Source organism: Emydura macquarii, unplaced genomic scaffold, assembly GCF_026122565.2.
Source record: "Emydura macquarii macquarii isolate MOO-44397 ecotype Brisbane River unplaced genomic scaffold, CSIRO-AGI_Emac_v2 contig_3278, whole genome shotgun sequence".
Lineage (NCBI taxonomy): Eukaryota > Metazoa > Chordata > Testudines > Chelidae > Emydura > Emydura macquarii.
Genome location: NW_027133415.1, coordinates 25,830 through 256,069, shown reverse-complemented (window position 1 = coordinate 256,069; position 230,240 = coordinate 25,830). Strand labels below are relative to the sequence as shown.

The 230,240-nt window shown below is 43.7% G+C and overlaps 1 protein-coding gene and 1 long non-coding RNA gene across 3 annotated transcripts; one reads left to right on the top strand and one right to left on the bottom strand.

Annotated features, from left to right (window-relative positions):
- Positions 1-1,923: 1,923 nt before the first annotated feature.
- LOC137142887 (uncharacterized) lies at positions 1,924-217,483 on the top strand. 2 transcript variants are annotated; one of them, XR_010917029.1, is made up of 7 exons: positions 1,924-2,043; positions 6,671-6,718; positions 152,515-152,649; positions 153,563-153,634; positions 195,111-195,176; positions 196,083-196,234; positions 216,452-217,483. It is a non-coding gene; the product is annotated as an uncharacterized lncRNA (long non-coding RNA). The 2 variants fall into 2 exon arrangements; XR_010917030.1 differs by lacking the exon at positions 1,924-2,043 and adding an exon at positions 5,131-5,223.
- On the bottom strand, positions 74,904-126,447 carry TACR1 (tachykinin receptor 1). Its single transcript, XM_067532360.1, has 5 exons — positions 124,749-126,447; positions 97,927-98,121; positions 77,939-78,089; positions 76,837-77,033; positions 74,904-75,192 (listed from the first exon to the last, which is right to left on the bottom strand). The coding sequence occupies exons 1-5, from the start codon at positions 125,147-125,149 to the stop codon at positions 74,904-74,906; spliced, it is 1,233 nt and encodes a 410-aa protein (XP_067388461.1). The 5' UTR covers positions 125,150-126,447.
- Positions 217,484-230,240: the final 12,757 nt, after the last annotated feature.

Sequence of the window (230,240 nt, the reverse complement as noted above, 5' to 3'; positions counted from 1 at the left end):
GAATGGGCGTGAGGGTCACAGGGTCATAAATTGGGAACCGGAGGGGGACACTGAAAGGTGTCTAGGGAGCACAGAGGAACTCTGCCCGGAGACGGGGGGGGCAAGGGAGGAACGGAAATAGGCCCCCCCAGTCACAGAGCACCTCCCAGCTAGCCTGGCTGGTGAGGGGGGTCTTGCGCCTTCGTGGGGCCGTGAAGGGGGTGTGCGTAACGGAAGAGGTGGCGGGGGAGGGGAAAAACTGCCGCCGGAACCTTCAGAGAAGGTTCTGGAGGCGCCAGCTGAAAGCGGACCCTGACCAAGGAGATGTGCACTAGGGTCTCCCTGACGCCACAAAAGGGGGCAGGTGTTGGGGAGAGTGGTGAACCGCCTGTGCTCACGGCTCCATAGCGGAGTCGCCCGCTGATATCCCCGGTGGGCCAAGGTGGAATACAGGCTGGCCTACCGGGGCGCCTCGCCGTCCATAGGTGGTAAAAAGTCCTAGCACTTGGTGTCAGGGTAGGACAGGAGGGTGAGGCACTGAAATGGAGGGCGCATGAGCGTGTACAGAGGTGCCCGTGGTGCAGTTCAGAAACGAACCAGTTGCAGGCTGCGCAGCTGGCTCAGAGCTGAGGCAGCAGGTGATAAACATTGTGGCTAATTAAAACGCCTGGCAGCCTAATGAGCATGTCAGGCAAAACTTTCTAGGAAACTGGAGGGCTGGAACATGACAGTATAAACCGTCTCTTCTCAGCTTGTAGATACTGGACAGGGGAAATGAAATGTACCCAGAAGTGGTGGGTCAAATTCTCTGCTGGTGTAATGTCATTGACCTCAGTGGAGTTACACCAACAGAGAAGTTCAGCCTGTGTCTTATACCTTAGCTGCATTTACAGAGCCACCCGGCTCAAACTGAGTAATTGGTTAGAAATCCAGAAAGACTTCTGTGTGGGAAGAGATTGGAATGACTGGGGCTGTCTAGTAGTGAAAGGAGACGGAGAGGAAGAGACATGACAGAGGTACACAGAATAATGAATAAGATAGAGAAAGTGGAGTGGTTGTTCCTATTTTCCCTGTCTCATCGCAGGAAACTGAAAGGCAATGAATACGAAACAGATACAGTCATATCTACTTGTTTTCATAATGCATATGGAACTCCCTGCCACTAGATAATAATATTGATGCCAAGGCTTAAAACAACCAAACAAAAGGTTTGGGTATTTACACAGATGAGAAAATTGTGCTATATCAGGAAGCATAAAAAGTAGTTATATAAATCTTCCTACTTCACGGGATAAGGCAGCTCTGAACGGACAGGGTTAGGAGGAAATATTCCCAAAGGTCTGGTTTTTCCCTCATTTTCCTTTGTGGGGATCCTCACCCTCTTCCTCTGAAGGTGGGTTTGTGGCTAAGGGCTTGTCTAGACTTGGAAATTGGTTCTGATGAACCTGAATTTTTTCAGGGGAAAAGTGCTTTGCATCAACACACAAAAGATGTTTCCTCGAATTGTCTGGCATCCCAGCCTGGGGCATCCGTGAGGATTAAACCCAGGAGCTTTGGAGTAAAAAAGGCTTGACTACGAGCTAAAGCACCCAGGGCCAGATTTACAGAGGTATATAAGTGTCCAGTGGAAGTTTCAAAAGTGCCTAAGTGAGTTGGGTGCCTAAACCCTTGTGATTTTCAATGAGACTCGGATGCCTCACTTAATTAAGCACCTACGTCCATTAACATGCAGGCAGCAATAGACACAGAAAACCTACGGGTGGTATAGCCACTGGAGGGAGCCACCTGAGACTGTGAGTTGGTTGCAGGTGGACCCTGTCTAGTGACTTGCAAGGAGAGGGTTAAAACAAGGACCTGGGGAATGGTGTGTGCTCCTGATGAGGGAATTGGCGACAGCTGGGAGTATTGCCCAGCAGCGGCCCAGTATGGGTTGCGCTCAGGTGGAGATGGGATTGCTCAATCAGGAAGGGGAAAGGCGGTTAGGGCAGTGAACCTGCGTGGCTGTCAGGCTCTGAGGATAAAGCAGCGGACAGAAAGCTTGCTCTGGTTCCTGTGTTGGTTCAGGTAAGGTGGTATTTTGTTTACTGACTGGGGGCGATGGGGCTTGGCTGCTTCCCCTAAGCCAGCCCGGTTCTGAGCAGCCCTGCTTGTTCTGGGTTGGATTCTGCCTCCAGGCTGGCCTCCCGCTGGTGGCAGCGGGCTGTTGTGTGGTGGTGGCGGCGGGGGCTGGCATGGGAGGGTGTGAGTGTGAACTATGGCACACTTGGTGGAGGGCTGTGCTTTCTGGGGTTTGCTGGGAACACTTGCTGTAACTCAGCGGCCTGGGGGTGCAGTGTAAGCTACCCCATAATTGGAAGGGACTCTCCTCTCTCTCATTCAGGCGGTGGGGTTTCTTCCCCTTCCTGGAGGGGACTGTTCTAACTGGACGGTCTCTTATTAGGAAAATATTCCAATCCCCCACCCCACGAAGAGCCTCAATTTTCCTTTTTTAATTTCATTCCTTTCCCCTTCCCTCCGCCCCTTTTTTTGTTCCCTCTAAACAAGTATCAAGTGGCCACGGTTAAAGTTGGTTGCTCTGTCCTTTGACTGTAGCCAGCCAGTAACAGTTAATCTGCTCCTCTTCGGCAGACTAAGGGCTTGTCTATGCTTGACACGCTACAAAGTGATGTGCTGGTTCCCGTCCTTACAATCTTCTCTAAGTGGCACTTGCTCACAGGGCTGCTGGCTTACACCCTAGGCTGGGTGCCTGGCTGGAATTTTTTGGGCTAAAAGGGGTTTCATTTATGCCTAGGAGGTGCAAGTGACATTTCAAGCCTTGCAACTCTGGTATCTTCAAGACTGGTGGTTGGTTGGCTGGATAGAGCAGTGTCTGGTTTGCAGGGGTTGCCTGCTGTTCTTCCTATAGCGCCTTTCTGTGAGCATGGGGCTTTGCGGACGCTGAGCACAAGGTGAAGTGCTTCTCCGCAGACCTTGCGATCCAAGATCCCAACTGGGTGTGCCTGAGGTCTGATGAAATGGGAATGGTCTGTAATGTTTGTTCATTCCTATGCATGCTTCAGGTTCCCTCTCTACTTTGCATTGCTACCCTGGGAGTGAAAAAGCATTAAATCTGCTCTTGGGGCAGAACCAGGAGGATTGTAGCATTTGTGTCCCTAATGGTCTGGGCTGGAGTAGGCTGTAGGTAGTTGAGGGAACTCACTTAAACTGACCCATAGCAATAGAGAATCTGGGAAGACAGTGGGAACCACTATTTTCCCGTCTCCCTTCCTCCCCCTCCCCAAGCTCTTGGCTGGGAAGCAGAGCAAAGACTCCAGTTTAAGATCAAAGGGGAAAGGTGATAGGAGTAAGGGCGGCCCAGATCGTAGGTGCTGTGGGGATCTTCCTTTGTGCACCGCTTGTATCTCTTGTAGAACAAGCCCGCTCCTTGCTGAATCAAATCTTTATGCTGGCAGAACTCTCCTGGTTTCAGAGGATTATGCCCATGTACTGAACAAGGGCTCCAGGATCCAGGCCAGTGCATTTAAGCCAGAATATTTAAACTGCTTTGTCTGCTTGTTCAGACTTCCAATGCAGTTGGGCTTCAGAATGCAAATAAGTACTGGAACCTTTTAGGAAGGGAAAAGTCTCCCTTTTTTGCCAGCGGTCATTAGGGTGCATTAACAAGAGTGGTGTCTGGTATTGATCAAACCACAAGAAGCTGCATTTGTGTAAAGGCCTAGCTTTAACCTGCAAAAGAGCCAAGACCATTCCAAGTGCAGCTTGCCATGCCTCCAGATAATGGAAATCCTGTTAAAAATAGATGTGAAATGGCAGCATGTCGTTCTTCAAGGAACCAAGGACGCTCCTTGTGGTGGTAGAGTAGGAAGTGGAAGTTAGTCCAGCGAGGTTACGTTCTGACTCCTTAAATTCTGTCAATGCTCACTTTTGGATATGGTGTTCTCCTCCTCCCCTGAAACTGAATTTGCTGTTGCTGTGTGTGGTTAAAGAGCTGCTATAGTCCACCCTAGGGGGGCTGCATTTCAGGAGTGGGCGGTGGAATAATTCCTGTAAATAGCTTGTAGGTCATCTTTTAAAATACTAGGGCTCACTTATGTTTATACGGTGCTTTTCTTCCTGACTTATGGCATGCGGTATAAACTGCAGTGTCAGGATACTTATCCTGTTTTAACTTTTAACGTAAGTATTGACCCTTTGAATTTCTAAAGCACCTTTTTTCTTAAGGATCAGAGTGCTTCCCTAATATTAAGTATGCCTCTCCATACCAATGTGAGTCAAGGAAGGGTTTTCCCACTTTCTAAATAGGGTAAAAGAGTCACAGATAGGGAAACTGAGGCAGAAATTAAGGCCTGGTTCCCAAAAAGGTATTTAGGCATGTAAGTGGCTTGGTCAAGGGTATACAGTATGTCAATGGCAGGGTTGGGATGGGAGCCAGGCTGTTGGGGGGGGGGGGTGGTTTGAAGAACTCACTCCCCCACTCTTGGTTTGTGTGGGCTAAAGCAGGTCTCATAACAAAACATTTCTTTTTGCTAAAGAGGGAAAATATTTGCTCTTCTGAGTGGGAGACTTGGTACAACACTGGTAATGACTCAATTTAAAAAAAAAACCAGACCCTGGGATTCTATTGCTGCTTTAGAAGCTTCTATTTGGCTGTCTGTTATGAGTGTTTCAAAGGAAACCTGCTTCCAACACTTAGTTCATTGAGAGAGATCTCGGGATCAGCTGCTAAGGTCAAGCGTCTCATTACCCTGGTTCCGGAGACGTCGCAGCATTCATTCCAAGTGGATTTTGAAATCTCCATCTCGGAGAGCCTGCATGACAATGTGATGCTTTTCTGTGAGATGCTGCAGCCATGTCCCCTGGCTTTCTCCTCGCTTCCTTGTCCTCTGTGCCAAAAGAAGGCTGGAGTGAAGCCCTTAAGGAAAAAAAACTGCAGTGAGGAGCATGGGATGCGAGGGGAAATGACGCCCGGGTGCTATAGCAAACATAGCTGGGTTGGGATGTTTCAAGGAGTCCAAGAGCTAAGTGCCTATTGAAGTTCAAGGGTGACTGGGCACCTAATTCTTTTAGGGCTCCCTTGAAATCCCAGCCTGGGCTTCTAGGGTCTACATAATACAACTGCTGTGGACCTGTCCAGCTAATATTGGGGCTCCCCAGGTTTACATGGGACTGAATCCTGATGATCTGGCTTTGGGCAAGTGGCACCTGCTCTTACACATGGATATACTCAGAGGGAGGAAGGGGCAAGTGAGTAAAGGGAAAGGGCTGGGGGTGGCAGGGAAATTAAGGAGCTGGCCATCAGGATTGACTTTGCCTCCAGAAGTTTCAAATGCAAAGCCACTCCTGTCCTGCTTTGAACCGTTCACTGGGTGAGGTGGTGCACACAGGAGGTGCTCAGATAGGGCAGACTACCGTGATTCTCCATAGGCCAGTCCTGATTCACCTTACTTCAGCTGCAAGGGTCTCCTACCTGATCTCCCACTCCAGAAATGAGCCCTGTTCGTTTCCCACTCTTCTGTTTCCTCAGTGATCTGGACTTGTGTCCGGCTGCAATAATCTGGAGAGCACAGCACAGCACACCCCAGATTAACATGATCCTGATAACTTAATGGAGCATAGTCTGCTTTGATACACCAAGGCCCTTGGCCTCCTGGGTTTTGTTCCCAGTGGCAGAGCTGTGAGCGAGTCTCTCTGTGCCTTGGTTGTGTTACCTGTCAAATGGGTCTAGGACTAACCCGGGATGCTGAGAGACTCCATATCGTAAAGAGTTTTAAGGCCCTTTGATGGCTATGGAAAAGGCAAAGTATAATTAGTACAGTGGCTACTGAGCCGCATCTTGCATGCGCAGCAGCCTGCAGTACTTGCATTGCATTAACCTTCCAGATCCTGCTCCACTACAAAGCAAAGGCAACTGAAGTTACTTTGGTTTGCAGGACTTCTAGGTAAAATAATTGACATATTTAAAAATATCTTGTACTGTAGTTTCCCATGGTGCCACAAGATGATGCACGTTACAAGATAAATGGAAAGTTGCTTTGAGATAATTTGGCCTGGCAGGTAAAAAGCAAACCAATGACAGGGAAAGTAAATGGAGTACAGTTCAGATTTGGGAAGATGCAACATGACCAGCTGAATGGAAGGCTAAGGCTTTAGCTTGAATCCATGTGCCTTGCTCTTGAATTGCAGTACGTACCATGTCTTGCAGGGCTCTGCTTTCATCCGCTTGCCCCTTAATCAACTGTTTCTGCAGGAAGCAAATGCTAGTTTTGGAAACGTGTGTGTGTGTGAGCAGCGCTCGGATTCTATTTCTCTGCATTGCATCTTTAAAGATAGAACAGACTCTGCAGCTGGCAAAGATTAGTAGCTATTCTGTGTTCGGATTAATACAGACAGTCAGCAGATGCATAAACTCTGCTCTGTCTGGAGAATGTAATTTTAATCTATTCATCTCTAGTAAACAGATGTTTCTCCCCACTGATAATTCCAGTTAAAAAGACTTTAATTTTTGAAATTGCCTGCAATTTGATGGGGTGAATTCCTTGGGATGTCTCGTTATTCTCAGACCAGGTCTGAGCACACTTCTCTGAGCACTCCGCCATTCAGAGACACTGTAACCAACTCCCTGTGCCCTAGCTACTAATCTTATTGTCAGTGCCTTTCCTTGATATTCATCCTAACATTTTTCTTTTCCTAGATTAATCCCACTGTAGTGTGATGAGTGGAACTGGAGAAAAAGGATCAGGTATGTGGGACCATAAACATCAGACTCTGCAAATAACACTGGTCACTCAGCATGTCAAATAGAACCTTATTTTTTTACAGATCTACCTGCTTGTGGTAGCACTCATGGGTAATGACACACCCTATTCCTAGTCTAACTAGGAATATGTTTAGCTAGGGAGGTCACCTGAAAAGCCACTTCACAAAGGTCCACCGCTTATTACAGAATTCACTGCTCTCCGAAGTTCGGCGAGCAGCAGAGAGAGGCTTTCAAAACCAAACTTCTCTGATTTTCAGGAGGTTTCTAGGTTAATAAAGGGCAGCTGATTTAAACATTGAGCTCTTCAGGGAGAGAGCACAGCATGCAAGTCTGCTGTGACGGTCTGCATTGACCTCAACGCAGAATAGCTGCTGGTCTTTGCCAGCAGCAGAGTCCTTCAATTTTTAAAGATGGGGTGTGCACAGACAGTCAACGGTCACACAGTTCTTCAATGGCTCTGACATTTTGCAGTGATGTGTGAGTACCATTTATTCTATGTTATGTTGTTGCAACAATATCCGGGGCAGAGCAGAGACTGGGCGATTAGACCCCTAGGTTCTAGTCCCAGCGCTGAGAAGGGAGTGGATTGCGGTACAAATGGAAAATTAACCCTTAAAACTTTAAACTTAACTTGGTGGCCACACAAATGTAAGTGTTTAAATATATCTAGGACTAAAGGTCATCTTCCCAGAACCATGCCTGATGGAAAGTGGCTTTTGACTCTTTTTTCTTATATTGCATCTGAAATTATTCTCCACGAAGTTGTTAGTGAGGAAAAAGTCAAAATGTATCTTGATCATACAAGCCAGGAAACTTGGGCTTAACCAAGTACGTGAATAGCCCCACTTGAAATAACTGGCCCACTGAACAGCTTTAGGCGCTTAAGAACAATAATTGGCTAGTTTACAACAGGGAAATTAAACCCCAAAAGCTTATGTTAAGGCTCAGAATATAACCACTCCAAAGCCAGATAATGCTACCAAGGCAACCCTGAATTTCTGACTAACATGGCCAAGTGGGACATATATTCTATTTTCTGTTCCTTTTCTTAGAGACATGTCTTTGACATGGTGTGTGTTTAATATACTAAAATAAGCAGTCAATGTTATGTAAGTCATTGTGTTTATATTTAATCGTTCTTCACAAATTGTCACTTGGATGATTTCAGGGGCGGGGGGCGCCCACGCACAGTAACTTGGATGCTTTCTCCCCCCCCCCCCCAAAGTTTTATCAGATCATAGGTCCCCTTTTTGTCATTGTATTTTTTAAGGCAAAGTGTTTCACAAAAATAAGTGACTTGTTTATTTCCTGAGCCAGTGTATTAGTAGTGAATAGAAGGCTCTCCTGAAGGTTACATCTCTACTCTTTTCAAGGGGTGATATGTATTCAGTCTCTCTTGCATCCTTGAGTATTGAGAAAGGTGCACAGGTATAGTCTAAAGGTTCCATTAACTTGCAAGTCAAGAGGAAAACGAAGGACATTACTGCAGAGGTAAATCACGCATTTTGTGAGCTGGCCTACAGTTTCCAGAGCAACCATCCATTCCCACAGCATCACAATAGAACATGCAAGCCCTGAAGATTGATTGTTGCTTGCTGCAATGTTAGGGAAGTGTTTGCATTCAGAGTCCGTTTACCGTTGTTGTTATGCTGTAATCTAGAAACCAACTCAGCAGAGTGGAAAGAGTGTAGCAAACCAGTTGGGAGAAGAAACACTCTATGGGGGCAAGTGTTGGTCATGTGTTCCCCAGGTCAACTCTTCTACAGCCCTGATGTCCCTCACAATAAAATACTGTGTTTAGTAGAGCTGGGTGGGAACCAAATTTTCTGTTTTCTGGGAAATTCCTTGAGTTGAAAATATTTGTGTGTTCTGGAATGGAACAAAAACAAGTTTCAAAATTCCCATGGTCATCACCTCCTCCCCCCTCCCCCCCCATAAAATTCCAGGGGGAAAGATGGGTTTGGGTCAATCAAAGCATATTGTTCTGATAAAATCAAAATGAAACATTTTATCATTGGAATTTTTTATATAATAAAAAAATTAGAAAGTCATTCCAAAAAATCAAATGCTGAAACTGAGCATTGTGATCACATCACTTGTCACTTTTGTAAATGACAGTTGGTCAAAATTGACAAGCTTTGCTTTTGACAAGTTGGTATTTTCCACTAGCAAAGTATTTTGATAGAATGTTCCCGTCTAGCAGCGGAGGTCAGTGGCAATTCTGCAATGGCTAAGGGGAACAGTCACATTCTGCTCTCAGATGAACATGTCATTAATTTCAGTACATGTGCGTGCAGGGCTGTGGTTTTAAGTCTTATTTAAACCAAGGCACTTACATGAGCACTGTACACTCGTTTAGCTACTTTTTTTTAACACTGGTTTCTCAGACTCGAATTATAAGAATTGCACAAATACAAAAAGGGAAATGACTGCCTAGAAAAGAATACTGCAGAAAAAGATCTGGGGGGTTATAGCAGGCCACAAACTAAATGAGTCAACAATGTAATACATTCCAGAATGAAGTGTGCTTTTTTTTTTGGCAGCAATATTAGTAGGAGTGCTATTCTTCTACTTTATTCTGCACTGATGAGGCCTCAACTGGAGTATTGTGACTAGTTCTGGGCTCCATGCTTTGGGAAAGATGTGGACAAACTGGAGAATGTCCAGAGAAGAGCAACAAAAATTATTAAAAAATCATGTACAAGAAAAGAGAGAAAAAATTGGGTTATTTAGTCTGGAGTAGAGAGAACTGAGGGGGAACAAGGGAGCAGTCTTCAGGTATGAAACAGGTTGTTATAAAGAGGGTAATTTTTTCTCCTCAACCACCAAGGATAGGGTGAGAAGTAATGGGCTTAAATTGCAGCAAGGGGGATTTAAGTTAGACATTAGGAAAAACGTCTCAACTGTCAGGGTCATTGAGCGCTGGAACAAATTACCCAGGGAGGTTGGAAGTTTTTAAGAATGGGTTAGCCAAAAGCTGTCGGGGGACTGGACTGCATGACCTATCAATCCTTTCCAGTCACGTGCTTCTATGATTCTATGAATGGCTTTTGGAATACCTTAACCCCTTCCTAAGTGACATTAGCTGGCGGACGGTGGGGGGAGTGGCGGGAGAAAGCCTTCTTAGACAAGAATGTGTCAGCATCAGGTTGTTGCAGTGGTCGAACCATATTGATTTAAATTTCTACCTTTAAGGGGTGAATGTATGGGAGGTGAAGGTATAGCCTTAAAGCTCAACTGTATTAAAACTAGTTTAACATTGTTTTAAGACCTTCCACACAAGGCAGGTTGCACTGATTTAATTAAATCACTTTCTGAAGCAGCCCTTAGACTATAAGGATATGCAAGAGGGCAGGGTCTTGGAGCCCAGACTCCAGTATGAACCTGAACATCTACACCAGTGGTTCTCAACCAGGGGTACACATTTCCCTTGTGGTACACAGAGAACTTCTGGGGGGTACGCAACTCCCCTGGATATTTGCCTAGTTTTAAGACAGGCTATATGAAAAGGACTAGCGAAGTCCATACAAACTAAAATTTCATATAGACAATGACACGTTATATAGAGCCGTATAAATATATCAGTGTTTCTCAACCTGGGGGGAGGTCGCAATTTATTTTGTGAGTGTATAGTAAAAATGAGAAAGTAAGCCATTTTTCAGTAATAATGGGCTGTGACACTCTTGTATTTTTAGGTCTAATTTTTGTAAGCAAGTAGTTTTTAAGTGAGGTGAAACTTGAGCTACGCAAGACAAATCAGCCTCCTCTACGGTAGCCTGAAAAGGTTGAGAACCACTGATCTACAAAGTAATTTAACAGCCCCGTTGCCTGAGCCCCGGTCAGCTGACCTGGGCTAGCTGCCGGTGTTTAATTGCCGTGTAGAGGTACCTTAAGTTCTCTGGGGCAGGATCGGTCTCTATTTTTGGTTTATACAGTGTCTATGTGCTTGTTAGCCCAAAAGAATTACAGCATAACTCCTATTTTATGAACTGATTGGGGAGTTCATAAAATCAAAATTCATAAAATTGGACATATCAAAACTACAGAAGGCACAGTGCATAAATGGCAGGGTGGTGCACTGCTTTGCTTTGCTGCTTGTTCTTCAAACTGCTGCAAAGCGATTTCTGATCCCTTCAGTGCATGAGAAATGTGAAGGAAAGAGGACTTGTTCCTCCTCAACATCACTTTAATTATTGTTTTCCCTGACTTGCCCTCTCGCTCCCGGTTGCGGGAAAAATGGCTTGTATAACTGGTAGTTTGTAAGACTGGTGTTCATAAAATCAGGATTCTAGTATACTAACAATACCCAACATGCTGTAAAATCTCGTTTCCTCAAATATTTCCCTTTTTAAGTAATCTGCACTTTTGGAAGTAGAACAAGAATTTAAAAGGGAAAACCTAATTTGATAGAATCCTACAAATGCAGCGCTGGAAGGGACCTTGAGAAGTCCAGCCCTGCCCCTTGCACTGAGGCAGGACCAAGGAAGCCTAGATATCTCTGTAAACCTTTCCAATCTCTCCATTTTTCCTTTAACTTTTTCTATGCACACAGAGCAAAACATGCTTTGTTAGTTTGGACTAACTTTTCTCTTAGCTTAAAGATAGTAAGACTGAACGAAAGTAGGTCTCTCCAGAGAAAGCATGGTTTGTTTCTCTCTGGTCAGATAGGCTGTTAACTCTGCCTCTGCAGAGACATTAGAAATAGAAAGGTGCAGAAAACAGAGGCATCCATCCCCTAGCTACGCAAAATGTAGTAATTCAATTACACAGGCAATTTAGCTATCTAGAATTATTCCAATAGCCAGGAGTAAAGGAGACAAGCTATGTATTATCAGTGGAACTCGAAAGCACTTGAGTGTATTATCCCTGGTTTTTACATATAGGGAAACTGAGGGACAGAGACACTCCAGGGTCACCCAGCAGACCCTTGGGTAAGCCAGGAATAGAACTGAGGTCTCCTGACCCTCACTCCTGTACTCTATACACTAAGCCAAACTCCTTGTGGTACCCAGTCTAGAAACTTTTAATGGTGGTGACAAGAAGGAAATGATTGACAGCTGTAACAAATTTATTTCCTTTCATGGCTAATGAATACATTGCTAAGTAACCTAAGGGCATCTGCTTTTCTCATTTACTGGGACTGCTTACAATCAGTTGGCTTTTTAATTAAGTTTCTGGGTTTTTTTTCTTTTTCCTTGTACCAACCCCTCAGTCTGTTTCCCTGTGATTTTATTGTCCATCCATATAGCAGCTGGCTGAATTACAGCTGTCTTGCGAAGTGTTCCACCTACCACTAGTGCTCCAATGGACACTGAAGGTCTGCAGCTGATGCTTTTGTGAAGTCACTTTATTTTTTTCCCTTTTACTGTCTCTCTTCTCCGCATGTTTCCGGACGCTCCGTGGTAGCGTCTCCTTGGGTCATGATGTAGAAGCTGCCTTGCTCTGCATAGCTAACCATCTGCTTGCTGTTGCTAAAGGGTCTCTGATAGACTGTCTTTCTCCTTAGCCTGGGTGTAGTTTCAAACAGGCATCAATTGATGGGCTGCATCCTTATTTTACGGTCGAAGAAAGTAAACCATGGGAGTTCAGTGACTTCTGCCAATATAAATGACTTTACTGTAATATTTTACCCAAGGTTGCGTTTGAAAGTGCTCAAAACAGACTCCCTCTGAATGGTGTTGGGCAAACCAGTTATGAACCATCCTGTAAAGCCAAATGATGTAGACGGAGAGTACATGCATGTACACACGCCAGCTTGCACATAAGTCATCAAACATACATGCCCTTGTCCATTCATTAATGGTTCAGTTTGCTGGGATTCAATGTCCTGTCCCCCCCTGCCCCCACACACACTTCCCCCAATAAGAAGTGCCAAGGTGCCTGCTCCCACTAGAACTGTATCATAGCACCTCTGCAAATCAAGCCTTAAAATACTTGCAGCAGTTTTGTTTGGTTTTAATGGTGATTGGAGATGCAGGGGTGGTGGTGGTGAATGGATGAGAGCGGACAGCCAGGACAGATGACAAACTCGGTGGGGATCAAGAGTCTCTCTTGTTGTTCTGTTAGAGTGAATGCAGCTGGTCTGGATTTACAGCAAACACAACTGAGATTAGATTTCAGAAATTAGAGTTTAAAAACATGTCAGCAAGAAATGAAAATGAGATCCGCTCCTCTTGGAGAATGCAGCTCACACACGCAGAACTGAAGGATGAGATTTTCAGAGCTTGCTAAATCCCCTGGTTGGCCTTGGCAGTTACAGCTAGGATTGTTAATGAGAGACTGTAACTGGAAAGACATTTATATAGAAAAATATTTAGGGATGGTGCTGGACTCCTAGTGAGATTAGCTTGCAGGGCAATATGATGTGGGGGAAAACAAGCCATTTAGGTTGAAGGTAGGATATGTAGAGGTGACAGACTCCTATAAATGTAGGACTGGAAGGGACCTTGAGAGGTCATCTAGTCCAGTCCCCTGCACGGAGTCAAGACTAAGCATTATCTAGACTACCCCGACAGGAGTTTGTCTACACTGCTCTTAAAAACCTCCAAAGATGAAGATACCACAACCTCCCTCGCAGGAGATGTGCAGAGAGGGGAAAATCTTGCTCTGTAGCCTCAATTATGCAGTCCTTTAATATCTGTGGGAGCTTTTAATGATCTAGGACTGCAGGGTTTAGTCCCATATGACTTTGAAAGATGAGACGTTGCTCATCTCCTTTTCAATCATCCCTGGCTACTAAATATTGCATAGGTTTCCCATGCTTCCCTTCCCCTCACCCCCCAAGACTTTCTGGCTTTGCTCTTAAAATCTAAATTGCTGTGAAGTTTTGAAGCAATCGAATGTAACAGAAGTTTCAGCTCTGGAATGTTTTTGTTTCGAAAAACCGTAATTTCTCCAAGGCACCCTTGATTGAAGCTATTCCAGTCTCTATTCTAATCTGCCAAGGCTGTTTCATTTTTCTCGAATGCCTGGTTGTGTTTATTGGGAGCTCTGCTAGAATACCTAGAAATCCAATCTTGTTTGGGTTTTTAAAATGTTTTTATATGTGAGCCCAAGGTACGCAAAGAAAAGGTCAGCTCTAATGGCAGTGTCCATGCTCTGAAGTGTTAACAGGCTCCACACACTGTGAAAGTGACACAGCAGTGATACTCGGAGCTAAGTGGTTCAGGAGCCAAATTAGTGATCAGCATTAGCCAAAGAGATGCAGTGTGAATTCATTGTTTCATTTTACTGTGAGAATTATGAGAAATATGAGAGAGAAATATGACTGGCCAAGTCATTCTACAATAAGTTACTAACCTAGTAAAAGCATCCCCATGGGTTAATAATTAAATGAAGCAGTGTTTTAATATCCTGGGCCACAAAGAGGGGCAGGGGAGACGTTAACGAGCCAGTTGCAGTTCCCGAACCTCCGTTTGAGTATCACTGCACTGAAGTGTCCCCAGGACAGTGTACCAGATGTTCTATAACCAACAGAACATAACAGCTGCAGGGCTGAATTCAGCTGTGGCTGTACCAATATCAGTAGAGTTGCACCTGTTTACACCAGGGTTGAATTTAACTCTGAGAAGTACCTTTGCATCTACACAGTGAAATTCACCCCCCGGTAGAGAAGATCAAAACAAGGCTATGTCACTGCTGAAGTGCAAAGTAAATGGTGCCAAGGCTCTCTGCACAGGGGTGAATTTCTTTTGGAGGGAGAGACCTTCTTCCTCTGTTTCCAGGGCAGTTGTCTCTCTGTGACTCAAGGAGTTGGCAAAGATTGGCCCATGCTTTCCTAGCATTCCCTCTCTAGAAGCCATCATCTTTTTAACTCTCATGGAATAACCTCACTAGGGTGTTGGTGGGTATTGATTCACATCCTGTTGGCACAGGTGAAATATTGCTGCTGCTGCTGCTGCTCTGAATTTAACGGATGGATTTGGGCATCTTAATTCTTGGGACTCTTACATCTGGCTTTGAAATGATTCCCATCTTCAGAGCATTCCATCTCCACAAAGGTAAATTCTGCTGTAACCTATCCATGAATCTCACCCTGCTGTGACGGTGACTTGTCGCTTGCAATCCGTCAGGCGAGAAGCTGATCTGATTTCAAGTGATATAGGAAAGTAAATAAAAATGCATGGGGCAGAAGGGTCATTTAGTTGACCTAAGGAAACCCCTGGGGTTTTGTGCCACAATAGTGGTGTGTTTTGTTGGGTTTTTTCCTTCCCCTTATCGTTGCTAAGGGAGCCATGAAATGCTTGGAGTCTGTCTCCTACAGGGCATGTGATCTGCCTGATAAGAGACAAAGGAAGGAAATTACAATGAAGCCTGCTGGAATGAGCCACCTTCAGCAAGCAAATACACAGAAGTGGTCACTGAAGACCTCTCCAGTGTTTCCAGTTCATGTGACTGGATCGCCCCAGGTTATCTGTTGGCTGTCGTGGCACCCTGATGTATGCCCAGTCTGAGATGGACGGTCTTGTAGTTCAGGCACTGGACTATTAGATCTGTTTTGATTCTTAGCTCTGCCACCGCATTCCCGGCCTGACCTTGGACAAATCACTTAATTTCCTAGTGCCTCAATTCTTCATTTGCAAAATGGGGCATTCCTGTCTCTTACCTAGCAAGAGACCGTCACTGTCCCCAACAAGCTTACTGTCTATGTACAGCGCCTAGCACAATGAGGCCCTCAACTCAGTTGAGGCTTCCTGGCTTTACCTCATACAAATAACCATGGTGGTGATTCTCTCAACCCTTACTCCTACTAGCTAGACTCAGTGGGGTGGTGCCCAGTGGCTGTGGGTTTTGACAGGGCTGAGGGGGTTGGCGCAGGGGCGAGAGGTGGGTAAGGGAATTGAGGAAACGGCAGCAAAGACTCAGGAATCAGGAAAGGGAAGTGCAGAAGGTCCAAATGGCACAGCAGAACCATTTCAACTCCCTGTGGTCTGTAGGGGAGAAAATCTTGAACATCATGGCTCTGTTTTCATTGGAAATGCAAGAAGGTGCATTTATTTCTTATGAAACCTCCCCTTTAGAACTGCCTGAATATGCCCATATACCTCAGTATTCAGGCAGTGATACAGTCCGTTCAGAGTGATTACTCTCTCCTGCTTGCACATGGGACCCCGGGGGCATGTGCAATTGAAACCTCTGCTCTGACGTCTAGTTTCTGTAAAGATGAAACGATCCCTTTTGGTGACGTTGTTTCATTTCTTTGGCGTGTGTGCGCTCTGAATTGTGATTGAGGCTGGTCTCTTGGCTACCTTTCCTGAAGAGTAATACAGCAAACTGACCCTGGACTGAAAACAACGTCTTAATTAAATCTGATTTGCAAGAGGTTGTGTCTGATGGTATCCCTCACCATAGACTGCTGCCTCCTTAATTGCATCTTATACAAAAGAGAATTGGCAATTAACAGCTAAGCATCTATTTTTCTACCTAGAACAACACAGCTGTCTTTGTAGACCCTGAGTCAGAGAGAGAAGACTTTCTGATGGTAAATTTTAACTTTTTTTAAAAAAAAAACAACTCACATTCAGCTCTAAGATAATATTACTGAGTTCAATGAAACAGTAGTGCATGGGATTCACTGGATAGAGATGACTATTTTGCATTACAGAAATGTCTAGGAATGCCAGCCAGTCTCAGGGCTCTATTGTGCAAGGCACTGTGCATACCCATAGTTCCCAAGAGCTTCCAAATTAAACATTACAGGCCAAGGGCAGGAGGGGACTCAGATACAGAGTGGTGAAGTGACTATGTCACACAGCTGTTTTTAGTGGCAGAGCCAGGTCTCCTGAGTCCTAATCCAGTGCTTTATCCACTGGATCATGTTGCCTCTGATTGCATTTGTGCTAATTATACTGTCACACAGCTCTAAAAGCACATTACACCGTAAGACCATTCAGGAAACCTTATCAACTAAGGGACAGGGAGGGTTTGTAAATTTCTCTCACTCCACCCTCTGCTTGCAGGAAGTGTTTGACACTGATTTGCCTTTTGCCTTTAGAATTTAATGGCTGGAATGGCAATAAAAATAGGCTTACGTCTCAACTGAATTCGCACAGAATGTTGTAAACGTGGCTAGACAGGAGACAGATGCGCATGAGGGTGATTTGTCAGTTAGCCCGTGAGACTGCATGCGCGCGGGTGCCTCTGCAGCTCTTTCAGGAAATTTTCCCTTAACCATTCATAAACGATTAATGCCTGACTCTTGTTTTCTTGCTAGCTCAGAGAATGGAAATTGACTAGTGTGGTTGTGGGGGTTTTTTTATGGTGCATGTATGAAAACAAAATGGCTCTGTAAGGTTTCCCCTTCAGAACTGGGCCCCCATTTCTTATTCAACAGTTCCCCTCCGTCTCACTGGGAAGGACAGAGTTAGTGTGCACAATCTGGGGTCTGGGTGTATGGTAGTCAAAGGTTTGGCAGGAAGAGGTGTGTGTTTGTCTGTCCCTGAATCCTGGGAGTTCATTTTTCCTTTAATTCTAAGTATAGGGATACATTATGCCAACTACTGACTTTTTTTTTTAAAATGCCAACCTCTGCCTTTGGCATGTGCAGTGCCCCGTACAATGGGACACTGAGGTGCTGTCAGTGCGAGTAACAACATGGAATATTCCAGTGCCCCAGTTGCTCTGATTATGTCAAAAACATGGACAAAACTACTGTCCTGTGCTGGTTGACCACAGAATTGCTTGAGCGAGGCTGCAAGTTAAGATCTTGTTTTGCTGAGCTTTCAGTGGGGTTGAACTGATGCTGGTGTACTCAGAAAGAGTGTATTGTTGAACAAAAAAACAAAAAAACCAGGCTTCAGAAGAAGCCTGACATCACCCTGGGCCGAGACCTTCAGCCGCAAAGAGCCTGAGGGTTAAGTTAAATCAATGAGACCTTCCAACCTGATTTTGTGTGCTCCCAGTTCAGGAACTTGATCCACTAGTGCAGTTAACCACAGGGCAGATTAGTCATGGACTGGAACTAGCCTGCCATATCGGAGTAACCCCTTGGATATCTGAAAGCAGAGTTCAGCTTATTACACGGCACTAAAGCTGTAGCAGCTTGGCATTCGAAACTGATAAGACCCCCCAAGCCCACAATCTGAACTAAACTAGCTGGAGAATATCCCGAATACCAAGGCTCTGCTTGTGAATTCATATCAGTCGGTCAACAGACTTCCTTCTGTAAAGAAATGCTTAGCCTCCACACATGCATCTCTGTCTGCAATCCTGTCTGGGTATCCAGTCCAGAACAAGGGTGGTGGAATCAGGCCCGAATTAAGGACTGCAAGATCAGAACCTTTTGTACCTTCCTCCTGAAGACACAGGCCCCGGGTGACTCAGTTCAACCAAAAGTTTAGGGCTTGTCTACACACAGTCCTTGCATTGCTATAATTGAAGGGGGAGACAAGGCGGTTGAGGTAATTATCTTTTATTGGGCCAACTTCTGTAAGTGAGAGCTTCTGAGCTTACACAGAGCCCAGATCTGTGTAAGTTTGAAATCAAGTGTCTCTCACCTACAGAAGTTGGTCGACATGGCATACAGTAATTTTAAGGGTGCAAGCTATCCTGATATAAGCCTCTTTAAACTAGTATAATGGAGCCTTCACAAAGGAGCTGCACCACTTTATATCTAAATCAATATAACTAAAATATTCCAAAACTATGTCTGTGTAGATGCCCTTAGATACAGCTCTGTTACTAAAACCAGCTACTGAAGTTGCTCTACCAGCCAGGTTGTTGCTTAAATAATGCTCCCTGTTCCTTTGTGAGCAGAAAGTCCTTATGGTACAAATTCTAATGGATGCCATAAACAAATCAACACTTCCAGCTTAGGTGAAGGCGCTATGATGGCTTTTAACAGCCAAATAAATTATTCCTGCCATGAAAGTAGCAACACATAGCAAGTTCAATTATTCTCAGCCATTAAACATTGCTAGGGAGGACTGAAATATTCATGTTCTGTGTTTAACTGGAAATTAAGAAAATGCATCATTGGGTGACAGTGACTTGCTTGAAGGTTGATTGCCCTTCAGATCAGTTGCCAAACAAACAAATAAGCATGGCAGTGGCTCAGGAAACTTTATTTACGTCTAAAATGTGCTGGGGTGTTTGCCTGGAGATGTTTCATACAGGTTGGTACCAAAAAAGTGTATTTAAACCAGTGAATTAAGTACTGTCCGATGCAGAGGGGATAAGTACTGTGCTCGTTTCCACTGAGTGTAATGCAGAATGATGGGGATTCTTGCAAGCTCTGTTGCAAAGGCCATCTCTGGAGCTCACACGGGAATCCTGCTGCTCCAAAACCAGCCGCTGTCTTCCCAGGATCAAAAGCCTCTGCTTGCGCCCACACTTCTGAAAGTGAAGCCCTGTTTGTTAAAGGCAGTCGTGTGTTTCAAACACAGTGGTTCCCATATGCTTAAATCCAAGAGAGTCTGGGGGTTCCATTTATTTAACCGTGGAACATACAAAATGGCTTGTTCAGTTTTAAAGTGGTTGAGGCTTTCTGAGAATGAAGCAGGGTTAGGTGATATGGCCTAGTGGTTAAGGCACTCAACTGGGACAAGACAACCTTGGGTTTAATTCCTGGCTGGGCCACAGACTGACACTGAGTGGCTTTCTTTTTCTGTGTCTCCATTCCCTACTCTTTGGACTGGCCTATACACCCTGAGCCTGGTGGGGGCCTCTAGCCATTACTGTAATACTGCTAATAACTTACGGAAGCCAGAGAGGAGATTTTTATGGGACTCCAAAGCAGAAACTGTAAATCATTTATTAATCACTTGAGTGAGTTACCAGGATATTTTTATGGAAACTATAGCAGCTTTTCCTAATAAGAATAATTATAAAAACTGAATAAATTCCTGACTCAGCTGCTGTCAGGATGATGAGAGAAATGCTTTTTGTGTCTGATCATTTTAATTGAGGATATATTTCCAAGAGTAGTATTTTAAACCCATCCTATTACTACTTTTTAGGGCTACTGCTTATTTCTTCTTTTGGTCTCTGAATGCATTCGGTACAGGGGCTAAGCTTTCTAGCAAGCCTATTCCCCGAGCACAAGGAAATCTTAATTTCTGGCGAGCCAAGGGTAAGTGAACCAATGCTGAAGTGGTGGACTCTGTGTGACGCTTCCTGGGTATGCCCAGGGATGTGACGCACCTCGCTACCACCTGCCCTTGGTGTCAGGAGATCTTGTCTGTGCCTGGCAGGGGGTCAGCTCCCCAACTCTATGAGCAACACAAGCCCTCTCCCTTAGGCTCCAGCACCACTGTTATTTCATATGTTAGTGATAGGCACGCTCCGACCTTTGAGGCTTCCAATCATCTCACTTGAGTGTCCAGCCCCTAGCCCACTGGACACGCACTGTATTTGCTGATTCGCTGCTTTCAAAGAAACAACCCCCACCAACTTCCCATTTCCACCTCAGCTCACCACTTCTCTTCACTTCACTCCCAGTCCTTAGCTAAGTTCGTAGTGAAATCAAGTATATGTTTAACAAAGCCTGGAGATTCCAGTAGTAGCGAGTGGAAGCATTGGAACCAAAGGTTACATATGGAATAAAATCACAATACCTCTTCTACAGCCTAGCCTTAGTTAACAAGATGCTCTCACGTCTCGTAGAGTGTGGCTCACCCAAAATCCTTGCAGCACTTTACATCCAGGTTTGGCTGTGACCGTTCTTGCATGAGACAGATATGCTGTCAGCTTGCCCAGTAGGTGAAGGATTCACGGTCTCCTTACGCTCCAAGGTAAAGACGCCCCATCCTGTTTGTTTCATCTTGTAGATTTCACAATCTCTCATCTCACTGCTGGCTTCATGTGCCAAGAGCTATGCAGTGTAAGGCATACAATGCACAGCATCCAAATGGCGCATAGGGAGAGAGGCATCTGTTACCTCCTGCCTGAAAGGAACACTTCCAAAGTATGTCACCTGCTTAAGGTGGTGGAGTAAGGCAGATCACCAGAACATTATTTTCAGTATAGATATATAACTCCTTAAATATCATCTGTACATTTGTTGCACAATGATTGTTAACCAGTGAGCAATTGGCTCTCGGTAGAGATCTCACAAGCCTCACGTCAGTCAACCATTATGCATATAGCTGACTCAGGAGATCCCTGTAAGATCTTATGCACCCTGCCACAAGGGGCCTGGGTCTCACTGACTACCAAGCAGAGGTAGACAGCATGCTCCCGTGGACAAAGATCTGGCCTGGGAGATGGTTCTAGTTTCTAGTTCCAGTTCTGCTGTTGCTAAGCTGTCACCTTTTGAGGCACGCTCTGTTTGGATTCTAAATCACTTGTAATAGCTCTTAACAACAGGGAAATTCATCCTGACATTCTTGTAGTCTTCTACAGGTCAATAAATATTGGATCAAAGGTTCTGCTTCCAGGGGAATGGATGGTGTCGGGCTGGTAATGCAATAGGAATCTTTCACCTCCGCGTGGCTGGTGTGAATCCAGGCAAGGCTGGTGATGGTTTAAAATGGGCACCGTCTGGCGGCTGCTTAGCAGCCGAAGTGAAATGAGTTGGTGGGAAACTTGCCCACTGAGAACAGGGACCCGTGTTACTAAAACCCTGTGCATTGTCAGTGGCACCCTTTCAGGAAAGCATTTAAGAGAGCACCTACGTGCTTGCTTGAGTAGGGTGAACTCTCAGGACGGGTTGCATAAAGACTGAATTATCTCATCCCTGGAAGTGGGCTTTCTTGTTCTGGTTGGGGCAGGCTGATGGGAAAGACTGCACTTCTAAATATGGGTGAATTTTAGCGCCTGTGAAGGGCTAAATAACACTGGCTCGACCCGTGCAGTGGTGTGTGACCTTTGAACGTTCCAGCTCAGCTCTGCTCATTTATAACTATAAAGAATGCTTCCCCTTGGTATAATAAATGGCAATTGCTATGTCTCTTGCTCATTGCGTAACATGTAGGAACCACATGGATATGGTGGGGATCCAAATAACCATGTTTCCTATGCACATAACATGCAGGGCCTAGCTAAACTCACTGTTGCTCTGGCACAGTACTGGTGACTTCTGAAACATAAGCCACTAGAGGGCTCTCAAGTTATCCAAACGGATATTCTCCGATTCCTGTATGCTACAGTAAGTGAGCTGGCCTGCTCCTTTTAAAACGTTCGTGTGAAGCCTTTCTCTGGCTAAATTATTAATGTAGAGTCATGTAATCTGGGATTGTCTAGGGAGGTCAGGCGCCCAACTCCCAATTAATTATAATGGGCTTTTGATGCCTAATTCCCTTAGTCTTGTCTGGAAATCCCAGCCTGAGGTATTATGTATGTATAATAAAATAAATCAGGATTCTAAACCTTCGTTCTTACAGGGATAAACCAACTGCTTACTCACAGTGCAATTTGAATGCTAATCTGTGGGAAATCTAGTCTATATAGAGTTCTTTGCATCTTCTTCTGAACTAGCCATATAACAAACTAGAAAGACCATTGGGCTGAGCCAATATGTAACTTTTATGTTCCCAGAGAATGCTTTATGTTCAGCTGATGTACGCGATGTACTCTTAGATAAATTATGCAAGTTTACCTATAGCAACCAGTAAGTGATTGATAGATTTCCAATGAAATAACACATCGTTCATTCAAAAGGCCCATCCTTTAGCAGCTAAACTTTTTCCTGGTGACCTACTCCCCCCGCCCGCTTTCCCAGGTAAATGCTATCCTCTTTTTTTTCTATGTACCTTTCAATTCTTGATCTGTAACTTCAACCCTTGCTATTGATTGTTCAATCAAAGGGATTTTGAGCATGAAATGTTAATGGACTATAAACTGCTCTGCCAGCAATAAAGTGACAGAATCATTTATTGCTTCACTTGCTACTGTACAATAATCTGGCTCTATTTTTTTGCGCGCACACAAAATTACATCAAAGCTTAAGAACACAAGCAAAATGAATTGAAACTATTTTTTTTTATTCTCCTATGTGTAAACTTTGCCAGATCACTTTTGGAATTAAAAATTCCACGTCATGATTGTAGCAGACTTTGCTGCCTTTCTGAAGCGTAGCTGGATGACTGCACAGTAATACAGGGCCCTGCCCACACACGATTGTTCTGTTAATCAGCAGGTCTGTTCTGTGGCTCATTAGGAACTCCTTGTTTGAAAGAAGTCGTCCTTCTGGTCTCTGGAGGTTTTCCAGGGTTTAAACATCTTACAAACATTGGAACAGTGAAATGCACTCGAAGAAGCAGGAATTCAACTTTTCAGAACGCCTTGAAGTTCATTGCCTATAGTGGACTGTCTGGTCTCCTTCAGGCCCTTTTGTGTCTCAATCTGTTAAAGGGCATAATAGTAAGCGCTATGGGGCAGGGGCTGTCTTTGTACAGCACTTAGTACAATGGGTCCCCAGTTTCAGCTGGGACCTTTCAGCGTTGCCATAATACCTAATTAGGGTCAAATTATGATTTATAACAGAGGAGCCTCCTTTTTTCCTCTGAAAATAAGGATAAAAAGTTCTAAATTGTTCCTTGTACCTCAAAGTTGAAGGGTATTCCATAATATTTATACACACGGTCCCTTTGCTGGGCTTGACTACAATAGACTGTTTCTATGTGACACTTTCCCTCTGCCTCTTTATCCCATTTTTCAGTTCATTTTTATGCTATCTCAATGCAAAATCCTCTTTAAAACGGTCACAAAATCAAATATAAAAAGAAATGCAATAGCCTATCGGTCACTTGTACAATGGGCACAGGACAGTCTGCTCAACTATAGCTACAGTAAAGTCCTCGAAGAAGCAGATGAGTGAAAATTACCGGGACCTAAAACACCCGGGGCCCATCAATGGGTGGGCTGTACTGTGGTGCGGGCAAGGAGCCCAGAGCCAGGGAAAGTGCTTTGGTACAAGATATCGTGCAAGAGATTGAAAGAGTCCACTGCTCCTGTTGTGGTGACAAGTCAGCTCCTTCCAGGACAGGAGACGTGTCCATACGTCATGCCAGTCCTCCTTCCATCGGTGTCAGTGGGAGCTTTGCATTGATGTCAAAGGGAAGAGTACAGACTCCGTGGCTTTTTGGATAGAGAAGAAAGCCATTTTCATTCCAACTGAGACTTGCATTGCTCACAAGAGGCAATGGTGTTTTCTGCATTACAGCTGCCTCCTCAGCTAAGGGGCCTGGCATTTGGAGACAAGGGAAAGATTGCCTCTCCAATTAAACCTGCCAGGTGGGAGGCGTTCTTGGCAAGCATTTGTGATTATTTATATCACTGCATATTATTATTGATTGCCTGAGAGCCTAGTTACGGACCGTAGTGCTAGATGCGATATGAACACATCAGAGCCAATCCTTACTCCAAGGAATTTAAGGTCTAGGCATGCTGTAGCTTTCATGGTCTGTCCGTCGCTATAATCTTGAGGCTAGTGTGCCAGTCCGCACCTGTCAGGCTAATAGACCGAGGAGCTGAAAGGTCAAAATACCCAGTGCAAATCTCCCCTTCGCTTCAGTGGAGGAAAACGTCCATTCCAGACTTGACTTTGTGGGAATAGTGGATGCTCAGCACCTCTTGGCAGCCAGCCCAGTTCAGGATTTATCCCCAGACTAATACATCAAGGGGAAGATGCATAACTAAGTGTGGTCTCCTTTATCTCCTAGCTTCTCTGATGGCAGGGTAGGCCAGCGAGAGTATTTGGGTATGAAAGAACTTGTGAAGAAATCTGAGGTGCCTAGGTCTTACATTACATTTGCCTTTCTTCTGGGTAGGCGAGTTTACGCTATTAACAGTAACAAAAGGGAAGATTCCTTTCTATGTGGATGGAGAGGATCATATGATGCACGTTTGTCCCATCCTTTTCTTTGGGAAAGGAGGAGGCAGCTGCGGATGCCTTTCCCCAAGGAGAGGGTGGGGCAAACTTGCATCACACAACCCTCTCCATCCTTGTTTTTAGAGCGCTCCGAAGAGAGGCCCTGTGGAGCAGCTGCTCTGCTCTTGTTACGCTAGCATACGCTCATGACCTCCCTAGGGTATGTAAATTGCCTGGTGGTTTCAGTATGGGGCAGCAGTCTGAAGATGGGCAGTACAGTAAGTTAGAAAGCATGACCACTTGGATAATACGCCCTCCTCTCCCAACCTCCTTGGTTCAGTAGGGTTCACCAACTAACCAACCTTTCCTGGTGAGAGCCCTATGAATAACTGCTATAAAAATAAAGCATTTCATTGAGGGATCCTATGGTAATTCTACTGCCCAGGCAGACTGTTTGGCTCTGAATCCCCATCATCAGACTGTGCCTTTTTTATCCTTTCCCAGAACTGGCCTGGTCTCTGGATGCCTGGACATGCTGTAGACGTGGTTTATCCTGATGTATTTCAAGAGATTCCCATATGATTTAAGTGAGGGAAATGAGCACGGTGGTTCTGACGCAGCCTTTCGCTTCCAGCCCACATGAAAGGAAAGGAACTGAACTGTACAGGCAATAACTTCTGATTCCAGGAATCTGCCTCTGGGACTCCGTTGCTCTTCAAGGATAGCGCTGTACGAAAGAAATCGGTGCCGAGTTGCTTTTTAATTTGAGTCTGAGGTTTGAGGTGGCTTAAAAACATCGGGCCAATGCTTGCAAATCCAGGAATGCTATTTCTAGAGGCATTTCCTTTACAGTCAGTGGGAATTGGGGATGCGGTGCACCTCTGAAATGTAGGTCCAAGGGGTAAAATTTTCAGAAGCCCTCAAGTGTTTCTGGGCTCCTAAGTCAGTGCGTGTTAAGCACCGCTGAACATTTTACTCAAGGTGCCAAAAGTTGGTGGTCTAAATCCCTATTGAGGCTATTATCTCGGTGACCTAATGTTTCAAAGATCCTGAGCTCCTGCAGACCTTTAATGGATATTCTGGGTACCCAGGACCTCTGCAGATCAGCCAATTTATGATTTAGCAGCCAAACTGGGGATTTTAAGAGGCTAACTTTAGGTATCCAGGTCTGACAATTTCAGCCCTAAACGCTATACTGTTGCAACTCCTAGTTGTTAATTTCCTGGCCACTATGCGGGTCCATCCCTCCTATTCTTTTCCTGTGGTAATTAATAGTCTAATCTTCCAGGGGCTGTAATACCTTGGTCTTGTTGTGGTGGTTGGTTTAGTTTGTGGTGGTGGTACGCAGGCGGTCAGACTAGATGAATTGGTGGTCTCTTCTGGGCTTAAACTCTATGGCAAAGAGAACAACAGCCATATCTTCTATATTGATCCAAAGCCAGAAGTCTGAAGAGCTGGGAGTGGGTGCGGGCTGGCTAGATCTGCAGGTTGGGGGAGTCAAAACTCTTCCAGTAGTTGAAGTTCGGCCCCTTTCATGGGCAAGTCACCTAACCGTTCTATGTTTGGCTTTCAGCATCTGCAAAATGCATGTAACAACACTCCCTTGCCTCACAGAGCTGCTATGAAATTATTATCTGTAAAGCGAGCTCAAAGGAAGAGCAAACTGAAAAATGGTGACTCTTAAAATCCAAAATAGTCTCTCCTGCAGCTGGTTGGAGAAATTTCAGCTGAACCATATTCTCTCAGAACATTGTTTTTGTGTTGCCATTCCTGCGATGCCTCGGGTCCCTTGTCACAGAGCAGGACCCAGTTGTGCCAGGTGCTGTGTGAACACAACAAAAAGATGATCTGTTGAAATCAAAACGCCTCGCAAAATTAGGTCCATTTCACTGGAATTTTGTTTTTGCCTGAACACTTCCCCCTGGCTTTCTTCCAATGTTCAAGTCCCGTTTCAACATTTAAAAAAAAAAAATTTCATTCAGAAGCTTTTCTGTTTGAATTTTTTATTTTATATTAGAATACAAAAATATTTTGATTTTGTTGAAATTCAAGATTTCAATTGACCCCCCCAAAACAATTTTTCTTTAATTTTCTTTCAAAGGGAATTCTGAAATTTGAGTTTAGTTCCAATGCAGAGCAAAGCCAGACTTCAAAATCTTTTTTTAAATGGAATTTTCATCCACCACACAGCTGTAGTATCTCATGATTTACTCTGGCCATTATCTGTCTGTTTAGGTTTTTACACTGTCTGTGATATCTGTAGACATTATACCTTTTATAAAGGGGACTTCTAATTTTTGAATGAAATAAAAACTCCTGTTTCCAGCCTGGTTGGGGTGCATGGTATAGAACCTTAAATGGTCACTGATCCAGGATCAAATATTGACCTTCTACTGTGTTAATTTGTGAAGAGCAATTCTACATTTGGTGTGGGGGGGGGGGAAGGAAGGAAACATGGGATGTTTAAATGTTTTAGTAACATCTGCTTTGAAGTTGCTTACATCTAAGATGTTAAAAGTAGTCCTGGCAGGGACAAAATGGTGGGCAGAGTACAGGTGAGGTGGTCCAAAGTTTGGGATAAAGTTCTTGAGTCAGACAACAGTTGCATTTATGATAAATCTCACCAATTTGACCCAAACCGTACAACATGATTGACGTGTGCAGGGTGATGCATAATCCTACTGAAGTCAGTGTGGTTCCATGTATAAGCAGGGATCAGATTCCAAAACTGAGGTGTCGTGGTGTAGTGAATAGACTCAGGAGACCTGCGTTCTATTCCCAGCTCTGTTTGTGTGACCCTGGGCAAGCTGTATCATCTCACTGCCTCAGTTTCCCAATGTGCAAAATCTAGAGTGATACTGACCTCTTTTTGTATTGTGCTTTGAGATTTCCTGATAAGCATTATAAGAGCTGGGTAGTATTAATTATTTATATCTAGGCTTGGGAGAACTTGATTTTTTTTTGTAATGCTTTTAAAGGATATCAGTGTTGAGCATTTGTCTTTGTTTTAAAAAAATAATTTGTGCACAATTACAGGTTTTAAACACTTTTTAAATCCATTTTAAACTTTCACATTGTGGGAAATTGAGGGGGTAGAAAACTAAGTCTGAAAATAATTGAATGACAGTAGACCCTGAGATTCAAAAAGTTGAAGGTTTGTTGTTCAAACACACTTTGTCAACCTCACAGGTCAAAACATACAAAGTAAATACCCTTAACTCAAACTCTAAATTCTCAAGCAGCATTTTTCTTGTCTCTGTAAATGTTGATTATTATTGATGGAAAGGTTTTCATTTGTTTGTGCGTGTGGAGGAATAAACGTTCATCGACACTTAGCAACAAAAATCAAATCCTTCCAAGTCTTATTATATCTTAATGTATTTGGTGTGTGTGTGTGTGTGTGTGTGTGAGTGATAAAAATGATAGGTTTTGTTCACTTTGGAAACCAGAAATGTTGGAACAACTAATTTCTGTGCAATAGCAATCCCAACCTTAATGATCCTTTAGTTTTGTACACTTTTTTCTTGCAGTGTTTTTGATCTGTACTTCAAATAACCGCACACTTTAAAAAGAAAATCAGAACCCTTTTTTTGTGGCTTCAGACTAGAGTTGAACAAATGCAGGATGTTTTGCTGTGAGTAACAAAGGGTCTGGTTTCAGGAGCTGACAACGAACCAGCCTCCATTCACTTGCTCAGAGGCTTGAGTTTTACAGAGCACTTCTAAGATTTTATCAATAAAAATGCAGTGTGAAGCTGTTGCTTTTTTAAAACTTGGCTGCTGAGAAGAGGGCTATATAATCGACAGATCTTCTGAGCTGTACACATGGTGCTTCCTTTGCCATGCTGTCTGGTAACTATTAGACTTGGCTAAAGATATGCCATATACTCCTCTGTAACTATGGGGGACATGCCTGTACTGCACACCATGGCTACTTGAAATTTTATGGCAACAGTGAGGGTAGAACTTGGATCTTGCTGCTCCAACTGTACACACCTGCCCCTTGAGCTAAAGGAGAATCTCCACTAGCCTCTTGCACTAGAGGGACTATGGCATACCCTCAAGTAGTTCTGATTCCATCCAGCAGTGGGGAAATAGCTCATAATTGCCAGCTCATACACATGATAAACTAGTTGGCCCATGAGAATACATAATATCCCATTTCATGTAAGGACCAACTTCGGACTGTGACAGCTAAAGTGAAATAATTAATTAAGAAGTCCTATAATTCATTTACAATCGCTAATTAGTTGTGCTTATAAAGCTGTTGTATGCTTAAATACATCCCCTGAGACTAATTTCCTGCTGTTTGAAAAGGCATTTTCTACTTCATATGACAATAAAGCCACATAATTGGATTCCATAAGGTGATAGAAACCCTAAGGTGCCAGGTGCCCGCATCTCTGGCAGACGGAGTTGAATACGGCTCAGTGTGTTGCAGTATCAAGCCCAGGGGTCTCTTGCAAACCACACACCTTAAGATTGTTGCTCTGATCCCATGAAACATGCGTGTCATGCATGGTAACTATACCAGTGTGGACCCTAATGGAGATGCACATCAATCAATTTTGCTTAATTGGGTCACTTTGAAATCCACTTGGTTACATGTGCCTCTTCACTTTGACTGTACCAGAATGGTAAATCCTGCCTTCTGAGCCATTTTTAGGGTACTTACCTGACCCATTGTTCCTGGGCACCTCACAATCTTTAATGCATTTTTCCCACAACACCTGTTTGAGGTAGGGATGTACCATTATCCCTGTTTCACAGATGACTAAGTGAGGCACAAAGTGACTAGGTGACATGCCCAAGGTCACACAGGAAGTTTGTGGCAGAGCAGCAAATTGACCCCGTGTCCTACGCTAACACTCAAAGCACTGGACCGTCCCACTTTTTTCTCTCTCTATTTCCGACTTGATTAGAAGCACTAGAATTCTCATGTGTGTGCCTGTATGTAACAGGGTTTGCCTTCCCTGCACATAGCTGATCCTGCTGGGAAAGCTTGAGTGAGTTCCCTTGGCTGAGTCAGGTGACTCGTTCTTCCACTTGGATTTAATGGTATGATTGCTGGTCAAGTCTCATCAAGCAAAATCTACCACAAAGTTGTCCACGCTAGAACTAAAGTTACTGAGGGAGTTCTTGGATAACAAGTGAATGGAGTGGTGGTCTTTCGTGGTTTTCTTAGCTAGCAACTGGGGAACTAAGAGGGAATACTCATGGTCTAATTGGACTCATTGGATTGGGGCTTGGAAGATCTGGGGATTCAAACCAGCTCTGTCACAGACCTTCATCTTTTCAGTAACAACCTCTGAGCCACTGCCCATTAATCTGGAGAAATTCCTCACAGATCTGCATCTATCTCAATATATCTGCACCACCAGCTCCCGTCAGAAACAGTTCTTGTTGAGTGCAATGCTAAACTATGAAACTCGTTGCTCATTCCTCTGAGCTCCTCGCTGCATTTTCAGTCTAATTTTTCTGCAATGTCCCTAATTACTTTGACAGAGAATTCAATTTGCTGTTATGTTTTTTTTCCAGTCATGCTTTTGTATTAACCAAGCCATAATTAGCGAAGATTGTTAATGAGTTTTGCAAACTCCTTTTTAATGCTTGGTTACAGCAAAACTGTTCTGAACCTTTGCTCTCTAGAGCACATGAAAATTATTTTGCAACATAACTAACTTTGCTAGCTGACCGGTTGGCATAACACATTAAATCTCCTGGGGTAGCTATGCCAATGCTCCCAACCCTTTTTGCTATTGAACTCGGGGAATTCTGCCCCATGACTTCAATAGGGGCAAAATAGGGTTCTGTGTTAATATACTGTAACAAGTAGAACTACAGTAAGGGAAAGTGGTTGGGTTTTTTTTCCTCTACAGAAAGATCCTGACAACTAAGAGGACCGCGTGATATAGGATTGTAGAGAGAATTCCCCATGCTAAAGTTATTTGTCCAGCCAGCCCCCTTCCCTCTGAACTTGTGAGGTTCAGATAAATAGAACCTTGATCCAAACCCTCCCTGGATCCAGTTTATGTGGCCCCATAAGCCAAAACTCCCTCCCAGATTCTGATCCAAGTGAGAACTCTGTTCTTCCTCCAGAGCCCCATGTTGCCATCCTCCCTTCCCCAAACTCACTGGTGTGCATGGCATGCTCTTGAAAGAGAAGCCCTGGTTGCAAAGTTCAGATCTAGTTCCAAAGTTTGTGTGTGCGTGCACCAGATTCCTGGTTCTTTTTCCAGATTCTTTTTCCCTCATTAATACCGTTAGAGACCAGTTGTGCAGTTCACATCTGGATCCAAGCCTAGGGAAAGGGCTGCAAGGTGTTGCAATTCCCAAGTGGGATTCTGGTTGGGGAGCCTCTCTAAAAGGAGCAAGAGAAGGAAATACCTACTGGAGGGGAAGATTTTTTTAAATTTTAATTATTATAGGCTGCCCAAGGAGTAGGGGAAAAATGGGCAGGGAAGGATAAATGGGACAATGTCCAAATAAGTTGTCCTATTGACAGAACAGCTGTGGTCACCTCATGGACCCAGTCCTGTGAGATGCTGTGTACCATCTAGTCCCATTAAAACCAGTGAGAGTTGATAGTAGGAGTGAGCCCCATGTGCAGAATGAACGACCCTTTACTCCTAGATCAGATGTCGAGTGTCATCTCCTGGGTTGCTTGGGCTAGATTCTTCCTTGGTGTATCTCCACCAGTAGGCTCCACTTCAGTAGGCTCACACCATAGACAGACGTGGGGTGTAGGAGATCTTTGTCCACTTCCTGTACTGTGATGCTACTTTTCACAAGCAGCAGGGAGATGGTTTTGGACAGGTTTGAACCACATGGAGAGAAACCAGAGTAAATTTAGCACTTTAGGCCCTGATCTTACATACAGCTCTGCAGGCTAAGTCATGCTTGCCCATAGCAGCTGTCAGAGTCAGGAGAACTAGCCTGTCCCATTGGCTCAGAAGTAATCTGCAATATCTGTTTTCTGCAACTGATGACAAGAACAATAAAACATAAGCAAGTGAATCAATATCCCAAAGCAATGTTTGTTGTGCAACTCATTACACAAACCTAACACGTTGTGGAATATTTAGCCATTAAAACAGCAGGGTGGCAGGAAGAATGAGGCAAATAGCAAAAGGTGCCTATATAGAATGTGCAGGGTGACTTACTCTGCAAGTCTAATGGAAGGTGATTTCAATAGTAACACATCCAAATCACATATTCGAGTTTCAAAAGAGCCCCTCAATGAATTGAAATGTAAAGCCAAAGGAATTTCTGAGAATGATTGATGCGATGGCAGAGTATTTGCTGCATTGGTATTTTTATATTTGTGAAAAGGTTTGGTGTTTTTTAGCACTGTCTAGTGGCATGAGTAGCAAAACTTGCTTCTGGTGCCATCAGTCTACAAATGTGGTTTGGTGATAAGAATTTTCAGAACAGCCCAGATGGGAGTTCATACAATACAGGATCATGTCTCTTCAGGGGCTGGTGCTGCCTGCTTTAAAGGAAGCTGCAAGAAACCCTGTAGCAGCAATTAGGGAATAACCCTCTCCCAAGGGAAGCTTCCTCTTGCCCCTCACTAGAGAGTGGCTCATGCTCTAAACATGAGAATTTTTTATTTATTTGAACTTAAACCCCCCCACCCCCAAAGTGTCAAACTCGGGATGTTTTTATTCATATAAGTGGTTTATCTTCCTGGCCTCCATGTCTTGTGGCAATGGATTCCACAGGCTAATCCTGCATTGGATGGAACAATCACTTTTATAAATGTGCTCTTTCAATTTCATTCCATAATCCTTTGTGCTTATGTGGGTGACTAGAACTGCCCATATCCCTTCTCGACAGCAAACTTTTCCCCGTCACTGTGGGTCTGCTTAATTGTGATGAATTTAGTGGCAATGGAAGGGAGAAGATTGATGGAATTGAAGCCTCCAGATCTCTGTCTACCACAGAAGTAGTACATCAGTGGCATCAGCCTTGCGAGTGTCCTGCTTGCTGAGGTTAGTCCTGCTTTGAGCAGGGAGTTGGACTAGATGACCTCCTGAGGTCCCTTCCAACTCTGATTCCTGCCTCCTCCAATGCACGCATTCATATGCATGCTGTTTCTACAGTATGGCTCTGACTCCATGGAGGGCTCTTTTCATTAAGGAGTGGAGTAGAGAGCACTTGAATGCAATCCTTTGCTACTCTGCTGAGAGTGCTAACAAAGGGATTACGAACATGGTGTGATGTGCATGCCTCTCGGCTAGGAACTAACCTATGGCAAGTATCCATTGTGGCATACTGAGGACTATGCTGGAATTACAAGTGACTACTTTAAGTGTGTGTGTGTGTAGGGGGGTGAGGAGTAGGGGTGGGGCATTCCTAGTCAGGCTTTCAGGCTAGGAGACTCTTTGGTCACTTCTCTAATCCGTCAGTCTGGGATGAGCAAGCTTCAAGCAAGACTGGGTGGGTTGTGTCTCATTTGTTTTAGGGAGCATTCTGTTTTCTGGTTTTGAGTTCTTGTATGTTATCGTTTTGGATTCTAAAAAAGAGTTGTTACTTTGTAAACTTCCTGCAAGAGCATCTGTTTAGATCTAATTTCTCTGTGTGCATGCCGTGTAATCTAATAGTCATCAGTCAATAATATTTTTATAGCTACTTTTTTAGGTAAGCATCCCACTCTCAGACCCCACTGGTAAGCCACCATCTCCTTGGCTAAGGAGCAATGAATTTGCCCTTCATTCAGACAGTCCACTAGTGCAGCACTCTAATTAGCCAGTGGGGAGATGCTGGTAGTACAACATAGTGTCTTTAGTCCAAGTGAGATTGATGTTAATTTAATTAATCTATTCACAAAAAGGGAGTATAGTCCTAATGAGTGTGGAGAACTACAGCTTGCTGTGTGTATCTTAAACTGAGACATCTTGGAGAAAAGCTGCCTATAGGGAAAAAGGAGGGAGTGAGATCAGTTACTCTTCTCTTTGGAAAGAGAATTTTGAATCTCCATGGAAAGGGATGCTGCCAGGAGTGCCATTTCTAACCGTTCAGCCAAGCTGGATGCAGCTGTCACTCCTGCATCAGCACGTGGGGTGTAGCTGCAGAACCAAAAATTCTCCATTTTGAAAGGTGCTACAGGGTTGGACCCAAGAACAACGCTGATCCTACCTCCTGTTCCACGGGTAGAATGCAGAGAGAGCCTGGATTTGTTTGGAGAAGGTGCAGAAGTGGAGACTGATTTCTCCATAACATGAACCCCTCTCAACCCTACAGAAAGCCCCCTGTGGGGATCCAGGTCTGTAGGTGGAGTGGAGCTGGAGGGACAGATGTGTTCTACAGGAGCCTTCAATCTTAGCTTCATCAATAATGGTTGGTTATGTCGTGGAAAAGAATCACACTGCTACATTTTAGAGTTGGATCGGGTGCAGCGTTAATTGTGACACACACACAGTCACATAACCATAGCTATGGGGAATACTATAGCCATTGGGAAAACCCAGGTGGCTATAGGGAAGTCAAGCAGCATGTCAGGATGCTGGGCAAATGTACTTCACCTGGCTACCAGATACAAAAGACTTATATAGGGGTTACTTAAGTTCATTTACATGTTGATCGTATAGTGGAATTTGATTAACAGTTTATACTTAACAGAAAGACAATCACAATGCACAGTGGGGCACACCAGACGCCCTCACAGTCACCAGTGGGGCACACCAGTGGGGCACACCAGACGCCCAATGAGTCACTTGATTATACAATCAGGTTTTCAGGGACCCTGGTTAACTCCTGAAGATGGGTGGTGACACAATACCTGTTCAAATGCTAATTTGTATGGAGTGAGTTTCTATGGGGCCGGTAAGACAAAGGGGGGCAGGTACTGGTACTTATCAAAACAGTTGAAGTCTGTTCAGACTTCAATAAGGCTTAAGGCTCATAACAGAGACTTGCCTCTCGGGTGTGGTTCAGAGACCTCTTGTGGGGTTTTAACATCTTTATCCTAATTTCAGTTGAGGCATTCTGTTAATGGCTTAGCCTGGGCCTTCTATTTCAGTTTCAGGCTACAACTTCAGGCCAGGCCTTCTATGACCAGTTTCAGACCAAGAATTCTATTAATAAATGTAATGCTTATTTCTTTGATTCCACAGTTATCATAGCACCAAGAGGCTCTAATTAAGATCAGGGGTTCCCAGCGCGAGGTGCTGTACAGATATGTAGCAAGAGACAGTCTTCACCCCCAAAGAAAACACAATTTTTAAATACACAACACAGACTCTGGGTAGCTGAAGAGTATTATACCCCCACTAGAGATGAAGTGATCTCCTCACCCTAGGTTTGTTTCATATCCAGGAATGGATTTAACCAGGATCTCCTGAGTCCCAGTCCAGTGCTTTAACCACAAGGCCCTCCTTCCTTTGGGAGATGAGCAACAGATTCAGGTCCCTGTTGCTTAGATTTCTGAAGTATAAGAAGGTTTACTCTTATTTCCCCTGTTTGTTCATGTTTCCCTGTGACCTGAGCATCTAGCCAATATTTGGAACCTTGCCATGTTGTTTCCGTTAGGAGGAGAAATTGAGGCAGGTATTTCTTTGGTGCAATCCTGTTTACTTACAAAGCATGTATGCCAAGTCCTATTTTCCAGAATACAATAGGAACAAACAGCAGGCAGGCTCCCTGTCCAAAAATCCAAGCCTGCTTTCCAGCCACTCCCGTGCCCCAAGGAGCTTGGTCTCTGTTTCCTCTAGGGCCACACTTATGACTCCTTTTCAATTTCCTCTAGGTTTATGGCTGGCTGCTTTCACCTACACAGACACACAGCTCCAACCAAAAGATGCCCCAGCCCTTGCTTTTGCAGTCAGTCCAGGGAACCCCTCTTATTCCCCCTGAGGCTCAGGTCTTCCCGTGCAGTGCTTTGGATGGTGGCTTCTTCTTTTTTCTAGCTGTCTTATTCCATAGAGGAGCTTAACTGGTTCTTGCAGTCAGCGTAAATGAAATGCAGCTAGCATGTTCATCCTCTTTAATGCAGTTCGTCATTGTGTATAGATCGTGCGGTGCTTGTTCGCAGCCATTAACAATCTGATATACTCCTTGTAATCGGATTTTGTATAACGATAATGGCCTCACGCTGCAAACAATCCTAAATCTATTCAACAAGTCAGGATATTAAACAGCATAGCGATGTTTTCCCCAGCTTAGTTACAAGTAAGGTTTTTCCACTACTTAAAAAGCAACTAAAATAAAATTTAATGGAGTGGGGAAAAAGCCACACCACAAACCTACATGAGGTGGGTAATTTACTTTTCATTTGTCCTTTTATTTGGGATAATTAGAGCCGCAGTGAACTGTTTGCCTTGATTTCTAATGGAAGAGAAACACAAACTGAGATCAGAAAACATCTTGTCAAATGGCATTGAAAACACCCTTCTTTTTCTGCTTTCAGCTGGAAGCAGAAGTCCCCAGATATCATGACAGGCAGTTCTTGGGGTATGCCTGGCCTGACCCAAAATCACCAAGTACTAGGAATCATCCAAGCGAATTTGCCTCCTGAACTTCCTAGCACAACAGGATGCTTGCACGGTAGCACGTAGAGGCCTCAGATGTGATCAGGGGCCCATTGTGCTAGGCACTGTAATGATGATTAATAATACCTAGCTCTTGTATAGCACTCATATCCCCATTTTATGGATGGGGAAACTGAGGCACAGAACTCGGGCAAGGTCTCCCACCAGACCAGTGGCAGAGTAGGGAATAGAACCCAGGTCCTCTGAGTTTCAGTAGACAGTACTTCCTCTCTCCCAACTGAATGTTCACACAGCGAGACAGTCCCTGTCTCACAGAGCGTGCAGCCTCAATAGAGACAGTAGGCATAGGGAAGGAGAGTGGCACTATTTTACAGATAGGGAAACTGAGTCTCAGAGATGCTTAGTGGGAAGTAGGTGATAGAGATGGGAATAGAACCTGGATCTCTGGATACTTGCTTCAGTGCCTCATCTTGTAGACATCTCCTCCAATACTTGTTTAAAACGATGACTAATGGCTTGAAATTGCACTTGAGCATTTAGTCATCGTGAGGGGCCTACACTGACCCCCGAGAAATGTTTCGATTGCTAAATGGTAGCCTTTCAGAAGGATCTTTTTTTTTTAAAAAAAGCTGGTCTTCTTTAATTCCTTCCACTCTGCATATGAAGTGTTCCTCGGCAGAGTGCTTAATATGATAATTGCCAGCAGTGGAGTGGAGTGCAACCTTGCTATCCAAAGTCAGAGTGACATCGTCAGAACCAGCTTCCAGCAACTGAAAAATGAATGGCGTGTTTTCTGTGTCTCCAAGTCTGTCAGGGTTATTGCAAGGTATTTCTCTTGCAAAAGCCAAAGGGATTATCTTTGCTGTTGCATACCAAATAATGGCATGGCACAACCTTCCCATCAGTGCTTAGCTCACCTCATTAAGGATTTATTCAGGTGTTGCAGGACTGGTGCCAACGTCTGAAGATAAGCAGTGTATCTTGCACCAGCCTTCTGTCTGTGCTGTGGCATGCCAACTCCAAGAGGTGGCATGGTAAAGATTTTTGTTTTGCCAGGCAACATTATTTGGTGGACACTAAAGACCTGGGGAAGGTCTTTTTCCCAGGCTTGCCCCCACTGACTTAGAGCATAGGATTGAATCCTAATACATGGGGTAGAATTTGATTTTTATAAAGGGAGTGTTCGGAGTAAAGAACTATGAAGCAGGACTGCGGGGTTCTATTCCTAGGTCTGGGAAGGAAGTACGGACTTAGTGATTAGAATGGGTGAGGACTGGGAGCCAGGGTTTTTGAGTTGTAAACAGATAAATATTTGACTAGATTCCAGTCAGTCCAGCACGTTGGAGTCTGACACCAGCGCTCTCGCTTCTTTAAAAACAAACACGTAGACCCTGTTTCTCAGCTCATCTAATTCCGAGACGACCTCGGCAGAGAGAATGAAACCCACATAAAAGCACAGTGGGCAGTTGAGGGGTACACCAAGGCCTTCAGCACCTGCCCCCAGTTAAGGGAGTAAATGCCACGGAGGTGGCAGTAGGGTCTAGTGTCCATCACTGCACTGCGCTGAGGTGAGTTCCAGTCCTCATTGTGCAGAGTGGCAAGGAAAGCGTATGCTGTTGCGGTCGTGTAGCCCCTCTGAAAAAGGCTTTGTTGTGGATCGCTTCCACGATTGGTTAATTCCTTGTCCTGTGGGCTTAGGCTGTCGACTGAGGCCCTGTTTGCTGCCACTTTAGGTCTTGGTGAAATGGACCCTTCTTAGTATTCTAGTAGCATCTAGAGGCCTCAACTGACGAGGGCCCTGCTGTGCTAGGTACTGTACATATAGATAGCTCTACCCCCTTACAATCTAAATAGACAAGACAGAGACTCGACCATGGTCATGAAAGACTTGGGTTCTATTCTTAACTCATCTTGAGTGCTGGGCCCAAGCATGACTCGCTGACTGCACACCAGTGACTGGACTGGACCCCACCAACACCTTTTACACAATCCACCTTGCGCAACGTCACCATCGTTAGCTGTTGACTTCAAAGGGAGCGGGAGAAGGCTGGCAATTGTTGGTGGGCAACACGTGTCACTCAATCTAAAGCAGGGTTAGATTAGAGCAGGTAACCCATTCCCAGTTTCTTGTGCTATCCCATTCCTTATGCCACTAGTGTATCCTGTCGATATGGTGCGACTATTCACTTGACCCAGGCATAAATGCTAAAGATTAATGCACCAACTCTGGCAGTTGAACCTGCCTTGCATAAGAAATAGGGTTGGGAATAATTAATGCATAAATCCAAGTAATTATTTATAGGGAAACAGTGTCAAATTTGCATCTCTGGAATCTGGTATGTACTTAGAATAACAGTTTGCTTTCCACACCAGCCTACTGTTGATGCACACGGCTAGCTTAAACCATTTATCAAATTGAATTATTATGGAAGATTTAATTTTTCTTTAGACATCCAGTTATTAAAGTGATATCTTCCCTAATGTTCTGGAAATAAATTATTTTAATAAGCAGTTCTGCTTTGATACAATTGTGTGCATTCTGATCAACATAGGCAGAACCTATATTAGGATTGAAGTGTGTGTTAATCTCTGCTGTTACTCCAGTGTGAATCTGGAGTAACTCCACTGATGCCTGTAGCATTAACAAAAAGAAATAATTGTTGGCCCTGTTTCATGTAACCATGCACGCTGGGTAATATGAGGACCCCATGCTTCTGAAACTAAACTGGTTCTTTACTGAGAGAACTATTTATAAAGATACCGCAACTGCAATTAGCATTCTAGCCATGTGCACACAGACTGACTTCCTGGTGCCTCTCCTGAATGGTTCCCTCCTGTAGTCTGAGCCCCTTTCACACATAGGTTGTGTTAGAGCCAGATTTGGTGCTGATTTTGCACTGCCATAGGCAGTCATTTACATGTGTGCAATGTGGCTGTAAAATGCGCCAGGGCAACATTTCCAGCATGGCCAGTCCCAAGTACTTAAAATTTAACAAGACTGGCTTAAAATCATATTTAAAATGTATGCATTTGGGGTTCTTTTATTTGATTTCTGGGTTTTGTCTTTTTAGAGTCCACGTTTTCAAGCGTCTCTTCTCAAAACTCATTTAAATTTAAAAAGAAAACCGAGATTCTCACACGACTCCAGGAGCTGAGGCTTTAAGAAAAAAGCTCCATAGCATCACTGCATCTCACTAGTCTCTCATGTGGGTGTCTGACTACACAACGTGCAAAGCAGTGCAAACTAGGATCTTGATTTTTAGGATTACTAAGGAGCGACCTCTGTATGCTGCTGGGATATGTCTGTTGTCTAAGGCCTTACGTACACTGGAAATCTGTCCCAGTTTCAGCCAGCGATACCCATCCACCAACTTGCCTACACTAGAGATCTGCAGCAGTGCAGCTAAGGGAAGCTGCAATTTGCACTGCTGGAGTTTGAAACCCCAGTAAATTCTGCCAATCTGGATCATGGCTTGGGCTGTCTATGCTCCAGGCTTGCACTGGTGCAGCTGAATTGGGATAAATTCCTGTGGTCAGCCAGGCCTAAAAATATGTCATTAATGCTACACATTCTTTTAACATCTCCCAGTGCTTAAGGGAATCAGTCACCGCCTATTTGGCAATATAGGCCTGTCCTCCCTCACCACTCCCCAACCGTGTGGGCGTGAGATGGATGAAGGGGGTGGGGTGAAGGAGGACCCGCAAACCCAGATGTGAGTCTGAAATTCACAGATGGCCACAGCTCTATCTTATGTAAAGGGCTGAACCAGATTCCAGATCCCTCTATTCTTCAGCAGGGTTGAAACCTAGATCTCGTTTCCATGGAATGAGCTCAGCTGTAATAGAAAGTTGAGGCTGTGACCCAAAACCTGGGATTACAGGGGCGATTTCCACTCTGCTGCATTTGGGACTTGGGAGGGGGGGGGGGGAGGGGTTAGCTGCCTTTGGTGCAGCTCTAATCAGTTTTGTCCCTTGAAAACAGCAGTAGACTCTGCATCGGCAATTTCTTGCCTACACATGACAGCACAGATGCAGATGCTTTGGGCGTCGCCTGTGCTCTGACCCATCTCGCATGCTTCTCTGATTCTTCAGCAGCTGCCCATTTGCTTCCACGGGAACAAAAGAGAGAGGAAATACTGCATCACTTGATGGTGACAGGTTCTGTCCATTCCCTCTGAAGCACCTGCCGTTGGCCCCTGTTTGAAGACAGGATACTGGGCTAGATGGACTGTTGGGCTGACCTAGTACGGCCGTTCTTATGCTATCCGGGGGCGGGGGAGGGAGAGTGGACTGCAAAAGGAGCGCTGTTTCAGGTTGAAATCAGCTGAGTTTTAGAAGCCCTTCTGCAGGGGCAGGGAGTATTACTTTCCATCTCTCTCCCTTGCTTCGCCGCCTCTGCTGTCTCCTCCTTCCCCACGCACCGGGCACCGATGGAATCCTGGGGCTTGCTCTCCTCTCTGGGCTCGTCTGCTGCCGCATTTCACTTAGCTTCCAGCGTATACAGCCTGCTGCTGCTGCAGTCCTGGGCTAGCCCTGCTAACAAGGATGCACCCTGCACTGAAGCATGCGTCACTGTGGCTTCACTGCTCTGGAAGCCAAGCTAACTAGATTAAGGCTAGCGTAGGTATGTCTACTTGCGCTGCAGTGGTACTTCATGATTGCAGGATAGGAACATGAGAACAGCCATACTGGGTCAGGCCCCTGATCCATCTAGCCTGGTGTCCTGTCTGCTGACTGCAGCTAATGCTACATGCTTCAGATGGAGTGAACAGAGCAGGGCAAGTTGGAGCAATCCATCTGCTGTTATCCAGGCCAGGCAGAGGTTTAGGGACACCTGGAGCATGGGGATGCATCCCTGACATCTTGGCTAATAGCCATTGATGGAGCTATCCTCCAAGACCCCATCGAATTCTTTTTCAGGCCACTTTTTGATAGACCTCCCCTTTGAATATATGGGGTTTCTCTCGCTGCACAGACAGCGTGTAACTGCATTTGGACTACAACGTTGCCTCCCCTGTGCTTCAGTTTACTGGGTCTGTCTCAACTCCCACTGAGACTGTTGGTTTGGATCAAAGCGCTATGAAAAGGGGTCTGATTCTCCATTATGTCACTTGAGCTTTACAGTGGATAAATTGAATAGTCAGTCGCTTGACCGTGCTTTGGTTTGTTATGAAATATACTCAGAGGACTAAGTAACCCATGTTAGTCAGGTTTATTGCTCTGAGCCAATAATATAATACAGGGATAAAGGTTCTATACAATTCCGGTTTCCAGGAAGCTGTCTCATGCAGAGTTTGTTGACCTTACGCAAAAGATGTGCTTCCAAAGTTACACATTTCAGCTGGTAGTATTCATAAGATGACTTTACAAGTTATACATTTCTCCGCACATCATTAAAATTCAACCCATCAGTTTGCACCAGCTCCTTAACTTGTTCTGTTCCTTTCCTTATCTTTGTTTTGGTTACAAGCATTCCAGGAGTGGTCCATGAAGGTACCTTCTAGGTTTTACCAGGCTAGACTCTTCTCCTCCTCTTTGGCATATTCTAGTACTGGCCTGTGAGACCTACTCCCTACCTGTTGCTATGGTAATATACTCAGGCCCTGATCCTGACAGCTTTCCTGTCTACTTAAGACAAAGCATTAGTTCAGCTAATACAAGTTGTTATGGGATACCGAAAATAAGTGAAGGAGATTCTAGTAAAGGTACAGGCCAAATTAGGCTATATACCTGCTATAATATTTGTGCTTCATGCATACTAATATATGGTACTACTGATACATATTAATAATACGATGTATGTATGCAAGCCAGCATATATTGGTCAACACTTGAAGTATGTGTGTGCTGCAAAGTAAGGTGTAATTATAGAGCAGGTGGGCAGACGTGGGCTAGCTTTAACTTAACTAGCATAGGTGGTGGTAGTGGAAGATGTGGTGGCACATGCTAGCAACTAGCCAGGCAACTGGTGTGCTGCAGTCACTGTTCATCTCATTGCTACCCTGAGGTCTCTCCACTAACCCTCATCTGTTTGCATCTTGTTTTAGATTCTCACCCCCAAAAAGCTGGGCCCAGAGCCTCTGATGCATTTAGGCACCTAAGTGCCACTAAAATCAAATGAGTTTGGTGCCTAAATACCTTCAAGGGTCTAGGCCTTTGTCTTGTTCTGTTTGTACAACACCTAGCTCAACAGACGGCGGGGGCCTCTAGGAATCAACGCAACACATAATAAATAGTGTAGCATCGGGTGTAGGGTGTGTGTTACAAGGGGGAAAAAGCAAGATATGTAAATCTGAGACTGCACTAGATAATTTTAAGTAAAAAGTCTGCTCAAATAGCAGCATCCGTTTGAAATAGATATTTGCCACTGAAGCCTTGATCCCAATTCAACTGCAGTCAACAGCAGTGCTACTTTTGAATTCAATTGGAACAGGATAGCTCTATAAATTATGGATTTATTTTTTCTCCTTTCTTCTGGCAAAGTCTGCCTGGTGATGATGTGCCAGCTGAATGCTCTCCAAGTTACTTTTTTGCATCTGGATCCGTTCCAGCAAACTAAGGGCGTGCTCACTGGGTGGCCTTCAGCTGCTTGATTATTCTCAAAAATAACTCCGAGCGATTTTTTTTTAAACCAAAAGTAAGGTCTGCTTTCCCTGGATTTGCCAGGGACAATTCAGCCATTGCTGGGTCTCCTCTCACTGCTCACCTACTTTCCTCTGCTTTGCTTTTGTAATAGAATTTTGGACCGGCTTTCTCTTTCTCTTAGCTACGAGGTGCAGATGAGATGCTCTCTTCTCCTCATTAGAACACATTGAGCTTTATCATCTTTCACGGATGTGAAGGAGGGCAGAATTCAGCCCTGGATGATCTGTCTGACTCAATCTATTTCTCAGAGTTCCCCAAACATGAAAACAAACCTTAACAAACCCAAAGTTTTGTGGGAAAGTTCACTCTTGCTGGGGCTCCAGAATCAGTCTCGAAACGAACCCGAGCTCACAGCCCTGCGATTAATCCTGGGACATTCAGATCTTGAGCTGGCTTCAAAGAAACTCTTTTAATGAAGTTTTTTTTAGCATTTTGGCTCAAAACTCAGAGGGAGGGGGTGAATCCACAAGTATCCGAATGGGAGAAAATGTTGGTATAAAAATATCCATTACCAATGGGTATGTTTCACTCACCATGTTATGTATGCACCTATCCAGGCACTCCCTACCCATGCACCTCCACGGTATACAATGTTGTCCCTGTCAGATAGTGGCATATGTCAGGGCCTTACAGCTCTGTTTCTCAGTGAAGGAGAAATCAGTGACATAGATTCTGGGTATCTAATTATTGTAACTCATTTATACTATATACACCTGTCTTTGAATAGGGGTGTCCACAGATCTCAGCCCTAAGACTGATGCCTGGTTCTCAGAAAGCAACTCTGTCCCAAGAACTGACTCTAGGTAGAGATGAAGAAAGCCAAAGGCATATTGGGCTGCATTGGTAGGAGCATTGCTGGCAGATTGAAGGAAGTGATTATTTGGCACCAGAGAGGCCACATCTGGAGTACCGTGTCCAGTTTTGGACCCCCCCCCCCCACGACAAAGGATGTGGATAAATTGGAGAGAGTCTGGCAGAGGGCAACGAAAATGATTAGGGAGCTGGGGCACGTGACTTTTATGAGGAGAGGCTAAGGGAACTGGACTTATTTAGTCGTCCGAAGAGTGAGGTGGGATTTGATAGCCGCTTTCAACTACCTGACGGGAGGGGAGTTTCCAGGGAGGATGGAGCTAGACTATTCTCTGTGGTGGCAGATGATAGAATTAGGAGCAATGGTCTCAAGTTGCAGTGGGGGAAGGCTATGTTGGATATTAGGAAAAACTTTTCACTAGGAGGGCGGTGAAGCACTGGAATCGGTTACCTAGGGATATGGTGGAATCTCCATCTTTAGAGGTTTTTAAGGCCAGGCTTGACAGTGCCCTGGCTGGGATGATTTAGTTGGGGATGGTCCTGCTTTGAGCAGGGGGTTGGACTAGATGACCTCCTGTGGTCCCTTTTAACCCTAATCGTCTATGATCAAAATAAAGAGCAAACTCTCTTGCTGTTTGCAACAGCATGGGCAAAAAAAGCCCACATCACAAAATGACAATCATAGGGTTAGAAGGGACTGCACGGGTCATCCAGCCTAACCTTTGCCAACATGCAGATTTTGTTGTCTAAACCATCCAAGGCAGATGTCTGTCCAGTCTCTTTTTTTTTTTTTTTTTTTTTTTTTATTCTAAAACCTCCAGTGAAGGAGGTTCCACGACCTCCCCTCAGCAGTCTGTTCTGTGGTCCTACTATTCTGACAGGCAGGAAGCTTTTCCTGAGATCCGATCTGAATTTGCTGAGCCATTGCCTCTCTTGTCTTGCTCTCTGTGACAAGAGAACATTTTTCTCCATCTTTTTTTATGGCATTCTTTCAAGTATTTGAAGACCGCTATCATGTCCACCCCCTTCCCACCCTTAATCTCTTCTTTTTTTCCCAAACTAAACATACCTAGTTCCTTCAGTCTTTGCTCATATGATTTGCATTCCATGCTTTTGATTATCTTTGTTGCTCAGCTCTGGATCCTTTCTAGTTTTGCTACATCTTTTCTGGCAGTGACCAGAAACAATACAGCATTTCTTCAGACTCTGCCGTGCTCAGATACTTGGTATGTGTAATGGCACCATTTAGTGACTCCACTGTAGTTATTTTAAAAAAACTAACTTGTGCACATGGGCCTGATCTTCCGGGGTGTTAAGCACCCACAGCTCCCAGTGAAGGGAATGGAGAGCATGGGTGCCTGGCACCTCTAGCTGCACAATGCTCCATGCACCTCTGGAATCAATGGGAGCAGCTGCTGCTGTTGATGGAAGGATGCCGTGTGTGGCAGCAGAGGTGGCTCTGGATGACTGGGGGCAGAACAGACTGGCAGGCTGCAGCTCTCATGTTGCTGTGCTATGCAATGTTTAAATGAAAATCATGCAACTGTGAAATACAAGCTCTCTATGCCTTCATGCAAAGCCCACCACAAGAAGGAACTGCATCTGTCCATTTAAATTAGACTGGTTTGTAGAGTAGCGTCTGGTATCCTATGACTTTCATTCCTCTTCTATTCTTTTGGACTTTCCAGGAAGCACCCTTCTGGGAAAGTAGCCCCATCTCTCCCACCACTCAGGCAGGGTTTGTGGGTCACTGAGTCTGCAGGAATTAGTAACCCCTTCCTATTTGTCTTGAATGCCCCCTTTTAGGGGTGTCCATTTGTCAGCCTGAATTCTCCTCCAGTGGTGCACGCCAGGTATAGAAGCGGTCTGTGTCGCATCTTACACAGCCACACTGAGGATTTTAAGTCATCTATCTGGATAAATGTAATCCCTTTCTGAATTAATTGGCAATTGTAAGTGTCTCCATCACAAATCCTTTAACTTCCTAGATTCCCTTCCCATTAAAGAGCTTGAATTAATAATATTTGAATTACAAAACCGCAATTGTCACACTTTAACTAGTCTCCTTAGCAATGATTATTTCCCACCCACCTCACTCCCACTCCTAATAAGCCCCATTGCTATTCATTCTCTTCTAGACGAAAGTATTTCAATCAAAATGTCTTTTTGCATTGATACTATGTAGCTTCCCTTAATTCAAACAACAAAAAGCGTGTAAACTCCAGCCATCACCTCACAATTGTATTTACTTAACAAGTTTATTATCTGATTGGTCTTCTGCTGTTGTTTTCAAACTTTTCATTGGGAAACTTAACTCTTCCTTCAGTAATAAAAAACTGTTTGTCTAAACAGTTGGACTGCCAGAATGCAGTATCTTTAATCTTCCATGTTGTAGCCACGTTTGGTCACTAAAGAGTTGGCAAAGTCCATGATGTTTTGATGGCAAAGTTTTGATGATATAACAAAACCCATGTGCTAAATGATGGGTTCTGAATGAGCTATTCTCACTTAAGAGCGAGATCTTGGAGTCACCGTGGAGAGTTCTCTGAAAACGTCAGTTCAGTGTGCATTGGTGGTCAAAAAGGCTAAGGCCTTGTCCACATTAGAAAATTAAGACAGCTTAACCATTTTGCTCAGGGGTGTGAGAAATCAACAGCCGAGTGGTGTACTTAAGCCAACATATGTCCCCATATAGACAAAGCAAGGTAGATAGAAGTCTTCTGTTGCCCTAGCTACCTCTTCTTGGGGAGGCAGATTATCTATGCCAATGGGAGAACCCCTCCTGTTGGCTTTGGTATCGACTATGCTGAAGCACTGTAGCGGTGCAGATGCATGGCTGTAGTGTTCCAAGTGTAGACACATCCTAACGGAATGTTAGGAACTGTTAGGAAAAGGATAGAAAATAAGACAGAAAATTATCAGAAGGCCACTATATAAATCCATGGTGCACCTACACCTCGAATACTGTGCCCAGTTTGGTCACTCCATCTCAAAAAGGATATAGTGGAACTGGAAAAGGTTCAGAGAATGGCCACAAAGATGATCAAGGGTTTGGAATGGCTTCCATGCAAGGAAAGACTGAAAAGAACAGGGCTGCTCAGCTTAGACAAGAGATGACTAAGAAGGGGGATATGAGAGAGGTCTATAAAATCATGAATGGTGTGGAGAAAGTACGCAAAGTGTGTTTTAAACCAGGGGTCTCCTGAAGAAATTAATAGGCAGCAGGTTCAATACAAAAGAGGGAAGAATTTTTTTCACACAATGTACAGTTCACTTGAGGAACTTGTGATGACCAAAAGTATAACTGGGTTAAAAAAATAACTGGATATGTTCATGGAGGACAGATCCATCAATGGCTGTTAACCAAGATGGACAGGGATGCAACTGGATGCTGGGGGTCACCCTAAGCCACTTAGTTCCAGAAGCTGGGAGTGCAAGACAGGAGTGGATCACTCCAAAATTGCCTTGTTCTGTACACACTCCCTGAAGCTCTGGTTCTGGCCACTGTCAGACAGGATACTGGGCTAGATGGACCATTGACCCAGTATGTCTGCTCTTATATAAAATAAAATTACAGAACATGTAACCTGATAAAGAATCCTATGAAAAAATCCATTTTTTTAATGTAGTTTACAAAGCCGTAATTGATCGTAACAGACTTTTAAATGCTATGGAACCGTTTTCGATTCACACTGGTGCATCACTAAAGCTAATTAACTCTCACATACTGCTGATTAGATTCCAAAGCACTTGCATGAAGTAAAGCCACTATCTAGTTAATTAAACTGAGCTAGCATCTTTCCCACTGCAGGTAATTAGGATGATGGCTTTATTTAATATCCTGCCAACCTGGCTGCCTTCTATGTAAGCTGCGACAAGATGGACCAATGTCAATAAAGGAGCACCACTTCCTAAGCTTATGTGCTTTGGAGCATTGACATTAACTTACTTCTATGTGCGGTACATTTCCAAGGCAGTGTTGTCTGTCTTAAAAGCCAGTCAGATCCCAGAGGGACAGCATGTGTCTGTAACTACAGTGTAACTCCTTCTACGAGGGGAGTTGATTTTTCATAGAAGAACATCACTTGAAGCTGAGACTAGCTAGAACCAGACCTGGAGCACCTGTGGTGCAATATATTCAAACTGGGACTTGCTTCTACTGCAATGTAGACCAAACCGCTGTGGTTCTTAGCAAAAGTCCCTTTGGGATCTCTGGAGGCTTGGGATTGGCCTTTCTAGTTCCACACATGGAGGGACTCTGTTTACTGGGTTCTCTGCTTCCTTGTAGAAGAGGGACCCAGCCATGGCCACAATCAGGCAGGTCATTCTTCCCCTTGTAAGCCAGATAGTCCTGTTTGTCTGAGATACCGAGAGAAAACCAGATGTGGTTTTGTCCAGTATCCACATGCCGTTTTGCAGAAAATGCTGCTCCACCCACTTCTCCCTCCCCATTGTGACCTCATGCATGAAGCATGTGAGATCATGCTACTGTGGAGGGTGGGGTCATGCAGGTGGGGGGGGTTCCCATGTTGGAGGTGCATCAGTGGCTACCCTATCCATGATACTGGCTCTCCATCCCATTTCACCAGGATCTTGTAGAATTCTGGCCAGACCAACTGACAGGAGAAAAATGACAATAGCTTATAGAGCAGCTTCGGACCAGCTACTTAATCTTGATCTGTCCATGCCCCCAGCAAATCAGCAAAGATTATCCTTAGTGCTCATAGCTCTATGTTTAAAGCCAGGCATCTGTCTGCACAACAGAAGAATGCTGAGCACCTTGGTGGTTATGGCTAAGCACCAAAGACGTTCCGAAGTCTGGGTGTGTCCAGGTCCAGGGATTCTGGCTAAGCTGACTGGGAAATAGCAGACCTGGGTCAGCAATGCAGGTACATCAGAGTTGGCAAGGTTCCCCTTCAGCCCTGCTCAGTTTGTGACTCCGCTCCTAGGGAGGAGAGCAAGGTGGGCTGCTCACTAACTATTTATTTCTCACTGCTAGCAAGCAAGAGCCTTGACTCCTGTCCTGAATCAGTTTTTTTCATTCCCACTCCGGGATGCCCAGGAATCCCGATGTGATGGAATGATGCCTAGACCATCTTCTTTCTATCTTACTGCAGGTGTTTCTGTTAATGCAGTTGCCAGAGTAGCTAGGAATGGGTTCAGTCCACCAGCATGGTCTACGCTGTAACTGGGGCAGGGTGAGTGGTCGCACCTGAGTTAGCTTTGAGTGTGCTGAAAACAGCAGTGTAGTTGCAGTAGCATCTTGAGTGGTTACCTGACTCTGTATCCAGGATCCCTGGCAGGATTCTACCTGGGGGACTAGCCCAGGCAGCTGCTGCTTTCAGTGAGTTTGCATGCTTAAAACTAGCTTGGGTACACTTGCGAGTGTTGCAACTGTGCCTTCCCGTTGCTGTGTAGCCCGGCCCTTAGAGTGCTATGAGACCGACCCTTGGCAAAACGGTTCTGCCTTGTTCTTACAAGGCAGCTGCCCTCTCGGACAACACACAGAGGATTGCACCAGGGACCCCCGCAGCAAAAGAACTAAAGAACCAAACCTCTGGAGCTGGGGACTGGTAAAAACTCAGATCCTCTGTGGATTGGCACAGAGTGGGACATGTAATGTGCACTCACCAGTGGGTTACACTTGCTTTAATTTTGTATCCAGCTGCTTGCCTGCTTCAACTGCTCCTCCTCATTCACAAAACTCAGCTGGCTCAGATATCCAACAAAAGGTATCTCGGCACGAAGCACGGTTGGATACCATCAGTGCGTGCGACACCCTTACAAAATTCCACTTGCCCATTGGCATGGGGAAAGTGGGAATGCTAGGTTTTTTTCTATTGTCTCACTCCTCATAAGGGGGTGGGGCAAGTATATTTTAATGACCTTTTGCCTGATTTGTCTGTCCTAGATCATGAGCTCTGGGAGGCAGGAACTGTCTTTGTGGCATTTGTTGTTACATTGCTCTGTGTAATGAGGTCCTTAGTGCAACCTCAGTTGAACTAAATAGATATGACGGCCTGGTAAGGCTGGTGCACTAGTTTTTAAAATCATTTCTTCTATGGTGTTACTTTGTAGGCTGTATCTCTTATTTCTATCCATCTTTAGGGACTATCTTGGGAGCAAGGGGGGGAAAACAAATCAATGGTCGGAATTTAATGCCTCAGTTTAAAATCTAATAACTGCAATTTCCCATTGGTTCTGAATAGTCAGGATTGCAAATGCTGCAGCCTCCTTATCTACTGATTCACAAAGACACTCCAGGAAGCACATGCCAGGTGCGGGTACCCAGTCAGCTCTTACAAATGGCAACGAAAAGTTTATTGCCACAAACTTATTGTGTGAAGCTAATAAATCTCCAAATGGTAGGGCTACAAAAAAAGTGCTGGAGGGAGGCTGCTTTTGAAAAGAAACCTCATTTCTAATCTCCACCGGGTCAGGGATTGGGCTGAAACAAGCGCTCTTACCTCCTGTGAAAATGTTCCACCTGTACGGCCCGAGCGTGCTGCGCTACATCCTAATGAGGAACAATCTTTTTCAGCCTCAATTGCCAGTGAACACCGTGTCCCCTTCTGCTTTTTCCGTGCAGACACAGGCTATGAGTGGGAGTTCACCCCTTATTATGTTTTACAATAACTTTGTCCACTCAGTTTTGGATGAAGCTTCTGGTTCCCGGAGCGCTGGCCCTCGCCATTCGCAGAGCCGTTCAGCAGTTACTTAGAGTGCTTGGATTCATTTTGCTTTTTGTTTCGTAAAGTGTTGCCCAATTTTTTTCCTGTTGTCTTTGGCTACATCAATGACTCATTCAGCTCTAATTGTGCTCAGCAGAGGTGTATTTGTCCTCCCCTAGTGGCTAGAAGTTAATGGTTTAGGGATTTGGAAGGAGGCAGTGGTAAAAGGTGGCTCTGGCATGGGAAGAGGGGAAATGCAGGTCCGCAGTAGTGCTGTGCACATTAAGCCCTGCTGAGAGGATGACCGTGAATACCCTCAACCCTCCACCATCTGTCTGCATGGGACAGTTCCCTCCCACCATGCCTGTCTCTGCTTGCATTGTGAACTGGTTTTAGTTTATTTAAGGTTTCCTGTTTCAAGTACATTTCAAGCTCTCTCTAATAGAAACAACTTCCTGTTTCAATTCCCCCCAACTGCTGTCAAAATACTCGGCTCATTAATTCTTTTGCTGCAGACATAGGCAAGAGACAGCCGTTGGCGGTCGGGCTGGTAGCTGATAACTGTGCAGTGAACCTTCTGGTTCTCAGTAGAACTCTCAAGAATTTACCCCCCTAGAGCCAGATGAGCATAACTCCTGGGCTGAGCAACTCATCGGCTGCGTTTATGAAAACATCGCTTGAGGCGAGTGCACACTAGGCAAAAAAGCCTATTTGCTTTTGCTGTTATTTCAGGACACGTTATTAACTGGCGCCATTAGAAATAATGGCGTCTGATAAAACAGTAATGGCATGTATGTGCATATAACTCTCCACGGGCTGCTTTTGAAACCATCTTCCCAGCTCAATCCAGATAAATCAGACCCCAATGAGCACTCTTAATGAGGGTTAAGTATCATAAAGTGGTGGCATTTGATTTGATTTTTATATTTTGGCAAGGACCTTTTCTGACTTTTTTCCAACCATCGAAATTGTCCCTTCTCACGTTTGATTAGTCCATTGATTCATTATGCCATGTGCAATTAATGATCGGTGCATGTGCCAAGATCCAAGAGAGGGACACAAGCGAAAAGGAATATCCTTCGGTTCCAAGCCTAAAATTATTTTCTCATAGGTGCTTCGAGAGTATGTTAAATTAGGCTTTCTCAGCAAAGATGCCCCCCTGAACCATAGAAATCTAGGGCTGGGAGGGACATCAGGAGGTCACCTAATCCAGTGGTGTAGTGGGGTGTTTTTAAAAAAAAAAGTGAGTAAACTGACTGTGGGCTGGTACCCCCCAAAGCATTTCCACCAGTAACCACACTGGAAGAGAAATCCAACTGTACGCTCCGAGGTCAAAAACCTCCAATCTCCTCCAAATGGGATAGAGAACGGATTCCTTTCCAGGAACATGTTTGTAATCCTGTGCAATAGCTGTGATGTTAAGTACTCTACAAATGCAGATCATGAGCTAGTTAGACTTGGTTATTTATCTACCTATGAGGTTTTTTGGTTAAATCTTACAGGCAAATGTTCTGTGCGTGTAGGTTTTGAAACACCTTCGCAACCTCCACCAGGGACCAAAAGAGAGAGCTCCAGAGACAAGTTGAGGAAACTCCCATGTAGATGCTAAACAAACTGTCAGGTTGATCTGCATTGGAGCAAGATTGAGCAGGCTCCCGGTAGGAAAAGGCAAAAGCTGAAATGAATCCCCTTTTTCAGGCAGACACGTGATTGGAAAGCAGAGAGCAAACTTTTTAGTTTTCTAAAGATTTGCCATTTCTTAAGTCCCCTCTGGCGTGGTGGGGATCACAAGCTGTTAGGTAACGCGATGAGGCTGCCATTGCTTCATTGGCTTACCATACTGGAATGCGCACACATGCATGATACACTCTGGGACACTAGAGCAGTGGCCTTGCAGGCTTCCTATAGCTGGCAGATCAAATCAATAGCTCTGAATTGCTGTCATGGAGAACTGCTGGGTGCTCCGCGTTGTTTTAACAACCAGGCCACTTATTTAGAGCATGAACATGGATTTCAGAGCCAGACTAAGATCAGATTTTTTTTTAAATCTTATCCCAGGCGCTCATGATGAGGGGATGCTATATAAGAGCCTAAACAGAGTAAGTTACTTTGTTGTAAATTACCCCGTTCCCATATAGCCTGTCTTCTAAACTGAGATTGTTTTCCATCGAATATACTGTAGGGAACAGATGAGTTTCCTTTTGTGTGTCACATGCGTCAAGGCTCCTAACACAAACAATGGAAGAGGAACAACTAATTTTTTTTACCATAAATGGGTTTAATTTTTTTTGTCCAGATAATCATTTACCAAGAAAACCATGAAATCTCTGCTTCCCCTGCACTCCCACCCCTCTCATTTCTCAATAAACCAAATAATCTTTCAAGTTGAACTCTTCCCTTTTTAAACAAAGCTTTATCTTTCTCTTTCAACAAAACAATCCCACATTTGATTATTAAAATAGAATAGAATTGTGAAGGAGGGAATCAGTCATTCCACTATAATTTTTCCTTCACATTTTTCGACGGGAAAGATAATTGTAGCTCAGAGAAGAGAGCTCTACAAACTAGATTACTTTTTTTCCTTATTGGACCCACCCTACTGCAAACTAAAGGTACTGGACAAGGAAGGGGGAGTTAGATAAAAGGGGGGGATGCTCCTAACGTAGGGTTTGTCTGTATGAGGAACTTGACTGAAATGGTTGCAAAATAGCTCCCTATATGGACACTATTCTGGAAAAAGGCACCTTATTCCAGTATAATTATTCTGCTTTGGAAGTACACTAATTATTCTAGAATAAAATGAATCTTCTGGAATAGTGCGTGCACAGAAGGAGCTTTTCCAGCCAGTTTCCCTGTGTAGACAAACCCATCGACTCTGCCCCTGTGATGAGCTCTGTGCTGGCTGACTCCTAGAGGATTTACTTGGGGGAAGGGGTCTGTCCTAACCAATCCATTTGCAGGATTGGAGTCATTGTTTCATCCCAGCCTTGTCTGAGGTTCAGAAAAGTTTGGTTGAGCCCCCTCCCCTCAGTCCTATGCGCAGCCTCTTACCTTTCAGTTTTGTTGTTTGTCTGCATATGTAGAATCTGAAGTGAAATCAAACTCTGAAGCTTTTAAGAGCATCCTTTCACTAGGGGAAATGGTCCTGAACAATGAAAGCTTCCCTATTCGGGACAGCACTTAAGCACAGCTTTTAGGAAGGCCTGAGGCCTAAGCACATGCTTAACTTTAAGCGTGTGCTATCCCGAATAAGGCTGTACGTCGCCATTTGCTGACCCAGATCAGAGTCGGTGTAAGGTAGTGCTGGTTTGTGAGGAGCTTAAATGTTTGTTAATGAATCCAGGGGCTGTCTAGATATTTCACTTGGTCTCAAACTAAGTAACATTTCAGAACTGACCAAGATACTTGTCTTGACATGCACCAGTAACTTCATTTATTTATTTATTTTGGATGGGATGCCCATCTGTGCGCTGTAGCTGGATGGCAATGAAGTGTCAGGTGCTAATTTGTGGTTTGATTTATGGTTCTGTTTTATGGTTCTTCATCCCAATAGATTATGAATTTTAGACACATCTAGAGAGAGAGGCACCCTGTTTGTTTCTTTCTGACCCTGGGTAAGGGTTTTCCTTATGGCAAGGAAGTCTGTTTTATTTAAATGAACGTTGTATAAAACTCGAACAAATGGAGCATGCATCTCCCTCATCCTGATGAAATGGGAAGAAGATCCAATAACAATATTGATAAACGTAGACCAGAGACTTTTTATTGGCCCTCTGCATGGGGGTGCATCTCAGTCTGATTGGAGTTGCAAGTAGTATAGCACTTTTCTGTTTAGATGAAAATTTGACCAAGATTTGAGACATGTCCAGTTTTTCTTTTGGTGTGCCTATCTTGAGATACTTTGAGTGCCTGATTTTCCAGAGTGGATGCTTGGCACTTTCTGACAACTGGGCCCCTTTAAGCTACTTCGAGTTGGACTTTCAAAACCAGAAGTTCCCAAAAATCACTAGTCATGTCTGAAAACCTTGGCTTAATTCCTTGTGGCAAGGGACTCTCTCTTATCATATGTGTATGCTGTACTTAATGCAGTGGGGCCTGACCCTAGTTGTTCAGTCACTAGTCTACACAGGAATGGTTCACGAGCAGGCAAGAAAGTTGGTTTTGCCCTGGGCGCAAACTTTCAAGGGGTGCTGAAAACATTATCCCTCCTGGCTGGTAGAACACGTAGGGCAAGTAATGATTCCACAAATAATCCGGGGGAGAGAAATACGTTGCCAATTTGCAACTTCTGCTTATTTTGTTTCCAACCGAACTTGAAAATGTTTGGATATTCTTAATACCCAAGTCATCAGATGTTTTTCTTATAAATAAGACAGCTGCTTCCCTGAACTCCTCACCCTGCCTGCCTTAATGTTTGGCTGCAAATACAGAGCTCTCTGCACGCGCGCACATGTGCTGATTGACCGTGTATATAATAAAGTCAAGCGCTCTTTCCATTTATTGAGTGAAGACACACTCCTTGGCATAGTGTTGAACAAGCAGATCAGAGCCATCAGACTTAAATTCCCCACGCGTCAATAGGCAGCTGAGTTATGCCACTGCTGTCACCTCTAGCTGTAATGAAATGTGATCTGTTTTCTGTTAAGGGCTTGCTCTGTGCTTTTCTTTAAAGATAAATAATTATTTAAATAAAAATAGCATGTTTTGAGTTTTGGGTCTGTCTGTTGGAGGAAGCTGAAACTAGCCCACGCATTGGCAAACTGGAGAGCAATTTGCAGTTTCAACTTTTGCACATGCATATGGGATTGCAGCTGGACCGGATTTCCCTTTCTTCTTTTCACTTTGCTGTCATCTTGGGGTTAGAACAAGCAGTCGGCCCCCTCCCCACCAGGTTCTATATCTGGCTCTGCCAAAAATTCTCTGCAAGCTGTGGGGGAACAAGTTCCTCATTCTGTGCCTCAGTTTCCCAATGTGTAAAATGGCAGTATTAATTCTTGTTCATGGCACAGCGATGTTGTGACCTTGGGTCCAATCCTCCAAGTTGCCAATTGCTTACTATAAAGTGCAAATGGGTTTGATTTCAATAGGCACTGGAGGGCATCCAGCACCTTGTCACAGATGCTCAGAAGAGTCGAGTCTAATGTTTGCAAACCTATTCTGAAGAGGAGGTGCTTCTGATGTTACTAGGGGTGGTCAAAAATTCTCCATCAAATTTTTTTTCTGGAAAATTGGATTTTTGACCAAAATGAAAATTTCTGTGGAAATTATCTACTTGCCTTGAACATTTTCCTTTAATAAAAAAACCCCAACCCCCACCCCCAAACAGAACTCTTTTTCCTTCCTTTTCCTTTTTTTTTGGTCAAAATTTTCCAGTGGACATGTGTGTGTATGGAAGGGTGGAGGAGGCGATGTAATCTTCTGAGCAGTATCAGGATTTCAGGACTCTCCCTTGATCATCCCACCATACTCTAGTTATTACTAGTGACTGCACTGAATAAAAGTAAAAACAGATCCTGTCCCTTGAAGGTGGGGGAATTATTTTCCAGGAGAAAGTAGTTTTTAATGCTAGTTCTGCTGAAAATTCCAGATCCCGATATCACCAAGCTTTGGCAACACACCTTCTAGTTTCAGATTCACACAGTTCAGCTTGGGCCCCACCCCTCTCATAAAGTCATGTGGGACCCTGAGTTTGAAGAAGGTTTGGAAATGTAGACAGAACACCGGCAAGCTCTGAATGCTGACAGAAGTGAGTCTTTGATCCTGGGGGGGAGGGGGAGTCAAAAGAATTTCAAAGGAAAGGGAGCAATGTCTATATGGATGGTTTAATGAAGAAATCAACATGGCAGCAGTGTCAAAAGAGGGCTAGATGAAAAATGCACATTGGGTCTTTCTGAGGTTTTGGGGAAATCTCAAAATTCAGTGCTGATCTTTGCAGAGAAATAAAACAACTCTTGCACTGATTTCTCGACTGAGCCTGAATGACCTCCCTGTAACATCAACTTACTTAATGGCCACCAAAAGGCCTGAGGAATCCGTCACCACTGACGGACTCCAGTATCACAGTGGGTCAATGGAGTTTGATCAGAGTAAGATGGGAGAAACATGGTGGTGATTTGGGTCCAGGAAATCCAAAGTGACATTAATTCTGTAACCTCCTCCAGCTGGGGAGAGATACTTAAGCTGAATGGGCTGAATTCAAATTTTGGCCCAATAATAGGGCTGTGAGAAATGAGTTCCCGCTCCTGCATTTCCTAGTGTGTCTTATTCTCTTGTGTCTAGCAGTTGGCAAGCACTTTGGAGCAGGGAGTGTCCTTCACTTCTGTGCATTGTTCTGCACTGGGCCCAGATTTGGCTCTAAAAGACACCATGTTGGCCGTGGAACTCTGTCTTGCTGGTTGTCAGATCAGATCAAAAGCCATGGTCCTGACCACTGGGGGTAATCTCAGATTTCATGGTACTTCTCCCAAGAATGTTAACTTTGGTGTGCTGGCCAAAATCCTGGTCAGAGAGATTAAAGCTGGAAGGGAACACCAGTCAACCAGTGTGACTTGTATATCATAGGCCACCAACATCATCCAGCACCTGCACACTCAACCCAACAACCTACATTAGACCAACCTACATTAGACCAAAGTAAAAGAGCTTTCCCCATAGGTGCCTGCATTTCTACTATAACACTATAACAATAATATCTCAGGCAACTGTGTTGCAGTCTGAGTCAAATGGAGACACGGTCGTCCAGCCGATAGATGGACTGGTAGAAACCGGTGCTTGCATATCAAACGCCACATGAACAAGCTCTTACTCTGAAGGTATGGCTCAAGCACTTACACACGTCCACAACAGGTTAGTAAACTAATAATAATTAGTGAAGTCTGGGGCGGCTTTCGAGTGCAGCATATTAAGCTGTGATCTGTAAACAGAGATAGTTTAGTAGACAAGCAAGAAAAAGAAAGTTTCCAAAGCTAGGGTTACCAGAGTACTTAATTAGCTATGGTCTGACAGAATTTGCATATCTGGAGGTTGGGACAAACGTTCCTCTGTCTGTAGATCCCCAGATGGGGCTTAGTCACTGCTGAAAGGCCTCTCAATTTTGGCTGCTGTTGGCAACAAGTATGATACACTATCACGTGGTCCTCGGCCCTTTTACTGGTCTATTCAAAATTTCCCCGTACACTATAACAATAATATCTCAGGCAACTGTGTTGCAGTCTGGCTCTACGACTAGAGGGTTGCATATGTAGGTTGAGCTATATGCTAATAAGAGAGCAGCATATTAAGCTGTGATCTGTATAGGCAGCAACCATAGGGGGCTCTCAGGGAAATTCCTCTGTCTGTAGCCCCAGATGGGCTGACTCTGAGCCTAATTTTCCTTTCACTTACGCCAAGGGAAATTAGCCTTTTCTGGTTTTCCAGTTTTCGCCAAACTCAATAGGTCTTTGCCCACTGAGGCCTGGGATGTTCCCTGAAATGGTTACAGTGCTCACTGGAAAGTTGTTGCATTAGACAGAAATGCTGTTGAGTTGGGTGTAGGGCCTTGTTTCATCTGGCTAATGGAAGGCCTTTTGTAATGGTACATAGAGTCTTAATCATGTCCTTGTAACTGGAATCAAGGGTTGGACTGTCCAAGGTTTTTAAGCCAGTGTGAGGGATACAGTTGGGTCCTGTTTCCACTGCCACTTTGAACAACTGTGTTTGGGGGCGGGGGGTTGTCCAAGGACAGCCATGTTGTTACGGGGCCTGTTGTGCAGGTGGGAACGGACTCATTCATTCATAAATTGGTGATAGGATAAAAGGCCAAGATTTTGAAAAGTGCCCAGTGCGCCCTAATGTTTGAGTGCTTGACCTGAGACCTCTTTACGGACCCTGATTTTCAGAGGAGTAGGGGGTGCCCAGCTACTCCATCAAAATCTGGCCTCTTTTAAGGGAAGGCCCAAATTGGGCATGCACTTTTTTGAAAATCTTGGCTTAGATGCATAAAACTAGTCCATGAATAAACTACCGGTGAGCCTGTGTTAGAGGTCTCTGGCCATGCAAATTCACAGAGGATATAAATTGTTTCAGCTCCCACTTATGCGACAGCCACCATTTTGGCTGGCACACTGGGGACTGAACGGGCAACCTCCAGAACTGCAAGCATGAGCTGCTACAAGGCTCTCTAGCCAGGGCCTGAAACAATTCATCTCTGTAGACTGGCACTGAGTGGGACTTGTTTCCCTCAAAGGTGAGGGACTAAGAATGCAGACAGCCAGATGCTGATGCAATGAATCTCAGCAAATGCGAGATTGTTTTGGAAGTGCTGATCCAGCCCTAATGAAAGCACAGAAAGACTAGCACTGCTTCTTTAATATCTCATCTTACCGTATAATCTTGTCAGTGCTGTTTCTTTCCCTTCACCTGTGGGTTCAATTAAAGCTATATTTGGATCTTTTTCAGCTAGTTACACTTCTCACTTGAAAAGATGAGAGATTTCATTTTAAAGATGCAGAGAATCAAAGCTCTTTCTGCTAAGCTTTCTAACCCACCCGGTGTGTCATCATTATCCCCAAGACTACTGCTTTTCAGGGGCCTCATTAAGGGGCTATGTCTTTTTCAGATTGGGTTTAAAAACAGGTAGTTTTCAAGTCAGTTCTTTCAAATAGCTCCCTGAATTTCTGGGAACTAAAAGTTTTCATTCAAATAAATGAAAAGTGAACCGAGCTGGGAAATCACTTAACAAAGTTTGTTGGGAAAAAGGATGGCCTTGTGGTTGAGTCATAGACTGAGACTTGGGGTTCAATTCCCGTCTCAGGAGTCAGCTGTCTGTAGCCGTGTCTAGACCTAAAATACAATATTAATGTGTTAGATAACACATGTTATGTAGCAGGTTTTAAAAGTCTAGTGTAGACAAGGCCCTCTGCCTTCAAATGGAAAGCATTAAGGGAGAGTGTAGTAATGAATTTATGCTTTACCTTGTCCCGTTTAGCATGCTAAAACCAATGTGCATTGTCTATGCTTTTTTCTTTCTTTATCCACCTCCATCAGGTGCATAGGGCATCCGCCAGTTTCTGCCATTTATTCTGGTCTTGTGCTGGTTGTTTCAGGCTTCTGAGTGTTCTGTTGATGGGTTTGGCTCCTTTCTCTATTGTTCATATTATTTCTGTAGGGGTATGTCTATGCTGGAAACGCTACAGCGGCACAGCTGAAGCTCTGCAGCTGTAGTGCAAACACTTAGTACAATGATGGGAAGGGTTCTTCCATTGCTATAGTAAATCCAGCTCTCCAAGAAGTGGAAGCTAGGTCTTCCGTCAACCTGGCATAGACATCGCCAGGGGTTAGGTCAGCTTAACTCCATCTATCAGGGGTATGAATTTTTCACACCCATGAGCGATGTAGCTAGGTCGACCTAAGTTTTAGGTGTAGACCAGGTTGAGGTCCCCCAAGTTCCCTGGGTGGTGTCTGTATTATCACTTGCCATGGAAGTCCTGTTGATATTCTTAGTGTCCCAGATATGCCCATCATTGTAGTCTTACATTATTTGATGCTTTAGATTGGTTTATTCTTCTTAGACTTTCTGAGGTGACAAGAGACTCTTTCCAGTGGGCTCTGCAGATCTTTCGTAGGCATTGACTGTGAAATGAGTTGATCTTATCAATTTTTGTTGTAGATTTCCATTTCCGGATTGTGTTGCCTCTACTCCATAAAGGAGGACAGACGTAATGGCAGTGTTTAAAAATTTGTATTTTGGTGTCCGTGCCAATCCTGCTACTTTTCCAAATCTTTTCAAGCTTATGAAAGGTGTTTGCTGCTTTTGATTTACGTGTCTATACTAGTCTTTTTTTTTTTTTTTTTTTTTTTTTTTTTTTTTAAATGTGTGTTAGCATATGTTAGCTAACGGGTGGCAACATCACATCTGAAGTCCTATTGCATGCAAGACCTCTGTGTCCTTGAGCAAGTCACTTACGGTATATCTACACAGCCCAGCACAGCCAGTTTCCCAGCTTGGATCAACAGACTTGGGCTTGTGCTACCACACTCGAGTTGTGTAGATAGTGCTTTGAAGTTGTGACTTGCGCTCTGAAACGTGCAAATGAGGGTGGGTTTCAGAGCCAGAGCGCCAGCCCAAGCTGCAGCTTCAAAGCACTGTCTGCACAGGTATTGTTAGCGTGGTAGTGTGAACCCAAGTCTGTTGATGCAGGCTGGGACGCTTGCTGCCACAGCCTGACGTATCCTTAGGGTTTCCAAAAGTGCTCTGCGCTGGCCTAATTCAGCTCCCACTGATGCTCATGGGAGTTCTACTGTTGTTGACTTAACTGGGAGCCATTAGGCCGATGATGAGCAACTGTGAAAATCCCACCCCTTAGTGTCAGTGCCTCAGTACCCTGTGTGTAAAAATAAGTCTAATAACCCTTCTGTTCTCTTGTTTGAGACTGTAAGCTCTTCAAGGCTGGAACTGTCTCTCCCCATGTGTATGTACAGCACCTAGCACAAGGGAGCCTCAATCTGTTATAGTCTGGATGCGATTGTAGTAATGATACATTGTATTCTTTTCCTCCTCCCCACCCACAGTCCATTTAGCTCTTTGAATTAGCATTTTATAATTAGCATCTCTACTTTCTTCGACATCCTTTCAATTTCTTTTCTATCCAGTCCTTTGTAGCTGTTGCCGGTTTGTTTTTTGAAAAGGGATGTGTGAAGTCAAGGTCGGGGATCATCCCAGGGAGGGCTAAGCTCTTGCCCAATTAGGCAGGTTTGTCCTCTCTGATTGTGCTACAATGTGAACCATCCCCTGGAGCTGTGCAAATGAATCTGATGTAGTCTCCTTGCTTTATTGTAGAAGTGGGGAAAACTCTCTACCTGTTACTGTTATGATGATGGCATAGCGCTGTTTAGTGTGGCATAAGTAAACGCCATCTTGTTAGTTTCTTGAAATAAGCTCTTTCCTGAACCTTGTACTATTGAACCTAAAAATATCTTGGGGTGTGTGTGTGTGAGTGAGAGTGTGAGTGAGAAGGAATGTATGTGCTGAGCATAAAAAGATGCCAACTATTTACGGAGGTGCTGCAACTACAGATAACTTTCCAGCCATTTGCACACAGACTTATGTCCTGGTGTCTCTTCCAAACGTTTTCCTCCTGCAACCTGTGCTTTTCCCCTCCAAGTTTCATACAGGAGGTTATCTCCCCAAAGTTGGAATCAGTGATTCACAACTTGCGAGAGCCTGTCTGGGGAGCTTATTCTAGAGTTAATATAGATTTTACTTCCTCTTTGAAGGTCTACTGATTTTGGCAGATCTTCACGCCCAGGAGGATTAAAAGAAAAGGGGGATGAGAGGGCATAAGGAGGGAGACATTGCATCTGTTTTATGTAACTGCTTGAAGAAGCCTTTGATGAGGCTATTGAACTGACAGTGTTATTTGGAGATAAATACAGTATCATTGGGGGGCAAGAAGAAAACTCATGCAAGGATGGGAACTTCAAGCCCATGCAAAGTCACAGAGGCCTCAGGTTGAAAACAGTATGGAAAAGTAACAATATTGATTCACTGAGATTGTCCATCTGCAGAACTAAATGTAGCAAAGCATTTTGGCAGGAAGAATTGGAAGGTACAATATGAAAAATGAACAGGGGTCCTTGATGGCTGCTAATCTCTTACAGAGCTAATGTATAAAGCAGAATTGAAGAGAGTTCTGTAATAACAATCAGCAAGCAGCCCTTACATCAGGTCTGCTTTGCAGAATGGCAGTCGACTCTGCAGAAAGCAGGCTTCTATAGATTTGAACCTGCTTTTCGTGCAGAGCAAAATAAGTCACAACTGCAAAACACCACACAGTGTTGTCAGGCTGACGTTTTCGAAGCCGGCTAGGGGATTTAGCGACACAACTTTAATTAATTTCCAGTGGGAGTTGTAGGCGGTAATCCTCAATTTTCATGCAAAAATGGTTATTAATAAAATAATGTATTCTTAGAACGTTAGCTTGGAATAAACTTGTCTGCACCTTCATTACATTTGAAGAAATACTTGGGGCTTTGAGATTAATAATGTACATAATTTTGTTTTTCATTGCTTGTTTTACTAACTGAAGTATTCCGGCTAATTAAAGAAATTCACTAAATTCCTGCTTTCTCAGTGTAAGTGACAAGGAACAAGAAGATTCCAGGAGAATATTATCTCCTTGCCCATAGTTCTGTGTCCAATGGCAGACTCTGGAATGCAGTTTTATAGCTCGTATTTTGTTCTCCAATTCTAGAGAGTTTATTTTATGCACTGTTGGAAAGAGAATTCAATATTAGCTATTGTGGTTCTTTGTTTTTGGATAGAGTGTTTGTGTCGCGTTTTGGCGTTCCACCCGGTGAGTGGCTGTGTCACCAGTTGTCCTGTAAGTCTACGTGACTTAAAAAGCTCTTCTGCGCTAGCTTCCTATCTGGATACTTCCAGCCAGCATACCAGTCTGTACTGAGTGTCTGTGTGTTGAGCTGCATTGCTTTAGCACCCTGCTTTTTACATCCTGGTCACAATCCAGTCTCCACCTGCCTTGGTTATTATTGGCCAAGTGATCCCAATACATTCCCAGTCCCAAATGTCCCCAAACTCTTTGCCCTGAAATCTCCAGCCCTCTCCTGGAACATTACTGAAATAAACATTTTTTATTATTTGTGTTAATTTTCTCCCTTTAATAATAGAACAGCCAGTTAATAATTGTATGGTTTTAATTGTGGCATTCCCTGAGGCCTGGTAAAGAAGCCCATGTGACTGAAATAGTGGGAATCATCTCCCTGAATGGGTATTGAGAGAGAATTTAAGATCTGGCCCCTGAATTTTTTTGTTTCTCTTGGTTTATAAATTTCAATAATTTTTTTGGAATACAGTTACCCTCGTGACTTAAGCTATTGAGCTTCAAGTATGCGGGCTAAATCTAACTCCCCAGTCCTGCTGCAAAATCTCAACCTCCGACTGTGGAATCAAAGTACAGAACAAGAGTCCGGCACATAGGCTGTGTTTTGCTTTATTTTTAAAGGAATGGATAATTTCACGACCCACATCATTTGCAGCGTGCAGACTAAAATAATGTAAATGAGCTCTTATGAATGTGGATGTAAACTGGTCATCAGAGGTGCCAGGGAAGACTTCTTCACCCATGCGCAGCAACATGTATAGGACTGTAGCATTGATTTAGATGCATTCATTTTTCACCTTCCTTCAGAAGCATCTGATATTGGGCAGGGTGGGAGGCAGGATACAAGACTGAGTGGCCCATAGCAGCAGATCTAGCCGTGTGTTAATATGGGGGCAGAGGGCAGATGGATTGGGCCTCCCTGTTAAGGAGTTAATGAGGCTGGATCAGCTCTTGGTGCAGGGTAGGGCAGTTCTGTGGGCTGCTTTAGCTTGTGGCCATGTCGCAGTGGCCAAATCCAGGACTGCGGCAGAAGCAAGACAGCTGGTGGATTCAACCCTATGCCTTGCATAAATGGGTGATACCCTAGGGAAGTCTAACACCAAGAGACACCATAATGCAATGACTTATCTGGCCCATTGCATGATTGGGGTAGCAAATTTCTCTTTTCTTTAAATCAGGCTGGAGGGACCCCACTCGCATGTGCATCAAGTTGGCATGAAACTAATATCTCTTTGGTCCGCTGCAGTCCATAGAAACCTGCCTTGTTAGGCATCCTATCAATAAACAGCATAAGTACCCACAAATACAACTTATAATAATGATACGCACACATCCCGATCCGGGGACAGAAGTAGAAGCTCCCCACTGTTTCCTAGTGACCTTCTACTGGGATTAACCAGGCTTTCTGGAGCCCAGTAGTAACTTGTCAAATGCACTTATTGTAGATGGGTATAAATTATTATAATGAGTTAGGAGTGGACTCTGCTTGGACATAAGGAAGCTGAAGTTTAAAGGAGGATAGGTGGCTGCACGGTAACTTGCTAAATTGGCTTTAGTTCTCCAAACATGTAGAAAATTTCCATGCGGTTTGGATCCAATCAAAATTACTGTACTTGTTTTTGACAGTTCCTACATTGATTGATTGGTTTAATTCAAATGCCAGGTTAATTTGTTGTTTCTTCTTTAAATCACTCTTTTTGGATTCTGGCAACGTCTTTAATCTTCCCTTGGATATAAATTACTTTTCAAGAATTGAAATACAATTTTCTTTTGTGTTCTCTGTCTGAAATTTAACAACCACAACAACTGAAAAACAAAAGCAAACAAACAAAAAAAACCAACCAACCAAAAACAAAACCCTTTTTCCTTTGTATGGAACATAATTCTCTCAGGAGTTTCTCATAAGCTGTCAGCCAACAACCCATCTGTGTCCATTTGTTCTCTGCCATTTCCACATGCCAACATTTATTTTTGCACAATGTAAAATTATCTAAAGAATAAGGTCAAGGCCACGTAATGGTAAACCTAAGTCTTTGGTTTTCATACAGCTGTACTTTACAACCAAAATGCCCTAAGAGATGAATTGAATTGGTATTTTGGCAGCTCATTTTTAAGAACCTGGGTTTTCTGTTCAGGCCAATAATCCTTGCATTTAGATTTAACATTTCTGCATCTTAGATTAGGTTTCAGAAGCTCTTATTTTCTGGTACCTGCCAGTGATCTAATGGTCTGAAAGCACAGGGAATTGGTTTCCTGTATTCTTTCCCCTTCTCTGCCACTGACTTGCTGTGCAGCCTTGAGCAATTCTCTTAGGCCAACAATTTTCAAACGCATCCCCTATTTTGGATGCCTCAAGTTTTTGGGAGCCCAATTAATCCCCAGGACCTGATTTGTTTTTTCTTTTCCCCAGAGGTGCTGAGTGCCATTAGATCTCAGTGACTGCAGCTGGGGAGGAGAATCGGACTCTATCTGTTTACCCATTGACTATACCAAGACTTTAGACTTTACCGTATAGCGATGTCCTTAGTCTTGGCTAATATTTGTACAACCCATTGTGATATTCAGGCATGAATATAATTCTCCATTGGCCCCCATCCATTGTTCAGGCTCTTTCCAGTTTCCCTCAATTAGCTGCTCCCAAAGTCCTCAGTTCCATTTGTGTTATTCACAGGTAAAAATCCGATACTTTTGAGAGCGTTTTGTGTTTGCTTCAGATCCAATTCAGAGCACAGAAATTCCAAGGTCGGGGAAAAGCCGTTTTGAAAACTTGGCCCAAATTTAACAGGCCAAAATGAGGTCAGAATCTAACTTTGTTCTAGTTTCAAGCTACCCTTGCTAATTGGAGTGTTTTGCATATCCACAAACTTCTCTGATATTATGTATTACTTGTGATCAAAGACCCCTATGGTGCAGACAGCTGTACATACACAACAAAAACATGAAAGGGATTTTGCTATAGATTGTGAATAATAAACCCTGAGTTATAGGTAATGTGACAGCTATGTTTTCTGTGTCTGCGTATCTGAAATTGGCATATTTACATAGCTGGAATTGGGCATCAGATTCACTGATTCACACCAGCTGAGAACTTGTTTTAAATCTAACATAAGTACATGCCCTCTTTACTCACTCTTCAAAGACTGATTCTTCTTCCTGACAGCTATAAAATAAGCATGGCAGTGTTTAATTTCATCTTAAATGTATACGTGGGGGTGAACGTTCAGTGGTGGCCATTTACACTAGAAGCCAATGACAAATGCAAAATCGTCGAGGCTCTGAATGCTCAACTCTGCTCCGTTACGCTTGAATATGTGGCCTGTGGGTTGTTAGAGAGAGTGAATTTGTAATGCATAGCACGTCAGTCTTGCAAAATGTTTTTGACTTGTTACTTTTCAAACTTGACATAAAACAGTTTCATGTCGTCAAGTTGCACTTTAATGGTAAGACACATGGGGCTTTTGATAATGCTAAAGCAAAAATATTCTTTGATTGTAATTTTTGAGGGGTGAGGACTGTTTGTATGTTTATACAGCTTTAGACACAAGAAAATTACTGGAAAGTGACAAATAATATTATGGTACGTATCACCAGGTGGTGCTATTACAAACTTTCCAAGTTCATTTTCTTAGCATGCGAGCAAATGTTCAGTTTTGGGCAGACATTCGGTGGTGGTGGTGTTTTGATAGTTTTGGGTTATACAAGGTCCTATATGAAGGCAATGCTCCTTGGAGAAGGAAGCTGGATAGCAGCAGGAGAGTTCGCTGTCTCCCTTTGCCTCTGTTGTGAGTCTGTTTATAAGCTGGGAGTTAGGCTTTGGTGTGGGGCTGAGTCTCCTAGAAGAAGAGTGCCTTGCAAGTTCTTTGACCAGCTTTGTTCCAGGACAGGTGTAAGGCCGTATGCTGTAGGTGCCTTGTGGAGATGCTAAGCCCCCTGAAATCTTCCTTCAGTAGTAATTTGAGGGCATTTGGCATTTTGTAGGACTGGCCCTAAGAGACTGCAATTATTGCAGTAACTAAAGTTCCTTATCAGTCTTCAAGATTAGTGCTATCAGGTGGCAGGTGAAATTCACGCCTGTGAAATTCACTGCATCACTGCTTCAGGCCCATGTAGGCCTTCAAAATAAAGCTCAAGTGGTACCTAGGCCTTGTTTTAGCCCCCTACACAGACTGCTTCGCAGTCATCCAGTCTGGAGGGGAGACAGTCTGGGTAATTATGGTGGGTTCTTACCTGAGTGGAGAAGTCACAATCTATTAGCAGGGAAAATTGGAAGAAGCTGCTCCCTGTCAAACTAGGAACTGTGGCTTGTTAATCTTGGCTAAGAAAACCTGACTAACCATACCTGATGTATGTCAGGCTACAAACCCTAGCTAATGATGCATTCTGCTCTGCAGCTGTTCAAAAACTGCTGTGGCCCGACATGCCAGTCCTGGCAGCAGGGAAGAAGTTTAAATTGTTTCCAGCATTGAAGATGGTTCCCTTCATTTTTCTCAATACTGGTGACCTCTTGCCAAATTAACTTGCTCTTTGCAGGAGTTGCGTTAGCCGGAGTACGAGTCTCTCTTCCCTCTGGCAAGCTTGCAAAAGGAAGTACATGTGGGTGTTGCCTTTCTGGTCCGGAAGAAGCAAATGATTCTGTTCAGCTCTGAAAGGGTGAATTAGCACAGAGAGAAGTGTTCTGCTGTTTGCTCCCTGCCTGCATGGATTAAACTTCCATGGACCACTGAAGCTCTACCCTCTCCTGGAGTCTGTTTTTTGCCACGGCCAGCTGGGCAGGGTGGCATGGCCCCATACTCCGAAACCCTGGTAATGGGCATATTTAAAATGTCTAGCAATTAGGATTTATTATTTCTATTGCAGTACAGGCTGAGGGGCCTAATTGGGGATCATTACCCCATTGTATTAAGTGCTGTGAAAACATATACCGATAGCCCCTGCCTAGGGAGCTCGCAGTCTAGGAAACAAATTAGATAAGAGAAGCAAATGGGATCTGACCGTTTCCCTGTATATAACTATATAACCCTGTATATAACTATATAACCACTCTTAAGGGATTATGTGCAATTCTACAGGGATTTTAATAAAATACACACACACACACACCCATGCCCACACATCCCCTTTCCAGGGGAGAGATGGTACAGCAATTAGCAATTATCCCTTCAAGATGTGGTTCTTGAAGCCTTGCTAATGCTCATAATATGAGATCACTCGGTTAAAAATCGGAGACATTTTACTTCCTGAAATGTAGTAGTAGTAATAATTCCTAGCTCTTACACAGCTCTTTTCATCAACAGATCTCAAAGCCCTGTACAAAGAAGATCAGTATCATTGGTCCCATTTTACAGAAAGGGAAACCGAGGCACAGAGGCCAAGTGACTTGTCCAAAGTCACCCAGCAGGATAGTGACAGAGCTGGGAATAGAACTCGGGTATACTGAGTCCTGTGCTCTATTCACTATGCCACACTGAGTAATTTATGTAGTGCTTTTGAGCCAGAAGATCTCAAAACACCCCTCAGTAAATAAGGACGTATCATGATCCCCAGTTTTGTAGATGGAGGAGCAGAGACTTTCCCACGCGAGGTAGCAGAGCCGGGATTAGCACCTAGATCTCCTGACTCCAGGCCCCATTCTCCTTCTTCTACCCACTGGACAATGCATCCTCTCACTTAGGATTGTCTGAGAGCGATGACAGTCCTACTACCCTGGGTTCTGAGTGATCGCTTGCATCTTGTGCGCTAAGGAGCAGTTCCTGTCAGGTGCTGAGCTGCCTCAACCCCAATAAGCATGTTCAGACTTGCGGGCACTCGACACGTTGCAGAAGGTGTTCTGTTCCAAGGATCCTGATTGAATCAAGGCCTGTGCTAGCTGTAGCGATGGGGGTTGGAAGGACCATCTCTCTTGCTAAAGTAGGGTTGTTTCCTGCAATACCTTTTCTAGTGCCTTGTTCGCTCTGTATTTAATGTCCAAAATGATCCCATTCCGTTGGGAGAGTGATCCGTAGTTTTAATGTATTTCACTGTCAGGAAGGTCTTCAGATAATGGGGCTACACAGATCAGTTCTGCAAATCCCGTGCTCGTAAGTACTAGATAAACTCTACTATTTTCTGAATGGCAACTTTATTTTAAATGCACAATAACTGCGCTCCTGAGTGTAATTATTTCACTGGGAATACAACGTTCTTCCTCCATAGACTTTAAACCAGGCGGGGCTAATGTAGTGTGAATTCCCATTAGTTCATACAATTTTGTATCCTATCAATCTGGCAGTTGAGTCATCATTGATGATCCTTTCCAGTCAGCACAACCCAGACGCTTTTACTCAACGTGTGGGTATGTGCTTAAAAACTGGATATAAATGTGGTGATGTGTTGATTTAAAAAAAGTTATAAATCTGACTGTATCCTGGATCTAAACCAGTGAATTTCGGAGAGCCCCGTTCTTGGACTTTTAAAGGAAACCATGTAGAGAAACCAATATCTGTGCATATCACCGCTTCTGTTCAGCACGACACCAGAATTGTTTGACTTCTAGAGGGAGACAGAGCCACACTAGCTAATTTGGGTGATAACGTATCCCCCTGAGAAGAAAGGCCTTTTGAATTCTGCTTTGAGGCCAGCATGGGCCAAGAGAAGCCTAGGCTAGCCTCATAAGGGGAAATTCTTCCGGCTATTGAGCATGATGCCTGGATAGAAATATTGCCAGTGAGAAGATCAAAAACAAAAAAAGCAAGATGTTCCGTCAAAGCCTGCCGAGCTGGAGTCTATGGCCCAGCATGGCTGCTTTGCACGAAGTATAACCTCTCTCAAACGATGCAAAGTGTCTTTGATGACTGCAGATAGCCAGTGGAGAGCTTACGGTGCAGGGGAACTCTCTGCTGAGTAAAGCTCTTGGAGGCAGCTCTGCCATAAAGGGATGGGGGGTGACATACTGTAAGTGAGTTGGAGCAAAGCTCTGCTACCCCCGATCCTCTGGCAACATAAGCTTTGTTATGCAAGTGATGCAAGGTAGAGCTGCTGCTGTGTGGGCCTGGGTGACACAGGAGCAGGGATCTGGCTCCTTGTGGCACGGCTCTCTCACTCCACTGCATTCGAGCTCAAGTGAGGTGGAGAATCCTCCCCAGCATAGTCCCTTTTCCCCACCTGGTGCAGCTAACAAAGGACATGCACCCAGGAGCAGCAATCTCTGCTCCGCTGTGACATTCCTCTGTAGCGTCACTAGCGCACAGCCATTCCGTGGCAGAAATGCATTACGTGGTTTTTCTTTTTGTTTTTGCCCCATGAAGTAACCTGTAAATTCCGAAGGCTCGGCACATGAGCACGTGTGGGGCTGGGTCTTCAGTGGAGATGCCAGGCGGTTGTGCTTTTGCAGCACTAGTTCAATGAAAAATGGTAAATTACAATCTGCTGGAGATAGTTACGTGTGTGCGTGTCAGGTACTCATTGCAATATAGTCTGTGCTCTCTTTACGTATGAGAATGGCGCTGTTTTTCCCCCTCAGTGGGAATGGCCATGAGTGGATCGCCTGCAGTACGAAGGACAAAATTCAGCCCTGGCATAAACAGATACAGCTGCTGTTGAAGATGATGGGAATTGTGCCTCCTCCCAGCAGGCTGGATTTGGCCCAGTAGTTTTATTGCATCCTAATGGGGTTACTCTCGCTCGTTTTGTGTAAGGTCACAATCCAGCAAAGCCCTTAAGCTCGTGTGCAACTTTAAGCACGTGAGTCATCCTCTTGGAGTCGCATGCACGTGCTTAAACGCTTTGCCAGGTTGGGTCCTACATGTTTAAGTTTGTTGACACTACATAACTGAAAATTAATTGTGTTGAAGGTTACTTCCAGAATGGTCTTCCCGGTGTGTCCTACCTCAGCTCTTCGTATGAGAGAGGAGCTGGTAAGTACGCTCCATTTAAAAATTTTGGGGCTCCTCTCGGAAGCAGCGTGTTGCACTTAAGGGAATGTTGATCTGCTCCCCTGAGTCCCTTCCCTCAGCTTTTCACAATTTACAGTAAGCAATGACAAATGCATCATTGCCCCCTGGAACTGGGTGAGTTCTGCAGGTTCTTTTTTTGCTCTTGGATCTCGAGGTCTTGAAATTCAGTGGAAAGTGACTGCTCCTTCATTCAAACCCAGAAAATACCTCGCACCCACCCACCTTTCTAGTTCTTGACTGGTGTCGTCAAGAACGCCCACACAATGATTGCCAGCTAAAATAATTGTTTATCCACCAGCTGGTTTGCAACACAGCCTCACGAAATAAACATTTATTTATGAAAATATGTTTTGACTCAACAGTAAACAAAATCAGCGTTTTTGTTTTACATAGACATTACTAGAAGGATGCACGTCATACAACGTTGTGATCATTAACTGGACCATGAATTGAACATCAGCCATTGGTACATCACATTGACTTTTTTCTGAATGTAACATATTGCACAGAATTAGAATCACTCTGTCCAGGACTAAAAGCTTCGACTCAGACTCATTGCCTTTAAGGCCAGAAGGAGTCGTCATGATTATCTAGTCTGACCTCTTGCAAATTGCAGGACACAGAGCCTCACCCAGCTGCTCCTGTAATAGGCCCCTAACTTCTGGCTGAGTTTCTGAAGTTCTCAAATCTTGATTTAAAGTTACAGAGAATCTACTCTAGTTTCAAACTCCTAGTTCTGCTCTAGTTTCATTTACTCTAGTTCAAACCAGTAAGTGATCAGTGCCCCACATTTCAGAAGAAGGCAGAAAAAAATCAACCCCCGAGTCTCCGGGGGAAAGGCCAGAGAAAGCCAAGGTTTTTTGTTTGTTTGTCTTTTTTCCCTTTCTCCAGCTGTTGCTTTACGATTTATTGCCCCCTTCTCCAGAGCATTGTGAAACTTGACCTAGAGGTTTTACTGTGATTCAGCTACCTGCATGCAAACCATTTCAGATAGTTAAAATCCTGGCCTGTGGATTTTATGAATAGACTGACAAGGTGATAAATCTTTGACTCTTGGGTTATAATGTTCTTTATATTGGTGTGTATGGGGAGGGGGGGGCAGTGGCTTCCCGGGGGAAATGATGAACATCACATTAAAAGATTTGAGTCGGGAAGTCCCTCTTCCAGAAATCCCCTCCATTTCCCAACGTTTTGGGATGGTTAGAGACAGAGTTTTTGGCTTTGGAGTCAAGTCTAGTTGAAATCCTTAGGTTTTGAACAAACAGAAAAATCTATGTTTGTCCTGACACTCTCGTGTGCAGAGTGCTTAATTGGTAAATATACTGCTGTTTGTTGTACTCGGGCATCTCTTCTCCGTCCAGGAGAGAACACGCAGCTCCCATTAATGTCAGTGAGAGTAACACATATGGGTAATGAGGGAGGAATAGATCTCCTATGTGATTGTCTCAGAATCATCTTCTTCTTCAGCATTGCAGAAAGCTTGGAAAGAAATCACCATGCTTTGGAGCTGGATTTTTGATCCCAGAATTGAGAGCAAACCTGAAAACAGGCTTCATTAAACAGATAAAGCCCAAGTATTCTGCACTGCAGCTACACTATTTTGAAAGGAAAGGTGTAATAGTATTTGGACTCTCATATATTGGGGGAGGGTCCCCATGTGTCTCTTTCACGAGCTCTTTAATCACCATAGAAGATTTCCACTGAGAGATCCCTACCTCATTGCACAAGATGGTTATCTGAACTAGTTAACTTGTTTCATACATGTGTGTGCATCCTATTTATTTCTAACAGACATGGACCTGAAACAAAGTCCAACTCCAGATCCTAATTCTGCAGCATCTCTACTATGCCCATTTCATACTGAACACTTTGGTTTTACCAACCCAGTTTCCACTGAGTAGAAAGAAATGCTTTATTTTTTGTGGCTTGGTCTTTGGAAGTGTCCTGGTTATTGGGCTAGCTCCCGTGCTGGTATAAATGAGTGAGGCTCCGTTGAAGTCATTGGCATTAGATCCATTGACACCTCTTGAGCATCTGGCTCACTTTATTTCAAGAGCCAGGTAAAACCATGTTTCAGACAGAGGTGGACTCTGCACGACACCTCACTTTAAGATTCGGACCCTGCACATATGATATAGTTTATACACAGGTAAATAAGAGCAACCCACTGATCTAACCTTGTAAACCATTCAAAACTCTTTGTAAACAGTTACAGCATACAGATATTGTGGATTGTGGATTCCATCATTTTTAATTTCACAACAAAAACCGTAACATTACCTACGACTATCTCACTGAGTTAGTTCTTTAAGTAAAAACACTTAGGTATGAACAGAGTTGCTTGTAAAGTTGTACAGTACACACAAGAAGTACCTTATGTTGTGAGGATGGCGACTTCATTCCCTATGCATGTCCTTAGGATTCTCCTGCATTTAATGTAGTGTTGATTGTAAATATATTGTAAGTTAGCCATGGATAAAAAATAATTGTCTCATTCTCTTTGTTTGCCTTGTAAGTATGGAACGACTGTAGCATAAAACATGCAGGAATGTAGGTTGGTGGGCTTTTTTCTAAAAGGCCAACCTGTAGACTACTGACCCAGTGTACACAACGCTGGGAGTATGAGCTAAATCTTGCTTGCCTTACTCATGTATGTACTGTGTATCTGCAAGGCGTTTCAGTCTCTGTCAATGAATCAGGGTTTTATAAGCTGCAATTAATGGTGTTGAAATGCTAGGCATGCAGTGGAAAGCATCTTTCACAACAGAAATACGCCATTTCCATTTCAGTAAGTTTGTTTGTAAATGTTTCAGACCTTCCTTTTCGCTTTGTTACCTAGTACGTTTGTATTAGACAATGCATCATATTACTTCCTATCAAGCCCTTCTTCCATGCTCATTTACAAACTTCCTTCCCACTGGCACTGTTAGTGCATGTAGTCAGGTGTAGGCTTATCTGTTGCTCTCCCTGGCATAGCCTCATGTGCACTCTTACAAGGTTTCATTAATTCAAAAGATGCTCTTTTGCCCTCTCTGCTGTCCAATCACAACTGCATTTGTTGGACATCGATGTCTCTCGGCACTCTCTGAAGGTCTTGCTGCTTCTGGCTGATCGGTTGTCAGGTGTCCCAAACGAAGCTGTTCAGCATTTAACTGGAAGACCTCTGAGGCAAACCCAGGCCACGTAAGAGATCAGCATCCACGCATGTTTGAGAGGCTGCGAGCGGTGCACTGCTGAAGGGATAGGATCTGTCTGCAAACTATATTTCCTGCCAATTAGGACTGACCTTGGCATTTTGTTTCTTGTTATGTTTCCCTTTCTATACCAACAGTAATTTGGTGGGTGTTGGGGGCGTTACACAAGGAAGGAACGTGTTAGTGAATTTGGTATTCAGTATTTTGCGTCTCTTGGGCTATCAAAAAGGACGATCAAAGCCTCAGACGCCATGCAGAACTTTAAATAAAGGCATTTCCGAGTGCTAGAGCGTCTAATTAGCTTTGCGTAGGAATTGGAGCTGGCCAATGGATTGATGTGTATCTGAAACCACCAGAGCCAGCCAACTGGAGCAAACACCTAAGGGTCTGGCATGATTCTGCAGGCATAGAGCTTGATGGTCTGAGTTGAAGTCTTTGCATCATGAGGCTAGGATCATGCAAAAAGTGAGTCTAGGAGAGCAGGATGAAATCCAAGCTTGCACTGGAGCTTACAGTGGTAAGAGCACGAAAGGCTGAACAGGTTTTCACATGGGCAATTCTGACTTGAGTCCAGTCCAGTGGAGGTGGCGTGCATCTTCACAGAAAGGTGAGCGGTGAAGAATAAAAAGGCATGGCAGCAATAAACTTGGAGCTCAATCTCTCCTTTACCTAGAAGAACTGAAATCCTCGGTGTTGAACATACCACATGCAAGAGAGGCAGCCGTCCTGTACAGTGCGTCTACGAAGAGGGTGGAGGTGGACACTCATTTTGTGTTCGTTTAATAAGTTACCAACCCTATCTTGCCCTTTTGACACCATTCCTCCATGTTGTTAATCAGCTACAGGTGAATGGTAACTAAGGGAGGCGATGCGATGAGAAAAATAGTGGGGAAAGTAGGTGGAAAAAGTCCCCCCTTTGGAAATCAATATTGCATTCAGACACCGAGCGTAGCCTGAAAATGAACACCAGCACTGACGGCCAAGGTCTGAGACTGACCACCTCCTTTTCTGTATCATAAATTAAGATCTGCTTTCACTGAATGCCGTTGGTTAAGCATTCAGCCCAGCCAATGACTGCAACATACCACAGAGAGAGACAGCATTGCTGATGTTCAGTGATGTGATAACACAGGGTCGCGCAGGCACGCTGAGCGCTGGCTACCGTCACAACCAAGGCATAGCATCTTCATCAGGACAAGGTGAAAGCGGGCACCCCCAGACACATGGTTAATGGAGAGCTGGGGCGCAGGTGTAAGCAGTGTGTTCTTTTTGGTGACCCTTTCTCAGCTGAATGGCAGCTTAGGAGAGCGTGTTGGAATAGAAGCTGAAGCTCTCGGAGACTGTTTTAGAGTCACTGCGGGAGGAGCCGTTCGAGGTCATGTCCACGGACAGGCGCTTCGTTTTGCTCTCTTCAAGGTCTTCCTCGGCGTTGCAGGTGACCGAGGAGACGGTTGTTTCCATTCGGCTGACCTTGTACATGCTGCTCTGGGTCTGGAGGTGCCTGCCAGACTTCAGTTCCAGCCCCTTGTATTCACTTGCACTGATGAAAGGACACCACCGGAAAGCATGCTTAAAGCCAACCCGGAATCTGAGGAGACAGCCAAGTGCAGGGACGTTAGGCCTAGCGCGTGCTGGGCTGGTTACAGAACATTTTTAATGCAATCTGTATGGAAACACACCCGGCATATGCATTGATGCAGGAAGTGGGACCAACACCCCTGTGGTCCAGTGTTGAGCAGAGCTCGATAATTCTCCTGTCTTACATGTGACACTCCTGTTAATACATGCCAGAATTATATTGGTCTTTTTAGACACTGCTTCCCATTGCTGACTCTCAGTCAATTTGTGATCCATTAAGGGTTTACCAAGGCTTTTGTGTTTCTCATCAAATTCAGACTGCAAACTCTTGGGAGCACGAGGTGTGTCTCGGACAATTCTGCATGAACTTATGACATTATATGCAAGTCTAATATGGGATCAAATCCTGAAAAACTTACTCAGTCCAAATACCCATTGGCGCTCTAGGAGTTTGACAGGCACTTCAGGATTTGGCCCAGTTTTATAATCTTGTCTCTGCTACAACAGTAACCATTTTATTTAAATGCACTTACATGTGTCTGTATAAAGCAGTGATTATCGTTATGGTGAGAGTAGGTCGGTATAATCTATTCACCCAGAGTCTGTCACTCATGTCATGGTGATGGGCACCTTTACAAATACTTTCCTACTGCCAGTCTGTCTCTCTGTCTGGACATACTGCTGCTACCTGCCCTCTGGGCCTGGATTAGAGCCTGTTGAAATTGGTTGGTATTTTTGCAAAATATTTTGAAACTGGGTTGTTTTTGTTTTGAAACTTCAGGAATTGAGATTTGACTAAATATTTCTTGAAAGGAAAACGTTTCATTTTGAAATTTGAGGTTCTCCCCCTTAACTTTTCTTGCTCCTCCTTGTCACTAGAAAAATAGGGGATAAGGAAGAGAAAGGGGGGGAACAACCAAGCACCCTTTCGCCCCAGGGTGAAAAATGGAAAGTTTGTTTCCTTTAAAGGGAAAAACAAATTGTCAAAATGTAAGTTTATTTCATTTTGAAAGTTTTCATTTAAAAAATACAATCTGACAGTCACCACAGTAATTTGATGCCATTTTTTATTGGAAAAGAAGTTGGATAAATCCCAGATCTAACAGGGATTTTCATTTGGCTAAGAAGAGGAGCGCCATTAAGCTTCACTAGGCTGGATCCCAGAGGAACTATAAGAAACATAAATTGGTGAGTCTGATCTACACTCTCTCTGCTGTCATCCTGTGGACAAGGGAAAACTGTGCTGGAAGGAGCTTGAAGTTTTTCTTTGACTTCAGCTGCCTAGAGCCTTTGAAAAGGTAGTCCCTGTTTTGCCTCCCCGCCCCGAGATGCTCGATACCTGCAGTTCCCATTGACTTCAGATGAAGACGTAGGTGCTCAGTACTTCAGAAAATCAGCCTCTTAATTTAGAAAACTGTAGCAGGGAGAAGCCCTAGTGTCATATTAATTTGATACACCCTGGCCGCTGGGAAATCTAATCAATGTGAGGAGTAATTTGGACAGCCACCCCTGATGTGTTGGCTCCCTACAACTCACCTGACCCCTCACACCACCATGTCTGTAATCCTCTTCTGCATCTGACCCATCCCCCAATCGCCCCTTCATTGCACTCAGTCAGTAGCCAAACCCGCAGGGGGTGATTGTCATAACTCACCGGTCATTGAGGCAGCAGTATATGATTGGGTTATACATGGTGGAGCTCATGGCCAGCCACATGATGGCTAAGTAGACCTGCTGGATAAACTTCTCCAGGTACCAAGCTGATTTGAAAAAACGCAGGAGGAAGTAGATGTGGTAGGGCAGCCAGCAGCCAGCGAATGTGCACACCACAACGATCATCATCTTCACCACCTGTACGAGAGCGAGACCCCGTTACAGCAGGCGTTCAGTCAACCCTTTACACTGCAACCCGTGAAAAAGGCATACCTAACCCACCTGACGCCAGTGGGAGTGAATGTGGGGGAGAATGGTGGGGCGGCCAGCCTGGGAAGAGAAGGCCTCTGTTTAACCACAGGAAAACAGCTGGAGCACAGGTTTCCTCTCTGCCTGGCCCATGTACTTCAACTCTGCCCTGGAGGGACCACCTCGAGGAGTAGGTAGTGGTCTCCTCCTCCGTTCAACCCTTGATCTTTCTATTGTGATTTTTCAGCCAGGGGAGCCAATTATTTTTGTTGTGAGAATGGTGGGGGTTTGGGATCTGTCTTGAGGAAATGGATTGAACCCAAGCATATTTCCTGCCCCCTTACCCCATATTAATGCTTCTGGCCACTCCTGTCTGGGCTGCATTTGAAATGATTGCTCTGTCCTGAGCAAGAACAAAAACCAATTATCTGAGCCATCCAGTCTCTCCCAATATAACCTAATCCTTAATTTGCGTTCGATCTCCATGCATTTAGTGCCGCCTTGCTAAAAATTTACCCCTCCTTTTTTTGGTGCTGGAGAGTTTGGGTATCTGGCTGGCTTCTTACAGGACCTGATTTTCAAAGGGGCTGAGCATCTGCAGCTCCTTGACTTCATCTGTGCTTGAAAGTCACAACGCTTTTGAAAATCAGGACCCTTGGTGTCAAGTTGTGCTCCCAAAAAAACCAAGGCACCACAAAGTTAGTGGCCACTTTTGAAAAGTTTGGCCACTGTCTGTTATGTTCCATTTAAAGAATGGCTGAGGGCGAGTAAATAACAAGAGACCCAAGTTTGTTCAATTGCCTTTGCACACCTGCTCCCCAATTATTCCGCCACGTGGCTGGAAAGCTGCTTACCTTGCGCTTGGCAGACATTTGCTCGTGGTAGCGATCCGAAGAATCGCCGGGTATCTCGCTAGCCCACAGAGTGATCCCAACCACCGTGTAGGCACATCCTATCACCAGGAGCGGCAGGAAGTAGATCAGCACGGTCACGCAGAAGTGATACCTGAAAGTGCGTCATGGTAAAATGCTGTTGAGCATGCAGGACAGGTGAGGGTCTGATTCTCAGATGTGCTGAGCACCAGCTGTTCTCATTGAGTGCAACTGGAGTTGTGGGTGCTCAGTACTTCTGCAAAGCCTGTTCCTTCGATTTCAGAAAAGCCTTTGACACCCTCGTGAGAAGGTGGCATGAAAAATGTTAGGGCTAGGTGAGAGGGTACAAGCACTTAGATAACTGAGTGACAGAAGATTGCAGGCTTAGCCAGAATCAAGTCAACTGTTGTGGTAGGAATTGTTGACATTTGGGGGGGCATTAGTTAAGCTAATGAGCTAACTACCTCAATCAGGGGAAGACCTGTAATTGGCAGGAACAGGAAATAAAGGGGGAGCGTAGAGGGTGATCTGGGTGTGGTAGAGCAAGCTAGCTGGAGTGCTTCTGTCTCATGCCTGTACTGTGTTGTGCACTGCCTGGAATCTAAGGTTAAAGAGAGAGGTGGGGGAAAGGAAGGGCGGTGTCTGTTGTGAGGAAGACACCACGCAAATGGGCCAGGCAGTGTGGCATGCCAGGTAGCTGAGGTTGCGCCCCGTGACAGGCTAGTTTAAAACTCCTTGTTTGCTTCCTCCACCTGTTGGATCTTTTCATAAACCTGGAAGGTGGCTGGGCTTTTCAAAAGGATTCGAGAGGATTAGGCTTGCAATTGACATTCGGAGCCCTTTTGATAATCCCAGCATAACTTGTTTGGAGTGCAGGCTGTCTCTGTACTTAATTTCTGTGCCCGGAGCCACTACCTGTGACCAGCTCTACAAATCGGTTCAGTCTCCAGAATCCAGCAATTTCTGTCCTCGGCTGCAGCTAATCTCAGGTCCGCCTGAAGTCTGTATATTGTTGTGACATCCAGCTGAGGGGTGACTCGGCCGAGCTGTTTCTAGACCTGCCGCTGCCGTTTTATTGACGAGAGATCTCATTATCCCCCCTGGCAAGCCATACAAAAAAAGTGCTTCACGCCCCCGCCAGCTGTCCATCAGGCAGTACCATCCCTGGTGGGAACACGCACACAGCCAGTCTGAATAAGCAGCTGTCCAGAAAGGAGATCTCCATCCCCGTGCATGCTATGATTCCTGCTGTAGAAATGCTACAAGGGGCAGCCCCAAGCAAAACTGGAGTTTTGCTGTCTGTCCTCATTCCCCATTGAAGCAATGCCACGTTCCTGGCTGAACTGAGCTGCTGTGTTTTTAGGTGACTGACATTAACACCTTTCCAAGAAAAAGGAAAAAAAGGTCTTCACAAACTGCGTTCTAATTGGACACAACTCTTTTTCCGAGAATCCTACATGGCTTTGAACCTTCCTCCATACATCATCTTCCTGAACCCCATTCCCCAACCCAGTCTACCAGGCCTCCCCTTTCATTTCTTAAAACTTGAATTGCTCAAAAACCGGAACGTCAATCCCACAGGCAATTCTGCTATTTTGAAATCTGGTTTTGTCCTGGATTGGGACACAGTCAAAATCTCAGATTATTTTTTTTTTTTGCGAAATGAAATATTCCAGAATGTTTTGCTTTGACCTGACCATGTTTCATTTTGATTTTTATAACGTACAAACTCAAAATGTAATGTGTACCATAAGTCGAAACAAAACATTTCATTAACTTCCCATGAGATTTTGATTAAAAAGATGTACGTTTTGATTTTTGTCTAATCAGCATTTTCAAACAGAAAACTGTTCCCTTGGGAAAACTTTTTGTCCAGCTCTACTTGAAATGTATCTCTTACAAAAAAGCCTATAAGTCCATTCCTCACCCAGCCTTTCCTACACAGATGTTAATCCATAGATGACATCAAAACACTGCACTTTCCGAATCTGAAATGTGTTTTAAAAACATGGCCCAGGCTTTGACTTAAACTCTTCCACACCTCTTGTTCAACTGAGGCTGGAAGAAGCACGCTATTGAGAGTCCAGCCATCTTGGAGGGACTGATCTAGTTATCAATTCACTTGCAACAAAACCCGGTGGTTTCTTTAGGCCAAACTTGGTATAAAGGGAAATAAAGACTGAGCTATAAGTGAACTCAATCTAGGGATAGGGTAAAGAAGGTAAAGAATAAATTTCTCACTTGAGTGCGCGTGTGGCATCCGTTGGGTGTTAGTGGGAGCCAGGCACAGGTATCTGTGGGGAGCATTTGGCTCTGTGGGTTGCCTTCAAGTCTCACCATGGTCAAACAGCAATCCTTTGGCAAAGCTAACGGAGCCGGAAGTGCCCACTCCCGGTCTCTTACTCTGACCACTGGTCTTTGTTCAGTTACTCGATGTGTGTCAGAAGAAAATCTGCTGAAGTCTAACTGGCTGTTTTAAAGTCCTTTTGAGGAAGGTGGTCAGATCCAAGGGTGATGAGCACAGTCTAAGACCTACACAGAATAGGCTAGAGGATCTCCACTGGCAGCCGGGGATTTAATCAAGGGGTAGGATTTCCCAGAGTGCCTAGATGGTTTAGAAGTGTAAGTCCCATTGAAAATGAATGAGATTTAGGCCCTTCTGAAACCAAGAGCCGTGTAATTCAGGGGCTTTGGGCCTATTCCAGGTTGATAAGTGTAATGGGTTTTTTAAAACCATACATTTAACAACTTCATCTAAAAACAAAAAAAGGTCCTCTGACTGCCATTTCGCTCCATCTTTTTCTAAAAGCACTGGATTTTTCCTGAAGGTACAGAAATGGGGACATAAAATGACCTACTCTACAAAATGTGGTGTATTTCTAGGTCACTCTTGCTCTGAAGGATTTCCAGGACGCCTTCCCCACCCCAATGCACCCCCAACTCTTCTATGTAGTAGGAATTCCGGGAAGGCAATATATCATGAAAGCAAATCTGCAAGCACCCTCTAGTGGCTGACAACTAATCCATGCAGCCCTGCACTGTGATCGTAGCCCTGGGTGAATACATTGAAAAGCCAGTGGAGTGCAGCGGCTGAGAGATGTGGTTGCATGTCTGAGTTTAGTACATCGTGGTAGCAAGTTGTAGTGGTCATGAACTAAGAATTCCCGGCTCTTTGGAATGAATGTGATCCCATGAACACTGTCCCTGAGACGAACAAGAATTTGTCATTGCTTTATGTAACCACGTAGTGGTTGGTCCCTACTATGTCCAAGTGCATCATTATTATAATTTATGCTACGCCCAGGGTCTAGTACAGCTGCCTGAAGAGATTGGCTTGGCAGCCATTTGAAAATGGATAGCGTGGCTGGATGCCACAGGTGGATCCATGTTTTTCTGGGGCTCTTATAGCTTGCAGGGACTATAGAATCTTTTCTGGTCGGTGATCTTTGTTTTTAATCTACCATACGGCCTGCTTCTCCGTGGCATTGCACAGGGAGTAAGTCATTCACACCCATGCAAGGAGGGTGTGAAAATTACTCTGCCCTAGATTCTGGCCCTGTGTCTGTGCAAACGGCTGCTGAGTTTTCTGCAGCTCGCTGTCAATCAAGGGGCGTGGCGTGCGCTGGTAATGGATCATGATTGCAGTCTGTAATCACTCAAATTCCATACCAGTGCGGTTAATTTCAGTGCCAGATGTTAGCTTGTACGTTCAGAATGAGTGTGTTTTACATAATGGAAAATGGTATGATTGAATAAAAGCACAGAGCAGTGAGCAAACCTCCCTGAGAGAGGAAGTCTTTCTTTCCCACATTCTTTTCCTCTTTTTAAGGAAGCTGTGAAACTTAAGTTCAGGAGAAGTTCTAGGATTCCATTCGTCCCGCATAAATCCATACAGGAGTTGAGCTACTGCTGATTCCTGCTGTCGGCATTGTAATTCATAACACATCTATGGCCATGCAGAACCTCACAGCAGCAATGATGATTGCATTCTCTCCCCTGGTGCAAAAGCACAGGGACTTACCATTTGAGCTCCAGGAGAATTTCTGGTATCAGCTGTATAGGACTATGTATGACACAGCTGATAGGTTGATCCTATCTAGTAGAGGGTGGTGGTATGCATACACTAGTCAGTCTATTACTGCAGTTGATTCCTCTGGGAAAAACTCATGTTTTCAGTAACGTAATCACCCTGAGATCAGTAATAAAGAGCTTCCGCTACTGAACATTGCAGGGATGGGAGAACCCAACTGAATAAACTAAAGCTCTGACCCAAGCTTGAGCCCAAGACTTAAATCAAACTGAAAATCTCCTCTTTAGTTTGAAAGTGTAATTTAGACTTTCAAGTTGTACTGCAGGGGTTTTGGCTGGACACACAAGTCAAGCTCTTTTGCTGAAGGAGCAGGATTCTTAGGGCCCAGGTTTCTGATACATATGCTTATGTTGGCAAATTAGACACTGGCTTTTTGTAACACTTGCGGTTTCCGTGTGCATTGCTGCCAGCAAAAATCTTGGTAGTATGTTCACTGACCAGGTGAGTTTGAGTGGCTGTAGGTGCTCAGGACCCACAACAAGCATCCAGCGCTGAGAATGGAATTCGCATCTGTGCAAAAGTCCATCACAAAGCTTAGCGGCTTGCACTGGCTGTCTACTCAGGTTAATTTCTCTTCCCCCCGAAAAGGGGCACAGGGCTTGGCTACACAGAGACTTAATGAGTGACAAGCTGGGGTTTCAATCTACAGTGCACTAACTTGCCATGTGCCAAGTGGCCGTATGGACCTTGGCTACCCTGCACAAAGAAATCCTCTAGTCCATTTCATTTGTGGCTGTCTCTGTTAAGACAAGCCCACAGTCGGTCAATGCAGGCTTGCTTAGAATGCAAAGACACCCCTGGCAATTGCTCTGCCCTAGTTGCCCAGTCTTAGCCGCTACATAAATGAATTAACACAACACAGATGAAGATGGTTTCTCAAACTTAGCCATGAACTCTGTTCTCTGGGATCCTGTGAGGGCTGTCAAACATCTATTACTTACATTTCAGGACATTAATGCTGATAGCAGCTAATTTTAAGTGTAATTAGAAGTGTAATGCAATTAGAACTTACTAATTAAGGTGGCATAGATATTTATGGAGACTTAACAGCACAGTTGACAATGTCAAGCCTCCACAACTTCAGATTACTTTCCTCCTTGTACTTTCCTATGGAGGAAAATTCATGCCATCATTTCAGAACTCACAGCTGGGAAGGTGTCGGGTTAAAATAAACAGTGACTGTATTAGCCAGCTGCCGTCTTGCTCATCATCTTCATTCTCGCCTTTCATTTACTGATGCCAAAGGCTTTGAACACATCCTGTGAGGTGCTGCCAATATTTTAGGGCGCTCCCATCCATGTGCTCTCCCATAACCAAGGAAGCAGGTGACACTGTTTGACAAACACATTTAAGGAGCAACCACTAGTTGCCCCATGACTGAGGTTGCAGCTAAATTTCTGTTTACAACTGAGTTTTGCATCCCCCTTGAAATACATATACTCTGATCAGCTTGAAAACTGGTTTGCCATTTCCAGACATGGGGTAGAGTTTGGGGTGCAAATCTAAGGCCATTTGATCATGGGACCCTCAGTGAGTATACACTGAAGTCATTGGAAATTTGGAGACTTGCACCAGCTGAGGGCACAGTTGCTACTATTGCATTGAATGTATCACTGCGTATGATCCTGACAATGTAAAAACCTCAAACTGTTCCTAAATAACAGTGACGGCGCAGGAGTGGACTAGCAAAGACAGTGCTGTACAAACTGAGCCTGTTTCTGTGAGGGAATGAAATGAACAGGAAAGAGCAGAAGGGAGCGGATGCAAATCATTTTTTGTTGGTTAAAAAGACTCAGGCTAGCATCTTGATTCAGAGTGTGCTGATTCTGGACATGCAAAGCATTAGCCAGGGTTAATCAACTCTCCCAGCTGGTCACTAGCTCTCAGTAGATGCCTTCTGCTTTGATTGATTGTGTTAATGTTTAATGGAGAGTCATGCAAATCAAGTGTGCAAGGATTCAACTGAACTGGCAATGGATAAAGTAAAGCAGATACTTGTCATTATGTGCTCATCCAAGCCTTTTCAAATCTGTTTTTGATCAGCCCATTGTAGCGAGGCAGAGCATGTGGTTTGCTTTTTTTAGTGCAACACTCCTGCAGATCCATTCTTGTGTTCTTATCACATGCATTAATTCAAAACTGTATCCCTTCACACTCCACTCCATAGATGATATCTTTCTGCCAAATACTAATTTCTCATTGTCTCTAGTCACTGGATCCCTAGGTTCTGTTCCTGCTTATGAGTTACATGGCCTTAGACAGTTCACTTAGGGCAAATTTTCTTCCCAGCATTCAGCCTGGATGAAATTCACCCCTGTGCAGAGGACCATGAGGGCATAAACAGTGAATAGTGTGAACAGTGAATAGTTTGGCCACACTGGAAAAACTTGAAACATTTTGGAAATGTCGATACAAAAAGGTTTTGGTTTTGATGCAACCAAAAATTTTAGTTTTTGATTTTGGGCGTTTGGCAAATACGAAGGAGGAGTAGATGCACAAAATGATGGGGAGAGGCAGAGGCTTTTGTTAACTTTTAGCATAGTAGTTACAGTACTCACTGGGGTGTGGGAGACCTTGATTAGCTTCAATTCACCCGTCTATCTGCTGATGAGACAGGATTTGAACTTGAGTTTTTCACATCCTAAGGGTAACCCATAGCCTCCTGGTGTCAGTCTTTCTAGTTGAAGCTGTTCCATTGTTTATATATGACTAAATAGTCATTCGAGTAGGGACTTGAACTTGCCACAGCCAAAGTGAGTGCCCTAACCACTAGGCTACAGAGTCATTCTCCCTCTTGTTTCCTGGTCCAATGGCTATTCAGTGTTGTCATGGGTGAGTATGAACGACCGAGCATGAGATTGACTGTGGTTTGGTCACGCTCAAGAATCGTGGGAGCCCCACGTTCAAACCTCTTCACATCTGGCAGAGTGGGGGAAATTGAACCCGCCCCTCCACATCCTAAGTGAGCACCCAAACCATTGGGCTAAAGTTTATAAGGGAGATTTCCACCTCCACCCTGTTTTGTGAATCTAGTTCTGCTTTGCTTTTGCCAAAATTGAAATGAAGAAATTTCGGTCAGGTTTCAACCCAACTAAAAATGTTGATTTTTTTTTTTTTTTTCAAAATTGTCAGCAAATTAAAATGCCCCTTATTCACCCCGCTCTGTAAATGACGTTATGAAGACCGTTCATTGCAGCTTGATTTTTTTTTCCATAGACCAAAAGTTGGTTTATGTTGAGAACCACAGACGTTAAGTTAGGGTTTACAGGAGCCAGTCGGGGGCTGTAGCTTGTGATGCTGTTTGTGAGCTCCGGGGGAAGGTGGGTAAGTGGTGAGACTTGGAGAATGATGTGATACAGGCAACAGAGGGATATATCCAGCATGAGGGAAGGCAGGCTGGGGAGGACAGCCATCTTTTTCTCTCCATTCCCGTTCAGGTTCCAGCTAGTTAATTCCATCCCCAGCCAACAATGTCAAGTGTCCAAGTTGCAGACACCACCCTCATGGATGGCAACCTGACCATTTAGTCTCAGCAGAGAATCCTTAGCAACCAGGTCTGAGTTAAAGCAGAGGGGCGAGGGTGATGAGTAGTACTGCAGGCCGCAAAGCAGTAAGCCGTGCATCTTTTGTCAACACAGAAACTAAAAAATACACGGACAAGTGCAAGGGAACTCATGATCATCATGAGGAAATAGGGTAATGTGCAAAGATAAGAGGGATTTCAGTTACAGTACTTGACCGTCTTCATTGTTCCAGTAAAAGTCCTACCAAAAAAGCCCACAGTGGCCTTCCAGTGGATCTTCAAGCCCATCTCTTTATATGTGCACAGGCAAGCATGCAGATTCCATTTCAGCCGCTTAGTGTTTTATTTAGCCACTGCTAGCAATTAACATGGGACTCATTCTATATTGCTATTTAAAAATTATAGCAAATGGGACAGCATGTGCATTGACGGACTATTATTCCAGAGCTCTATTCATAAGAGAAGAATTACTCAGTTCACTTGAGAGTGAGCACGTATGCTTGCTTTCATTCTCTTCTTCCTTTCTTTCAAATTTTAAGCCTGGCTGAATTAGGTGGGTTGAAAAAAAAACCAGTTGTTTACAATGGATTTGAGATCCACAGAAGGGAGTTGCTTTTTGTTTACCCAGGAATTGCATTGTGATGGCTTTATAGAGTGCACATGATGCACAGATATGAATTTTCATTCATAAAAGGGCCAGCTTTAGCCATTCTTAGCTGTTATCTCAGGATGCAGCTATCTTGAAAGGCACAAACAAATCCTAGTTGCTGTTTTTTAAGAAGACTGTTGTGACGTCCGCCTTTTTGGCTGACGCACTGGGGATTGAACCAGGGACCTTTGCAGCTAAAAGCCCGAGTTGAAGTGCTAAGGCTCTGCAGCTGGTTTGCACAGAGGTGTTTTGGGGTCCGGGACAAAATCTGCAATTGAGGCCTTCCCTCCTTCCAAAAATTATCACTGAGGGGAGGTGGCGGAGCGGCTTGTGGGTTGGAAAATGAGCCCGCCCTGCACCCATCCCACAGTGGCGGCTCCTGTCCCATAGGGCTGGGTCCAGCTCCCCTTTCCAGGTGTTGTGACCTGATTTGCAGGGTAACAGCTCCATTCAGGTTTGGCCCAGCTGCCCCTCCACCATGGCTATAGATAGAGCCAGGCCTACATTTTTAGAATTAAAGCCGAGAGTTTAGGTGGCTTGCTTTTTGGGTGCTTACCTTGAGATGGGCCCAATTTTCCAGAGAGGTGAGCATCCACCCTCTGCGAATCAGGGCCCTTTTAAGGTGTCTGAAGTAGAGCGTGCGGAAACCGTGCCAGTCAAAATCACTAGTCGCCTTCGGAACTGTAGGCCCCGGACTTTGAGTCAAGCTCAGCTTTCCATGGCCACTGCGCTAGACCCTCAATGAGAGAGGTGTGCATTCCCCCTCCCTCCACTTCCAGAAGATTTGGTTCTCCACAGCAGAGACCACCCCCCCCCCCCCCCACCCCCAACCTCTTGAACTGGCCCAGTTCAATCTCCTGAGCAAGGCTGAGACTGCAGCTGGGCGGGAAGGGGATTTCCTGTCCTGTGAAAGTTTTTTTTTCCCAAGATTTAAAAAAAATTTCCATTCTGCACCGGGATGAAACTGGGACCTTTTCATGAAAAACCCAGGGGCTAGGGAAGGAGAGGAAACCACCACCCTCTCTTATATCTCAGGGCAGTGCAGTAACCACTGGTTTATAGAATCAGCTTCTCTTGTGCTATGACCCAAAGAATATTGAATCTACCCTAAGGCAGCTTTGTTTCAAAAAGAATCAGTCGAGGACTCTTACAAAGACGATAAGAGATGCTTGATGTGGCAGCTTTGAACAGAAGCTATTTTGCAGCTCCGAGTATGGACAGAGACTGCCTGTTGTCTTTAGGCATCTTTGACAGCCTACCTGTGAGAGGTACAGAAAACATGGTGCGTGCATGTTGCACTGCACCCTGAAATAGCCACAGAGGGCTTAATTCAGAATCAGGCCCACACCTATGACAGCTCTCTGCTGTCACGGACTTTGCTGGAATTAGCAAATGCTGAGGATTTGCAGAATTGTGCCCTTAAGAGATGAGATATTCTCTTAGCTGTATTACAGGAGCAATGAGAAGGTCCTGAATGGGATGAAGTGGTGGGTGCATCCACATAAGAGCTATGAGAAGCCCACACTGTAAGTAGACAAGACAGACACTAATAATTTTTAAAGTTCCACTACCCATTTCCTTAACTTTCCCATCATCCAGATGCCACAACCAGAAAAGGATTTGCACCTATGTCGGTTTTAGGTCAGGTAAAATCTTAAAGGAAAATTTCACACACTAAAGGCTAAATTGTTAAAAAGGGCTTTTAAAATGGGCCGGCAGAATCTGCGGCACAAATGGACAACTGAGTGGCATGCAGACTTTGGGTTTGCCTTTTGAGAATGTGCCCCTCAAATTCTTCTTTCCTGGTCAGAGCATCAACAAATCACAAGCTGAATACAGATGTAACTCGGCAGTAATGGGCCAGGATCTTGCCTTACCTTCGTGCTCTCAATCAGGAGTTAATCTATAGAAGTCATAGGAGTTACAACCATAAATCAGGTGCCAGGGGAAAATCAATATCTTTAAAAATGGATATTAAACTTACAGAAGTGCAGAGAGGTGAAAACAAAATAACAAGAGCAGCAAGAGAACGTCACTTCACCAGCTAGTCTGGCATTCAGATGACTTCAGGAAGAATCTGTTTCTTTATTTTGCAAATGAAAGAAAAATAAGCTTATTTCACTTGGCAGTCAAGTGTGACCACCTTTCCCTTCTCCTAAATTAAAAGCATTGAATCAGCAGCTAATGAAATTGGAATAGATTAAACCTCCGTTTAAGAACAAAGACAGCTGCGTATTATGATTTGTTAGCAATGGTAAGATTAAGTAGATACCAAAATGATGTTAATTTACAGCAGCCTACACAGGTATGGTATTTTATCCTAACGAGAGGGCCTTTTAACTTCCTTAAGGAAGAGGTTGATATTTAATATCTCAGTATCACTTATAGCCGGACAGAGTAGTCTAATAACTGAAGCAAGGGACTTTGAGTCAGGGCTTTTGGATTCCATTGCCAGCTCTGCCATTTACTTAAAATGATCTTGGTCAAGTCGTTTAACTCTCTGCGCTAGACCCTTGCAACCCAGCCCCAACCCAATTACAAGTGTCGGGTTTGGGTTGGCCCTGAAAGCAATCTGACCCTCTAGGGCTTGGCTTGGGCAGTCTCTGATCCACTCCTCCTGCCTGTGGGGTCAGCCGGGTGGTGGCTGGATGTCCCAATTCAGCCAGGCTGCTGTCATCACACTGTTATATGTGCGGTGGAGCACAGCGTCTTTCCTGGTGCAGCGAGATGGCAGGAGCAGGGCATGTAGCCACCACACCGCTGACTCCACAAACAGGAAGTAGCCAGAGCAGGGTTGTGGGCATGGGGTGTAGGGATTGGGAAGCCCCTACCAGGCCAGGACACAAAGACATGGCAGCGATGACACAGATTCCAGGGCAAGTGTCTGATTCGAGTGGGACTTGAAATGACTTGACTCTCAGGCTCAGGTTGGGTTTTTGTTGGCTGTGGGCTAGTTGGATTTGAGTTGGGCTTTAAAATGAGGCGCGACCTGACCTCCAGTCTGTGCTTTTGTTCATATGTATCGAGGTTAGTTGTTATAACTACTTCACCTCACTGTGGTAGTCAGGCTTTTATTAGTCTTATTAAATCACGTCTGAGAAATGCTCTGATCTTTTAGGTTTTTTGTAAGTGTGAAGACTAGATTGAACTGGCTAGTGTGCATGTGCTCCCTTACCCTATACTGGATGGAATTAGAACTGTTCACCTGTGTGTCATAGGTCCTGTACTCCTAGCAGCTCACTGAGAGATTCTCCTTTAGCTCAAGTGGTAGACTCATGCTCTTTTGGATTAGCAGGATCCAAATTCTATCCTCAATGCCTTGAAGTTCCAAGTGGCCCTGGTTTGTAGCTTAGTGATAGGTGCCAAGGTTTGTTATGCTGCTGTTAGGATTGTTCAGGTTTAGTTATCTTCCCAAATAAGGTATCTCCTTAGATAAAGAAGATGTTTCCTTTCGTGATCCACGTCCTCCCATGAAGTACATATTACCCATTTGCTCTGTCTCTGTCAATGTTTCAATGAGCTTTTCTTACCTGTCATCTTTAATTGTCCTAACCTTTGTGAGTTGTGTGCATTGGTTCATTCATTTTTCTGCCAAGAGATGGGATATCAAATGCCAAACGGGATGATAAATATCACCAAATATAAGGGAACAAAACCAAAAGAAAAATAGATTCATAAAGCCAGAACGGATTGCTGTGATCCTCTAATCTGACTTCCTGCATAACACGGGCAATAGACCATCTATGAATTAATTCCTTTTGGAACTAGAGCATATCTTCTAGAGAAACGTCATCCTGTTTAAAACTGGCACAACAGTCGCTTTCTTCCCATCTTCTGGAACTTCCCCAGAGTTCCAAGCTGTATTGAAAATCACACTAATGGTCCAAAGTGCTCCTCGGCCAGATCTTCTAAAACTCTCAGATGCTGATTTTAAAATGTCTGACTTTAGTAACTGCTGTTTAACTTCCTCCTGCATTACGTCGGAGATGAATAGGGCCTTACAGAAGCTTGGTCCTGCAAACTCACGGACATAAGTAGTCCCACTGAACTTAATGGGATTTCTCCTTTGAGTGAACGCCTGTAAGAAAGTCTTTGCAGGACTATATCCTAAGAGTCTATGCTGTAGAATAGTTCTGGCTAGAATTAAGTTGCCTTGCGAGCTGATTTCCCTTTCTCAGAATGTACAAAGCCAAGCAACAAGAAAAATGACTATTAATGGGGGGGTTAGATGATAAACTAGATCATTTAATTTAAAGCAAATAACTTATTGATTTTGAGAGCCTTCTTTGTGTGCGTGGTATATAACTACGGTTCATGCGTGCTTGCAATTATCCTAACAAACACACCATGAAATTTAACTGTTCATGTTGTGCGTGGCTACGTACAGCCACTGGCCAATGCCACCTGTGGCAGAATAGAGGTGCACTGACAAAGATGCTCTGTGGCTTATGGCAGGAAGATAGTGTACCCAAACAGCGAGCCCCAGCCCAAAGTCTGTTTAGCTGGATTTGTCCTCGAAATGGTTTCTGAGAAATGAAAACGGTCAGTCACAAAGGGCCAAGTTTAGTCCTGCTGTAACTCTGCTGTCTGGCGGGGAGAGTGTGCTTCCAACGCAAGGCATGGGATAGCTCTTCGGTTTTGATGATTATTTCAGTTTCTTCTATAATGGTTACAACAAGGTAACCCTCATCTTGGTGAACAGATGACTCCTGCTTGCGGGGGGGAGAGGACCACATGGCATTCCACTTAAGCACCCTTTTTGGGCCCCAAAAGACCGAAGCATGATTCAAGAATACTGTGTAGACACGGTTCGGTGCCGTGTACAGGACAAGACTAAATCTGGGCCTTATGATCAGAAGTGAGTGCTCCAGCATGGCGGTACGAGAGATCTGTCCCCTACCTGTCTTGCCTCTGTCTTTCTGTCTCTCCCTCTTTTCCCCATTTCCAGCTTTCTGCCTATTATCCCTGCCATGGGACTGCAAACATGCCAGCTGGGACAGCATTTCCTTCCTTAAATAAACCCAAGTCATTCCGGGGCCAGCCTGGGTGTCAGTGAGGCATTTGACACCAGCCCAGCCACCTGCCTCATCAAAGTTATTTTAGGAAAAGCAAAACAGTGTCCGGAATTAACGCTGGCTTCCATTACTAGAATTGGGATCCACAGGTCTTGCAGCCTGCCAAAGTTCAATAGCAAGGGACACAAGATGGTCACAGTGCAGGGAACTTAAAACAACAGGGGATGAATGGCCCTGATTCTTTTGCTTCGTTATTTCAGATACACACCACTATAACTGCAATGATTTCCTATGGAGAATTAGGTTCGGTATCTTTAACCTGTGCAAACAATGTTTTAAATGAGATCCATTCACTGATGTGTCAACATCTCTGCAATTGCGACAGGTATGTGTGGAACTAAGGAGACTAGGTTCCAGCAGGACACGTGCTCTTTTGCTCTGAGGGTTGTGCGCAGCTGCAAATTGCTTTGCAATCCTACAGATGGCTCATGCAAGCAAGTGGAGCATTTGGCCAACATCAGTCAATAAATTAGTATTAGTCATTTAGTGCGTCCCTGTAGGAGGTAGGTTTTAGGTCCATTTTATACATACATGAACTAACAAAAGAGGAACCATACTCAAAGCTGGTGCCTATTTATTCATGTTTATAGAAGGATGTCTCCAGTTACACAAGGTTGCAGAATAATAATTCTAATTATACAGGTATCAAAACTGAACAGTGCACAATTACACAACCAGACCTTCCAATGCAGGGGGGGGAGGGGGTGGAAGAGTGAATAACATTGGAATAACTTACCAAGGGTGTATTGTATTTTGATTTTCCTTCACTGAAATATTTTAATTACATCAAGATTTGCTGTTTTCCTGAAAGATCTCTTGTTCAAACAGAAATTATTTCAGGGAAGTCTTATGACTTGTGTTATACAAGAGTCGTTCTATATGGGTCCTTCTGGCCTTTGAATCAGAGACACGCAAAACTGTCTTCCAAGGGCAGGTGCTGAAATCCTCACTTCATCTCTGTGCTCCTCCATAATCCTTCTATTCCCCAACCCTTTGTCTGGGCCTCTCTTTAGATTAGAAACTCACTCTCACAAAGTGTCCATACGGCACCTAGCACAATGGGGCCCAGATCTCAGCTGGGGGAAGGGGCAGCTAGCACATTCAGAAGGAACAGTAGCACAACGATGGCCCATTGGTTCCCTGGATGGTTGTGGTGGTGAAGGACTCTGGCTACACCAGGGCAGCCCAGGGATTCCCTCCCTGCACTTCTCCTAGTCCTTAAGGGTTACTCCTTTCAAAGGTGTAACACATGCAGGCACAGCCACTCAGGCAGGACATGTCCTTCCCTTTCTTAGCGCTGTCCAGGCTAATCAGAGCCACTGTTAAGCCCCATAGTCTTCACCATTCGCCACTAGGGATGGGCATAGCGTTTTGGGTTGAGAACCAGCCTGAAGGCAGGGATAACTGAACACATTCACCCGATGCTAATTTAAGGACAAACCCAGAGAAGTCTGGGCCCTGCTTCTCCTTAATAAGTTGTCTTGTATTTTCTGCCATATCAACCCTAGCTATTTCACCACAGAACTGATAGAAAAATGTGACACTTTCGCAAAGCATCATCAGTTTCCTAAGAGCCTCAGTGAAGAGCCTAGGATTTAAACAGGGTTGATCACAATGCAAGATGAAACCACTCTGCCCATTGTACCCAGAGGCTTACAGTTCTTAGCTGGATATTTTTCTTCAGCTGACGAGATGCTCGACAGCCATCAAGAGTGGCAGAGCACCTGGGATGAATTCTAAACAGGATCATGAAGGCGTTTGTCTGAAAGAAGTAGTGGGGAGAATGGATTTAGTTATCCCCTGAAGAAGATGCTCAAATTTTCCCAGGGAAACAGCATTGAAAAGCAGCACAAGCTTGTGCTCCAGAAGCTGGGACTGAACACCAAGGGATGGATGACTCGATAAATTGCCCTGTTCTGTTTTCTCTGAAGCATCTGGGACTGGTCAGAGCTATGCTTCATTTATTTTTCTGCATGATCTGTACATGGAGGCCACACGTAATTGCAGCCGTCCAAGACAATGCAGCCAAACTTCCCCAAACTTTTCACTGTCAGGAATCTGGAGATTATGATGTGTAGGGAGCTGTATGTGTAATACAGTCTGTGCAATAGCAATAATATAGATGTTAGCACTTATTGCACATCAGGAGACTATCCTGCTTCACACTGGTGGTTCTCAAATCATTTAGTAAGTCAAATAGCATGAGACAGTGCTGTCAGTAGATAGGGCACTCAGCTGGGAGTCAGGAAACTTGGATTCTAGCCCCAGCTCTGCCACTGACTTGCTGTGTCACCTTTGGCAAGTCACTTTGCCTCCCACCCTTTCTGTTCTCGGCAGTGACTGTCTCACTATGTGTTTGCATAGTGCCTAGCACAGTGGGGCCTAACTCCGGTCTCTAGGTGCATCATACAAATAATTAATACTAATTATCTGTACCTTCCAACATTTTGAAATTCCCCAGTCACTATAATTGACTAGAACATCTCTATTATTAATTCCTAGCTGGTCTCTGATTTGGGACCCTGCACCAGGATTTGATCCCTTTAAATGGATTTTAAAGAAACTTTGCTTTTGGCTTCAGCCCACCAAGCACTTTGTTAATGAGATTCACAACGTGAGCCCGAAGTGATCAGCCCTTAGGGTTTTAGATGGTTAATGTCTTTTTGAACTCGTGACATTTTACTCACCATATGACAAGCTTCTACAGAAGGGAAGTGAAACAGTCAGCCTCCCTGACATCAAAGGGCAAAACAAAAGGCTGTAATGCTATCAAAACAGTGGGGTAACCCAGAACCTTTAGAAATGCTAGAAATAATTAGATGGAACCTCAGCGGGAAGAAAATATATTCATGCTAGAAGAACTTGTGCCAGATAATTCATCTGCCAGTCTTGCTCATGCTTTATAATATATATGTAAATAGAGAGCACCTGGTGGTATGGTGTTAAAAACGGTTTTATTGGCATGAATGCGGGATGGTTATGTTACTCACTCACAGGTGGCTTTGATGAGAATTAAGGAGGCATTCTGGAGCTCCCCATCTGACACTGTGGTCTAAAGAGCTAATACGATCCTGGAGTGTATAAACAGGGGAATCTTGAGTAGGAGCAGAAAGATTATTTTACTTCTGTATTTGGCACTGGTGCCGACCACTGCTGGAATACTGTGTCTAGTTCTGGTGTCTGCAGTTTAAGAAGGGTGTTGATTAAATTGAAGAGGGTTCAGAAAAGACCCATGAGAATGTTTAAAGGATTAGAAAACATCCCTTATAGTGGAAGACTCAAAGAGCTGAGTCTATTTAGCGTAACAAAAAGAAGGTTAAGGAGTGGTTTGATTAGTCTCTTAGTGGACTACATGTGGAACAAGTATTTGATAATGGGTTCTTTAGTCTAGCAGAGAAAGGTATAACACGATCCAATGGCTGGAAGTTGAAACTAGACAAATTGACTAGAAATAAGGTGTAAATTTTTAACAGTGAGAGCAATGAACCCTTGGAACCATTTACGGAAGGTCTTGGTGGATTCTCCGTCAGTGACCACTTTTAAATCAAGAGGGGATGTACTTCTAAAAGATCAGCTCTAGGAATTAGTTTGAGGAAGGTCTATGGCCTGTGTCTTACAGATGGTCAGACTAGATAATCACAGTGGTCCCTTCTGGCCTTGAGTCTGTCACTCTGCAAGACTGGACCCAAGGATGGGACAGCGGAAGGCTGCAGGGTTGGTGGTTTGGAAATAGATCGCTCAAGCCTTGTGGAAAATTCCTACAGAATTTCCTTTCTCTAGGTTTGTTATCCATCGCGGAGAATTTGAGAGGATCCTATCTCTGCTATAAAATGTTACAGGATGGTTCAAAACACTTTGGGAAAGGATCTCATTTTCTACTGACTCCCAGTCTTTTCAGAGAAGTTTTTAATATAAACTTTTTGGTTTTCATCGACAGGACTTGTTTTATAAGCAAAGCATTCCTGACCTAGATCTTTTAAGTGTCCTATGAATCTGAATTTCTGTGAGCTTAGGTTCAGCAGGTTCTAAGCCCTACATGGCAAGGTCATAATGCCTAAAGAGCATCCTTGAAGAGTCCCATGCACTCCAAGGGAGCACATTCCAGGTACAAGACGAGAGACGATCCGGTATATTGGGGAAGTGGCTGGTGTTGCTGCATAATCATGGACACAAGCTGGAAGGGAACTTGTCAGTCAGCCAGTCCCTCCCACCCAGCCAACGCAGAACTGTTCTGTACAGCACTGTATGGTATTAGGTGCTTTGCCAAGTATGCCTGTCGTTCTTTGTGTAGCTTTCCCACAGTCTAATATTCCTCATGAATAATGACAAGGAAGTATTTTCTTTTCCTAACTTCATGCCAGTACTCCTAGCTTTCTGCCTACCCCAACCAATTCTTTTACTGCCTCAGTATTTACTTGCAGCTGGTTCTCACTATCTCTCCTGAAATCCAGACCCTTAATAATTTTTGTTACAAGTCCCTGAATTCCCTGCATTTTATCAATCTTTCCGATATAGCTCTATTTTGCCATTTCATTCTGCAATTGTACTTGCTCTGACGTGTTTTAAGAGACAATACCTATGAAAGCTGCCTTACAAAATAAAGCTGTATTAAACTACATACATAAATAATACCCTAAGAGCAATGCAGAATACATCTGCATCTGTAGAGACAGAATATCATGTCCTATCATCCCTTCAATGAAGTTTCCATCAAGAACTAGCTTTAAAGAACAGAAAGCAGCCAAGCACAGCAATGGCTCTGGTGTAACATTTTGATCATCCGTAGTACCACGTCCAATTTAATTTATATTTCCATGTATTCCAAGATGACAGGCAATTGGATTTAGTTACCTAGGGACCTTACGCTGAACAGCTCCTTATTCTACAAATGCAATCAACGGGAGAACCTTATTTGCATTGAATAGCACTTACTTATGAGTTATCGGAATCTGGTCACCAGTCATCTGTGTTGGTTTTATTTATTTTTGTTTTTATCTTCATTTACTAGATCATTCTTCGTCAAATATTTTCCAACAGAATTTTTCCATTGGAAGATGCTGCTCTGTCTAAATGTGCAATGGGAATGTGTCAATTCCAGTGAAATTTTGTTTAGGGAAAATTCTAAATGAATCATACGGAACATTTTGATTTTTCATTTAATTTCATTTTTGTTTCAAAAATTTTTATTTTACATTATAATTCCAAAAAGTCAAAATCAAACATTTTGATTAACATGAACCCCCTTTTTTTAAAATTTCATTTCATGGATACTTTGAAATTCGATCTCTCATTTTTAATCAGAAAAAAGCACATTTCAAAATTGGGGAATTTCTCTGCAAAATGGAAATTCCGGTTCCTGCACAGTGCTACTGAATTGCAGACTGGTTCAATGAACCAAAATTCATCAGACCAAATTCATCCTTGACGTAGCACTGTTGGAGCATGGATAAAAGTGACCAAGTTAGTTCGGTAGGGATAAAATACATTATCAACAAGAGAATCTTCCTCATGATCAGCCAATATGACTCTCTTTCAAGGTCAAGTTTGGTCAATACTTGCATGGAAGGCATTCAGAGAAAACCAACCTATTGTTCGGTATTGCTATCATTTCCTTCCCTCCTAGGGAATACATAAGGGAGGAAGGGATACATGAGAGAGAAATATTTTTAAAAATTCTTGAACTTAAGTGCATGTACCTTGTCTGAAATAGACGATCAATCTATTGTTGTGTAAACTAAACTTACAATGGATGTAGTATCAAGGGATTTCTTAGTGTTTACTTACGTTCTTTCTAGAATTAAAAAAGGAAAATTGGTAATAAGCTGGGTTATAAATGGAATTGGATGTTCTTGTGAGATCAGATCTAGTATGCTTCAGCAGCTAAGGCCTTAGATGCAGTCAAGAAACCTAAGTTTTGTTCATGGCTCCATGACGGTACCGAGTTGGATTTAGTTGGAAACCAACACAGATGATTGGTGACCAGATTCTGATCACTCATGGGTAAAGTGCTGTTCAAAGCAAGTAAGGTTCTCTCGTTGATTTGCATTTGTGGAATAAGGAACTGTTCAGCGTAAGTAATAAATCCAATTGCCTGTCATCTTGGAATACATGGAAATATAAATTAAATTGGAGGTGGTACTCTCTCTGAGTTCATGAACTCTGCCTCCGGGGCAAGTCCCCTCAATTCTGTGTGCTGGTTTCCTCAACAGGTCATAATGATAACCTCCGTTCTTAAGTGTTCTGAGATCCTCAGGTGAAGGAAGCGCTGCAGTGTACAAGGACTAAAATATTGTCATGCTACTGATTCTTGCTTCAGGGATAAACTATTCAGCAAACTTAAGACCAGGAAACAATTTTCATCCTGGAACATAGTAATGGGAATATTTGAGGGAGGGTTCCCACCTTCCCATACAGCTTTGAGTGGGAGGTATAAATTGAGATCAGATGGGTGTATTCCACTCAATCAAATGTCCTGTGATTGCCAAGAGTCTGGACCTCTTCCTGTCTCCCCCACCCCCATGCTTGTGTTTGTACATTTCATATAATTTCTTCCCTCCATGGAATGCATTCTTTCTGTACCGTGTGGTCTCCCCCTCTGTCTTGGTTTTCGCTGTAGCAAAAGGAAAGACTTACGTTTTTTCGTACACCCCAGTGTTGTGCTCTGGCCATTCCACAAAACACACCACCCTGCTGGGTAACTCTTCTGTCATCGAGTAGTAATACTGCGGGAATGCCAGCAATAAAGCCAGGAACCAAATAATGCTGATGACCACCTTGGTGGCTGTGGCTGACAATCTGGGTCGCAGTGGATGGATAATAGCCATGTACCTGTAATGGGGGGGGGGGGGGGGAGAGAGAGAGCAAAAGCAGGGCTTTAAAAATGTAGCAGTGCGATGTGGGAAGTAAAAGACATAGGTTCTTATTCAATGGGATTGTTAACGTAGTAAAGGATCTTCTCAGTGGGAGTAAAGTAGACAAGTATGCACGTCGTAAAGTTATCAACTGCCGCTAATGAGTCATCTCATCTGTTAAGTACTTTAAGGCCCCCATCAATGTAGTATTGGAACATCGAATAATTTCTATCCACACAACACCCCGGTGAGGTAAGGGTGTGCTGTTATCCCCATTTTACTGATAGTAAACTGAGGCACAGAGCGATGGTAGTGAGAAGAAGCCAGATTTTAAAGGTATTTAGGCACGTAACTTCCATTGAAATCAATGTCAGTTAGGTCATTAAATACCTTTAACACTCCAGACCTAGGTCATGCAGGAAGTCTATGGCAGAGCAGGGAATTTAACCTACATCATCTGAGTTATAAAATGTTGCCTTAATCACTGGACCATCCTTGGGACTAGGAATGGGGTAAATGCTCTCTGCCCATCCAGTAGCTGCATTTCATAGGCAGTTCATAGACACCACTTTGAGGTGTCTCCCAGGGCGTGACAGTAATAATCAGGTGGTTTTCCTTGGTGGATTCATGCTGCAAGGAGTTTGAGGAGAGAAAACTAGGCTGAGTGCTAGTGACCCGGCTGTTTTTAATTTTTCCTTCCTTGTTCGTTTCCCTGACTCCTTCTTCCTTTGTCATTGTGAGTATATAATTACATGCAAAATATTTTACTACATAGTATTAATTCCTTTTCCTGCCTTCAGTTATTTAATTTTTGTCAAGCCCAAGCCTCTCTGCATCTGGTATTTTCGCTATACAAAAAGAGGGGTTATTTTGTGCCAAATTCCGGAATATTTATTTGTGTTTGCTGAGTTGGTCTAGCATGTGTTTCTGTTAAATGCGATGCCAAATTGCAGCCAGAACCATTACTGCGTCCTGTGTTCGGATGGCCAGACCGTTTACTTGAGTGCATGTTTTTCAATCTACATTAATACCTTTAGGCAGGTTGCCATTTCCCTGAGTTTCATTCCGTGGACTTGCTGATTATTTATTTTTACTTTAGAATAAAGCCAGAAAGTGATAAGGGGGGGAATCTTTTTCTCCTAGATATTTTTTGGTGGTTTTCTTCAAATAATTACAATAATAAATAACTTCACAAGAGCTTGGAAAGCAAGGGATAGTTTGGGAAAGGGCTTTTCACTGGCAAAGGTAGATAATGTTGATGGAAAAAATACTGTCCCTGCTAGCGTCCCTGCAGTAGCAGGTGCTGATGTCTTGAACATTGGTTTGCTGTTAGAGGGGAACTCACTGAGGCAGAGTCTGGGTAGATTGTTAATGCAACTGTTTATTTACACAGCATACACCAGCCCTTGAACGAGGGTAGTCACAAACAAGGTAAGCCTTTTTTCAGGAATCTCAGCCAAAACACCACTGCCCACTTCCCAGGGAGCATTTCTGCCTCAAGAATCTCTCTAGTTAGAGAGATTAAAGCTGAGCGCCACTTCTCTCGCTGCTTGCCACAGCTCCCTTGAAACGCAACAACATCACAAAACAGCAACTCAGCATTTCTTCGAAGACTGATCAGTGCCTGTCGGCTAAGGGGAAGAGCTTGTTCAGCTATGTGTAATGGTGCCACTGGTGACTCCTGCCATGACGGAATATTGTATAAAGCTGTGGATGTTACTGTGAAGTCTTATAGAGGATGAATGTCTAAAATGAGGGTGCTGGATTGAAGGGGAAACTTTTGGATTACATTATTTGTTTTCTCAAAGGCAATGAAAAAGGCAAAGCTTCAGTTAGATGTTGCAAAATTGGAAAGCTCTGGCAAAGGAAAAGGTTTTGTTGGGACTGGAATGGGACTTGGGAGATTGAAATCCTGATTCTATCACAGGCTCTTTGTGTGATCTTAAGTAAATCATTTAATTTCTCTGTGTCTTAGTTTTTCCTCTATGAAAAAGAGAAAAAAAGTCATGTCTGTTTAGATTGTAATCTCTTTGGGGCATAAACTCTCGTAAATGTTTTAGTCCACTGTGCAGCCGTTCTGCCTGATCTTGGTTAGTGATACTGTAATACCAGCTAGTTAACTGTAGCACATAAAGCAGGCTGCTTTTCCTATGACAAAAACAGAGGATGAAATTCACGTCTCTGAAATCTGGTTTTGCAATGCAGACGTTAGCCAGCAGTTTTGGAAGGATTAATTAGGCATGGCAGAAATTCTCTCTTGTCTAGAGTCCTGGGGAAAAGTGTGTCATTTTCTGGCCCAAGGAAACTCATCTCTTGGTTTCAGCATGTATACTGTTGCATATGTTGTCTCATACTTAGAGAGACTCTTATAAAAGACACACAAAGAGGAGTCTCACCATCTGTACATCCAGTAACTCTGTCAGATTTCTGCTTCCAGCCACTTCACCTGCCTTGAAAGTCACTCTTATACCACAAGTCAAGTGTGAATATTTCTGTAGCTCAGATTGCTAACTGCTCCCCCCTTTCCTCCTCCCCCGAATAAAAAGGAGATAGGCACAGTCTCTATTTTCTGTACCCTAGACCGAGTTGTCTTGAATCTCTTTAGCGAGGAAGCAGCCTCAGGAGAAGCTGTTGTGTCCCTAGGAATTCATGAGTTATGCAGAAGGGACAGGCTGATAAATGTAAAATGAAAAGTTATTAAACAACATACATCTTGTGTCAAGTGGAGGAAAAAGAAACTCTCCCTTTCCTCCCAGGCGGGAAATGTTTCCAAAAGGATGTTGCCCTTGTTTACTGGTCGGTGACTCTTTCTGCATCTTAAACTGAGCCAAAGTCTTCTCTGACCCAGTAACACTGCCCCGATGGGTGCAATGCAATCACAGCAACGTAACCAAGAGGAGAATTTGGCCCTTTCTATTCAAGGCGTCAGTGACGCCTCCGGCAAAGTTACCTTCTATTGTTCTGGCCATTTTAAGGCTACAATGTTTATCTCTTCACCCCGTTCTCCTTTGTTTTTGGTTTTCCTCCCTGTGGAATTGGGGCTGTAGAACAGCTCAAGCCACAAGGTTTCCCTCTCTTTATTTTGCCTCTGTGTTCATGCCTCACATGTACTCCCAGACCCTATGTGGCTGTATCTGTATTACTATCTATTTGTGTGTCAGCTCCTAGGAGCCCTGGTCAAGAACCTGGGCCCTGCTGTGCTAGGTGCTGTACAGCCATAGAACAAAAAGACAGCCCCTGCCCCAAGGAGCTTACAATACAATCCTTCTCTCTTTCTAATGAGGACTGGGTGTGTCACCCTCCAAAGCCCTTCTTCACCATTTACGTTTCCCAAAGGGGGGAGGAGAAGGGGTCATTAGAGAGAAACAAGAGGCATTCCCTCCTTGATGGTCCAGGAACTCCCCCTTTAAACTAGACCCACCAGCTTTTTACAGCAGAGATTGGCTCTAGCTGTAAAATTTGGATCCAGATTTTGAACACCCCAAATTTTGGAGGCATATTCAGATCTGGAGTTTGGGTCAGGCCTTTCTGAAGATGGGGGCCATTCTACAACATCTGTATATGAAGTCAAGTTCTCATGCAAATATCTCCCTCCCCCCACAAAAAAAAATTGGATCTTGACATTTGCTTTAAGCTCACCTTGAGTTTGCGGTAATGGCTCAAAATATTAGCTGTTACTATACAGTTGCTGCCAGTTTGGGCTATTGCTACAGGGAGCTGTAGTGTTTTAATGGACTGAAATGAGCTGTGACCCTACTGCATGGTAGCACATGCAGTGTTTGGGATGGCTTAGCACCGGTTTCCTTTGTAAACCCATTTAGGGTTCGATGCTGCAGAGTCCTGAGCACTCCTGTTAGGTGCTGAGCACCCTCAGCTCCCACTGATGTTAGCGAGAATTGAGGGCAGTCAGCATCCTTTAAGAATGCTCCACATCTTGCAGAACTGAGATCCTGCGACATAATTCTGTGTTTATTAAAATGAATCCCTTGAAAACTAGAGAGATAAAGAATCCCACCACAGAGGAGGAATCATGGGAAGGGGGTTACAATGGAATTATTTACAGCTGCAGAAATACCAGCACAGCAGTGTGGGGCTTTTTGTAATAAATTCCCTGCATTACAATGTGGTCTACTATCAGCCGAACTAGAGCTGATCCCCCTACTCCCCAAGCTGGCAGTCAGAGCCGAATTCTTCCAGCTCATCAGCTCCCAAATACTCCGAGCTGCTGCATTTGGTGTTTGATTGGCAGGAGTCGAGTTTTCATATGCAGAATTTAAAATGGACAATGTATCGCCCTTCCTTGAGAAACGGATCTGCAGCAGTGAAAGAGAGAGATTTGTGTAGAAATATGCAGCAGACTCACTTTGCCAGCTATGTGCCTCTACCCATGGGTACCAAGAAGCCTTATCAGTCTCTCACAGCTTATTCGGCCAGATAATCATCCATCCGAAGTCTCCACTGGCCATGTGGTATCTGAATTCAAATCTAGTTCTAAAGATTTAAGCAAGTGGGGCTTCCAGGACTGTCCTGGGGAGAATATTTAATGATCTGACGAATCTCACTGTGAGGGAATTTTTCCGCATACATACAGAGCCTAAATTTTCCTTTCCTTATTTTCACCTCATTACTCCTAGCTCTGTTAGTTGGGGCTACTCCAAAAGAATTCCTCTTCCTTCTGGATGCCTTTTGAATTCTTGTGGGCTGTTACAGCCCTCTGTCATCAGCCAGCCAATCTATGCTCTTCTTTCTTCCTCGTCTTTGTGTTCGCTGATTCTGAGCATCTCCATTTTTGTGGCACCAGCTTGAGACGCCATAGGCATTATTTGCAAGAGTGCTGAGTTCCCACAACTCCGTCCGAAGTCAACAGGAGCTGCCACTTCTCAGCACCTCTGAAAATCAGGCACGTGGTATCTCAAACTTGGCACCTAAAATTGAAGTAGCCGCTTTTTGAAAATTTGGACCCTAGGACCCTGTTTTCAGCCACAGTTGAGGGGCGGGGTGTTCTTAAAGGCATTGTAAACAAGTTGGCCGCCACCTATGTGCCCCTTCATGACCGGGTTGCCTCCGTCCTGCTCTTTATTCTCCCTCTTCCAGGCCCTTTTACCCAGAACCCACACACTTCGGATGAGCAAACGCTACCCTTATTGGGGTCTGGGTTGATGTAGATCAAACTACTCCGAAGAGAAACTCCAGGTCCCAACAATCTGTCCCAAGGCCTGGCTCTTACTTCAGAGCCTGGGTGAGGAAAAGTTCCTTCAGAGTCTCTTTATCAGTTCTTAGGAGGCCACCTGCTCTGGGCTTGGGCGTGCAGCAGCCATGTTCAGCACTGACTCCCTTACAGACTTCTCCGAGTCAGTGCCCCCCAAGGACTGCTTCAGGTCTGCTTTATAAGGAGCCAGCCACTTGAGCTTCCTTGCCTGCGCCCTTTGTCTCTTGTTGGCTCATTCAGCAAGCCACCTCCAGAGTGGGGTGCCTAACCCTCCTTGACAGCCATTGTTAGTTAGGCACCTGGCTGCCATTTGCACCTTTTAAAAAAAAAAAAAATCTCTCTAGGCACCTGAAGTGGTGCGCTTAATGGTCTGATTTTGGAAAGAATGGATGCTCAGCCTTTCTGGAAATTGGACCCCCTTTTAGGCCTTTTGAGTTGGCAGACAAGAATGAAGGTGCCCGCAATCCCTAGTTGCTTTTGAAAATTTAGGACTTGAGACCCAGATCCACAAAGGTATTTAGGCTCTGGATTTCCATTGAAATGGGAGTTAGGAGCCTATTTACCTTTGAGGATACCTACATACCTTTGGCTTTCAAGCCAAAATTTTGAAACTTGGGTGCCTAAATTTAGCCACTTAAGTGACCTTGCTTTCAAAAGTGTTTGAGGTACGGTTGCCAGCCCTCCAGATTGTCCTGGAGTCGGGCAGCAATTAACGATTAATCTTTAATTAAAGATACGTCATGATGAAACCTGCAGGAATACGTCCAACCAAAACTGGCAACACTACGTTAAGCGCCTGTAGCTTTCATAGACTCATTGATTCCAGGGCCAGAAGAGAACATTATGATCATCTAGTCTTGACCTCCTGTATAATACAGGCCAAAGAACTTCCCCAAGATAATTCCAAGAGCAAGAGTTCCTATTGACTTGAATGGAAAATAAGGCTATTCAGCTCCTCTTTATTTATGTGGGTTCAGACAAGTATGAACATTTTGGCCTGGAGTTTGAAAACTGGGCCTTTGGTTCCTATGAAATTTACTTCCCTTACTCAGTGCTCAAGTTCAACTTGAAAGGATTTGAAGTCACAACGTAAAGCAGATCCCTTGTTTTCTGAGCTTATGCAGTTTCATTCGTTGATAGTTGATTACAATCAAACGTACCTGCTTTTACATCTCAAATCAAATTTCTGGCAATGCACTCTACAGAACTTTCCTCATCAGTTAAAGTGCTTCGCAGCTGTGAAAACCTTGCTGCTGATGAAATGGGCAAATAATTGTCATCATAAATCCTGAATAATTGAATAAATCAGAATAAAATCTTGCCAAATAGCCTAGAGACCCCTTTAATTGTCATCTATTTGTCTGTGACACTGTCAGTAGTGCTCATGACCGAGGCAAGACACTGGAGTAAATGTGGCAAGTCGTATGAAACAGGAAAAGGCAGAGTGAGGGAGAAAGAGATGGAGGGAAAGAGGGTGGTGGGCAAAAGAGGTAATAGTACAGTTCAGCGTAAGCATACTGATGAGGAAAAGCAAAACAGACACGAGGCCGGATGGTTCGGGAGTTAGGGTGCTAGCCTTCGGACGTAGGAGACCCTAGTTCAGTTCCTTGCTCAGGAGGTTTGATACCGTAACTAGCTTGGTACCAATAACACACAGGCTAGCTCCTTCTATGGTGAGTGGCTCTGTGGATGAGGGGAAAGCGGTGGACATGATGTACCTTGATTTTAGCAAAGCTTTTGATATGGTCTCCCACAGTATTCTTGCCAGCAAGTGAAAGTAGAATGAATGGATTATAAGGTGGACAGGAAGCTGACTAGATCATCAGGCTCAACAGATAGTGATCGAAGACTCGATGTCTAGCTGGCAGCTGGTAACAAGCGGAGTGCCGCTGGGGCCAATTTTGTTCAACATTTTTATTAATGATCTGGAGGATGGGGTGGATTGCACCCTCAGCGGATGACACTAAGATGGGTGGGGAGTGGTAAATATGCTGGAAGATAGGGATAGGATACAGAGTGACCTAGACAAATTGGAGGATTGGGCCAAAAGAAATCTCTTAACAACTTTGTCCAAACTGGGATTTAGGGAACCACCCTGCTTGGTCTTTGATAGCACAAGCTCTTACTCTGGGAGTTTCAGAGCCAGAGAGTACCACACAGTCTGTCTGCGTCCGGCAGCCTCACTGAAGAATCCCTCTTTGTATTCGCTGCAAACTAAATCTGTCTCTCTCTTCTCTGTCCCAGGGGACACAACCCAGCGCGGCACTAATCCTGTGCTTGTAGTCAGTTGCCATGGAATGTGCAATAGCTAGGTATATATTGATCTTTACACCCTGAGTTGCCAAGACACAGCAATTCAACATAGAACACATCCAAGAACTGTCTTTGAGTGGGGTTGTTTGTTCTTATTTCTGACTTTTTCAGTGTTTACTTTTGGAACACCGAGGCTCAGTTTTTCTAGGAACCAAAATTGGGTTTTAATCGTATTTTCAAAAAAATTTCTTTTTCTGGACTGCTTTTAAATCTTGGTCTCTTTTGCACCTCTTTCTCCCAGGGATGAGGTTGCAAAAAAGCCTCCCCTCCCCATCCTCAAATAATTTTCAGCACTGCACAAAAGCTAAATGTGTTGATTTTTTAAGAAAATAAAAACCTCTTTTCCAACATTTTTCTGCTTTGGTTTCACTGAGCTTAACCTAAAACAAAAAATATACTTCAGGAAGGAAAATGCAAACTGGAGGTGTCCTGTAAAGCTGGGAGCACGGAATTCCGGTGCATTCTATCCCACTTCTGCCACAGACTGACTGACTTTGTATGCAGCGTGGTTGTAGCCGTGTTGGTCCCAGGATATCGGAGAGACACGGTAGGTGAGGTAATTGCTTGTATGGGGCCATCTTCTGTCGGTGAGAGAGAGGAGCTTTTGAACTACACAGAGCTCAGGTCTGAGAAAGGTTCTCACTGTCACAGCTAAATACAAGGTCAAACAGATCGTTTGTGTAAGTCATTAGCACATATTCTAAGGCAGAGGTTTTCAAACTGCGCTGTGTGCCCTGGAGATGTTCGGTGGGCGAGGGGCAAGCTGCCTACCCCATGTGGCGGGGCTCAGTGAGAGAGCGCCATCTCTACCCCCTAACTCGCTTCAGTGGGCCACCCAGCCCATGGGTCCAAGTCAACATCCACCACAGCCACCCCTATTTCCACTCCTGGCAGCCTGAGTGCCCGGCGCTGGCTCCAACCCTAGAGATGATCGCACGTGCCTTCTCCCACCCTGAAAACCTGAGAGGGGAAGGGGCAGGTATTGGCTATTTTTGTGTGGGTTGGGGGGGAGCAATCAAAAATTGTAACTCAAACAAGGGGGCTCAGCTCAAAAAGTCTGAAAACTGCTATTGTAAGGGATGACCTTGTGTAACTCGCTTCCCTTCCCTACGGTTCAATTTCTCCTTCTTTACAATGGGGATAAAACAGCGTGGAAAGGGAGGCCATTGGTCAGCTTAGCTAGTTAGTTGCTATAAACCATTCTCAGATCCTACAACGAAAGATGCTAATTATTAGTGTTGTTCAGATCCGACATCTTACATTATCTAAATATTTAATTTTGACATTTTTAAACCAAGCATTTAGGTCGGTTGATACTTTTCATTTAGAAATTTACTTCATTTTTAATTTTTTTAGAGAATAAAAAGAGATGTGAGAATAATACTTTTTCAAATCTCTTTTGGTGTTCTGAAAGTCTAAAACATTTCATTTCAGGTCAGCCCTGAGTTTTATTTCCTGATTTTCGCTTTGGCCTCTGAACTGAAAAATCAGGGATTCACACAGCTCTGTCAATAACACCCTGAACCCTCCTCATCTCCGAGACATTAAAGGAGTATGGTTCACAGCTGCATTAGTCTCTGCTCACGCCTCTCCTATGACTGAACCATGAAAGGAGTGAGCAGATCAAGACAAATTCTGCAGCACATCAGCTTCTTTGCTATCAGATTCCTCTTCTGCCAAACTACCCCATCTCCATTGGACATTCCCAGGTCCTTGCTGGCATTTGGCTGAAGGTGAAGTCTCAATCCAAAGGCTGCCAGCTGTGAACAGGTGTGTAACTGGAAATTCAGTTGCCTTCTCTGAGAACGTTACCAGCCACAGATGGGGGAAGAGAGATGCTGTGAATCCAGGACCAAATCAGCATATTTGAAAATAGCTTAGTCTTGACTGTCTCTCTTGTCTCTAGTTAATCTTTTCTTTGGCAGCTAAACAGAGCAAATGGGTGTATGTTGGCGGGGGGGGGGGGGGGGGGGGGGGGGGATTGTATGTTTTTCTTCAACAGCACATGGAAAATTACATCTCATCCTTCCTTTCAATACAAAAGGAAAAAATTGAGCTGGTTTAGTGCCAATTGTGATCAATGTGCAGGGTGGTGTTGAATCTTATTGTATTCTAAATGCTATATTCACAACACGCCCCAAAATCAGATTGAGGAGAGAGAGAGAATCTTTATTGTGGTGTAAAGTACATTTGTCTCAGTTATACCAGATCGGTCAAGAAAAATTCAAGACCTGCCAGCAATTTTGAGCAACTGTTTACCAGGGTTGCCAATTTTGGCTGGATGTATTCCTGGAGGTTTCATCGCACGACATAATCTTTAATTCAAGATTAATCTTCAATTCCTGGTGACTCCAGGACAGTCTGGAGGATTGGCAATTGTTTATTCAGGGTTAAATTCCCCCTGTGCAGAGAACCAGCACACAGCCTATATACTACTAAAGCACTACCTAGAAAAGCTTAGCAAGAAATAACGTGAACAGCTCATATAAACCTCTACCTGTGAGAGAGAAGCTGGGCAGAGACAAAATCTTGGTGTGTCAGGGGCAGAGAAAGCTGCTCCCATATCTGACCTATGACCTGCATTAGACAGGGGCAGTGATGGAGCGTAGGTAAGCAGCAGAAGCCATTATAAAACCCATTTCCCAGTAGGTTAAGAATTGCGCCTTATTAAATGGGAGTGGACTGACCCAGGGTGCACAGCTTATCAGGCCAGATGCTTTTCACCTTAAAAAAAATTGCGTCAGTAATGCCGTTTTTTCCATTATTTAAATATTTTATTGTTTTTTCAGCTGTTACCATGACGATAAAATATCCCTTGAGTGTTGTGTTACATGCGGACAACTGAGAGTACATTGGTTATTAAATAAAATTCTGAGAGGTGTAGCTATGCATTCCTTGCACCTAGAGATCTAGAGCATGCCTGGATAACTAACATAAGGCAGTTACTTTCACTCCTATGGAGGCAAGATGAATCTAATAATAAAAATGGCATTTATGGAACATCTTTCATCCCAAAGGCTCCTGAAGCGCTTCAGAAATGAATACCCATGCTATATATAAAGGCAAATTGCACCAACCACTGAAATACAGCTGCTGTTTAACAGCACACAGCTACAGCACAGAACAGTTTAGGATACGAAACAAAAGAAGACTGTTGTATCCCCAATAAAACTCAAGAGGGAATTTCAGTTCAGGGGGATGCCCCAAAATAGATTTTGAACTGAAACAGGGATATTAACACCAGTACCCTTGCACAGAAGAAAAGGTGCTATATAAGACCGAGGTATTGTTGTTATGGGCTTAGAATGCAAGCAGTTGTAGGTTTCATCTGAAAGATTGTCAGCAGCACAGCGCCCCCCTAACACCATGCTAGGAGAAAGGACAGAAACGAACCTAGAAACGAGAGCTGCCAATGGAAATAAATAAAAGGTTCCACGAGTCAAGTCCAATGACAGAGCAGGAAATCAAGGACCTGCAGAAATCAAGACTGAAGACACATGGCTGGTTTCTTATCTCAGTTACGTAGGTGTAAACCCAGGGTCCGTCAGCGCTGCACACTCCATATGGCACGTCCCCCCAGCACAGGTATAAATAGCAGCGCAGATGGTGAGACATTGCTTAGGCACTCCTATTTTTAGAAGTGTCTCCCTGCTGTCAAGCCTTTTTCCCACTACCCCTCTCCTGCCAGAGCCTTTCACTGCCATGCCTCAGTTTACCCCATATGTAAAATGGGGACAATGATACTTACTCCTTTCTTTGAAAAATGCTTTGACATCAATGAGTGATAAGTGCTAACTGTTGTTTACTCAGCGGTTACTTGAGAGACCCATAAAACCAGTGCACTAGATGGAGTTTCTCTCTTGATCCTGAATAAGGAAATGAATAATATATCTGAAGTTGTGCGAACCATTTGCTACATGGATGTATGTCTGGGGGAGCACGAAGTTTCCAGAGGAGATCAGAGATGAAACAGAAGGCAAGGGAAAGCCCCAGTGGCAAGAGGAGCAGAACACAGACAGCCTGGCTGGTTTTCAAGGGAATGAAGCTAGCAGAGGAAAGGAAAAGAGCAAAGCTGGTAGAGCTTTCAGAGGCCTGTCCTGCTCAGAGGAGCCTTGACTTACCAGCTCTGCAGAGAGCAAGCAAGGAAAGGCTTGAAGTTTGGCAAAGCAAAAGGGGAGCCTTTGGAGAAAAGCGCCAATGAAAGTGGATAGTCAAAGCCAAATGACGCTCTGGCACTTGAGGAAGGGACCAGACAACGCAAATACCCAGCTGCTTATAGCTAGCAACTCCAGTGACGGACAGGAAGCAACTGCTGGGTGTAATACATCTTCACCAAAACAGATTTTTGATAGCAAAGCTGACCCCCGGCCCCTTAATATCCGCCCACCACATGTCTGGATTCCAGCCTAGAACGATGGCTGACTTGGATAGCGTCTGCACACAATAGTGACAAGGAGGCAAGACACGCTGCTGCTTGTTTGTGCATGTTGCTTTGAAATGGGACAACCGCGCCCCGAGACAGAGGGGGGGGGACCATATCGCCAGCTATTGTAATTCAGCATAGCTTCATTTGTGCTGGGTGCTCTAAAGACATATAGAAAGCAACAGCCCTCGAACCAAAGAGCTTACGATCTAAAAATACATGGACCAGTGTCTGTCACAAATTAATAAGAAGCACTGACCCTATTACTCCCCTATATTCCAGTGAGGGGGAAAAAACCAAGATACCACTACCATCCTCTTCCTCCGGCCCTCAAAACCATCAATTGCTACAACCTAGACTAAACTCTCAAACGTTTTCTGGAGAGTGAGTTTGGGCAGTATGGCAAATGGAGGCTAAATCTCAGAACCAAGATTCCTTGGTCCTATTTCCAGCTCTCTCACTGACTTGCTCTGCATCCCGGGAGCATGCCTCAATAACCTTAACTTCCTCCACAAATATCCATGGCCCCCTTCATAAAGCATTTGAGATCTGGACATGAAAAAGCTCTATACAGATGCTATACAGGATTGTTTGTTATAAATGGACATGTGCAGATGGGAAACAGCTTCTTTTCTATATGTATGATCATGATTATGCAATGGGCTTTTTGATGCCAGGCACTCCAGAGGTCATGTGCTCATGGATGTATGTGTATGCATGTTAGTTTCTGCCTGCTAATATGCAGTTCCTCTGTTGCATGCTGATTTTATAGTATCCTTTTCAAAGCTCATAGGTAAATGTTTCCTCGAGTGGCCAGAGATTTAAGGTGCTACCTACAGCGTTTTAGGGCCAAGCTTGAAACACCTGATTTTCAGGAGTTCTGGGCAACCTCAAGTCTAACGGAAGTCATTGGCAGCTATGGGTAATCAATGCTTCTGCAAACGAGCCCCAGGGCACTCAAAAGTTGAGGCATTCAAAATCAATCGCTGCTCGCTGGATTCAGAAGGTTTTGGCCATAATAAGGGATGTGCCTGAGCCATCTGCTCGGATGTTCGTAACTGGCTGCTTCTCCGTTATGGCGCAAACTGGAAGACTGGAACTAGGAAGTCGGCGGGATCCAGTCAAAAGGGCACTGATCTGGGTTCAGTGACTAGTTTTGCCTATGACCTGCTGTGTGACCTTGAGCGAGACCCTTTCTCTCAGCGGCTCGGTTTCCTGATGAGTATCACACTCCTCATTTTACAGACCATCCTTTTCAACCATAGATCTCCAAGGGCTGCATAAGAGCCGAACATTAGAAGCTTGAAGGAATCCAGCTGGGTGGGTCTGATTTGGACTCTGGAAAGCTTATTTTACTTTCCCCTGTCCATGGTATCCTATATACATTGTTACCGTGGAAACGAAAGGTTTGGAGCCACTTTCATCCTTGCTGGCAACTGAGTTACTCCTTCTTGACCCAAGTGTTTACACAGGAGAGCAACAGACCCAGTGCTGTATCTTCAGTAGCTACAAAGCAGAACTTGGATCCAATTTCCACCCTGGAGTAACTATCTGACACACAATGAAGGGTCAACAAGCCTCTTCTCTGCTCTGATCTAGTTTTCTAGGCTTTTGTGCCACAGTAAAGAAGTGCATTATGCCATCAGTAAAAGGTAGAAAAGAGAAAAATGTGACTTTTCATTACTTTGACAAGGTACCTGCATATCCTCATCTGGAGTCACAAAAGACCTTTTGGATTATCAGCCTACGGTGCATTCTGAACTGCAAGCAAATCTGAAAAAGATGTCATGCTTATTAATGTGGCTGTTTATAAATATTCATGTAAAGGAAAAGAAAAAAACACTCTGGTGAAAAGATTTGACTGCAGACATGTTCCCACCAAGATTGTGAATGCATTGTTCCGAAATACATGAACATGAATTCCTTGTATGGTACTTGCACTACCGGAAATAAACTTCAGAGTCAAAACAATCCCCCACAAATGTCCTCTTCTCCCTGCCACAGTGCTTTGAGAAACTAGCTCTTCTCATTAGTTTCAAATAGTAACCTAGGCATTATACAGCTCAAACATTCCAGCTATTTTTCTCTGTCCATTGGAGTTCGTTCTATCTGCTACATTTACTCTCTTGCCAAGTCACTTGCTTTATCCTTCTAATCTCCTTCTTTTCAGATGGAGTTCTCATCCTGTGCCCCTTGAATGGGTTCGTTGCTCTAGAACGGAGTGGGAGAAGAGTATGTGCACCGCAGTAGAGATCGTATCTCTGCATTGGTGGCATCCAATCACAAGGGGATGTCTCCTCCCCCAGAATCGGAATGGATTCCATTGCATTTGTCTCATGTGCAAATGTCAGAATGGGGCTAAGTTGCAGCATCTAGTTCTGATGTAAGTGGGCCGTAGTGGCATTAGAAACTCCCAAGCTGATAATTTCTGATGACTTTAACATCCACGTGGATATTGAATGCTTACAATCAGCTGGTACCAACTCCGCCAGAGTCAACCCAAGAATGTCATCTAGCCAGAATTCAGAAACATGCAAGGGCCTCTCTAGAAGCCTGCAAGTGCCATCTATACACATCTCCCCTCCATACATAATCTCAGGGACTAGACCAGAGGCCTCATCCCTGATTACAGCATGGCCTGTTGACACTTGACAACTTCCACAGCTAACACAGAATAAGATTAAAACTGGGGTTGCCCCAAAACTTTTGAAATCTGGCGGTCTTCAAGGAACCCAAGAGCTCTCAACAGATTGCCCTTTTGGGGTTTCCATATCTTCAACATATGGCCCTATTGTTCCACCTCTTAGCCATCCTAAAGTGATTATCAAAGGGATATAGTTGCTGAAGCTGGAATAAGGGTCTCCATAGAAGCCTGTCAAATCCATCTGTACAAGTCCCCACTCCGTATTTAATCTAGTGCCTTCTTTCCCTTTTGAACTAAACAATGGCATTCGTCATTGTGATGTAATTCCATTCTTCTGGTCTCCGTGCCCCTGGAAGGCACACTATCTGAAATACGCAGAACAATATGGTTATGCCAACGTTTTCAAGGCCAGTACTCATGACAGGACAGTCGATCTCTGAAGTAATATCAATGCTGCTTGCTTTCATTTGTTTTCTTCCTCAGTCAATGAGATCTGTCTGACACTGAACTTTCTTGAAGCTGATTCATGGAAGGAGAAGGCTATAGGGAATATTTGTGCCATTTCCCCAACCTCTTCCTAGCCAATATGTTACCGCATCTTTCTGTTCAACAGCAATTTGCCATTGCTCTCAGGGATGCTCTCCTCAATCACTCCCCTCAGAAATGCATTTGTGTTATACCAGCAAAAGTGACTTGAGATTTTTCTGAAAGGCCTCAAATACCACTGTTATTTTTACACCCAAAATACTGAATGTATTGAGTGCTTCTGCAGGCGTTTTGGTTTTAAAAAGATTCTGACTGTTACAATAAATCCCTACTGAATAGATGCAGGGCACATCACTAGAGGTTATTTTAGGGGAGAAAAGAAATTGAAGTATTTTCGCTTCCAGTTTTACACATCACTTTGTCACAGCACTTACACTGCACTACAGCATGTATTACACTGGTGTACAGAAACGACAGACAATTTTAAAGTGATACGTGACAGATATAGTGTAAAGCAGATTTTAAAAGGTTATTTTCAGCAGCGGCAGACTGTATTGTACTAACTATAACAGATTGTTACTGCCAGAATTTTGTGCCTATGTGGATCAGATGTGTAGGCAAGGCCAAAGTAAAGCAGTTAGTATAAGAGGGTTCAGTGAAGCTCCAAAACACACATGTGGTGATAGTCTGGCTGTGTACCCATTTAATTATGGATTTTTATTTGCCTTGTGTCGTGGTTCCTAGATCATCCGCAACTTCAAGATCCTCTGTGCAAACACTGTTATCCAACTCATTTGTATAGAGAAGCTGCAGCCCACAGCTGATCCCTAACAAATTTGTGCTCATCTGCTGATCCTGCTGGCCAATTATTGCAGTCAGACTTGTTTTCTTGTTTGGAAATATTCTGTCCACAGCTTTGGGTTTCCCACCGCTGCCCCAGTTCTCTAGCCAGGGTTTTGGTCTGATGACTTTCCCATCATAGTTAATCATACTGGTAGAAAGAGTGAGGATTAGCTGCTTTTATTTGAGGTAGGTGATTAGTAACAGTCCCATTTTATAGACAGGAAAATGGAGGTAGGGGTTTAGACCAAGGTTTTCCAAGTGGCCTTTTAATTATGGGTATCTAAGCCCAGATACCTGGGGCCTGACTGTCGGAAGTGCGGAGTGCACACGGCTTCAGGTGAAGACAGTGGTAATGACAGTTGCTGACCACCTCTGAAAATCAGCCTGTAGATGTCCCAAGTTGGGCATCCAACAGCTGACAAAACTTTAAATGTAGAGGCCACTTCTAGAACGTGGGCTTAAATGATTTGCCAAAGTCCATCAGATCCTATGGGGTCAGTGTCACAACCAGGCTTAGAATTCAATTTCCTGGCTCCCCCAGGGCAGTAGAAAAACCTCTGCTGATGCTTATTCTGTGAAATGTTCCACAGCTTAAGCACTGCTTGTTGACTCATAGTTATGTCAGAGAGTCTGAGGAGAAGACGACTATCACTGGCAGACAGCCTGGAAGCCTGATGGATTCATTCCATGTCCCTCCATTCCACCTTTGAAAATAAATTCCAGTCCCATCCTCACAGCTGCTATCAGACAGAACAGACCTTGTGTTTTCCCAGGACATCCTTTACAAGGGGTCATGTTTACCCAGCTAATTTCCCCATCCACAGGGATCGCTCTGAATTGACGGTTCTGCAGAAAGGCCTTAATTCTCTCAGCCCTGCTTTCAGAGTTTGTCGATTCATTTCCACATCTTGCTGTAACACCAACACAATCCTCTAATTCTCCATCCCCTGTGATGATGTCCCATGTGTCCTCTTCCCTTTGATCCATAGAAGTCTGGTTTCTAAGTAGCAAATACACTAACTGAAACTGCTTTGGCTCCCAGACTTTATGCTGGTGTCCATCGCAGTGGTATCAGCACCTTCCATGTTAATTTGTCTGGCAAAGCAACATCCTCCGTGGTCTCTGTAGAAGCACCATCTCATCTCTGTTTATAGGAATCTCTGCTTGGGGTCTAATTATCCTTTGGGAGTGGGTATTTACTGATCTCTTTTTTTCTGGAGGACATTGTCAGGGTTGGTAGGACTAAAATATCAGCCCATCTTGACATATTAACGGACTTGCCCTCAGAATTTGAAGGCAAGAACAGTCCAGATGGTAAGCACCAACCTAGGACATGCAAGAGCCAGGTTCAAGTCCCTGACTTGCCATTGACTTTGGGCAACTCAGACTCCCTGGGCCAGGGATTAAGTACATAAACACCTTCAAAGATCTGTGCCTTGGTAGTCTTATCTGTAAAGTGGGAATAATAGTACTTCCTTGCCTTACACCATTTTGAGGATAACTACAGTAAAGACTGTGAGATGCTCAGATGCCATGGTAATGGGTGGCACTTGAAATCTGTTCCTTTTCCAGAAGGTCACTTGTACCTGGATGATGAGGTAGAGTAGCCATTCAGGAACGGATTGCATTTGGTAATTAAATCCTAACTAGATCTCCCAAAAAATCATAGGGAAAGAAATCTAGGAACGGCCCCTGAGGGTGACTTTAATTTTTGCTGGCCATTAACGGTATGTCTACATTGGAGTTGTGTGGGACCCTCACACACAGGCCCCCCGCAAGGTGGCCTGCTAAAAATAGCAGTGTGGATGTTGCAGCATGGGCAGTAGCTCAGGCTAGCCATCCACACTTGGGCCCAGGGCCCCCACCCATGTTGCAACGTCTGCGCTGCTATTTTTAGCACACTAGCTCAACCCAAACTGTGGAGCCAAGAGGCTATATCCTGGCCTGGCCTCTTTTTTTTTTTCTTTCTTGCGACACTGGCAGCAGGGGAGGGTATGAGGCACCCGATCGCAGCTCTAGGGGACTTCAGGAACACTCTGGGATTGGGATGACCCTCCTTAGGCGAGCTAGGCTGGAGTCCTGGCCAAATGATGCCAGGGGGTGGTGCGTCACGGTGTGCCACAACTGTACCACTGCAGGTGGTCTGGCTTTAGAAGTGGAGTCCTCTGGCGGTGGACAGAAAGTCCAGGATCTAGGGATTCCTTCTTCCCACTGCTGACCCCCTTCCACTGCCCTGAAAAGAGGACTGGTGACCCCCTGCTCAGAAAGCAGAAGGGGAGGTGATCATTCCCTTGGAATGCAGCACTTAATGCCCATCTGGTAGGAATAGTTGCTGGATTCCATGAGGATTGGTTAGAGTTCAGAGAAGTTTCACTTAACAGAGATTGATGGGACTACCCCTTGCCCTTTCTAGTTTGTATTCTCTGGCCCTTTTAGACTGAGTGTCTAACTGATGACATCCTATTGGGCCCTTTTTGACAGCCAGGTAGTTCTATGGCATGTAAATGTTCTGCTCAGTGGGCTGCTGTGTGTGCCTGCTGAACCAAAGAACTTAGAAGAGAGCCCGGTTAAGTGTCCTTCTCCCAACTCCCTGCCAACACAGGTATGTTTCTCACACAAATCTTAGCTCGGTTATTCTTGAGTCTAAGAGTATGTCTACACTGCAAAGTAAGCCCGTGCTTGAGGCTTAACCCCCCTCTTGCATCTACACTGTAGTTGCACTGACCCTGGGCTTGCATTGCAGTGTAGACGTACCCTGATAGTTAGGAATTCTCCTGTGGCCCTTTGTCCAGATCCACCAGTAGCCTCTGGCTGCTTTGCACAGCTCTAGCTGGTTAAGCAGTGGCACAAAGCAACTAGAATGTCTGACCTGTTCTGTCCTATGCTCAGTTTAATTCTGTAACCCCTACTAATACCTCTTCGGATTCCTTTAACTCCATCCTCTCCATCCATAGCCATTACACCCTTTGTGTTAGCACTTGTTCTACTAGTATGTATCTTTTGCCCTGTGTGGTGTTCAGATTGACAATGGAAACTGATTGAGACATGATGATAAAGGAGATACACGGAGGCTTACAATGGCTAATTAAAAAGTTCACCGGTGACAAATTACATCCAATCACAGCCAGCTTAATCTAATGTCATCACTTTTCAAAGAATCGACAAGATCTATGAATTCATTATTACACATTTGACATACAGATGATTCAAAAGATTATTCCAGCTACTTGTGTGCAGACGATGTGCTGCCTTTTAGAGAGGCCTAACAAAGCCCACACTGCTATATGATTCAGACATACCTCAGTAAGGTGCCTTTAAAAGCCAAACAGTCACAACTGTGGGATTTATGGCTAAGAAAAAGTGATGTGTCACACACTGATTTACAAGTGTCTAGGGACTGAGAAGAGGAGGGATGTCAAAGTTGCAATCAGTTACTGATTTATTTGCATAGTCGGTCATAGAACCATAGGGTTAGAAGGGACCGCAAGGGTTCTCTAGTCTAACCTCCTGCCAAGATGCAGTATTTGTTGTGTCTAAACCATCCAAGACAGGTGGCTATCCAGCCTCTTTTTGAAAACTTCCAGGGAAAGCGCTTTCATGGCTTCCCTTCCCTAGGCAGTGTGTTCCATTGTCCTACTACTCTTACAGTTAGGAAGTTTTTCCTGAGATTTCGTCTAAATCTGTTGAGCTGTAGTTTGAACCCATTGCCTCTTGTCCTGCCCTCAGTGTCGAGAGAACAACTTCTCACCATCTTTTTTATGGCAGCCTTTCAAGTATTTGAAGCCTGCTATCATGTCCACCCATAATCTCCTCTGTTCCAAATTAAACATACCCAGTTCCTTCAGCCTTTGCTCACATGGCTTCCATTCCATCCCATTGATAATCTTTGTCACCTACCTCTGGATCCTTTCCCATTTCTCTACATCCTTTTTATACACTGGTGACCAAAATTGGATTGAGTACTCCAGTGGAGACCTAACCAGCGTTGAGTAGAGCGGTACTATCACCTCCTATGACTTGCATGCTATGCCTCTGTCAATGTAAACCTAACATTGTGTGTGTGTGTTTGTTTTTTTGCAACAGCATCACATTATTTCATGTAAAGGTTGTGATCCACCACAACTCGCAGATTCTTCTCAGCAGTGCTGCTGCCAAGCTAGTTATGCCCCGTTCTGTATTTGTGCATTTTGGCTCAAATAACACAAGCAAAAAAATTGTAGCCTCAGATCCTGATTGCAGGCTGTAACAGACTTACTAGCCATATGGAATGAATAAAGGTTTATCCAGATTTACTGTTTCCTCCAGAGCCTTTAAACTTCTAACACTGTTGCCCATTATGACATCTGTGGCCCTCTCATTTTGCTTGCTGGATTCCAGCACATCCCATGGAAGCAGGAGGTCAAAGTGAGAGAGTGACAGCAGGGAGCACAGGTGGGTGGGCAAAGGAGTTGACAGAGCTAAGGTTAATAAACCTCAAAAGAGTCAGATAAATGACTGGAAATCTTACTCAAATACAGTATGCCCCCTGGGTGAAATTTGCCCCTGTGCAGACGATCAGCCCAAATCTCACCTCTTAAGTCCTCAAAATAGAACTTCAGTGGTGCATAGGTCTTGTTCTTGCTCTCTGCACAGGGGTGAATTGCATCCCGTAGGTATTCAGAGTCGTAGCTGGTTACCTCCCCGACAAATAAGTGCAGTTTAAAAAAGAAAAAAAAAAAAACCAAGTAGTCCTGCAGAGCCAATGCAGCAACAGCAGAAGGAGCTGCTGGATTCTATTTTATTTTTTTTTCCGCTTTATAGGTCAGGTTTTCTACATTTTTAAAATTATTTTTGTTGCTGTCCTCTGGATTCTATCCAATGTATCCACGTCTTTCCTAAAGTGTGGCGCCCAGAACCGCACACAGTACTCCCACTGAGGCCTCACCAGTGCTGAGTGGAGCTGGCTAATGACCTCCCATCTCTCACATCTGACACGCCTGTTAATACACCACAGAATGACTTCAACCTTTTTCACAGCTGCACCAGCGTTGACTCATATTACATTTGTGATCCGGTATGACCCCCCAGACCCTTTTCAGCTGTATTACCACCGAGCCTGTTTTCCCCCACTTTGTAGTTGTGTGTTTTTGATTTTTCCTTCATAGATGCATTTGTCTTTATTGAATTTCATCTTGTTGATTTCAGACCAATTCTCCGATTAGTCAAGTTCCTTTTGAATTCTGATCCTGCCCTCCGAAGTGTTAGTAACCTCTCCCATTTGCAAATTTTATAAGCCTAACCTCCACTCCATTATCCATGTAATAAATGAAAATACTGAATAGTGACAGACGTCCTACTTGATATGTCCCTCCGGTCTGACAGCGAACCATTGATAACTTGTCTGAATCTTTCAACCAGTTTTATACCCACCTTATCGAAATTTCGTCTAGACCACATTTCCCTAGTTTGCTTAGGAGAATGCCACATGGGACTGTCAAAAGCCTTACTAAGATACAAGATGCATCATGTCTACAACTTCCTCCAATCCACTAGACCAGTAACTCTGTCAAAGAAGGAAATTAGGTGGTTTTGGCATGGTTTGCTCTTGACACATGCATGTTGGCTATTACTTATAACCTATTCTCCTCTAAGTGCTTACAAATTGATTGCTTAATAACCTATTCTAGTATTTTACCAGGTATCAAAGTTATGCCGACTGGTCTATAATTCCCCAAGTCCTCTTTGTTCCCCTTTCCAGTCCTCTGAGAACCTCACCCATTCTCCGTGAGTTCTTAAATATAATTGCTAACGGTTCTGAGATCATTTCAGATAATATCCTGAGTACCCTAGGATGAATTTCATCAGGCCCTGCCAACTTGAATACATCTAACTTATCTAAATATTTTTTAAACTGCTCTTTCCCTATTATGGCTTCTGTTCCTTCCTCCTTATTGTTGTTAATAATTTTAAGTGTCTGGTCACAATTTACCTTTTTAGTGAAGACTGAAGCAAGACTAGCATTAAACACCTCAGCCTTCTCGATGTCATGCATTCCTAGTTTTCCTTCCTCTAAGTAGTGGATCTACACTTTCATTCATCTTTCTCTTGCTCCGAATGTATTTATCGAACCACTTCTTGTTGCCTTTTATGTCCCTTACTAGGTATAATTTATTTTGTGCCTTAGCGTTTCTGATTTTGTGTTTTGCTGTATTACTTTCCCAACAGATGTCTGAGTAGTTAGTCCCCCATTAATCCCAGGTCTTGTGTTCTGGATATTTCTGTGGTTTGTCCTAGAAATGCCTTCTCCACCTCCTCTGGATTCGGTGGTCCATAGTAGACCCCCAACATGGCATTGTCACTGTTTTTTCTCAAGTGGTTGGCCTCACACCTCCTTCTGGACCTCAGAACAAGTGTATATTTTATTGATGTAAAATACAACACCACCTTCTCATTCTCCCCGTCTGGCCTTCCTGAACAAGTTATACTCTTCTACACCATTACCCCACCAAGGCTCAGTGATGCCAGTTAAGTCATAATTTATCTTGTTACACTTCCAGTTCTTCCTGTTTATTCCCCATACTCCTTGCATTTGTGCATCAACGTCTCAAATGTTGAGCAGATTCCCTCCCTGTTACCCCTCTTGTTGCTCCTATGATTACCAGGAGATGATTACCAGCCTAATTTTCAGAGCACCTGCAACTCCCATTAACTTATACTAGAAACTTGGCACCTCTGGGGAAAAAAACACACACACTATATTTTCAAGTAAAAGAATTTTTTAAAGCTACATGCACGATCTAGTTTTAGATTCTGTAAAACTATGCTCTATTATGTGTGAATTTTACATAACCATCTTAGCTTGTAAAATGTTTGACTGACTGTCGCATAAGGTTTGTTCATTCTTTGGAAGGCAATTTCGTGTCCTCTGGCAAGTGTGCTATAGAAATTATTTACAGAGGGCACATTTGAAATAGATTGCACAGCTTTCTGTAAAGCAATGTTCTTCTGGTGAACAACTTGATGGCTAATACTCAAAACATCTTTTCGATTACAAATCTAAGTTACTGACGGAGATGAATCACTCCACTTTGGGAATATAAACCATATTCAGTTCTGTCTGTATTTATTTTTCCCCTGTATCTACTGAAGCTAGGTTAATTTCAAGTGTGTTTTCCTAGCTGTAAAACAGCCTCTGCTTTGATGAGACTTCATAGCTGTCATTGGTTGTTTTGATCTTATACGGTATGTGGAATTAAGATACATGTTTTCACCCCTGCTGCATGGGCTATGTTTGGGTTTGTAGCGTATAGGGGAAGCATTTGTCCCAGTCGTTACTGGAATGAGATGCTTAATTTAACCCGCGATATAAGCTCTTTTCTTAAAACACCACACAACAGTCAAAATTGATTCCACAAGCATGCAAGTCTGGAGTGAAATACCTGGCTAAAATAGTTGAACGTTTTCATCAACCCACCATTTCATCTAATTGCTGATGTTAGATCCAAATACAAGATAACAAGTGATTTTTTTACAGTGCTATCCATTTTTCTTCACTGAAGGGGAAAAAAGAAAGAGGCTACACTGAGTCCACATTCCAAAGAACAATAACTCGTGTGAGATTTGGCATCAACAAAGCAATCCATATAATTCACTGCCCCCAGCATCTTATTCCATTATACTGCGGCCTTTGCTATATTTGCATACTGTCGTTGCAGATTTCCCTGATCGGTATCTTTTTTTCCCCCAACTGACATTTTATTTTTGAACTGACTGAGCCCAATTCTTTTGTGATGTAGTGTCTAAGAACGTGCAGACTGATACCACATGCACTACGTTTTCAGTGCATTGAATATAATTTGTTGTTTAGCAAGCTACCACGTACCATTTTAAACAGCACCTTAGAAGCCCAAGAGCCTTTTTTGAAAGTGACTTAGGCACTTGGGAACCGAAGTCTTATTGCAAGTCAATGGGATACAGGCTGCTAAGTTGCTTAGAAGCTCTTGAAAATTTGATCCACTGTCTGCGTGCTAGATTAAGAAACTGACAAGACTCTATGATTGTTTACAGTGTTGTAGCTGTGTTGGTCCTGGGGTATGAGACATGCAAGGTGAGGGGGGTAATATCTTTTATTGGACCAATTTCTGTTGGTGGCAGAGAGACGCTGTTCTTCAGGACCTAAAGCAGAGTTGTATGGAGCTCGAAAGCTTCTCTTTCACTAACAGAAAGTGGTCCCAAAAAGACTCAAGAATTTGTGTGTGAAAGTCTGGAATGTTAACGCAACAGATGTTCAGGCCTCGGCCTCTAATAGCCTACTTATAGTCCATTAACTGAAAATATTCATTGGCAAGTAGTGCCGATTTTCAAGTTTTCCTTAGAAAGGTTCTCATTACTAACTAGTTCTCCTTGCAGTGACTGGTTATTTGAGAGGTGCGCACAAACTGAAAAAGCAAGCTACTAATAGAGCATCACCTTTATAATGCTTTGCACCTCAAAGTATCTGTTTACGTAGCAGTGCTATCTAGGTACAAACACCCCTGAAATACAGATAATTCTGGGAGGGAGGGTAACCACCAGCTACACAATATTTGGGCAGGAGGTGAGAATTTGGACAAGGATCTCAGCCCAAACAAACTCCATCTACTTTTATGGAAAATGCAGTATCCAAGCAGAGCAAATCTGATCTTCGGACAGTGGTTTTCAACCTGGATCCACAGACGCCTGGGGGCCCGCAGACTAAGATTTCCAAAGGGGTCGGCACCTCTATTTGAAATATTTTAGGCGTCTGCAAATGAAAAAGGATTGATAACCATTGCCTTAGGATAATGTTTTTGTAATTGCAGCTGCTGTTACCATTTGGGGTTTGATTTGCTTATTTCCACCAGTGTAACTCCACTGTGTTCAGAGGAGTTATTTTGGATTTACTCCAGTGTGAGAGGAGAATCAGGCTCACTCTCTCTTAAACCCTGCATAATAAAGAGATTAAACTTGGAAATGATTTCCCAGGCCCTAGTTATTAAAAAACAATCTAACAAATCTTAAACTACGTTTCACAAGCTGTAGATGGCTGTTATGGCATCGCTGTTAGCTCCCTTCAGCAATTTCCATTAACAGTTTGCATTTTACTTTTCAGGTGAATCTAATTCTGACATATTAGCTAAACTGTCTTCAGAAAAAAGATCTCACTCAATCTAGTTTCTCATGACTGGAGAATATATAGATAAGGAAAAAGGACAGAAAGCAGGAAATTCTAGAATGCAATTCTCTCTCCATATTTTGTATTTTAAATACTAAGTGTGAGCAAAGGAGATTTTTCTAGGAGGTACCAGCCCCTAAACCATTATTTTAGAAAGGTGTAAACAGAGGCATAGACAGGTTGTGTTTTGCCCCAGGTCACATAGCAAGTCAGTGAAAGGACCTGGTATACAGCAGCAAAACCCAACTCAGGCCCAGAAAGCCTGACCCCCCGTCTTTTTCTTTGACCACTAGACCACAGTTCATCCCTCCACTGATCTACTTTTAAACCCCACATGGCAGTCTGAACATTTTCTTCCTTGCTTCAGCACCTCATTGGCTGGTTGCTGAATTTATGTTCTGAGAACAAAATGCAAGTGATATGCTGGTATGTCAGGCAATGCTACAGAGAAAACAGGTGCATCTATCACTCACTGCAAGCTGGGCCAGTCACAGGACAAATAGAAGAGTGATAGATAATAGCACTTTCCATCCCCGACTTTGTGTTGGGGGAAAAAAAAAAAAAAAAAAAGTAACTTTTTTTCAACACCCCAGTTGCCGCCAGTGAACACATTTGTGTTCAGCTCTAACATTTGCACAAGTCTATCTCAAAACAGCACCTTTTCCTAGGCAGCGGTTTAAATCCTGGAGGTCTTTACTCAGGCAATCTCCAATTGAAATCAGGCAAATCCTTAAAATCTATAATATCTGGCCCATAAATATCATGCATGTTCAACTATCAATATATTTCATGTAATTGAATTATACCATGCTGTTTTAAGTATGGATTTGAGTCTTAAATGAGGAAATCAGGATCATTAATTATTTTAAGACAGTAAGTGAAATTATAGAGGGCAAGCCTATAGATTTCCTCTGATTAAAAAAAGAAAATAGCCCCAGGCTTCTCTGGGGTGCAATTAAAACAGACCCTTTTCATTAAGCTAACAGCATTTTGCTGAAGAGAATCATGAGGGGGGGAGGTAACATCTCCAGTGCTCTTTTAAAAACAGGCTTTTATCTCTGTTGCTGGGTGGGGAGGGGGATGTATGCGTTTGTGTGTGTGTGTATGCGCCTGCCCGCAGAGGTAGGGAAGAGATCAGCAAAATGCTAAGGCAGCAGCAGGAATTAATGCACTTTATCATATAAATGCTTAGGGAACTGAATAATAAATACTGTTTTTCCTACCCCATGGACCAGCTCTTCTGCATACTCTAATTCTCCCTCTCTCCCAGATATAATAGGACCTCAAAACTGGATCTGTGCAGACTTCTAGGCTTATGGTTTATAACCTGTTGACTAAAGAGGAACAAGGACCAGGTTAAAAAAAAAAAAAAAACCCTCGTGCTCTGAGAACAGAGGTGGTGACTCGTGCATGTAGTGGGAACCCCCCTCCCCCCCACACACACAACTCTCCCTTCCTGCAGGCATTGTGGCTACTGCTGAGGCTGGAGGGTTGGCGGTGGAAACTGGCCTCACCTGTCCACGGCGATGGCAGTCATGGAGTAGATGCTGGCGAACACGGCGGCGATGGGGAAGAAGTTGTGGAACTTGCAGTAGGTCAGCCCGTAGTACCACTCGTTGTGGATGGCATAGGTGAAATTGACGACGGTGTTAAAGGCGGCCATGGAGGCTTCCGCGAAAGCCAGGTTCACCAGGAAATAATTGGTCACCGTCCTCATCCTCTTGTGGGCTAAGATGATCCACATCACGACGATGTTCCCGACCACCGCCACCACCACGATGAGCGAGTAGGCGACAGCCCAGAGGCCGATCTGCCAGGCGGGCTGCACGAACTGGTTGGCCTCGGATTCATTGGAAGATGTGTTGTGGGACGAGAGGGAGTCTGTGTACTCCTCGGCGTGCAGCACATCATCCATCTTCCTCTCTCCTCCGCGCCAGGACGATGCGCTGGGGGGTGAGCCCGAAGTCAGCCGGGCTCTGAAGAATCCAGCCCGCTAGTCCAAGGGGGCAACTGGCCACGAAGACGGGGGTGGGGCGGCGGGGAGTCGTCTACAGCTGTGGCACATCTGGAATTGGCTGGCGCATCTGGAATTGGGTCTCTGGATGCTGCCTCCCTGCTCGGGTGGTTCTCCAAAGGCAACCGGGCAGGTGCGATCCCAGCCACTCACCGATCCGCAGCGATGCAGAGAGAGGCGGTGGCGGGGGGGAGGTTTCCTCCAGTTTTCTCAGCCCCCACCACGTTGCTGTCCCTAGCCTGTGAACTTCTGTGCCCCGATCGCCGCCCGGGAGGCAGAGGACCAGCCGGCAGCCCAAGGTGACCCCAGGCGCCGCAAGAGAGATTCCCCCGCTGGCCGCCTCCTGGCTTCTCCGTCCCTGCCCTGCGAGTCCCGGAGCCGGAGTGGGATTGAGAGGGGTTTTATACAGGCACCGCGGCCACGTCAGGGGAGCTGGGCAGAGCCCGGAGCTGAGAACCCTCCCTCCCAGCTGCGGCGCGGCAGGCGGCAGCTGGGCAGATGTGCCCGCGGGCACCACCCCGGCCTGGGGCTGGGACCGGCTGGAGGGCGATCTAGAGACCCGGAGACCCACCCCAATGTGGCTGCATCCGGCTGCCGGAGCCCGCGTTTTGCAGCGTGCAGCGCTGGTGCTGGGTGGTTTGGGCGCTGTTTGGAGGAAGCTGGATCTGGGAGGCTGAAGATGGTCCTCACCCCCACCCCCCGTGCTTCGAGGAAGGGACCGAGTTCAGCCTCGTGCAGCAGCAGCTGTGCAGAGGGGCCGCTTGTGCCCCGGACTGGTGCCTGCCACCACCTCAGAGGGAGCAGAGAAAACGGGTGCAAAGTGCAACAGTTGGACAGATGTGACCGCCACGGGCAGCCCTGCTGCTGCCTCCCCCCCCCCGGTTCCATACAGACGGCGCGCAGCTTCTCAGCCTTGTTCTCCTGACGCTCCCTTCAGCTGACTTTCCCCGTCCAATTTGGCAAATGCCATTGCGACGAGCAGCTCTGCGCGGAGGGAGAGATGGGGACATGCCTCCCTGCGCGCTGGGGGGCGAGGGAAGGATTGCACATGTTGTGCGTGCAGGGTGTGCGTGTGGAAGGGAGCTTCCCACATTCTTCTCTGTGCTGGGTGTGTAGGGGTGGGAGGTTGGCACTCTGTTTTGTGCATCCATCTGTCCCCCCCGAAAGGTGTCTCGGAGTGGGTATTGCAGAGTGGGTGTTGTCCCTCTCTGCAGGCTGCCAATGCAGGTGCCTCTGTTTTGGACTGTGTGTGCAGCAGAGATAAGTTGTGCACCTGGATAACTCAGAAGCATGCAGGTCCCTGAGACGTGTATGACTCCTGTGTGATTCCGGCAGGGGATATTTAACAGGCCTTGCTCTGGGGAGTTGGTAGGATTCGGAGTGGTTGTAGCACATGTACCCTCTGTGCCCAGGGCCCGTTCCCATAGGGATTGCCCGTGCGGCCGTCCATCACTGCTTGCACTGTATGTGATCTTGATTCTGTGAATGGGCATTGCACATGCCCTGTCCACCCTGTGGGTGCTTCAGCAAGTTGCTCTGACCTGCGAGGGTGGTATTACTTTCCCCAGCCGACGATGGTTAATGCACACGCATCTGTGTATATGACACAACAGCCGTAGGATTACAGCCAAACCTCGAGTTGCAAGCACAGATCTGCAGCGTTTAGCTGATGTGCAACTGGCTTGAGCAGACCAAATGTCTGATTTCCGTGTTTTCAATGTAACCTTTGCTTGTGTGGCTTGCCCAGTGCCATGCTATGGAGGATGTGCCACAAACACCTTTCTGTTGTGCCCTCCCTCTACCTTGCCACCAGCTGTAGACTCTTTAGCCATCTCCTTGGGTACATAATGTAGATTGGATCAGAGTCATTGTAGCTGAAACCAATTTCCCCCGAGTTCTCTGGAGGTATCTGGAGGTTTGCCCTGGTATTTTACATCAGTGATACTCTCTGTACCTGCTTTGATGCTGCCTGGTCTAGGCCACATCCATGGGTGTGACAGAGAGTCTGCAGCCAAATGTTTGTTAAACTCTCCAACTGCGCCTATAGGAGCAGAAGCTTATCACCCCTGCTCCAAGCTCATGTGCCAGAAGCATCAGGATGGCAAAGGATACTTTAAATAGACTGGGAAGCTTTTCCACCCGGCATGAATCTGGTTCACATCGTATGGTGATGTCCAGATGTTATCTGACAGCTCTTTGGTGGGCTGCATGCGATGAGTTCGCAGTGGAAACGTGTTCTTAGCACGGCTCTCCTCTGGCTCTCCTCGCTGGAAGCCTCCGCGCGCCAGCACCAATGCAGAGGTGGTGGCAGTTCAGGACTGAGGTGCACTGAGTGGGTAGTGTGGGGTAACTTACACGGGCTATGATGTGCATCTAAATAGATAGGAGATTTGGGGCAAATTCAAGCCTAGTGTAAGCAAGTAGAATTCCCCCCGGGGGGTATTTTGCCCTCTGCCTCCAGAGATGCCAAACCAGCCCCTTTCTCAAGTACTGAATTCACTGGAGAAAATTCTCCGTTTTCACCAACCCAGGCACTATGTAGAGAGACATACGAAATACGCAGTAGCCAGGCTGTACCTCGCCTATCTTTGGTGGTTTCCCCAGTCCCTCAGCAATCACAATAGGGCCTTATCTGTACACAGTCTTTGTACCAGTGTAACTATATCAGTTTCTAAACAGATAAGTTAAATCAATGCAAAAATAGTGTTTAGACCAGCCCTGACAACACAGAAGGATCTGAGTGGGGAAGAGAATGCTATGTCTGTATCTTTAAAGCAAGCCCAGCTAATCTGTGATTTTACATTTCAAGGGATGCACTTGGATTTAACAAGCACATTCAGCATCAAATTAACATTGGAAGTGTATTTCTAGCAGGTTGTTCTTTAAAGCTGGTAGGGAATGAGGCAATACGGACTCCTGAGCAAACACAAAATCATTGTTAACTCATTACTGTCATGATCCATTAAAAAGCCACGGCAAATCCTCTTCTGGAAGCAATCATAGACATGCCTTGATCAACAGAGTATAGGATGCTTTAAAAATCAACACTTTTTTCCTTCTCTTTTCTTTAAAACCATCATAAAGAAGCTTCAGAGCCTGAAGTAACAAAGAAATCACAACACTTCTATATGAGCTCACTATTGGTTGGTTGGTTCTTGGCCACGTTTTGATCCCAATCATGCCAGTGTGCATCTGGAATCACTCCAGTGCGCGTGATTCTGCTCTCTCTCATGCTGGTTTTACACTGGTGAAGCTCCATTGTCTTCAGTGGAGTTCCTCCAGATTGACACCAGTGTGAGAGAGGAGAACCTGGCTCTGTGATCTTAGGGCCACATTCTGATACTTTTTCTCAGGGTAATACCTCACTCCACAAATCATGCCACTGAGTTTGGTGGAACTATTTGCAGTGTAAGGTACTATTCCATCTGAGCAGTAAGTAAGGGTGGCAGAATATGGCCCTGTAGAAAGATGTTCCTAGGCCAGCCAGACTAATGTCCTATTGAAGTGTGACTGTTAGAAATCTGCAGTGAGCTGACAGGCAAGTTATGCTAAAATGTTCTGAGGTGTGGGGGCAAAGTGGTTGAGGTGTTCGGCTCCAATCCCAAAAACGTGTGGGTTCAAAATTTGCTCAATCTCTCGCCGAAGGACTGCTCCCAGGGCAGCCAATGGCAAATGGGTACCTGGTGCATAGGGTTAGGATGAACAAAGGCAGTCGGATGTGTTGCTAGCCACATCCCTCCCTTTTCGTACTGTTGGCTAGAGAAACTGACATGCCCCAACCATGTTGTATGCAGTGTTGTTGTAGTCATGTGCGTCCCAGGCTATTTGAGAGAGACGGTGGGTGAGGTAATATCTTTTATGGGAGCAACTTCTGTAGGTCAGAGCGACACGCTTTCAAGCTTATACAGAGTGCCCAAAACCTGAAGAAGAGCTGAGTGTAAGTTTGACAGCTTGTCTCTCTTGTCCACAGAAGTTGCTCCAATAAAAGATATTTTCTCACCCACCTTGCCTTAACCATGTCAGCCCGATGATGGGAATGTGGCTCGGAGCAGACTTGAACTATGATTGCTCTTGGATTTTTGTGTGTTGAATGTTACCTGCTCGCAGTTACTAAAAATAATAAAAGTAGTTTTTAAAACACCACATTGTCTGCATTTCTTTATGCCGATGTTCCCCTTACAGCCTTTTCAGAACATTATCCTTGTTTTTGTCTGCTAATGTGGTTGTGAACAAAACACATTGATACATCTGGGTCAGAGGCAATTGTTTCCTTTTGCTGTGGTTTGTAACTCTCATTTGTTATCTGTTTATGTGGAAATTCAATCAGCCATTAAGGTCTATAATCCTTAGCCATTTAGAGCTTGTCTTCATGGGGAATTTTACCTGCAGAACTGTACTGGTATAATTATGCCAATATAATTATGCTGGCAGATTTGGCAAATTATTACTCACTAAGCTAGTACAGTTGAAGTCAGTGAGATGGCTGAATAGGGGGCTAAAATTAAGAATATACTTAACTGTAGGCATGTGCTTTATTAGAACTTAAATGCTTTGCTGAATCAGGGCGTATGTGCTATTGTGATTAAGGGAGGCAGTTTGGCCTAATGTGTAGAGCTCTGGAACTCAGGAGACCTGGGTTCAATTCCTCACTCTAGGTGACCGTGGGCAAGTCATGTCACTGTCCTGTGCCTCAGTTTTCCCATCTGTAAAATGGGAATGACATTAGACCCCCTTTGTAAAGCACTTTGAAATGTATGGATGAAAAGAGCTTATCATTAATAATAATTGCAGTATCAGGCATTAATGTAAGTGCTAGTTACCTTTTTGTTTCCCCAGCATGGTTTTTCAATATACTGGCTATTCATTAGTAAGCATGATAATGTGCTAATTCAGCTCAAGTCTTGTTTCATTTAAGTAATTTTAAGTAGCCCCCTACAGTTTAAAATATAGTGTTTAATTGTAAGACTTTCCTAAGTCAGATTTTACTCTGAATTCCTAAGGAGCATTAGATCTATAGTAGCAAATAGCATTTGTAGTGTATTACTGTGTTAATTTTTAGCACACAGTGGTATAAGATACCTTTGCTGCTTCCAGAACTTGATCAATGTATAGAAAACAGTCCTATTTGGAAGCAGTATTTTCCTGCACAGAGATTCTTTAAAGGTTGTTCTACATTACCTCCAATGACACTTACTATTCTGTGTTTGGTTTTATACCCCATGCATATAGGAAATATATCACTGCTCTTTAACAAGAAAAGAGTCCCTTTGAATTGTTCCCCTGTGATATCCAGCCCCTGACCCTGGCTACCCACAGAAATCCCAGATCCTCTGACCCCAAAGGGGCAGTATACCCCAGTTGACTAGTTTTACATTAGACCACCACTCCTGTGCAACACACATCAATTATTTGTTTATAATAAAACAAAAGGTTTATTTTAAGAAAGAATAGGGAGAGTCTACTAGGATCGAAAGCGCCTGGAAAGAAATGGTTACAATACAAAACAAAATAGTTAAATGTGAATTCGGGTCTGCACTTATTAATAGTCACATATCTACTAATAAAGTAGGCTTTCCCCACAAAAGTTCATTCTGTGGCAGAGCTGGCTGGCATCACAGGAACCAGGATCCAATTTTTCATAAGCGCACCTCACTTCTCAAGGTGTCTTCTCAGTGAAAGGATTCTGCAGGAACTCCTGTCTTGCTGTAATGTTCCTGTTTTACCTGCAAGAGTTTTCGGTTGTTTGCAATTGCCTCTGATGGGTTTCTACTGAAAGTCTTCGGATTGGGAAAGGCTTAACAATTGAGCCTTGACTTGCATCACTAGCTAAACAGGGCGGAGTGCCAGCTCTCTCCTGCTTGAATGGTGCATCACTGAGACATATTATCCCCTGTGACTAATTTTACTCCTAGTCCATAAAGCATACTTTCAGTATAAATACTTTATTCCTTAAACGTTACCCATGCATACATCTCACAATGCTTATGAATGTTAGCAAGTTAGAGCTTTATGTAAATACCTTACCTGTTGTTCTTTATGGATAAATATCCTGTAAGAGGTTTGCTATAGTGAGTTTGTCAGGTGTGAGGTGAGAGGAGTTTGCAAAAAACAGGGGACTCCGCCTAGGAACCTCTGTCACGTATGTGGCATTATTTAATGGGAACAACATGGGTATTGCATAGTCCCCAGGACCCCAACAGTAACTCCTTCCTCCACTCAAAACTAAGCTGTCACATTGGGGATAGCACACATCTGATGGAGTCCAATGTATTTATGTTCATTATGGGCAGTTTATACTTCACGTTGTCCTTAAAAAGCAACAGAAAGAATAATTAAATACTTGAGGTTTTTTAAGTGACGGTGCTATACAAAAATGCCCATGCTCAGGGTAGATCTGCCCTGAGGACTCCAGTAGGAATTCCCAACCATGACACAGGTGCAACAATTAAAATTAGATTCTTCCACCCACCAAACATGTCTCAAAGTAGCACTTTACAGAGGACCTATCCAAGCAGAAAGCATCAAAAGCAGAAATCAAATTAACATTACAACAGCATCTCCTAGCCCCACTCTGATGTCTGTCAAGTCATTCATTTCATAAGCCTTCTGTCATTTGTTAAAGGTTTATGCTGGGTAGGTGCTGTGAAAGAAGCCTTTCATATGCTGAGTGAACTGCAAATAGCTGCTTTTACACTGATCTAATATGGATATATTGCTAAATGCTTTTCACCTTCAAAGCACATTACAAATATGAACCTGTCTTTACATTCTCACTGGGAGGTAGGCCTGTCTATCCCCATTTTATCAGTGAGTAAATGGATGCACAGGGAGGTAAAGGCTTACGTTTTCCCAAATAGCCACTGGTTCTGGGTGTCATTTTTCCAGTGCCTAAATTGAGGCATCTGCAGCCCGATTTTCAAGCACCTGCCACACCTCCTGAAGTCACTGGGAACTCTGGATGCTCAGCACCTCTGAAAAGTCCAGCCCTAGGTATCTCAAGTTGGGCATCCACAGCTAGTGGATAGATGCTTCTGAAAATTTTGACCTAGCTGGCTTGCCCAGTATCAGAGCAGGTCAGTGTTAAACTGGGATTAGGGCTCAGGAGTTCCTAAATCATTTCTCTCTAACTAACACACCTCACGTCTCCTTCCCTATAGCCATCCCATACTGAAGTGTATACTGCAGTAGTAGTCCATCACTTGCAATGTATATAGTGCAGCTTCTGTGCTTTGAATTTAGTGCCTTATTCTTTAAGAAAAGGATACTAAATACCAATTCTGTTCTTGATATCTATTGTATGTTGTCCAGGTCCCAGTCACGTTCTGATCTAGAGTGCAGCTTTTTTAAACAAACAAACAAGGTATTGCTTCATTGATTGAAATCTTTGCAACCACGTGTGTTACAATATCAATAGGATGGCTTAATTTTGTCTGTTACCATCCATCGTGGCTCGATGACAAGCCAAGGCCGTTTTGATACCTGTCTGTCATCATACACAGAGGCAATTACATTCACTGTTGCTGTTTATATTACCCATCACGTTGTTTCTCATATTTTGCTCCAGTGCAAATCTGTTCATACGACAGTAACCATTTCACTGATCGCTTCTGTTAGTGGAGATGGTGTACAGTGGTTGAACCTGAATGGTGAACATTTAATCCAGGAAAGCAATAATAATTAATACCTGACATTTAGAGAGCCCTTTATGTGTACAAAATGATGAACAAACATTAACCCCTTCAGCAAGGTGAGATTGCTCTAGGAGAAGAGTGAGGCAGAGAGGTTAAAGCTAAGGCACTGGTTTTGTGTGCCTCCAATTTTGGGAACCCAACTTGGGGCGCCTTAAGGGGTCTGATTTGGGTGCTAAGCTCCCAGATCAGGCAACTACAAGTTGCTCAGCACTTCTGCAAGGTGAGATGCATTAAGGCCTTTCAAGTTGGGCACCCAGACCCAAGGGCTAGTTTTGAAGATTTTACCCTTTATACATGATAAGTACCGTCACTTTCACTCAGCAGGGTTTTCCTGCTGTTGCAGAGGTTGTGGTTCACGTTCCTGTCACCGATAAGTCCAGAGGGCTGCTTCACTGACGCTAGTTCTACACAAGTGTAACTCCCCTGGCTTCAGCTCCCTTAGCCCAGGTTTAAACCTATGACACAGTGGCGGGAATTTGGCCAGTTAGTTGAAATCATGAGGCGTAGTGGAAGGTGCATCCAGGGGAATTGATAGAAGCCCCAATTAATATAGGACTGGGGGAAAAACATAGTATAGAACACTGCAGAGAGAGCTTTCTTGGCATGAACCAGTGAATGGAACAGATGCCCTAATGGATCTTGTAATCCACAGGGTCTATGAACTATTGCTGGGGATTGTGCTAGTGGAGCTGGGGGAAGATCAGTCTCAAGATGAAAGATACTGTAAACTCAGCATTCTGATACACATTGAACTTAGTCAGCTCTTTGGATAATTCACTCTAAGTATCGCGTATCAGGCCCTGAGTATCCGGCCTCTCTGCGGCTGGTTGCAGGTGTGGGCCAAATGCCAGTCCTAAGTTGTTTAACAGGGCTTGCTCATGGCAGGCATGTGTTCAACTCTGCTTTCAAATCCCCTTTTAACCAAGACTTCTCTGGGGTGCTGAGGATGTCTTTTGTTTTAATTAAAGTGTCAATCAGCCTCCCCGGGGTAGAGATACCGCCTCGAAGGAAGAGGCAGTGAATAATGGGCATAGGATAATCATGTGGAAGTATTTTGAAATCAGTAAGCACCAAGGAGGGTGAAGAATCCGCTTGAACGCAGCAGGAAAAGTATCAATAAGATTAACAGGATGACCCCCCCTCCTCCGGTAGGCTGAGTATCAGGAAAAATGTCCTCATGCAGAGATATATTAATAGGCTCCTACATTGAAACCCACCCAGAGAGCGCTAAGTGCTTTGCACAGGATGGCAAGTCTCATCCCCATTTTATAGCTGGCACAGAAATGTGAAGTAAATTCCTTAATGTCACACAGTGTCAGAAGCGGAAACACAAACCAGATTTCCTGATCTTGGTCCAGTGCTCTGTCCCCACTTGTGTTCTATCTTCAGACCATCGAAATGGTCTTGTGGGTAAGACATTTGTGTTAGGAATTTCTGGCTCTGCTGCAGACTCCCTGTGTTACCTTGATCCCATTTTAACATGCCTCAGTTCCCCATCAGTAATATGAGGATGAGATTTCCCTACTATGGAGGGATGTCTGGATAAACTAATTAGTGAACGTGGTGCAGTCAGAGGCTAACATGACAGGGCAGGGGTACTTAAATGGTCAGAACTACAGACACACACATGCCTCTTATTTTCCCAGGGAGGCCAAGCTGGGAAACCTATAAAAAGACTCGGAAGTGTTGCTCAGATCTGCGTTACGGAAGTTTTAATGGTCTGAAGAAAATTCTCCTCCATCTCAATCAGGTTTCTTTTCCTTGGTACTTGTAATAGTGGTAATTACCACTGGAATCAATGCATACTGACTGCTGTCCCGTGACAGTGGGATTAAATTTCGGTAATCCTGACCCACGGCAGGTGACCGAAGCTAGGAAATAAAGGGCAGCCTGATCAGTCCTTCTGTAATAAAGGCATGACACAGTTGCCTGCTAGTGCTCAGAAGAGCTTCCTAGGTCATCTAGTGCCGTCTCTGCTATCACAGGCTACCCCTGTCATAAATGTGTCAAGCTCCATTTTAAACAGTGAGGTTTTCTGCCCCCACTGTGCTCTAGAACAGACGTTCCAGAACCTCCCTCCTCTGAGCCGTCGAGTTCTCAGGGGTATGCACGACTTGAAACATTTTGAAGGGGAGCAGGAAATCTTTGCTTTGAGGTAAAAACACACACCTTTCCCCACCATCTTTATACACTGTTTAAAAAAAAAAAAAAAAAGAGGCATAATCCTACCTCTTTTGCTACGCAGGGCACCTTTAAAGCTAAACGGCAATGCAGAGGTAACTGGCTACGTGATTCCGCTTCACCTGGCTAGGGAGAGGAGTGAATACGTCCATCTGCTGGGCAGGTCCCAGAACCAGGACTCCAGCCTGAGCCCACATGTCTACGCTGCAATTTTATAGCCCCCCCGCCTGAGCCCAGGCCAGCTGCGGTTCTTTTATCTCCAGTGTAGGCGTCCCCTCTGAGGCAGTGAGATGGTGTGTATAGACCCCCCTCCTACTACAGACTCTAAGGGTCTGTCCACACTGTACTCTGAGCTCGGGCTCTGACTCAGGTCTCCAAGCCCCCGTTCCATCCACACACAAATCAGTCTGACTCAGGTCAGCAAGCACTCAGTACCCAGGTCCTTCCGACCCGGAAAGAGGTGTGGGTGAGATCCAGGGTCCTGCTGAGGCTTATTAGCATGGCCATGAGACCTGGGTCCAGCAATCATAAGCCCAGGTTTACAGTGCAGCATAGATGTATCCTAAGGGGTGACCAGGTAGTCACAGCAGAGGGGGTAGCTAGCCTAATCGCTGGGCCGTTGAGTGCTGAGATAAGAGAGCTGCAGAGGGGGTGGTTGCCAAAAAAGACTAGTGAGTAGTAGCTCCTCAGTCGCAGATAGGTGGGAAGTTACACAAGGAGTTGGCGTTCCAGAGAGAGGGAATTGGGGGAGTTGTCCTGGGAAAGAAGCCAGAGGACAGACAACTAGGAAGCAGCAAGGGATTCTGAGGAGCGGGTTCTGGTTGCTTAAAGACAGGGTCCCTGGACTAGAATCCACCGCAGAGGGCAGGCCTATGTCTCCTACCAGCTCCAGAAAAGAGGTAGGAGAGCAGCTCAGGCTGGGGCTGGGCCTGGGCCTGATGACTCCATGGAGGGTCACTGGACTTTTGGCCTGTGGGAAAATGAATTATCCTGGAAGGAGTGAGATTATCAATGACCTGGCTGGAGTCCTGAGGAGAGACCGACCACTGCAGGGCCATGAAGCTGTGTGGTGGAGGAAACTTAGGTGGAGTTGCTCCATTGCCACGCCTGGCCATGAGGGGATGTGGTGGCCGGCAATGGGCAGGGACTGTCTTCTCATTCTGTGTTTGTACAGCACCTAGCACAATGAGATTTGGGTCCATGCCTGTGGCTTCTAGGCATTATGGTAACACAAACCAATAACCCTCACTGCCCTTCGCTTCATGTACATTCAGTGGTGTATGAGCCAATCCAGACCTCAGTAAGCCTGAAATTCAAGTGAAAGCAACACACTGATGACTTAAGCAACAACAAAAACGTGTGTGTGGGGGGGGGGGGGTCCTAATGCATGCCTCAGCCACACATCTGCTAGCCAAAGTTCTGAAAAGCAGGACACGGGAGGGCAGAGGGCTCCAGACTGGCTTGCATACACACCAGGCACAGGCTATTGCTGCCAAGTCGGCAGGCAGCTGCTTCAGACTCTAAAATGAGTGCTTCTCTTTCCCTTGTACCACAGGGTGGCAGCGCTGCCAAGAAATCTGAGTGCGACAGCAGGCAAGGGCTGGAGAACGGATTTAAAATGATTCCAAGTGTCCATGTTTATGAAGATTCTTGTTCGTTGTTATTCCCCCAGCGCCTCTGAGCCCTAGGCGCAGACTTGACGCTGGAGAAAGGTGCCAGCCTAGACAGCCCTGGAGGGTAACGGCCTTTATCTGTGTGCAATGCAGGCAGCATCAACGCAAGCGTCCCTTGCTGTCCTGCAACAGAGTCACCACTCAGCTGGTGTGACCATTTCTAGGGGCCTGAGGAAACTTCCATCTCCCTAACACATTCAGCCCTGGGCAGCATTAACGTCCCCTCTTTCCATCCAACAGGACACCTGTGTGCCCATCCACAGCAAGCTCCCTTCTGCCTCCACCGTTACAGCCAGCCACAACACACGCAAATGTGCCCTGCGTAGGTTAGAGTTAAGAGTCATGGTATCTACTGACCTTTGCTTCAGAGCAGTCTTGTTACTACCACTTCAGTTGTTAGCTCGTCGGGGCGGAGGCTGTCCTTTTTGTTCTATGTTCGTACAGCTCCGAGTGCAATAGTGGCCTGGTCCATAACTGGGGCTTACTGCATGCGACAGTAATACAAATAAGTATCTGAGTTGATGCCGTGCCATTGTACGCTGGATACGAGGGGGTGCCTGGTGCAGATAAGCAATGTGTTTGCGTGTTAAGCTGGCTGGTTGGTAAAGCATTTGATTTATGTGTAGTCTGGATGGTAATTTTGCTTGAAGGGGAAGTGGTGACTTCCTTTGTTTTGTGATTGTGTTGAATGGAAATCCTTGAAGCAAGTGTTTTGGGTGGGAATAGACCTATTTATTGCTTTGAGAAATTGAAAATCTGGTAGGATTACTTAACGTTTGCAAGGCTCTTTGAAGATGCCAGTACTGTTTTCTGTACAAGTGTCTGCATCTTCACTATGCTGTACGTTGTGTAGATCAGAGGAGTGTTTGTCCATTTCATGGATTCCCTGAGCATGGCATAATGTTGTCGATAACAGAGCAGACAATGTCATCAAAGGCAAGAATTAGGAACTGTACTTCATATATTTTTTTCAGCCCCTCTTCCCGCACACTCAGCTTTGGCATGTTCCCTCAGAATTGCAGGAAGCCATGTATGACTGTTGATACATAAAGCTGTTGTTTGGGTGGAAAACTATAGCGTAAGTCTCTAAGGGAACTTCCTGAAATACAGGATTTGCACAGTTTCCCAGCATAGGCAGCTTTGCCATTTGTGGCCCTTATTCCCAGTCCTCTGATCCCCAAGTCACAGAGGCTAAAAATTTTAGACTTTGAATTCAAGACTCTGACGTACAAAGTGAAGTTGAAATCCCACTTGGAAAGAGCACTGGGGGAAACTTCCCACTGATTGTGTGCTGAAAAATGCCGTTTTGCTTGACCTGAAACTAGTCATGAATTTGACATGAAATCAGCACATGCTCTAACAACTGTATCCAAGGCATTTGATCACTCCCTATAACTTAGTAGTATCATGCAAGTATACCTTTCCTTCCCCCACCGGAATGAGCCCTACTTGTTGTTTTTCTCAATATGGCATGTAATTCTTGTTGCTGCTAATGAGATTCATGCAAGCAGAGAGAACACAGTACATGCTTTCCTACCAGGCTGTCTGCAAATAGCTCATCAACAACATGAACCCCTGCTTTAAAATAAAATACACAAGCAAGCCATCTTCTCCATCCATGACACACGACACGCAAATGCATACCCAACTCCCAGACTCCCTTTTCTTCATGTGATTGTTTGTCCCATAATAACTCTCTTCATTGCAGGGTTGCCCTCTCATAGAATTTTTTTCCCCTTGTGTTTGGGTGTGGCCCTTTAAATTGGGCAGAGCTGAACATCTAGTGTCTAAAGTGACCATTTTGCAATTGAATGCTTTTTGTTATGCCTTCCTGTCTTCCAGATGATGAGCGAGGTTTGCTTCTGTTATGCTTTTTTCTTGAAGTGGTGGCATGTTCTAGTCCTTTAGAGCAGTGGTTTTCAACCTTTTTTCATGTGCAGACCCCTAAAAAAATGTTAAATGGAGGTGTGGTCCCTTTTGGAAATCTTAGACATAATCTGCAACCCCCCAGAGGTCTGCAGACCACATGTTGGAAATCACTGGTCTGTGGTATCGACAACCTTTCGTGAACCCTTCGACATCGTCTGTGGACCTCCAGGGGTCCGCGGACTACAGGTTGAAAACCTTTGCTTTAGAGCAGGGGGGGACTTTCGGCGGCGGCGGGGTTTCACGGCGGTGGCGGGGTTTCGCGGCAGCAGCGGCGGGGTTACATGGGGGGAACAATGCCCTCCGCCGAAACCCTGACGCCGTTTGTCCCTTTTCGGCGGCAGGGTTTCGCGGGGGTGGGTGGGGGGGACTTTTGGCGGTGGATTCGACGGGCTTCTTCAAAGTACCACCAGTGGTACATGTACCACCGGTTGAGAACCACTGCTTTAGAGAATAAAGAGACCAGTGGAAGAGCAAGGATGGAGAGGGGTACCACTGGCTTCAAACTCAGACTGTGTGTAAGCGGGTGCCATTTCACTTAGGTCAGTGGAGCCTCATCCACCTAGGGAAATACTGTTGGACTGCTCTATATTATGGAGGCTTGCGGTAAATTCAGTAACATTCTAAAGTGCCTTAGATCCGGGAATGAAAAGTACTATAGAAAAGCACAGGCTGAGTCACTCCTCTAACATTCTTAGGCGGGGGGCACCCTGAAGCCTCATAATTTTAAATTTCTTTAGAAAGGGGGAAATTGGCCTGTTCTCCAATAAAGAAGCATAAATCTTCATAGCATAAGCCCAGCTGCCTGTTAATTGAAGTTTTCTCTGTTAACTGAAATGCCTCTATGGCAACCATTCTCAGCAATGCTGTTCATGGGAAGTCTTTCCTTTAACATCTCAGGTGGGCAGTGGAGCTAATTCACTAGCTTGGTTGTGCAAAATCAGTGTTTTAAACAGCTGTCACAGAAATAAGGTTATGGAGGACATCTCTTTGTTGTCTGTCCCATGAATCAGCTCCTTGTCATATGTCCGGTAATAGGACTTTATGTGCAACACATGCCAGTCTCATTCCACTCTCCATTGCAATTATATAATAAACCTTTAAGCTGATGAGTAAAAAAGTTGTGCTTGGCATCTACTATATGGAGTAATTCTAGGGCCCAGTTCAGGAAAGCACTTAAGCATTGAAATTAGACACAGGTTGCTAACCATCAGAGGAGTGAAGTTCTGGAATAGCCTTCCAAGGGGAACAGTGGGGACAAAAAACCTAGCTGGCTTCAAAACTTAGCTTAATACATTTATGGAAGGGAAAGATATGATGGGACAGCCTAGTTTGGCAATTGACTGATCTTTGACCACAGTGGTGGGCACAGTATAAAATCTGAGCAGAATAAAATTGACTTTACTGGAGCTTTGAGCAGGCATTAGGATCTTTTTTTGCAAGACTGGGATGTAATACCTTAAGAAATGCAACTTTGTATAGTAGAGGTGAGCTCTTTGATGGTGTTTCATGAGTAATTACACCAGGATTATCTTTTGTACAGTACAATATGTATTCTGAATCTAGAACCTTCCCCAAATGAGTAGATTGATAGTGTTTTTAAAAAATCCATTAAAAATGTGGCATATAAATCAGTGTTGATCCACTGATGTTGAACTGAATTCTTAAATTTTCCACAGAAGTAACTAATCACCTAATGTATCTATATAAATCAGAAGATTAGACAAAGGGGAAAAAAGACTGGGGTACTTTGTTGGCAGATTAATATATGTGTTTTCATTCACTGCTAGACAACTTGAGCTAGCTGGATAAACAGGTGAGGAAAGAGGAAGCTGGAGATTAAGTGACAGAAAAATGACTGAAGGAGCTATCACAGAATTGTTAACTAAATTCCAATTGTGGGGCTTCATTCTGTATGCAATCACGCATGTCCCGATCCTGCAATAAACTCTGTAGAGGCAGAATCTCCATGAAATCATTGGGGCCTATGCAGGCTGCATGCTGGGAGCTCATTGTGGTTTGGGGCCTTCATCGCAGATGAAAACATGGTTAAAGTTTTTTAAAAACCAGTTAAAAATGTTTTTTTTTAAAATGGTTAAAAACACTGGTTAAAAATGGTTAAAAAATGAGACCTTACTGAGCAGACCTATTCCGCATGTGTATCCAAAATGGTCTGCTAACTTAAATGATAATTAGTGCAGGTTAAATTTTGTTGTTGGTTTCTTGATGAAAAACATTTGAATCCAAATGAAAAGTTTTATTTTTAATTAAAATGTTATTTGATTTCAATTTTCAAACATCTCAACCTTTTTTTGGCTTTTGTTGTTGTTTAGGGGCTAGCTGAAAGATTTCATGGAGATTTTTAGATTTTCCACCAGCTCTACACATTTCACACTTACAAGCTTTGAGCTGGCAATGAGTTGCTCATCTCACAGGACAGAACTTGAAGACTGTGGTGAGCCAGACTGACTCCAGTCAGAATTTAGAGTGCATAATATTTCTGCAGGGTCTGTTGGTAGCTGCTAATTCCACTCCCTGAAACTCTTTGGCCTAGCTGTGGCTAATTTTAGTCTCAGCCCGGCTCAACCATCATCAGGCAGTGGCTAAACACATAACCTAACTGAACTCTTTGTGGAGAAGAACTGAAGAGAAGAATCTGGTCCTATTTCTTTTGAGTAATAACAGCTATTTAAATAGGTGGAAGGGGCTGGGGTTTCATCTCTGCTCTGATCCGCCCTGAGGCCAAGCTTGACAAAGCCCTGGTTGGGATGATTTAATTGAGGTTGGTCCTGCTTTGAGCAGGGGGTTAGACTAGATGACCTCCTGAGGTCCCTTCCAACCCTAATTGTCTATGATTCTATGAGGATTCTTGGTAAGAAATGGAGAGAAATCTGAACATCGCTCTGAACTGGGAGAGATGAGCAGGGAGAGAGAAAGCTGGCCTTCCCCTGCAGCCTCTTTGTGTATAAATTATGATGCATTAATTAGATGATCACAGTAACTATTATTTCCACTTCCTGTCTGTCTCTTTCCCTCTACCTCCCAACTGGAATCTATCCCTTCTCTGCTGCCAGTCTCCTTGCCCAGTCAGTCCCAGTTTCTCCCCACAGCCTAATTGCTTGTCAGATCCATCTCCCCTTCTCTTCCACTCCCTTCCCACTGCCTCACTTATTTCCAGTCCATGCTCAACCATTCCAGTCTTTCCTCTAGTCCTTCATCTAATCTCAGTCTCCACCACCCACTGGTTCCCCACCAGGCTTCCTCGTTTCTGGTCCAATTGCATTAGCCAACCAATCCCGGTCTTTGTCCCTGCAGCCCTGGGCTGAAGCATGCTCAGAATGGATGGAATTTTTGGAAAGTTTAGATGCTATCCTCTGGCAAGTTGTGGCGTGTTCCCCCCCGTATATAATAATGTTGCCCCTTTTGGCCTGCCTGGCTTGTCAAAGTTTGGGGCTTCGTGGGTGTTCCAGTTGTAAGTAGAACTGGGTGATAGATATTTCTTCGATGCAGTTTTGTTGATTTTACAAAGAATGTACAAAGTTCTGTGTCTCTGAATGCAACCAAGAAAACTCACTTCAACCTGCACCACTGACCCAAAAACTTCTTCCCAAGTTTCTTGCGGGGTCAGCCACCATGCTTTCAGCGCCTCCTTCAGCTATCTCAGTCTGTTCTCCCTGCATGCAAACCAATACTCAGCTAAAGCTTCTGGTTGGGTTCTCACAATTTTTTTTGTTTTGTTTTGTTTTAGGTGGAGATTTATGTTTATTGTTATGTTACAGTTACAAGGTTCCACCTAACTGATGATATTATATACATTTTGCAATTAGAAAAAATTGAATTAAAATGTATATCAGAGTGCAGGCTCGTTCTTTTTATGTATTATTGCTCAACGGGGAAATCATCTCTTTAGAAACACGCTCACTTTAGCACTCCGAAGTCAGTAGCTTCAGCTGTAGAGTAATTTTCAACAAAGGCTGATAAGGAGCAGCGTGAGTGAAGTATTAACATGTGAATGTACAATGTGAAAGGCGAGGAGCAACTCTAGGGCAAAAATATTCTTCTGAGAGAGGAAAATCAAGTGGAAACTTGCAACTGGAGATGAAAATGAACACTCGAAAAATAATTTCTTGGAGAGACAAGAATAATAAATGGAGGTCATTCTCATTCAGGAAAAAGTCATATTTCAAGGGAAAAAAAGTTTGGAGCAGTGTATTAAATCATTAGGAAAAGGACCTGCAGCTAACATCGAAGTCTTGAATTCTGCTTTTTTAAATTAAAGTACAAAGAGATGCTCTAGTATTTAGAGGGGATTGGGAGTCAAGGCATCTGGATCCTGGTGCTGGCTCTGCTAGTGACTCTTTCTGTGATCCTGGACAAGTCACTTGACCATTCTGTGCCTCAGTATACACATTTACAAAATGAGCACAACATTTCCCTTAGGGGAGGCAATTTAATCCAGCGGACTGAAAACTGGGGAACCAATGTTCTGTTCCTTTAATCTGCTTTGTTACCTTGGACAACTCACTTCACTTTTATGTCAGCTACCCTATCTGTAACATGGGAATGCTACTTTCCTTACCGTGTAAAGTGTCTTGAGATCCGTAGCCTAAAAGTGCTAAATAAAAGTAAGTATTCAGACTGTAAAGCATGTTGAGCTCCTGCAATTAAAGATACTGTATAAGTATTTGCAATTAAGAAAAATATTTTCAAACAAATCCAACATTGTGATATGCTTAGGGGAAACCACTGTCCCCACCCAGTACTTACAGGGATTACCATCCATTGTCAGTACTGGTCCTTCTAGGGGAGGGATGGCTTATCTTCGTCAGGCAGCATTTCCAGAAATGAGACCTTAGCATATGGAAATCATTACATTGTCTTGGCAATGGTGCTCTTCTCCAGCTACTTTCCCCGTACCCCTTCATTTTTCAGCACTGACTGAAGGGGGGAAGGGACCCTCTTCCCTCCCATTGGAACTGTACTAATATTTTAAAAATCTGTCACTGTCTAAAACACAGTTGTGTCCATGTTGCATGCTCCAGTCACCTGGGACTTCATGAAAACAGCTGCGATAGAATTCTTGCTGCTCCAACAGCAGGCCCAGCCCATGCATTGTGTCTCTGTTGTTGCTGTGAAATTCCAAATGACTGACATGTGAAATAGAGACAACAGTGAAGTTCCTACATAGCTATGGATTTGTTAAAGGAGGATCTCCTTTAGCTGTTAGCAGTATAGGGCCTATGAAATGTTGTTAGCAAGTTCTGAAAACCCATCCACTAGAGGGCAGTGGTGCATGTGCACACACAGGCCAGCTCATTGTGAACAGTGTGTTCAGTATTCGATACAACAGAAGAACACAGTCCCTTCCCCCAAAGATTTTGCAGTATAAATATAGACTGATCCAATTCAGAGGAAAGTTCTACTTTAGACCACCCTTTAGTATAATTGGTTGGTATCTGTGTTTGTATTGTAATGGTTTAGTATTGGTGAGCTTTGCAAAAATGGAGTGGACACTTGACACACTAGTTCCAGAGGGGTAGCCAGGTTAGTCTGTATACAGCAAAAACAGCAAGAGTCCTGTAGCACCTTAAAGACTAACAAATTTCTGCAGGCATAAGCTTTCGGTGGCTGCAACCCACTTCGTCAGATGCATGAAGTGGAAACCACAGATAGGAGGTATGTATATACATCCAAGGGTGAGAAACATAACAATAGGGAGGGCAAGTGCTAACAAAGTCAATTCAGTTAGGGGAGATGAGGCCTATTCACAGCCTAACCACATCAGCCACACCATCAGGAGCTCATTCACCTGCACATCTACTAATGTAATATATGCCATCATGTGCCAGCAATGCCCCTCTGCCATGTGCATTGGCCAAACCGGACTGTCACTACGCAAAAGAATAAATGGACACAAATCAGACATAAAAAATGGTAACGTCCATAAGCCAGTCGGAGAGCACTTCAATCTCCCAGGACACTCTGTAGCTGACTTGAAAGTTGCCATACTTCATCAAAAAAACTTCAAAAACAGACTTCAGCGAGAAACTGCAGAGCTGCAACTCATATGCAAACTTGATACACTCAAACTGGGTCTGAACAGGGACTTGGAATGGGTCTCTCATTCCAAGAAGTAATTGTCACTGTTCACACATTCTCACCTTCTAATCAACGGCTGTGAATAGGCCTCATCTACCCTAACTGAATTGACTTTGTTATCACTTTCCCTCCCCATTGTTATGTTTGGATCTCTATATATATACCTCCTATCTGTGGTTTCCACTTCATGCATCTGATGAAGTGGGTTGCCGCCCACGAAAGCTTATGCCCGCAGAAATTTGTTAGTCTTTAGTGTGCGACAGGGCTCTGGCTGTTTTTGACAAACTAGGATAAGGAAGGAGCTCTGAAGTAGGGGACACGATGAAAGAAGTTGTGAAGATGAGTAATTAGACCTGAGTTGGGGTTCTTTAGCAGAACAAGGAAAGACAGTAGCAAAAATTGCAGGTATAGGCTGAGTTGTGCAAACTCTTGAACGTAAGTCTGAAGTTGCTACGTTGCTCTGTGTAGCCAACATGAGATGGAATAAGGGATAGAGAAGATTGATGGCAATGCATGCTGTAAAAAACTGCAGTTATGGCAATATATTATTGGTAGTGTAATCAAAAATTGAAAAAGCCCTTTAATGGTTATCGCACAGAGCATTCTGAGTTAACAAACTACAGCGCTTTCAAAATGAAAAAAATTAAGCAGTCCCAATTTCACTTGTTGCATCCATCATCTAGTTACGCAAGAACTGCCATATCTCAGATAAATTGTTTCCAAGTGGCACAAAGATAAATGAAAGGAGATGATCAGTACTGGAATTATTGTTAGCTGTGTTGGTCCTTGGATACTAGAGAAGTAAAGTGGGTGAGGTAATATTTTTCCCAGACCTGAAGAAGAACTCTGCATAGCTCAGGAGATTGTCTCTTTCACCAGCAAAAGTTGGTCCAATAAAAGATATTGCCTCCTCCACCTTGTCAATGGAATTATTGACACGCTCACATCTTACCCCTATGAACCTCTAGATAAAGGAACAACAGAAATTCATGAATGCCACAGACATAGTTTTTATCTGACTGTGCTCCTTCATATTCCAGTGTCATAAAGTGGGTGCTGCTTCGGGCAAAAAATGAGTCTCTCGAATCAATCAGCTATAAACTCAGGTCTTAACAATGCAGAGGTCCCTGCCAAGGCACTGAATGACTGAGCTTGGCTGGAGGATAAATGAGTGAGAGTGAAATTGAAACGGATATGGGTTGGAGTACTGGCCTGGAACAAATTTGCATGAAATATGACATATGATAAAGGTCCCTGGCTAATGGTGGTTTTTGGCTGGTGTTGACATAAAATATAACGAAGACCCGAGGGATATAGTTTACACTGCTGAGTACTTGTGCTAACAAAAGACCATGGAATGGATGTTGTGCTGCTTGTTGATTAAATGTGTCTTTATCGCCTGGGACACAAGAACTAAGCTGCATTGAGTACAATTCAAGACCTCGAAGCCTCACACTCAGGTAATGGATTTATATCTTGCTTCCCCACAACTTTAAAAATCATTCCACTCAGACACAATTACTAAGGCCTTTGTCCTCAAGCATATCAGAAAAGCCAGTTTCGGAATAGGTCACGGAGGCTGCTCTGTCCTCTGTATCCTAGAAGTAAAGGGCTGAGAGTAGGAGGTAGATCCAGGAATAACTTTCTCTCCCCTCCAAATACAGTGAAGAACAAAGGTGAAGGGGCACTGTGGGGAAAATTTCTCCTAGCTGTAGCTGTTTTGGTGGTACAGGACTTCAACTTGCAGGGCAGCTGCCTTTAACTAGCAGTAAAATACGATGTTGTCCTCCCATCAGTGCCTTTCAGTGAAGTGGAATCTAATTCATCCCATCATAATTCAGTCAACATCACTGGAATTGCACCAGGGATAAACACGACTCATTTCTTTTTAAAATAGTACCAGTTGTAAAACTTGTTTTATTGGCAGGAATGCTGTTCCCCATGCAAACTGAACTTCTGGGATTTGCTTCATTAAATTGCTTGTGTGCGATGGGCAATCTTGCAGCTTATGGCTCATGTGGAGAATTAAATGTGTCTTTGTGTCTCCATCTCTAAATGGATCTGGGTGGCAGCTAATCCATCTGCAAATGGCTGTTCAGTAGCTGAAAGGTGGCAGAGTATTTTCTGGCAAGGGGCACATTATTAAAATAAAACTTTCCAGTCCTTGTCTCTTCCATCTCTATAACAGGAGCAAAAAAAGTCACACTATCGCAGCTTATCAACTCCTAATTTTATCTTTGCCTTTATTCTATCTACCTGTATCATTGTATGTGTGTCTAATGAGGAAACAAATTTGTTCCTTGATACAGAGTTTCACAAGGAATGGGCCCGTGTTAGCTGGCTTTTGAGCAGTGACACTTCTCCACACAGGTTTAGGAAACCCACTGACAAAACAATGTTACAACCACTCACCAACTTCATCCCCATCACATAACCCAGAAGAGGATCTTCCAGGGGTACCACATGGTTTAAATGCCTAAAAAGAGAAAATACTTTCATCTGAAGGCCCCTATTTCAAAATTAGCCCAGGTCAGTGGTTACTGTGAAAGTCATTAAACATCAGGCCATTTTAATGTATATGCAATGAGTTTGCTGGTCCCACTTGAGTTCCTAGTCAATAGCTGTCTACATCCCCAGAGCTACCTGTACATGTGACACTAACTTGTTCCTTTGCTAGGAATGTCAGCACTGAGAACGAAGATTGAACAGGCTGTCGAAAGTGAATTTATGTTCTCCTCCAGGTGGATCCTCCAGATTGAGGCCCATTGGCAGGCCAGTAGCTTGTACTATTTCCACCTATACAATATGCTCCTTGTATAGATAAGTAGGCCTTAGTGGACTGCTAGTCCTGGAGGGAGACAACTTTCATATGACAATGGTCTTAAGCAATTAATACTTTTTTTGAAAGGTCATACAATACAATGCAAGGGTTGGGATAAGACTAAATATATCAAAGATATAGTAATGCCAAGAAAAGTTAATATATGGTTGAAAAATTCTGTGTAAGAGAATACACGAGGCACGTATGTGGGGCTCAGGTTTTTTTATGAGGAAAATTTACTAATGTTCTTAAAGATGTGGTCATAGACTAGGTCAGACCAAGAGGCTGTATATCAATCTAACTTATTTGATTTCTAAAATAAATTAATGTGGGTCCCACCACATTATCCATTTGAATTCCTCCTAAAATTACAGAGTGGAGACACACATTCTTTTTCCCTCCAGTTTAAAGGGTCTGGACAAAGTTTATTTTGTATATTGTTTTGTTATTCTATTTCTGTGAGTTGGGGATCTTTGATGGTATTATTGAGAGAAGCCAAGTCATCCTGACCTTTTCCAGAATCATGTTTTATAGCTGTTGGCAAGAAAACCGCACAAATTTCATTTTTGAGATTGACACATAATCCATGTTGCCAGTAGAACAAAGCTGCCGGGGAGGTCAGATCCTTGTGGGGCAAAGTGGCCTCTCTGGTAACTTGGGCCGGGGCTTCGGTGGGTTTTGAAGATGTAGATCAAAACTTTAATTTAATGGAAACGGGAGTATTTTATTTCAATGAATACTTACATATTCAGTAGTGGGAGAGAATCCATTGTAGTCCATTACCAAGCCCCAGAGAAATTAAATCTCTAATATGCATTTAAGAAAGGCAATCTCACAGGAGATTGGTTTCGGGGTGATACCTAAAGGATGCATTAAAATACACAGGTTATTTATTCAGAATAAAATGAAAGAAATCTCTTAACACACAAAGCTTGGACACTTTTAATGGTTCCATGTATTAATCATCAAATGTTTTGGCACAACTGCCTGCAGTGAAATAATATTTTCTGTGATGCTCGATCCTCGTATATTAGACACTGGGAGCGTCTTCTAGCTGACATGACTTTTTTCAGTCATTTCTTTTTCAGTTACTATGTCTAAAGGGCTCATCTCCTCTGTAACCTGGAAAGAGGCACAAGGGATCAATCATTGATCTTTCTGTCTGAATGTCTCATGAGCTTCATTTTTGTAACAGAAAAACAGAAAGGTAGTTAGTTTTACAAGTAAAAGTATAGTCTTTAAACCAGCCACTTCTCCTCTGACACAGTTATTGAGCAATGTGTTTCATCCTACCACAGTTAGCTTTTTCCATACTAAAAATCTTCTATTTTAATTTTCTCTGTAGGCTCTTCCTTCACTTTGTATTTTCCCATTTCCTTTTGCTTTATTCATGTTTTCAGGCTGGCCGGCCTCCTACTTCGTCCACTGTCCAGATCCTACTGTTGATTTACTGCCTAACCTGTTTGTGCTTCTGTAATCTAATGGCCTTCTCTAACCATCCCATATTTTTAATCTAATTACCTTTGGCAAACTCTATTTTAAGACTAATTTTCAGCTTGTTTATGCTAAAAGGATGCTATTGGATTTTTTTTTAATAACTTTGATTATTTTTCACCCCATTGCTTACAATAGTCTAAGAAGTGTGGAAAAGATGAGTAACTTTTTAAATTTGCCACTTTAGTGGAGCCAAATGCCCCAGGTAAATGCCGGGAGGGAAATTCACTTCCAGTGCTGCCTCAAGCTAACTTCGTACTACTGACATGGTGCCATACTAGCTGTTGGTGTCCCCTAATCCAGAGATGACTGGATTTGCTCCCCTTGTGTTTTGGAAACTGGTGGCCATTCAAAGCTGTTGCTGGGCAATGGCAGTTGGCCCTGTTCCCAACTGTAGTCTGCCAAAAATTCCAACTGGGGCGGTGGAGCTTGGCTGATGGGTCAGCTTCTCCCACTTGCTGACTTTAGAAATTAAAATGTTAACTTATTTTCTGGCATAGCGAGCTGTTTCTTCACTGCTCTCCCCCTTCATTCTCGGCAGAGAAAACTGTGCCATTGAGGCCTTTGTCCCTCTGGATCTCGCCATGCAGTCTGCAAATCACTCTGCCCATACAATGGCAGAGCAGCCTGGAAGCACTGAGAGAAGAGTAAAAATGTCCTATTTGTGAGCTGTCATTTTCGGACTCCATGGAAGGCTCATGCAGTCAGGGATGGGGCTCTGAATCAGATCAGCATTTCCCAAAGCTGTAACTCTGCAAAAACCAGGGCAAAAGCTACTGGTGTTGAAATGATTCAAAGCATCCTTTGGTCAAGAAGCTGTCCGCCTTCTCCATTCCCCTTGATCCAAGAGAAGGATCAGGCAAAGAATTCCAGTCATTAGATTTCTGAACTTGTATCTTTTGAAGATGAATCAGAAGTTGACATTTCTCAAGGTAGAGGTTTTGCAAGTCAGCCTGATTCCTCTCAAGATCCACCATGGTGCCTGCTAAGAGCAACGAAAAGGAAATAGATTTTTATTTTTTTAAACTAAGATGAAAATCAAAAAAATTTCAGAAGGGAAAGAACACCTGCTCTGGTTCCAGCTTCTCTACAGTGGATGCGGAGTTCTCTGGATCAGGCAAAGATCAGGACTCAGAAAATCAAGAAAAATTCTTTCTTTCTGACAAATTTGATACTGTGTATGGGGGAAAAATGGCAGCTATCAAAAAAGAGTTTGTCAGATATCTGCCATCTTGCAAAACATGAATGCAGCTGTTGCATCTCTGGCAAAGGATATGGGAATTCCTTCAGACCCTTTAGATAGCAAACCTCTTCTTGCCAGAAGCTGGGAATGGGTGACAAGGGATGGATCTCTTGATGATTGCCCTGTTCTGTTCACTCCCTCTGAAGCACCTGGCACTGGCCACTGTAGGAAGACAGCATCCTGGGCTAGATGGACCATTGGTCTGACCCCATATGGCTGTTCTTATGATGCGTTATTTCACAGGGAAAACTCTGGCCCGCAGTCTTACAAAGAAGTGAGGAAACAACCCCTCAAAGGGGTAACAAGACAAGTATACTCGCTTGTGCTGCCTACATTAGCTAGTATTGTATTTTCACCATGCCCGATGCCGGTAAACAGCAGACGAGTGAGTAGTGGGAAAGATCATCATGGTGGCTCTTCATCATGTGGAAGAACAGCGCACATAGCGGGAGCTGATGTCGTACATTAATTGGGCTGAGTATTGCTGCAGCTTCAGAAGAACTCTTCTAACCGGCTGTAGTTGAGAGCACGGCCCACGGTCGTTGCTTGGCAACAGCACTGAAGGGCCATCAGAACCTGAGGAGAAGGGGGAGTGATCTGTTTGTATCCAGACTGGGGTGATGGCTTTGCTAGAAATGGAACTATTGGGTAAGACATTTTCTAGCGCAGTGGGGGTGACAAGTGGCAAATGAGGTGAATGAATGAATGAATGAATGAATGCCTTTTTCATTCAAAACTGCAGGAAGAGTAAAGGGCCAGAGACCATCTTCCCCAATGAGCACTGGTTCGATACGGACTCTCAGGAAAGAGTGCCATCCACTGAATCACCCGCACTATATCCCCAATCGTTTGGTGTTCCCTTGAAAGCCTTCCTTCTCACTGCCATAAATCTTCCTCTGGACTTGTTTTCCATTAATTTCCTTTGAAATGTTGGTTTTCCTTATGAAATGGAAATAGTCTATAGCCACCCAGAAAAAGCTGCCAAAAGAGATCAAAATGAGAGTTATCTGTAACACAAATTGCCTTGTTCCTGACGATGTAACCAAATTTAATGGAAGACTGTTAAACTGAAGGATTGCTCTGCGCAATTTAAGCCAAATTATGCATTGTTGCTGTGCTATTTTGACTTATTGCTTTAGGCGCCGTCTCAAATGTTGCTAAATTAATGCCCAGATAGGGTGTGCTTTGTCCCTGGGTGATTAAAAGCACATTTGCAGATCTGTCTTGTCCCCAATGCATTGTTTATGCTTCATCAGAACTTCTCTCTATTAAAGGAATCATTTGAAACCCATGGTGCCTTCTACTAGATTTCTCCTTGAAGTGGAGCAGCAGCTGCAGAGTGACTGATGGGAATTCAGAATTTCAGCCATCACATCCCCGGTCATTATTGTGCCACCCCAGCCTCCAAATCTGGGTGCAATGGCGATCCTCTGTGTGTGGGTCATTTCCTGCCATTAGGAAGGGGAGGGAAACAGCCACCACTGACCTTGTTTTCCCTCATCTTCCCCTTTCCAAGCCCTTGCTGTGCAGCCAGGCAGAGACTGGGAGGGCCTAATGTAAGGCTGGGGGGGGGACACCCATCATTCCTTCAGCCCTGTAGAGATTCCCTAGCACAGACCGTACAGCCTATGAGTGTATGTATGCTCTGTGTAGGCATGCACGCTCACCCAGGGATCCTAGGGAACAATGTGACCAAGGAGTCCCTGGGAGCAGAGCTCTGAAGGGAGTCTGAGAGTCAAGAGGGGAAAAGAGGACGGCGATCCACCACAGGACCATGACTGATAGCCCTGGTTTTCCCTGTATCCCTGGGGTGGCACCAGGTGTGAGGAGCAGCACCACAGACTAGTCATAAGGTGGGAATGGTAGTTGAATGCTGCTCGGAGAGCCATACAGACACTACCTCTTTTAGGTTTTCATGCAAGGGATCAGGACCAACTTTTGACACCCATTAGTGACATAGAGGGCTTCTTCAGGGGCAGTGGGTCCCAACAATGTGTGTGTGTGTGAGATGGAGGTGGGTTGTTTTATTTGTGACAAAGGGGGCTGCTAGCACTCTGGTACAGTTGTACTCCCACCCCATGTCTCTGAGGTCAAGATGCGGTGGATTTGTCTCAGCTGTTTGCAACAATCCCTTCCAGAGCCTGAACCTACTGCATGATAAGCCAATGTGCTGCTTCCCATAGAACATCCTGTCAAGATCTACTTGCATGGCTATACCTGAAATGCCGTGGGAATGGGCGCAAAGGATCTGGGATGCATCTGAGGAGTAACAGGTATGAATGCTCAATGTGTGATCATGGTATGAAGAAGCTGGGAATCTCTGCTTAAAAATCTTTCCTAAAAGTGCTTGATATGGTTCCAAGTTCAACGTCTTGGGTGGGACAAGCTTAGCTGTTAATAATACTTGATCCTTAACAAAAGTTCTTCCCTGCTAAGACTGTCACTGCTGTATCGTTGGGCTTCTTATTCCTAGAAAAAGCTTGCTAGTCAGTACGGATTGTATACATAACTTCTTTAATACATGTGTTAGTCAAATATTTAAAAAAACAAAAAACTGTTCCTATTGTGGAACTTGCAGTGGTAACTTATAACTTAATCACAAAAAGTAACAGGCACATTTCACGTAAACAAAACCATTCCTGCTAGAGCAAACTTTTCAAGATCTTTGTGATTATGCTGTTATGCATCTATTTGTGTGTGTGTGTTTGGGGGGCAACTTGCTTAGAAAAGTCAATATGGAGAATTGAACAGCAATGACAAAACGATTTTAGTCTAAGTACTTCTTCGAGTGGCCTCTGTGTGTATATCCACTTGCGGTATTAAGGTGCCCGCTCTGTGAGTTTTGGGAATCTTCTGGGAAGCAGTGTCCATTGGACACACTCAGCCCTCCCATCCTGGAGGTTTTGAGTGCATGAAAGGGGTTGTGGTCCTACTTCCCATCAGTTCTTTCTAATTGCTCAGGTTGCATGCAATGTCCTCAAAACTTTCCTCTTCTGTTTTTCTATATTTCTGTTCTTTAGAGGCAAATTCTGCAGGTAGTTTTACAAGCACTGTACAGTTAGATCTTGGGAGAAATGCAGTTGTTCATTGTGGCAAAGTCGTTTTGTGTTTTGTCTTGTTTGAAGAAGCTGTTTATCTTGTCAGTGAAGATTTTTCTTTGTCTAATCTATCTGATTAATTTCTTAGGTGCAGAAACGCTGCCTACAACATATACCACTGGAAACAAACAGACTGTATACGCTGACCAAAATATTACAGGTCTGTTTGTATTTATTTACCTTACATAAATGCAAACGTTGCCTTACAAAACAAACTGGGCCTTCTTCCTTCCCCATTCACTGTCCCTCACTGTCTTTTCTTCTTCCCTTTCCATTGCTCCTGTTTACTTTCTCTCACCCCATCCCATAACGATAATTACAAAAGAAAACAAAGTAACATATCACCACCCTAAACACTTTGCCTGTATGTTGTATGACACTACCACCTCCACCTTTGGACTGTCTTTTGTCTAATTAGAGTGTATATACTCAAGGCAGGGACTACTATGTGTTTTGAAGCACATCAAGCGAAAAGAGGCTCCAGTCTTGATTGGGGCTTCTGGATCCTGCAAAGGTATAAATAATAAAAATGGGATCCCTGCCCCAAACTGCATACGATATATACAGTAAACCAAAAAAATGAGTAGATAACAGATAGAGGAGACGTGATGGGTGGAAGTGAAGATGATGAGTATGGTGACTAGGAAGATCTAAAACACATTGTGTTTCAATGTAGGTTTGTTTTCACATATGATTGTAAACTGTGGGCTGCCTGGAAGAAGAGTTTTTGAGAAGAGACATTGAGGGGAAGGGATGGGTGTGGTGGCGTGGCTCAGCATAAAAAGGCGTGGAGATGGGCATGGGGACAAGATACACAGGTTAACAGAGATGACGGATTGTCTGTTTGCTTTGTTGTTAATGTTCTGCAGTGTTATACAGTGTTTGTTTCTCATTTTGGAGATGTTCCTTTGCAGAAGTGTCATCAAATAATAAAGGAGCTTCCTCTTTTCACTAGTAGAGGGGCCTTAGTGATGCCTTAATGTCCAGAGGTGGAGAATGTTTAATCCAGTTTAGCACTCTGTAAAGTTTATACATGTAGAGAGCATCTACGACACAAGTGATTTTATTTTCATCTGTTCTCCATTGTCTCAGCTCCCTTTCAGGGTTCTGTTTCTTCCTTTGGCTGTTCAATAGCCAGACATATTCCAAAGGCATTTCATCTTCTGGCCAGCTCTGTCCTGATTCTTTGCTATCCATTTAATTTAAATAACAAACTACTGTGTCAATTACGTTCTCCACATGTCCCTTGGCGCTTTCCCAACACTAGGAAGCTTGCTGCATCGCTGAGGACGGGTTTAATTCTTTTCTAACCAATTCAAACTGAGGCAAGAACAGAAAAAGATGATTGGAATAACCTGCTGTGGGCTCATCACATCCAGTCCCTTCCTACAGTCTACACAATTGACACACTCAACAGCATTTATGAGAAACTTAAAACAATCTAGACACTAAGAAAAGAATGAATTGTCTTGATTGTCTGGGTAATAATAATATTTAGCCCAAATAGAGTGTTTTGCCATTTTCCAAGTTCTGTTAAACCTGATAAAATACTTCAAGTTTCACAGTCCCTAGCATGGTCTTGTAGATAGGGCACTGAACTGGGAGTCAGAAGGCCTGGCTTCTATTTTTGTCTGCCGTTGGTTTGTTGAATGACCTTGTGCAAATCTTTTCACATCTGTGTTTGTTTCCCCACCTAGAAAAGGGGGATATTGATACTGATCTTTCTTTGTAAAGCACTTTAATATGTTGTAAGTGTTGTAATAGGTTGTAAGTGTGTGTTGACTGGATCTGTTCATGAAGCTGGTCCTTTTACAGACAGCCTGGTGGCCAAAGCTCAACTACCCTAGCAATTTGATCAAATGCTTTTATTGACTCATTGGTAAAACACAATAGGTATTTACTTCAGATGTATTGCTTGTCATTTTCCTGATATTTTCTTGAGGATCTGCAACACACTGTGCTCTTCTGCCATAATCATGTAGAATTGAATTTGTTGGTTCGTAGTGTCATTCATGTTCAAGGTATCCGAAAGCAATGAGATGCATACTGATACTGTAATGACCGTGCTGCCAAAGACCTGACCAATTGTGCATTTAGTGAAAGCTCACACACAGCCTTGGACATTAGGATCAGACTGCTTCATAGAATCACAGAAGGTTGGGGTTGGAAGGGACGTCAGGAGGTCATCTAGTCCAACCCCCTGCTCAAAACAGGACCAACCCCGACTAAATCATCCCAGCCAGGGCTCTGTTAATCTGGGCCTTAAAAACCTCTAAAAATGGAGATTCCACCACCTCCCCAGGTAACCCATTCCAGTGCTTCACCACCCTCCTAGTGAAAAACTCTTTCCTAATATCCAACCTAGACCTCCCCCACTGCAACCTGAGACCATTGCTCCTTGTTCTGCCATCTACTACCATTAAGAACAGCCTAGCTCCATCCTCCCTGGAACCCCCTTTCAGATAGTTAAAGGCTGCTATCAAATCCCCCCTCATTCTTCTCTTTTGCAGACTAAACAAGCCTACTTTCCTCAGCCTCTTCTCATAAGTCGTATTCTAGTCCCCTAACCATTTTTGTTGCCCTCCGCTGGACTCTCTCCAACTTGTCCACGTCCTTTTTGTAGTGAGGGGCCCAAAACTGGAAACAATACTCCAAATGTGGCCTCACCAATGCTGAATAGAGGGGAATAATCACTTCCCTCGATCTGCTGGCAATGCTCCTACTAATGCAGCCCAATATGCTATTAGCCTTCTTGACGACCAGGGCACACTGCTGACTCATATCCAGCTTCTTATCCACTGTAACCCCCAGGTCCTTTTCTGCAGAACTGCTGCCTAGCTCGTCAGTCCCCAGTCTATAGCTGTGCATGGGATTCTTCCATCCTAAGCGCAGGACTCTGCACTTGTCCTTGTTGAACCTCATCAGATTTCTTTTGGCCCAATCCTCCAATTTGTGTAGGTCCCTCTGTATCCTATCCCTACCTTCCAGGGTATCTACCACTCCCCCTATCTTAGTGTCATCTGCAAACTTGCTGAGGGTGCAATCTACCCCATCCTCCAGATCATTAATGAAGATGTTGAACAAAACCTGCCCCAGGACCGACCCCTGGGGCACTCCACTTACTGAAATCTAGGTAAATTAGATCCACTGCATTCCCTTTGTCTAAAAGTCTGTTACCTTCTCAAAAAAGGAGATTGGGTTGGTCTGGCACGATCTACCTTTTGTAAAGCCATGTTATATTTTATCCCAATGACCGTTAACCTCGATGTCCTTAACTACTTTCACTTTCAAAAATTTTTTCCAAGACCTAACATATTACTGAGGTCAAACTAACAGGCCTGTAGTTACCTGAATCACCTAGTTCTTATTTTTGAGAAAGGGAAAAATGTTAGCAATTCTCCAATCATACGGTACAGCTCCTGAGTTTAGATTAATTAAAAATCCTTGCTTGCAATTTCATGTGCTAGTTCCTTTAATATTCTTGGATGGAGATTATCCGGCCCCCACCCGATTTAGTCCCATTAAACTGTTCGAGTTTGGCTTCTGCCTTGGATGTGGTAATTTCTACCTCCATATCCTCATTCCCATTAGCCACCCTACCACTATTCCCAAACTCATCAGAAGCCCTGCAAAATGCAGAAAGTCAGACTGGGTGAATCAAGTGGCCTTTCCTGGCTGCTAATATTTATAACTTCATGAATTATTTTCATGTTTTTGAAAGCTTAATCTTAGCTGTGTTTCACAACTGAGGCGAGTGAGTTAAACATGTGCCTGTCATTTAACCCTGAGCAGTAAATAAAAATACCAATTATTTTTCTCAATCTTGTTTTGAGTATAGGTTGACAGTTCTCATTTTGCTCATGTGTGTGAACACATAGGAAAGTGTGAATTGACACACACACCCTCAGGAGAGCTGAATAAATCTCCAAGATGAAAATGAAAGTTACAGTTGCCAGGAAAAGAGGTAGGAAAGAGAAAAACTCCACGTTAATGATAAACCTAGGAGGGTAACAGACAAATACAGAAATGTTGCAAAATAAAAGCTAGCCAAAAAAGATTAAAACACATTTTTTTCCTTGCATTTAAATGATCCTGCGTCTGTATTTCTGAAGATGCTTATTGTGGATACAGTATGTTCTCTTGAATTTCTAGTCAAGCAACCAGCAAGATCAGAGATCACAATGGATTTGAGAAAATGAGTTGACTTATAGCCCCGTGTTAATGGATTTGATTAAAATGAAATTAAGACTTCACTCTGACCTTGAATAAAAGTTTGAGTGGAAGAAGGTGAAAATAGGAACAAGCCAACCTGAAATAGTTTCAGGATATAAAAGTAAAATATTTTAGCATCCTGTGTGTGCTAAATTAGAAGCCCAATACTAATGGCATCAACCATGAGATTTATTCCTGGATAATTGTGCTTCATGGTTATTTCTTAGTTTGATGCTTTTCTAATTAAAATATTTATATAGCTTTTAGCAGTGATATGGCTATAGTATTTTGTTTTACTCTCTCTGATACCATTCAGCAAAGGGTGAAAGCATGACTCCACTCAAGTCCATGAGTTTTGCCATAGGGCTGCGGTTTCAGCCGAAGTCCTATTCAATTAATTTACACACGAATTCAGGAGTTTGACAGTGTAATTTTGATCTGATTGGTAAACACTGCATTTGGCAGCAAGCCAGCAAAATAACACCCTGGTACAAACTGGTCTTTCATCAACTTGCTCTTGAATTAATGGTTTTGCTTTGAAACTGTCATGTTTTTCATAACATCCCTGCTGGAAAGTGCAAAAGGTTTTTGCTATAGATAGCCAAATATTTTGCTCTCCCTGAATCAGTGGTCTGTGAGTTTTGTTGCATGACTTAGTTTCCTGAGCTGCAGTCTGTTTCTTGAGCTAAAGCTGCAGAACTTTTACTTACTACATGTGAATTACCACTGAATATATTGCATGATGTGCTAATTTCCCCCAAAACATTTCATGAGGTTTTTCTTTCAAAACAAATCTTGTTTGGTTAAAGGTACTGGCTAGACGAGCATGGAAACGTCAATCTACTTTTTTCGGACTGTAGCTAGATAGCGTATTTATTTAAATAGGCACAGGACATGTGGTACAGTTCAGCAATGCCCTGCCAATGAGCCTTTAACCCTGATGTAAGGGATTATTTCCAGAGGGACTTTCGCTCTGCTTGATCTGCTAAATCCCTTCCACCACTGCTAAGGCTACCACCAAAGCTGCCAATTGAAGAGGTGGCGTTTGAAATGTAGACACTTGACAATTATGCTAAGACATCTAAACTCACTTCACATAGGCTACGAAAGAGCTATCAGATGATAACTTTCACGCACGCAAGTTGCAGTTGGGGACGTCTAGGTTGGACATTAGAAAAATGTTTTTCACTAGGAGGGTGGTGAAGCACTGGAATGGGTTACCTGGGGAGGTGGTGGAATCTCCATCTTTAGAGGTTTTTAAGCTGAGGCTTGACAAAGCCCTAGCTGGGATGATATAGCTGAGGTTAGTCCTGCTTTGAGCAGGGGGTTGGACTAGATGACCTCCTGAGGTCCCTTCCAATTCTATGATTCTATGACTGATGTGGGCTGAATTCAAACCCACGGATTTAGAGGTGAAAAGCAGTGTGCATCCTCACCAGGAGTTCTTGCACCGATTTAACTGTCAGTGTGGGGCATTGTGGGAAGGCTTCTGAAAGCCAGCAACAGTCGATGTAAGCAACGCAGTATTTACACTGACACTGCATCAACCTAACTATGGCGACCTAAGCACTATGCCTCTCGCGGAAGTGGAGTTATTAAGTCGGCATAGCGGGCGAGTTACATCAGTGGGAGCTATGTTTTAGTGTAGACACTTACAGAGTTAGGTCAACATAAGCTGCCTTGCATCGACCTAACCCTGTAGTGTGGACCAGGCCTCAATCTTCTTTTGTCAACCATCCGTTTGAATTTTTGGAATTGGTTTCATATATTATATAATCCAGCCAGGATTTCAGGGCACCCATGCTGTGTCTTATTGCTGGTTTAAACTTTATTTCATGGCATAGATATAGCAGAATAACTATTCCGCTCTAGCCATTCCAGTATAAATTAGTTATTTGAGCATAACTCCCCTGTGTGGACACATTCTGGAATAAAAGTGCTTTTATTCCAGCATATTTACTCCTTTTCCAAAGCAGAGTAATACGAGATGGTCACTTTTATTTTGGAATAGAGTGCCCGTAAGGGGAGTTATTCCAGAAAAGCTATAGCAGAATACTTATTCCACTATAGATATGCTGGTCAAGTTCTTTGTGTAGACAAGCCTTTATTTACAGTATTTCCTACAGCCAGAGGTACCCAGGAGATCAGCGGGTAGTTTATAGCTGAAGCATTTAATTTAGAAAGAAAGGAAAAGGTGATGGAGTTTCTCATGACTGAAGTTTGCTTTAAATAACAGCAACTCCTGGCCGCCAGCCATTGCTGATGTATTGGGCCATTTGGTGTATTTGACTGGGAGAGAAAAACAAACTTCAGTATAGTTTAATGCAATCCTTGGTATTTCATCCGAGCTTTAATTAGTAAAGTAGTAATAATAGTATTAGGAGTCTCTCCCAGACAGAATGGTGCAGAAGTCTCATACTCCAGCAATCTTCTCTTTCTGCATGCTGTCAGGGAAACGTGCCAGTTCTCAGCTTTTCAGCTGCCCATACTGCATAATGAATGTGATTTGATTTTTTTTTTTACACATGGGAAAAGAGAACCTGCAGCAATTGCTAACTGATTTATTATTAATGTTCTCTGTGCCTGCAAAATTTTGTATTTCTGTCCAATAGGCACATGCCTTTGTTGTGTCACTAGAGGCACATTCTTGCATGTGTTGGAATAGAATCATTTGCTCCAGAAGCATATGCAAAAGGACATCCATGATAAGACAAGTGTTATGATACAGCTGTCCGCAAATACAGATATATATTGGAATTGCCAGAACCACATCAGTTACAAAGCAAGGTTTCTAAGTTCTAGGACTCATTGAGTTCTCTGTGGGTTGAATTGCAGTCAGATGTTCGCATCCTACAACAAGTCATGTTAAATATGTTAAAAAGAGAGATGTTCTCAGTGGTGGAAGAGTGATTGATTCTGCTCTTTCCTTATAATACTGTTTCTTATGGCAAATTATTATTATTTTTTTATTAGGGAGGTGCTAGAGAAAAGAGTAAAATACAAAATAAGAGCAAAAAACCTAGGTCAAATCTCTTGCTTTAGAATTACTGTGGGCATTTTTCCTGGAAGATAGTGGGGACTGGTGGAATGAACACAGATTTAAGAGTTAGGAGATCCTTTGTTCTAATTCTGGCTCTCCCATTGACTTACTTTGTGGCCTTGAGCAAGTCACTTCCCCTTTACCTAATCTTCCCCAACTGTAAAATGGGTGTAATAATATTTATCCACCTACCTTCACAAGGGAGCTGTGGGGGACAATTGGTTAATGCCCATAAGCTATTTTGAACATGAAAAATACTGTGTGAATCCCAATGATTATTAAACTCAAGCAACTTGCCATGCTCTTCTGGGTAAGCAGAATGTGATTCCTGTCAAAAAGTTCTGTGCTGATGACGGTTTGGGAAATTAGCTTTTACGGATATTGACTCACCTGGCAGATAACAGCATGGCTTGTTCCAGTAGTCCTGTCACTTGTTTACAGGTAGCAGTACCTCATTGTCACAATAAGGAGTGCTGTTGTATCAGTAAGAATGTGGAATTCTCTATGCTGGGATTCAATTGGGTCTAATCAGACTTAACTGAGTGGATCAATTAGCACATGTGACAGCCCTCAATAGATTTTCCAAATGCTAACGTTAATTAGTAATGTCAATACTATGAATACATAGAGTATTCATACAGAGAACCCACATTGTGCTTGCAATTCATTGCAGACTCATTTTAGAAGCAAAGGTTTTTTCTCCATACTGGCATCTGACAACTGATCCATAACGCCTTTCACAAATGCTCTTGCTTTTCATTTTCCTCCTTTGTTAACCTTGCTGGTTCTCTTCTTTAACAGGCTTTTCATGGAGTTAGTTGTAATAATGAAATAGGTGCTCATTGTTTTGCTATCAAGACAACAGCATTCAAAATCGCTCCTGTCTCCAGGGAACAGAATGAGAAACTGAAATAAGACAGTAGGCAGGCAAGAGTCCTCTTGCTTTGGAGAATGGGATGCTTTCAAGGCTTGCAGAGATGGTACCCAGAAAACACAATCTCATGCTATGTATTATGAGCATCTACATTAGTCTCAGTGACATCTGTAATGCTTCAGATGACTTGTGGGGAAGATCTGGATATCATTGTATAAAAACAAGACCATAACTTGGCTTCCAAAAGCCAAAATGGAAAGTTCAGTTGTATTTTACACACAGTAGGCTGAAAGTTGCTCCCAGTGGAAATACAATTAAGCATGATAAGAGTTGTCCAGGTGAATATAGCTTTGTTTCCTAGATAATGTATAAAACTGTAGAGAGCAGGGGCATGTGGCATTTGGTTGCTCTGATTGAGATTTTGAATGTGTTGATGTAAGCCAGAGAGGATCCCAGCTACCTTGGTGAAGAGTGCCAAACAAACGCTTATAATAATAGCAATTTTAGATGCATCGTAGAGGGGTGGACAGTAAAAATGTAGTTCACATAAATACAACTGGTACTAGCTCGCCCCTCCTGCTATTGGCTTCAGGAGTTGGACCAAGCACTGAACGGACCAGTGAGATACACGCCTCTCTCGTGTTGCGTTCATCCCCTCCTGAGTTAATGTTGAGCATGGCTGTTTAAGGACAGCCAAAGGCTTACCATGGAGATGAATAACAGGAATGAGTATGCCTCAGTCAGACCGCACATTTTTCTTTTTCAGATCCATCTATGGCAAATTTTTCTTACTGGAATTTAATCTCTACTGATGGATAAACATACACATTCAATTTATTTGTCCAATGCTTTATCTGCTTCCGATGTCCATTTTGTTTATACAAACATATAGATTCTAGCGTTATGAATGCTTTTAATATTAAAAAGCAAAAGTGGGAGAAAGCTCTTAGCACAGCGATACTGATTTCGAACAGCTTGTGCTTCAGAATACTGGCATAAAGGCCTACGCTTTTACAATTTGCAGTCCCCATTCCTATAACATCGAGCTGCAGATCCAGCTTCAGTAAGATTGTAAATGGTTCTGAAGCTTTAACTACCAATTATTTAGTCAATAGCTTTCTAGCTATTTTGAGCACACATATCTTTCCTACTAATAATGCTTATTACCAGGTGCACTGTGTCTGTCTAAGCAATATCTAAGGTGACCAGCACAATAATATCTAAGTTCAAGACAAGCCTCAAGAATGCTGGACGAGAATATGATATCTTCAGGCTAGTGGGATGGAAATTATGGGGAAAATGGCTGTGCTTGCAGCATAAATTCATGTTAGCATATGGATCTGTGTATACATTACAGTAGAAATTAGCTTGAGTGGTGGGTTAGGATCCAGTCCTACTTACTTTAACCAGTTAATTCAACCATAGTGTATCTCTTAATGACTTAGAGATACTCTCACTCGATTACCTTCTCTCCTCATACCTCAGTTTCCCTGCTGCTCAGTTCTCAAAATATTTAAGGTACCAATCCTACAATGAGCTCTGTATTGGTGCAGAAGCCTGTTCATGTGGAGCTCACCACAGGATCAGGGACTTAATCTGTAAACCACCAGGAAGAGCTCCATGGCTGGTGCATGGAACAACTGTTCTCTCTTATCCACCAGACTGTGCAGTTTTTAGTAAAAGAACAATTTGTGTGATAGTTTCCATGAGCTAAATTAGTCACTAGAAAGAAATTAGGTTGTTGGATGTAATGACAATAGAGAGACGTTGGCAAGAAAAAGGTCATTTTTTCTATTTGTGGTGGTAAGCCTGTTCCTTAGATCATTGCACCAAAATGAAGTTTAACTAAAGGCCTGTAAGCCACATGAAATCATGGCCAATACTAAAATAGATTAGGAAATCCATCTTGTCAAATGCAAGACTCATCGAAGCAGAGAAATAATAACTACAATGAAAGTCCAATGGCACCTTAAAGACTAACAAATTTAGTGTGCAGCTCACTACAAAAAATAATGTTCCCTCTTTTGACATTCACGTCTTCTCGACAACTGTTGTGAATGGCCTTATCCACCCTGATTGAATGTACTTCGTTAACACTTGCCCTCCTCACTGTGATGTAACTCACCCATCCTTGCATGTGTGTCTATATACCTACCAAACTGAAGTTTCCATTTCATGCATCTGACGAAGTGGGTTTCTGCCCACGCAAGCTTATGCCCAAATAAAATTGTTAGTCTTTAAGGTGCCACAGGAGTCTCACTGTTTTGCTAAAAACAGACTAACAGGGCTGCCCCTCTGGAACTCAATAACCACAATGTTACTACAGTAAAGGCACGCTGTCTTGTAGTGCTGCGCAATGTTGCTGTGTGCTGTTCAGAGGCTGTCGCTTTCCACCTGAGAGGTGGCTGCATTACAGCAGTAGGTGAAGTCATTCCTTTTTTGAAAAGCTTGGCTGCTTTATGATCTTCAGACAGAAGACACTACAGAAATGTCTATTGTTACTCTACCATCATAACCTAGTACTGTGCATAAGGGCAGGGAGTCAGGAACCTCATGTTCTAATCCCAGCTGCAGCTTGTTCTGTGACTTCGGGTAAATCACTTAATTTGTTTTAGTTTCCCCTTCTATTAATAACAAAAAAAGGGGCGGGGGGGCTGGGAAGAGGAGGCATTATTGCTTGCAACTACAGGAGTATTGTGACTTATTGTTCATAAAGCACTTTAAATGAGAAATATGCTGCAACAGGCTACAGGAGTGCTACCTGATCCTCGGTACACCAGGAGTCCAGTCCAGCCTCATGCATAGGTGTTTGTCTCTGGGAAGGGGCTGGAGAGAGGTGAGAGAAGAAGGAGAGTGGCTGTGGAGTAGAAAGGACTTGACATCCAACTGCTGAATCCCAAGTTGAAGGATCATTGTGTTAGGTTTGGTTTTGCAGGTCACTTGTGTTGGATTTATGTTGATAAGAGACTGCTGCTGCTGAATCATCCCAGCAGATTGCAAAACACGATTAAAGATCCCTGTTCTACCAAAGATCCTCTATGAGCTTGGGGCAAATGTGCAGACCAGTTCTTTATCCTAGCAGGTTCACCCATTCCCAGTCAAAACCATGCCATTGTAACTATATTCATCTCTCCAAAAGTGTCTCATCTTCCTTAACTACTGTATAATTTTACACCTCAATTGCTTCCCTTCAGTACATTAAACACTGTTCTAATTTTGGCTCAGAACACACGTTTCAAATTATCCTGCAGTTTAAGGTGCTGCGATAATTTCCCCTGACACTTGAATGAAATATTTTCTTTCATCTCTGTGTCTGATGGGCTTCCCAACCCTTTCTCCCTCAGACACTGCACATGCTGTTTGTCTGGTCTGACTTCCTGTTTTCCTGCAAGACTTGTCATATTTTTACATTTCATTTATTCTTGAATCTGTGCAGGTAGGGCTGACAGGAAAAATCCTAGTGATTTGCCAACGTATATTTTTGGGATTCATAAACTTTCTTTTCCTGTAACTGAAGCCCACAGCAGGTACTCCTCCTGAAAGATAAGCCAGTTATACGATGCCTTCCATCCCTAAAGGGGAGCACATGTTATGTATTAGGGGTAGATGAGCACCTAAAAGCAAGGCTGGCATGAATTGAGACATATCTACACCTTTTTTCCTTACTCTATCCCTTCCCATCTGGGATTTTCTGTTTTCTATTTTGTTTGAAATTTATGAAAATGGCCTGACATTATCTGGAGGAAAGACCCCCAAAACAAGCCAAAAATCTGACATTGGAGAGTACCACTCCAAAATTATCTTATTTTGGGGTCGAAATAACTCCCACTGTCTAACTCAAGCCTGACTCAATACATAAATCCTTTTGGATTCAGCCTGTTTGTCCCACCTGACTTGACTTTGAGTCCATATTTCTCAAAACACTGTCTTGGGATTTAAAAAAAACTAGAGTCCTGTAGCACTTTAAAGACTAATAAATTGAATTTCTGCAGGCATAAGCTTTCATGGGCTGCAACCCACTTCGTCAGATGCAAGAAATAGAAATCAGATAGGGGGTATATATATACATCCAAGAGTAAGGAACAGCAATGGGGAGGGTAGGTGTTAGCAAAGTCCATTCAGTTACAGTAGATGAGGCCTATTCACAACCGTTGATTAGAAGGTGAGAATGTGTGAACAGTGACAATTACTTCTTGTAATGAGAGACCCATTCCAAGTCCCTTGGATGTATATATACACCCCCATCTGATTTCTGTTTCTTGCATCTGACGAAGTGGGTTGCAGCCCAAGAAAGCTTATGCCTGCAGAAATTAAATTTGTTAGTCTTTAAAGTGCTCCAGGACTCTTGTTGTTTTTGCTGTATACAGACTAACACAGCTACCCCTCTGGAACTGTCTTGGGATTAGCGATGTAAACAGTTTTATAACCTCCATTTGTAATGACCTGGAAAATGATTAAGAAATGTTTTTGAGTTAGGAAAGGAAGAACTCTCTGGTGACATACGGCGGTTTTGGACCTTAGGTTGTTGGAATGTTTTGTAATTTTGCTTGGGGAAACATGGCTGGTTAAAAAGGAACATTCTATTGGTGTGAGAACTGTATTAGTTCAGTGGATTGAACAGAGTTCTGGATATTCAGTAGCTCAGTGGCATCAGATGATCATTGTTCCATTATGCTACAAAATACAGTGGTAAGAAACTGCACCTGGCCTTTTCTCCTGAACATTTTCCTTATGCTTTACCCTCCAGCATTAACACTTCATACCCTGCATTAACCCATCCAAATACGCTTCATTTAAATAGCTGTACTGAATGGGGCCAGAGATGGAGTTCTTTTCTTTGCTCTGATTTTATTCTGGAGAAGGCATTCTGCCCCTTGGAGATCAGCTGTTAACAAGAAGCTGAATTAGATTTGTAGACACTGCATACAAAGAAACTTCAGAAAAGGAACTTGGTGCAGTTTGCTAGAGGTCAGCATGTACTTTCCAAGATCCTTAACTGTGGAACCATCTTTTCTCTCCTTTTGTGCTGCAGGATATTTATTACTATGACTCTAAAAGGACCTGCAGCATTAGATGTTTTGATTTTTCAAGGGATTAGAAGCTACCAGTTCAGCTATTTTTGGCAGCTGGTTTTCTGCTCAAATTCCTCCTGCTAGGTCTTAAAATATCTTGTAGATATGTTTGATTGACATTTTTAAGGGAAATATAACTTACTTGTTAAAAAAAAAGGATTTGCAATGTAAATGGCTCAGTACACTTGAAACTGATTATTAACCTTCAAGGTCCTTGCACTGATGATAGCACATTGTGGAGTTTAATACTTTATCTTTTCCTCTCCACCAGAATGAACCCATCCTACATTTACTGTTACAATCCCCCAATGCAGAGCAATGGGAGGGGCTTCCATAGGCCACTGTTGGAAGAGATCAGCATGCTGCCTAGATAATTCCCCAAATAATACAGGCTTCAGAGTTCTGTGCAGCACCAGTGTCCGGAAGCAAGACCTGCAGCAGAGCCATTCTCCCTGACACCTAATCAGTCCAGGCGGCCTGTAGCAGGCCGCTTGGTTGGCTATCCACCGGATTGGTTGGACAAGTCAGCAGACTGGCTCTTAGCCCCAGCAGCTGCCGCAGTTCAACAGCTGCTTAAAGCATTTGCCCATGGCGGTGATAGCTCCTGTCTTGCCTCGCCCTAGGTAACCTGGTTCTAGGGAAACTAATGGGACTTAAAGATGCAACCCAAGGGCAGTGTATCTAAGTGGAGTCCTCCTCCTTCTCCATGGGTTTCTCCAGGAATACAGAAAAGTGTTCAGTCAATAAACATCTTCTGCTGCTAAATCTCTGCAGCCAAGTGAAGTTGCCCAGAGGATCTTCAGGTTGTTACATTCACGTGGAGCAATATAATTAGCATATTTTAAAGGTGCTAATGAGAAATAATATATGTTGATGATATTTCTGTTCCAATTCTGATTGAAACTCCCTTGGCGTTACTGTTTCAGCATAAAATAGAGCTGTTGGGCGCAAATATCACCTTGTTTTGTACTTTATTTTTTTTAAAAGCATACGGTGCTGAAGAATAATGCAGCGAAGTCCTCCATCAGGACAAACCACAGCGAGATCTGTCTGGGTGTAGCTCTTGGGTAAAGTTCACAAGAAATAATGCTGCACCTGGGAGAAAAATTGCCTCATCACATTTAATTCCCTTTCACACAATTGTTATACTGGGATGGATTTTGGCCCCCTGATCCACTTTTATCTACGCCAAGACTGCCTTATTACCTTATTTTTGAGGAAGACTGTGTTTTCCACAGACGCCATAAGCCAGAGCACGGCATTTGCCTTCCAAACTGCTCTGACTGTGGATTTCAGCTTTTTGCTCTCCAGGGCAACTTTAAAGCTTTTCCCTTAGTCATATTTGATTGAGCTGGTTTGAGACATTCCCCTCGGGACACATGAAAGGATGTAGCGTCAGACATGAATGGGACCTGACATTTTCAGCATTTCTAAGGGGAGGGGGGCTTTATTACATTTTACCTTGTAAGTAGTCTCTTGTGATAGCCTGAGCAGTGAGTGCTTTTACTTCGACCTGAGAATTTTCTCTGCCATGCTGATCTGCAGGTATCCAGTCAATTGCAGGTTGATTTTCAGACTTCCAGTGGCTCCATTTCTCTTCTCAGTGTTTTCAACACAACAGGGGCAAGTCAAAGGCTTACACTTCTGGTGCAACGGGCAATCAAAACAAAGGATACTTGCAGCTGGAGAAAGGACACCCTTACGCACGGCAGTGGGTGTTTGCGTGTGTGTACTTGCGTGCGCAGGTGTGGAGCTTTCAAACGCTGGCTGCACTGCAGTAGATTTGCTACCCTGCAAGGTGAGCTGTACTGAATAACAGTGGGTTTCCGTAATGCATTCTCCCTCCTTGTAGGACAGGTGTAATGTTTACTTTCCAGGAGTGCATCTCAACCATCAAGATCATAGGACAACACACATGCTTGTTAAGTGCTTTGTTGCTGTGAACCAAATACATGAAACAAACACACCATTTCTACCTTATATACCTGCTAGAACCTCGCCAGTATCCCAACTGCGGCACGTTTTGTGGTTCTACCCACTCAGCGGTTTTGATCAACCCCAAATGAACGTGAAGAGCAGACGCTGCTTCTGCCGTGTTAGACACACACACACATGTGCGCACACATGATTGAATAGTGAACCTCCACAGGTTTAGTGTTGGCAGCCTGATGCTCAAAGTTGCTGAACAGCTCCTCTGAGGTGCCCTCTGCTCTTGCTCACTTCAGTGGAAGCTAGAGTTGACCCTTTAGGTATTGAGGTGATCCGTGCCATCCAAATACCTTTAGAAAGAGCAGCTTCAAACTGGGCTGCTGGATGCAGATAGCTATGCTGCAGCTGGCCTCTTGATCAGCTGAGCTCTTGAGAGGATAGTGATGATGGAAGAAGAAGGCAGAGATAGGTAGGGGGCAACGGAATGAAATGGAGAGACGGAGGCTTTTGCGCAGATTGGAATTTCTGATGGAAAAAAATGGATGCAAACAGGCACGTGTCGGTGGCTAAATCTTAGCCCAAGTTCTCAGCCAAGGGGAGATGTAGTTGATAAGCAAGGTATCACCTATTTACTTCCTTAGTTCTGCTGACACAGTGTTTGATAAGGTACTTAGAATGGTTTTTAAGCATCCTGCTAGGCGCAGAAGAAAGCAGGGTAGGAACTAGGGGCCTAGGCAAACTGGAGAACAATTTAGCGACTGTGCAGGTAGTTGTATGACTTGGACAAGAGATTTCGGCATTGTAAATAACTTATAGAAGGAAGCTGGTCTCCTACTGGGACAACCCCTTTTTTGATTCCGCCACTGTACCCCCAAAATACCTATTCTCCCAATTAATGTCTAAAGCTGTTTTTGCTGTTTCTGTTACCTCCTACTAGTCTATTTTACCTGCTTTCCAGCAATATTCTGTCCTGTTCGGGATACAGAACCACCATTATGTAGGACATAGAATCATAGAAGTGATACTTTCTGTCATTATTTTGACAAATGTGGAGAAACAATAGGACAAAGAATTGATGAGCCTATACAAGCCCATTACACCTAGCATTTAGCTTTGTAATTAAACTGGAAATATACTGAGCTTTGTTCAACAGAGTCCTGACACAAAACACTTTATTAAAAGAGAAAGAAAAGACTGGTGTTCCAGGTTAGAGATTCTTTAATTAATGCACTCAAGTGCACTGTTGAGTAGCAGCAGCAGCTTTAGTGAAGCCATCCGGCTTTGCCAGTGTGCTGTTATCTGCATCATGGGACGATGAAACTCATCCCAACAGCCACCGCTGCTAGCTGCATTGTGGGATAGCAACGCACAGTGCACTGCTTTGAATGTCGACACAAGCGTGATGAGTATGGACTCACGAGACTGGCACAAACAGCATGGTGTGAACATGCTCCACCAACTTCTAAAAATCAGCAGGTGAAAGTCGACTTTAAGTAAGTCGTCTTCACTCTGCAGTGTAGACATACCCTTAGTTGTAGTACTACAGTTGATTGCCTTTGTATGCTGCCGCCACTAGATATAGTCACATGACTTGAGCAGGTTAGTCATTCCATCCAATAGAGGGCAGTGATACATGTGCATATCATTTATTATGCTTTATATCAAGTCTGTCCATTAGATGCAATACAAAATAAAATTGTGTAGCATCCACCAAGATGTATTGTGGAAAGGCACTACTCCCTCTATAGTTAAGGTGGATGATAGCTTCCGATTTTAAACTCAGCTTTCAATCACTTCCACCACATCTTCACCAAAACCAAGCCACTCTACTTCAGATTTAATAGAGTGCATCCAATCCCACAGTAGAATTTTATCAGGAAAAAGTGGGTCAAATCACCCAAGGAGTAATTATTAGGATTGACATTACAGTTTCCTAATTGCTTTGATTCTCACTCTGCGGAAATCTTACATTAATCTGACAAGTAGTTTTTCATTTAAAAACAAGACAACATAAATATATGCTCAAAATTATTTGCAGATAATTACACCTACTCTGCCAACTTCCATACACAGTCGGTGAAGTTTTCCCCACACAGGGTCCCTTGCTAATATAGTGAATAAATTCTGCAGCCTGTGGCTTTATCATTTATTCAGCATAAGGAATCCAGGTATCTCAGTTATCCTGGAAATAAACTATTAAATATTAATTTCTCTGAATAAATCTCCATGTGTACATGAAGAAAAAAATAACAGGAAATGTTTTATTAACAAGGGCTGGGAAATGTTAGATATGTATTTAAAATAGTCTATTTCAGTTTGTTACATTAATGTAACATAAATAAACGCTAACTCAAGTTTGCAGAATGAATTAGAATGAATTTAAAATAGTCTATTTCAGTTTGTTACATTAATGTAACATAAATAAACGCTAACTCAAGTTTGCAGAATGAATTAGAGTATCTTGTTGTCGTGTTGTCTTTGGGTTTTAAATATATTTTAAATCCTTGACCTTGATCTCTCGGTCTAAAATATCTAAGACCCTAATCTTAGAAACACTGGGACACAATGGCCCAGACTTCTAATGAAAGTTAGGAGCCTAAATACCTTTGGGGGTCTGGCGTAGTTGTTGCCATGTCAGTTCCAGTTATTAGAGAGACAAGCTTCAGGTCTGAAGAAGAGCTCTGTGTGGCCTGAAAGCTCACCTCTCTCACCAACAGAAGTTGGTCCAATAAAAGATATTACTTTACCCTCCTTGTCTCTTTGTGGATCTGGAGCATTGAACTCAATGGGTTCACATGAATGAGTTATTCACATGCCTAAGTCTGCCCATTGTCTCCTCTACAAGGATATGTCTCTGCCATTCCTCTGTTTGCACTGTTATCTTTACTGATGCTTTTCATTTCATCTTGTCTGTTGCAGTTCTCTCTTCCTTAAGCTCCCTATACCTATACTATCTCTCTAATTTCACTGGATCCAGAATGCTGCAGCCAGACTCTCCTTTTTCATCAGGAAGAGGGAATATTTTCTCCTGGCACTTTCACACATTTCCTAGCCTTTCCCAATCCACTTCCCAATTGATCTCTTGATTTTCAGAGTTCTCTGTGGAACTGATCCATGCTGCTGCCTGTCCTATCCCCGAACACCCTCATCCATCCACTCCAGCTCTCTAGTCTTGGCCTCCCGTTCTCCATAGTGCAGTACAATTTCTTCACACAAATTCATATTAAAGCAGAAGTCCAGAGTTTTTCAAGGGCACAACCTGTGGAAATTAAGTATCTAGCACCTTCCCTCTGAGCTCCTCAAAGTGCTCTACAGAAATCAATTAAGCCTCACAAATGCCTGAAATCCCAGCTCAGCAGAGCAATAAATCTGCCTAATCTCCAGATCGTAGGTGTTTCTAAATACATCCGTCAATACAGGTGCCACATATTCTTGTGTATCCATGAGCAGGAGGTTTTCTTGGTATTCGCCCCCAGTCTGAGTATTCCATGCATCCTTTAAGAATCTGGCAACAGTGACCTCCATATTCACTGTCAAAGACCTAATGGGTTTTTAAGAGATGGGTGCACCTGTTGCTGAAACTAATCTAACATAAAAACTGTTGAGGTTTCCTGGTGGCCAGGCCCCTGGCACTGCTGATATCACATACCATAGGCTCCCATATAGGAGATGCACAGAAATTGGGTTCTAACCGCTGAGAGCGTGGTACAGCACATGAGCAAATATTCCTTCTGCTTTTCCCAACCTCTGTCATTCAGTGCATCCTTTTTCTCCTAGCCCTCCTGACTTCTTTATACACTGCCCTTGCCCCTTTCCATAAGCCCTGTAACACTCTCCTTTTCTTTCCCCCTCCTCCTGTTGACTGTAGCATTCTGCTTCTCTTTTAGATACTATAGTATTTTCTACAGAAAAAGTTCCAAGTGCCTATAGCAACCAGCGTATTGTAAACTGAAGTATTTTGGGACATGACTGTGGTAGTTTTTATGAGTGTCTCCCAGAACTCGAACTCGGCACTCTCCCCATATTGAATCTCTGCTCCCAGACTGTTGTTCCCTGTCTCCTGGTAGATTCCCTGCTATACAAAAGCCCAAAGCAACCCAATTTTTGTCACCTTGAGTGACCCATCACCTCTCTTTAGCTTCACCAGGTGAGCACTGCAGGTCTATGCCAACTGTTCTGGTGTGCTCCTGGGAGGAGCTCCAGAGAGGATGTAGCCCATTGATTTAGCATTTCATGGAGGCCTTTGCCCCTGGACAGGCACCGTTTTAGAAGCATTTAAGGCTGGGCCTACACTTTATGAATAGCAGTGTAGACGGTGAGGCATGGCTTAGGCGGGTAGAGTAAAGATATGCCAGAACTGTAGGGTATGTTCCTTACATGCCCTTTAGATACCCAAGTAGTGCATCCCATGTCCACACTGGTATTTTTAGCAGTGTAGTGTCCCACTGCCTTCCTCCTGCCAGAGTCTGTCCCCGCCACGTGTGGCCTCGCAATAGATGCGGACAACTTTTTGTGGCGGTGGGTACATGTTCCCTACACGCCGCTGCCATCGTAGACAAGGCCTAAGTGAGAACATGCTGGGAAGAGGTTCAAGCAAAGGGCTTCTGGGTTCCAGTCTGTCTCTGCCACTGATGCGCTGAGTGACCTTGGAGAAATGCGTCAGGTTCCCGATCTGTAAAATGCAGACAGTGGCTACCCCGTGGCAGTGCTGATGCTTAAGGAATGGGGTAAAGTGGTTAGAGACTTGGATGAAGAGATGGAGAAGTGGTATTAGGAGAACTGGTCCAACTATTCATAAATGTACACAAAGAATTTTGACCATCTTATTGCTCGCAAGCAAACTTTGTTTTGTACAGATTGATTTAGAATTATTTGATGAAACATCGATTAGAACAACATTTAGCCTCTGGGCTGCCTGAAGACTCTTCACAATTCCTGTTGAGTGACCACTCATCTGGGTCATGTTCTCTGTTGTTCTGGCCCCCTGAGTGCACAGCTGGAGAAAGATGAAAAGCAAAATGCTTTTGCCTGAATTTCCTCATTTGCATGTAACAATACAGAGGACTCCAGCTCCAGAGGGATGATGCAGGATGCACATGCATGCCGTCTGAATGTCAGAAGCAAGGCCAGACTTTGGATGTCCTAACGAGTGCAGCTGGCCTGTAGCAGGCTGCCTGACTGGCTACACTGTCTGCTTGGTTGCAAGAGACAGCAGACTGGCTCCAAAATTCAGCCACTGTTCAAAGCATTTGTCCACAGCTGCAATAGCTTTCATGCCCGCTTGGTCCCAGCCCCGCTCTTGCCTTGGCCTCAGTCCTGTTCCTACCTTGCCTCCCTGCCTTAGCTCAGCTCCAACTTTTTACTTCAGATCTGACCCTCAGCTCTGACACCTGGCCTCTGACTCCTGCTCTGACCCCTTGGCTTCAATTCCTGACTTCTAACTTTGACTCTGGGGTCTGACCCCTGACTCCGCATTCCAGTCACTGACACTGAATACCAGCATCCTAGGGCAGCCCTCACAGAGCTCCCCTGAGGTGCTGTGATGTTGCAGCATTGGCCAGTGCATAAATGGCACAATGTGGCCTGTGGCAAGCAAGCTTTCAGAATCTATTGCATGTTAAGTATTAGCATGCTGGCCCCAAACACATTTAATCAGAGCATCTTGCAAATCAGAAAATTGCACATTAATGCTACAGTTTTATTACTACTTATAATCTTCCAGTATCCCCAATTACTAACTTAACTGCATTAAGCAATCACTCCTCCCAGCCGCCTGTGGTGCCCCTTTGTCCTTTATGGCCTCTGTTCACAGCTGTCTCATTGTTTGTGGTGGTATGGATTAACATTTGGAATTTAATCACTGCTTGCCTGTAAAACTATAGGCCGTCATGTCGTTACAGCGGTGTAATTGCAGCATGGCAGGCCCTTTCATTCAATTGTGTATTTAATAAGCAGGTTGGAGCATTAATCTGACACTGAGAAGCATGGTGAAAACAGCACAGCAGGGTATACTGGTTGTAAGATGTACCTTGCCACTTGCAGAGTGGCAATTTGCAATATTTCATTGAAAGCCAACAGCCTGGTTTACTCACCCTTGTGAAGAAAAATGACTTGACGTTTGGCTGAAGAATGGCAAACACTGAAAGTGGTTGGCTGGCTTGCAAATATGACAGATGTGGATTCCAAATGTACTGTTAGAAAGAGAGGCAAAGCAAACAAATGACGACTTGCTGTTCTCTAGGCAGATTTCAAAACGAGCATGGCCAGCTATTCTTAGCCAGCTCAGTCACCATTTTCGAAGAACAAAAGCCCTTGAACGTCTTGTGCTAAGGTCTTGTGCCAATGGCTCAGGGAGCTGCTACTCAAAGTTGCTGCAGTAAAGACAGTGTCTAAAGAAACACACACCACATGCTCATTCAAAGGGTTAGCTGGAGAGAAGTGTTTATGTTTTAAAAATCCCACATCAAAGCTCACGAACGAGGTACGGATTAGTTTAACTATCAGCTAATGAAGTTATGGACACTAGTAAACTTTGCTTTGTCTCCCTTTGGCATCAGTGGCATCCCTCAAAACAAAGGCTGGGATCTGCAAGTAGCATGAAATATGATTGGAAAGAATCCAGCAAACAGTTGTGTGATTTCTTCTGGGGCTAACAAACGGAGGAACAAAAACTGATTTATTAGCAAAGACGCGGCTCAGATCCTTAAAGGCATTTAGGTTCCATTGAAATCAAGATGGAAACCTAAGTATCTTTGAGGATCTGGGTGCAGTGGTTTAGCTTTCTAGCTAGGTACTGACCTCATCTAAACACACCACAAATATAAGTTCCAGAGGGGAAGCCGTGTTAGTCTGTATACAGCAAAAACAACGAAAGTCCTGTAGCACCTTAAAGACTAAGTCAGATCTGACAAAGTGTTGCAGCCCACGAAAGCTTATGCCTGCAGAAATTAAATGTGTTAGTCTTTAAAGTGCTACAGGACAAATATAAGTGAAACACTGCTGTGCAGTAGGGGAGTATTATAATCCCATTTTATAGATTGGGGGGGAGGGAAATGGGGCAGAGAGAGACACCTGTCCAAGATCACACTGGAAATCTGTGTCAGAACCAGTTTGCATGAATCCCAGTCCTTAATTGCACAATGATCCTTCCTGCCTAGCCTGTCCCAATGGTGGCTAAAGACAGGTGGTGCGCAAGAAGGTATAAACCCCTCCTAATACCATACAATATCCGGAGGTGAAACGTTGTCTTGACCCCATCCATGATCTATTTATGCCCTACAGCTTGAGGAAGGGCAGCAGAGCTATGGGACCCCCAGGATGAGGCATACACCCTGTGATGGGGTGTGCTGCACACACTAGCCCTTCAAGAGCTAAATTAGAGTAGCTGGGCCCAATCAGCTAATTAGGCTGCAAACAGGGGAGCTTTAGGTTGGAGAGAGAAAATGAGAGAGAAAAGCTCGCCTGCGAGGGACAGGAAGGACTTCCGCAAAAGCCAGGAGGCTGGCAACAGGAGGGGCAGCTGGGAAAGGTTGCAGTTACTCCCTGGGAAAAGGGAGGAGTGTTTGTGGGGGGCTGCAGTGATGAGTTGCCTAAAATTACTCCCTGAGGAGACTGGCAAGCCCGGAGGAGCGGGGACGGCCCGGAGGGGTGGAAGCAGCTCAGGGAAAGGCAGCAAGGTGAACAATAGGGACTTTGACTGCTGTGTAGAGGGTCCTGGAGCTGCAACCCGGAATAGAGTGTGGACCTGGGTTCCCCTGCCTGTTCCTGTGGGAGTGGCACTGAGAGGCTGCCTGAGACTGCTGGAGAGCTGCAACCTTGACATTCTCCCCCGGGAGAGGAAACCAGGATAGTGGCCTGGTCAGCCCTCCGGCCAGAGAGGACAGCTGCGGTTCCTGAGAGCGAGCGAGGGGCTGCAGAGGAGAAACTGATGGGGAGTAACACCTGGAAGGGGAGTTGGCCTGACCGAGTTAATCCCCAGAACCCTCAGCAGGCAGTGCCATCCCATGGTGAGTAGAGCAACCCCATCATACTCCCCCTTTCACATCCAGACAGTTTTACTAGCTGGCATCAGGGAGAAGAGACAGAACTCCAGCTTCATCTACTCCCAAGCAAATTGCCTGCAAGAGGGTGTGTCGACTATGCAGCGCTTGATCCAGATCCAGGTAGGTCTGATCCTGCTGTGTTGGGAGCTGGCCGTGGAGAGTTTATTCACCTGTGTGGTTGCTTAGGACCAGATCACAATGATGGGTATTAGAAAGTTTCACTGTGGGTGGCAGGGAAGCCCTCCATTCTTCAGTGCAGTTGGAAAAGTCAGCATCCTGAAACACACTAATATTCTATGGTATATTATGGTCACTGATTTCTGGCAATTTAGCAGCTCTTTCTTTTCAATCAAATGGTATTGTAACACATGAAATGCCTATTGAAAATGCACCTGTGCTCTCTGGGGTTTGTTCAATGGCATGAGATGATGATATCATCTGCATTTCACTCTCTATCTTCTTAAAGTATGGCTGCTTTCATAAAGGAACGTGCATGAGATTGTTAGCGGCACCTCATTTCCTTAGATTAAATGGAAGTCTCCATAATTTAGGTCCTGTTGTGTCATTCTGAAAAATGGCTAATAGCTGAACAGATGCCTTCTGCATGAGGTTATGGTCTGTCAGCCCACTCCAATCTTGTAGATAATTCAGTGAGGAGGAAAAAAGAGGGTCAGGGAAAGGGTTGTGTAAGTGTGAAATGCTCAGGGATTTAGTGACATGTCCCAAACCTCAGCAATCAGTCTGGAGCTCTAAGCCTAACCTAGGTATTTACAGTAATATATTCATCTGTAGTTAGTTACAATGCAGTCCTGCAGAAATCAATATCAAACCCATAGTAACATTACATGCATTTGACATTAGGACAGTCAGTGGCAAAATAAATCTGTCTGGCAAACAAGTACATCCCTGATACTCGTCAATGGTAAAGGACCAACTCCAGGACAGCATGCGGGAAGCTTGAACTGCTGTTGTACTTGCTATGTGTGTGCATGATCATAGAATCATAGAAGATTAGGGTTGGAAGGGACCTCAGGAGGTCATCTAGTCCAACCGCTGCTCAAAGCAGGACTAACTCCAGCTAAATCATCCCAGCCAGGGCTTTGTCAAGCCGCAGCTTAAAAACCTCTAAAGATGGAGATTCCACCACCTCCCTAGGTAACCCATTCCAGTGCTTCACCACCCTCCTAGGGAATATCTTTTTCCTAATATCCAAACTAGACCTCCCCCACTGCAACTTGAGACCGTTGCTCCTTGTTCTGTCATCTGCCACCACTGAGAACAGCCTAGCTCCATCCTCCCTGGAACCCCCTTTCAGGTAGTTAAAGGCTGCTATCAAATCTCCCCTCATTCTTCTCTTTGGCAGACTAAACAAGCCTAGTTCCCTCAGTCTCTCCTCATAAGTCTTGTGCTCCAGCCCCCTCATCATTTTTGTTGCCCTCCACTGGACTCTCTCCTACTTCTCCACATCCTTTTTGTAGTGGGGGCCCAAAACTGGACACAATACTCCAAATGTTGCCTCTCCAATGCCGAATAGAGGGGAATAATCACTTCCCTCAATCTGCTGGCAATGCTCCTACTAATGCAGCCCAATATGCTATTAGCCACCTTGGCAACCAGGGTACACTGCTGACTCATATCCAGCTTCTCATCCACTGTAACCCCCAGGTCCTTTTCTGCAGAACTGCTGCCTAGCTCGTCAGTCCCCAGTCTATAGCTGTGCATGGGATTCTTTCATCCTAAGTGCAGGACTTTGCACTTGTCCTTGTTGAAACTCATCAGATTTCTTTTGGCCCAATCCTCCTATTTGTCTAGGTCACTCTGTATCCTATCCCTGCCCTCCAGCATATCTACCACTCCCCCTAGCTTAGTGTCATCTGCAAACTTGCTGAGGATGCAATCTACCCCCTCCTCCAGATCATTAATGAAGTTGTTGAACAAAACCGGCCGCAGGACCAACCCCTGGGGAACTCCGCTTGTGACCGGCTGCCAGCTAGACATGGAGCCATTAATCACTACCTGTTGAGCCCGATGATCTAGCCAGCTCTCTATCCATTTTATAATCCATTCATCCAACCCATACTTCTTTAACTTGCTGATAAGAAATCTGTGGGAGACCGTATCAAAAGCTTTGCTACAGTCAAGGTATATCACGTCCATCGCTTTCCCCACATCCACAGAGCAAGTCACCTCTTCATAGAAGGCACTCAGGTTGGTGATAAACAGGGGATGTGGTCTTTTGGACTGTCTCTCTGGTGCTTCTCACATGCTGTATATCCAATTCAAATAACCATTGCTTAGGCATCACTCTCCATATGCTTTGTTCATTCCCTTTACTATTAAGCTAGCTGTGTTCGTAACATTTAGGTCATCATCACTATCCGCTAATGTGATTGTTGGCTAACTTTGCTTAATCATTTTAGCTTGATGATCATTAGAGTGATGCAAAGGTTTCAGTATAATCTATTAAGAAGGAAGCAATCAGGTTGTTAATGACTTGGAAGGGGAAGTGGAGAGCAAATTGGAGACCTCTGCTGAGGACACTAAGTTGGTTTTTTATTTGTTTTTGGTTTTTCTCCCTCTTCATTAAAAACAATAAGGAATTGTGCGGAGCTCCAGATGGACTTTAAGGGAAACTTTCAAAGATTTAAAGGATAGTTAATGTGCCCAAATCCTATTGAAAGTCTGCCCTGGAAATGCTCTGGGGGACGGGGCAATGCAAAATGGATGAAATTTACCAGAGTATCTGTCTAGTACTGCCCACTGGGAAATACAGTCTGAATTCCCATAAGTGTATTGGCTGAGATCCTACAACTTCTCATTCTCTTTGAGCTTTCAGGATGCTCTGGCAATCAATGTGCCCAGATCACTGAAGCGCTAACGGCTAAAACAGGATGCCAGGGGGCCAAAAATGAGATTATATGAAACACATTCATTTGAGTACAGTATCCTTTTGGTTGCTGCTTCTTAAAATAAAGACCTAGATGAGAATGAAAAAATCCAGAGAAAGTCAGTGAAGATAGAGGTCTGAGAAAAATGTTGCATTATTACTGAAGGACTTAAGAAGGGTGAAGTAAGAATTGTTCAGCCAATCCTTTTTATGCTGTTCTTTAATATGAGAACAAGACACCACTTCCTTTTTTCCCCATGCAATGTGGTGTTAGCCTACAGAATTCATTGCCCCAGAAGGGCATGGACTCAAAAGGCAAATGGATTCATGCTGCTTATACTGGTGGGTATCAGATGCAAATGATAGAATTACACTAGTCAGTGAGATCAGAATCAAGATCTGATACTATAGCTGGATTTAAAAGGTGGCTGCAGGATTTTATGACTAGTAGTAACATTTTAATGTAGGGCTTATCCAGCCTAATTCTTCAGAGTCTAATTGTGAATGCTAAAGGGGGGAAGGACTCTTCTCCATCCATTTATAGCAGTGCATAACTAACTATGTGCATGGTAGTGGGAGTCCCCTATTTTTGAAGATTAAGTTAAGTCCGTGCAAGAGATGAGATACGAGATTTAAAGGGACCAGCAATCTGAGTCGGTATGCCAAGTCCTATGTACTTCAAGAGAACTGAGCAACTGATGCAGTGATACATTCTACTTGGATGGATTTCATAAAGATATTTGGTATAATGTTATAAAGAAGAGTGAAAGATAAGGTTAGAAAGTATTGGATAGCACAGGAACAAAAGGTGCCATCTTTCCTAATAATCTGGGGCTCAATCCTGCAAGATGCTGGGCATTTTTGTCCTCTTCCAGTACAGCATGAAAGCACAGGCTTAACTTTTAGTACATGGGTTGGGAACTCACTTGGGCAGAAAGTTGAGCCTGTAATTAACTAACTGCTTCACCAGACTGGGGCCAGAGTGGTTAGCACCTTGCAAGACTGAGCCCCTCATTAGGTAACCAAGGACAGATGTTAATTGTAAGCCTCTGTGCAGTGGTGGAGTAGCTGTTTTGGACCCAGGGTATGAGAGAGATGAGGTGGGAGAGAGAAAACATTTTATTGGGCCAACTTCTGTTTATGAAAGAGGACAGAGCTCTTCTTCAGACTGGCTGAGAGAGGAAGAAGCTGACAAGTGATAGAATACCCCAGGGTCTGGAATTTGTGTCTTGCCTTCCATCTAGTGGCTGAGAGAGAATATTGCAAAGATCTCTTCAAAGTTCATGTGGTGACACTTTACTGCAAGATGAATATATTGTTTAAGCTCTTCTCTTTAATTATTTAACCTTCAGCTTCTCCGTTGATATATTTGTACATAAACATAAACGACTTAGACATTAAGTTTGCAAATGACAATGCAATGATTAGATCAGCAAATAATGTATTAGAAACTAATAAGATCCAGCAGTGGTGTCTCCTCAGGGCAGTCACAGAGAACCTTGCCTTTGCCCTTATTAAGTCAACCACCAAATGATCGTCATTCACTGCTGTAAAGTGTCCCTGAGCCTTGCACGTTTACATAGCTGTGCTGTCTGGTCTGAACCCAAGTTGGCATGGGGACCTGGCCTCCTGCCCTGTACTAACCACTAGGCATGGCTGCCTCCTTCCTGGCATGACATTCTCTGCCTTTCTGAAGTGTGGGAGCTTGAAGTGTGGACTAAAGCTCCTTCCATTGATGTTCCTGCTCACTGTGGCTTTCCTGGGTGTTTGGCCTGTGTACTTACTGCTTTGTCCATGTTCAGCACCTTCAAGCCACGTGTAATAAATAAGTCAGTCACGCCCCTCAGGCCTGAGGCACCATGAGTGTAACTGGACCTAGCTTTGTTGAATTCCGTGAACTTACACTGATTTACACCAGCTGCAGCTCTGCCCCCTCATCTGTTCTTGGAAATCTTCCTGTTGCTTTTGGGCAAACATCTCTCTTAAGATTAAATGGGCATAGCAGAAACCAGCAACACTGCTATGTCAGCTGGATGACATGGTTCTGCTGTGGGTTTGCCATGCTGCTGTTCTATGTTAGTAACATGCTAAGGGTCTTTGTTAGAGTAAGGAATGAGCAGCTTTGCTGAATACATTCAGCATTATGAATGCACATGGGGACACGGATTGCATGGACAGCTGTCTCATTTGACCCTGTGAGGGTTTAGTGCATTAACTTACAGCATGTCAATCCATTGTGGTTCAGCCATTCTGAGATTCCTGACCCATGATGCCAGGACTGTTGCTGAGGACTGGTCTTTGTGGGAACCAAACGTGAGACACTGTGTGCTGAGATGCAGAATGTAGTTGGCTGAGATGCTTGTGACTGACAGGGGCAGAATGGAGTGGGAGAGTCTGGTTCAAATCCTGGGCTTCTGAATCTGTCCCTTGGTTTTGGGTTGGTTGCAAACCTTTAAGGAGCCTATCTTCTAGTTGCAGCTGAATCTGCTGCTTTCATGAGATTTCTGCCATTTGGGGCTGAAATCTTGCGAGAACAGCTTTCGAGTGTTGGTGCAAGCAAATCTCGACCTGAATTCCTAACCCCAACTGAGCCTAAAGCCAGCATACAGGCTTGGCTTGAAATGTCTCTGAAATGAAATAACACTGGTTGGGCTGGAGAGAGGGAATATATTTTCCTCCATTCTCTTAAAATGAGTAACTCTTTCCCTGGAAGTAGAAATGAGAGAGCTGCCAGGAACCAGCTCTACCATTTGGGTAGAACAGGTGTTCACCCAACAAAACAATATTATGGCCAGAAAAAATGTTTAGTGACTGTTTCAGTGTATGAGTGACTGCAGGCTGGGTGGGGCAGGAATTTGCCAGGTCACTAAACCCTCCCTAGAGCCAGCACCTACAGCAGTTGTCCCCGGCTGCAGTCATACACTGTAGCTGATCACTACCCAGAAAAGAGAGCAAAGTTTAGCCTCCACCCGCTTGTGCTTCCGCCAGGCAGGCAGCTTGCCAAAGGAGTTAACATTGCACTGATTCAATGAGGGAAACTGAAAGCACAAAGTCCACTCCCTGTGACACACCCTATTCCTGACACATAAGGAGATGTTTAGCTGTGGATATCTCAGAACTTCCTGGCTGTCATGATGCCACAGGCTGTGGCCATTTTGGACTGGCAACAGTAGGGACACAAACTAGATCCTCTTGCTTCAAAAGTAGTCAAGGATCCATGACACACAGTTGAACGGCTCTTATTCTACCCAGTAGAGGGCAGTGGTATGTGCACACAGAGGCCAGTTTGTTATGACACACAAGATTGGTCTTTTCCCAGCTCTCACTTTTTGAATGAAAATCGTTAGCTAAAATCATAAAAAAGCCAGCCAGGCTCCAACTACTTGTACATGTTCGTGTGGCATTTCAACCATTTATGGTTTCCTGAATACTGCCTATTTTCAGAGCCTTTAGTAAATGACGAAATAAAATTATCAGCAAGAACAATACAGACAGTTCATTATGGGCAGCTAGAGAGAGGAATACGGTGGCATATGCTAATGGTGTGATCTGAACGAGCAAACGACAGGAAGTCAGGACTCTTGGATTCTATTCCATGGGAGTCCTATTGCATAGCGGGAAAAGAGGGTGCAGGGGTTAAGCGTGCTGCCCTGAGCTGTGGGAGACCTGCATTCAATACTTCTTCCCCCACAGACATCCTGGGTGACCCTGGGCTAGTCACTTAGTCTCTCTGGGATTCACTTCCCCAACTAGGGTATCATGAGGATAAATGTATTAAAGGCAGCGAGGTGCTCAGATGTGATGGTGATTTGGGTGGTGGGGCATGTAAATATCTAAGATCTCTACATAGACAGTTGCCGGGTGGCCCCTGCAGGTTGGTCTCCTGCCTCCCCTAACTCTGGCACCATGGGTTTGTGGGATGTAATTAATGTTTAGACAATGCTTTTTGTTCCTGAAACACAATACACTATGAAAGTGCAGAGCATTGTCACATCCACTGTTTGAATGCTAAGGTGATCATTCTCTTAGCCTTACCAGGCAGCATGTTAGCCCTGTTTACTTCTGAGGGACTCCCAGAAGCAGAGTTTTGTTAATTATTAAAGCCAACAAATAAGGTTTGGCTCCTTCCTGAATATGCCAGGTCAGGGTTTAAGTGAACCAGTGCATTTGAGCTTACAATAGCCTTCAGCTTTCCCGCATACTGCAAACCAATCAAGCAGCAAATGTAATTGAGGGGAAATGACAGGAGGTATTTGGCAGCAAAATTCTAGCCTCCACATGTCTGTCTTGGCTAATGGTACCGGATGCACTGTGACTTCTAATTTCAAGGATCAAATAAGCTGTGAGGAAGCCCCATCAAGGACTCTTAGTGGTGCTTTGGTATCACTGACATTTGTGTCAAATAGAAATTGCTCAAGGGGGAGGACAATTTATTGGCAGAGGCACTGGGGTATCCGATTGATTGCCCATTAGATTCATAGACTTTAAGGTCAGACAGGACCAATGTGATTATCTAGTCTGACCTCCTGCACATCGCAGGCCACAGAACCTCACCCACCCACTCCTGTTATAGACCTCTGACCTATGACTGAGCTATTAAAGTCCTCAAATCATGGTTTAAAGACTTTAAGGTACAGAGAATCCAGCAGCCAGTGAGCCGTGCCCCATGCTACAGAGGAAGGTGAAACCCCCCCAGAGCCTTTGCCAATCTGCCCTGGGTACAGATTTCTTCCCAACCCCAAATATGGCGTTCAGTTAAATCCTGAGCATGTGAGCAAGACTCACCAACCAGACACGCAAGAAAGAATTCTCAGTAATAACTCAGCACCCACCCCATGGCCTCTCTGCACAGTCCAACAGCATCTTGTAGTGAGGGGGTTCCATGGAAATATGCAGAGCCCCTGAATATAGAAGATAGCTGCCGTTTAAAATACGGTGTATGTGAATTTCACCTGCTTTTGCATTAATAATAAATACCTGAATCCTAGATTCCTATGCTTGTTAGTAGCTCAAAGCAGCATACAAGTCTGTGAAGGGCTTTCAGGGAAATAAAAATGACCATATTGATATTCTCTCCAGCTCCTGTTACTTCCACTCTCCCCAGCAGAGTTTGTGGACTGCTGTTTCATTTGAACACTATCGGCTCTTTCCAGAGGGAAGGCTCGCATGGAGTTCTTAGCCTTCAGTTTTTGTTGTCCCACAGTTCCTAGCTGGTGATGGTCAAACTTTCAGAGAGCTTATTCAAAAAACACTCAAATTGTCCAAAACTTCAGATGCTTATCAAAATACTATGGACTAAATTCTGCTTTTACTTCTACTCGGTCCCCATAAAAACCACACCCCTTGGAATGCAGGGGACACCAAGGATGTAACAAAAGGGTAGAATGTGGCTTCATGGCCCTACAAAATTGAACTGGCTCCTTGATGAGAAGGTCTTTGGAGAATTCTGTTAATCCTTCTTCTGAACGGGCCCGAAATGCTGCACTATGGTGTCATGATATGCCTTTTGCAGAGGCTGATTTAAAATATTGAAACAAAACTGGATGTTATAGAATCATCAGCAAGGTTGTGTTCAGTTTCAGTTCTAGAAAGCAGTAAAGGTCCAAGGGGATTTGTTTTAAAATCAGTTCATCCATCTTCTCCATACAGCTGTTCACTAGATGCTTGTGATTTTGTGCCCCATCTGCATGTAGGTTGCATATAGGAGCATCCTCAGCAGCTGCAAAGCCAGTGTAGCTGGCTTTAAGTTTCATCATCCTGAGAGCCCCTAGCACTGGAGGGGTGAGAAGACAGCTAGGGCGCTCATGGTCATGTAATGGCCCATGGGGGTTTTTACAGCCAGGGCACAAGTTAGGGTAGCTACTTGGGTTGTCCTCAACTGTGCCTGGGGAGGTGTGGGTCAAACTGGGCCCTGACAGACTCCAAATCGAGACAGCACGGACTGCCCCCTCTTGGTGTCTGAGCTGGGTTCAGCACTGGCCCAGGGGATGGATTTGTGTCTCCATCTCGTCCCCACCAAGTCTCTCCTTTGGAGAATTTACAGTTGAAACAGTGGAGCAGTGCCCTGAAGGCCAGACAGCATCACACTTGTGTGGTGTCAGCACCGCCTGGAACAAATGGCACTGAATTGCTCAGAAGCACGTCCGCTGGGACAAACCATCCAAACTGGCAGGTCTGTTTGCCACTCCTCTAATCTTCAAAGGTATGTGAGCCGTGTAGAGGCCAGGTCGGTATGGCAGGACTCCCGGGGTGTGTCTATACCGCTGGTGGGCGGAGTAGGCAGACTCACGCTAGTGCGCGATCAATAGCAATGAGGATGTTCTGGTTCCAGCAGCAGTTTGGGCTCTCAACCCGACCCGACCCAACCTCCTAGGTGTCAGGGCCCGAGTCTCAGCCTGAGGTGAAACAGTCCTGCTGTTATTCTTAGCATCCTAACTCAAGCTTCACATGTCTGTCTCCCCGGGCTGGGGGTCTTGGTGCCGGCTGCCGTGTACATGCACCCACACATGCTCAAGGTTCAGGCAGATTGGCATAACTATATGAGAGCTCAGGTTTCAAAAAGTGGGAAGGACCTGCAGGCTTTGAAGTATTTGCAGAACAGAGCAAGGGCCAAGGGGTGTCTCTGAGGCATCAGGAATGGGTTATCTGCAGATTGGGATTAAGTTCATAGGTACTGTATGTAGAGTGCCTTTAACAACACCTGCCTGTGTTACTCCTGGTTCAGCAAAGTGCCATTTCTCCCTCACTTTCTAAATACTAAATGTACTTGCTAATTAAGATGAAGAAAACAGGTTATATATTTAGCTGAGTGTGCGGTAAATTAGTCACCAAACTCAGCTATTTCTATGTGCAATGAGTTGAAAATATGCCCTATAATCTCAGCACCCACCCACTGTAAAAGCTGAAGGATCTGAAAAATGTTTGAGAAGCAAAACAGCATCAGTGTAGCAGAAGGTGTTTTTCCATTTGTGTGTTTTACATACTGCAACATCCTTTAAAAATGGCTTAATGTCTCATTATGAACCCAATGATGAGCTGCGTTCGGATCCAAATCAGGTTTAGGCTAGGGTTCTGTTCAAGCCAAATCCAAGCTTGGAGCTAAGTGATTACAGTAGTCCAAACAACAAGGCAAATACCCTTCTGGGAGGAATCCAAGTTTTTTCTACTTAGTTTGGTCCATCTCCCTTGTAAACATCCTTCCTTCTAAAACTTGTATAAAACTGTGGTGCTTGTCTAGTGTGGGACAAGGCAACTTGCAAACCATCTTTCAGAATCAGGTTGAAATTAGATGGCCTCACGTTACAAAATCTAGATTCAGATTTTGAACACTCCAAAGTTTGGCTCTGGTATTTTTGTCCAGTCCTTAAATACATGAGCCATTTGCACAATGTGGATCTGGCCTCAGATCTAAACCACCAATATTCTCTCCAGAGCCTAGGGGATACGCCTCTGTGGTCTCAGTTCAGCCTCGTGTATATTCAAACACTTCAAGCGTGAGGAAAGGGAGTTAGTCTTGACCATGGTTCTGACTAGCTCACTACTCCTTCTGAGAACTTGTCCGTGCTACTAAAACATCTTCCGGCAATAGTAACACGGCTACACTAACCATGTTAAACACAAGTTGTTTTAGCTCGTTCCAGCAGTGCGGGCAAAGTATTAATTGAGCATTTCAGAAAACAGTAAATCTTTGCAGCTATGACTATGGCATTTATGATACCAAATGGGACGTGTAAATTGAAGCCACTGTATAAAAATAAAAACAGGCACTATTGCAGTACTGTCTAAACTAAAAACCACCAATAGCTCTGTAATCAGCCCTGGAGAAAGAAACAAGGCTGCCTGTTCTCTAGGTGATCTAGATGCAGCAAGAGTGCCTGATCCTTGCATCGACTTCTTGATTCCATCTCTGAGCCTGCAGGGGGTAGGGTGCTCAGCATCTTGCAGAGTCACTCAGCACCTCTGAGGATCAGGATGCAAAGTTCAAAAACACAGTCAGAGCTTTAACCTTCCCATGTTAGTCCTGCTTTGAGCAGGGGGTTGGACTAGATGACCTCCTGAGGTCCCTTCCAACTCTATGATTCTATGATTACATTTCTCTTCAGAGAAAAATGGCTTGCAAAGGGTATGTGCCATGGCAAAGGGAAATGTAACTTAATGTCATGTCAAAATAGCTCCTCTGTTTCAGGAAAACAATCACTTGATCTGAGTAAATAGCTGATGTGATGTTTGCGTTCAAGTATTTTAAATTAAGCAAATATGCCATGTCTCTAACCCTTCTCTAGATTAACATATGCAGGAGTTCTCTCTTTAGCACCAGGAGCTGAGTGCATCCCATGCATTGCAACAGCATTTCTTATTGTAAACTGAGTCATTTGAACCCCTTAGTAATTAACAAAGGGGATCGGTGACATCTGGGAGAGGAAATACTGCGAGGGAGGCTGCTGTACATTGCTAGCTGCAGCCACTTACTGGGTTTCTCCCTCTGCCTCGGGCTGGTAGTCTATGATCAATAGTGCAACAAGCTGTGGGTGGAACAACTTTCTTACTGGAATATAACTTTAGAGTTGATGCTAAAGTTCCCTGAATATGAAAGAGAGAGAGAGTTAGGCAGAGCAGGTAATGCCACTTCTATTTAAGGTTGCTTAACATCTCCCATTTATAAGATCCTGTTTTCAGTTGCTTATAAGTTTGCCAAACTAACATATCAGGCTGAGATTTAGACTGGGGTTTGAAGATAGAACTGCTCTTGGATGACGATAGCCCAATCTAAACCTCTTGCTTTTGGGGAAAATTTACATTTGTATGACGATCTAGAGTTCCTATATCCAGGCTTTTGTTCAGGCCCACCTCTATATTGTGGTGTTGCATAGCTTGTAAATGTGGTATGAAATCTCAGTACCCACTTGACAAAGGATTGTGGTGTAGAGAGTTGTGTGATATGTACATCACAAAGCCTCAGACCTTGCCAACTGGAGTAGCTCAATATGTAGACCTCATTCCTCAAGAGCTTCATGAATCTTTTCAACATTCCTGGGCTAAGTTTCTAGCCAACTTAGTCTGTTAATAGTTGCATTGAAATCATGGGAATTTTGGTTGTGAATTTCACTTTGCTTCTCCAAGAAACCAAGAGAAACTTTGCATTTTTAGTTGTTTTTATTATGAGAGTTGGAGTTCTTTTGAAGCCGAAATTCAAAGCAAATCTTCAGTGACTGGGGAGGCTGCAAACCCATGTGGACAGAACTGAAGAAAATGTTCACTGTGAAGCCAAAGCATTGAGCATTAGCTTTGTGAAGTATGACTCAATGTATAGAGTACGGGACTAAGGGCCATGACTATGATCATAGGATTCTGTCACAAACCTTGAAAGGGTTATGTGGTCTAGGGGTTAGAGCAAGGATGAAATCAGGATTTGTGGATTCCGTGTCCCAGTCTGCCACTGACCTTCTGTGAGAGATCTTTGGTAAATCAGGTCATCTTTCAATCAAGATTCCCTATTGGTAAACAGGGAATAATAATAAACAGAGTATGGTGAGATGTAATATTTTAAAAGTGCTTTAAGATGGTCAAATGATAAGATACAACCGATGGAAAAGACCCTGAAAAAGCCTTCAGTTGGGTCAAAGGGGAAGAGATGTTATTCTTTTATTGTATAATAGTTACCTGTATTGAGCCTGGTGCTGCCTTCCTTGTGTTACACACAAGCCAAGTGCATCATGAGGGAGAGACAATAAGAGCATACTGCTACTGACTAACGAGACTACTCCTTTATCTCAAGTGGTAGAGAACTGTACTGTAGAGCTGAAAGTCTTGGGTTCTGTCTTTGGTGATGGCCCATGCTGGGGGTCACTCATCGTATTCTTGATACTCTCTTTGAACTGAATGGGGACATGCGAGCAAGAAAGGGTTGAAGGATCATGTCCTATTTGTTGCCTTAAACAATAACTTGGTTATAGCAGAAGAGCCCTATTCTGATTATTAAATAAAAGAAAACTAATCTGAGTCCATGGCAAGGGAAGGGTGAGAGAGGATTTTAGCCTAGTCCTGCAGTTCTTACGTGAGTCCAACTGCCTCTTGAAGACTATAGGAATTTGGTGTTGCACAAGGACTGTAGAATCAGGTCGATTCTGTGTAAATGATGTTGGCAACGTTTCTCTGCCATGGCTGATTAAATACCAGGCAGATCCAGCTTGGCTGATGAAAAACAATTTACTTCTTGATAGCTGGATGTTAATGTAATCATTGAGCATCTGGTATCTTTTAGGGTCATGTACATCTCCTGAGATAGTTAGGAAAACTGTAGCAGCTGAAATAGAGGGCATGGTTCTACCTGTTGTGATGCCATATCGAATTCAACCTCCTAAATGGAACAATGCATCCTGTGCTCTGACATAAAAGGGGGAGGTGTGTTACCTTTAGGGTGACCAGATAGCAAGTGTGAAAAATCAGGGCAGGGCACAGGGGTAATAGGCACCTATATAAGACAAAACCCTGAGTATCAGGACTGTCCCTATAAAATCAGGACATCTGGTCACCCTAGTTGCCTTCTGCGAGGACAGAGAACTCACATTTTACCTATGACATTCTTGATGATTTTTTACGTCATTTAATAAATATCAGGAGACAGAATCCACCACTGCCCTCAGTAGTTTGTTCTAATAGTTAACTACCCTGACTGTTAAACATCTGTGCCTCTTTTCCAATTTGGGTTTGTCTGGCTTCAGCTTCCAGCCATTGTTTCTTGTTATGCCTTTCTCCGCTAGATTAAAGAGCCCTTTAGTGTACCTGGTGTTTTCTCCCCATAGAGGTAAAGCAGCTGTAACACCTATTGAGTTAGTTTTAACTTTATCTCTGAATTTCATAGGCAGCAGGTTCAACACCCATGGGTGTCAACTTTCCTCTTACCGATGTGTAAACAAAGGGAAGTTGATTTGCCTCTTATAAATCCTTTCTACCTGGCTGCCTTTCACTGATGTGCCAATCAGTAACGGTGGAAGTTAGGCACCTAAATCCCCGGAGGACCTGGGCCCTAGTGCTATCCTTTTCCTTCCGCACCTAAATTCCATCTGTCTTCTGCTTGGGGGAGTGGATAAGAGAATCTGGTCATAGGTTCTGTGGAATTACCGTTTAGTGCCATTTCACAGCCCAGTCTATAACACGTGTGTCATGGCTCTGATTTTCCCAATACTGCGTGTATTCCCAATTACGTTCTAAACTATCTTTTAAAAAAAGGCAGTAATATTGGCTAGGCAGACAGCTGCACAAACATAGCTGCAGTGGCCTCATGCCTTCAAAAGCATCTCAGGGGTGCATTATTCATGGCCCCAGAATGCAATCCCAGCCATGCTGCTCCGCTTCATTTGAACACGCCATGAGGTAGCAGCAGCAGCATCTCAAAATTACCCCGTCAAACCACACAACTGCGAATCTTTTTGACGTTATTTACTAAAAGGATCCAAATCAAGTGAAGTAGAAAGGAGCATGTTGTGGAGCTGTGAAGATGCACAGTAAGCAGCAGGCCACGTTGACTTGTGGGACTTGCTTTCCTATGGGCAACAATTCAATTCATGGCAAGTGGAGCATGTAATGTGTCACTCGTTGCTGATGCATTCTTATTGCTCTTGTCAAAAATGTGACATCTGCAACTGTTTCTGACTCTCACAGGCTGGCTTATCCAAACTTCTGCAAGTGTGTTTAAAATGGAATCCAATCTATCCAGAACTGCCCTCTGCCTGGCAATCCCTCTGAAACTGATGGGTTTTCTGTAAAGTATAAACGAAGAAGAAATTTGGCCCCATCTGACTTCTCCCCTCAAACATCGATCCCAATGGAATTGTACTGGCCCTAGCAAATTTCATACAAAATAAGAGATGGAAAAGTTCTATTTGGGTCAATTTGTCAGTCCCTCTGGAAATGCAGAATTTCCCCCTCCCCCAGTGTGTTTTCTAGGGCTTTTATAATGAGTGCCTCATGCACTGCATGAATCTGGACTGCACTGTCCTCCGTTAACCCACATATTTGCAACCTCAAGGATAGAGAGCTTATCCTTCAGGTCTAAAAACATTAGCATTACCACTTGAGCTAATGGCTTAGATCTGATAATTGGTGGTTGTAGAAGTAGTGGTAAGATTATCTTCTGCAGTTCATCTACTGGAGGGCGGTATTCAATAAATTACATTAATCCATTCTAATTTTGCATGTTCCAAGTGATAGGACTTCCACTGCTTCCTTGGTGAGACTCGACAGAAGGCAGTGTAACGTTTTAAGCAGTAATAAAGTTTGATACCAACTTTGTTCCCACTTCTTAGTGTTGTGTTTGGTTATTCCCATTGTAGGTCTCACCACTTACCTCAATTAAAAAAAAATGCTGTTTACAAAATAAAATTCTTCAGACATTTCTAATCTATATTTCATGCACTGGGCAGAGAATGAGGTTTGAATTTCTGTGTGTGTGATGAGTGTCTTCCGACAACTGTTCTGTGCACAAAGGTGTGGAATTTAAGATACAGTGACTGTCCCTATTGACCCTCCGTCCCTTTGTTCTGGCCTGTCAAATCTCAGAGGAGCACTGCAATTTTGTAAGGTTGGAATAACAGAAATAAGGCTAAGAGAATACCACAGTCAATGACCGGCTTCGAGAGTGGGGGGGAGGTTAAATACTGCTGAAAACAGACAGTTAGCCATTTTCTATACTTGATTTCATAGCAGTGACTCAGTTCTGTCCAGTTCTGAGTTCTGGACTTTGAAACCTTGCCTACACACTACCGTTTTTGAGGTAATTTTCCACTGGTAACAACAATGGGACTTAGGGTGAACCAGCTATCATAGCATTGTCTAGACTTCCTCTAAACAGAGTTAGAACATCAGTGTGTTTACACTGTCACAGGTGGAACTGCACCCGTGCTGTTGTAATGGTGAAATGCTTCCCACTAGTGCAGACAAAGCTTAGTTGTGTTGGTGTACAATAGTTCCTGTAGACATTAATTAATTTATTGTTGACGCCTGTAAGACTGAACTTCTGTTTAGATGTAGGGTAAATCCAGCACAGGCAGTGGTAGTGCAAACTTCTGCCATCATTCATCTCAACCCTGATCTCTATGGGGTCACTTCTGGAAGGGAATTCAGTGTTCATTCGCAGTCATGGCCTGGCCCAGTGCACAGCGAATGTAGCTGTGAATGGGCGATGCTTCTCTTGTGTACTGCACCTTCCAAGATCTAACAACTTTCTGTGTTCAGAGACAGCAGCCATTTTCTTCTCAGAATTGCTAATGCCTGTTATGAAGGAGATGAACGTGCAAACACTGCGGTGTTTCTATTTTTGCGCTTGTTTCCCTTCCTCTAGAATAAGGGAGCTCCCACATATATCTGTGGGAATTTAACAGTGAGCATCTGCAATTCTCATTGAACTCAGTGAGTTACTTCAGAATTAGACTCCTGGTCTTTGGCCTTCCTGCTGAGGGTACCAATGTGGGGAGCTAATTAGTGTCAAAAGGACTTCTGGCTCTTGTGATCTGGAATTTATCCACTAGGAAATGACATCAACCCATCAAATGGCTTATGAGTTTCAGTAACCTTTCAACTGGGCCTGGTTTGAACTAGCAACCTAGAAGAGAAACAATTGGTAATGGATAAGAGCCGTTGAGCCATGTGAGATGTAGCACAACTATTCTCATAGAGGTGGTTTGCTACCACTAATGGGAGAAGAAAAATAATTCCTCCACCTTCCTTTCCAGTGTACAAACCCTGAAATAATCCTGGGGGATTTCCTCTCCGAATGTACTGAGCACTGCTACAAAACCATAGTTCACGAAGGTACTTAGAGAAGCTACAGAGATAGAATGTACTAGTGACAAATTTATAATGTGTGTGAGTCGGTATCAGAATATGACTGTCCCTTGACATTGGAACCTCCATTTTTTAAAAACCTGACTTGCATTTTGAGTGCGTAGCTGCAGCTGCCTAGGGATGGCAAAAACTGACCAAGGCAGCTTACTGTAATGCCGGACGCCTCTCTGAAGCAACTGACACAATTTTTTGTCAGAATAGTGAGTTTGTGTGTCAGGGTCACTGGCCTCTTGAAAAGGGAGTCAGGGCCCAGTCTACCTGTGACAGTTTCTTAAAGGAGAGCGAACCCATCTCAGCTCACCTGTAAATAATTTACTGCCTAGGTGACTGGTGGGCAGCTAATTGGATAAAGAGCACGTGAACCTGATTAAAAGGCTACCAGAGCTCAACTGGAGGGGGTTGTTCCAAGAGACAGGCTTTTAAATAGAGGCACTCCCAGGAAAAAGAGCAGGAAAACTCCCAAGGGATGGACTTCTTGCAGGGGACCCAGCCTGTAAGAAGCTGCATTGCTGCCAGTTGAAGACCTGAAGTCAGCAGGAAGGCCCTGGATCCAGCGGAAAAAATCCAGGTTGAGAATGCTCTGCAGGCAAAGGGCTTGGATGTGGGACTGAAACTCTGCATCTGACTCCTGGCTAAGAGCCTAGATAACAGCCTGTCTTGTATTTCTGTTGAACTTTCCATTAATAAATAAGTCCCTCCGAAGGGGGCTGGGACTTGAACCATCTCACTTGTGCTCTGAAGCTGATCAGTAGGTCATGCGACTGAAGGGACCTAACCTTATTTAAGGGCAAGACCTGCTCCCGCCTCCCCTCTCACTAGCTGAACACCACCAGACAGAAGGAGTGCAGAGAGGTCTATCGGACCAAACAGTGGTGAGGGGTGGGTGAGAACATATAGGCTTCTGTTTTCCTCAAGGTCCATAACTCGTGTGTGCTTTCAGAGTGGAAGTTACTGTGGTTTTAGAAAATCTTGTGCAAAGCCTTACTTTATCTGCCACGTGTCCCCGAAGAGTTAAACTACAGTCCGGACTGCCCATGGAGATAGATTCGAGCAGAGCATGCATAATGACCGGCAGGCTTGAGAGATCAGATACTGAGTTCGGGCTCTTGGGCAGTTGGATGCGGATCTTCACAGGTCAAGGAAGAGGGTCAGAGAGAGGATCCGCACCCAGGAATGAGCCCTAGATTGGACATTGCTTAGATCCAGCTGGCTTCGGAGCACATGGGAAGCAAAGGTTGGGTCCAATTACAACATACCGATGATAATCCCGCGAGGGGGTGTGGGAACTCAACTAGGTCTGGAGCTATTTTTGAATCAACACACTGGAGTGCTTGCAGCTCCCATTTTGTGACAGATGAAATCATGAACAAAGAAAGGAAATCCATCAGCATCCTGACCATTTTATTTATTTTTTTTTTATAAAGCACCAATATAGAGAGCATTTCAGAGCTGGTTATTGCTAGCTCATTAAAAAAACCAAAGGCTCAGTCTAGAAGGGTTGCTATGGGGCATCTCATTGATAAACATATTAAAATCTGTCACTACACTAATAGTCATATAAATATACTTGATGTGTATAAAATACACTTTAAAAACTAGAGAAGGGCAGAGAATAGGAAAAGAAAACGAGATCCACTCAGAGGGAGCTAATAAGCAACAGCTTCCCTCACAGAATTAAAAATTATCCATTTCCCTCAGGAAACTTTAACATTCAGATATTTTCTCCACCCGCTTGCAGGTGAAACGCTGGGTAATGAGCGCACAGCCCACATTTTCCACACTCCAAGGCTGAATACAGAGCAAGGTAACTGAAACTAACTGAATGTAACTGAAACATTCCTGTGTATGTAGGAAAATCTCCCCCATCTACTGAGAAATCAATTAAACACTTTTTCTTTTTCACAGAAACATGCGTCCTAGCCTGATCATAGTGCTGAAACATGGTTTTAAGACTCTTTTCACTGAGTGTTCATTTCACAGATTGTATTTGTACTTGTACAAATTTGTACTTGTACTGTATTTGCACTTAAAGAAGCCATATGTTCAGTTACATTTGAAAAATACAATATGCATTTTATGACAGATTGAAAAATGTTTTGATTATTGATTGATTATTGCAACATTTAATCTGGGAGGGGGGGACACATTGAGCCTACCTCCAGAGCATGTGTCACAGCAGGTAACTAAAGGATGAATGCAAGATTGGAAGGTGGGAAATCTGGATTATATTTTCAACTCTGCCACTTACTCCCTCTTTGACCGTGAGCAGTCACATAACCTCTTGATGCTTTGATATCCACATCTGTAAATCAGAGCTTTATGAAAGTGGTTATTATCCCTAGATCACTTTAGAACTGCAATGTGCTTTTTATGCCATAAAGGACAAGACAAGTGATAGACCTACTGTGATTTGTTCCCTATAACGTAGTTATTTTTTAAAAGACGGTAGCTCAGAGGTTAGACAGCTACCTGTGTTGTTGATTGGACCGATTATTTGAATATCCATATTCCATTGAAATAAAAAAAGCAGTAAATCTTGATCAGTTTATTTGAGAAACAAATACACACTAGTTCCATGAGGCAATAATGCAGTAAAGGGTTAATATTGCCCTGCTCTTGTTGCTGCCTTCCCTCTAATTGCTTTCTGTTTCTCTCAGGCGGAAGTTGTGGAGAGCAGTTGAAGTTTAAGTTTTTTTTTTTTTTATTCCAGCCACTAAAACTAGTGCTTTGAAATTGTCCAAGCAAGGAGGGTCCAATACACACAAAGCCATCTCGAGAGCGTGAGCTGCAAAGATGACAAAAGATTCCCTCCGCTACTACTGCATCAAATTCGCTCTCTCTGCCTATTCCACCCTGTTTTCGGTAGGTGTTTCAATCATTTCCCACTTTTATGTTGTCTATGGGAATTAACACACAATACCTGCCTTGTGGTTTATTTTGCTTTCTGTTTCTTAGAGCTTCACCCTCTGAAATATAAAATCTATTGGTCAATAATGCTGTCTGGTCTTGGGCTGCATTGTAGTGATGCCGGCTTGTGCTGCTAGAATTCTGGTTGTATTTAATACATGATGATCTCCATTTTGATGGATTTAATATTCCTTCTGCTTCATCTCTCCTCCACCCTCCACTCCTTCCGCATGGCTTCTTTGAAAAATCATGACCAGGCTCATATAGCAGACGAGCCTTTATTTTAAAAATACAAATCATTTCAGAAATCAAACATCTTAATGGTGCAAACATTTACTTCGCAATATTCCCAGTTAGTCTGTTTATATGCTACATCGGCCTCTAGATCCATGCTTAATGCCTTGTCTCTTTCAATGGAGATCAGGCAGGAATTGGGTGTGCGGTCTGCCAGCTGCTGTTACTAATATCCTCCAGTTTTAGTAGTTGTGGTTTTGGCCAGATCTATCCTTTTAATAAAAAATAAATAAAAAATCCCCATTTAATTAACAGAACTTTGAAGACATTAATCTTTAATGCAAATCAGGTCTGTGTGACACTAGCAGAGCAGACTTGAGAAGGAGTAAAACTTGGGAGGTGTTGTGGACCCTTGTAAATTCACATCAATCTCTGCAAACAATAACCACACACGGCAGACAGTAAGTGATTAGATTATTCCTCTGGGTTTAAACTTTGTGCATTGCAATATTGTTTGCGTATCTTTATCATAACTAAATTATTCACTGAGAATATTTATTATGAAGTTTGATTAATCATTCATGAACTAATCCTATTGATTATTTGTAAATATTTGCCAGTTAGTTTTGAAGAATCATTTTCATCTTATGAATTGTTTACTGCTATGTATAGAGCATTTTTAGTGTCATTACTCACTTAGTATTATTTCAGCTCACTGATTTGCTGACTCAGACAGGAATACAAATAATGATCTTTTGAGAATGAGTTTCTGATGAATGAACTCAGACTGGCTGTGTTTGCATGAAATACCCACCCTGTGAGTAGTTGTTGATCCTTCTGAGAAAAGGTTAAGTGGATTGTACAATTTCACTGGGTGAGTTGCGACTTCCCCTAGACGTAAGGGTGGGAATGAAAGAAAGGATCTAGGGTGTGAGCTGATCAGTCCTGAGGGAGCAGCCCTATGAATAGCCTAGCCTGTGGAGTGATTTGAGCTGAGCTTTATCATGTTGATTTCTCTGTTCAAGCGTTCCGGAGGGAGAGCAAATTAGGACTCTACACAATGAGTAGGCTGTGTCTCTACATCAGCTCAGGAAAGAGAAACATTCTAGAACAGGAATATGGAATGGAATTGTACCCAGAATGTAATAGTAGGAAGATCTTAATAAAGTCACGTGCAGCTCGCATTGTTTGAGTTTCCTAACTATTTGAAATCCCAGCAAATCCACCCAAATTCACAGACTGTTTAATTCAATCTAGTCCCACGTTTGAGCAAAACTAGGCTGACTTTTGTGCTATGGGTGGCAATAGTACAATACTCTCTGGATTCAAATAATTTGTCCCAAATCTTGGGCAATAACTGGTGGTTTCTGTGGAGTTCTCTTTTGGGAGAGGGAAAGTCACAACTTGGGGAATGGTTGGAGGGAATATCCATATATAAGTAAGTGGTTTGCAGAAATCTCAGAATCAAAAGTGCTGAGTTTAGTAAAGTGCCCAACAATGTGGGTTCATTTTCTATTAGTTGGCAAAAGAATGGAATTTATGATTCAATTGGATGTAGGCACGTTATTCACCTACCATCCCCAGGAGCCAATTTAGTTTCCTTGAAGAGACTAAGTGTGGTAGGCAGCATCTGAAGACTGACTCCCAGGTGAGTCCAGATCTGAAGGAAGAATTCTGCCTTGCCGACCCATCACATATGTAGCCAGATTTTAATCTGAATGAACCTCAACTGTATGAGCTTTGTGCTGATTTCCCCTACTCCACCAAAGAACTTGGCTCATAGTTCATGTAAAGGTTTTGTAAACCTTGGTGACACTCTTGTCGAGACAGGACTAAGTTTAGGATTTAACTGCAAACCAAAAACCCGGTAGGTTTTGCCTAGTTTGGAGTTTCTTCATAAAAGTGTTGAACAGTTTTAGTTGTGAGACAGGGATATATTTTTCCTCCAAGCAAACTCAATCAATGTTTTTGTTTTGCACTCTGCAAATGTAACTGAATTATAGGTCGTGCTGAGCACAATATAAAAATCAAATATTATTTAGCTATACATGGTGTAATCAGCCCAGGGTATCTTTGCAAAGACTGACAAAGAGGAAAGCAAGCTGCTGTGTGCAGGCTTGTGAGCAAAACACCTGCCCACAGAGAACATATTATTTAACACAGCCTAAGAAAGTGCTGTAAAAAGGAAAGAACTTTCAATCACTCCTGACTGGGGCTGCCTTTATACTGGTCACTTAAGCTGTGTCTACACTACAAAGATAAGTCGACTTACATTAGGTTGACTTACAGCCAGTGCATTAATTACTGCGGTGACTGATGTCCACACTCCCCTCCTTGGGTCGGTTTTGTTGCTTAAATTGAACGAGATCTCCAATTACCCAATTTCAGTCCTGCTTCCAAGCATCTTGGTAAAGAAAATGTCAATGGAAAACACTGATTCTTCCCTCCAGATGTGAGTTTCCAGGATGGCAGAGAGTTTTGAGCTAGAGGTGTTTATATTCTACTAATATTAAACTGTTCTAAATCAGGAAGTTACCAGCCCTGTAATGTATGTTCATCACCAAGCACAATAGGGCTGTAATTCTGTTTGCGGCTTCTGGGGGCTTTTATATTCCAAAGAATAATCCATTTTGACTGAGACATTCAAAGCCATCCAAGACATTTGGAGGCCTATAGCTCATTAAAATTAATGTAGCTTTAATTTTCACTATGTTCAGTTTGAGTAAATGCTCATAGACTGTTCAGTTTCAGCTGCGATTGCAAGTGTTTGACTCACGGTGGTCATTTGTGTTTTATTTCCACTCCCCTTTCTGCACTAGGTTCTGATGAGACACAGCCCCTGGGTAGAAAGTCTGAGGCAGCACCTGCCTATAATGAGGGCAATTATTTGTAGGTGAGCTTATCAGTAAGAAGAACAAGATTAGTTTAACTTCTTGACTTTCTTCCCTCTTGCCAGCCACTTTAAACACAAATTTGAGTTTGGAAGATTCAATTGTAGTGAGTTTCAGCAAACTGAAGATGTCAAGATTACTGTGCCTTGGTTTTTTAACATTTAAAAAATAGGGTGGTTTGGGTCTGGGGGAAAATAAGAATTGGCTATCAATCCCTGATTTTAGCCCTCTTTTAGAATGGAAAATTAACAAACTTCTGAAAAGTTTGGTTAACTTCCCCACATGGTCTGCCAGACTCCATATGTATACGCCCCAGGTACACCTATTTTTGTTGTTGTACTGGGGCATTTCCATTTCTAGAAGTGCAGAAGTACTAGTCCCCAGAAGCTGACTTTACAGTATTTCTAACTCTGCTACAAGCAGGAGCTACCAAAAACCTTGACTGACAACTAACAAATCTGAACCCTAGCCCCAGAAAGTCCAAAATTTTAGGCAGAGGGATTGAAATCCAGATTTGAACTTTGCGTTTTGGACCCTAGTAGGAACTTCCTCTTGTGAGGTTGTTCATCCAAATTGTATAGACTCATGAGATCCATAGAGTTCAGATAAGTATCCAAATGTGTGGGGTCTTATCCAACCCCAGCTCCCACACTTTGAGGTTCACCCGTTATAAAGGTATGTCTTCACTGATGGTGGGAAATTCGTTGCCGTCAGATTGATCTATCCGGATTGATTGAGCAGCAGTGAAGGCCCGCTCAATTGATCCGGAAGTTGATTCAATTAAACCACCTCCTCAGAAGGTGTGGCGCTGTGTCAACAGGTGTTCCCGTTGGCGCAGCATGGTGGAGACGGTTGCACAGAAGAGGATTTAGGAAGATGACTGCTGCCGAATTTCCCCATAAGTATAGACCAGGCCTAAGTAACAGCCCTGTGGAACAGAAGCTGAGTCCAGAGCGGTGTTCCCACGTCATCTCCCTCACCCTAGTCCGAAATTATTCAGGAAGTCAGCGCACGTACACAAACCCATCTCCTAATATGGACTTGGCTTCTTAGAATAATCTATTTTCTCTATGAAGAGTTACGTGGCCTTGAAGCCATTGTCATTGTGACCCACTGATGTTTCTGAAAGCGATGAATTACTGGCTTCCCTTTTGCATCTCATCTACTCATCTGATTACAGCAGTTTGTCCCTGAACTGAGTCACTTCTCTTCCTCGGGGATGTTCTGAATGATGCCCTATCTTGTACTCCTCTGCTCTTATTTATGTACTTGCTTTCTCCCATTATGCATTTCCTTTCATTGCATTTTGTCACTAAGCTGTAGGGGTCAGGCAGAGCTTCCAGCTCTCGCTTCGCAGGAATTTCAACCCCGGGGGCATGGACCCCAGATCCTGGAGTATTACTCATATCTAGCAGAAGAGAGGCTCTGCTTCTATCACTAAATGTAGCAGAGGCTCCCCTTATGCATGTGGAACATGCTTTGCACATACCAGGTGCTACCATAAGGAAGTGATCTTAGAACTAATCTACACTTAAAACTTACAGCGGCACAGCTGTAACAGTACAGCTGTAAGAGTGCTTATGTAGCCACATTATGTTGAGGGAAGAGAGTGCTCTTACCAACATAATACAACCACCTAAACAAGCGGTGATAGCTATGTCAGTGGGAGATGCTCTACTGCCGACATAGCGCTGTACACACAAGCACTTATGCTGGCAAAACTTATGTCACTCGGGGTGTGTTTTTTTCACACCTCTGAGCAACAAAAGATTGGCCAGCATAAGTGCTAGTGTAGACAAGGCCTCAGACTGAGTGATTGTGCATTATCAGTGGAAGTCCTGCTGATCACATCTTACTTGGTAGGAGAATAAATTTCCATTTTCAATTTACAACATTTTTCTCATAAGTTCACAGAATGAGGTTTCCCCCATATGCAAGACTGCAACTTTCTTCTGTAGACAGCTATGCGTGGCTGCCTTCCTGGGAGGAAATAGCCCCATGACACCAATATCCAGTCTAACTAACAGGTTAAAGAACAGCATCTCTCAAAGGCAGTGGGGTTTAGAGAGCTGGATCCCTGGTGAACTTAGTCTTAGCTAATTGCTGCTTCATAAGAAAAAGTCTGAGAGAAGTGCTATTGCGAAGTGTTAATGAGCAGATAAAAGGAAAGTTTTGAAGATCCTTGACAGTTGGAAATTGCCAACTCCATCAGGAAACAAAGAGGGTGCATACAAAAATAAAAGGCCATGAAATCTCATGCCCTGGGGTGAAAATGGAGAGCTGCATGGGGTAGGTGGGAGGAATTTCCTTTCCTGTTCAAGGAAAGCATTGCAAAACTGACTGCATACATTATAGTTTCTACAGGAGGGAGGAAGGAAATTTCTTCTTCTGAAGCATCATATTTTGAGTGCAAATAAGAGCCTTACTTTTGAAAATCTGGGGAATTTACACTTCCTCTGAAGCATTTGAAACTGGCAGACATCCAAGACAAGATACTAGAATAGATGGTCCCCTGATCCAATCTGTTGTGGAGATTCTTTTGTTCAGTATATTTGCTCATGAGCAGTTTCACAATATGGTCCCCTACATCATCACTGTGACAGTAGTTTCTACCTTTCTGACATGCTCACAAAAAGGGGAAATAATCCACTTTGGTTTTACTAAGTATTGGCTATGGATAAAACTGTTGTTTTTCCATACAATTGCATGGAGAAATTTACAGACAAGGTATCATAAAAATACAATTCATTTCACCACAGTGCTCCCAAGTAACAAGTTTAGAAAGAAGTGGATTCTGTAGCAAAGGTATGAAAAACTTCCAGCAGGCATGTAGCTCATTGTAATCTAGAGAAGTATTCTTGAGATTATCAGTGTTCATAAAATCCAGAGTTTAATTTCTCATGGCTCATGCAACATCAAACTGTGTTAGCACTTTCTGTCACAGCAGATTCTAGTGTGATGTGCAAAAAACATGTCACAACACGGTGCAACCTGTCAGAACTTCTAGTCTTTGCTATTTTCCACCCCCAAAGTCTAATTGCAATTCTGAAAAGCTAAAACGATAGCAAGCAATTTAAATCTTGTTTAGTGAATTTCTTGCCTTTGGGATTGTTGGTCCCAATGACTTGTATTGACATGAAAAATCCAACAGTTTAAACTGAACATCCTCATCTGAAATGTACCGAGTGGATGGGAAGGAGAGCAGATACATGAGTCTCTTTGAAAGGGAATTAAGGCCTGCTCCTGCAAGGTATTGCGTGCCCTCGTCTTGGATTGATGTCAGACATGCTGTAGAGCCTGATCTAAAGACCCTGGAGGTTAAATTCCACTGAATTTCATGGGCTTTGGATCAGACACTTAGTAAATCTAATGAGGTGTCCTGAGGAATTGAGGGTGCTTTTTGCCTTGCAAGGTAAAGAGTCTGTCTACACTCCAATCAGACGTGGGATTGGAGTATGTGTAGACATACCAGAGCTGGCTTTGATCTAGCTAATTAAAATACTGGTAGAGAACCAATGGCAGCACAGGCAGCTTGCCTGGGACCCTGGGTATGTACGCGTGTGGCTAGCCCGCGCTGTCACAGCTTCCCTGCTGTTGTTGTTCAAAACAGCTAGATCAAAGCTAGCTCGGGTATGTCTACACATGCCACATCTGATTGCGGTGTAGACATGCACAAGGACATTGAATATGGGAGAGGGGTGGCAGACACCAAAAGGGTGGAGGCTGAAACCTTTTAATCTATAGGGCTTTTACTGCACAGGTAAGGGCAGTGCAAGCTATCCTTGCGTCATCCCTTGCAGATGTCCCTCTAGTCTGGCCTGGTGAGGGCTGTCAACAAAGTCACTCAGAATGAGGATGATGGACTCATTTACAGGGTTCCACCCCTACCCCAGCCATGCGAGCTCAGGAAAGAAAGAAACTGCTCGACGGAACATTCAGAAACAAGCGGCTGTGGCAGGCACCTGCTGACATGGACGATGCCATCAGTAACCCACTGATTTTTTTTTCCCAGTTCACTTTGATTTTTCTCTCCCCTGGGCTGATTGGCTGTTTGCTCCAACTCCCTCTTACCCAGTCTCTTCAGTTCATCTGCCCCTCATGATCCCCTTCTTACCGCCTGTTTTCCTTCCCCCTAAGACCCTCACCTCTCTTTCTTCCTTTATCTCTATTTAGCTAAACTCCACCCCAAATCAAAAACAAACGCTGAAACTAAACAGACACTGAGGAACTAACATGACCTTTGCTGCCCATCTCTCAGTTCACTTTGCTTGTACGTTATTCCCTTTTCCCCTTAACCTTTGGCCTCTCTTGGCTGTCTAGATTGCAAGTTCCTAGGGTCAGCAACTGTCTTAGGGTTGGCCTATACAGCTTTTTTGTACTACTATCATTATATCAGGTTAGAAACAGATGTAGTGAAAGCAGTGCAACCACTTAGCACAGGCACAGTTATACCACGTTGGTGAAGTTAGATTTGTAATACCCCGATGAGGAAGAGATGTATTATGCTCCAGTTTTCAGGTGGGAATCAAGGCACAGAGACGTTAAATAATTTGTCCAAAATCATAAGGGAGTCTTGTGGCAGAGTTAGGAATCCCAGTCCAGTGTTTTAACCGCAAGGCCATTCCCTCTCTCTCTCTCTCTCTCTCTCTCTCTGCTGCAAAGCCTCTGTTGCTATCTCTTGACTTACCCTTGTTAATGTTGATCACTGAATTACATGGCTATTGCCATGTAGTAACTGGTACTTACCATCTCATTACAGGGTAAATGCAGGTTTTCATGTATTTCCTCAGATGCAGTGAAAGGCCCACCGTAATTACAGGTTGCTGGAGATTGGTTGCATTTGTATTGCATTAAGGAGATTGCTAGGCAATTACTACGTAATTACAGGGGGTTTACCAGCAAACTCTATTATATGTGTTGCCAAGTAATTAAGAGTGGGTGGCAGAGAATATTTGTGCCACTGTGAATCAAAAGCATTGCCCCTAATCGAATTTCCACACGAAAAAATCCAGGGATGGTAGCTAGAGTCAGGGAGACAACTGCAGATTTTCTTTGCAATGGACTGTGCAAACTTTTCCAGCTGCTTGAGTTCAAAGGAATTCAAGTCTTCGGTATGTCAGCTGCTACCACCAAATTTCACCTGGTTTGAGGTCAGTGATGGGTGCCAATATTTTAACAAGGTGCTTTCATGAACTGCTGCTCCCTTCCCTCTTCAGTCTGTGGTAAAATACTACAACATTGGGGCTGCTCACAGGTTCCCTGAGACAAAGGAGGGATTTGTTCATTTGTTTTTCCCTTGTAAACAAAGACACTTTCCATAATTAAGGAGGGAAGCAGGATCACTTGGCAAACTATCAGTATTAAATGTGCTTGCTGGAAGTGTTCAGACTTGGTCCTGGAAACGATACACAGGGCCTGACGTTCTCACCACATCTGCACTATAGACCTCTGCCAGCACAGCTCTGTCAGTAGGGGCGTGATCCCTGACTGACTTAGCTATGCAACAAAAGCCCCTGATGTGATGCAGTTATGAACTAGCAGAGGTGGCTTTTGCTGGTGTAGCTTACTTCACTAGGGGGTAGGAGGAGGGAGGAAGAGAGCTGGAATAAGCTATACCAGCAGTTTTGCAGATATAAACTGCATCCACACTTGGATTGGTTTGCTGGTATAGCATACTGGTACACCTACATGGGTAAAAGGTTCCTAGTATAGACGCAGCCTCTGATGCCTTGCACCGGGTGTGAGTAACTTACATCTATGCAACAAGAGTGTAAAACTACTTCCAAATCGGGCCTGAACCTGGTCTCACTTATGGTCGTGTAACTGTTGACTGCAGTGGATTTACCTACACCAGAGAGCAGAATCAGCCCCTACTATTCTAATTAGGCAGGATTTTACATAGCTATGACTCCCCAAGAGGTAGCAGAGAATCAGCCCCACTGAGAGAACAGTGTGCAGCTCGCTTAATTGGAGCAGGCATGGTGAAAACCTTGTAGGCCTCTAGAGAGATCCTTCCTCTAGAAGTGTTCTTGGCACAAAGCAGGGTCTGGTGCAGCCAGGTTCAGTCCAAAGGTAAAGAATGCAATTACTCAATCATCATTGGCAGGGATGATTGAATAATATCTGAAGAGAAAGGAGACTAGCACCATTACCCCATTTATTTCTTTAGCATGGAAGTGGGAATTTAGCAGCAGGGCTCCCATCTAGTATTACAGATTCATACCGAAACCATATGAAACAGCGTATTTCCCGGAACGGTGAGTGACACAAAAACAGCAGGCTTGCTTGCAACCGGTCAGCAAGGTAACACACGAATATTGTAACATTCTGCTTTGATTCAAGGAGGCTGGATCTAAGTAATACCTTCCCTAGTGATCTTCTGGTCTTTAACTCGCTTCACTGCAGGATTGCTCTCTAAATACTTTTTCCCAGCATGTCTTTCTGGTGCTTTCCTGTTAGATACGGCAATGCCAAACAGTTGCTGTTCCAAAGTAGCTATTTTGTAAGTAGTTTTGCTGCACAGTAGCATGGATCTGTCTTCCAGGGGGTGGGTATGATGTTTTCCCTTAATTATTCTTTTTATTTTGTTTAGCTTTTTCAAAAGTAAGAGAAGAATGGGGAAGAGGGGGCAGGAGGCCATAAAGATAAAGGAATAGAAAGGGAGGGATAAGGGCGGAGAGGGAAAAGAAGAGAAATATCTTGATTTCTATCTGCTGGGGATTAATCAAAGAGAAGACTCCTGTGTTCTTATAGACACACACCAGAAACCTGAATCTAACCACATGGGGAAAGCAGGTGGTTAAAAATGAGGTCTCAGATCGAGATATGAATGTTGTAGCTTGGTCCTCTCTCTATTTTAAAGGCTTATGAATTTTAGCAGTTACCTTGAAGAAGAGGTCTGAGATTTGCTGGTTGGTTTGTAACAAAAACCTGAGCATGGTGACGTTAAGAGTGGGTTTGAATTTGGTTGTGAACACGTCCCTTACCAAAAGCCACTGTGATGTATTGACAGTAATTCTGCAAACTGCCAGGGCCCAAGCGTAATTTTTTCGGGCCCAATACAAACTTGTAACATGGGCCCCCTCCCACACACATACCACAATCCCTCATGCTTGATTGGTAGCACTCCATATACATACATGCTGCCCTTTTCTGTGTTTTAAACAGAAACTCAAATTTTCATGGAATGCTTTTTTTTTTTTTTCTCCTCAAAAACTTCCATTTTGTCCAAAAGTCCTCTTCCATCAAAAAAGCTTTGAGAGGGAGTTTATCAGCTCTACTCACCAGTCTGTAATTATGAAACTTCCTCCATCACTAGGTCAGAGCCTCTTAGAGGTTTAAATCTAACTTGAAAACACATTTAGCCTGAGCACAGACTGTCCTTAGATTAGTTGGCACAGGAGTGGTCTTTTAATTCCACATTTACCTTGGACTAAAGTATTTGTAGTTCTATTAGTCCTGTCTTTTTGTAATTATAGGGAGGTGTAAGGGGATATCGCAGAAAGGGAGGTAAATTTAACTGTTTATGCTATGTAATACAGGAAAGATTATAATAAAAATAGTCAGAGATGGTGATGTGAGAGGAAAGCAGGAAGAGCAAGTGCTTTTGATTTTTCTACCAGTATTGTGGAATACCGAGTTACTGAAATATTTGCATGTCTCCAATAGACAGATAGACACACCCCCCCTACACAGAATGAGCCCTGTGTGCAATCCTGTAGAAGGATAAAATTCAGATTGGATGTGAGGAGTACTGTTGATTTCCACAGGAAAGATGTATGTATTACCAAGGCATTAGGTGTATCAGTTGATGGTCGTTGCCATGGCAATGCACCCAAGTTATTTTTTCAGACAGCACCTTTACTGATTTAAGGAACATTGAATAAACTGGATCAATTTTTAACTGACCCATCTACTTTTCTGTACATACTGCCTTGGCTTGATTTAGAAGAAACTAAGTCCCCAGTCCTGTAAATTCTTACACACTTGTGGGACCGTTTGATTTCATGTGCCTATGCATTCAGTGGTCCAGTCATACCTGTGTGTGTAAAGGTATTAACGTGTACATTTTTGCAGGATTAGGAATGGGGAATTTTAATTCTGGGTTACATCAAACTTTACTTGTTCCTCATGGAATTCTGCATGTGCATTATGCTGAGGTATTGTAAGTCAAATCGTAAATGTCAGTGTATGTGGGTCTGTTACTGATATGCTTTTGTTTTCTGCGTACTGCACATATACACGTCAAGGACTTTGCTTGCTAAAGAGAAAGGCAGTTACAGAGGCAGAGTTGTTGTAGGCCACTGCAGAGCGGCACACTGTGCTCTCTCTGGGAGAGAGCTTTAGTTTTCCTTTTGTTTGTTTGTTGTTTTCTCCTTCAATCTAAACTAGGCTACCTTGACTGAAATACGTGTTTACGACCTATACAGGGAAAAACATAATGGTAAAGTTCTTGTAAATTATCAATTCACTACATTTTCATGCTTTCTTCTTATAATGTGCATTGAATTTCTGCCTTTTTTTCCCCCTGTAAACTTTCGTCCCTTCATAATAGTTGAATGGTCAGTTTGAAATGTCTGAGATGGTTATCCAAAATTCAGATACGTTGTCCAAGATCCAGAGGGAAAAGGTGAAAAACCACTGCTTTAGTCAATTGAAACTAAAGGGGATTTCAGGCCAAATGGGAATGTGGTCAGGGTATTAGACTTACCTTGAGCACCACTATTCTTCCAAGGAGTGCTATTGGATCCTATTCAGCCACAAGCCCTTGCTTTCGTCATTTAGAAAACCTGTACTGACTTGCAAACAGCGTATTCTATTTCAGGGAAAGGAAAGCCATCCCCAGTCATTTTTCTGGTTTTTAATCTGTTGCTGTTTTGTAACCTGCCCTCCCTTTCAGCTCATACACAGGCATCTGCCTGGGTGATAACTACCACTAGAGCTGAAGGAAAGACTACAGGATCTTAATGTCAGTTGAACCGCGTTCAGGGGCTTGAAACTTCTCATATCTGTGGTTTCATAATTATAGATTGGTGAGCCTCGCCTTGGAAGTAGGGGAGACTGAGTGAAATTGAGGATAGGTTAGTATAAGACATGGATAAGGATCGGGATGAATTCTGTAAGGGAACTCCTCTAATCTCTCAAGCATCTTTGGAAAAGTTAATAAAGTAATCAATCAAAGTGACTCCATGGAAATAACTTTACTGTTGTTTACATTTTTTTTCGAGGGCCCATGTTGGACTGGCAGTCTGGAGCTAATAAGAGAGGGCTGTTTAACCTTGATGGTCCTTCATTTGAATAGAAGCACTCAAGACAAAAGGCTGGCTCCCACCCACTAGAACTGGTTTAGCAGGGGAAAGGTTGTAATGAAGTCAGCTCATAGGGGTCTGTGCTCGTCTGTTGCGCACATGAGAGAGGAGACTGAATGGCTATAGGAGCTGTGCTACTCAGTCTTTGGCCACTTTCACTAGTTCAGGCTGAGGGCAGCTTCATTTTGGGGGAGGAGGGGAGGAAACCGGGGCTACCTGAACATGGACTGATGCCTAAGCGAAAGGTAAGGAACAAGGGAGGGGCATTGTGCTGTTTTCTAAATGGTCTGTATTGTCTTGTGCTTTATCTTTTGAGTAACCAGTAGCTAAGCTAGAAACCTTTTGCTAACCCTGCATCTGTTTACTCTCACTGTCACATGGCCCTGAAGAGAAAGCTGTAACCTAAAAGGCTCACACCTCCAGTGGGATTCTGGGAAACATGCCAGGGAGGCTTGTACAAGACAGCACTAATTTCAGGGCCTAAGCACTTAGACTTCAGGTCCCCCAGTGACAAGAGGGAGGGCAGACACAAGATCTGCACCTGAAGTGTGTCTCTAGAGGCCCAAAGCCAGGGAGTGCCTTAACTCTGCTCAGCTCCAGCAAGCGAAGGGCGTGTGAGATTGATTCAGCCTTCGCCTCTCCTCACAGCAGTGTCCAGCAGGGGTGGCTGGACCAGATCTGGGACAATGACGTACTAGCCATCAAAGTGTTGAATGCAGTTGTTCTCTGAACGAAAATTAAACGCCTACAAGCAGAGTGAGCAGATTTGATTGGCACAATCTAAATTGGCTGTGGAGGAAAAATACTAAAAAGTGAGTAAAGGGCTCAGCTGTGTTTAAAATGCGAAGTGTCTGATGATGCACCGCTGTCCATGCGTGGAGAAAGCTAGAGACAGAGAAGGCAATATTTCACTTACGGTGTCTGCTGCTGCTTGGGTCAAATGGCTGACCTTTTAAAAAATGGAATTAAACTGGTGTTTGATGGGAAAGAAGTACTTCAAGATTTTCCTCAGTGTATCAGTTCAATATTTGCCAATTTTGATTCCTTTGCTCCGTTGGCGTGCTTGGAATAAAAGGTTGCAATTTCTTATAGTAAGCATGAGAGATGCAGGTCTTTCTTTAATTTGGGCAACGTAAAGAAAGCTGTACCTGAATGTGTTTATTGCCCACAGTAATAGCCCTTCCCCCCTGCATCACAGGATCTCAAAGCACTTCAACATCAAAGAAGCCTCACAATACCTCCTCCGAGATAGGAGAGTATTTTATGCTATTATGACATTTTGAATCATTATTCCACAGATACTGCATTGTGCTGGAACGTGGATCCAAAGCCACTGGTGCTATGAGAGCCCATTCCACAGAGTAGGGGTGATAGGAGGAGTTTGTGGATGCACTGATAAATACCTGTTAGCATAAGGCTTCTGTAGTCAAACTCAAATTCTCTTTGGTTCAATAGATTCTAACAAATGGCCTCTGATTAGCTGGCATGCTGAAACTAGCAATGAGGATGTGGCAGTGCCGGTGGAGACTTACGCTGGCCACCTGAGTTTGGATCCACCAGTTCAAGTGGGCTTGAGTGACCGAGCTGCTGCCTGAACCACAACGTCCACACTACTATTTTTAGTACGCCCGCTTGAGCCTCACCAGGGCAAGTCTGTCTGTCCAGGTTGGGACAATTGCTGCCAGCTGCAGGGTAGACGTTCTCACTGACACTGTTTCCTGCCTTGTTGTAAGCAGAGAAGAGAAGACTTCAGTAACCTAAAAGGGCAGAAGAATCGTTCAGTTTTGTTTGGACTTGTCTGTGATACCTCAGAAAGGGTCTGAATTCAAGTAACTTGGCCGAAGATCCGGGGCCAGAGGCAGGCAGCCAGCAGGAGGTGCCGAAGCCAGAGATAGCGGCAACATCCTGCACTGATGCTGAGGGGTGCTCTACAGATGAGTGAGCACCAAGGCAGGGAGTCCGTTTTAATCTGTTAGAAGGGGGAATAGGTAGATCTTTCAAGCTCTGTTGTCCATCATTGGAAGTCAGTGAGGGCTTCTGGGTTCTTACTGGGAAGATTGTTTATGAATAGAGCTGTGTAAATAACTGGTTTTTTGGTTCACTGGCATTGCAAAAAACCCAGAATGTAATTTGTTCTGGGTGTAATGAAACATTTCTGATTATTAGCTTTTTTAAAAATGGTTTTTTATTTTTAATAAAATCAAAGTAAATTTCTAAACAAAAAGACATTTTGAATAAAAAAATGAAAATGTCTTTTATTTGGGTTTTTTTTAATTTTTCTTCTGTTTGTTACCCAAACAATTTTTGGCAAAATTGACATGACATTGCAAGATGACTGTTCCCCCAAATCTGCATTTTTTTTGGCCAAATAAAAACAAACCCCACCCAGAACTTTTTGCCCAGCTCTTCTTACAATACAGCATGCTCCAAATAAAAGTTTAAAAGAAGCATGAGGGCCTCTGAGCAGCCCCACCATTTGGTATGTGCCTTGAACAAACCCTGCTTCAGCTATGCCATGTTCACCTTCATCCCAGAAGGGTCACTTTTAAAGAAAGGTGCAAAATGCAGGTGCCAAACACTTGCTTGGGTTTGTATTCATGGCTAGTGGGGCACATTAGGTGTGTCTTGTTTGGTCCTGCTTTGTCGGTTTCACAAGCTTTCAGTAATTAAATGGAAGGCAAGATTTTCTTGCTGTAACATATAAGCATCCAACTCTTGAACCAGCTTCCAGATCTTACACACACACAGTTGCCATTGAACTGTTTCATAATTCATTATGACATACTAATTAACTAAAAAACAGTAAATGGTTAGGGCTGATCAACTTCAAACAGTGGCACAAAGATTAGGAACAATAGAGAAACTGATTAAGGAGGGATCCATGACTTGTTTCGGCCTTGATTGCCCAAATCTTGGTATATTGTCTGGGACAGTAGATAAGATTTAAACTACCTTTAAGCCAAACCTGGCCCCAGTGTCCAATCTTGATGGATCAAAATAGAATCTAAAGATAAAATGATGATTAACAGCACTTTATCAGAATAATTTCTGCCAGATCGATTTAAAATAACTAAAAGTATCATGCATAAACCTTTTCTGTAGGTTTAATTTCCTTTGAAAAATGAAAAAATAATAGTCTGAAGATAGACAGTGATCGATGGACATAAACCAGCCCTTAATTATGCTCCAAAAATAATCTGACTACAATAAAAAAACATTTTCCAGAAAAGAGCGAGGATTGAACATGCATGAAAGTTAAGAATTGAAGTGTCAACATAAATTAGCATGAAAAACCTGGAGAAATGTAATGAAGTGGTTAGGACAGAAGCAGAGAAATTGTGTAGTTATCTTGGAAAGGTGAAGTCATGTCTCTGAAATACTTGCTGTGCAAAGATAGAGCTCAATTTTCACTTCTGCAATATGAAATTGCATTTCTGTATTATAATATTGATGATATGGTGATAAGTGTCCAAGAAATTTCTATCAATAAAATAAGGAACTTCTTTCTTTCCCAGAGGGCTACACAAACACTTTATAAAGCAGTAGTATGATAGTAGGAAGTACAGACCACAAATGAGAGCAGGGACTTACAGTGCTAGATGCTGTATATATACACATAGCAAGAGACCCTGCCTCAGAGAGTTTGCAGTCTCCATAGACAGTGCAGACAGAAAGTGGGGTAGAGTGTTTCATCCTGATTTTACACAGGGGTAACTGTGTATTTGCCTAAGATCTCACAGAAAATCCCTGACAGAGCCAGGAATTGAACCTAAATAGCCTGAGCACCACTCCATTGGCTTAACCACAAGCCCGTCCTCCTCCGGACCAAAAAATAAAAGCAGATGTTGAAATCCTGGGGAGGCACAAAGGGAACAGGAGTCTCTGGAAGAGAGGGAAGTTTGGTTTCTCTCTTCTTTGGAGGTTGGGGTTTCTACTGAATCTGAATCACTAAATAGTTACTATGTGTTCCTCTTATTGGCAGGATTATTAGACATGGAGCATGTGCTACACACGTAGCTCTAGAAATGATTCCCCCAGCATGTCAAGGATGAGGTATTTGGGGGGACAGGATGGAAAAATCAGCTCTGCATCACTCACACCATTTGAATTCCCATGGGCAGTCCACCTCATTTCTCTCCCTAGCTCTGAAAGCACCTGTAAAAAAACAAGGTACGAATGAATACATGGTGAATACTGCAGTGTCGTCCATTGTGTTTGATCTCTTTTGCCTCTCTCACTGTCATGGGAGCTTTGTTATGTGCACCAGTCTGGAGGGCCATCACCTCCCCCCCCCCCCCTTCCAAATACTGAGCACCATGTGGGTCAGATCAGCCCAGTTACCGGGGTTTGAGCGTTCCTTCCTCTCACACTCACCTGATTCTTACCGACTGTCACTGGCCTAATTCTCACACTAGAGGATTTCAAATCCCCGGTAACACTCTCTAGCAGAGAAGGTAACTGAAGGGGCTGGAAACTACTTTGTTTCCTGCAGTGCTTGTGGAAGCATGAAGGGTTGTTGAGGCTGACTGCGCCTTGGGTTTTCTGGCTAACCTTTTCAGATGTCAGCTTGAAGCTGGCTGAGAAGTAATCAATTCTCTTCCCCCTCCGTTTCTGCAGAACCATGTTGAAACATGCTGCACAGTTGATGGGCATAAAGCAAACCAGCTTTTGACAACATGAAGCACTTCAGAACTAATTGCCAGTTTCAATCTGAAGTGTGCAAGTGGCTAAGATAAATTGTCAGCCATCAACTTAATCTGCATCAGTTTGTGTGCAAAAGTCTATTCTTAAATATAGAGTTTTAAGCTTTCTCCTGTAAGGAAACTGTTTGGTAGAAACCTTTGTGTTCTCTTTTTAAATTAGGGCTATCTCAATAAAGAAACCAAGGAGGGAAGACTGTCTTAATAGGTAGCTCTTGTATAGTGCTTTTCAACTGTAGATCTCAAAGCACTTTCAAATAGTGGATAAGGATCGCTAGCTTAATTTATAGATAGAGAAACTGAGGCACATGGAGATGTGACTTCCTCAGGATCATGCCGCATGTCCATGATGGAGCCAGGAATAGAATCCAGCTCAGCTGCCTCTCTCTTCAATGTCTAATCCACTGGACCATGCTGCTTCCTCTTTGTATTACTTCCTGTTTTCTATCGGATAGGCTAAGGGACCAGGTTAAGGAAAACAGACATGGGTCCAATTCAGATCTCATTTAACTAGTTTTACACTGGTGTCATTTCACTGTTTTAAGTGGAATTACTGCTGATTGGCATTTATTATATAAGGGATATTAGGCACTAAGCATCTTTGACTGATATGAACCCAAAGCAAATCTATTTTGGAAGGCAAATTCAAGTGTCCCTTATGAGAATCAGGCGCAAGATCCTTTTCACAAACTGCCTACATGGTAGAATGATTCCTAAGAACCACATACAATCCCCCTGAGAAACAGAAGCACGGCTTGAGCACACAAAATGTTTGACTCTTATTCTTTGCTTTATTTTGAGAAGATTCGGGTTTTGCATTTCCAGTAATGATCACATTTATATCATGCCTTCATCTGAAAATCTCAGTGCTTTTGAGGGACATTTAATTAAGCATCATCAACAACTTATGCAAGTGTTACCCCATTGAATAGCCAGTGTAACAGGCGTGAAGAGGTTTAAAGTTTAAAAAAATAGTTTCAGAAGTGGGCACTGGCTCCGACAGCCTTGATGTGTGGATGCCTAGCCCAAGACAGCCAGTGCCTGGTTTTCTAGAAATGTTGAGCAGGCAAATCTCCCTCTGACTTCAGTGAACATTATGGGCACTCGATAGCACTAAACTGGAGGCAGCCAAACAGGGATAACTCTCCTACCATAGTGAGAACTTAGGGCCACGGTATCTGTAGTAATCAAGCAGGCAGGACCTTGAAAGATGGTAGCACAATGCTGGTGATAGTTGTGGATAATGTTGGCTTATACTACAGCAAAGCCTGAAGGTCCAAACCAAGATTAGGACCCATTTTAAGCCAGTCACTGCACCAACACTCCATGAGACAATCCATGCTCCAAAAACCTTAGAATTCAAACAATAAGGCGGACAAAGGGATTAGAAGAGGAAATTGGAGGCGCAGAGAAGGGAAATTGTGGTGTATTGAAAACTGTCTTAAAATTAATTACAAGCTATATCATTTCAAGTGTAAGGGGTTTTCAGGTCCTGCTTGCAGGCTAGGTGGGTCTGTATGGAAGCTTGCAATATGGGCCTGGGTCTTATGCAGTCAGTTGCTAGAGAGCCAAGCTAGAGAAAATTGGGGTGAGTTGTGTCTCTTGGCTTTAGGGAGCAGCCTGTTTTCTCTCCCTCTGTTTTTGGTTCTTGTGTGCTAGGATTGATTCTAAGAAATAAAATGGTGTTATGCTGCAGCTCAAAAGAGTATGTTATGTTTTTTTATAGTGTGTATTGTGAACATAAGAGAAGTGACTTGCCCCAAATCATACAGGTCAGTGGCAGATCTGGGAGTAGCAGTCATGCCTCTTGACTCCCAGCCCAGTACCCCAACCAGCTGGGGTGTTGTATCACTACTGACATAGAAGGAACAACACAACCTCCAGAACTGCTGTTTCCAGCAGTAGTTGGGCTTATTAGGGTAAGACGGTAAAATGTTGAACAGTAAAGTTATTTATCACATCCAAATTGAGCAAAACAGCAAGTGAACATGCTGAAAACTGATGACATAATTTTCAAAGGTCCTGAGCACCTACTGCTCCAGTGTGAAGTCAGAGGGGTTTGGGGATGCTCAGTATCTTTTAAAAAACAGGCAGCAAGTGTTTGCTCTTCAGCCCAGAGAGTGACAGCAGATATTAAAATGTCACTGCTGCAGACCAAGCTGCTCCAGCCTTCAGATAACTAACTGCTCTTTGCTGTCTAATTTTGAAGTTTTCACTTCTATTAACCTTCTGTTCCATCCTTTACATAATATGTTGTCACTTCAGTGGAAACAGTAAGGAACCTTATAATGCAGAAGCACTGCTCCAGTATCTCACTCAACCTGGACAATAAAAGGCTAGCAGAGATCATCAGCTCCGAATGAGCAATAGAGAACAAAACACAGGCTCCTCTGCTGGCTTTCCATGCCTTCTCGACCCTCTATAATTCAGGCTGTCACAAGGTGTTTCACTGTCTACAGGTCTCAAGCATTGAGGGGCTCAAGTTGCAACCTTTGAGTTCAGATTTTAAAGCACCTAATGTTTGATTTGCATTCTTGTCTAAAGTATCTTTTGTTTGTTTGGCTCACTAGAAAGATAGAGGCCATTTGCAAAAACCAGATCAGAGTTTGGATTTCAGACATGTAGAGTTTGGGGATTGGGCCCCGAGGATCCAGATTTGAGACCGACATTTTTAATAGCAGTTTTGAGGCCTGATCATTCTGATCTTGCCGCTTTCCACCCAGATAGAGCTCCATTTATTCAATGGAGTTAGCCTTGATATACCACTAACGCTGTATTTCTCTTGCTGTGGTCTCCACAGCAGAGCCAAAGCATTTCATGGAGATTTCAATCCCCAGTGCTGAGTGGCTACCATGGCCAGTCAAGTCTTCTAACCATCCTTCATGGTACGCTGGTGAAAGTGAGATCAGAACTGGCCCCTGGTGAGTTTAATTCCAGATAATCTCACCCTTCTGTCTCGCCATATAAAAACTGGATTTGTTTTATTGCAACCGGGCTGCAGCCTTTGAATCTGCCATAATGTATGTGTTTCCATTGCAGGTAATCGGCCTGGTGATACTGTGCATTGGCATCTATGCAGAAGTGGAAAGACAGAATCACAAAACCTTAGAAGGGCTCTTCCTCGCTCCAGCTGTGGTCCTCCTGCTTCTGGGCATCACGATGTTTGCTGTTTCCTTTATTGGAATGGTTGGGTCCCTCAGAGACAACAGGACTCTGCTAAAGATGGTAAAAGCTTTATAGCCTTCTTGTTCTAAGCCGCAGAATCCTCGTCCCGTGTTTTACAAGCTGAAAGGTGTGAGACAGTTAACGTTCCAGGATCTACCCAAACCCTCGCAGGCTTTTAAAAACACTGGAATGGGTTTGGATCCTGTGGCATGGATTCTTCTTAATGAGAGAAGGTGGACAAGACAGAGGGTGACCTAGTGTGTAATATTCCATTCATAAAAGCATCTTTCCAATTAATTTATTTAACTGAAGCTGTCTGATTAACTCAGTGTTACATCATAGAAGCCTTTCAAAATAGACCTAGCAGGCAACTGATTGGTGACCATCTGTCTTTGAAAATCCATGTCCTGAGACCGTTGGTTTGAACAAAGAGTGCAGCTGTCTCTTAGCCACAGATTCATAGGACTCTGCTCCATTGTCTAACACAAAAGTCTCAGTGCTAGCATCACTCTACAAATGCTTGATGCATGGCACATAGTCTTGTGACTTGAAGCTGGATGAATTGGAAGGGCTGGAGTAGGAAACTGAGCCATATGTTGTGGCAGATATTTATAGACTATTTTCATCAACGGTTCATAATGTAGAACTCGGAGTATGACACCGAGCTGATATGCAACTCTTGCTTGTTGAGATTCATTATGCTGGAGAATAACTTTTCAAGGCAAAATCTTTCCCATAGGGCAGTGGGAGCTATTTATTAGAAACAGATGGGGAGGACAGGGGAATCCCACATACGTTCTTTCCAAACTACCTTTTTCCTTTGCTGCAAAAACTCTTATCTAGCCTTGGAATTTTTTTTTACCCACCCTCCTCCTCCTGTATTTTAAAACAGTTTTGCATTTTTATTTCCTAACCATGTTGCAGTGAACTGACACATGAGTGTGTGTGCGCTACTCATCTGTTGGATAGAACCAGAACGGCTCAGATGTGTCATAGCAGAAAAGGCCTAACAGGCACTGGAGATTTTCTGTCGGCTTATGGGGTAGGAGCCTGTGCTTCTGGAACTGGAAAATCTGAATTCTCTCCCTGCTGTTGCTATAAATTCCAAGCGGCCATGGTGTGTTGCATAGCAACAAATATAAAGTCCTAGGTAGAGATGAATTTGCTGCAATTTAATGTGCAAGCCTCCATCCACAGCTTCAGTCCCTTTAGGTGGCTTTCCCCCACCTATGCCCTATGAATTTCAGTTGTCATCTGCCACCTAGATAATATTTGTGATATGGAGATGGTATTTTTGTATGGAATTACTATTTGATATTTTAACTTCTGCAGAGAAGCCAGCACTGTAGAAACAGCCTGGTATAATTTAATTGCAGAGCTGATACCTGTGCATTCTCTTATTATCTATGGTTAAATGCTTGGTAACATCTGCGGAAAGTGTTGCTATGTTCCTTCTGGATTAAAATATGAAGTTATTTTTAGGCTGCAATTCCATCTCTGGCTTGGCAAACTCTCCATTGTTAAATTTATTTTAGTTCAGACAGTGCCAAGTTGAAACAGATTTGCTTCATTTTATGAGGCACTTTTTATAGGGGGTGTGATAACGTATGGCCAAGTGGCTATGAGAGAGTCACTCTATTTGTGACCCAGGAAGCGGGTGGGCGCGAGCCCTGTTCCCGGCCAGTTGGGAAGGGGTAACCTTAGGCTAATGAGACCACCTGGGGCTAATTAAGGGCCCGCCCAAGACCTATTAAAAACTCTTGCTCCAGTCAGAGTGCTGTGAGAGTTTGTGGCTATGAGATTGAGGAACCAGGAGCTGAAGAAAGCAGATAGACAACCAGAAGCAGGAGTGGACTAGGGGCACAGAATCACGGTAGGGAGAAGCTGCCACTACCAGGAAGGTGGCTACTCAAGCCCAGGAAGGGCAGCATGGGGAGGCAGCCCAGGGGAAAGACTGTAACAGTTTTGCTGCACCAGCAGCGGGAGGCTGCTGCCATCAGGGTCTCTGGGCTGGTGTCTGAAGTAGAGGGTGGGCTCGGACTCCCCCCACTGGCCGCAGCTGGGATGGCCAAAGCTGTCCCCAGAGAAGGGGTGAGAACCCCACAGACCCCAGCTGCTAGTATCTCCCTGACACTGGTTCGCCGTACTGTCAGTCACCACCATCTACCCAGCGGCCATCACAAGTTTCCCACTCTCTAAAATAATATATTATCTTGGTGTGTTGCCCTCCTGCCAACTGCATGTGTAATGATTCCCCTTGTCAGGTTACTTGTGGGGATTGAATCTGGCACCTGTGGCTCTAGCTCTGGCGGTAGGAGCTCATGGTTTTAAAGAACTGGTTCCAATAGCTTGGAGGCAGTAGGTTAGAGTCATAAACCCATATGCATACAGCATCAGCATGGGTTTCACTCCCCATGGCTGGGGAAGCTGGATCTGATTTTCTCAGAAGTCCATAGCAGTTCAGATCTCTGTGCAGGCTACTATCTGTAATCATGCTCCAGGACAGCTAATAGGGGGGACTGAATCTAGGGCTGCTTCATCTCAAAGCATGAAGCTGCTGCTGTCTCTGAGCTAATGAACTTGGTCCTTCCTACTAAAGGCCATAGTTGGTTCAGAGTGGTGCTCTAGCCACAAAAGGGGGGCAAAGAGCCAGGTCTGTGTTAAGTGTGAGTTGCATACTGTTGTCTGATCTATTGACTGTGTATTATGTTGATTATTTAAGTATTCCCAATGAACACTCTGAGCTTTGTTAAGTTCCTGTCCCAATATCAGGGCCTGTATTACTAAAATGTAAGTGTAGTTGGTAACCCTGCCATGGACAGGTATAACACTCACACTTAGGAAATCTTTCTGCATTTGTAATATTTTTATTAACAGTTAGCGAAGTGACAAACACTCCAACCGAGCCAGGCAGATGGAAATAACGCAGAATGTGCATTCCTATACTCGCACTATCCTTTGCAAAAGGATCCGAAATGTTAGTCATCCTCACCATCACCACCCGTGGTGTCAGCCTGGCATCTCCCAAGGCACACAGGCCAGGCTACCACTTTTATAATGTGTTACACTGATGTCACTATGCCCAATGCATATTCATTAGGGGTTTCCTTATCTGTATATCTTCCCCTACTAATCTTCTCTCATAGGTTATTAGACCTGGTATCTCAAATTTGTTAGCATATATGTCTGTCAGTTGCCATGGCACTCTTGTCATCAGACATCTGCTGATGTTCCTAACTTAAAATATCCCAAGCTGGTATAAACTAGGACCTGGGGGTTACCTGTCAGCAGTTCAGTCATTACTGTGATCTGTCTTGCGATATCTTATGAACTAGAGTTACTCCTGGTTAGTTGCTTATGCCTTAGCTAAGCTTATGCTAAACTATTGTCATATAGACCTTAAGACTTGTAGGATCACTGCATTACCTGTAGGCTACAATACCTCTTACCACTGCCCTCTACTGAAGGGTATGTCAGACCTGCACCCATGTATAATCACATCACCCTCCCATGGCTGCAGACTACAGATAGAGGAAATGAAACCCAATACTCCTCTACCTGCAAGGCCCCTTGCACCTCCCAGGGGATTTACTCTGAACCAAGGCAGGTGGTGTTATTGCTGCCTACCTTCCCTTAGGCTTCTGCTGGAAAGGGTAGATTATAGGCTGCTGTGGGATATGCAAAATGGATTAATCCCCAGCTGCTTAAATTATGCCCCTGCCTAGCTGCCTCTTCTGGGACCAGTCCCCTCAGCAGAAGTGAAGTCAGAAGCCTCTTGGTACTTGCTCAACCTCTCACCCCTCGACTCTCTGCTCCTGGGGGGTCTCCATCAGGGACTGCACAAGTGGAAGAGGCTCAGACATGCTGGAAATGGGAGGAGGAGGAGGGAGAGAGTGAAAGAGAGAGAGGGGGGAAGATGGGGTAACAATGGTTCGGATAGTGAAGTTAACACTCAAGTCTGTATCTGCTGTCAAGTCTGTTTTTTTTTTTAATTTATTATTATTATTTTAATTAAACACCCATAATAGCATATGGGCACTTGCATTTAGGTGTAGCATTGCTTTCCATTGCTGGCCATTTGCATCTTGAATTGATAGCAAGGTCTGGTTAACTAGGGAAACAAATCACCATTGTCTGTGCTGCTATGGTAATAACCATCTCTGATCTATAAGATTATCATAGCTTTTCTGTAGCTTCTGTGTTCCCAGCATGCTTTGCAGCTACTATGAAAAAGAATATGGCTGTATGTAAGACATGTTGGTTGGCACATGTGATTATTCATATTATACTTATAAGTATTCAGCTAATACCAAGAAATCCTAATGGATGTGCAAGCAGGAAGAGTAGTTACTCCAAATACTAACAAATATGTGTGTATTATTCAAACACTACGTTCACTGATATGAACTGCCAATATCAGTTAATGCTATCTAGTAATTTTGTGACATCCAACTATCTTGCTGAAATGTCTTACAAAATGAGGCAACTCAAATTTTGGACGAATCTTTAAAATCACTGCACAGAGAAGCATGTTTAAGGCAAAATTTGAGAATCCTGTTACGGGGTTTTTACCTGCTCTATGTCAATATTGCTAAAATCTTTAGTTTTGGCTAAACTTCTTAAGCAAAAAAATCAATACAATTAAAAATTGATAGTTAGGCAAATACCTGTTAATTTCAGTGAGAGTTTGCCTGATTAAGAGCTGAGGGAAAAATGAGTAAAGACCTCCTTTGCTATCTAAATAGATCCAATAACATGCTGCAGAACAGCATTACCCTTACAATTTGAATGGTTGCTAACATGTCACTTGAGGCGCTCCTGTTCCGATTTCCCAAATACATTTGTTCAGTAGCAGACCTTACCTTTCTCCACTACTCCTCTTGCATATAGAATCGTGTAAACGATGGGGGTGGAGGCTGTTATCATTGTTTTCAGTTAGTGACCAAACAAAAAAATGGAAGAAAAAAAAAAAAAAAATCACTTTGAACTAAACGTTTTGTTTGACCCAAACATAAGGTGTTTGAGGGTTTTTATACCTTTCTTTTTTAAAGAAAAAAGACTAAACAAAAAGTCAGTTCAAATTGAAAAATGAAAACATTGAAATGAACACTTCATCTTCGTAGTGATTTATTTTTTTGAACTGAAACAGTTTAGCTAATTTAACACTAATTCGCAAAATGTTTGTCAGTCTGAATCTGCCTGTTTTGATGGGAGAAATGTTTCATCTGAAAAATTTCAACTGGCCTTGCTTGCATATAAGTGTCTCTCTCCTGTTCTTTATGGCTGTTAAAGCGCAATCTTTTCCTTATAATATAGGACATTAGAATTTTTTCTAGACATTATGGCTAGAAGCAATTGTATTACCCAATCTTCTAGATAGCAGTAGTAATGTAACATCAGTAGTGGAATTGCTTTACGTGGCTTAGCTCTGTGAGACTTTCTCCTGCACAACAGGGTAAAACCAACATTTACTGACATCCTTCCAGGGAGCAACCTTTCCCTTCCCTTTAAAAATCAAACAAATATAGAATGTCTTCTTCTCCCTTCCCATGGTTATTTTATGGAAGGATAATTTTGAGTCCATAACTTCAAAGTAGATTCATCAAGGATCTCACTTTGTGTTTTCTCTTTATGATAAGCACTGTTTATGACAAACTATTTTCTCTGCCTATGGATAAGCAAGAAAGTGAGGGAAAAGACACACAATACAGTGGTAATTTTATGCTTACCGTGACAGAGAGCAGCAGATGCAAAATCTCATCAATTTCATGGAGTAGATTGTAGGACTGATCAATTTTGCAGTAAAACACCGCCGTGTGTGTGTGTGCGTGCATTGATAAAAAATATTTTACTGTGAATATTAACAGCTACGTGCCCAGCCTAGAGTACAATGATATCAAATCTGTGTTGTGAAGTTTTAGAATTGTCACAATAAAACAACCACCCTTCCTAGTACTTTTTATTTCAAGCTGCTATATTCAACTCCTAAAATAAATGTGTTGGCAGGGGTTGCTCAGCCGGAACACTTCATGTTGATTTAGGGCCCTTAGAAATCACTTACATAGCACAAGTGTTTTCTAACATACTGTGTGAAGGATCAAAAATAAACCCAGCTTTTTTAATTTTATATGTCATTTGTAGAGAAGTGCAATAGAATTCAATGGGGATACGAGCTTTTGTTTATTAACAATGGAAAAGTTTGAGCTCATCAGCTGGGTGCTTGTTGTTATGGGACTGATCAAGAGTTAGGGCATATCACTGTTTGAGCAATCTGCAGAGGCAGATAGTAATTGATTTAGGGGATTAAGCCTCCATTCCAGGACAGGATGAAGGCTGGTTGGAAATTATTTTGACAAATGACTGTCAGAAAAGGCTCCTTCATTAAAATCAACGCTTTTCTCATGGGAATATCAGTTTTAACAAAACTGCTGCTGGGAAGGTTTCTCACTTCCAGGATTTGCAGAAGGGAGGAGACACTCCTGTATTCCCTCCCCAAAAGACCCCTGGTTAAAGCACTCACCTGGGATATGGAACACCCAGGTTCAAATTTCTGCTCTGCCTGAATTAGAGCAGGGACTTGAACCTGGGTGTGTCACATCACAGGGGAGTCCCCTAACCAACAAGCTATTCTGGGTAGGGTCTCTGGGGTTTTTTTTCAAGCAAAAAATTGTGGTTTTACCCCCAATGCAGAACAGGAACATTACTGAGTTTTCAGAAATGTTTGTAGGATGGGAAAACCATTTCTCACCCAGCTCTAGCCAGGAGGTACAAATATATTTGAGATTTTTGATCAGCAGTTTTGTTTCAACTCCATTTTAAAGACATTTTCCAAAGGTATTTCATCATCAACAGTGGTAGCAAGCTCTCTTCAGATTAATTGCAGTGAATTCTTCTGTCCTGAGGAAAAACAGGCAATGATGAATGAATGAAATATCTAATTCTCTAGTGGGAAGCAAACTTGAAATGAAATCCAAGCTTCATTGATGCAAACAGGAGAAGGTTTTTTTACAGTAGCTTGTGAATATTCACTAAGAGTTGCTTTGTGATATTTAGCCATAGGACATAATGTCTTACTTCATGCCGCTTTTGACTTCAATAGAACTAATTAGGGTGAAAGGTACTGTTTAGCATGAGTAAGGGATCTCGATCTAGCCCTGGATTGTTGTATGAGACATACAGACATACTGCGAAGCAGGGGATATTGGTAGCTGCATGTAGGGTGAAACTCACCTCTGCCAATGGCTCACACAAGGGTTATACATCAGACATCTCCCTTAAGCCTCCAAAATAGAGGTAAGCAGGTGCAAGGGGTGGTCAATCTCGTGTTGGCCAACTGGGCACGGGTGAATTTCTCCTTGTGTGATAGAAAGCCATGGATCTTGCTGTGAACTGCTTTGACTGTGCATGGAAACTAACCCAATTGACAAAAGCTTTTCATTAATTGGCTTTAATGGGTAGCTGAATTGCTAATGATATTAAAAAACAAAAGAAAAAACCTCTCCCCAAAACAGACTTTTGTGAGTCTCAACTGTTTGAAAAGCTTCTTCTCTGGCACAGCTTTACATTTTAGGGTTCTGACTGATTGCATGTACGGAGAAAACAACAAGGCCACTTCCAAGAAAGCCATTTCTCCAAGGATGATCAACCCACTCTTGCAGTCTCAAGGGGTTTTTAGGTGCTTAATCATTTTGAACCGTGGCAGACAGCCAAGTCCACCCTAGTAGGCCTCACGCTTCCATTGCTTGTAGTGGGTCAGGGCATCTCCAGTCACTCCATTTTCCCCGAGGAGGGGGGAGGACCCGGGCCCACCCACTCCTCCGGGTCCCAGCCCAGGAGCCCTGTGAGAAGCAGCTATGTGCTGCTGGCACCGTGTTCCCAACTGCAAACTCTCTTCCCCAGGCTAATTTTCCCCCTCCTTCTGGCTTCTTGAGCCAGGTACCTTCCTCCAGTCCGCTCTTCCACAGAATCTCTGCACTCTGGTCTAGTCTTCCTCGCAATCAGTCCTCCTAGGCACGGTACAGCACGGCACTCCTGCTCCTCCCAGCTTGTGCTCTGTCTGTTTGGGTCAGAGGGTTTTTATGGAGCACCTGGATGGTCCCTAATTAGCCACAGCTGCTCCTAATTGCCCCCTAACGACTCTCAGCTAAACTGCAGGGAACAGAGCCCGGAGCATTCTGAGGCTTATATATCTCCCTCAATCACTTTTCTACAGCCTTCTGCCTCCGCTATATCACAGAACCTAAACTTTGAACCTTTAGACATTTACTTACCATTAGTTGTAAGAAGTGATTGTAACAGTAGGTTAGCTTTCATGTGCCATGTTATTATGCAGGATGTATTATCTAGATAGATTAGGAGATCTGAAAGGCTCCTGGATTCTGTTCTCTGCTCTACCATTGATTTGCCATGTAACTTTGGAGGACAAGACACTTCCTAGCTCTGTGTATCTTAATTCTTTGATCTGTAAAATGGAGGCAATGACACTGTCCACCTCCCTGGGGTATTGTGCAGGTTAATTACTTAGTATGTAAGCTGAACTCCTTATAGAATCATAGAATCATAGAATCATAGAGTTGGAAGGGACCTCAGGAGGTCATCTAGTCCAACCCCCTGCTCAAAGCAGGACTAACCTCTGCTATATCATCCCAACCAGGGCTTTGTCAAGCCGCAGCTTAAAAACCTCTAAAGATGGAGATTCCACCACCTCCCTAGGTAACCCATTCCAGTGCTTCACCACCCTCCTAGTAAAAAACTTTTTCCTAATGTCCAACCTAGACCTACCCCACTGCAACTTGAGACCGTTGCTCCTTGTTCTGTCATCTGCCACCACCGAGAACAGCCTAGCCCCATCCTCCCTAGAACCCCCTTTCAGGTAGTTAAAGGCCGCTATCAAATCCCCCCTCATTCTTCTCTTTTGCAGACTAAACAAGCCCAGTTCCCTCAGCCTCTCCTCATAAGTCCTGTGCTCCAGCCCCCTAATCATTTTTGTTGCCCTCCGCTGGACCCTCTCCAACTTGTCCACATCCTTTTTGTATTGGGGGGCCCAAAACTGGACACAATATTCTAAATGCGGCCTCACCAATGCCGAATAGAGGGGAATAATCACTTCCCGTGACCTGCTGGCAATGCCCCTCCTAATGCAGCCCAATATGCCATTGGCCTTCTTGCCAGCCAGGGCACACTGCTGACTCATATCCAGCTTTTTATCCACTGTTACCCCCAGGTCCTTTTCTGCAGAGCTGCTGCCCAGCTCGTCGGTCCCCAGTCTATAGCTGTGCATGGGATTCTTTCTTCCTAAGTGGAGGACTCTGCACTTTTCTTTGTTGAACCTCATTAGATTTCTTTTGGCCCAATCCTCCAGTTTGTTTAGGTCACTCTGTATCCTATCCCTACCTTGCAGGGTATCTACCACTCCCCCCAGCTTAGTGTCGTCCGCAAACTTGCTGAGGGTGCAATCTACCCCATCCTCCAGATCATTAATAAAGATGTTGAACAAAACCGGCCCCAGGACCGACCCCTGGGGAACTCCACTTGTGACCGGTTGCCAGCTAGACATGGAGCCATTGATCACTACTCGTTGAGCCCTATGCTCTAGCCAGTTCTCTATCCATTTTATAGTCCTTTCATCCAACCCATACTTCTTTAACTTGCTGATAAGAATACTGTGAGAAACCGTATCAAAAGCTTTGCTAAAGTCAAGGTATATCACATCCACCGCCTTCCCTACATCCACAGAGGCAGTCACCTCATCATAGAAAGCAATCAGGTTGGTCAGGCATGACTTTCCCTTGGAGAATCCGTGTTGACTGTTCCTGATCACCTTCCTCTCTTCCAAGTGCCTTAAAATGGATTCCTTAAGGACCTGCTCCATGATCTTTCCAGGGATTGAGGTGAGGCTGACCAGTCTGTAGTTCCCCGGATCCTCTTTCCTCCCTTTTTTGAAGATGGGCACTATATTTGCTTTTTTCCAGTCCTCAGGGACCTCCCCCTGTTGCCACGAGCTTTCAAAGATAATAGCCAATGGCTCTGAAATCACCTCAGACAACTCCCTCAGCACCCTCGGGTGCATTGCATCCGGCCCCATGGACTTGTGAATGTCCAATCCTTCTAAATAGTCTTGAACCTGTTCCTTCAGCACTGCGGGATGTTCATCTCCTCCCCATTCTGTGCCACCCAGTACAGCAGTCTGGGAGCTGATCTTGTCTGTGAAGACAGAGGCAAAAAAGGCATTGAGTACCTCAGCTTTCTCCACATCCTCCGTCACTAGGTCGCCTCCCTCATTCCTTAAGGGGCCTACACTTTCCCGAATCTTCCTCTTGTTGGCAACATGCCTGTAGAAACCCTTCTTGTTCCCCTTCACGTCCCTTGCTAGCTGCAACTCCAATTGTGCTTTGGCCTTCCTGATTTCATTCCTGCACGTTTGAGCAGTGTTTTTATAATCCTCCCTAGTCGTCTGACCAAGCTTCCACTTCTTGTAAGCTTCTTTTTTGCGTTTAAGTTCGCCAAAGACGTCTTTGTTAAGCCAAGCTGGACGCCTACCATATTTCCTTGATTTGAAAGTCTCTGTGGAAGTATATGTCTGAGATCGTGCAGTTTGGTTAGCACCAAAATGTGCTCTGTGGAGCACAAAACAAAGAAATCAAGACCACTGATTCCCTGAAGAGTTGCCAGTCTAAAAGATACAGATATGGGAAGGAGAATCAAAGAATTTCCTCCCCACATTAAAAAGTGAAATGCATTTTCTACTAGAGCGTTGTGGGTGTAAATTACTGGTTGACAATAGCCTTGAAAAGCGAGTGTGAAAGTCTCCAGAATATCTGAAAGGGGCCATTTGGTACACTAGTCAAGTACTCCCTATTCACTACTGCAGTAATATTTGTACAAAACATGCCTTTGAAGCATCACTCGAAGCCTGATAACACATTGGTCAATAATATCATTAAGAAATGTGTGTGACAACGTCATGTGTAGAATTATGGATGCTCACTGATATTAAACTTTAAAGCCTCTGACTAAAAGATATTTAAACCAGACATATCAGGAGAGTTGATAGACCTGGTTTCTCCAGACAAAGGAAAGAGGCCAACACCTCAGACCAGGTGTGGCCAAATTCAGTGAACTATTCATTGGTATCCAGGGTCTCAGGCAATGATCATTTGCATTGTAAAAACCACCAGAATGCGCTGTAGAGGCTGCCGCAGACAGCATGGCATCCACACACAGCAGGAGAAACGAACTTTATTTTGGAAGAATACGTTTCAAAGGTTTACTGGATTATAAAGAGAGGGGGAATGAATCCCTAAGTTATCCTTCGAATGAGGAGACAAGGAAAACCAGTGCCTTGGACTCTGTGGGGATCCTGGCTAATAACTAGCCAGCCATGGTGAATAAGGACTATAGGAGAAAACTACTTTGAATCAAAAAACCCTAGTTCAAGGTTTTCATCTTAGAAGTATATGTTTCTTTTGTTTGTTTGTAATCCTTTCTACCTTTATTCTTTCTACTTGGTATTATTTAAACCTATGATTTTTGTTTAAAAAATTTATTTTACTTTAACTATAAATCAACTCGGTGTGTGAAGACAAGAGTGAGTTTACCCCGGTTAAGTGAATAAGCTGTAATGTACTGACTCTTTACTGGAGCAGCAAACTTAGTATCTTCTGCAAATGTACAGCCGCAGGTGCTGTGCACTGCTGAGAAACATCCGAGGAGTTTGGGGGCTGGAGTTCATTGATTGTCACCTGCTAGGCAAGGCTTGGGGACAGGAGAGCCTTGAGGAGTCTGCTGGTGGAGAAGACAGACGGGAGTGGCAGGGAGATGACGCATTGTCTAATCTCCAGCAAAGCTGGCTCTTGCTGAGGCAGAGAGGTAACACGGTAGCTCCTAGCTCTGGGTGTCCCCAACAGCGTGTTACAGCCTCTCAAACCATTTCTCATCCCCTGAAGGAAATTGTGTTGCAGTGTGCTTTTTCCAAGTGTTACTCATTTCAAGGCCATCCAACATTACAAAATACAGTGCAAAAGAATGCAGAGCAACGCAAGCGGTGATCGAATGCCATAATAGCAATGAATTTTCTGTAAGTGTGGATAGCTAAAACCATTTTCTTGCAATGGATCCAATCTAGGCTGTTAGCCTTAGAGAAGGACAAAGCTCTTTGCTTCCTGAACAGGATTAGAAGTAAATCATCTAGCAGTTCCACTGGATCACAGTGGCCTATCTTCCCTAACCTGTTGGCTAATCTTCTTTTGACATTCTAGTAGCACAATTCATGTTTTTGTGAGAGGAGATGATTCTCTTGTTTGCTCTGCCTGCTGTTTCACATCCCAGTGGAAAATCCCCACCATACATTCAGCATCCTTACAGCAGCTTTCAGTGCAATCCCTTTGCTGTAATTTCACCTGTGCCCCCAAGCCTGCAGCAGTGCAATGAATTCTTTGCTTATAAATGAGATTCCAACATGCACTGCAGACACGAATGTGTACGTTGCTTCAGAGAGAAGAGAGGCAGGTCTAAAGGGTTTGTTTTTAAAAAAAGTTTTCATGCTAAGTATTGTTTGGCAGTCCCCGTGTGCAAACTCATCTGGGAGTGTGAGATTTCTGTTAATGGAATGGAATAAGGGTTACCCGGAAGGGGCAGAGAGCACATTTAAAGCCAGACTGGGAGTTGCCAGTCTAATGGGTGTTGGGTGCAGATTGTTTAAGAGGGTATTTTGGCATTGGAGAGGAAATCTGTATATTTAATACCTTTTCTTTTCGACATTAATCAGTGGGCAGATGTATATTAATTGGAGACATGAGTACAGATGAAAATAAAAGTGATGCTCGAGATATGTCAATTTGATATTCAAACAAGCAATGGTTTGTTACAGGGTTGCCTGTAGTTCATAAAGATAATTATATTTGAAATTATATTTGAAAAGGAGGCATATGTGTCACTTTCATCGTGTGTTCTGTCCCTTTCCCCCTTTATATATTCTAAGCCCGTTGGGGTAGGGGACTGATTGGTTTTTTTATTCTGTATAGCACCTAACACCATGGTGCTCCAATGGCAGTTGGGGAATTTGGCCACTATCACAATAGAAATAATAACTTAATTGTATTATGTATTATCAGTCCCAGCTGAGTTGGAGAGCCCCATTGAACCTGTAGAAATACAGAATAATAAATGTCGCTGCCCCAAAGAGCTTTAAATCTAAACAGACAAGACAAAGGGTGGGAGGGGAAACAGAGACAAAGTGACTTGGCCATGGCCACCTTGCCAATCAGTGTTATGGCCATGACTAGAACCAAGGTCTCCTGATTCCCAGTCCAGTGCCTTATTCACTGGACTATATTCCTCCTTGAAACAATAACTGAGAATGGCCGGAGCTCACTCAACTTCTGTCTTCCAGTGCGAATTAGACGCAGAACAAGAAAACACTGAAACTGGGACAATGAAATTGCATTTTTCATTGTGCTATTGTCTATCTTCTGTTAATAAGAGGTTAGATATTTCTGAACACTTGTTAATCTCCTTAGGTTTTAGTACTTCCTCCTCTTTCTGTCTTGTATAATGGAATAATAAATGGTAGAAAAGAATGAATGAGAGCTGGCAGGTGCATCTAACTTTAACAAATGTGGCAGGAAACTTGTCTTTTAATGAAGACCACAAATGTAAAGGAACA

Bases quoted from the DNA above. Each gene is read 5' to 3' on its own strand.
- TACR1 (XM_067532360.1), bottom strand. From the start codon at position 125,149: ATGGATGATGTGCTGCACGCCGAGGAGTACACAGACTCCCTCTCGTCC. The intron at 78,090-97,926 runs GTAAGTCTTTCC...ACGCACTTTCAG, and splicing joins ACTGGGGTGTACGAAAAAAC to GTATCACTTCTGCGTGACCG. The intron at 77,034-77,938 runs GTAAGCAGCTTT...GCTCTCGTACAG, and splicing joins AAATGTCTGCCAAGCGCAAG to GTGGTGAAGATGATGATCGT.